We start from the raw sequence: 281748 nt of genomic DNA, 5'->3' as shown, positions 1-281748 counted from the left end.
AGGAGCGGCTGTGTGTGGGGGGGGTGGGGGGCGTCTCCAAACAGAAACCCAGAAACCCCTCCTGACAGGTAGCCATAGGAGTGCTACAAAAACCACCTGCTTGGCAACGCTGAGGGCTCACTGGGTATGCACACTGGTTTTCTCAACCAGCTGGGGTGGCCACAGCCCCGGAGAGAACTGCCACCAGAGCCCGAACCCTGAGAGCAGGTGATCAGCCAGCCCTGGGGCCCAAAGAGAACAAACAGCCCACACATGCCTGCCCCACCTCCAGCCCTTCCCGAGGACCAGAAAGCCTTAGCTTAGCTCAGGGCTGTCCAGACCCCACATGGACAAGGCTGGCTCCACCGCCCCTCCTGGGCTCAGGGTCCTCACCTGTAAAATGAGGACAGTGATGAAACCATCACCGAGGTCCCAAGTTCGGGGACTGCGGGGTTCAGGCAAGGGAGTGGCGGCCAAGCTTGGGCTTCTAGAACAGTTAAGTCACTCTTGGTCAAGCCGAGAACGGCACAGTCCGAATTACAAGGAAGCCTGAGTTGTGGAATCCTTACAATATGCTGTATGTTTTCTTCAAGTACACAACATACGGCAGATTGTTATTCAAGTACTTAGAGGAAGAGGTCCTATGGTCCTGCTTTAATAAAGAATTAATTTTCGGGCGCCTGGGTGGCTCAGTTGGTTAAGCGACTGCCTTCGGCTCAGGTCATGATCCTGGAGTCCCGGGATCGAGTCCCGCGTCGGGCTCCCTGCTCAGCGGGGAGTCTGCTTCTCCCTCCGACCCTCCCCCCTTTCATGCTCTCTCTCTCTCAGTCTCTCTCTCTCAAATAAATAAATAAAATCTTTAAAAAAAATTAATTTTCAATTGGCAATGTTTTCTTTTACGTGTGAAAATTGAATGGCTATGGTTTTTTAAATGTTAGTTTTCTTTAGAGGGCTTTCCATTCCCTCCTACTAATTGCCACCCTTGGCACATCAAGTCCAAGTGTAATTGTGAACTTCAAAGAGTGGGATCTAAGTGTGCCTGGCTGGCTCAGTCGGTAGAGCCTGTGATCTTGATCTTCTAGTTGTGGGTTTGAGCCCCACACTGGGTGTAGACATTACAAAATACATTACAAAAATACATACAATACATTACAAAAATAAAATATTAAAAAAACAAAAACAGGGGCACCTGGGTGGCTCAGTTGGTTAAGCGACTGCCTTCGGCTCACGTCATGATCCTGGAGTCCCTGGATCGAGTCCCACATCGGGCTCCCTGCTCGGCAGGGAGTCTGCTTTGTCCTCTGACCCTATCCCCTCTCATGTGTTCTCTCACTCTCATTCTCTCTCTCTCAAATAAATAAATAAAATCTTAAAAACAACAACAACAACAACAACAACAACAACAACAAAGGGTGGAATCTGGCCAAAGGGAATACCATGGTGCCTGCCCTTAGATCTCGGCTCACGCCCTTCCTTCTGGGAACCTTGACCTAGGCATCCTTCTTTATCTGCAGAGTCACGTCCTTGCAGCACCTGGCTTAGGCATGAAGATTGCAGTGTTAACCGAGCAAAGTACAAAGAACTATTCTTCATTCTCACACGAAGCACGAGACGGGGGCACGTGCAGTGACTCAGTCTGAACCCCAAACCTCAGAACAACAATGCTGCCAAGGCCGCCCAGGGAGGGGCTGCGGCTGTTACAGCTTGGAGCCCCGGGTCACCTGGTTGGGAATTAAACCCGGTCAATAAGCACTTATTGAGCACCTGCTGGAAGCGCTGGGAAGGCATACGCTAAGTGCCGTCAAGCACTCTGCTCTCCAAGGCTCCACGGGGTAGCTGATGGAGGGAACGCTGTTCGGTACAATGGACATGGGGAAGAAATCCCGAGAAATTCAGGGGCTTGCTTCTAGGACATGGAGTCTGTGGCCGAGTGGGGACCAGACTTTAGGCCTCTTGATTTCCAAGATCACAACCAACTCCCCATCGCAGGCACAATTGCCTACAGAACAGCGTGGTTTAAGTGAGGTCAGCATGTCTCCTCTTTACCTGCTGCACCTGTCAACCAGCAGGCCGACTCTCAGCAACCCCAGCAAGCCACTGAGAGGAAACATGGACAGAGTGCAAGACCATTCTTGTCCATGAAAGTTCTGTGTCTCTCCAAGTAGGTTTTATAATGAAACCTCATAATGACTTTAAGACCTGGAAAACATTGTTCCATCTGCAGCCAAGAACACTGGGCATCTCATGAGAGATGATGATGTAATGTTCACAGCTGCCCCTTGTCATTGTACTGAAGGGTGTTTCTACCAGTAGCCCTAGGACACAATTGAGTCTCTGCTGTTACCTGAGAATAAAAAAGCCTACTGTAGTGTGCGGTGAGATGAGGAAACAGACTGCACAAAAAGTTGCTAAAAAGTTACTGTTAGGGACATCTGGGTGGCTCAGTCTGTTGAGCGTCCGACTCTTGGTTTTGGCTTAGGCCATGATCTCAGGGTTGTGAGATCGAGCCCCACATTGGGCTCCACGCTCATTGGGGGAGTTGGCTTGGGATTCTCCCTCTCCCTCTCCTTCTACCCGCCCCAACTCACGTGCTCTTGCTCTCTCTCTCAATAAAATCTTTTTTTTAAATAAAATCTTTTTTAAACATTTTTTAAGGTTTTATTTATTTGTCAGAGAGAGAGCACAAGCAGGGGGAGCAGCAGACAGAGGGAGAGGGAGAAGCAGGCTCCCCACTGAGCAGGGAGCCCAACATGGAGCTCCATCCCAGGACCCTGGGATCATGACCTGAGCCGAAGGCAGACGCTTAACTGACTGAGCCACCCAGGCGTCCCTAAAATCTTTTTTTTTTAAGATTTTATTTATTTATTTGAGAGAGAGAGCGAGAGCATGAGAGGGGAGAGGGGCAGAGGGAGAAGCAAAAAGCAGGCTCCCTGCTGAGCCAGGAGCTCAATGTGGGACTCGATCCCGGGACTCCAGGATCATAACCTGAGCCAAAGGCAGTTGCCTAACCAACTGAGCCACCCAGGTGCCTCTCTCTCAAAATCTTTAAAAAAAAAAGAAATCATGCTTCAAAAAAAAAAAAAAAAAAAAAAAGAAGGAAAAGAAAGAAAGAAAGAAAAAGAAATATTGTTACTAACTGTGTGACTTTGGGCAAGTGATCCTACCTCTATAAGTCTTAGTTTCCTCATTGGTTATAGACACAATATATGTCTAATAGAGAATTCATGAGCATGCAGTGTGATATGATGATGGTACATTCATGACAGAGAAAAGATCATTGTAGGTATATTAACACACACCATGAGCAACTAGTACAGTGCCTCCTATAAAACAGTTGTGAAAAAATACAGCTATAAACGAATGACATCATAAAAGTATGGCAGAACTCATATACCCAAATGAATGGTAATAGACCGTGGGTCCTGTCCTAGCTCTTTCTGGGACTTTCTCCCTGCAGTTGTCCCCTCTGTGTCCTGCATCACTGCTCCTTCCTTTTTTTTTGCCTACTACCTCTCAGTACACAAACAAGACTCCTGCCTTATAAAACCTAACATGACTCCCTCACCTCCCTTCACTGAGCTTCATCTTTTGTTCCCTTGTGCAATAAAACTCCTGCAAATAGCTGCCTGTCCTCCATCCCACCCACTGTCCCTTGAACCCACTCCAGTCAAGCCTTTGCCCACTGCACCTGCTCTTGTCAAGGTCATCCATGCCCTCCATGAGGTCAAAGCCATGGTCAGTTGTTGGTCCTCATCTTTTTTTTTTTTTTTTAAGATTTTATTTGACACAGAGAGACAATAGCGAGTGAGGGAACACAAGCAGGGGGAGTGGGAGAGGGAGAAGCAGGCTTCCCGCTGAGCAGGGAGCCCGACGCGGGGCTTGATTCCAGGACCCTGGGATCATGACCTGAGCCGAAGGCAGACGCCTAACGACTGAGCCACCCAGGCACCCCGGTCCTCATCTTGACTCATCAGCAGGGGCTGTCCATCCCTCTTGACTTGTATGTCTTACGAGGCCTTGGGGACACTCTGCCCTCGGGATCTTCCCCACTCAACAAGGACCCCTTCTCCTTTTCCTTTGCTTCCTCTCACCCCAGTCCCGATCCCTAGATGCTCCATGGTTCAGGGAGGAACCTGAACCTCCACAGTTCAGTCCTTGACCGCATTCTCTTTGCCATCTGCAAGTGGCCTTCTCAGGGGAAGGACAGTGGGACGAAAGCTCAAAGCCACTGGCAGGGAACTCAGGTCTACTTCTTCCCCACCCCTCTGTCCCAGTATGACTGGAAAGGATGATACTTTGGGGAGAAACAACTCTAATCATCCCCTGGTCTCCAGAGGTGGGCATCCAGGGGAGTACAACAGGAAGAAAGATGGCGGCAGCCCCCCACCCGCCCGGTGCCCACCGTGTTGGGCTTGTTGACCTTGGCAATGTTGTAACTATACTGGAAGGCCAAGCCAAAGGCTGCGCTCAGAGTCACTAGCACCAGCGTGGGCTGGAGCCTCTGTGGGAGACAGGGCTATGGTCAGGGACTCTGGGGGCTTGCTCTTGGCCCCTGGAAATGGGGATGTGGGGGAGAACAAAACCGGGTAGGGGCAGGGGCTGGAGGGAAGGTGGCAACTCTGATGTGCCCCAGCCTCCCATACTTCACTAGCTCTGGACTCAAGTCCCTGTTCTGTGTCTGAGCTGGGATGTTAGGGGAAGCTGCTTCCCCCCACTGCTCTCCCGGGGCTGGCCACCCCTCCAGGCAAGGCAGGAGCAGTGCTGGCCTCTCCTTGCTAGAAGCATTTCTGGAGCCTTCCCCTTCCCCCACAGGTGTCCTCTTCCCACGGGACAGTGACAATAGTCTCAGCTCTTACCCCCTCCTTGGTGGAGTGGACAGAGAAGTCCCTGTCTCTTTTCTCTCCATCCCCGTTCAGATGAGAAACAGGTGCGCTCTGTGACACCTGGGTCCCGCCTGGCACTGAGAGCTTGTAGGACCAGCCGTTTCTCCCCTGGGGGCCTGCGTGGCTTTATTACCCTTCCGGTCTCTGGACGCTGCTAAGGGAGCACATTTTCCTTGGACATGTTGGCTGATAAGAGTCACACACAGCATGAGTTTTGTCTTTGTCTCTGCCAAGCCCCAAACCAGACGCTCCCCAGGTGCACCAAGGAGGGGAAAAAACACTCTGCACCGTTGTCCCTGGAAATGAGGAGTCCTAGAAACCAAGTTGGGCCTGACTGCCTGGATGTGTTATGCTTCTCCTGTGTTATTTCCCCATCTGTGCTTCCTCATTCGGATCTGGACTAATTGTCCATTTGGAGGAAAGAGAAAAGTAAATATTTTTTTAAAAATACAACCTATTTGGGCGCCTGGGTGGCTCAGTTGGTTGAGCGACTGCCTTCGGCTCAGGTCATGATCCTGGAGTCCCGGGATCGAGTCCCTCATCGGGCTCCCTGCTCGGCAGGGAGTCTGCTTCTCCCTCTGACCCTCCCCCCTCTCATGTACTCTCTCTCATTCTCGCTCTCTCAAATGAATAAATAAATCTTTAAAAAAAAAATACAACCTATTTATATCTAATTAAGCTTAGTAATATTAAATAAGCCATCAAAATAGTGAACAAAGGTTCATTTCAGAATTACTCTATTAGCTAAAAAAAAAGAGAGGGTTGCCTGGTTGGTTCAGTGGGGCGCCTGGCTGGCTCAGTTGGTAGAGCGTGCAACTCTTCATCTTCGGATCGTGAGTTTGAGCCCCACATTGGGTATAGAGATGACTTAAAAATAAAGTCTTTAAAAAAAAGAAAAGAGGAAGTGTGATTGAATAAATTATGACAAAACACCTGACTGGAAGGCCAGGTTGCCATTTCCAGGGAGAATTATGAACACGTTGTGAACGTTATATGAAGTGACCCACGCAGAGCCCAGCGGTGCGCGCAGGTCATGGTGCGCTGAGGACGCACCCCAGGGAAGAGGGGGCCTGAGTCCTTACGTGCCCTTATGGTCTGCTCACGATAGTTTAGGTATTCTCTAAAGGGCTGTGTGTTCTCTGCTGCACCCCTCATTGCTTCTGAGGCTTGGAGTCATTACCTGTTAGGAAAGGCACAATCTAGGGCGCCTGGGTGGCTCAGTTGGTTAAGGAAAGGCACAATCTGGGGCCCCTGCTAGCTCGGCTGCCTAAGGACGGGCCGTGAGCCCCGGACACCTCCTTCCCACGACCTCCAGAGCCCTAATAGCCTGTGCTGGCTTATCACCCTGTGGGGGAACAGCTTTCCATGTTTCAGGCTCCGCGTGTGGTCCTGTGTTCTGCCTCCAGCCGCCGCGGCCAAGGCCCTGAGGCATGCCCCAGCTTTCTGTATTTCCGAGCATGGGGGAGGAGGCGGGGGTCCTTCCGTGGCAGCCACACTGTCCTCCACGGCTGCAGAGGGGATCCGCTGGCCACGGAGGGGAAGGGCTCGGGCACTCTCCACCTCCTCCCTTGCTGAAGGGAGCTGCTGTGCTGGGCTCTGTTGTCATGACCTTGCATCATGCTGGTCTCTCCCTTGGGTGGCACTTACCTGCCTTTTCCCGTTGGCTGCACCGCCTGGCCCCCCCAGGGAACAATGAAATATTCACAGTCGTGCTTCTGCTAACAGTCTGAACAAGGCAGTCTGGGCTGTTTCCGTCATGCTTCTTGGAAGTCTCCCAGCCTCTTCCCATTTCTATATTCCGTGTCAGCTTCCTGTGGTTACTCGAACAAATCATCACAAACATCGTGGCTTAAATAAGACGATGTATCACCTTACCTTACCCTTGTAGGGGGTCAGAAGTCCGAGCTGGGTCTCCGTGGGGCTTACATCAAGGTGTCAACAGGGCTGCATTCCTTTCCCCTCCTTTTCAGGGGGAAATCCATTTCCTTGCCTTTCCAGCTTCTAGAAGCCACCCGCATTCCCCGCTCATGGCCCCCTTCACCATCTTTAAAACCAACGAGATCGGACTGAGTCTCAGGCTGCCGTCTCTGGTTCTGCCTCTTCCCAGCGATCACACTGGGCCTGCTGGGAGGGCGGAGAAGATCTCCCATCTCAGGGTCGGCTGGTTAGCAGCCTTAATTCCATCTGCTGTTTTAATCCCCTTTTTCCATGTAAAATACCATAGTCACAGTTTCTGGGGATTCGGACGGGGCACAGTTGCGGGGGCATTATTCTGCTGACCACAAGTACCTGGAGTCTTCCAGGTCTTGCAGCTTTATCAGCTGAATTCTCCTGGCATGCTTCTGTCCGGCTAGTCACAATGCCCGTGTCTAATCGCACTGGTTCATCTCCGTGAGCCTTCCCTGACTTTCTCTGAGTCGACCACCACAACAACATCAAGCTGATGGCAAAACCGAGCTCCTTCCTGCTGCTCCTTCTGCTTGAAACATTCCTCCTCCGGATCGTGGGACAAACATCACCTCCTGGGGACGTTTGCTCTGGGACCACCCTTTCTAAAGTAACCCCCACCCCTCACCTGGCACTCTCTCAACACTTTACCTTGAGTACTATCTGCAATAACCTTAAGTGTTTGTTTACTTGTATTTTTGACCATTAGATCCGTTATATCCGATGCCCAATACATAGTAAGTGCTCAACAAATATTTGTTGAATGGATGTCCTTGATTGACAATGTTCACGCCGCTCCCTCCTTCACCACCCTTCCAAACACCTCATCCTCCACTCCTGGACAGATCTCACCCATTCTTCAAGGCTCGGCCCACCGTTTATCTTTTCCTCAAAGACCGTTCCAGTTCTCATTCATTCATTCAACATTTGCAAAGCGCCAGCAAGGGCCAAGCTCCCTGCCAGGCACTGGAGTGGCTCAGATCATGAAGTCGTCTCCCATTCTGTCCTCTTATTGCCACTGCAGGGCAACGTGGTTTTCATCTTCCTGGCTAGACTGTAAATTCCTTGCACACAGGATTTGCCACCCACGTGTCACCGCCGTGTGGCGGCGCTGAGCCGAATGTGGGTGTCGGGAGTGGCCGTGTGCGTGTGCGCTGTCAGCGGGCTGAGGAACGGCAGGAGGGGGCACTAAGAGGAAAGGTTCCTGGGTGAGAGAGCCGAATCTCACGGGTGCTCACGATGCAGACCGGGCAGGTGAGGGCCTCAGGACGGCAGCTACCTGTCTCCTTATTCTTCCTTCAGGGACTGGGGAACCAGCCCTGGAGGGGGCACATTTCGGATGGCAAGACCCTGTTCCACTCCCCTTCCAGAGCGGGACTTCAGACTCTCTCCACAAGCCCTTGGGTAACAAAAACAGCCAATGTTGCCGCCCTCCCGGTCCTGAAGCCTGTCTTCCAGTGGGGAGAAGGCAGTGTAGTGAGCCTTCCACAAAGAAACCCCCACTGGGTTGAAAGGACTGAAGTTTATTCTGTGGTCACATCTTTCCTATATAGTAAAATAATGCCCCTTCTTTCAAATGGTCTCTTTCTCATTATGATAGTTGTCCGGAGTTGTTCCTCCTCCTCTCGTACTCCTCCTCTTTCTTCTTCTTCTTCTTCTTCTTCTTCTTCTTCTTCTTCTTCTTCTTCTTCTTCTTCTTCTTCTTCTTCTTCTTCTTCTTCTTCTTCCTCTTCCTCTTCCTCTTCCTCTTCCTCTTCCTCTTCCTCCTCCTCCTCCTCCTCCTCCTCTTCCTCTTCCTCTTCTTTCTTCTTCTTCTTCTTCTTCTTCTTTTCTTCTTCTTCTTCTTCTTCTTCTTCTTCTTCTTCTTCTTCTTCTTCTTCCTCTTCTTCCTCTTTTCTTCTTCTTCCTCTTTCTCCTTCTTCTTCTTCTTTCTTCCTCCTCCTCCTCCTCTTCTTCCTCTTCTTCCTCTTTCTTCTTCTTCCTCTTTGTTCTTCTTCTTCCTCTTCTTCCTCTTTTCTTCTTCTTCCTCTTCTTCTTCTTCCTCCTCCTCCTCTTCTTCTTCCTCTTCTTCCTCTTTTCTTCTTCTTCTTCCTCTTTGTTCTTCTTCTTCCTCTTCTTCCTCTTTTCTTCTTTTTCTTCCTTTTTCTTCTTCTTCTTCTTCCTCTTTTCTTCTTCTTCCTCTTTCTTCTTCTTCTTCTTTGTCTTCTTCCAGGGTTGTTTCTTCTTCTTCTTCTCCTTCTCCTCCTCCTTCTCCTTCTTCATGTTTTTTGCTTGCAGAAAAAGCGGGGAGAGTAGCAGCCCAATGTAGTCCACTGAATTTTGTTTTTAAAGATTTTATTTTATTTTTTCAGAAGTGTTTTTTTTTTTAAGACTTTATTTATTCAACAGAGAGAGAGAGAGCAAGCACAAGCAGGGGGAGCAGCAGGCAGAGGGAGAGGGAGAAGCAGACTCACCACTGAGCAAAGAGCCCTATGTGGGGCTCGATCCCAGAACCCTGGGATCATGACCTGAGCCGAAGGCAGACGCTTAACTGACTGAGCCATCCAGGTGCCCCTAAAGATTTTATTTTTAAGTAATCTCTACACCCAACCTGGGACTCGAACTCACGACCCCGAGGTCAAGATTCACATGCTCTGACTGAGCTGGCCAGGCACCCCTAGTCTGCTAAATTTTCATCTGTGAAATCCAGAAGCGTGGAACCTGCTGGTGAAAGCCACCTGCCACCTGCCACCATGATGGCGTTCGTCACCTTGGGGTTGGTGACCTCTCCTCAGGTATGCTCTTTCCCGAGTCAGCTCAGCCTTGCTCTGCTCTGCCTTCACCACTTGAATTCCTCCCAGCAAGACTCGGCCACTCGGAAAACACTCAGTGAGCCCCCGCTGAATGCCCCCTGCCCCCCTGCCAGCCCGTACTCAGCACTGTGCACGCAACTTTGAGAGCAAACAGGGTCCACAGTCCTCCTCACCTCCATCTCTCTCACTTGCTAACTGCCCTCACCTTGACTGACCTTGGTTAGCATCCAAAGAACCTCCAACCTTCTAATTCTCCCAAAGTGTCCTTTCTTCTTCATCTTTGCTTCTCTTTGTGGCCAGCTTGGCCCCCAGTGGTCTCCAAACCTTTCCCATAGCACTATTCCATCAGTAACAAAGTTTTGAACACAAACCTCCAGTGTATGCATATTTATTTTTTAGAAGTTCCGTACATGTACATGTCACGTGATAAAATAGACAAACAGGCATCGTGAAGGAGGAAGCAAGAAATATAGTAGTCCCCCCTGATCCATGGGGGATCCCCTCCCAGAGCCCCACGAAACTGTGGATAGCACTGAACCTTGGGTACATTATTTTTTCTCCTATACACACATACCTGTGATCAAGTTTGATTTAGAAATTAGGCACAGTAAGAAATTAACAATAAAAGACAACAATTATACCAATATACTATAATAGTTATGTGAATGTGGTCTCTCTCTCCTGAGCTCCAGAGCCACGTGACTCATGTCCTTCTAGACACTTCTTACATATTTCATGAGCTCCTCCATCTCCACATGTCCAAAAATGTTACTGTCTTCTCCCCAAGCCTGCCGCTCCGCCCCCTCCACCCTCCACCCCTGGCCTGTCGGAAACCGAGCAAGGCGGCAAGGTGCCTCACCTGTGAGGGCCGACGGGTCCTTAAATCCTACTGGTCTCTCTCTGAATTCTCTCACATCTTGGCCCGACCTCTGCTGGCTCTGCAGGGCCCCCTTATTTCTTGCCAACCGGTCCCCCTACTCAAGGCCCCCCCCCCATCCTTATTACTGCCACAGTCCTCCCTTAGACTAGGTGATCACCCAGGTTGTGTTGAGGACTCAGTTCCAACTCAATTTGGCTCACAAGGACCCACACCTTCCCGGCTTCACTTCAGACCGACCCACAGTTCCCCTGAACACCTCAGTGTGCTTCTCTCACCTGGAATGTCCATCCTTCCCTTTCCTACTGCTTCTTCTGCACGGGGGAGATGCTGTGGTCTTCCCTGATCCCACACCTCCCTTCCCATGCAACCAGGCCCATGCCTCCCTCTTGTGTTTCCTAACCCATGGAAATACACATGCCCTCAAGTGTTTCTTTTTCTTAGAGAGGAGGTAGGGGAGGGGGAGAGGGAAAGAATCCTAAGCAGGCTCCACGACTCAGGGCTCGATCTCACGACCCTGAGATCATGACCTGAGCCCAAATCAAGAGTCAGATGCTTAACCAACTGAGCCCCCAGGCACCCCAGTATTTCTATAGGTAGCTATCTGTGTTTATATTAAACTGAATGTGAGCTCATACCAGGATCTCCAACGTTCATCTAGGACCACGTGGATCATCCCAGGCTCCCTGTCTTGGCTTATCTCCACCAGTGAGATGGCTCTCACCATCTGCCATCCATTTACTTAATTGCTTAATTCCAGTTATACATGGATAGTGGTCTCTTGCTGCATTTTTACCTATGGGTTTATTTGTCCTCAAGATCAATGCTCATTCTCAAGCTCTTAAAAATAACTAAGTACAGAATACATGCCAGCCGCTGATCTAAACACCATAAACATATTCTTTCATCCTCGTTACCATGTGAGACACTTGTTATTAGTTCTGTCTAACAGAAGAGGAAACTAACATACAGGAAAGCCGAGCAGAAAGTGCATGTCACACCATCACGAAGTGGCAGGACCAAGGACTGGGGCTCCAGCCTCCTGGATTCTGAGATCCCAGCTGGACCGCTCCTCCGTGTTGAGAGCTCCTGCTGTGTGCGGCTGGTTCCCGTGCCCCCTTGGCACGGCAGGTCCCTGCACCTGGAGGTCAAGGGTGCCCCAACCCCAGCAGGGGACTCTTCACTTCTGGGCCCTCATTACTCCTGTGAGTTATTTAATTAATCACCTGTAGGATCCCCATTCCACCCTTACAAAGGCTGCTCCTAATCCTACCTCTGTCCCACCCTGTCCCTGGCTCTGCCTCCTTCATGCCCAGGAGCAGATCTCGCATCCTGTCCCCCCCTCCCGCCACACACACACGCACGCGCACACACACATGTGTGAACGTATGTCTTTAAGAAAAGCCCCCAGCTCTGCTGTATGTGCCATATGTGTGGGGGGGCATCCCTCCTCCTCCCGGCCCCCCTTCCCCATCTCACTTTCAGGGCCCCTCGGTGTTCACCATGCACCTGAAGACATGCAGAGGAGCCCCGATCTTAAATTTTAAAAAATCACCACTCTGTGAACACCTCCTCTCTCGCTGCTCCCCTTCTTCCAGCAAATACTGTCTCAGCACCTCCTCCACGCCAGGCCCTGTCCTAGGCAGGGATTCCGGGACAAACCCGCACCCTTGAGCGGCCGATGCTCCAACACAGACTGCTTGAAGGAGCAGGGAGGCACCGCCCCCCCGTGTCTTCTACCTGCTCACAGGAAAGAAGCATGTGTTGGTGAGAAGTGATCATACGTGTTTTCCTGAGCATACAGAGGCAATGCCAATGTCCTCCAGCGATATAATTCACGATTAAGAATCTCTGACTCGTTGATGTCTCCGCAGGGACCTGCCCTAGGTTCTTAGACATCATTACTTGGGACATCACATATTCCAGGGCTGGTATTCCTGGAGATGGATCTGGCAGGAGGAAGAATGCCTCCGGTCCCGAGCAGACCCGTGGGATTGCAGAGGAGTTCATTTCTCCGGCCAGATGGGGTTCCTTCTGTCCCGCCACTGTAGTAAAGACTTTTGTCGTAAGAGCTGGTGTTATTAGGAGCTACCCAACGGCGAACCCACTTGGTGAGGGGCGCCTGCTCACAGCGAGTCGGGGTTGGTGGTGGGTCAGTCTGGAGAGAGCACAGAAGCCCTTTGGGCAGTCCCAGTGGGGCCTGCGTTCCACACCGGGCTGGTCCTAGTTCCGGGTGTTCACAGACACCTGTCGGTCAGAAAGCAAGCCCCGGAGGGAAGCTCCACACAGACCCACTTAACAGGCTCCTCTGCTTGAGTTAGTGCCCGAAGCAGAGACTGGAAAGTCCTTTAGTTCCTCCTTCTCTGGGTACACCTCTGACACCTTATTCATCTTGGTGAAAATCTGATTGATCTCCATGAATGTCTTGGCCTTGGTCTCGGGGACAACCTGGAAGATGTAGACGGTGGTGAGGAGACAAATCACAGCAAAAATGATGAAGCTGTAAGGTCCGAGGCCCACCTGTGGGAAAGGGATCGGGGTTCACATTCTCGAAAAGGTTCTCCCTTTACCGCTTGAGGATTTGCACATCCGGGGCCCCCGGGGCGCACTCACTTGGATGAAGGGGAAGATCAAGCCCACAGTGAAGTTGGAGAGCCAGTGGATGCTGCCCCCCACCATGAAGGCGGACGGCCGGGAGGACTGCAGGAAGATCTCCGTGATCAGTAGCGCGGGGATGGGACCTGGGCGGGGCGGGGGGGGGGGGCAGAGTGGGAGAAGAGGAAGGGCTGCCTTCTCTGGAAGCAGAGCAGGCCCATAAAGGGTCCCGGAGGCCCTGCTGTGCCGGGGGCCCGAGGGGCAGTGTGTCTCCGGGACTGCTGGGCTGCTGGCAAAGCACAGTGAGGAGGCCAACAGCAAGAATTGAGCACCACAGGTGACACCCTGTGATGTCCCCAAAAGGGGCCTGTGACCACCCGTAAGGATCTCTACGCCAACTACACAGCCCGTTTCAACCCACATAGTCGAGGCTGCTTTATTGCTTTCAGTCTAATTATGCTCTGTCCACACCCCTTTGCGATAGGAAGGTAGGGGGAGAAGCCATTTTGGGGCTGCATCCGGCCCTCCAAGGAGCCTCTCCGGGGAACAGAGATTTCTAGGGCTGATGGTGCCGAAGAGGAGAACAGGGAAGCATAGAGCCAGCTCTGGGGTACATACTGGGCCCAAGGGCGTGTCCTATGACGTAGGAGATGACGCAGGTGATGCTGACATAAGGCATCCAGGATATTGTGTCCTGTGGGGAGAAAACAGGGTGGGATCACAGCCGGCAAAGCAGGGACAACCGGGGATGGGGAACGTCGGGAACCTAGGTCCCCAGAGGGCCAGGCGCTCTGCCAGGGCTGGGGCAGGAGGGCTCCTGGCTCCTCCAACAGGCAGCACCAACCGGATGCCCCCGGAAAACCGGCCGTTAGTGGGCAGTGGGTTGCTACGGGGTGGGGGTGACGGGGGCTGCAGATGGTCCCCAGGCATCTGATTCAGCGCAGCTGCTAAAAGGTCATTCTGGTCTTCTTCCTTGTACTGCAGGCGAGGGCGCAGGGGGTGGACAGGACACAGCCCCCCCTTCCTCACCTGCAGGGCCAGAGCGGCCGTGAGCACGCAGCAGGCCGTGAAGCAGACGGAGAAGCCCAGGAGGAGTAGGACCCGCCGCCCCAAGAGCTCCACCACGAACACCTGGAAGGCAGGGGGCAAAGGACAAGCAGGGAGGCTCAGGAGCCCCGCCAGAAAAGGGGGGCGTACCCCTGCCTAGAGCTGCCCTCCCAGGTTGCAACCCGAAATGTCAGACACTGGGGAGGAGCCACTTCACACGGTGGAAGCTTCCAGAGTCGGGGGCAGGGGTCTCCATCTTGGGGGGGTGCATAGATTGTCATCTGACAAGAGCCCAGAGGCTGGAGATGAGGACACCAAGACGCACCTCAGCTCCAGCCCTGTCCTCAGCTAGGACCCCCCTCCCCACTCCTAAGATGCCCTCCATGCGTGGTGCTGTCTGACTCACGGCACAGACGGTCATCAGCACGTTGACAGCCCCCGTGCCCACCGTCACATACTGGACGTCATGATCGTTCACCCCCGCGCTCAGGTAGATCTGGTCTGCGTAGTAGTAGATCTGGAAGGTACCCCCAGAGGCTGGTGGGGCCCTCGGGACAACACCTGCGACATGGCCCCCCGCCCCCGCGGTGACACCAGCCACCGGCCACCCGCCGCGCCCCCGGGCCCCACTGTCCCCATACTGCGTTCACTCCTGACAGCTGCTGGCCGCCCATGAGGATGATGATGGAGATGACCTGCCACCGCAGGGACCTCATGCTGAACAGCTTCAGCACAGAGATGAAGCCCGCGGCCTTCTCGGCCTCGTCCTCCTGCCAGATCTCCTCCATCTCCGAGCCCACGTCGTCCCAGCCGCGCAGCCTCTTCAGCGCTAAGGGACGGGAGCAGGGGGTCGGCTCAGGGCGCCCCAACTCCCCGGAGCCAGGACGCTGTGGCCTCCGTCCCCTGACCCAGCACAGTTAAAGCTTTACCATTTCTGGCAGCTACTTCATCCTTCTTCTGAATCAGCAGGTACCGGGGGCTCTCGGGGAAGAAGGGCAAGAACAGGAGCTGCAGGGCCGCCGGGATCCCGGTCAGCCCGAGGAGGATCGGCCAGCCTGCAGGCAAGCCAGTGCCCACGTGAGAGCCGGCCCCAGCCAAGTCACCTGCCTTCTGCCCCTCCAGTCCCCCCACCCCCCTGGAGCCCAGCCGGCCACTCTGTCCCAGACTGGTTTCCTTAAGAGCCAGACCAGAGCTGGTCCACTTAACATGGACCTAGGACCAAACCACCGGGATGTGTATCCTAAGGAGACCCCTGTCCATGCTCAGGACTCTGCCGGGGCCACCGGGACACCTGAACTGGACCAGTCTGCACTGCACTGACCATAGAAATGAAAACGACCAACAAGGCAATGCCCACGATGGTAGAATGGACCCAGGAAGCATGGGGTATTCACAAAACAGAATCCTATACTGCACTGGGACGGAAGCAAGCCACGACAGGAGCCCGTCCCAGAAACCCAATGCTGGGGGCAGTAGCCCACACCATGCGGTCCAACCGGATGAAGTCCAGAAACAGAAAATTAACTCCATCTTTGCAAAAGGTGGTAAACAGCTATAGGGAGACGCAAGGATGGGGTGACAAATGTCAGCACGGTGGGGGTGGGCAGGCCATGGTTGAGGGGCACGCAGAAAGCTACAGGGGGCCGGGCACGGCTCTAGTTTGGCGTCCAGACCAAACACCGGTGTTTGTTTTTGGGTGGAGGGAATGTACGTTTATGTTTTATGCGCTCTTCCTTCTGTGTGTTATTTTGCACCATGAATATGGTCCAATGAGTGAATGAGTAGCTCAGGCTCCTTCTAGGAGCTGCTAACGCCCTGCCTCTCCCCCTTTTCTCCTAGGGCTGGCACTCAGTGACAACGGCGGATGTCCGCATGCCAGGCATCTGCTCTCACGGCTCTTCGTGTGTTAACTCGCTTCCCCACCGGCCACGTCGTGAGGCAGGTGCCAGGACCAACCCCCACACACCTGCAAATGCAGGCTTCCCTTGGTCCGGAATCCATCGCCCTGCACAGCCAACAGCAGGTGTGGACCTATCTCCGATTTTGGCCACTGCCGTCTGGCTCGGGCCCCCACCCCACCCCCTACCGGGAAACTCTTCTTGGAGACCCCGAACTGCCAAATCCAGACACCCCGCTGCAATCCTCTTTTCAAGAAGATTGTCGGACTTCCTCAATCCTGTGCACCATGACCGCCTGCCTCCTGCACAGCACTCTCTTCTGGGTTTCCTTCCTTCCTTGTTCTCGAGCATCTGTTATGTGCCAGGACTCGTGCTGCAGATTCAGAGATGCCTAAGGCCAAAGCCCTGCCCTCCACACACTCTGCCCAGAGGAAGGGCACCAACAGTGAAAGAGTCTCAAAAAAGGATGGACAAATGCAGTCCACACAACATTTGTAGTTCCCCGAACTTACAAAAAAACTTCTGCATTTCTGTCCTCCATGCCCAGGTCTGGAACGCTGGTCCTGTTCCCCCCAGTCCAGACCCTCAGCCCTCTCTGAGGCCCCCCTCGCTGGGCAGAACCAGTCACTCCCTACTGCCCACCAGCAAGCACGTCACGGACACCAGGGCTCTGCAGATTGCCCTGCGTCCTGCTGATCATTTACGTGCCATCACTGGGAGACAGGAACTCAGCCCCTGAACCCCTGGTCCCTGCTCCTTATGAGGGTGATTGAAAGGGGGACAGTGGCCACTTAACATGGACCTAGGACCAAACCACCGGGATGTGTATCTTAAGGAGACCTTGGACGTATTATCCAATCTCTCTATGCCTCAGGTTCTGCATCTGTAAAATGGGCATAATAACAGTATCTGCTTTAGAGGGTTGCTTGGAGGATTGAATGGAATTAGTATAAAGACTTGGTGCCTGGCCCACAGTAAGCACATTATACGTTCTGGCTGGTGTGACGATTAATGGTGATTTCCCTTTCAAGACCTGAGACCAGAAAGGGGGCAGGGGTTCATGCAGAAGGAGTGGCGGTTACCATTTACTGTGCATCTACTATGTGCTGGGCTTGGGTTCTCCAGGAGGGCAGTGTGGCTCCAGAGTCAGGGTCTAGAAGGGGTACCAGCCCTGTGGCTCACCACCTGACCCCCAGGGGGCACCCCCCTTTCCTCGTCTATGGAATGGGACGCTCTCGGAGCGTCCAGAGAGGAAAGACCAGCTCACAGAAACGTCCAGTCGGAGCGGAGGGAGGCCTGGGGTCTGCAGGCGGCCGCGGCTTACCTTCTTTGTTTGCGAGGAGGCTCCGAAGACCAAAGATCTGAGCCACGAGGATGCCGATGGTGATGAAGACCTGAGGTACCACCCCGAGGGCCCCCCTCAGGTTTTTGGGGGCCAGCTCCCCCAGGTACATGGGGACAACATTGGAAGACAGACCTGGCAGGGGATTGAAGTAAAAACACCATCAGGAAACATTAAGCCTGACAGGGACAAGCTGTGTCTTCAGACACACTCGTTCTTATCCAGCAATCACATCGGGTCTCAAAACGGCGAGAGTAAGCAAACACCTCTTTTAATTCTTCATCCTTTAAACTGTAAGGAAAGAAATAATAGTCTGAGCCAAGGAAGTTCATCGACAAGCAGCCTGGCTTTTCAACTCATGTCACCGGGGGCGGGGGACACGGGCGGCCTGACCTCTGGGTTGCCCTCCTAACTGGCTTGGTGCCAGGGAGGAAAAGCCCAGGTGTGGCCTGGCACCTTCTCCTCTCTGGCTCCTTGGGGGGAAGCTGTTCGTACGGTGCCAAGGACCCCTGCCCACCAGCTTCGCCTTCTGAGAAGGCGTATTACATAACCAACTGATGCACAGCTGAAGCTCTGTTAATCAGTAAGCACTACAAATGTAAACATATGCTGTGGAATAATTACCACTTCCGAATGTCCACTATTTAAACTTTTAAGTTTTCTCGTCTTACTGGAACAAGGAAGATTAGGTGGAACTTAATTTTATAGGCTCGGAAGTATTTTCTACATAGATCATCCCATTTAATTCCCCCAAAAGCCCAACAAGATGCTGAGAATGTTGGATGGAGGTCAGGGGGGTTGTCACTAGTCCGAGTATCGAGCACCCAGTCAGGACTCAGGCTGGGGCTCGGAGAGACGCGGGTCTGAGAGGGGACTCCGGCCGCAGGGAGGCCGGGGAGAACAGTGTGGCAGCGGGTGGGTACTGGATGACATCCAGATAGGAGGGAACCTTTTGAGAACCAAGGGTTCAAGCTTGGTGATTCTCCCCAAGGGTATCTGCTTAGTGTTTTAAAAGAGGCTCGCTGCTCATTCATGCCAGTTCTTCCCGGTTGTCAGAGCAAAGAGGGGCAGTCTTTGCAGAAGCCCTGGGAAGTCTGGTGGGGTATGTGTGGGGACGCCACAGGCCTAGCACCTAAAGGGCTGGGAGGAGCAGGGGCCCTTGAGGGGCGGGCTCCGTGGTCACCACTCAGGGCTCGGGGGGGTGGGAGGGACCCCACATCTCAGCAGTAAGCACTTCACTTGATGAGGGACAAAAACTGAAGAGGCAAACATCGGAGGTTTGGGAAGAGACGGGGTCCCCTTCTTGCTGGTGGGAAGCAATCTCTATTTGGACTTAAAAGCGACTCCACTGGGCAATCCCAGCTGGCCTGGTCGGACAGAGTCGGAGAAAGTGGCTTTTACCTTTGAAATTCCTTCGGGGAAAGCGCTTGGTGTTCTGCCACTCGAGTTGACTAGCAGTGAGCCAGTGAACTGAGCATCTCAAGTCCCACTGTCTGTCCCTGCACCCCCTTGGTCCCCATATCCCCTTTTGGCAGAGCAGCTGCTCCCTTCCTTTTTAGGATGTCTGAGCAGCATGCTGCTGGCTCACTCACCTTCCTGACTTTTTCAGGAACCGTGTGAAAGAACCGCAAATGGATTATGACCTGAGATCCAAAAGGGATCTGAGGACCTAGGGAGCTCCTGACACCTTCTCAGGGGGCCTGCGAGATCAAAAGCATTTTCCAAGAATCCTGAGATAGTGCCCTGTTCATTCTCCTTCTCTCCTGAGCCCACAGTGGAGCATTCCAGAGGCGACATGCCACGTGGTACCCCAGCCAGGGGAACACAGAAGCAGGTTGGAGAAGCCAGCTGTCTTCTCTGAAGCCAGACATTAAAAAGGGATTTGCAAAAATGTAAGGCAATGCCACTCTTCTCACTAAGCTTTTTTGTTTTAGAATATACAGCTTTTTTTTTTTTTTAAGATTTTTTATTTATTTATCTGAGAGAGAGAATGGGAGACAGAGAGCATGAGAGGGGGAGGATCAGAGGGAGAAGAAGACTCCCCGCTGAGCAGGGAGTCCGATGCGGGACTCGATCCCGGGACTCCAGGATCATGACCTGAGCCGAAGGCAGTTGCTTAACCAACTGAGCCACCCAGGCACCCCTAGAATATACAGCTCTTTTCATAAGAGAATCACATGTATGTAATCTTGTCACCATTTCAATGAATTAAATGAACATTTCTTAGTTGCAATTTCTTTCTTTCTCTTTCTTTCTTTCTTTCTTTCTTTCTTTCTTTCTTTCTTTCTTTCTTTCTTTCTTCTTTCTTTCTTTCTTTCTTTCTCCTTTTTTTTTTTTAATTTATTTGAGAGAGAGAGAGCATGAACAGGGCAGGGAAGAGCAGAGGGAGAGGGAGAAGCAGACTCCCTGCTGAGCAGGGACACCCCCCGCCCCAATGCGGGGCTCAATCCCAGGACCCTGGGATCACGACCTGAGCCGAAGGCAGATGCTTCACCAGCTGAGCCACCCAGGCGCCCCTTGGCTGCAATCTCTAAATGGTAAATATTAATCAATACAACCCACGTGAGCAAAAAGCTCTTTGGAGCTCTCAATAATTTTAAGAGTGTAAGAGTGAGGCCAGAATGTTTGAGAACCACTGACTTGAAAGTCATGTTTATTTAGGAGTAAAGGTTGGGGGTTTTGTGATTTGTTATCTATCGGAGCCTAATATTTCCCTGTTGGAACCAACCCTGAAGTGTTGGATGGTCAACAGAAAAGTGCCTGCCTGCACCTTCCAGGAATCATCCGTGTTTCATTAGCCCAGCCCTGCTGCAGGGGGAGACGGGCCAGGCACCCTTGGGGCTCAGGAGGCAGAGGTCCATCCAGCGCTCTCAGGGAAAGCAGTACGAAGGAAGCTTGTCATGGGGCCCATCACTCTCTCCTTGACAGGACCTCTTCTCTCTTCAAGGATCTTATTTTCCTCTTCTTCTCCCTGGCCCCGCAATTCCTCGCCATTTCCCCTAACACCAGGCTCCTCGCCGTGCCCACCACTGTCCATAGAGCCCGCTGAGGGGCTTGCTGACATCCAGCCAGGTCTTCCATTCATCCCTAGCCCCGTGATGGAAGGAGAAAATGAGAGCTGCTGGTACTGCCTGGGCCGGGTGCAGGGTTGCTGGCAGGGTGCCCGGGATGCAGCATTTTGGGGGCGCTTACCCTGGGTGCCCACCCGGAAGGCGCACGGCCCCAAGAGTGGGCGCCCCGCTCACCCCCACCAGCCCTGGGAAATACAGTCTACGAAAGAATGCCAAGTCACAGGGGCGGGGGGGGGGGGGCGGGTGGGAAGTTCACAAGCATGGCTTTAACACCATCTCTTCGGTCTGAAACAATTATGGGGGAGCTTCCTACGACCACCAAAGCGCGGCCTCTGAGGATAGCTTTGGAGAGTTTGCAAAGCAGCTCCAGGGCTTATGGGGTGAGAGACCCCAGCCAGTCATTACTCTCTGCAGCAGGTGGCCGCTGGAGGAGGAAGTGAAAGAGGACCCCCCCCCGAAGAGCCCTTTGCAAACTTCACATTCCCTATACAAGTTGAGAGGCTGCTCTCATTAAGAGGGATTCGTCCGTTAGATTGTTCGTCACGCTTTTTCAACCACGACCCACAGTAAAAAATACAGAAACATGTTTTACGTTGCAACCTGATTTTCATACACGTATCAATAACCGAAGCAAAAGTTCCAGAAGACAATCCTTATCTTTATTGCCCACGACACGGTCTACTCTGTCTAGAAAAAGAAAATGCTGCTCACTAATCAGGGGTCTCCGCCCACCCACTGGCCCGCCTGCAGTTGAGAAAACACGAAGATAAAGGACCAGACGGAAGCGCGCCTCTGCACAGGATTCTGTATTTCTGTCTTTCACGCAAGGGCTCTCTTTGTGGGAAGTGGCACAGGGACGCTCTGCCCCTGAACGCACCTGAGACTAAAGCGTGGGCTCCAGGGTCTAGTTCAGGACAGAGGCAGGTGCAGGCTCACTGCGTCTGCGAGCTTCAGCGGCCCCAGGATGGTCCAGACCCTGGTGCCTGCCCCTCCTCCCCGATTATCCTAAATCACAGAGTGGTAGCACAGCGTAGCATCATTTACCTGCACATATTCCCACCAGAAGTCTGGACACAATGATCATCTCAAACGACCGGGCAACCTCGCTGCACCCCATTAAGATCGCGGGGACAATGGAGAAGATGTTGTTGAAGAGCAAAGTCCCTTTCCTGCAGAGGACGAAATGTCAGTTAGTCTGGGCGAAGGATTCACGTGTTCATTTAACAGATGTTCAGCAAGTTCTGGCCAGTTACAGCAGCGGGCTTTGCTGCTGCTTCCACTGTCTGTGATGGTAGGCTGATAGGGGTCAAGTGCACAGCCTGGTGATAGGGGTCAAGTGCACAGCCTGGTGATAGGGGTCAAGTGCACAGCCTGGTGATAGGGGTCAAGTGGTCAAGTGCACAGCCTGGTGATAGGGGTCAAGTGCACAGCCTGGTGATAGGGGTCAAGTGCACAGCCTGGTGATAGGGGTCAAGTGCACAGCCTGGTGATAGGGGTCAAGTGCACAGCCTGGTGATAGGGGTCAAGTGGTCAAGTGCACAGCCTGGTGATAGGGGTCAAGTGCACAGCCTGGTGATAGGGGTCAAGTGCACAGCCTGGTGATAGGGGTCAAGTGCACAGCCTGGTGATAGGGGTCAAGTGCACAGCCTGGTGGGAGCCACAGTGGGAAATGACCACAGTGCAGAGTGCATCGGTGGTGGGGAGCAGAGGGAAAGAGCTGCATACTAGGATACACTCAAGGGTTTTTTGAAATCACCAACTCACATGATGTTAGTGGAATCTTGAAACCAGATCAGGTAAGGACATTAGAAGAAATGTATAGGGCCAACCTCACTGATATCACGTAGATGGAAAAATCGTACATGAAATATTAGCAGATTGAATTCAACAGCATATAGAAAATCCTTTCAATGTTAAAACACCATACAAAATAAAATGCCAGATCTGGGGCGCCTGAGTGGCTCAGTCGTTAAGCGCCTGCCTTCGGCTCAGGTCATGATCCCAGGGTCCTGGGATCGAGCCCCGCATCGGGCTCCCAGCTCCGCAGGAAGCCTGCTTCTCCCTCTCCCACTCCCCCTGCTTGTGTTCCCCCTCTCGCTGTGTCTCTCTCTGTCAAATAAATAAAATCTTTAAAAAAAAATAAAAATAAGAAAAATAAAATAAAATGCCAGATCTGCCTGGGAAAAACAAAATTGTATAACATTATTTTTTAAATTATAGAAGACTACCCTTGTGACTCCAGGTAGGTGGGGAAGGCTGCCTTCAGACCCAAAAAGCAAAAACCATAAATGAGAGTTAAGTCTGACCACATGAACATGTAAATATCTTGTATGAAAAAGATACTATGTGTGTGATTAAGCAATAAAGCAACAGATAGAGAAGATACTTGCCTGATAAAACAGTATTGCTTGGACGGGCTCAGAGATGGAATTTCCTCCCAACTGTATAATCTTGGCTAAGTGACAGCATCTCTCTGTGCTTTGTTTTCCCATTTTGAAAAAGGGGATGGGGCTGTTGTATGGATTGGGGGAATTAAAAACCCTAAAAAAAACCCCTAAAAACCCTAAAAGCCCAAGTTCGGGATAGAGCCTGGCACATAGGAACCCATCAATAAATTGTTAGTTGCTACTGTTGTATAAGGAACAGAACTTTAAGAAAACCACAAACAGCTGAATAGCATTTTTATCACATTCTCAAGCAGACAGCTGGACAAGCAACTGTCTACTCCATCTGTGGACCAAATGGACCAACGTGGACCAAAGTCCTTTACTCAAGGAGACCTGGCCTGCAGATCTGTGACTTGATTGATGTTCTGGCCGGCAGAGAAAACTGCTGAGTTCAACACCAACCTCCCAGGAAGACCTCAGGATCTTAGATCCCAAAGCAGAGGTTGTATGTTTCTAATCTCAGACTCTTTTTTGAAAAATACCGGAGAAGGCGCTGGGTTCTGGCCTTGACTCTCGAGCTAATGACATCTGTGGCCGAGAAGACGATTTGACCTTACCTAGACTCCGTGTGCTCGTTCGTCAAGGGAAGGGGCTGGTGGGGAGGAGCTCTTAAATACCGCTCATACCAAGGCCGCTCTCTCATGCCCATGGAATTTACAGGAGGAAGTGTGATGTCTTAAGGACCTTTTTTGGAATCAAATACATAATCTCTAATGTTTCTAGAATTAGGGGCAAAGATATAAGCTCTGCCCTTGGCATTCACAACACTCATAGTGAGAGTTGCCCCGGGACCACGCGGTTTCACCCTGGAGTGCCTGACATTAATCTCAGCCATTTCAGAGTTTTCTAGGAATTTAATTTGGGTTAAATTCTGCCTATTACTTGATCTCAAAGTAAAAGAACAGAGCAGTGAGTTTGTGTTTGTTTGGGAGGCAGAGTTCAAGAACGCTGTGCTATGATCTACGTTGGGACTGACATTGTGGCCCTGTTATCTGGTGTTTGACTCTTAAAAAGCAAAGAGAAAAAAAAAAGAGAGAGAGAGGAGAGAACTTGTTTTGGTTTTGGTAAGGAATATACGTGTAAGGCAAGAGAACATAGAGGGAGCGAGTCCTGACTTGTGAAGTATGCTCTGCTCTTTCTGGCCTGCCCCCAGAGCCCAAGACCCGCCATACCCACCTCTAGCTCTGAGACCCTGCCTCATCCCCAGACACTTGGTCAACATCTGGTCTCTTTAAGATCGTATTAGAAAACAGAAATCATCACAATAGTTATTACCTAGTTTTACCACCACCACCACCACCAACAACAACAAAAAACAACTTCAGCTTTAAGCCTAGGTTTGAAATGGTCGGGGTCTAGGATTTTCAGGAGCTGGAAATTTAGCTTGCCTTACCTGCCAAGTTTATTCACCAAGGGGCCAACCATGAGGGAGCCGATGAAGCCTCCAAAGGGGAACATGGACACAGAAACAGACCACAGCAATGTCAAGGAAAACTCATTTATGTAGTTATTGTTACGTTCATAGTAGGTCTCATTATAAAATGCTTTCATGAGCTGGAGAACAAAGCGGAAGAGAGCACCAAAGTAACTTGACCTGGTTTTGCAGAAAGAACACCGTGAGCTGTTAGGCCCCCCGATGGACGACTTGGGCACACAGACAGTGACACTTGTAAGTGGAAGGGAGAAGGGACAGAGTGGTATGACTAACAGCTAGCAGGAGCACCCACCTGGGGAGCTGCCAGGCCTCTGATAGGCACCCTGCCCAGGACGTTGCTAACTCCAGTCCTCCAGGCCTTTGGATGACCCCTGACCCTCCAGACTCCTCTGGAGAGTGCAGGGCTACAAAAGACCAGAGCCCCCATCCGCACCAGCCCCCGTGTGCACAGCCAGGCTTGGCTCCCCATGAGAAGCTGAGGCCAGGGGAGCGGGTTCACCCCCATGGCCTTGTGCCTGCAAGTCATTCCCTTGGGTCTGTGCTGTGTGTCTCACGCGTACTTCCCTCTCCCGTGACCTGAGGACCCACTGTGCGCCCCAGTGTGCACGTACCACCACCCAGGTGGCCATGTCCGGGCACAGGCTGCTCCAGCCACCCCCCACGTTGATTGGGAGCTGCGTCTCACTCACCCCAGTGACCTACCTCGGCAGGGGAGTTAACGGCGGCCACATTGTACCCATACTGGAAGGATGACCCAAATGCGGCTATCAGCGTTGCCAGTAAAAGTATGAGTGTAAGCCTCTGTGGGAGGAGAAATCCTGGCTTAAGTCATAGGAAGCAGCTGGGGTTCAAGGGAACTCCGGATTTACCCCGAAGTCTTATTGAAGGATGCAAGAGAATCTGAAGATTCGTCATCTTTCGACTGCTCCCTGTCTTGCAACCTACCTCTACCCACCTAACCTGGTAGAAAGGTTCCGTGAACCACAGCACTTAGGGCTAAATAATTCTTTGCTCTGGGGGGCTGTCCTGGATGCACCGTAGGGCCACCCGTCCCCTACCCGTGACAACTCAGGTGTCTCCAGCCATTGCTAAACGTCCCCCTGGTTGGGGGAGGCAGCTGCCCCTGAGAACCGCTGGGTCAGAAAGACACGGAAGGGGCACCTGGGTGGCTCAGTCGTTAAGCGTCTGCCTTCGGCTCAGGTCATGATCCCGGGGTCCTAGGATCGAGCCCCGCATCGGGCTCCCTGCTTGGCGGGAAACCTGCTTCTCCCTCTCCCACTCCCCCTGCTGTGTTCCCTCTCTCACTGTCTCTCTCTGTGTCAAAAAATAAATAAAAAATCTTATATAAAAAAAAAAAAAGAAAGACACGGAAGGCTCACCTTCTCCAACACTCTACCCAACGCGCAAAATGCTTCGCTAACATTCCTACCACGGGGCTATATTTACTGACGTAGCAAACACGCTCAAATCCTGCCTCAAACACAAACTCCCCTAAAAATCAAAGAGGAGAAAATGTGAACAACTGTAATTGTTTATTTATGGCCACTGATTAACTTCCTTTAGCCTCCAGACTTTTGCTGTAACCGGCACGGCGAGAAAATATTTAAATACAGGTTTCTGGGGACTCAGACACGTGTGTTCTGTGATCATAACCCCTTTTGACACAGGAGGAAACCGAACACTTATTTAATGACAAGAGGGAAGTCGTTAGTAAAGTCATGAAAAGCTGGAGAAAAATAAAAGTGGACAAAGCTTTTCTCTTAGAATCTACGGATTTCTTTTCTTTTTCTTTTTTTTTTTTTTTAAGATTTTATTTATTTGTCGGAGAGAGAGACAGAGAGCACAAGCAGGGGGAGCAACAGAGGGAGAAGCAGGCTCCCCGCCGAGCCGGGAGCCCGATGCGGGACTCGATCCCAGGACCCTCAGATCATGACCTGAGCCGAAGGCAGACACTTAGACTGACCTGCCTGCCTTCCTTCCTTCATTCGTTCGTTCGTTCGTTCCTTCCTTCTTTGTAGGCTTTCCAGGAGGGAAAAAGAAAAAGATCTAGTACTGGGCTGGATTAGGGTACGAGGGGGAAGGGGCCCTAGTCTCCCAGCAGCTTGTAAAAATGACAAGTAGCCTTCAGACATGAAGGGGGGTGGGGTGTCTCCTCAGAGGCCAAGGGGAGCCGTGACTCAGCTATGCTTTTGGGAGAAACCACACGTTCCTTATGCCCACAGTAAACTGGTTTCCTGTTTCCTAAGGCCGAACACATTTTGAGACTTAGTAAAATAGCCACGTTCAGGGCCCGTGTTCCAACTGGATGCGATTCAAGGCTGCTGGGAAGGGAGCCCTGCCCCCAGACGGCTCCCTTTGGGAATCTGCTTCCTAGATCCATTCCCGCTGTCCGGAATCTCCCAGGAGAACGCAAATATCTCCAGAAAAGTTAGTTCTTATGAATTATTAACTCTTGGAGTCACTTTCTCACACTATCGATCCCGAAGTTCACAAACAGAAAGGGAGGCCTAGGTGCTGCTGAAGGACGGGAGAGGCGCCTTGTCTTGTGGCTGTGGGGGTTTCCAGCATGGCCGGGGGGGCGGGGGGTGCAGCCCAAGAGCCTGGAATCGGATCCTTCTCTCCTGTCGCTGGCTGTGTGGCCTTGGGCCGGTTACGGAACTTTTCTGTGTCTCAGCTCCTTCCCCTGTAAAACAGGGACGGTGCTCCCTCCCTCATAGGACTGAGGTGAAGAATGAATGAGTTCATACATGAAAAACACCTGGAGCCACAGCAGCCTTCGAGTGAGCACAAGCTCGCTCTCATCATCATCAACAGCGATCGCACCAGCAGGGAAGTTACTTTTCCCATGATGCTAGGTGTATTGTTGGTGAAGGCACCCCCCAAAATTATGTCTTCATTTTCTAAAACACTTGGCTCATTTTCCCCCCTCCAGGCCAAGAGGCCTTTTTCTCGGCAGAAAAATCCTTGATGCACATTGGTCAGATTCTGGTCTTTTCTCTTTATGTATGAGGACCACAAAGGCCAGCAAGACCATGATCACACAGCCAACGGGGGGACAGAGAGCAAGGGCCCCTTCCATCAGCCCACACAGCCCCAGCTCTCTGCAGGCTTCCCGGGCCCCTCCACTTTTCCTCGGCTCCGAAATCCCCCCTGGGCTTCACTCAGGAATCTGCAGATTCTTACAAGCAGCCACCAAGGGAACCATTTTGTCTTCATGTATCCCAGGAAGTCCAGCACGTGTCCTGGCTTTTGTTCAAAGGGGCAGGTCTGGCCTCAGGCAGCCAGGAAGGGAAAGCCTGCAACCCACCTGCCACTGAAGGACAGGCTTCTTTCCTTGGAGAATCTAGGGGGCAGGTAGCTAGAATCAGCCCAGACCTCCTGTATGTGACCATTTTAATCATGTCCTCTCAAAATATATTGCTTCTTTTCGGGGATCACCACGCGGGGGCATTTCTGTTCTCCTGCAGCCTCACCCGGGGAACAGTTGGCCAGGGTATTCCTCTTTGAAGAGAGGGCACAGACCCCATGAAGGTCTTTCCTGACCCCCAAGCCCCTAAGTTCTTGTCACTTCACGGCCCCTTTTCTATAAAATAGAGGGGTTAACACTTGAGTGGTCTCACACTTTCTTAGTTGTCACGAGAGTCAAACAGGATCCACGTGAGGGTGCTCAGTAACCTCGAAAACTCTAATTCTCGCAGGACGAGAACGCCTCTAATGAGTAGGGACTAGGGATGCTGCTAAACATCCTACAGTACACGGGCCAGTCCCCCACTGCGAAGAATCATCTGGCCCCAAATGTCATTCACGTCCTGCTCTGAAGGATGAGCAAAAGTAATAACATTTATGGGGGATCCGCTAGGGGCCAGGTCATTTACATGCATCATCTCATTTAACTGGTCCAGCAGCCCTATGAGGTGGTATGGTTATTATTCCCATTTTACAGATGAGAAAGCTGAGGCACAGAACAGTTAAATAGCTGTTTAATAATCTGCACAAATATGTACCTCTGCCTCCACAAATATAAGCAAATGTGGTTGCAATGCATAAAATGCAAATTCCTTACCAGTGTTCATAATAAATTCATATGATCTGTCATTATGCATTTTCCTCAATTAAGAGACTCTCAAAGCACAGTTGAAATTCTATGAATGAGGGGAGTGGGGTAGGAGGGAAGAGGTCCAGAAAAATCTGTCTCGAAAACAGGGGAGCCTTTCTCATCTGAAAGGGTGGGAATCTCCGCTATAGACGTGAATTAGATTCGAGTCTTGCACAGTCTTTTCTGCGTCCACCTTCTTTCCACGCCGGCCTAGCCATGTGACTTGCGGAAAAAAACGAATGAAAATGTTCGGAAGCCCAAATCAAAACAAATGATCCCCGACCAATCTCTAAAATCGAAATGTCCCCTAAATCTGTCCTTTAGGACGCTTGGGTGGCTCAGTCGGTTAAGCGGCTGCCTTCGGCTCAGGTCATGATCCCAGGGTCCTGGGATCGAGTCCTGCATCGGGCTCCTTGCTCGGCGGGGAGCCTGCTTCTCCCTCTGCCTGCCTCTCCCCCTGCTTGTGTTGTGTCTCTCTGACAAATAAATAAATAAATAATCTTTAAAAATAAATAAATAAATAAATTTGTCCTTTAGTCCCTGTCAAAGTGAACTCTGAGGTTCCCTCCAAAGGAAGGGAGGTGCTCCCTTCCCCTGCACAGAGCTCCCCAGAATGCCCCCCACCCCCACCCCAGCAATGCTGAGCAGGCCTTGAGGGCAGGCCGCTCCATGCTCCTTCCTTCCCTGGGAGGCCCACTTACCCCTTCCTTCTTGGTCGGATTCTGTTGCTCCATCTTTGGTCGGCGCGAGCGGACTGCTGCCGAACGCCTTTCAGCCAAGATAACAAATGCACTGAAGGGAGAGGGGAGACATTCGGGCTGTACTTTGGCCACGCCGAGGAACAGCCAATAGCGTTTCTGTAGCCAGCCCCAGAAGGCACAACCCTTCAGGAGTCCAGAGGTGTGTCTTCTTGCACGTCTCTTAAATTCAAAGTCTGGGGTTTAGCTCAGTGAGCGGGCGCCCCCCGCAGGCCTGCAGGCCCGGCACCCTCCAGACTGGGACAGTCTGTGACGTCTGCTCACTTCGAGACCCTTCACTAGGCAGGCTTGTGATGAGTGGCTAGCTGCAAGAGTTATTTCCGTCACAGACACACGAAAAGCCTCTGGCCCCACATTACACCAGGTAACGCAAGGCCAAGAGTCAGGGTCACCAGAGGTTTCTCAGAAGTGGTCCCTGCCAGGGTGCCTGGGTGGCTCAGTCGGTTAAGCGACTGCCTTCGGCTCAGGTCATGATCCTGGAGTCCCGGGATCGAGTCCCGCATCGGGCTCCCTGCTCGGCGGGGAGTCTGCTTCTCCCTCTGACCCTCCCCCCTCTCATGCTCTCTCTCTCTATCTCATTCTCTCTCTCACATAAATAAATAAAATCTTTTTTAAAAAAAACTTTCCTTAAAAAGATCCCTGAAGGGGCACCTGGGTGGCTCAGTCATTAAGCGTCTGCCTTCCGCTCAGGTCATGATCCCAGGGTCCTGGGATCGAGTCCCGCATCGGGCTCCTTGCTCGGCAGGGAGTCTGCTTCTCCCTCTGACCCTCCTCCCTCTCATGCTCTCTGTCTCTCATTCTCTCTCTCGCAAATAAATAAAATCTTAAAAAAAAAAAAGAAGTGGTCCCTGCCAGGAAGCCTGCAGCCAGTCTCTCGGAGAGTCAGCTTTTCCTCAAATAACCATGCCACACTTGCTCGGAGAGGTTTGGCTTTTTTTTTTCCTTTGTGAGGAACTGAGGGGCCTAAAGATGCGACTTTATGTGTAACCACCACTACTGCGAAGGCAATAAATAGTTCGGGTGCCTTTATCTACAGGGCAGGGAAAGTGAGTCACGGCTGCTGCTGGCCTGGGTCCGCCGTGCGTGAACAGGCCACAGCCCGCCTCCTGCGCTCAGCACGCATCCAGCCGCCGCGGGGCACATGAGCTCAAGGGGCCAAGATCCAGAGCGGAGTCCCACAAGGCCCACAGGCTTTCCTCTTTATGGGATATATTTCCTGTTTTACTTGCTGTGGCACAAATCCAATTCATTCAGCCATTCCTCTCCCTCCTTCCCCAATATTTTTTTTTAAGATTTTATTTATGTGTCAGAGAGAGAGAGAGCACAAGCAAGGGGAGCAGCAGAGGGAGAAGCAGGCTCTCTGCCGAGCAGGGAACCCAATGCAGGGCTCGATTCCAGGACTCTGGGATCATCACCTGAGCCGAAGGCAGACGCTTAACCCGCTGAACCACCCAGGCACCCCACCCCCCTTTCCCAAATAAACAGTTAACTGGGAGCCCACCATGTGCTGGGCGCCGTTCCTATAATAGTAGCAAGCTTGGGAATTGTGACCAGGAGACTGTGAGGAGGGTGACAGAGAGCCTCTGTGTGTGTGTGTTGAGGGCCCCCATGCCCCCCTCACAAGGGAGGATTGGCCATTTTTCCCCACCAGCTCGTTCCCTGTCCTTTCCTTCTGTGTCACAGCATGATGCCCAATGAAGGTTTGGCAAGACCAGAGGTTCCCGATTATTTCAAAGAGTTGTGAAGAATTCTCCAAAGAAAATGTACTTTAGGGGCGCCTGGGAGGCTCAGTTGGTTAAGCGACTACCTTCGGCTCAGGTCATGATCCTGGAGTCCCTGGATTGAGTCCCGCATCGGGCTCCCTGCTCAGCAGGGGGTCTGCTTCTCCCTCTGCCCTCTTCCCTCTCATGCTCTCTGTCTCTCATTCTCTCTCTCGCAAATAAATAAATAAAATCTTTAAAAAAAAAAATGTACTTTAGTTGGGGTGGGGGGTAGGGGGTAAAGGGAAGGACACAGATTGTGCAAACAAAAAGAACTGGCCTCAGCTGGCAGTCCTGAGTCATGCTCAGACCCACCCACCCCTGGCCTCCTGTGTGCTTGGGGAGGTGTTGGGGGTGGACAGGGGGACTCCCTGCCCAGCGTCTGACCTCCCCAGCCCGAGCGAGGCCCTACCTGCCTCCTGTGGGACCCAGGCTTTGCGGGCACGGCCGTGTGTCACCAGTGCCCCAGCGTGGCCAGCCAAGGGGGTGCAGACCCACCGCGGGCCCAGTGGCTCCAGTCCCTCGGCTGGGCGCCTGCCCCTGGGAGCACCCAGGAACGGGCCCAAGGGCTCGGGGCTGCACCCCCTGCAGGTGCTGTGTGTCCCTGCTCGGTCCCTCCCAGCCTGGGGACCCGGCCCAGCAGCCTGGGGTCTCTGGTGGCCATTGGGCCCGTGGAGGGGCCATTGGGCTCAGGGGATCTGGGCGTTCAGATGGGGGAGCGGCCCGCCGGTTGGAAGCACACCCCCGGCAGGCTGATTTGGGGTGTGTGGCCTGCACCCCACCCCTGTAAGTGGTCTCTGAGTGGGGTGGGGGGTCTCAGACTCCGGCCTCTGGGCCTTGCCCTCCCCGCCCAGCCCCAGTCTGGACTAGGAGAAGAACCTGCCATCTGAAGCCTATTTTCGCCTTGTAGTTTAAAATGACACTAATGAACGGCACTGATCGACCCGAGGACAGGCTGAGGTGTGTCCCAGGATCATGTACAAGTATTTCCAAGAAACCGCATGTGTTTTGAAACTACCTCTACCGAGAGCCAAGGAATCCCTTTTAAAGGGAAAGTGGACAGTTACAGAGCCATACTTGGTCCTGGCAGGGCACTCGTGACGCTCTTCCCACCTTCCATACAGTTTGGGTCATCACAGGGAAATTTTATTAGGATTTTATCATTGAGGGAGAGAAGGACCCAAGGAGGACCATGTATTAGGTCCTCCGTAACCCCTCACCATGCAGGAAGTGCTGGCTAGGGACCCTGGCATGAGGATTTGGGTCCCAGATCTCAAGAGCCAAAGTGTTATTACTAACATAAAATGTAAATATGTTAGTACACAATTTTAGAAGACTTATCAGAATCTGACAACAGTGATTATTCTGGGATGTGAGATCACAGGTGATTTTGACCCCAGCATATATTTTATTTTATTTGTTTATTTATTTTTAACGATTTTATTTATTTATTTGACAGAGACAGAGACAGCGAGAGCAGGAACACAAGCAGGGGGAGTGGGAGAGGGAGAAGCAGGCTTCCCACTGAGCAGGGGGCCCGATGCGGGACTCGATCCCAGGACTCTGGGATCATGACCTAAGCCGAAGGCAGACGCTTAACGACTGAGCCACTCAGACGCCCAACCCTAGCATATATTTTATATTTACATTTTATTTATTTTATTTTTTAAAAAAGATTTATTTTAGAGAGAGAGAGTGCAAGTGGGAGGGGGGGGCCGAGGGAGAGAGAATCTCAAGCAGACTCCCCACTGAGTACAGAGCCTGATGCGGGGCTCGATCTCAAGAGCCTGAGATCATGACCTGAGCCGAAATCAAGAGGCAGATGCTTAACCGACTGAGCCACCCAGGTGCCCCCACATCTGTATTTGCTGAGCCTACTGCTGTACAAGAGGCGGAATGCAACAGGGTTCAAAAATAAAAACTGCCTTCTGCCTTAGACTCTAGTTGGGGACATAAGTTTAGTCAAATAAATGCTTTGATGAATTTGTAACTATAAAAGAGCTCTAAAGATGAGGGTGGAAGGCTGGTCAGGGAAAGTGATCCTAAAAATATGAGCTTGAGCCGAGACAGGAAGGAAGGAGGAAAAGAGCTTACCCAGGCAAAGAGGGTGAGTGGGGAGGGGGTGGTGGAGAGAGCTTCCAGACAGGAACAGTATGTGCCAAGGCCTGTGGTTGGAGCGTGATGCCATCAAGAAATTGCAAGGTCAGTGTGTCTGAGGAGCACAAAGCAGAGAGGAGGAGCGGAGGGAGGAAGCTGGTGGGGTAGGCAGGGCCAGGCTAGATTTAGTACTTGTAGACCATGCCCGTGAAGAAGCTCGATTTTTGTCCTAGGAGCAGACAGAAGGCGTTAAGAGTTTTGCAAGTGATCAGATTTGTGTTTTTCCAAGTTCACGGTGGCTACCTTGAGGAGAACTGTGGAGGGAACAAGAGATCCATGGATTTGGGGAAGAGGAGAAGGAGCAGTTCCTTTGCTGTACGACCCATGGAGGGTGGTGGTGGCCTGGTGGAGGGCGGCGGAAGAGATTAGTCAATTCATCCGAGAAATAATTTAGGCTGTAAAACTGACAAAACTTGGTGACTGACAGGATGAGGGGAGGGGAAATAGAGGACTTCTGTATTATGGTTGTAATAAAGATCAAAACGATCTTTCTGAAAATGAAGCTTTTCAGAATTACAAGTTTATATAGGAAAATTCAACAAAAATGTAAAATGTTGAATTAGCACCAGAAGGCAGGCTGGCAAATCCCTGGGCTGTTTTGAGACCAGACAAAGACATCGGGACTTTGGGTCACTTGCTGGTCTCACCTCTACTAGGAATGTTCTGGAATCTTAAAGTTTTGCCACGGGCCTCTTTTGAACAGACTGCTGCTATAGCTCTCTCAACCCGTCCCCAAATCAATTTGCTCAGTCCCTCTTCAACAGTAATAGAATTTGGGGAAGGACCTCTGGCTGCCCCAAATAAAGACTGTGTTTCCTTATGGCCCTTGCAGTTGGAGTGGACAGACGACAAAGCTCTGTATAATGCATATAAGGCTCCCGGGAAACTTGCTCTCTTCTCTGTCCCTTTCTCTCTCCTGCTGCCTGGAATGCAGATGCCCCCTGCTTGGACCCCAGGATTGAGGCCACAAAGGACAAAGCCACAAGCTGGTAGGAGCTTGGGTTCCTTACCCTGTGGGATGCTATCCCAGCCCTGGACCGCCCACCTGGCCTTCACATGTAAGAAAAATACATGCAAGAAAACAGGGAGGGACTCTAACCCATTTAGAAGCTGTGAAGACATTTTCATTCATATATATCTGTTTTAATTGACAACAGCCAAAATCAGATTTTAAATTGATGCAACAGCTCTCTCCTGGAAGTGAGCGGCCTCAGGACCTTCGTCGTAAGGGAGAAACTGAACCCCTGTAATGCTGGGCTCAAACGTCGGTGGAGATTTACCCAGGCTGCTGTGTTTTTGTTGTTGTTGTTTTACTATTTTATTTATTTGACAGAGAGAGAGAGAGCACAAGCAGGGGGAGCAGCAGGCAGAGGGAGAAGCAATCTCCCTGCTGAGCAAGGAGCCCGATGAGGGACTCTGATCCCGGGATCCTGAGATCACGACCTGAGCCTAAAGGCAGACACGTAACCAACTGAGCCACCCACGCGCCCAGGCTGCTGTTTTCATGAGGACTGGATTTGGTTTTGTGTTCAGCTTAAAAAGTTGCATGGGATTTGAGTGGGGCTGCCCTAACCCTTTTTCCCCCCGGAAGCCCTGTTATTTTTATGTGCCATACAGTAGAACATGGGGTTCCCTAGGAACACGTGAATGGTGCCATAGCAGAAATGTCTGCATGTGCCTCAGGGGGCACAGACTGAGGCCGCTCACTTCCCAGGTGTCGTGTGCACGCGGGATTGCTGGATTAGACGGAGGGGCAGGAAGGGGATGGGCCATCTCCATTCCAGGTTTAGGTAAAGAAGGAGTAATGAACAGGTCCTAGCATGCATCCAGCCATCCAGCTGTGCCTTGCACACTGGCTTTGCAGAGGCCGTGCTCCTGGTGCAGTGAGGGGAGATGGAGGGGGTCCGGTCTGTTGACATAAGACTTTTCAAAGCCTCGTGCTCAGTGGGGCCAACCACACGCCATCTAGGCCTGCCATCTGGCCATCGGAACTCAACTCAGCAGAGAAAACATACCTGATCCGAGTTAACGTTCTTGCTCCTTAGGCCAACTAGGAGTTCTGACATTGAATCCGTCTCAAGATGCTGACAGGCATCCTCAAGGCAGGGAGGCTGCCCATCACGCTCTGACACGCCTGGTGAGTCAACTTCAGAGACTTTACAAGGTTCCCCAGTTCTTACCAAGAACGGAATTTGACCTTGCTTATCAGGGTGCACATGCACAAACAGGTGTGAACCTGAACCATGGACAGAAAGCGTGAAAGCCAGGGGGTCACGAGGCTCCTCGGGGAGCCAAGTGCCCTCCGTCGGTTACACATTACCTTAGGTAGACAGCTCTTTGTTTTGAACTGTCATAAAAAACACAACAAAGCTTCCTATTTTTAGTATTCACTTCATTAGTGTTCAGGACATCCACGCTGTTGGGCAAGTGATCTGGACTTTCTCACTTTGTATGACTAAGGCTCTATGTCTGCTGTAGGGCAACTCCCCGTTTCTCCCTCCGCCCAGCTCTCGCCTTTTTGTTTTGATGAACCCGCCTACTTTAGTTACCTCGTATAAGTGGAATCATACAGTATCTGTCTTTTTGTGACTGGCTTATTGTACTCAGCATAGCGTCCTCAAGTTTCATTCGTGTTGTAGGCCAGGCTGTGGAGAAACTGGAAGGCTTGGAACATTGCTGGTGGGAATGCAAAATGGTACAAAGACAGAAAAGAAGTTAAACACAGGATTACTTTATGACTCGGCAATTCGACTCCTAGATACATACCCAAAAGAATTAAAAGCAGGTACTCAAGGCAATGTATGTATACACATGTTCATAGCAACACTATTCACCATAGCCAGAAGGTGGAATCAGCCCAAATGTCCATCAATGGATGAATGGATAAGCAAATAGTGACCTATACACACAATGAATTATGCAGCTATAAAAAGGAATGAAGGACTCCTACATGGTACGTGAGCCTCCAAGACATCATGCTAAGTGAAAGAAGCCAGGCACAAAAAGGTGCATATTGCATGATTCCATTTATACGAGAAATCCCGAATAGGTAAATCCATAGAGACAGAAAGCAGATTGGTGGTTGCCCGGGGCCCTGGGGAGAGGGAAATGGGGAGGGACTGCTTAATGGGTGTCAGAGTTCCTTTGGGAGGGGGGTGGAAATGTTTTAGAACTAGACAGAGTTACGGTTATACAACACTGTGAATGTACTAAATGCCCCTGAGTTGTACATTTTGCACAGGTTAATTTTATGTTCTGTGAATTTCACCTTAATAAAAGGGAATACTGAAACAGTCTCTAATGATCTACAGCTACTGCGCATCTTTCTGTGTCTAGTGACATGTTAATAATGTTAAAGCATACTTTCCCCCCAAAAGTTAAAAATTATGACTCTTGTACAAAAAAAAAAAAAAAAAGCACGTGTTAAAGGTTTTAACTCATTATCCAGGGACCCAGGCAGCTGTTATAACTGGTTCGAAAGAGAATCCAAAGAGCAGACACATTTATAGATCAGGAATGTTGAAAGGAATTTGCAAATGGATCTGAAGTGGCTTCTAGGGAGGGAGGGAGGGCAGTCAGGGAACCTCCCCTGATGATAGCATTTGTTTAGTGTCGAAAGACACATCGTTATCTACAACTTGCAGAATTGTAAACTCCAAGGCAGTATAAGGCCGAGTCCTGTGGAATCAAGAAGTATGTTGGGGTAATGCGTGGTTTTCCCGCCGAGGCCCATTTCCCCTACATCGTTTGCAACTGGCTTTGGTGGGAGCATCACCCTTATCAGCAAAGGCTATAAATCAACACACACCCCCAGTCCAGTCCACTCCTTTGTTGAACACTTACGGCACCCCCATGGGATTAGTACATATGACACCCCAGGGCCAGATAACGCATCTTACATCTCCAACCTGGGATATTGAGGAACAGGTTATGGAAGCCGGCAGCCCTACAGGGCCTCCCCGGCCACTCCAATTCCCCTCAAAGTTAAATCATGCAAGCACCAGCCCACACTCCCGAAGCCCCCCACCCCCAGAAGCACAGTTCCTCCAGGTCTCGATGGTTTATGGGCAGGCAATAGCCGCAGCACCTGGGAGCTTGCCAGAAATGCAGACTCTCATCTGGCTCCACCCCAGACCTGCTCAGAACCTGCATTTGAACCAGGACGCCGGGTGGTCCAGCTCTCCGGAACATCCGAGAAGCCCTGCTGTGTGGACACCCAGCCCCGAGGCTTTCCGGATCTGTGCCCCACCAGAGCAGACTTCTGCTTTTTCTCTCCAGTGCCTTGGGCCCAGGCAAACCCAGGAGTTTGTGTTCTGCCAGGAAGAAGAAAAGCTGCAGAAGGGATTAGCCGAAGGGAGGGTCTCCTCCCACCTCTGGCAAAATAGTCCGGAGGAATTCCTCAAATGCTTGATAAATTGGGGCTGCCCCAGAGTCTAGCCTCTCAGGGCTACCGGGACTATGGGCCCCAGGGCCTTGAAAAGATGTCGGGTGGGGCCAGGAGGAGAATCTTCGGTGTCTCTTAGAGAATACAACAAGGGCTAACGGTGAATACTGAGCATCGGGTCTCCTGGTGGTGCCACTAATCCCAGGTTAGATGAAACCGAGGCCGAGGGAGGTCACCGTTATTGGTCCAGAGTGAAGCAACTATAAATGGCAGCGCCGTGGTTGACCCAGTTTCTTCCCTTCCAGAGCCTCATCATCCACAAGCCTGGTTGTTGGGCTCACCTGTTTCTCCCGGTCCCTTTCATCGGCCCGAGGCCTGTCTGCCCTCACGCGGCCACCTGCATCAACATCACTCACCTCTTCCCGCCAGACTCTGGCCCAGAAAGAGAAGCTGCAAATAACTTTATGGTCCCCTCTAAGAACTTCCCAGAAACACTCATCAGCTCTGTAATAGGAGGCCTCAGGCAACATTTACACCCCAAACTCTATAAACTCCACTTCTGAATTTTTACCTCAGGTGCCCACTAATCCGAAATTGTGATACCGTGATCCTGGTGCCTGGCTGGCTCAGGTGGTAGAGCATGTGACTCCTGATCTCAGGGTTGTGAGTTCAAGCCCCACTGTGGACACACAGATTATTACTTAAAAAATATATATATATATAAAATACACACAGGCACACACACTAGGGAGTTGGGGGAAGTAAGGAAAAGGAAGGTTTTAAAAACCATTGTCAAGTTTAGGTTGTTTTCCCCTCTAGCAAGGTATGAACATTAAGATAGTTGGGAGATTCCCGAGGAATGTCACACAGGTCCCACCCAAGAGTGTGTGGGGAGGGGGGGCAGGTTGCGGGGTGTCAGCTTTGTCTTCAGCCAGCCTTCTGCTCCCTCTCATCATAGATAGATAAATAGAGTGTGTGTATTGGGGTGTGTGTGTGTTTGTGTGAATGCTTGATCCTGGCCCAATCGAAGTGCATTGAAGACCCACCCTAAAATACACTTCAGCACCATCACCTAATATACCGGCATGGCCTGCTCCGCTCTGAGATGCAGTAAGGCCCTGTCCCAGGAATATTCTTCCTTACCCAGGCTGTGTAGTTAATAGACGATAGTAGGAAGAAAAGCAGGTAGGGACAAGGGTCCCACCCCCACCCCCCTACCACCCCTGGTCCTAAGAGGAAACTACCCTTAAAAGGAAAAAGACCCTATCCTGTTATTCTAGGCTTTACTCGGTGCCCCAGCTTTTTTTTTTTTAATTTGAGAGAGACAATGAGATAGAGAGCATGAGAGGGGATAGGGTCAGAGGGAGAAGCAGACTCCCCGCCGAGCAGGGAGCCTGATGCGGGACTCGATCCCAGGACTCCAGGATCATGACCTGAGCCGAAGGCAGTCGCTTAACCAACTGAGCCACCCAGGCGCCCCTGAGCCACCCAGGCGCCCCCTGGTGCCCCAGCTTTAAGTCTTCCTCCTGGGAGGACTTATAACTTGTAAGTGAGGGAAAGAAAGGGAATGGCCTCAGGCGTCCTAACCCAGGCCCAGGGAGCTCAACAGCCAGTGGGATATCCAAACCGAGCTTGATCTGGTGGCCAGCCACATGCCTTAGGCCACCCTCTTGATCCCTGAGGCTACGAAACCACCCCGGAGGGAGTCCAACACCCTTTCCCAAGTGTGAAATACCACGTGATAGGTAGATGAGCACGAGGACAAAAATCTGATTGGATGACAGGTGCAGGGAGGGTTAATCAGATTAAAACAGCCCACACCAAAGAGCCCATAACAAACCCTAGATTTAAACACCAAATGGGCAATCCTCTTGGGTCCTTCCCTCTTTGGGAGCTTTGTACTATCACTCAATAAACTTTGTTTTGCTGCCCACCGCCCTTCATCTGGTCTACCTCTTCATTCTTTGAAGCGGCGTGATAAAGAACCACGGACACCTGCGGAAAAGAAATTCTGCAACATAGTCATCCCCCCCTCCCCTCCCCGCACTGAGAAGCGCTACCTCATTTAGCCCTGAACGTGGTTATGATGTGGAGAAGAAAGGCAAAAGACATGTGTCCATTTCAGAGTTCTTTGTCATTTATAGTTATTGTTCTGATGCCCTTGTAAAATGAGTTTTGTCTTTAAGGAGATTCATAGAAAGGGCTTTTGACAAATACAGGTATTTGATATCCTTAAGATCATAAAACTGAAATGGGTAAGAATTTCCAGAACTAACTAAAAAACTGCCTTCAAACTGAACAAGAATTAGGAACATGAGGCTAAAAACCGAAGAAGATGAGTGTAGTTCTGTGACTCTTGTTTGAAACATTGCTGGTTCTCTAACGTTTGCTCTTCCAGATTAAGGAAACTGTCTCTTAAGATATCCGTGATTTAAGGAAATGTGATAAAGTATTAATTTGTGAACACATTGTAGCATTTCTCTACCTGAACCCTTTAAAATTCAGAAGGTCTCAGTAGGGCGCCTGGTGGCTCAGTTCATTAAGCATCTGCCTTCGGCTCAGGTCATGATCTCAGGGTCTTGAGGTCGAGTCCCACATTGCGCTCCCTGCTCAGCGGGGAGTCTGCTTCTCCTCACTCTCCCTTTGTGCTCTCTCTCTCAAATAAATAAAATCTTTAAAAAAAAAAAGGTCTCAGTAAGTATTCTTTCTTCCACAGCAATTATAATCACTGGCATAAGTTCAATAAGAATCTGTTCTCCTTGTAACAGGACACCATTGGGAACATTGGTTATTTTACCAAGGCTTTGACTGGAATGTCGTATTTGAGGGACATGCATAGACTCGGATATGACCAGCTTTAAGGAATTAAGTTTGACTTTATGAAACCCGGAGTCAATAGAGCCCCTTGGAAATGCTGGCCTGATACCTTGCTTACAGAGGTCCCAGCAGCCTTACCAGGTGAGTAAAGGATGTCACTTCCTGGCAGGTGCAGGAGCCTCAGGATATTTGGGGACCTCAAGAAGAGGAATGCGTCCAAATCTGCAGGTGCTACAGTCATGTGTGATGGCAAGTGTTGGCTTGGTCCTGGCTTAGAGAGGCTACTGAAAGTCAATTGAGATTCCTTATGAAAAGTTCCAGCAAAGCAGATTTTGAAAGATCTATGTGATCAATCACTATTCCTGCTGAGCTTATGTAAACAATTGGGCCAAGTTTCTTAAAACTGGACTTGCTTTACAAACAAATTAGTCTGGATTTGGCTATCTCTAGAAATAAGGGTGATTTTAGAGAGAAAAAAGTTATGTTGCAATAACACATCTTTGCGGATGTTAAATTCTAGCCGATTGTCTTTGGAATGTTTGTTTGCCGAAGCTAGACAACTTGAGGTGAACTTCAGAGAAATAATAACAGATAATCTTCTGCTTGCTATTCTGTGGGCAAAATAACAGGACCGCTATGGGCGTATCATTATTTGAACAGCTGGAAAATGGGATGAATTCCCCAACAATTGTATAACTCAACTATCACCCTGACCAATTCTATGTGGCTGGGAGGACAACAATCGTTCTTTAAAAGCCAGAGAGCATATGCAGCAGACTGGCTCAATCGGTTAGGCGGCGAACTCTTGATTTTGGCTCAGGTCATGATCTCAGAGTTCTGGGATGGAGCCCCGAGAGAATCTCTCTCCCTCTCCCTCTGCCCCCACCCCCACCCCTCGCGCTCTCTCATGCTCGCTCGCTCTCTCAAATAAATAAATAAATAAATAAATAAATAAATAAATAAATAAATAAATAAATAAATAAATAAATCTTAAAAGAAAATAAAACCTGGAGCATACCCCACTCCATGAGATTAACTATGGACTTGTGGAGATAAAGGGTAGCCCCACTTTCCTAATGATGGATTGGATGATGCTCTCAGGGATGCCCGTATTCCCAGACAAATCTCCCACTTGCCTGTTGATTCCTTGTAATTAGGATATTGTCAAGGCTAGACCTCAGACAAAGAGGGCTTCTCGATGGTTTTATCCCTTAGCCATATTTGTCCTAGGAGCCACCTCTATTGATGTAAAATTACAAATAGAGACTCTAGCCATGCATCCAATAGCGACCTTTAACCAGACCCACCTCTAACTTGTGGCCATGGCTTCCCCCATCCTGGATAGGCCACTGTACTCTGGTTTTGCCCGGATGCATGGACGCATAATTAAACCCATTACCAATCCAGCCAACCTTCCAAATTTATTTTTATTTATTTATTTATTTATTTATTTATTTATTTATTTATTTATTTATTTAAGATTTTATTTATTTGACACAGAGAGAGAGAGAGGGAGAGAGCAAGCACAAGTAGGGGAAGTGGCAGGCAGGGGAGAAGCAGGCTTCCTGCTGAGCTAGGAGCCCAATGTGGGGCTCGATCCCAGAACCTTGGGATCATGACCTGAGCCAAAGGCAGACGCTTAACCGACTGAGCCACCAACTTTCCAAATTTAGAACAATGGTGGACACCTTCTGTGTTTCATTGGTATGACCACCCAGCATCCATATTTATTCCCTCTTTAAGACTGGAGGATGTCGTTTGGCACATGGAAACTCTTAATAAGTACACAGTCAAAGCCCTAAATGACACTTAAAATAGCATTTCCCTATTAAATACTGAAATAACACCAATGTGTAAAGCAGTTTTACAAACTAGAATGGCATTAGATGTTTTCACTGCTGCACAAGGTGGAACATGTCCTATCATAAAAACAACATGCTGTGTATATGTTCCAGATTACCACAAACATTTTTTCTGGGTTTCTAACTGACATGAATGCTCACATTGGTGCTTTAAATGATCCCTCTCTTTCCTTTAATGGTTGGTTAAACTCCTGGGCTGGAAGAGGATTTTTGTCAACTATCAAAGGACTCTTACTTGGGCTCCTTTTTCTTTTTGTTATTCTAATCAGGTTTTGCTGTTTTCTGCCAGGTCTCTCTCCACCTGGTACCCAGACTCCTTCACTGCCATAACTTCAAGCTGACAGATGATCCTTTCCACTGGGGAAGAGCCATACATGCAGTCTCCCTTGGATTCAGCTGCCTCTGCCTATTTTAACTCCTATGTATATCAGCCCCCAACTGACCAATGTTGACCCATAGGTAGGGACATCTCTATGCCCCTATTCAGCAGGAAGAAGTTACAGAAGATAAGACCTTCCTCCCTCAGCAACCTTAGGGGCTTAAGTGTCAAAATTATTCAGGATGTGGAGAACAAAGGTAAAAGAAATGTAGATCAAATTAAATCTCCTTATGACTTACAGCCCACTGATAAGCACTTGGGACAGGCGGTGACGTTCCTGAAGGAGCTCGGCCAAGTCGATGGTAATACTTTGCTACAGGCAAAAGGCAACCTTGTCTTAATATTAACCCGACCTCCAGGATCCTATAAGGCTCCTTTAACATATGAAAATCCTTTTGGAAACTTCCTTTGTCTTTACTACCCACCCCCCTCCAAAGTCTATAATCAGCTACACCTCACAACTCCGGGGCAACTCTTTCTGCACCCCCGGGGTCCTGTTCTTGTGCTTTAATAAAACCACCCTTTCTGGGGCGCCTAGGTGGCTCAGTCGTTAAGCACCTGCCTTCGGCTCAGGTCATGATCCCAGGGTCCTGGGATCGAGCCCCACATCGGGCTCCCTGCTCAGCAGGAAGCCTGCTTCTCCCTCTCCCACTCCCCCTGCTTGTGTTCCCTCTCTCGCCATCTCTCTCTGTCAAATAAATTAAAAAAAAAAAAAAAAAAACTAGGGCGCCTGGGTGGCTCAGTCGTTAAGCGGCTGCCTTCGGCTCAGGTCATGATCCCAGGGTCCCGGGATCGAGTCCCACATCGGGCTCCCTGTTCGGCGGGAAGCCTGCTTCTCCCTCTCCCACTCCCCCTGCTTGTGTTCCTGCTCTTGCTATCTCTCTCTCTCTGTCAAATAAATAAATAAAATCTTTAAAAAAAAAAAAAACTAAACTAAAAACCCACGTTTTTGCACCAAAAACATCTCAAGAATTCTTTCTTGGCCACTGAGTCACAGAACCCACTTGAAACCAGATCAGTAAGACCTCAGGAGACTCTAGCTGTAGCTACTAAGAATGTCCTGACCTCCTCACGGTAGGCACTCTTACTTCATGGAGGCTGGGTTCTGGACTCTGCTCCAATAAGTGATTCGGAGGGTTTTTTGTTTGTTTGTTTGGACCCACATGCTTCATTCAGAAAGCAGTTCACCTCTTCCCCGAAGTTTCTCACCTGCCAGGTGTGTGCTGGGCTGGCCCGGATAGAAGCCCGCTCTGTGCCAGGAACCAGGCAGGCTCTGGGGGAACATGCTGGAAGTGTCGTCCCTGCAGACACTGTGGCATCCCAAGGGTCTGCTTAGAAGGCCATGGAGCAGAGGGAGGTGCCCTTCGGGGTGTCAGCTGGTTAAGGGCAGAAGTGAAAGGCTAGGCAAGAAGGGAAAGAAGAGGGCTTTCCAGAGAGAGCCAACAGCATGGGACAGCACTGTGATACTGTGATTTAATAAGGAATATATATCTGGTCTTAGTTCGAGTCCCGGCATAAAGATCCTAAAGTCCTTGGAATTTCCTAAGTGTTGAGAGTGGTAAAGGCATTCTTGTGTCCATGTGGTGACTTTTGGAAAAGCCCCTAGGTAACCTAGAGATGGGCAGTCATGTGCCTGTAATGAAGTCTCCATAAAAACCCAGAGGACGGGGTCTGAAGGGCTTCTGAGTTGGTGAGCCCGCAGAGGTTTGGGGAGAGTGGTACCCTTCCCCCACACCTTGCCCCATGCATCTCTTCCATCTGGCTGTTCCTGAGTTATATATAGCCTTTTATCTCAACCAGTAATCAAGGAAATAAAATGTTTCTCTGAGTTCTGTGAACCACTCTAGCAAATTCATCAAACCCAAGGATGGGGTCTTTGGAACCTCTGATCATGGCCGGTTGGTCAGAAGCACAGGTTGACTTGAGATCTGAGGGGGGTGGGGGGGGCAGTCTTGTGGGACGGAGCCCTTCACCGGTGGGACCCGATACTGTCTCCAGGGAGATAGTGTCAACATTGAATTGAATTGTCAGACTCCCAGCTGGTGTCAGAGACTTGCTTGTTGGCGTTGAGAAGACACACGCACATCGCAATCATGGACCAGCTGTTTGCTGGGTGAGGAGGGGGGACGGGAGATGGAGACATGCTGGAGGTTTGGCCTGTTCCCTGCAGCCCCTGCGGTTCAGTCTGGAGTCTCCCGGCCAGACTGTGCTTTGGGGGGTATGCAGGACCTCCCTGAGCAGGACGAGGGGGCGGGCGGGAAGGTCAGGGAAGAGGTGACGAAGGATGACCGAGGGGAGACAGGATGGACAGGTGCCTCATGGCACCTCATGAGGAGTGTAGGGTCTTGGGAAGGTTCCTCAGTGTGGGCAAGAGAGAGGCTTCTTCCATTCTATCACAGATAAGCATGGAGCACCTAGTTTAGAGACTTGGAGGCAAATGCAAAGGAGAGAGTAGCTAAAAAACAAACAAACAAATAAACAAACAAACAAAAGCACCCCATCACAGTCATCACCTCAAAGAGGCAGGACAAGGCACTGCTCTTTCAGGACTATTTAAGTGTATGCATGTTGCATCTTAATAGCAGAGTTAATATAAAAAAGATGCAAGCCATTTCTAGGGCCTAGTCAATGTATTTTCCATTAGTTAATTTTATGAGGACTGATTTTTAGAACGATTTAGGTTCACAGCACAAGTGAAGAGAAAGTACCGAGGTCTCCCGTATACCCCGACTTTCACACACATGGCCTTCCCCGTTACCAACACTCCCCACCGGAGTGCTCTTTTTGTGACCTTGGATGAACCTACTTTGGCACATCATCACCAAGACTCTGTAGGAGCACATTAGGGTCCCTTCTTGGTGTTGGACATTGTGTGAGTTTGGACAAATGTGTATTTTTAAAATAAAGATTTTGTTTATTTATTTGAAGGAGAGCATGAGAGAGAGAGAGCACAAGCAGGGCAGGGGAGGGGCAGAGGGAGAGGGAGAAGCAGGCTCCTCGTTGAGCAGGGAGCCCGACGTGGGGCTCAACCCCAGGACCCTGGGATCATGACCTGAGCCCAAGGCAGACGCTTAACCAACTGAGCCACCCAGGTGCCCCTGGACAAAAGTGTATTAACAAGTATCCATCATTATAGTATCACACGGAGTGGTTTCACTGCCCTAAAAATCTCCTGTGTTCTGCCTATTCATCCCTCCCTCTCCCCTAGCCCCTGATCTTTTTACTGTCTCCATGGTTCTGCCTTTTCCAGAATGTCCAATAGTCGGAATCATACAGTATATAGAGCCTTTTCAGATTGGCTTTTCACTGAAATGCGTATCATCCGTGTCCTCATGGCTTGACAGCTCATTTCTAGTTCCGAATAATATTCCATTGTCTGGATGGACCACACTTTATCAGTTCACCTACTGAAGGATATTTTGGTCGCTTCCAAGTTCTGGCAATTACGAATAAAGCTGCTATCAATATCCATGGGAAGGTTTTCGTGAGGACGTAAGTGTTCAGCTTTAGGTAAATATCGAGTGTAGTTGCAGGATCGTATGGCAGGAGTATGTTCAGTTTTGTAAAACACTGCCCAACTGTCTTCCAAACTGGCCTTACCACGATGCATTCCACCAGCAAGTGAGAGTTCCTGCAGCCACACATCCTCCCGACATCTTGTGTTGTCAGGATTTGGGTAGGTGTGCGGTGGTATCTCCCTGTTTTAATTTCTATCACCCTGATGATACGTGGCGCGGAGGGTCTTTTCACATGTGCATCTGCCACGTGTCCATCTCCTTTGGTGAGGTGTCTGTCAAAGTCTTTGGCCCATTTCTTGCTTGCTTATTGTTGAGTGTCAAGAGTTCCTTGCATATTTTGGATAACGGTTCTTTTATCAGATGTGTCTTCTTTTTCCAGTTTTATTGAGAAGTAAATATATCCCAGTATGTTGAAGGTGCACAGCATGCTGGTTTGGCTTAGTGCACCATGAAAGGATCACAACAGGTGTAGTGAACACCCGGCATCTCATGTAGATACCCTGCCATGTCTTTTGCAAATATTTTCTGCCAGACTGTGGCTTATCTTCTCACTCTCTTCATAGTTAATGTATCTTTAACTTCACACAACCCAGGAAGGAGAACAAAGAAACAAGCGGCGCTTTGGGGCAGAAAGTTCCCGAAGGTGCAGCAAAGAAAGCTCAAGTCCCTGAATGGGGGACCACCTGGGCTGTGTGGGGCAGCCAGCTTCAGTGACCCTTTTTGGATGGTTGCTCCTTTCAGAGAAGAGCCCTAGTGTCCCAGCAGTCCCAGCCATGGGGCAGTCTGTAGCAGCTGTCGCTGTGGGTCACGGCGTGGCCTGATAAAATGGTGCAGGAAAGGGGACAGGGCCAGGGACTCGGTGCTGGAGTTTCTGGCTAATGGGAGTTTAGCTCCAAGCTGCGGGTCCTTGAAACCTGGACCTGAGGATCTTCCTATGGGACAGGCCCCAGGAATCTGCATTCTCAAGTCCCCATTCCACCGCCCCTCATACACCTGAGACCCTATCAGGTGAACTCAGGAGAAGCTGGCTGTCAACAGGGTGCCCCCTCCTTGACTGTATTTGCCCACAGAGAAGGGCCCAGATGTCATTTCCAGGTCCCAACCGTGTAGAAGGCTCTGGAGTCGCCCCACAGCACAGGCCAGTCTGTGCCCACCCCCACCCCCCACCCCGTCACGGGCAATCAGTTTACCGAACACGCAAAAGAAAAATAATTATTTTATTTAATTTAAAATAGCAAAACTTTGGCTTCGACCCAAGATGGTCAGGGTTTCGATACAGACCTCACACTGTTATTAGGCCAGAGCAGGAATTTGTAAAAACGTTTCTTGTCGTGTACGTAAGAGCAACTCTGTGTGCACCCTTAACCACCGGCCAAATAATACTCTTTATTAAAAGACAAAACAAACAAACATAAAGAACTCAGAAGCACAGAGAGGCAGAAAGCGCCTGGTAAGCCTGACTCAAAGACCAATGTTCAGAAAGTGCCTGAGAGGAGAGGGCTCTGGGCTGAGGACACCCGGACGAGGCTGTAGCACCTGTCCTGAGCTGAGTCACACCTGTCCTGAGCCCCCACTCCCTCTGCCGGCCCTTCCTAACCACGGCCTGCTGGGGGACGCCCAGGTCTGGCCAGTCCTGCAGGAGCCACCCCGGGCAGGCAGCCAGCACTGCAGTCTAAGCCAAGGACTCTGGGGCCCCCTTCCGAGCAGGCTTTATTCTCACCTCATCCTCTGTGGCCCACAGGCTAACTCAGCTCTGAGCCATTTTCTTTCTTGCAGCAAGCAACTTCCTGAATGTCTGCTCCATTCTAGAAGCTAAGGTGAGGGTCTTTACCAGCTACGTGCCCATCATCTGCCGTACTGTCTCCAGGGGATCCCTGGATGCCCCTTATATTGGCCATTTCTGTAAGGAGATTGCCCTACTGACAAGTAGCTTTCTGTAGGGGCAGCCCAGGGTTTACGGTGAGTCCTTAGGGGATGATCGCCTCTCGCTGATTTTCATAAAGAAAACTTAAAAAAAAAAAAAAAGGAAACTGAAAATGAGCATTTTGGATCGAGTTCTGTCAATGGCTCTTTCTTTCAGATTCTCTTCCTGTGACAGATTCTGCTTTTGCGAATAAAATGGGAATCAACAGTATGGTGAGGCTTTGGTTTTAATCCAGAACCGTCTTACAGGTTCAGAGGATCATTTCGGTTTTGCAGCGTTCTGACCGAACCCAAGGGAGGGACGCTGATAGGCTGAAGTTGAACTCTTCCTCCCCAAGACTCCTGCGGTGACGCTGACACTTGCCACCTTAGCCAGTGGCTTATGTGACTTAACAGAGAAACAGTTTTCTGAAATAACAGGAAAATGTTGGTGGAAGAGCCACGGCTATAGAGATACGGATGCTCAATTTCGATCCTTTTCTTTTAAATGTAAATATTCACCCCATGATGCATGTGTCACTTCCCCGAACCAAGTCCCCAAAGCTTCACCTTCAGGGAGGAATCTGTTATTTGGATCATTCACCAACTCTCTGGTCACCTTTTCTATAAAAAAACTAAGCCGGGAGGTGATTCAGCCGGATCCCTACCAGCTCTCCCCAGTCCAGTCTTCCAGAGAACAGACCCGAGAGGCAGCGGACATCCGCTGGGATTCCCTGCAATGCCTCTTCTTGTCCCTGTTTCAGCTCTCGCACGGGAAGAGGGAACCTGTATCTTAAAGTGACTGGTGGAGGCAGGCAGGAGTCTGGGTTCTGGCCTGGGCTTGAAATTCAAGCACAATCTGCATCGAGGGTTGGCAACCCATAGAGAGAATCTGGGAGGTCCCGAGGAGACCAGCTGCCCAGAAACCTCACGGGAACCTTCCAGCTGGTTAAAGGGAACCGGCTCTTTTGCTGACCAGCAAAGCTATCCAAGAAAAGCTGGGTTCTCCCGGAAATCTCAATGCCCTGACAAACCAAAAATCGGCTTTATGATATCTAAGCGGGGGACGCATCCCTGGTAACCCCTGGCATTTTATTTAGGACAGGTGCTTGGTCAAATATATACCTCTTTGTGCTTTTCCCCCAGGTGTGGGTCCCTTGAACTGTAAACAGTGCTGTGTGGTCACAAGGCCCACGAGCAGCGGACCACAGGGCAACCTGACAGCGATCACGTACCGATCCCCCTGCCGACCCCACGCAGGCAAGTGCCCCCGCATGCAGCAGGACACGGGTGGGAGGGGGATGTGCCACCTGAGGGTCTAGGAGGTAGAAGCAGCTGGGTTTGTGGTGGCTCCCCCACAGGGGGGTCAAGAGCTTCAAAAGCAGAAGGCCTCAAGTACCTGCAGACGCCCACCCCCCACTTCCTGCAGCAGGGACTCCCAGAAGCACCTGTCCCCAGGTGGGCAGCACCTGTGCACAGAACTAGGAAGGGAAGAGCTCAGGCGCTTGGAAGTTCATCTGGGGTGCGTCTGGACCCCTGCGGTTCTCCCGTCTTGGGACGGTGCAGCAGGAGCCTTGGGAGGGCCAGCCGGGCTCTCAGCACAAGGCTGGGAAGAGCAGCAGACAGAGAAGAGCCGAGTTCGGACGGCCTGGGTGCAGAGGACGAACATGATGCAATTGGCACCGCCCTGAAACGTGTTCCCAATACCCTGTCCGGGAGAAAAGGAGAGGCATGAGTGCCAGGGCTGGAGGGGGTCAGGCGCTCTCTCTTCTCTCTCTCTCTCTCTCTCTCTCTCACACACACACACACACACACACACACACACACAGAGACTGGGAAGCGCTGCGGACCCCAGAACCCTGTCCTCCCCCCACTGAGGCTGGTCAGCAACCCCCCATGTGGAGGCCTTCTGGATTGGGAAGGACAGGATCACTCCCAAGGCCACTGGAGAGTCCCCTAATGTCCCTGGGCTGCACCCACTCTTCCGGGGGGGCGGGGGAAGGCATCTGACCCTGCACCAGAGCGGCAAGGGCCGGGGAGGGCAGGCCCACATACGTGCAGAACGACCAGCACTGGCCACTGCACGGCCGGGGAGCCACAGAGGGTCAGGACGAATCGCACGGTGCTCCAGACCCGGAGGCAGATGAAGATGAGCGGGATGAGGATCAGCTTCTTGTCGGCCACGGAGGCGTGGTGCTGTGGCCGGTGGGCCTCGGAGAGGATGGGCCGGTACTCCGACAGGGCCTCGTGCTGTGCAGGGCACGGGGAACAGGTGTGAGCGAGGCGGGCTGCCGTGCCACCCTCAGTCCGCTGTGTGCCGCGCATCTCCCCGCGGGGGTCTAAGACACGGCTGACAGCTCTCGTGTCAGGAGCACCGCGCCGCATCCCGGCTCCCGAGCCTAGCGCGCATGTCCCCACCTCGGCTAACGCGCCGGCATCCTACCAGGTGCCCGGGCCAGAAACCCTCTCCTGTTGCTGCTGCCCACGTCCCCTCCGTGAGCAAGTCCTGCGGGCTCCCCCTTCAAAAGAGATCCAGAAATCTGGATGCTCCGCCCACTGCCATGGCCACCAGCCCAGTCCAAGCGCCAGCACCGCTCCTCTGGGCAGCTGCAACTCTCTCTCACCCATCTCCCTCCGGCACCCTCACCATCCAAACTCCTCCCAACTGCAGTTCTATTCTTGGCCCAGAAGCAGCACGGTTCCTTGGAAACCTGTCAGGTTCAGTTCTACTTGAAGGTCTCGGATTCCAGTCTAGCTCTGACCTCATGCTTACTGCTTTCGCCTGATTTCCTCCAGCCACACAGGCCTCCCTAAGTCCCCAAACATATTCCGCAAGCACACCCTACCACAGGGCCTTTGCACAAGCCGTTCCCTCTGGAGTGTTGTTTCCCATCTGCCCAGAGGCTCACTCCCTAACCCTCTTCACACCTTTGCTCAATGTCGCCCCCTGGAGGAGGCCTATCCTGACAACCCCTTTTCAAGTGCATAGGCATTTCCCAGGTAGTCCTGTCCCCAGATTCAGCTCTTTATTTTTGCCTGTTTTTTTTGTAGCTCTTACCTTCCTCCTTCCTAGATGTCATTCATCCTTATTTATCAGGCCTGTTACTTATTATCATCCTGCTCTCCCCCTCCAGAATGCAAGCTCCCCCAGGACAAAGACCTATGAAGGAGGGGCTCCATCCAAAGCTGGGGCACAAAGAAAAGATGAGCAGGCACAGGCTTTGGGCTTCCCTACTCCTGGGAACACCCTTCAGTGAGAGGAAGGGGGTAGCTCCATTTCCAGATCACAACTGAATTTGTAAAAATAGATGCAGGGGCGCCTGGGTGGCTCAGTTGGTTAGGCGCCTGCCTTCGGCTCAGGTCATGATCCCAGGGTCCTGGGATCGAGCCCTGCATCATGCTCCCTGCTCACTGGGGAGCCTGCTTCTCTTTCTCCTCCCCGCTCTTGCTATCTCTGTCTCTCTCAAATAAATAAAATCTTAAAAAATAGATGTAACTACTCATAACAAAGATGTGTTTCTGAGCGTGGTCCTGTGTCCGGGACACTGAAAGCCCAGGTGAGGCGAAAAGCCACCCACCCTGGCATCTCTGAGCACCCAGGCTGCTGCAGCTCACCTGCTCAGAGCAGCCGCTTCCTCCCTTCCTCCCCTGGGGCCTAGAGCAGCCTGGCAGGGGTGGGGTGGGGGCAGGGGAGGAGCAGGGCAGCTGTCTTCTTTGCAAAGTTCGCTCCAGTTCACTTATTTTTCTTTTTTTAAGATTTTATTTTTGGGGCGCCTGGGTGCTTCAGTCGGCTAAGCGTCTGACTTCGGCTCAGGTCACGGTCCCAGGGTCCCGAGATCGAGCCCTGCATCAGGCTCCCTGCTCGGCGGGAAGCCTGCTTCTCCCTCTCCCATTCCCCCTGCTTGTGTGTTCCCTCTCTCGCTGTGTCTCTCTCTGTCAAAATAAATAAATAAAATCTTTAAAAAATATATTTTATTTTTATTTATTTTAGAGAGAGTGTATGATCAGGGGTGGTGGGGGAGGAGCAGAGGGGAAGGGAGAGAGAAGCTGAAGTAGACTCTGTGCTCACCACTGAGCCTCACTCCGGGCTTGGTCCCACAATCCCCCCTTTTCCCCCCGGAGATCATGACCTGAGCCAAAACCAAGAGTCCAACACTTAACCAACTGAGCCTCCCAAGGCCCTCCCCCCCGCCCCGGCTGACTTATTTTTAGCTCTCCTTTCTAGCTAGATGCAGGGAACAACCCCTATACATCCCTGCCCACTATTCTTCCTGTTTTCTGGAAAACACTAGCAGAGTCGTCAGAGAGGACCAGTTCTCCCATGGGGGGTTGGCCTCCCAGGCACGGCCCCAGGTTCCCCGCGAAGGGCAAGGAAGAAGAGAGGCACACAGAGGGGCTGCCTGGGGGCCTTCGTCAGAGAGTCCAGAAACTTCCCAGGGAAAAAAAGGAGCCAAGAAGGGGTGCCCCCGGCCCAGACAGGAGACCAGCAAGAAGACGGATTTCGGGCCAATCAGTAAACCCCACGGGATCAGAAGAGGGTGGCAGGCAGATGGGGAGGCAGTGGAGTTTGAGCGAAAAGCGAACCCGAAGTCTAGACTCAAGCCACAGCGGGGAGCACCCACAGCTGCGGGGAGCACCCTACAAACTCGGAAACGGCTGCCATGTCACACGGTACGTCCCCAAAGACCAAAGACGAGGGACACACGCCCCTGCAGTTTCAGCCCCTGAGAAATGGGGCAAAGAGAGAGCCCCGAAGAGCACAGCCGCAGCGCCCCTGGGCCTGGGCTCGGACGCCCCCGCAGCCCCCCCCCGCGGCCCCCCAGCAGCGCGGCGCCTCGGCCCGCGGAGCCCGCAGGGCAGGACGAGGAAGGATGTCGTCGGAGGAAAACCCTTCTTGCCTGGACTGTCCAGCCAGCCCAGCTCTCGCTCTCTGCGCTCCCGAGACCCTGAAGGGTCTCCCTGTGTGACACACTCTCAACGACCACCGGCGACGCGGTGACGCATCCGTGTCACCGAGGACGAAAGCCCACGCGTCTCCCAGGGGCCTCGCAGTTCCGTTACCCGGACGCGGCTTCCCGGCGCCTGCATTCCCCGCAAGTGGAGCAACCCTGGAGGCCTGCCAGGAGGGGGCAGTAGAGGCCTGTGCCCAGAGCCCAGGCTGGGCGCTCGCCGCCTGGACTCCGCGCGCTGTGGCTTGGGCCTCCCGGGCTGGGCGAGTCCGGGGGGCCCCGTAGCCTCTGCCAGCTTCTATTTCCTCGTCCACAACGGAGGACTGACGGGACCCACTCCGTCCAGGGCCGCATATTAGCAAGCCCGGCGGCCCAGGCTGCCAGGGCGCAGTGGCCACACAGAGCTGTGGTCGGGGGGCCTGGGGAGGGCGCGGCCGCAGGGACCTACCGCCCTGTTTATGTGCTTCCTGATAAGGCAGTAGAGCGCGGGCAGTGTGACGTAGGCCAGCATCTCCCAGAGCTTCCCGGTCAGCAGCATCCACAGGACCCGGTCCTCCGCCTGCAGGTCGATCCAGCACCAGCCGACTGACACGTCCGAGGCGTCATAGCCGATCTTCTTCAGGGCGACAGCTGCCACCGTGATGGCCAGCGGGACCCCCCAGCTGAGGAACAACGGGCAAACGAGGCAGCCAAGGTCAGGCCCTGCTCCCAGCGAAGCCAGAAGGGGCAAAGCCAGGGACGCTCGGCGGACAGAACGGTGCTGCCGAACCCTGCACCACGCATCAGCCCCGCACAAAGCGGGGCAGGAGTGCTCAACTCCCCCCACCCGGCCCCGCTCTGCCCCCGCCCTGCCAGGCCCACCCTCATGTCGCAGAGCACAGGGATGTCCCCGCCTCCTGCCTGGTCCGACGCCCCCCCCAGCCCCTCAGAGGCGGGGTTCTAATTCAGAACTGCTGGGCTCCCATCAAAAGGAATGAGCTCTTGCCATTTGCAACGACGTGGATGGAAATGGAGGGTGTTAATGCTGAGCGAAATAAGTCAGAGAAAGACATGTATCATATGACCTCACTGATAGGAGGAATTCTTAAATCTCAGGAAGCAAACTGAGGGTTGCTGGAGTGGTGGGGGGTGGGAGGGATGGGGTGGCTGGGTGACAGACATCGGGGAGGGTATGTGCTATGGTGAGCGCTGTGAATTGTGCAAGACTGTTGAATCACAGACCTGTACCTCTGAAACAAATAATACAATAGATGTTTAAAAAAAAAAAAGAAGATAGCAGGAGGGGAAGAATGAAGGGGGGGAAATCGGAGGGGGAGACAAACCATGAGAAACGATGGACTCTGAAAAACAAACTGAGGGTTCTAGAGGGGAGGGGTTAGCTTGGTGATGGGTATTAAAGAGGGCATGCTCTGCATGGAGCACTGGGTGTTATGCACAAACAATGAATCATGGAGCACTACATCAAAAACTAATGATGTAATGTACGGTGATTAACATAACAATAAAAATTAAAAAAAAAAAGAATTGCTGGGCTCCTTGCAGATGGGCGCGAGGCACGGGGAGGGCAGCCTCTTCCTGCCCCCGAGCGGCCTGCATGCCACGTGCCCGCGCCTGGCCCACACAGACCCCTTGGCCGCCTGGGTCTCGGGGTGCACACACTGGCAGCAGGATCCAGAAGGGGGACCAGGGGCTTGGGCAGACACCTCTCTCCAGACCTGAGATCTCCCTGCTCTATGGGAAGGGGGTATTCCTGGCAGAGGTCAAAGGCAGGCCTCTAAAGCATCAGGCCTGGGGCTGGCGCCCCCTCTTAGGGCAGTGCCAGGCCGACTTTTTGAGAGCTCCCCGTGATGGCAACATGGCCATATGAGGGCCAAGCCCCAAGGAGCTTCCTGGGGTCCCCGCACCAGTCTGCTTGTGAAGCATTTTACACGGGCCAGGGGGACACACAGAGGCTTCGTGGTGGCACCATGAGGTGGCTCCGAGCTTGGCCTGCCCGGCAAGGAGCAGGATCCAAGTTGGCCCCCACTCGGCCTCCACACGCCAGTGTTTTTCTCCACACAGTGGGGACGGGAACGGCGCCTAGGGCAGAGTAGGTCATTGGAGAATAAACCGAGTGGAGTGTGCCTGGCACACAGGACTGGGTAAGTGTGTCAGTGGGTCTGACTGCTGTCATGAGTTGTGTCTGACGTCCCAGGATTCCGGCCCGTAGGGCAGGAGCCAGGGAAGTGGGAGGCCCATGCGGTCTCTGCCCCTGGGAGAGCGCACACGGGCCTATGGCCCAGGTCAGTCGCTGGAGGATGGAGTCGTGTATAAACAGGACCCTGTCATAAGTAAAACGCTCAGCTCAGAAATCAGTTATATGTTGAGAGCTCTGTGTAAGCAACAGTGGCTCTTTTTTGTTTTTTAAGTTTATTTTTACTTATTTACTTAAGGAATCTCTACACCCAACGTGGGGCTCAAACTCACAACCCCGATCAAGAGTCGCATGCCCTTCTGACTGAGCCAGCCAGGAGCAGCTCTTTTTGAGAGAAAGTTCTAGAACAATGATGAGACCATAGCTGCATGTTAGTCTTGCCAAAATGAGAAGTGCTGTGTTCAATCAGGTTCTCCAAATACTGCAGGGCTGTGGGCGACGGAAGGGAGAAAGCCAGCTCCCCAGGCCTGGGAAGGACTCTGCGTTGGGCACTTTCAGAACGGAGGTACCTGTTCGACAGCCCCCTTCCCATACTGGCCTCTGGGTGCCCAGACAGGAGCATGAGGGCACAGCCACCTGCAGCCTCAGCATCTGCCCTCCCCACAGCGGGGAGGGAAGGGGAGGCGGGAAGCAGCCTGTCCTCCTTGAGGTCACAAAGGCACAGAAGGGACAAAAAACCCACAGAAGTTAAAGGGTTAAGAGAAAGGGACCAAGTTACCCCCAGGAGCTTGTCCATTCTAAATGCTTGTTCCATCGGTTACTTATCTGTGAAGCTGATACAGATGAGTGTTAAACCGTTCTATCATAATACAGGGTTACCACTTAAAAACTCATGCTGTCCTGGGATCTGGAGACAACACGTCACAGCTGTGAGCTCCGTGAGGGCAGGCGCACTGCGCTTTCCAGCATCCAGAACAGCGCCTGGTGCCTGGTAGGGGCAAAACAAGGACCTGCTGATGAATGAATGAAGTTTGAGCCAAGTGATGGAGACAACTTTCCCCCATTTACTCTTTATTCACTGCAAGGACATCATTGTCACTGAAAAGGAACTAAAAGGCTTTTAAAGTACTATAACTGCAATCCTGAAGTTAGTTGTGTTGTTGTTCATCACTTTATGGCTTACAGGGTTCCTTCGAGGAGAACCCAGAGAAAGCGTGGTGTGTAGGGCGCATCACCCTGCAGGGGGCTGGGCAGGAGCGGAGGGGTGCCCTCGGGACTGGAAGGAAGCATGCAGGACAGACATGTAGGAGGAAGGACCGAACTCGCAGGCAGGGTGATTTCTCCTTCCTCAGCATCCTGATGGCCCTCGCAGGAGACGTGGGCCCAACCCGGAGACAGGTGTTCTATGACTTCAGGCTCATCGTAAGAAAGCTACAGAGTGATGCATTTCTTCTCTATGACTGGGGTGCACCTGGAGCTAAGTTTGTGTTGGGAAATAGCCGGAGAGAAGACCCAACAGGCAGAGGGCTTTCAAGGGTTAAGAATGTGGGTTGATCAATCAGAGTCGCTGTTTGAGTCTAAGCACAGATGGCCAGAAGTGGCAGGAGAGGTATTTAAGTGGGAGGTGGTAAGAAGAAGTAATATCAGGGAGGGGTGGGAATGGAGTGGGAGGGATCGAGACTAATGACCCAGCAAAGCGGGCTCTACCAGACTTGTAATTTATGGGTTTGGGCCACGCTGTGCTGGTTATGTTTAACAGCTGGCTCTGCACACATACACTTATTATTACTTTAACTGATGTGAAAGACGTGAGGTACACAACCTGCAAGTAATAACACAACACACTGTGATCCTTGGGGTGAATTCCATATAGGCGGTTGAGCCCCACAGAATGCGCTGGTTGATTTTTGCCAACACGCTATGGTTGCAGTTGGCAAATGAAAGTAGTTTCGGGGTGTGAAGTCGGTTGTGTTTTCATTTTCCTTCACACGTAAGAAGAACGTGAAAAAACGAAGACCTAAGGGACAAGAAAAATGGTGACCAGGAGCGACTTCCTTGTGGGAGAAAATATTAATTTCCCAGCCCTGGAAGAGTATTCCTTCTATTTTTATTTTATTTTTTAATTTAATTTAATTTTTTTAAGATTTTATTTATTTAGATGAAAGAGACAGAGACAGCGAGAGCAGGAACACAAGCAGGGGGAGTGGGAGAGGGAGAAGCAGGCTTCCTGCCAGGCAGGGAGCCCAATGCGGGACTCGATCCCAGGACTCTGGGATCATGACCTGAGCCGAAGGCAGACCCTTAACGCCTGAGCCACCCAGGCACCCTATTTTTATTTTTATTTTTTCTGCTCTATGATACCGCCTCTTCTCACCCCCTTAAATACCCGGCTTCCTGCCTGCCCCAATGTGGGTACCATCTTTGCTGAAGTTCACACAAGGAGCCCTTTTAAGTATAATCTTTCCTATTGACATTTCCTCCATAACCTTCTTAAGTCTAGATAAAGGGTCCGGCAAACTATGGCCCTTGGGTCAAATCTGGCTGGAGGTCTGCTTTTCTGCTTTTTTAAATAAAGTTTTATTGCAACACAGCCTCGTTTACACTCAGTCCTCTACATATTGTTTAGGGCTGCTTTCAGGCTACAAGGGCAATAGTTGCAACTGAGATCAGATGGCCTGTAAAGCTAAAAACCTACAATCTGTGTAGGGTTTGTTTGGGGGAAAGTTTGCTGACCTCTGCTCTACATAATCAACAAAACAACAAACCGAGCCCTGATCTGTCATGTCTGCCATTTTCCACGGGACAAATATTCCCCCTATAACTAATTTCAAGCCAGATTGAAATTGGAGACAGATGTGCAGTATTTCTGACAGTATTTCCATCGGGCAGATAAAATAGTTGTAAATAACCCCAAGTACACAGGTAATAGTAAAATAATTAAGATGTAGTTTTTAGTGGGGCACCTGGGTGGCTCAGTCGGTTAAGCATCTGACTTCAGCTCAGATCATGATCTCAGGGTCCTGGGATCAAGCCCAGTGTCGGGGGTCCACATTCAGTGGGGAGCCTGCTTGTTCTCTCCCTCTGCCCCTGCCCTCTGCTCATGCTCTCTCTCGCGCGCGCGCTCTCTCTCTCTCAAATAAATAAAATCTTTTTAAAAAAAGATGTAGTTTTAGTATTTTTATTACTTTTTCTTTTTAAAAGATTTTTATTTATTTATTTGACAGAGAGAGAGCCAGAGAGAGAGAGCACAAGCAGGGGGAGTGGGAGAGGGAGAAGCAGGCTTCCCGCGGAGCAGGGAGATCAACAAGGGGCTCAATCCCAGGACCCTGGGATCATGACCTGAGCCGAAGGCAGACGTTTAAGGCAGACTGAGCCACCCAGGCGCCCCTTTATTACTCTTTTTAATACAACTTATTATAAGTTTATATATTTATATATATATAAGTTTATATAATTTAGTTTTTATTAATGATTGCCTTTAACAATCAGCTCACAAAATGCCCGAAAATTTAATAATTGGGTCTCCCCAGCTGGCTCCAGGACACCAATGGACAGAGGATAAAAAAAGGATAATTTGCTGAAGATGCCCCAGGTTCTCGACCTGCAGAGTGAGGAGAAAGTACTTTTGGCAACCTCAGATAAGCCAAGCCATTCTCAGGCCAGGTGGCCAGCCCAAGCTGTAGGCGCCATGAATCTAGAAGGCACTCCACAAAGACATGTGAGACATGATCCCTGCGTTCCAGAAATGTATACTTCCAATTTCTGTCACGTACCATGTAACAGTTTTCTCCTCTCCCCAAAAAGAAGCCAGCAACCGAAAAATTAACAAAATCCGAATCAGTAAAATGTCTCTGAGTTAACAGCACATGAAAAAGACCAAGGACGTTAGTTGATTATGACCTAGAAACTCATGTGATTGGAGGGATCGCCCTGATGCCCAGATGTGGGCAGATCAGACCGGCCAGGGAGCTGTCCTGCCTCCGTATGGACACTTGTGACCCACATTCTAAATTTGAGATTGTTAAACTGGCCCCAGAGCCAGGCGCATTAGGAGATGCTGGGCCTTGAGCTATCCTCTTAAAGTCTCTGGACTAGGGGAGATGGGGGTAGATGGCTGGAGGAAAGGGTGTCCTGCTCAATACCGAAACCAAGGGCTGAACTGGCAGCTTCACTGAAGGAAGCCACAGGACCATGTGCAAGGGATGCTATGAAAGGTGTTTGGTCCCCTTCTCTCCAAACCTGTGACTCAGGCTGAGAAGCAGGGCTGGGGTCACCTGGATGGAGGGAGCCCGGAAGACCACACTCCGAGCACAATCCCCCACGTGGAGGGGCAGCAAGAGCTTCTCCAAGAGGTGCCCATGCCCCCTCCCTTCGGGTTCAACCGGGAAACCGAGGCCAGACTCCAAGTCAGCTTCATCCTCCCTTGGAGGCTGTTAAGAGCTGATTTGTGTTCCCCCAAGACACACACACAAATTCATATGTTGAAGTCCTAACCCCTAGTACCTCAGGATCTGACTGTAGGTGGCGGGGGGGGGGGGGGGGCGGTCTTTAAAGAGGTGATTAAATTAGAATGGTCTAGAGGGTGGGCACTAATCCAGCATGACAGCCGTTCTTATATGAAGAGATTAGGACACAGACACACACAGAGGGAAGACCATGTGAAGACACAGGGTGTAGACGGTCACCTACAAGCCACGGAGACAGGCCTCAGAGGAAACCAGCCCTGCCAACCTTGATCTCTGACTTCTAGCCTCCAGGACTGTGAGAAAATGGATTTCTCTTGTTTAAGCCACTCGGTTGTGGTACATTGTTAGGGCAGCCCAAGCAGGTAAGAGAGAGGCTTTCTACGAACTATGGGGGAGACACGTGCTCAGGCCCGGGGGTCCCAACACAGCCAGGCTGACAGAGCTGGTGGGGTCCCTCGGTAAGCTTAGGGGAGGGGTAAACTGACAAAAAGCCATTCAGATCTCTCACGAGCTGAGCTCTTCTTTGGAACCTGGCATCCTTTTGTTTTCATTTTTATTTATTTTTTTAAAGGAGGCTCTATGCCCAATGTGGGGCTTGAACTCATGACCCTGAGATTGCACGCTCTTCTGACTGAGCCTGCCAGGCGCCCCAGCATCCTTTTGTCTTTAAAAAATCTCCTCCAGAGGAGCAGAACCAGGAGTACCACGGGATGAGCCAGGTAGTGAGGAAGCCATCCCCAATACCTGAATTCCCTGGCATCTATCAGCTGCGCCTGAGCAGGCAGCCCGTCTCCAGGACGGTGATGCTCTGGGTTTCCCTTGGAGTTCCCAACTGTACCCAAATGGGGATGTTCCGTTATGTGGTCTCTGGAACCTCTCCCCCCAGAGTCAGGGTGGGGGACACCTGCGGCAACAGGGACAGTTCCACTTTACGCACAGATGGGAATACCCTTCCTCCCGCTGCATGAGGTGGGTGAGCCTGAAAGGTCTGCTCACTCATTTGCCCCCACCGTTAGATTCTCGCACTTTCCCCTCACCCAAACCTCACTCTTCCTAGAGATCTTCCCACAAGGGGGTGGGCACCTGCTGGGAAAGAAACAAAAGGGTCTTCTCCCCCAAAAGGCACGGCCTGGTCTCTGCGCTGTGCGGCCTATGGAAAGCCCTGAAGGTCAACTAAAAAAAAAAAAATGCTCTGAGAACAAAACTATCGGGCAACAATGTGCCAATTTAGAGAGCTCTTGGGAGCAAGACAGAGCCGGGCCCGAGCGAAGCACAGCTGCAGCGAGCCAGGCCTGGTGGAAGGAATCACAAGGCCCGTGGCTGCCTGGAGGTTTCCTCCCGGAACAAAGAACACTTATTGTTGAATGTGGGGCAGAGCGGTAGGTCGTGGGAGAAGTTCAGGGAGCCGGCCAGCCACTGGCCAGGCCACCACGAGGTCACTCTGTGGCACTGGCCGCAGAAGCGAGTGGGGTGTGCGAAGGAACTGCTAAGCACACACACCCGAGCAGGCCCGGCCCTGGTGGGCGTCATGAAGCCACCTGCCACGCTCAGAGACACGGCTCAGGCCCCGGCTGACCGGGACGCCAGGCAAGGATGGGCAGGGGCTGAGCTTGCCCTGGTCGGAGGATCAAGGGCAGACTCTGCTGTCCCGCAGCCTCCGGCTTCCCGCGAACACAAAACGCTGTGCGGAGACCTCGCAACGCAGCAGCATCCTCTGAAAACTTCTCAGGGGGAAAAAGCAAAGCCAGTTCACCTCTTGTTATTTTGGGGAGCACTGCCCGACATGGGGTGCCGTTCCTGCAGCTGCCACGTGCCTCCCTCATTCGGACACACCTGTTCGGGGCCTTGTCACCAGGCCCCACAGTGAGCTAGTTTCCCACCAAAGAACTTTGAGCACCTTCCCCTTCTTGGCCCCGTTTCCCCTTTTGTCTCCATTAGAACTTCCCGCTTCCCACAGCAGGGGTCTTGATGGTGAACCTGGGAACCACGGACTCTTCCTCCAGAACTCCCAAGCAACCTCCAGAGCGTGGGTGGGCCCGCGGTCATGCCCACATGCACTCCCACCTCGTGCCCGAAGAAACCCTACGACTGCCTCACGTGGCTAGCTTGGCCAGGACCCTTCCTTCTGACTTGGGGGCAATGAGGCTCCCCCCAGCCCAGCCTTCCTCCCCTGCCCACAGGACACCCCATGACACCCGGCGCGGTGGTGCCTGGGCACGCAGGTGCAGAGACGGTTCACGCACCCTGCTCCAGTGTCGTCGAGGAGCCCACCACCCTGCACTGGGGGGGTTGACAGGAGCTGACAGCTGCTTTGGAAAGGCAGCTCACCTTCAGCAGGGGGACGGGGATGGTTTCCCACCAACTTGGCCTACTGGACCAGAGAAGAACTGACCGCGCCCACAGCAGCTCCAGCACCTTCTCAGGTGAGTATTGTAAATGCTCCCAGATGCACATGCCCGTGACTGTGAACTATGGGTGTCTGCATCAGGCTGCCTCAACGGCCACGGACAGTGCAGAGGGAGGGACTTCTCAACCCGGGGCCTTCCCTTGGATGCTGAGTATTCATTCTAACACAACCTTACAAAGGCAATAAAAAACAGGGAATTCACTTTCAGAATACGGTGAGATTTGACGTGTCCTAAACTTGCGGGTAAAGTCTGAGGAGTAGGGAGATTTTTATCTCCACGAGGTATTTATTAATTACCAAAGGGGAGGACAGTAACCACACTGCAAAACTGGCAAGCAACACCTTCATCAGGCTATCAGAATTCCTATCACCAGAGGTGAACAAGTCCAAGTCCCCGGGGAGGGAGGAATAAGAAGACTGTTCTGTGGGATTCCAGACCCAGTGCAGAACATGGGGAAGCACCGAAGAGCCCAGCAGAGGGACCTTCCACAAAACCACAGACCTTGCCTTTCAAAAAAGTCAGTGTCCTGAAACACCGAGAAAGAAGAATTGTTGCGGATCGCCGGACAACAGAGAGACCTGACAACTAAGTCAAACACAACCTGAGGGTGTCCCTTTGCTATCGGGGACATTGGCAAGAGACCGACAACATCCCTGTAAAGTCCACCCTCAGGTAACAGCATCGTTCCAGGCGACACCACTGCCCTGCTTCTGGAAGGTATAGGTGGTTACCTAAGAGACGGTCCCTTTCTTTCGGAAATACACACTGAAGGATTTAGGGGCTCTGGGGTCATCAGTCTATACTCTTAAATGGCTCCAGAAAAATAAATGCAGAAGACAAAAGCCAACATGATACATAATGGCAGAAATCTGGAAAGTTAAAAATAAATTGAGTAATGATATCTCAATCTTAAGAATTATCCTCAGGCCAAGAGACAAGATGAGATCATAAATGGAGGACCGACCCTTGGAGTTCTAACCCTTAGCCTCCCAATTATGGCTGCGTGAGCTCGGGCAAGTCGCATGAGCTGTGACTGGAAGGTGATGGTCCTGCCCAGCCCCGGGGCTACTGGTGGCCAATGAGCTAAGGAACAGACACGCACTTTGCAAGACCTCAGGAGCCAGACGCAACTTGTGATAAAATACCATTTCCTTGAGGATAAAGTCTAAGCTGCCCTCCTTCCCCAGTGGGCAAAGAAAAAAGTCTTTCTGTACAGGGAGCCTGCTCAGCTATTATGATGGGGCCCTAGGGGGTTGTGCAGGTGCTTTCTGGGAAGTGGTGTGCGTGTAGGATTCTATCTGGCCTCCTGCTTTATGTGGTTCCGTTTTAGAGATGGCTTTTTTTTTTTCATTTAACATTGTATAATACTATTTTAAAAACATGGCTTATAGAGTTCACAGCCAGTATTTGATGGCTGTGTAATGTTTCCGGTGGGGTGTAGTTTATAATCTTCTGCTCCCCTATATTTTGGACATTCAGGTTGCTTCCAAATTCCCACACAAACTCCTTTGTACCTACAGCTTTGAATGTATTTTGGATTATCTCCTTAGACTAGGTCCCTATAAATAGGATTAGTGAGTGGATCAAGGGGTACGAACCAAATACTTTCTATGTGGATTATTCCAGTTTCCATTGCCAATAATAATGTAGGAAAATAAAATACCAGTTTTACCGGCATTTATCACATTAGTATTCTGCTTCACTACTTTTTTCTAATTTAATGAGAAAATGGTACCTCACTGTTATAATTTGTATTGCTTTGACTATTAACAGGAGAAACTTTTCCCCATAATATATTTATGAACCATTTTGATTCTTGTCTCAATGTCTCCTTTGGCCATTTATCAGGGTATTTTTTGTTTTTTTAAAAATCATTTCAGGGGTGCCTGGCTGGCTCAGTCAGTAGAACATGCAACTCTTGATCTCAGGGTTTTGGGTTTGAGCCCCATGTTGGGTGTAGAGATTATTTAAAAATAAAATCTTAAAAAAAATCATTTCTGGGCGTCTGGGTGGCTCAGTCGTTAAGCGTCTGCCTTCAGTCGTTAAGCGTCTGCATCTCGCAGCCTGGGAACGAGGAGCTTCTCCCCATGGGCAGGGGAAGAATGAAGGTGGGGAAATCGGAGGGGTAGACGAACCATGAGAGACGATGGACTCTGAAAAACAAGGGTTTTAGAGGGGTTCTAGAGGGGAGTGGGGTGGGAGGGTTCTAGAGGGGAGTGGGGTGGGAGGATGGGTTAGCCTGGTGATGGGTATTGAGGAGGGCACATTCTGCATGGAGCCCTGGGTGTTATGCACAAACAATGAATCATGGAACACTTCATCTAAAACTAATGATGTAATATATGGGGATTAACATAAGAATAAAAAAATTTTTAAAAAAAAAGGAAAAGGAAGAAAAATGAAGAGGATAGAAGTCACCTGTACCTCTGAAACAAATAATACATTATATGTTTAAAAAAAAGAAGAAGGGGGCGCCTGGGTGGCTCAGTTGGTTAAGCGACTGCCTTCAGCTCAGGTCATGATCCCAGGGTCCTGGGATCGAGTCCCGCATCGGGCTCCCTGCTCTGCGGGGAGCCTGCTTCTCCCTCTCCCGCTCCCCCTGCTTGTGTTCCCTCTCTCGCTGTGTCTCTCTGTCAAATAAATAAATAAAATCTTTTAAAAAAATAAAAAATTAAAAATTAAAAAAAATTAAAAAAAGAAGAAGAAGATAGTAGGAAGGGAAAAATGAAGGGGGGGAAATAAGAGGGGGAGACGAACCATGAGAGACAATGGACTCTGAGAAACAAACTGAGGGTTCTAGAGGGGAGGGGGTGGGGGGATGGGTTAGCCTGGTGATGGGTATTAAAAAGGGCACTTACTGAATGGAGTACTGGGTGTTATATGCAAACAATGAATCATGGAACACTACATCAAAAACTAATAATGTAATGTATGGTGATTAACATAACATAAAAAAAGAAATAGAGAAAATTTTGCTGGCATAGTATCAAACTGCTTAATGGACATGTTGAAGTTCACTAGATTGCTCTGTATACTTTTATAAATGTTTGGCAGTTCTCCATAATAAAAAATTAAAAAAAAAAAAAAAGCGTCTGCCTTCAGCTCAGGTCATGATCCCAGGATCCTGGGATCAAGCCCCGCATCGGGCTCCCTGCTCGGCGGGAAGCCTGCTTCTCCCTATCCCTCTCCCTCTGTTTGTGTTCCCTCTCTCTCTGTGTCTCTCTCTGTCAAATGAATAAATAAAATCTTTAAAAAAAAAATCATTTCATAAAAACTAATAGACATTCCCAACCTCTACATTGTCACGTTTTAAAATACTTTCCCAAACTGAAGGTCTGACGAGGACTGATCTTCAGTAGTCTGAACTGGTTAAAAAAGTGGATGACTGTGCAGCCTCTGTCTGAATATGAAATTTATCATGCCAACAGGTCTTTAACAATTATAAACTCATACTCCAAAGAAAGCCACTGGAGAGCCCTTAGCAAGGTCATGAGCAATACAGCCTGGGAGGATCTAGGTCAATAAATGAACCTGTCAGGTTTTCTACCAATTCTCTTAGACCAGCAAGATGCTGAGAGCGAACTTCTGAAAGGGAACTCCAGAGAACAAACTGTCAAACTCCCTTTGTAGCTTGGATATAGATAATTTTTTTTTTTTTTAAAGTAGGCTCCATATCCAGTGTGGATCCCAACGCGGGGCTTGAACGCACAACCCTGAGATCAAGATCTGAGCTGAGATCAGAGTCAGAGGCTTAACCGAGTCACCCAGGCACCCTGGTAATTTTCTTTTGAGAAGCCGATGGATCACATTCAACGGGCAAGATGAACAACTCCCTTCTTTTTCGTGGAGAGCATGGAGGACCCATGGGCTTTCTTAGGAGGCCTCTCCTCAGCATCACAAAAAACACCCCTAGGACTGAATGGAAGGAACTCCCACTCAGGTTCATTAGCAAATGCATCTTTTCTATAGGAGCTGTACCAGGTTCTCTTCATCACTTAAAAAATATATTGTTTTCGGGACGCCTGGGTGGCTCAGTCGGTTAAGCGTCAGCCATGATTCCAGGGTCGTGGGATCGAGTCCCGTATCGGGCTCCCTGCTGAGCAGGGAGCCTGCTTCTCCCTCTCCCTCTGCCTGCTGCTCTCCCTGCTGGTGTTCTCTATCTCTCTGTGTATCAAATAAATAAAATCTTTTATATATATATATATATATATATATTGTTTTCAGTATTCTTTTTTTAAGTGGGGGGGAAGAGAAGAGATTTTTGGCAAAGAAAGGTCCTATCTTAGGCTCCTTCTCAAGTACATGTGAACTCCGGTGTACATGCTGCCCACACGTAACCAGACTGCCAAGGACTGGGTCTCTGAAATACACAGAGGCCGGGGCCGGGGGGATGCTGCAAGGGGAGGAAAGGCAGCCCCTGTGGATCTCTGCAGCATCTGAGGTACTGTCTGGCTCCTTGAAAAACTTTGACATGAACAGCTGAGAAGGAGGCCACTTAGTTTCCCAGGGACCAGCTGGCCTTCCTCCAGCAGTTCTGAGACCCAGAGGTCAAGTGACTCTTGCAGGCTTGTGATCTCACCGTTGTGACACCCAGGTGACCTGTCTCTACCAAAGTGCTGACTGTCCTCAGTCCCATGGAAAGCACTCAAGCTTATTTAACAGAGAGGTCCTATAATTAGGGCAGTATTTGGTGTTCTTATCTGGGAGACGGACAAGGGGAAACAGGCCCTATAAGATTCCTGCCTTGAGTGAAGTGCAGGACACCATGGACGTTCAAATCTTGGAATTGCACCCGGAAGGAGTCAACCTTCATGGGTGAGGGTTACCTGATGAGGTGCTTTAATGCCAGGGCTGGGCAAAGCCCTCAGTTGACTCTACTCTCATAGACTCCAGGCAGCTGGGGGCCCTCTTCCAGACCAGACCCTGCCACTGACCTCACCCTCAGAGATACCAAACCCTAGAAAGTCAAGATCGTCTGGGTCTAGAGATGCACAAAGACAAAATCATGAAGACGATACTCTGTAATACAGCTGCGACAATGCATCTGGCCGCGGGCAGCTAGCCCGGGAGTGGCTGAATGCATCACACCTACTGTGACACACGGCGCGACTGGGAGCGGCCCCCCTCTCCAGGCTGGAGCAGCCCCTAACTCATCTCGCAGCCTGGGAACGAGGAGCTTCTCCCCATGGGCAGTAGAAACGGCCAGAACGCAGGGAAGCAGGAGGCAAAAGGCATAAGGTGTCCTCGCCATCTCTCCAGGTGCTTCCAAGTTATGGGGGCCGAGCTCTGGCCCCCCACCTCTCCGGGAGGTTCGGGCTAGGGCAGCCACAAAGGGGCGCCCTCTGCACCGATGCTCCGGGCAGGTGCACCTCTCCGTCCGCATCGTCCCGCCGGCCCCCCGACTGCCTCGGAACATGAGCAGACACGACCCTGTGGGGCCCCGGCCAGGGGTCCGACCAAGACGCGGGCGCCAGGAGGGCGCGAGGGCCACAGAGGCGGCAAGCAGGGCCCAGGTGGGGGTCGGGGACTCGAGGGGAAGCGGCGCCGCCGCCACGCACCTGACGACGTGGAAGGCCCAGAGCAGGCGGCCGGTCCGAGGCTGGCGCGCCGCGCGGACGATGCTGAGGTACAGGTAGAGGGCGATGGCCACGGTCCAGAAGAAGGAGCTGGTGTTGGCGAAGGTGGAGAGCGCGCCTTGCAGCACGCAGTCCCACGAGGGGCCCGCGAAGTCCTGCAGCACCCCGTAGAAGTAGGAGGCAGCCGAGAGCAGGTCGGCCAGCGACAGGAAGAGCAGGAGGCGCCGTGCCGGGCTGCGCAGGTCGGGCCACAGGGCGTGCGTGGCCACCAGCAGGCCGGAGCCGAGCGCGGAGAGCGCGCACGACAGCAGCACCACGGCGCGCTCCGACGGCACCAGCTCGGTGGGCGGCACGGGCGGCGGCATGGCCGGGCGGGCAAGGGGCCGGGGCCGCGGCGCCGCGGGGACGGAGGCCGGGACGCGCGTGCGGCTGCCGCCGCCGCTGCCGTCTGGTCACCGACGCGCCCACGGCGCGCGTCCCGGCCCCTCCCGCTCCCTCCGGGCCCGCAGCCCGCCCCCTCCGCGCCCCGCCCCGCGCCCCGCCCCCGGCCGCGGCCGCGGCCCCCGCGCCCTCCGCGCTCCGCCCCCGCCTCCAGCGCCCGGCCCAACCCCGGCCCCGGGGTCCTCCGCCCTGTGCGCTCCGCCCCGCGCTCCGCCCCCGACCCAGGGGCCCTCCGCGCGCCCCCAACCCCCTCCCCCCGGCGCCCCCCGCACTCCGCCCCGCGCTCCGCCCCGGCCCCGGCCCCGCCCCCACGCCCTCCAGGGCACACCCCGTGGCTCTCGCCGCGGTCCGCCCCCGGGTGCCCGGACCCGAGCCTCCACCCTGGGCCACGCCCCCCCGCCCTCTAGGCTCCACCCTGTGGCTCCCACGTCCCCTGCCGCGTCCCGGCGCCCTACCCGGGCACCTTCCTCCCCGCCTGCCGCACCAGGGCCACGCCTGCTCTAGCCAGATGGCTAGGACGTCCCGTCCTGGAGAGGGAAGGATTGGCATTTTTAGGGCTAGTGTTACCTTCCATTCAGCCAGCGGGTGTGCGGTGTGTGTGTTGGGTGAGGGACGGAGGCATTCTTTCCACTAGTAACAAAACAACCGTGGAGTGTGATCATCCTTCCTTATCCAGCGGTACCCGGACTATTCACAGGGTAGTGATGGTTACTTTGGGAAGGGAGTGTTTTCATGTTTTCTTACAATGAGCACGCTATTTTGTAAAGTCAAGCTTACTAGGTTTTTTTTTTTTTAATGAAATATTAATTCCCGATTTACTGGTTTTTACTTTTTTGAAAATTTCGTATTTTTTTTTAATTGAGATTCCGTTCACATCCCATAAAATTGGCCCCTTTCAGTGTACAATATCATCGTTTATAGTACATTCACAAGTCTGTGCAACCGTTACAAGTCTGTGCAACCGTCATTATCTAAATCCCCAAGGGTTTCATCACCTGGAAAAGGAACTGTTAGTAGTCACCACTCCCCGTTTACTCCCTCCCCTCAGCCCCCAGGCGATCCCTCGCCCTCCTTCTGTGTCTATGGATTTGCCCATTCCGGGCATTCGCATAAATGGAATCAGATAGTAAGTCCTCATTTGTGACTGATTTCTTTCACTTGGCATGTTTTCACGGTTCATCCACATTGTGGCTTGTATCAATACTTCATTTATTTGTTATGGCTGAGCAAGATTCCATTGTATGGATACACCACATTTGTTATTTTTTTATGTTGATAGCCCACTTTCTGGCTATTATGAATAATGCTGTTATAAACATCTGTGTACAAGTTTTCGTGTGGACACATGTTTTCAATTCTTTCGGGTGTACCTAGGAATAGAATTGCTGGTCATATGGTAACTCTGTGTTTAACTTTTTGAGGAACTGCCAGACTGTTTCTCAAACTGGCTGCAACTTTTTATATTCCTACAGCAATGCAGGAGAGTTCCAATGTCTCTCCATTTTCCTAACACTTTTTCTGATCTTTTTGATTCTAGGCATCCTAGTGGTGTGAAGTGGTGTCTCATTGTGGCTTTGATTTGCATTTCTCTAGTTCATCATGATGTGGAACATCTTTCCATGTGTTGGTTGATCCTTTGCATATCCTTGCTGGAGAAGTGTCTGCCTATTCCATTCCCTTGCCTCTTGTTTGTTTGTTTTTGGTTTTGAGGGGTAGGAGTTCTTTAGATTTCTGGATACCAGACTTTCATCAGATATATGACTTACAAAAATGTTCTCCCCTTCTCTGTGTTGTCTTTTCACTTTCTTGATCATTTTTATATCATAAAAAAAATCAATATTTTAATTTACATATATAATATACACATATATTGATATATATCAATATCAATATTTATATCAAAAAATCAGATATGATTTTTTATTTCCTTTGAAGTACAAAAGTTTTTATTTTGCTCATGTCCAGTGGACCTATTTTTCCCCCTTTGGTTGCTGTGCTTTTGGTGTCCTATCCAAGTACCCACTGCCTAGTCCCAGCTCATGAAGATTTACACCTGTATTTCCTTCCTTCCCAGTACAACAGTGTTTGGTTACCGTAGCTTTGTAGTAAGTTTTGAAATGGGGAAGTGTGAGGCCTCCAGTGTTGTTTTTGTTTTCAATATTATTCTGGCTGTTTGGGGCCCCTTGCAATGCTGTATCAATTTGAGGGTCAGTGTTAACCATTTCTTTAAAAAGAAAAAATAAGAAGCCAACTGGGATTTTGATAGGGATTTCTTTGAATCTGTATATTAATTGTGGGCATAATGCTATCATAATAATATTAAATCCTCTTATCCATGTACATGGGATGTCTTTCCATTTAGGTCGTCCTTAATTTCCTTCAATGATGTTTTGTAGTTTTCAGTGTACATTAGATTTGCTTTTGCATTTGATTCATAAAAGGCAAAGATTATCATAGGCATAGACCTTTTTGGATCTAACTTTTAACAACACTGTATTCTGAAATATGCATACTGAAAATTACCTAAAATACAAAGTACAATCTAACATCATACAACAAAAACCCACCCACAGCAAGAAATAGAACATTTCCAGCACACCAGAAACCTCCCCCAAAACTTTCTTCCCCTTCAGTCACTTCCTTGCTTGTTACAAAACCATTCATGTATGCATCCCTAAACAAAATGGTATAGTTTGCCTGTCTTGAGCTTTACATCAATGGAATTCACACTCTATCTTCCTTTTGTGTCTTCTGTTTTTTTGCTCAACAGTCTCACACAAAGCTCATTCATTTTGATCACTGTATTCATTCATTTTGAATCACTGTATAGTATTCTGTTGTGTGGCTAATATATGTATCCATTCTACTGCTTTTGGACACGTGGGTTGTTTCCAGGTTTGGGCCATTACTAGCAATGCTGGAATGAACATATATTCTTTTTTAACCAGAAAAAAATTGACTAAAAACAGAGGTCAGAAGCTTGAGCAAGCATGTTCACGGACTTTGCAGAACAGAAGAGCAGCTGTGTTCCTTCTGAGTCACTTCAGAAGCCCCTGACCTCCTCCTGAGAGGACCCCAGATAATGAACAGACTCCAGCAGAGAGTGCTGTCGGTGAAGCCTCTCAGCTTTTTACGGATGTGAACAGTTTTAGGCTTGGGTTGTGCAACCAGCTCTGGGCTTTGGCACGTGGCTGGGCAGGAGCCTGGAATGGACTGCCCCTTTCTCCCTCCCACCAAGATCAGAGTCATTTAATCCTTTGGGTAACTGGGGGAGGAAGGGGGATAGGAGAGGTCTGGCAAGCTGCTTTGTCACAAACCGAGCCTGACTGTATCTTTCCTGCTTTATTGAGATGAAAGCCCTTTGCCCACCTTCCCAGGTGAGTGCTTGGCTATTCTACAGGCAAGTTTGATCAGGAGATCGCTTGGTTTTCTTTGCACTGGGAAAAAACATTCCAAGAACCATTCAGACTTCCTACTATAGATAGGGACAAGGTGGGCGGGGGAGGTGGGGGGGTGGAGAGAAAGATATGGAATGATATAGCTTCAAATCACTTCCAATCAAGCTTGTAGCTAATTTTCCACAGCCTGAGCTCCCTGATGTTGCCCCGTGGGTCCAGACAGTAAGCAGGAAGTGAGACTTAAAACTGCCAGGTTGCTGGATGATTTTAAGCTACTGAGTGTGGTCTCCACCAAAGGGAGGCAGTGACTCCTGGCTCCGCACCTCTCAATAGAGCTCCTGGGCTCTGCTCCTCCTATCCCAGGGGCTGTTGGTCCCCCAAGGAGGGCTGACCCAGAGACCAGTGGACCCAGAGAAGCCTCAGGCCCTCAGGCTGTCACCAACATTCCCATCCCAAAGGGAATGCGATGTCCTATTAGCCACATTTTCCACTTCTGGTCTCCCAGTCCTCCTTCCCCCCTCCTCCTTGGGGACTTGGTAAGAAACTCAGATGGAGTCTACTTTTGACCCCAAGTCGTCTCTCTAGAGTTTGTGCCAAGCGAGCTGGAGGTCGTCTGCTGCTCCATGTCCAAGGTCCTGGCTCATCGCAACAGCCTTCCTGGCACTGCGATCACCTACTGCAGAAGGAGGGGCCCAGACGCGGAGAGTCCCCATAGTCATGGCCAGTGGCCCCAGAGGCAGATTGGCTTTGGTTTGCTTCTCTCCCCTCCCCCCACCCCAGTCACCAGCACAAGAGCCTCCTCCTCGGACAACCGCAAAAGGGGTGACAGTCTGATGTCTCTAAATCAGAGGAGTCCTGAACGATTTTCCGAGTGTAACGCCAACCTGAGTAACAAGCCATGTATGTGATTTTAAAGATTTATTTATTTTTTCGGGGGGGGGGGCAGAGGGGCAGAGAGAGAGAGAATCCTTAAGCAGGCCCCACACCCAGTGCAGAGCCCAACGCGGGGCTCAATCTCACAACCCCCGAGATCATGACCTGAGCCGAAATCAAGAGTTGGATGCTGAACCACCCAGGTGCCCCTTGATGTATGTGATTTTAAAAACTAGAACAGAGGAGGAACTTTTCCTTATGTTGCTGGCAGAAATGTGGGCTGGCCACCTTTCTCATTTCCCTGTTTGGAGGTGAATATGGCCCGTCTTGGCCCCTCCTGGCCCGGTACCAGTGAGCAATGGCTGTGTTGGGGAGCCTGGCCCACACGGGCCCCTCTCGGTACTCCCCCCACCCCCCGCCCCCAAGGAGGTTGTGTAACCCTGCATGCTCAGGAGGCTGTTGGGCCCCACAGTTGAAAGACCAGGACAAGCCTGACCAACCACTGTTTCTGGAGTCAGGGGCCTCCTCCCTCTTCAAGGGGCACCATCTGGTGGGTCTGTGTTCCTACAGAAGCCCTCAAGTCTCAGTGGGATGTATTTAAACTCTCTCCCAACACCTTGAGCCTCCCCCCTCCCCACCCCCACCCCCAAACTCTGAAGGTTGCTGCCCCTGGCTTGCTGAGCACCCAGCGGCCTGAACCCACGGCCACCTGCACCCCCAGCCCTCCTGCCTGCAGAAACCCAGAGGACCTTGGTTTTGAGGAGCCCCTGGGTTGGGCCCCCGCACTGCAGTTCCCAGACGCTTGAACCCATTAGAGAGCTAAGCCACTGGAGGGAAAGGCTATTTTCGTCTATACCTCTACTTAGGGACTCACTTTGCAGGTAGGTCTGCCTACAAGTACACTTCAAGCCCCAGGAGAGAGTCCTTGCGGTACAGTGAAGACCCAAGTTCTAATCTCGCACCTCTGTCCTGACCCCAGCCGGTATGCAGAATTCCAAAGACCAACCCCGCCCCCCAAGATTCCTGTCCTCTGGTTATTTAATCAAACGATAATCTAGATGCTGCTGCGAGGGAATTCTGAAGATGTAACTTAAGGCCTGTTAGGCCCTGAACGTTCGTTCCCCTCCCCACCCCTCAAATCCACATGAAGCCCTAACCCTCAATATGATGGTATTAGGAGGTGGGGCCTCTGGGAGGTGATTAGGCTTAGATGAAGTCATGGGTGGGGCCTCGTGATGGGATTAGTGGCCTTACAAGAAGAGACACCAGGCCGCTTGCTTCTTTTCTGTTGGCCGTGGAAGGATACAGCAGAAGGGGTCAGCGTATCTGTAAGCCAGGAAGTGGGCTCCCTCCGGGAACCAAATCTGCCAGCACCCTGGTCTGGGACTTCCAGCCTCCAGAACCATGAGACATCAACGTCTCTTAATTAAGGCGCCCCATCTGTAGTATTTTGTCAGAGCAGCTCGAGCTGACGGAGTCAGGTCCCATGTCAGTGGACCTCAAGATGCAAGGATTATCCAGGTTGGCCTGGCCCAGTCAGGGGAACCCTTCAAAAGCAGCAGGTTTTTCTTGGCTAGTAGCAAAAGAGGAAGCCAGAGAAATGTGAAGAGTGGGGGGAGATTGCTAGGAGGGGCATCTGACGGGGGATCCTGCCGCCCCACTGCAATGTTGTGAGTGGGCCCGTGGGGGGAAGGGGGGGAGGCAGTGCAAGGGTTGCTGGGAAATGGCGGCAGCCTGAACCCACAGCCACCTGCACATGGAGCTGAGGACACAACCGGCCAGCGCTGGGAGTGTCACACCCAGAGCACAAGACCCAGTGGAGTCACGACCCGACTTGCGACCTACAGAAACTGTTGAGACAATAAACTGGTGTTGATTCAGGAGCCAAGTTTGCGTCACTGGTTACACAGGGATAGTAAACAGATACACCACGTGACCTAAAAGGGGCCATGTAACCTTGCCAATCCTCCAGTGCCTCATCCAGAGAATAAGGGCAGAAAATTCACAGGGTTGTTGTGAATAATGGGCTATTTGGGGGTAGAGACAGAGCCCTGGGCTTGGGGCCAGAAGGCCAACACAGACTCATGGCACCAACTTGAGTAAGTGATTTAACTTCTCTAAGACTCAGTTTCTTCATCTGTAAAATGGAGCCAACAGCAGCTACTTCCTTGGCAAAGCAGTAGTAGCTGGGCACACGACCCCCAGCCAGAGACTACTTTTGCCAGAGCCCCTGGCAGCTACGTGTGGTCATGTGACTAGGCCTCACCCCCGAAAGGTAAGTGGCGGCTTCTAAGCGTGGGCCTTAAAACACGGCACACGTGGCCTCCCACTCTCGCCCCTTCCTTTCACTGAAATGCTGAGGTACCGAGGCCAGCCACACAGAGTGGACACGCAGACCAGGAACGTGATCTACAGGATGGTGGAGAAGGAAGATGGAAAGAACCCAGGTCCCTGAAAGGTGGGTGTTGCCGAGTCACCTGCTAACTGGGCACGCTCCCCTTTGCTGGTATGCCAGGGAGAAAGAAACATCTGTTTCCTGGGAGCCACTGGGTATGGGGGTGCTCTTCATTATAGCACCCCAGTCTCTGCCTTAAGCAATATGAACAACCAATACAGGCCACCTGGCTGGCTCAGTTGATGGAGCACATGACTCTTGCTCTCAGGGTTGTGAGTTCAAGTCCTACATGGGGCATAGAGACTGCTGAAAAAGATCTTTAAAAACAAAACAAACAGGGGGTACCTGGGTGGCTCAGTCGGTTAAACGGCTGCCTTCGGCTCAGGTCATGATCTCAGGGTCCTGGGATCGAGCCCCACATCGGGCTCCCTGCTTGGGGGGAAGCCTGCTTCTCCCTCTCCCACTCACTCTGCTTGTGTTCCCTCTCTCACTGTCTTGCTCTCTCTCTCTCTGTCAAATAAATAAATAAATAAATAAATCTTTAAAAAATAAAAACAAACAATCAAAAATAACCAATACAAGGAAAATAGGTCTGGGGTTCTTTAGCCCAGGGTTTTATTTTGTAAAGTGGAATTATTATACATATTTCAAGTCATTTATTAATGCTTATTAAGTAGTGTTTGAAGAATATTGTATAATTTCAGTGAATCAAGGGTTCCAATGATTTATTCATTCCACACATATCTATTGAGCCGCTGCTAATTATCTGAAGTAATGACAGTGAGCAAAACCAAATCCTTGCCTTCCAGGAGTTTACCTTCTGGTCGAGAGAGATGATAAACAATCAACAAATACACAATATGTCCAACGGTGGTAAGTGTGGGAGAGAAGTAAAGCCAGGTAATAGGGCCAGGGTGTGCTGGGGGGAGAGGGGGTGATGGGGGTGCTTCATACAGGTGTCCAGAGAAAGTGACTAATGGGACAGCATCCGACAAGATCCTGCCTGAAGTGAGAGAGCGAGAATTGGGACACACAGGGGAAGAACATCCTAGGCAGAGGAAAGAGCACGTGCAAAGGCCCTGAGGAGGATCATGGCTTCTGTGTTCAGGAAAGAGCAAGGAGCCACTGTGGCTGGTGCAGCGACGGAGAGGAAAGAGAACAGAGGCAGGGAGAACACACAAGGCCCTCACTCAACGTGAGCGCTTTAGCTTTTACACACTGAAGGACATAGGAGCCACTGGAGGGCTGAGCAGAGGTGTCCCTCAAGCTCTTGTAAGAAATAAAGCCTGGCTTAAAGGCCCCTGCATCATCTAGGTGAGGGACGGTGGAGGCCGAGGTCATGGATACGGTTCTGGATGCAGAGATGATAGAATTTACTGGAGGCTCAGATGTGAGTGTGAGCCCATGAGGAGTCAAGGAAGATTCTAGACTTCTAAGATTAAAGGACAGAGTTGCTCTTCACTTGGGAGGGAGCAGGTTTATGGGGAGGCAACGGCAGGAGGTCGACTCTGGACACATTACATTACTGTTGGACAAGCCAAGTGGTGGGGGGTCGGAGTTCTGGGGGAGGTCCTATCTGGAGATGGAAATTGGAGGCCATCAACATAAAGGCAGCATTTAAGCCACGAGACTTGAGAGCTCCCGGGGACCGAGTATGGGAGCCTGGGGCGCTGCATGACTGGGGATGATAGGATGACTCGGTGTAACCAGAAAGATGTCTTTAAGCAGTGACTTTTTTTTTTTTAATTGTGGTAAAACATCTGTCTATCTATCTATATCACAAAAAATCGCCATTTTAACTCTTTTTAAGTACACACATCAATGGCATTGATGACATTCACAAGATTACGTAGGCATCGCCACGACTTCTAAAACTTTTTTGTCACCCCAAACAAACTCTGTACCCCTTAAGCAATACCTCCCCACTGCCTCCTCTCCCCAGCTCTGGCAACCACGAATCTACTTTTTGTTTCTACGGATTTGCCTTTTCTGGACATTTCACACCAACCGAAGCAGATGACAGCGAGTGTTTTTGTGTATGGCCTCTTTCACTTACCATAATGTCTCTGAGGTCTACCCACGTTATAGCCTGTGCACAGCACCGCGTTTCCTTTTATGGCCAAATAATACTCCATTGTATGGATATTGTGTTTCTCCATTCATCTGTTGACGGACACCTGGGTCATTTCCACCTTTTGGCCATTGTGAATAGTGCTTCTGTGAATAAGCAGTGACTCTTAATGAGTTTGGGGAGGAGATAAAAGACATGAGCACCCCCTGCTTCCCAGAAGCCCTTCAGAATCTTCCAGAAGATGTAAGATTTCTTTTGCTTTATAAAGAGGGACCCTGGACTTCACTAGGTTGAAAACTCGGCTTTAAAGCAAACAGGATTAAGAGAAAACGTTCACTATGAAGAATTATTTAACAATTATGCAGGAAACATTGTTATACATTACCTAATATATTCAATAGGAACATGGGATCACCTGTCTCTCTGTAGAATTGAGTGCTTGATAAGGGCAGGGACCCGGTCTATGTTGCGCACTCCCCACTTGGGCGCTCTCTCCCTGACAAATAAATAAAATCTTAAAAAAAAAAAATGCTGACAAGGGGCACATATCTACCCTACAACAAATTTGGCTTTATCAACTATTTGGATAATTACAGTGCATTATAATTGTTCTGCTTTGTAATAACACGTATTTTATTTTTCACCTTTATCTTTTGGGTCCACAGCCATCACTAGGTGGGCACAGGGGACCGTGGCATAACAAAGGTGAAGAGCCTGCTGTGGGGTTTTGCCTGGCTTCCCCCTCTGCTGTCTTCCTGGGACACACACTGTCCTGGACCCCGACTGCCCGTCGTTATCCGGCTATAGAGTAGTTCCACCTCTCGCCACGCGGAGGCGCTGCTTCCCCAGGTCAGGGAAGCCCAGGGGCAGGTTCAATGCTCTCTCCCTCCCGTCTTTGTCCTAACCAGGGCTGGCAGCTGAAGCTCCTGGGAGTTCCCCCCACCCCTTTTCTCTCTCCACCCCCTCTCTCTTTTTAAGATTTTAAGTAATCTGTACACCCAACGGGGGGCTCGAACTTACAACCCTGAGATCAAGAATCACATGCTCTACTGACTAAGCCAGCCAGATGCTCCTCCCTCTCTTAAAAAAAAAAAAAAATTTTTTTTAATTACGAAAATTTCAAACAAGAACAAAAGTATATGAACCCCCAGAAAGCCATGAACCAGCTTCAATAATTATCACCTCACGTGGGGAGCTTCCCAGACCTAGCCCAAGACGGGGGTATCAGTCTTAGGACTCCCAAAGCTCGAGGACCATTGGGAGCCACAATGTTAAGCCTGGCCCTGCCTCCCGGGACACCCCAGGTGACCGAGTGCAGGTCTCCAGACCACACTTCCTGCCCTCCCGACCTCAGCCTCCGACATCCGCCCCACCCCCACCCCCCGCCTGAAGGTCTTTTCCCAGCTCTGACCAGAATTCTCCTGCTCACACTCATTTCCTCTCGCTGAGGCCCCACAGGACTCGGGGGACAGCTGGCTCCCATCCTCTGTACCGTCACTCTTCCTGTGTCTATCTGGAAGGCAGTATTAAGTAACCCACGCCTCACACCCTTGAGCAACCACCCACAGCCACATTCTGCTGGCCACTGAGTCTTATGCGGCTTCTGCCTGTGTTGGAGAACAGACCCGGGAGTCGACCATTTCTCGCCTTTTCAGACTGGAAAGAAATTGTTGAGCGATTAAAACGAGATTTTGAAGTGCCCAGAAAAACCCCTGAGACAGGTTGAACTGCCTCCCCTCCCCCATTCATATGTTGAAATTCTAACCCCTGGAACCTCAGGATGGGACCTTATTTGGAGACAGAGTCTCTAAAGAGGTGATTAAGTTACAGTGAGGTCATTAGGGTGGTCCTAATCCAATTGCCTTATAAAAAGGGGAAATTTAGACAGAGGTGGATACAGAGGGGAGCCCATGTGGAGACACGGGGAGGATGGACGTCTACAAGGCCAAGAGAGAGGGCTCCTAAGGAACCAACCGTCCTGACACCTTGATCTTGGACTTCTAGCCTCCAGAACTGAGAGAAAACAAATTTTTGTTGTCCAAGTTACCTGGTCTGTGGTTCTTTGCCAGGGCAGCCCTAGCAAATTAATGTAATCCCCAAACAGATGCAGTTCACCAAACTGAAAAAATCCCTTCCCGAATTCTGATGAACCTCAGTTTCTGATTACCATGAGAGGCAGCCCCAAGCATAGGACCTGAGTTCCCTACTTGTGTGTATCCCCCGGGGGGCCCTGGGTTCAGCTGGAGGGAGGATTCTGGTCCCACTCAGCTCTACTCACCCTGACCCTCTGGGTGAGTCAATCACCGTCTTTTGCTGGAGCACCTGCTCTGAGCCAGGACGTCCTGGGAAGTGGGCACCAAGGCCTGAACCCATACTGGGTTATGAGTTTGATGTGGGACGACAGAGTCCTCGTGACCTGCAGCCTGAAGGCCTAGGGAAGGCTGATCGTCAAAACAGCGACACAATCCATGGGCAAAATGAAAACGTGGAACCCTTGTCCGAAAATTACTACAAATTTCCATTTGGTGACAGTCCAAAGGCAGGCCCAGCTAAGCACACAGGTGACATACCCATGAAGCCCACCTGGCTGTTAGGGGGCAGCAAAGGGAAGCTCGGGGAAGGCCAAGTGTCCAGGGCACAGGGATGTCACCAGAACAATCGACTTATCATGTTGGCGCCCCCAAATCCACGGCCAGTGGGCGTGTGTGCGTGTGTGTGAGAGAGAGAGAGAGAGGGAGAGGGAGAGAGAAGTAGCCCCTCTTTGTCCCAATCCACCCTAAACTCATTCCCAGAGTCAGCGCTGCTCTGCCTGTCTCCCAGAAGTTCTAGAAAGATAAAGAGCTAGATACATAACCAAGTACATTTCTCTACTACAGTCAGATACAAAGATGCCAGAGTCTATCCTACCTATCTGCTCTAAAGACTGCAGAAATAAATCGCCACAAAGACATGGGTTTCCTACAAAGACCGGAAAGGATGCAAAGCCTGCTGTTTGTGTCCTTATTATCCGGGAACTTCTGCAGGGGAACCGCATCCGAGAAGCACCATTTTTCTGGTTTCTATGTCGGCCTTACGAAAAGCAAAGCCAGACACGAAAAGAGGTTACTCGCAAATAATTTCACCTGAACTCAATAGGCCAGTTAGACCACAATCCGAGAGTGTGGTCCCTTTAATTCAAAAGTTCAAGATCCTGAGTCGATTGGTGGTTGGGAGAAGGCAGGCATTCTTCACTTCTGCCTAAAACTGGGAAGAATGTAAAGACTTCGGCTCAGAAGCCATCCCAAATGCTGCCTTGGTCAAAACTCCCGTGAGGGATCTAAGCGTTGGTCGCTCATTGCAGCCGGCATTCCGGGCATTCCATCGGCCCCACTTCAGCCCACGCCCGGCTCCACGGGCCTGGGGAGCAGAGGGGAATGTGTGGCCAAGTGGGCATGGGCGTGGCCAGTCCAATGTGCGTTACAAAGGGGCCCTCTCTGAAGCAAGTCCTCTGAGCGCTGGGGAGAAACAGAACAATTCCCACAGGAATCCAATTTGCTGAAGAGAGCCTGGCTGCCCACTTTGCTCTCCAGCATTAAGAGAAAGAGGGCTGGCGTGGACCAGAGTAGAGGTCTCAAGGCCAAGGTTAGACTCAGAAAACCTCTCTAAAGGGTCTTCTGACTTACATAAAGTGGTCCAAATGGAAACAGGCTCATCTCCCACTCAGTGCTAGGAAGCACCGAGGTCAGCAAGACAGAGGCAAAAAAGATGGGGTCCAGGCAGGTGGGCATGAGCAGGGGAGGGCAGGCAATGGCTGGAGGAGGGGCAGCGGGGGCATGGGGAAGTTGGGGAAGTTGGGGGGGTCACAGCAGGTGTTGTCCTTGGCCTGCATCAAAGGTACCAGAAGCCCCATCCCCTCACGGGCCCTCGAAGCTTGTCTTAGTCAATGGGGTCAGAGGAGTAAACCACTGACACCTCGCTTCACCTCTCGGACTTGCGTGAATTCCCATAAGCACTAGATTGGAGGATGGAAAAAATCAGTGGGACAAAGAACTGGAGTACTCACGGCTCAATCAGAGACCACAAAGGCACCACCTTGAGACAGACAAGGACCAAAGGCTGGTTCCAGTGGGCTCTGTCAAAGCGAGGGGCCTGCTAATGGATGTGCCTTGTGGTCCAAGACCTGCACAAGTAACCAGTGTGTCTTTGCTCTCCAACCTCTGGTGGCTTGGGTCTACTCCCTGTTGCCATGGCAATCCAGCTGGCCACACAGTTCACTGGACCCAAGGCTGGCATCTGCAGGCGGGGCTGGGCAGACCCAGAGAATCAGACTATCTTTTGCTGAGCTCCCATGGAGGAACCTTCCTCACCAGCCACTGGGGCAGAAACACCAGCCACTTCTCACTCCTGTCAACATCCTGGGCCTGGCCTAGGCTGAAAAGGAAAATTCTCCCCAAGGCAGACCCATTTCCTAATGCCCACCCAGGCACGTTCGCCAGAGCTAATGACTGCCTTCACAGTTTGCCTCGTGGGGGAAGAGAAACGGTGAAGTGTGTTTGTGTTCAGGCCACTCTGCAAAGCAGGTCCACAGGGCATGGATGCCACCCGAGGCCCATCTCCAAGGACACGGGCAGCGGTGAAGAGTAGGATTCTCAAGCCAGACTGCTTGGGTTCAGATCCTGTCCCTATTTCTATCAGCCGCATCCTTTGTGACTTTGGCACTTCGTATGTCTGTTTTCTTCTCTGTAAGACAAAAATGACAACAGACCCTGGCTCCTGAGAGACTACATTTCCAATGCTCAGAACAGGGCTTCACACACACTTAAGTGTTCTGTCAATGCTGGCTTTTATTACTCCTATGCGCAAACTTCTCCCAACCAGACACATCCCATACCCCAGGCCCGGTGCTTTTTTCCTCTCAACATCCGTGAGCAGACCGCGCCAGGGGCCCTAGAGCTTGCTCCCCCTGAAGCCCTTACCAACCAACATGGCGGAGAAGAGCTTCCAACATCCTGGCTCTGGCGCTCACGCTGGCCCCGGGCGCCTCTTGCTGTCTCTTCCCTCTGGGGCCCATCAACGTGCAGCACTTCTAGGGCAGTATACTTGCTGATTGCTTCCTTCACTATTACTCACAACAACCAGCTAAGACACTGCCAAAGAAACACTCACAGCTGGCCCTGCTGATGACTCAGCGGGGAGGCCGGTTCTGCTGCTCCCGCGGACCTGTGGATAGGAAGGGAGTGCAGGGAGGAAGGACGGGGCGCTGGACACAGTGGGGACCGGCGACAGATCCCAACCGGGCTGGCCCGCGACTCACTGACCAGGAGAAAAAAAAAATACAACAAACCAAGTCAGCACTTCCCTGGAAGAGAAAAAGTTAGGAAGCGACAGTAGTTAAACCCGCATGACTATACGAACAGGGAGCGAGAGAACAGAGCAACCCCAGCTTGCTCCCCCATCCTGGGCACCCCTGAGAGAGTGCAGCAGTCAGAATCCTACCGGGGAAGCAGAAGCAGAAGGAGATACAGACGAAGAGGTTTATTTCAAGGAACTGGCTCACATGACTGTGGGGCTGGCTAGGGCCGCCTGGCAGGCTGGTGGCTCTCAGGCAGGAGCGGATACTGCAGTCCACAGGTGGGATCTCTTCCTCCTCAGGAAAACCCCAGCTTTGTTCTTTTTTTTTTTTTTTTTTAAAGATTTTATTTATTTATTTGAGAGAGAGAATGAGAGACAGAGAGCACGAGAGGGAAGAGGGCAGAGGGAGAAGCAGACCCCCCGCTGAGCAGGGAGCCCGATGCAGGACCCGATCCCGGGACTCCAGGATCATGACCTGAGCCGAAGGCAGTCGCTTAACCAACTGAGCCACCCAGGCGCCCCCCCAGCTTTGTTCTTAAGGCCTTTCAACTGCTTGGGTGAGGCCCACCCACGTTACCGAGAATAATCTTTACTTAAAGTCAACCGATTGTAGATGGCACCCACGTCCGCAAAAAACAGCACCTAGCTTGGTATTTGGCTGAATTACTGGATCCCGTGGCCTGGCCAAGCTGACACCTCAAGATGCCCATCACAGTGGCTGCTAGAATATCTAGTCACTAACTGCTTTGGATGCGGACCACCGATGGACAGTTACCTCTTCATGGGGGTGGGGACACACAGGGGTGTTCCCGGGAGGGTCGCTGTGTCCCCTACCCCAGCACAGGAGGTCCCAGAAATGGGTTCCAGGCAAGCTGTTGCGGATGAAAGCAGCTCACGGGTGGGCATGCTGTCTGCCCACCTCCTCTCCTAGAGGAGACAGCCCCTCTTTGGCCTTCCCCACACTCAGCAGGACGCAGAGCATACAGCGCCTCCGTCCTTGACCGCTAAATGTCCCGTGGGAGCTGGTGGGAGTCTGCTCTCACCTTAGTCTTCTGCCCCCAAAACAGATGAACCCGTAACGCCCTGCCTAAAAAGCAAACCAGACTAGACTTCAATTATGGCTTTTTAGTGCGGAAAAGATGCCTCTGATAGGTCCAGTTTTATCCCAAAGGTAAGTGCCAGCGAGCATGTTTGTCACGTTAGGGCACCGTGCCCAAGAATCACCTGGAGGCTCTGGTGAGGTGGGACTTCTGGCTCCACACTGGAGCTTCTGACCCAGCGAGTCTGGGATCGGGCCAACGGCACTTTCTGCGGTGACCGTCCTCAAGTAAGCACGGGGACAAGCAGGTGCCTGAATAACTCCCAGGCTGGCTGGACGAGGTGGAGGACCCCCAAATACTGAAAACAGAAGCAGGCTCCCCACGGTGAAGACAGCTATGCGGGAATTAAGCAACAGCAGTTAAGCTTGGTGTCTGTGAGCACAGTGAGCATTTGGGACGGGCTGGCCCTTCCAAGGATGGGGTGCGAGAGGCGGGAATGGGCTCACGAGCACTCACTGGCTCAGGCTGGTACTTAGCACTGCTGTCAAGGTCCGATCAGCATGGAGGCTGTACGTCTCTCAGGCATGGGGCACGTGCTGAACCTCAGCAGAGGTCAAAAGCACTAACAGAGGGAGGGAGACAAGGAACTGCTGATTCTTGGATCCAGCCTACCCTCTGGCTCAGAAAATGAACCAAAGGAAAGGATGGCTCAGAAAAGCAAGACCAGATGTATCTGCTACCGCTAAGCAGGCCCTGCTCCCGATTTCCATGCAGAACTCCATCTTCTGAATCTAGGCAGTGACCTGGGTGAAGGTATCTGCCTATGGAGGCTGCTCCCCGGGCACTGGGGCTGGCCTGGCAGTTACGATAGCCAGGAGGGGGTCCTTCTCCCTCCTCCTGAGTCCAGGGTCCTCAGACAGAGAGGACAATCTTCTCAGTCAGAGTCAGACAGGAGAGGTCTGGACTTCGGGGACAATCTTCCTAGTCAGAGAGGGGAGGCCCGGATTTCAGGGACAATCTTCCCAGTCAGAGAGGGGGGGTCTGGACTTCAGGAACAATCTTCTCAGTCAGAGAGTCAGGGGAGGTCTGGACTTCGGGGACAATCTTCCCAGTCAGAGAGGGGAGGCTTGGACTTCGGGGACAATCTTCCCAGTCAGAGAGGGGAACCCTGGATTTCAGGGACAATCTTCCCAGTCAGAGAGGGGAGGTCTGGACTTCAAGGAACAATCTTCTCAGTCAGAGAGTCAGACAGGGGAGGTCTGGACTTTGGGGACAATCTTCCCAGTCAGGGAGGGGAGGCCTGGATTTCGGGGACAATCTTCCCACTCAGAGAGGCGAGGCCAGAACTTTAGGCAAGGGTGAATAATCAGTCAGTGGATGAAATCTGACTGTGTTCCACAAAGTATAAAGCACACAAGTCAGCAATCTTTAGCCAAGTCAGACTTTCCTGCAAAGTTGCAACCCAAGGTCAGAGTGAATGTACTTAGATTTGAATGTCCAATCTCTTCTACTGAAAGGCCTTTGGTGAGCTTCTGCTGCATTAACACAAGGTGTTTAAAAGGCCTGGGGCTCGGTTCAGAGCCCTGATTTTGCCTTCAATTCATTTCTCCTACCAGGGGCCCTCTTGAGCCCCAGGCCCAACACCTCTCACTGCAGAGCCAGGGCCGCTGGTCCAGCGAGGCAGGAGGAATACAAGAAAACCGGAAGTCATCTCTACCAAGGGAGTTTTAAGTTCCCAGAACTTAAATTTTAGGCACTAAAGAAAAAGTGGATTCTGGCAATATAGCTCTTGAATGTTCCAATTCCTGGAAAAAGAGGCGCCCTCTTCATCCAGGAGATGTGGAAATTCATTCAGGAAACCTTCCCAATCCGACAGCACGTGTCTCAGCAAGTACGAACGTAACTTCTGCATCCATCATCTACTGACTATGCACCTATGATCTGCTGACCCCACTCTGGTGTGGGGACGGGGGGAGGGCCAGGAGGCAGGAGGACATCCTGGGCCTTGGGGGACGCACAAAGAAAGAGATGGGCAAGAAATCACAGCTGTGCAAAATTATAACCGTGAGCAGTTCTGAACCATGAGAACCAGCACTTCTAAAATGCCCAATCTGGGGGCAGAAGCGTGGTGCTGAGAACAAGTCCCAGTTTTGCACCACACGCTCCCTCCCCTGCCAGGCTTGGAGAGGAATCTGACGATTTTTACCACGATTTTTACCACCAGCCTTAGTTAAGTGTCCTCTTGCATTTCACAATGATGTTGAAAGCTGGGAGGAATTTTTCTGCTCTTGCGCTGATCTCCTCCAGAAAACCTGACCCAGCGGCAGGAAGGTGATGGTGGCTCAGAGGAGTTTCAGAGACCTGTCCAGATCTGTGAGTGACTTCCATCCAGGTTAGAGCCTGGGCAGAGAGAAACCTGCCTTAAGAGTGGGGGATCTCACACTAAAAAAGAGAATGACAGGCCAATATCCGTGATGAACATGGATGCAAAAATTCTCAATAATCGAGAATTCAATAGTACGTTAAAAGAAATATTCACCACGATCAAGTGGGATTTCTTCCTGGGCTACAGCAGTGGTTCATTATTCACAAATCAATCAATGTGATACATCACATTAATAAAAGAAAGGATAAGAACCATGTGATCCACAATAGATGCAGAAAAAACATTTGACAAAATATGGCATCCTTTCTTGATAAAAACCCTCAACAAAGTGGGGATAGAGGGAACATACCTCAACATCATAAGGCCATATACGAAAGACCCACAGCCAATATCCTCCTCAATGGGGAAAAACTGAGAGCCTTTCCCCTACAGTCAGGAATGAGACGGGAACGTCCACTCTCACCATTACTATTTAACATAGTACTGGAAGTCTTAGCCTCAGCAATCAGACAACAAAAAGAAATATAAGTTATTCAAATCAGGAAGGAAGAAGTTAAACTTTCACTATTTGCAAATGACATGATACTGTAAACCCGAAAGACTCCACCAAAAAACTGCTAGAACTAATACATGAATTCAGCAAAGCTGCAGGATATAAAATCAATGTGCAGAAATCTGTTGCATTTCTATACACCAATTATGAAGCAGCAGAAAAAGAAAGCAAGGAATTGATCCCATTTGTAACTGCACCAAAAACAATAAGATAACTAAACCTAACTAAAGAGGAAAAAGGTCTGTAGTTTACTCATAAAAGAAATCGAATACGACATAAAGAAATGGAAAAGCGTTCCATGCTCATGGATCGGAAGAACAAACATCGTTAAAATGGCTATACTACCCAAAGCTACCTACGCAGTTAATGTAATCCCTATCAAAATAATACCAGCATTTTTCATGGAGCTAAAACAAATAATCCTAAAATTTGTACGAAACCACAAAAGACCCCGAATAGCCAAAGCAACCCTCAAAAAGAAAACCAAAGCTGGTGGCATTACGATTCCGGACTTCAGACTCTATTACAAAGCTGTCATCATCAAGACAGTATGGTTCTGGCACAGAAACAGACACATAGATCAGTGGAACAGAATAGAGAACCCAGAATTGGACCCACAACTTTATGGTGAACTAATCTTTGAAAAGGCAGGAAAGAATATCCAATGGGAAAAGACAGTCTTCAACAAATGTTGGGAAAACTGGACAGCAACACGCAGAAGAATGAAACTGGACCACTTTCTTACACCATACACAAAAATAAATTCAAAATGAATGAAAGACCTAAATGTGAGACAGGAAACCATCAAAATCCTAGAGGAAAACAGAGGCAGAAACTTCTTTGACCTCGGCTGTAGCAACTTCTTATTAGACATGTCGCCGGAGGCAAGGGAAACAAAAGCAAAAATGAACTATTGGGACCTCATCAGGATAAAAAGCTTCTGCACAGTGAAGGAAACAATCAACAAAACTAAAAGGCAGCCCACAGAATGGGAGAAGATACTTGCAAATGATGTATCTGATAAAGGGTTGGTATCCAAAATCTATAAAGAACTTCTCAAACTCAACACCCAAAACCCAAATAATCCAGTTAAGAAATAGGCAGAAGACATGAATAGACACTTTCCCGAGGAAGACACCCAGATGGCTAACAAACACATGAAAAGATGCTCAACATCACTCGGCATCAGGGAAATACAGATCAAAACCATGATGAGATACCACCTCACATCTGTCAGAATGGCTAGAATTAACAACACGTGAAACAACAGATGTTGGCGGGGATGCGGAAAAAGGGGAGCGCTCCTACACTGTTGGTGGAAATGCAAACTGGTGCAGCCACTCTGGACAACAGTACGGAGGTTCCTCGGGGCGCCTGGGTGGCTCAGTCGTTAAGCGTCTGCCTTCAGCTCAGGTCATGATCCCGGGGTCCTGGGATCGAGCCCCAGCCGAGGCTTTGGGATCGAGCCCCGGGGTCCTGGGATCGAGCCTCTCTCACTGTGTCTCTCTCTGTCAGATAATTAAATAAAAAATCTTTAATTAAAAAAAAAAAAAAACGTACGGAGGTTCCTCAAAAAGTTTTTTTTTTTTTTTTTTTTTAAGATTTTATTTATTTATTTGACAGACACAGCAAGAGAGGGAACACAAGCAGGGGGAGTGGGAGAGGGAGAAGCAGGCTCCCCGCGGAGCAGGGAGCCCAATGTGGGACTTGATCCCAGGACCCTGGGATCATGACCTGAGCCGAAGGCAGACGCTTAACGATTGAGCCACCCAGGCGCCCCGGTTCCTCAAAAAGTTAAAAACAGAGCTACCCTATGACCCAGTGATTGCACTACTGGGTATTTACCCAAAGGATAAAAAAAAATACAGATTCAAAGGGACTCATGGGCCCCAATGTTTATTGCAGCAGTATCAACAATAGCTAAACTATGGAGAGAGCCCAAATGTCCATCGACTGATGAAAGAATAAAGAAGATGTGGTACATATATACAATGGAGTATTACTCAGCCGTCAACAAGAATGAAATCTTGCCATTTGCAACAACGTGGATGGAGCTAGAGTGTATTATGCTAAGCGAAATAAGTCAGAGAAAGACAAATACCGTATGACTTCACTCGTATGTGGAATTTAAGAAACAAAACAGATGAACATATATAAGGAGGAGGAGGAGAGAGGGAAACGACAGAGAACAGACTGAGGGGTGCTGGAGGGAGGTGGGGGAGGGAATAGATGGGTGGTGGGCATTAAGGAGGGCACTTGTTGGGATGAGTACTGGGTATGGTATGTAAGTGATGAATCACTGAATTCTACTCCAGAAACCAATATTGCCCTGTATGCTAAGTAAAATTTAAAGATATAAAAATAAATAAAGAAGCCTAAATACAAGGTAAAAAAAAAAAAAAAAAGAGTGGCGGATCTCAGGGACAGGGCCATGAAAGACTTACTTGGATGTTTTCAGCCTCAAAAACTAATCGTCAGTCCAGGTCGAGGGGACCAGCTTTTCCAGAGGGGCAGCCAGCACCCCCGTTGCTCCCAAATTTCACAAGCCACCTGTGCCTGCCCTTGGAGAAAAGAAAAGGTCACACATCCCTGGTGGATGATACTGGTGCGTGCTTGTCCCTCCCTGACCCTGGGTGAATGGCGAGCATGTCTGCTGGCCCTTGGGGGCTGCCTGCCAGAAGCCTGTTGCCTCTGCTCTCTGCAGAGCCGGGGACTTACTCATCTAATGCCTCTGAGTATGAAGAATCCTTAAGTGTTTCCCAGTCTAGTCCTTACCAGATGGATGGCTTAAACAGCCAACTCTGGGACGCAGCAAGTTCATCGGGAGGGAGAACAGCTCACATGCTTGAGGACCACCCACCCGGATGCTCACTGGGGAGAGGGGTTGTCTGGCAGGTGAAAGGTGAACAGCAGATGCCATGATTGTCTAGAACTGCCCTTGCCTTAAAAGAACGGAGTATAAAACACATGTATTTTAGGAGTGAGCGTAATTGTTAGTTATTGACCGCCCCAGTCAGTTAGAAATCTGAATAAATGTCAAGTTTCTGACGTAGCAGATCCTGGTTGCCTGCCCCAAATCCATGCCCCTCTGCTCCCGCTCAGAGGCCCTGACTTGGTTCAGGTAAACCTAGCCTCCCCTCCTCAAGTCACATGCCTCACGAACGCCATGCCGACAGGCCCTTCCCTTGCCACTGACTGGTTGGGACCGGGGCCTGAGGCATCACTGTGGCCAATGAGATGTGTGAGAAAGTCAGCCGAGGCTTTGGAAAGGGTTCTCTCACTCATAACAAGACAGGCCCAGGAAGGGCTGGCCAGGAGCGGAGCTGGTAGAAGACAACGTCAGTATACGACGGCCGAGCAGAAATATGGAGAGAACCCAACTCCTTGACATCCCTAAGCCACTGGATACAACCCACCCCGAAACTGCCGACCTCCAGACTTCGGTTTTGTAAAATGTTTACTGTTCTGATTACTTAAGTCATTTTGAGTAGGACTTGGCTCTTACTCGCAGAGGAAGGAATCCTAACTGATACATAGTCTAAGCAATTTGGGCATCAAAAATTACCTTGGAATTTGAAAAAAAAAAAAAGGAAACCATTTAACAAAAACATCTCTGTTCAACAGCAGCAGAAACAGCATCCCCATCCTCTCCCTGCAAAAGTAGACCAAGCCAGGAGAGTTTAGGCAGGTGGCCCCTGCACTGTGCCCTTCCCGGTGACCTTGTGCGGGGTGGTGTTCCATGATGGCAACAGACAGGAGAGCGCATGGACTGCTCAGACTTTCAACCAAGTCCTCGGTTTGGGTGGGGAGGGGGGGTCCCGGGTTTGTTCTTCAGACCTGTGCGCCCTTCCTGGCCTCGGGCCAGAAATCCCCCCAAACGCTAAGGGCTAACTACAGTGGGGGTGAAAATGCTAGAGACAGGCTTTCACAAGGAGAGATTTCAGAACTTCACAATTTCAAAATAAAATCCAGCCCAGGGGATTGTAACATAAATTTGAGTTTTGGAAGAAGCCCAGACTACCCACCCCCCACCACACACGTAATGTTTCTCTGAGTAGGGACTGAGGGAGCTGCCCCATTTTAACACGGAGCCCTGCTGCTGGACAGAGGCAGCCCCCAGCCCAACCCCCCACCTTATGGAAAAGGAAAACAGCCCCCCAACCACCATAAAGCCTTCCATAGGCTTTCCATCTGTAGTTACTAAAAAACCCTTGTCCCCAAGCCCTCCAATAAGGATCACTGAGCACCTGGGATACTGTTTCTGGACCTTGCCTTCCCTGCCACCGTTAAGCAACCAGGCTCCGTAAGACATTGACTTTTTGGAACAAGGGATCAAACAATTAGGAATGTTTTTCTAATGCCAAGGCCAAATTTCCCACAAACACAGTAAATCCTCTAGAAACAAACTCAGGATTTTCTTCACTCATCCCAAAGGTCTTTTTCCCAAGCTGTAAGTGTTCCCTGAAGTTGAGAGTGAACTAAACCAGCAGCAGGGGGGAAAAAAAAAGGTGGGTTACCTGCTTTGTGGGCTGAGGGAGGATCGGGGACTGGGGACCGCGGACCGACCTCAAGGCTGGCTCCACCTGTCCGACCTGTCGGGCTTGCCGCCTCCGGGTCTGGCACCAGGCTCCGCTGCTAGGAGCTGGGCCCACTGCCAGCACCTGGGCCCCTCTGTAGGTGTGCGTTCACCTGCGGAGAGGTGCCCCCCAGGCTGTTCCCACCCTGTGACCCCCCACCGCCAGCCCATCCGCACCAGCACATCCTTCCTGAGTCCTTTGTATCCAAGCCTAAAGCTGGTGGTGAGAAAGAACAAAAAGGAAGAGGAAGGAGAGACGAGGAGACAGGAAAAACCCGGTTCCCACACCCACCCACAGTTCCTGGGTGAGACGGTCAGGCGGTGGAGCTGGGTGGGACCAGGAGCCTGAGCAAGGCCGTCATGGTCATCATCATTGGGAGCAAATTCCAGGGCTGCTCTTTCCCTCTGGGTGGCTATTTTGGGAAATCAGCTTTACTCCAGCAGACTGGCTACCACCGACACTGGAATCCGGAAGCCCCCAAGCTCTGCCAGGCCCCAGCGCAGGTAAAGACAGGGGGAACGGCCCCAGAGAGCAAAGGGCAAGTTCCAGGCGCCCTCAAAACTCTGCTCTGAGCACACACGGGCCCACCCATCCCGCTTGTCCCCAGGCCTTCACGAAGGATCACTGAGCACCTGGGACACTGTCTGGCTTGCAAGAGGGGGTCCTGGCCTGCTGTCTGAACCGGGGCGCTGATGGGCACAGCTGGTGGGGCTGCTGGTACCGGGCCCACCAATATCACGGCCTTTTTCTTGCCATCCGGGACTCAGAGTCCTTGGTGGCCAGATCTAGCTTCTCTGCCCTTGCATTCTCTGATGCTCGCCAAGTGCAAGTCCCTAGTGAGCGTGTGAGCTCACGGCATAGGTGTGTGGGAAGGAGGCGGGCGGGGGGTGCGGGGGCATTCCAACCACTGCTCAAGTTCAACTGCGTGCTTTGGAGGCGGCCAAGTACGCCGAGCCTCTGAGAGCCACCGCAGCAGAGAAGAGCGGCACCCAAGAGCCGTGAGCATAACCGAGATCTTCCGATAACCGGGGTTTTCCAGTGCAAGGGCAGATGCTAAGTATAAAGTCCCTACCGGGAAGCCAGAAGTCATTTCCCTGAGCAGACAGTGAGGCAGGGAGAGCTGCCCGAGGGAGAAGCTTGGTGGAACTCAGGCAGAACCCGACCTCCTTCCTCGGGGTCACCCCGCTCCTCAAAGGAGGAAAGGAGAAGGCTGCCTGGGCCAGGCGGGGCCTCAGGGCACCACTGTGTTTTGTGAAGCCCCACCTCAAAGTCAACAGCGAGTTCTGGCCCCCAGAGGAGGTAGCAAACCGGCCAGCCCTGCTCAAGGGGCCTGATGCCCAGCAGTGGGCCATGACCCGGCTGGGTCTATCCTGGAGCCTAACTCTTCCTCTTCCTCCTCCTCACTCTCAAACAGCCAGTCCTGGGTCACAGGCTTTCAGAAAATCCCCCAAGCCCCAGCCAACTTCAGGCCGCCCTGGCCCTTAGATCATCTGCTAGTCACTGGGCTAAGACCCAAACTGATGGGCGAGAAATGCTGAGCGATTTCAGAAAACCGAACTGCAAAGGTGCTCACGATAAAATCTTCGGCGGGAGCACCCCAAGCTCTGAAAGACTCTAGGGAAGCACTTACCAAACAGGCCTAAAAAAGAAGCTGAGGCTGCTTCCCCCAATGTAGTAGACAAGAATCTTTCAAATTTACATATAAAGTCCCATGATAAGTCATTTGGGATCCCCCAAAGTAGGAAGGCGGCTTGTGGTTACAGCAGGGTGAGTCAAGGAAACAAACAAATGAGCCGGATGAGGTCAGCCTTTTGGAAAAGGAACAAAGAAAAACTGCTCCCAGGCAAGAGGCAGCTCATGATGCCCAAGCGGTGGTCACAGAACGCCTATTTCTGAATCCTGGAGTTCAGTGAGTCTCAATGGGGGTGTGGGGGGGGGGGGTGACCTGTCCCCCAGGGGACATCTGGCAATGTCTGGAGACGCTTTGGGTTGTCACAACTGGAGACGGGAGGGTGCCCCTGGCACCTAGTGGGTGCAGGCCAGGGACGCGACTAAATATCACACGGCACACAGGACACCCCCAAACACAGAGAATCACCCTGCCCCAAGTGTCAGCAGTGCCATGATTGAGAAAGAGCCTCACACAATGCAAAAGAGTTTTCTCTCTTCTTTAAAAGTCCTGGGCGGGCGCCTGGGTGGCTCAGTTGGTTAAGCGACTGCCTTCGGCTCAGGTCATGATCCTGGAGTCCCTGGATCGAGTCCCGCATCGGGCTCCCTGCTCGGCGGGGGGTCTGCTTCTCCCTCTGACCCTCCCCCTCTCATGTGTTCTCTCTCATTCTCTCTCTCTCAAATAAATAAATAAAATCTAAAAAAAAAGAAAAAAATTAAAAATAAAAAAAAAGTCCAGGGCAAATGGTCACCTTTAGTCAGTGGACATGTCCCTTGGCCCCGAGGGCCACTGGTGGGGACCCCTCCTGTCTGTGACGAGGCTGGGTGCTCACGGGCTCTGCGTCTTTGGAGGGGCCTCTGGGAACAGACCGCAGCTTGGGCGAGCTGCCCAGCCGCTGGCCGAGGGCTCTGAGGGCTCCGGCGCTCAGAGCTTGCCCCCCGGCGGCTCAGCCCTGAAGGGCTCACACTGAAGCTGTGGAGAAAGAAGGATGACACCTACACCGTCACAGCCAACGGCCTCACCCTGGCAGGTGCTTCACGGGTGCTGGCGACCTTTCACACACTTTGTCCTGCCTGAATAAATAAGAGCCTCACGCATGAAGCATTCTGCGCTCCTGACCTGCCAGCCCAGGGGAACAGCAGAGGCCCCACGTCCAAGTGCACAGGGGTGCGCCAGGGAGAGCCGGGCGCATCCGCCTTTACATCACATGAAGGCAGGGCATGGAAGCTGGGAAAGGATCGAGGGTCCACCCCGGCTCCCCGGGATAAGCTCCTGACTGGTGCGCCCCCGGGGTCCAGAGCTGAGCTGATGGCAGACACATCTGGGGGGTACCCCCGCACCTAGCTGTACACCTCTGGATGCGAGTCCCGCAGAGAGAGCAGCTGCGGAAATATAAGGAGCACATCACGCTCCTGGAGTTTTTTCTGGTCTGCCACAGGCTCAGCAAACGGTCAACAGAAACCAACCCAGGAGCTGGGCGGATGGGAAGGACACAGGCCCAGAGCTGACAGCGGCCGCCTTTGGGGAGTTGGGAACTGGGGGGAGATGCAGGCCGGACATGGGCCTAGCCCACCCAACCTCATCTACCTCTGACCGGTTGACTTTTTATGAGTTACTACTAATTTTATCATTTTAAAAGAGCATTTAAAGGAAAAGAATGAGGGCAGAATATCTTGTACAGACACCCACTTTCCTGGGATTACGCCTCACCTGCTCAGGGAACTCTCCACTGCAGGTTTGCATGGGCAGCTGTCCCCGGTCACCAGACCCCAGAAAACCGGCCCGTGCAAGACCACAAAGGCCAAAGAGAAAGGGTAGAGGCGGCGAGACGGCGCCTGGTGCCAAACAAGGAAATGAGAAAACCGGCCCACGTGCCAGGCCAGGAGCCTGGGCGGGAGGGAGGCTGCAGGCCCGACACCCCCATGTCTCCTGCCAACACCCCCTGAGCAGATGGCCGTCCCCACCGATCGTCCCCTCAGACCCAGATAAGGTTCTGGATCCATCGCTCACCACTGAGGTTCGCACTGAGGAAAGTCATGCACGGCTAAAATCCAGAAGCTTGCCAACTTCTCGTTACCCAGCCTGCTCTCAGTTCGAACGAGGCACAGCACCCCCACTTCCCGACCCCTCGGGACCTGAGATCTGGTTTTCCACTTAAAATTCTGCCTCAGGGGCACATGGGTGGCTCGATTAAGTGTCTGCCTTCAGCTCAGGTCATGATCCCAGCCTGGGATCGAGCCCCACGTTGGGCTCCCTGCTCAGCGGGGAGTCTGCTGCTCCCTCCCCCTGTTCCTGTGCTCTCTCTCTCTCCCTCTAAAATAAATAAATAAATAAAATCTTTAAAAAAATAAAATAAAACCCTGCCTCAGCCTCAGGCCTGAGCTCGGCACTGTCCCCACCGCTTCGACCTCTTACTTCTTTCCATCATGCATTCCGGGCTCCCCTCCACTGGCTTTGTTACCCACAGCCTGGCGAACAACTCTCACATCAGGGTCACCTTTCCAAGCCCCCTATCCTACAAGAGGGACACAGACACCTAGAGACAAGGCCAGAGCTGGGGGGACAGGGGCTGACCCAATGGGACAACTCACAAACTCTAACATTCTTATGAGCATCTACTTTCCCCTAACATCAAAGGCAAAACCAGAGGTGCAACGTTTGGAGGTAAACCATCACGTCTTAATACCATATACACCTCATTAACTGTTGTAAAGAAAAATAAGTAGATTGAGAAAATAATACTCAGAATAATAATCTAAAGTTTGGGGGCGCTTGGGTGGCTCAGTCGTTAAGCGTCTGCCTTCGGCTCAGGTCATGATCTCAGGGTCCTGGGATCGAGCCCCGCATCGGGCTCCCTGCTCCGCGGGAAGCCTGCTTCTCCCTCTCCCCCTGCTTGTGTTCCCTCTCTCGCTGTGTCTCTCTGTCAAATAAATAAATAAAATCTTAAAAAAAAAAAAATCTAAAGTTTGTGTCTATGTGCATCTTTAGCTTGCACATAGGCAAGCTAATATCCGCTACAAAGGCAAACAAAAGCAACGTTCCCAGTGGGCTGGACAGAGAAGTCACTTCACTCACACAAGTGCAGTGAAGGGGGGCATGCAAAAAGGGAGCCGCTCCCCGTAGCCCCAGTCCAGGGTCCTGGAAAGGGCTGCCGGCTCTGGGGGTTAATAACCGGTGATCTGGGATGCGGGACCGAAGAGAACAGAAGACATACAGAAGCCAAGTCAGTGAATTAATGCGGGAACCTACTGCTGTCCCTCAAAGGAAGGGCTCAAGCATCAAGTTTGTTTATAAGAGCATCAGGACCCAGTGTCCGAATGTGGGCGGACAGCTCAAGGCTGGCCCGAGAGACGTTATAAGGGAGGGATGTGTGTGGACCCCCAAGTGTTGTCCCTTCTGCTCCTGTTCCCACCTATGGATGGCTCACTTTCCACCTACGCCCTCACGTCCTGGACGTCCTCAGACCTTGCCAGACCACTGGTTCACTGAGCTAAACCTGCCCTCAGAAGAATAACAGACCCCGTGATTTGCAAACTCATCATCGGCTGAGTTGGGAGCCTCTTCCTGGTCAGGGGATTTCTGCATTCGAGGGCAGAGTGAATCTGCTATCTGGCTTCAGCCAAAAGAACAAAGCTCTCATTTTTAAACGGCAGCCACAAACCAGCTCACCGAAGGAGCCTGCGTGGGGGCGGCAGCGGCAGGGGAGAGCTCTCCCAGATCGCAGGCCGGGGCCTTCCGCACCCCGATGCCGCTTTCCCACCGCTGTGCCTGCCCCGAGCATCCTTCCTGCCAGCTTCACCAACTGGCTCCTGCCTGTCCCTCGGGCCTCCAGAGGGACGCAGCCCTGCTGGATTCCGGACGGCTGGCCTCTACAACTGTGAGAGGGTCAATTTCTGTTGTAGGCCCCCCAGTTTGTAGTCAATCTGTTACAGCCGCCACAGGAAACACACCCCAGGAGTCATCCATTAACTCATGAGACCGCAGCGGGGGGGGGGAAGGGTAAGGAGCGGGGGGGGGGGGGCAGGGAGGGAGGAGTGAGAGAGAGGCCTCTGAGCAGCCCGAACTCCTATGACCAAGTTCCTTCCCTTCCTCAGAAGGTATGGTCACCCCCAATGTGATGTTTTGTGAATATTCACATACTCTGTTCATCAACAGTCTGCCTTCGGCTCAGGTCATGATCCCAGGGTCCTGGGATCGAGCCCCGCATCGGGCTCCCTGCTCAGCAGGAAGCCTGCTTCTCCCTCTCCCACTCCCCCTGCTTGTGTTCCCTCTCTCGCTGTCTCTCTCTCTGTCAAATAAATAAATAAAATCTTTAGGAAAAAAAAATCAATAGTCCCCTTGGATAAACAGTCACCCCCAACGCGACAGGGAGCTGAAATTCAAAACCAGGTAAGTGACACAACTACTATGAAACGGAAGCAATGAATCAAAGCCATGCTTTGTTCTCCCGTGATACCCGCTCCCTTCCTCGGATATCGGGGTGGGGCAGGCTGCCCTTGAGATCCCCTCGTTCACTCATACCTCACACACAGTGCCGACCTGCCACGGGGATGCGAGTTCCGGACCCACAGTGATTCGGAAGCAGAAGCTCAGAAGGGCGGAGAAGGTTTGCTGCACTCAGATCCACTGACAGAACCAAAGGGAGACAAGCGGGGGCAGAGAACAGAAGGGATGGAAATGGTCTCAGGCATAGCGGCCAACATTAAAGCCCCGTGCTCTGAGGCTGGGGCCTTCGGGCCAGTTCCACACTCTGCAGCACAGCCACGAATGTCCCACGCGGTAATCTGGTTCGGCAGGAAAAGGTGAATTGTGTTTATTCTGCTTTAAGAAGCACACTGTTCCCTTTGCCTGCCTGTCCCTGCAGTGGGCTCGGGGGGGTCCCCCTGCCCACAGGGAGCGACACCACCCACGGTGTCCCAGGCAGAGGGCGTCCACTCTCTCCTCCTGGTTCACACCACCCTGGATGCCGGGGAGGGAGGCGGCCACGACCGGACCAACGCCCTGCGCGGTATGGGACGCACAACGCAGAAGGAGGTCGCCAAAGTGTGTGGGACCCGCGGACACGGGAATGAAAGGATGAAGGGATACATCGACGAATGGATGAACGTTCACGTTTTGGAGAAACGTCTGAATTCTTCACTGGGCTCCTCCTTCTGTCTCTGCTGACTCTGCCTCAAGCTTGACTTCTCTCATAAAATTCCTGGGACCGTTTAACCATGGAAATAGCCGTGACAGCATTAACTCCCTGGAGGGCAGATACCTGTGATATACAGGCGGATCAGGAAAAAATGCCAGAAATGCTGCTTGGTGTCTTAACCGCTTTTTTCTTTTAAGTTGCAAAGTGTTGGTATGACAGGAACCTACAAGGACAAAAGACCCACAAATAAAATGAGAAACTGGGGTGTGGGGTGGGGGGCACCTGGGTGGCTCAGTAGGTTAAGCACCTGCCTTTGGCTCAGGTCATGATCCCGGGGTCCTGGGATCGAGCCCCGCATTGGGCTGCCTGCTCAGCGGAAGCCTGCTGCTCCCCCTGCTTGTGCTCTGTCTCTCTCTCTGTCCAATAAATAAATAAAAATCTTAAAAAAAAAAAAAAAAGAAAAAAGAAAGAAAGAAATTGCAGTGGAGAGACCCCAAGGTGGCTCCCACGATGGCAGCCTCCTGGTGTTCACACCCTGGTGCCTTCCCTTCCCCAAAGGGGGGTGGGGGAGAGACCCGCGACTGGCTTCCAACCAGCAGAATATGGCAAAGATGGTGGGCAGCCCCTCCCACGGTACAGTCCCCTAAGTGCCTGCACACCCATTTCCATTCCCATGGCACCCTGCAGGTCACCGCCTTCTCGGCAGCTGCTGAGTCATGCCCCATGCATTCGAGCCCGGCTCTGCCATGACCACGCTTACGTCTATGTTTCCTCATATGTAAAATGGGGACAACAATAGTTTCCTCACAGTGTTGACACAAGGATTAAATAAGGTAAGGTTTGGAAAGTGCTTACAACAGCGCCTGGCACACAGTAAGAGCTCAATAAATGTTTGTTATTTATGCATGACTTATGCACCTTCTGCCGTCCTGACGGGACTACAAAGTCTGCGAGGGCATAGACGGTCTGTCTCACCGGCTGTTGACCACAGCCTTCGACCCGGGGTGGATCGAGGAGTACCAATGACCACCTTCCGGGATCCTCCTAGCGACTGCACACAGGAGTTAAAATGGGTTGAGAAACGTTCAATTCTTGCCCAGTACCCCTGAGGAAATGAGGGGTAAAACGAGGACCATCGCACTCACAGACGATGTTCTTTATATTTCTCCGCTGCCATAAAGAAAACTTGTAACAAAGTTAATTTGACACATATTTAAGGAGAAGCAGAAGTGTTAGCCTCCAGGACAGTAATTAGGCTTCACTGGAAACAGTTCACATAAATGAGCATAATTAGCACTATGCGATCACCGTGGCAGCTCACATTTCTGGAAGCATTTGAGCAAAGGTGTGATTCTTTGGTGCAGGGAAGAGAATGAGAGAGGCGGTGGAAGAGTTTGCTTTTTTTCTCCAGTCAGTGTTGAATGATGTGGCTTATGAGTGGCTAAAGGGGAAGGAGGGTTTGAAGCGTTTGGGTGGTTAGATGCATTTGAGGGGATGGAACAGTCCTCAGCGGGAGCCAAAGTGGGGTGCAGGCTTGGAACCGTGGCGCAGTCGGCGAGGGGAGTTATGCCTGAGACTTGACAGGGAAGGAGCCCAAGGTGAACTCTGCCTGGTCTGAGGTTCTTACCCTGGCTGATTCCACTTCTCCCTCCAAAGGCCCATGCAGTCTCCCAGGGTCCGTCTGCATCCTACCCGGCGCCCCTCATCTGGTTATGCCCAGGGAGGGGGTGATCAGGGCAGGAAGATAGCTGGGCGGTACCCGGGGTGAGTAACTTCAACACAGCTCCCTCCCCGAGCCAGCAACTTTCCCAGAAGATTATCAAGAACAGTTTCTCCATCTCTCCAGGTCAGAGGCAAGGGATGTTAATCTCCTTCGGGGTTCGACAACACCTTCTGACAGCCACCAGCCTTGCCGAGGTCCTAGGGGAGGGGCTGTATTGAGTGGGGCTCGATCACGTGGTCTAGGATTCGAAACTGGCCTCACCCCACCATCGGTGGTGGGTTTCATAATAAAGGGGTTATGAGGAGAGTAGTCTTATCCACTTTCATTTCAAGTCTATTTTAATGAATTTTATCGTGACCCGATGTGACAGCCTCAGAATGTTTTTTTTATTTAAAAAAAAAATTTTTTTTTAAAGATTGTATTTATTTATTTGAGAGAGAGAGAGAATGAGAGACAGAGAGCATGAGAGGGAGGAGGGTCAGAGGGAGAAGCAGACTCCCTGCCAAGCAGGGAGCCCGATGCAGGACTCGATTCCGGGACTCCAGGATCATGACCTGAGCCGAAGGCAGTCGCTTAACCAACTGAGCCACCCAGGCGCCCTCAGAATATGTTTAATGCCAGGATTAGGGATCAATTTGATTCAAGTCAGCTCACCCCTGCCCCCCACCCTCCTACTGCCAAGATAACTCTTTCTCCTCCAGATGGACCCTCCCTTTCTTCCTCCTTCTTTCCCAGGGGAGGTGACAGGAATAGGGCAGGCGTGCCCACGTGCAAGAGGTCAGGTGGGAAGCTGGGAGGAGTGAGTCAGCACCACTCTCAGAACGGGACAAGCAGAGCATCGAATGACAGTGCGGTAAGAGGTCACTTGGTACCACAGAGGTCAAGGTGGGGCCCCAGGGTGAGACTGGTCAAGACCATGGGCTCCATGCACAGGACCTCCCTCACGAGACACGGGCGTCCCTTGCCACCTGCTCATAGCTAGCAACTCCGGAGCAGGGTGTATCTCGTTTGTATCAACCCAAGGCATTTTCCTCCACTTAATGAATTTTTTTTTAAGTAGGCTCCACACCCAGTGTGGAGCCCAAGGAGGGGCTCGAACTCATGACCCTGAGATCAAGACCCGAACTGCGATCAAGAGTCAGACGCTGAACCGACTGAGCCACCCAGGTGCCTCCATTTTACTCCATTTAGATATCTGCAATCCTAGCTAGCAACAGCAAAAATGAAAGCATCAGTTTTTAGTAAGGGGAAGTTGAGAGAGACATTTGCAACGCAAAAATCAATCAAACAACTCCAAAAACCTCACTAAATCCTATCTATCAGTGTAGAGGAAGGTTCTTCTGATTTAGCCAAAGCACTGAGTATCTGTGAAAGAAAAAGCCCTTTATCTCTGTGGACGGGTCTTAAGAGCTGTCACATCATCCGGCCCCATCGTCCATACATGTTATCTCACGTACTTACACCGCGACTCTACAAAGGAGGTCCTAACACATTAGCCTAATATTAGAGATGAAGAACCAAACCCAGGAAGGTTAAGTCCTGTTTGTGCAGTTAATGGCAGACAGAGGTGGGCCTGGACACCAAGTCCTTGACCAGGAAATCCTGTACTTCGTGGACACTGCGGGCCCCCACAGGGGCCCAGGTGCTTATGAATGGAGAAAACCGATCCATACCGGCTGCCAAACCCCAGCATCTCGCAGCCTCCGCGTGGCATCTGCAGCCAGACCCAGAGGGGAAAGCCCCAAGGCGAGCCACCAAACGCTCTCATTCCTAAGGACTCCTGAATCACTGAAGCTGAAATTCAAAGTAGCTCCCACCGGCCCTCCCCGGCTGCACACACACACACCAGCAGTCCCCACAGTCACCCTACAAGATAAAGGTGCCGATTTCTATGGGTGTTGGAGCTCCCTACCTTAAGGTCTGATATAAATCGGTGTTTCTGTTCTCTGTCCTCACATGAGAGACGCAGGCAACCTCCTCAGACCAGGCAGCAAGTGCAAACTCAGCCAGAACTGCTGGGGGGCTTTGGGGGTGGGGCTGTGCCCACATCACCCTAAGGAGGGGAGCCCCCCAACCTCCCACCTCACAGAGCCCAGAGGACGTATTGTCAGGTGCCCCACCTGGGCTGCTTGGCTCTGCCGGGGCGGGGGGGGAGGCTCCCTGGCTGCTCCCCCTTCCCCCCTAGCCACCGGGGGCCTCACTATTCTGCCGCATCAACTCTCCCTTCATAAGAACCTTCCAGCCATCCACAATCCAGCTCCTGTAACACACTTCGAAACATACCTCGTGCCTTCCTCATTCTGCTAATGCCATCCCCTTCCATGTAACTCGCCCTGCTCTGCAACTGTCTCAGAACCCTGGCTGCCCTCCCAAGCTCAGACCCAACCCTTCTACTGCCACAGAACTGTCTTGGCCTCTCCCCAGCCCTGTGAGCCCCTGAAATCCCAGAGCCTCGACTACCCTATTGCATCCCCCAGCCAGCCTTTCCGCTCTGCACACCAGTCCTACCACTTTTTACGCACGCATACAACCATGCATGCATCTACCCGTCCAAGCATCCCACAAGTATTTATCAAGTATCTGCCATATGCCAGGCAGTGTTCTGTCCCTTCTCCTATCCATTCTCTCCCCACTCTCCAAGATGACTGTTTTCCACCTTCTGCTCTCCCCCAAACCTCCACCACCCATCCCCTCAGCAACCTCACCCCATCTTGTGGCATTAGGGACCATCTTAGTCACACCCATGCCCCTGCCCTGACCAACCTCCTACACTCCAGGCTCCAGCACCCAAAACCATCTCCAGTTGGGTGCCCAACAGGCAACGTACTGGAGCCAAAACACAATTCCAGATCCCCATAAAACCCTGCAGCCAGCTCCCCCCCGCCGATAAATGATTCACCCTTCTGCGCAAGCCACGGACATTGGAGACATCTTTGTCTCCTCCATGGTGTGTCCTATCTCCCCGTGTCCATCCAGCAGTAGACTCTGTCGGTTCTGTCTTCCAACCCTCTGCCTCTAGCCCCACGCTACAGCCCCGTCCAAGCCCCTGCGTGGTTTCCAGCCAGCCCAAGGAACAGCCTCCAGCAGGTCTCCCTGCTACCACTCTTGGCTCTGGATAGTCTTTACACAACAGCCAGAGTGATAGTTTTATTTATTTATTTACTTTAAAGATTTCATTTATTTGACAGAGTGAAAGAGAGAAGCTCGATCCCAGGACCCTGGGATCACCAGAATTTTAAAATGTAAGATTTCTTTTTTTTCGTTTTTTTTTTTTTTTAAAGATTTTATTTATTTATTTGACAGAGACAGAGACAGCGAGAGCAGGAACACAAGCAGGGGGAGTGGGAGAGGGAGAAGCAGGCCTCCCGCCGAGCAGGGAGCCCGATGCGGGACTCGATCCCAGGACCCTGGGATCATGACCTGAGCCGAAGGCAGTCTCTTAACCAACTGAGCCACCCAGGCGCCCTAAAATGTAAGATTTCTAAGTCCCAGGGCACACAAAGCCCTGGATGATCTGGCTCCTGCTTGACTTCACCTGCTACACTCACCTCCAGAGTCAAAGGCTTTCTTGCCAATTTCTCACAAATGCACCAAACACAGGACCTTAGTGCTTGTGACCCTTCTGCCCAGAGACCCTTCTCCTCGCCTATTCAGGTTTCTCCTCAGTGACTTAAACCCTCCCTCCCTCCCCCATCAACACTAACAACCCCTTCTTGGCACTCTTCACCTTCCTACCCCTTCATAGCATTTATCACAACCTAAACGTTTCAAATGTTCATTGCGTCCAGGTACCACCTGTTTCCTCCAACAGAAGATCAGCTCCACAAAAGCAAGGGTTTGCCTTTTGGTTCATTGCTGTACTCCTAATGCCAAAATAATGTTGGCACATAGCAAGGACTCAATAAATATTTGCTGAAGGAATGAATGAATGGGTCCTGTGTAGCTATTCTCTTAGAACCTATGTCTGACCTCCTGTGGCCCGAGGCTGGGCAGCCTACAACCAGGGGCAACATCCACGACATCGTTCATACTTTCATCTTCCTCCACCTCCTGGCCCAGGGACAAGGGGAGGTACAGGGCCGGGATGGCAATCAGCTTACACGACCACTAGCATGCTGTGATGGAAGGACCTGGGGACCGGTGTATGTTTAGGATTATTGATTAGTGCTGTGCACCAAGGCCACGGGGTAGGGAGTAAAAGTACAGTCTCGTGGCTGCCACATCTGTTAACCAGGGGAACCTTGAGGCCAGACAGACAGCAGGATAGGCAGGGCAAAGCAGGCCAGTCCTGGCCAGTCCTCAAGTTTGGGTCGCTCAGGAGACAGGCCACTAACCCACATGGCAGCAGATGCCAATGGGCCCCAGGGTCCCCGCTGACGCTGCCCCATCAGCCCTCTGCCCCTGCACAGACCCTCAAGGAGAATGTTGGCAAGTACAGGAGCCCCGCCTCCTGCCCAGACGCCCCCTCCCCCGCCCAGCCGACCATCTCAGCGGTTAAGCACAAGCCGGGATGCCCGGGATGCCGAGACTCAGGGGAGTGGCCCTTTGTCCCAAAGGCATCTCCGACTTGGGGGCAGAGGCAGAACTGGCCCCACATACAGTGGGCCATTCTGCCCCCCTGATGTGGCTCCCAGCATCGGCTAAAGGGTTCCAAAGGCACGAATCCAGGAAGCCCAGCCACTCCTTGCTGCAGGAGACCCTCGTGAATATACCCGGAGGGCACAGGCCCTGGGTCTTTCTGCACAGCCATGCTGTTCCCTTGCTCCCTGTGCCCGAGCAGGCGCAAGAAATAGTGAACGCACAGGAGCATGGGTCCTGTCTCTGCTACCAGGCCACAGCCACCTAACCTGAAGGGGGGGGGGGTCCTCCACACTGCCATTTGCTGACCCAGTCTCCATTCTGACCTGCAGCTCCCAGCTGGCCCCCGCTCTGGCCACTAGGGGTTGGAGAGGAGGAGGGCTCATGTTCACCTTAGGGACCGGAAAGAATGAGACCCCTTCTCCTGTTCCTCTCTTTCAAATGCAAGCTGGCAGACTGGACCCCTGTTACAACATTACTGTAGTGACCATGGACTTTTCCATACTGGCCGAGATCTGTCACGGCCACCCTGGGCAGCTAGTCTCCATGTCCCCACTTTCAGGAAGCCGAGGTATTTGCTCCCATCGTAGGCGGGGAAGCAGAGGCAATAAAACCAGAGCCCCCATTTGCAGTCCCAGACCAGTGAGCGCTCCTGCGGCCACCACGGAGAGCCAGGAAGAAAGAAAGCACCAGCCACGCAAAACGCAGAAAAGGAATCCTCTCTCTCCAGAGATTATGGAATCAAAGAGCATTTTGTTGCTTCTTGGAAATTTTTCTCCTTATGACTCGGAGGCCACACAATTCAACAGGGTTCCCATTATTATTATTAAAGTTCCTGCCCCCTTCTTTACGAACTTTCAAACAGACTGAGAACACAAGCGTTTACCTGCGCTCACCGCGGGACGGGGCGAGCAAGTCGCGCGGGCTTCCAGCCCCCTCCTCCCCGGGGCTCGGCTGCAGGGCTCCCGCAAAATCTCGAAATCCCCCCGGATCTGCGCGGTCACTGAGGGAAGCTGCCGGGCTCTGAACAAGCCCAGGCAAGCCCAGGCAGAGCCCGCTTCTGGGTCCTCCTCCTGCGCGCACCACCCGGCCCCGGGGCGGGGGACGCGGCTCTCCGGCCCGAGACCCCCGGAGCCGGCTCGCCCCAGACGGGTGGGGCGCCGGCCTCTCCCGCACCTGAAAAGGGAGAGGGCCAGGTGGCGACGGGAGCGACGCCGGGGGCGGCGCCAGCCTGCGCGGGCTTCGGGGCGGGGGCGCTGCCGGCGCCGGGGTCACGTCGGGGGGTGGGGAGGGTGCGCGCCGCCCCAGGCCCCGGCGGGGCGCCCCGGAGGGGGACGGCGCGCGCTCGGGCGTGGGGTCGGTCCGCCCCCCGCAGGGGCCCGGGCGCGCCTCCCGGAGCCCACGTCCCGGGCTCCCCGGCCGTCGCCACCCTTCCGGGGCCCCCGGCCCCTCCGCGGCGGGACCGCAGCCCGGGCGGGCCGGGGCGCCTGTAGAAAGCAAAGAGAAACCGCGGAGCGCTCGCGATGCCCAGCCCGCGCGGCCTCTCCCCGGGAAGAGGGAAGAAGGCGCCCACGTCGCGTCCCGGGTCTGGACCTGTCGTCGCCGACGCTGCCAGCCCGGAGAGCTCCGAGGCCCCACGCAGCCCCGGCTTTAAGAGGACGGGAAAGGACTTCCAGGGCCGGGACCGGGCACCCCCGCCGCAAGCCACCGCCCGCCGGCCCGGCGCCCCGCCCCCACTCACCGCGCCCCCAAGTTCCGGCGCTGCGGGCCACTGGGGGGCCTGGGTCCGGCGCGGCCCGGGGCGCAGGAGGCGGGGGCGCGCGGCAGGGCTCGGCTCGGCCGAGGGCCGGGCGCAGGCTTCCCGCACCCGCCTTCCAGGGTCCGTGGGACGAAAGCACGGACGTGCGTCGGGAGCACGGAGTTGCGGGGAGGAGCCGGGCCGCCCGCAAGGTGCGCGCCTCCCATTTCTCGCTGTTTCCACGCTGCCCTGAGCCTGGACTGGGACGCCCGCGCGGTTGGTCGGAACGCAAGTGCAGGGGCGGCTCCAGCGACCTTCCTCTCTCGGCTGTGGGGAAGGGGATCCCCAGCCACCGCCCCGCTCCCAACCATCTTAGATCCCACTCCGTCCGACCTGGTCGGGACCTTTGGGGGACAAGCTGCCCGGGGGCTCCCTCTGCACGTGTTTCTGCCCTGGGGGTTGTTGCAGGACAGAGGTCTCTTCGTGAGGAGCCAACCGTCCTCGCAGACCCACACTCACAGCACTCGCAGGACTCCGCGCGATGCTCCCGTGACCACCTAGCAGGCACCCGTCTCTTCCACGCGGACGAAACTGAAGGGCGAAGGTCCTTTCGGTGATGCAGCGGCTCCCTGACGCGACAGCAGAAGCTCATTCGTCTTGTACTGGGGAGAAAATGGCCCTTGTGGGGACAACTGGGAAGCGGCTGCTGCCCAGGTGGGTAATCACATCTGGGCACGCTGGAGGGAGCAAGTGGAGGCCAGGTGTGAGCTGCTCCATTTGATGGATGAGGATCCTGAGGCTCACAGAGATTAGTCTGTGTGGAGCCCAATGTCTCCCAGACTTTTCCAGAACAGTCCTAGAAAAGGAAAGAGCCAGCAGGTGAGAATGCCCAGGTGCAGGAGGATGGTGCAGGAGGAAGATCAGGCCGACCTTCCCCACACCAGCAGTGCAGGGGAGGGGACAGTTCCCCACCCACCCTCACCCCAGGATGGCCATCACCATGGGGCAGATGGGGTGAAGATGGCCTTCCCAGATCCTCAGAGTCTCAGGAAGATTCAAAAGAGGCCAGTGGTTCTGGAGGCCGCGCATGGAGATGGAAAGGAAAAGGGGGTTCTACTCCTGAGTTGCTGATGGCCTTGAGCAATCATAATCAGCCTTGAGCGCTCCCAGTGTGCCGGGCATCATTGTGAGCCCTTCGCAGGCAGTCTTGTTCAGTCTTCAGACAGTCCTGTGAGATTGAAACCAGTACTGCCCCCGTTTCCAGGTGAGGACATCGGGGACCACAAAGGTAAACTTTGGCCACCATCACAAGGAGGAGAATGGGCCAGAACTAGGACCCCATGCACGTCTTTGAGACCCCCAGCCTCACTCCTGAAGCGCTTGCCATTTTGCCTCAATTTTGCAAATGGCTTAGCCTCTCCAAGCCTTGGTGTCCTTGCGTGCACAGACAGCTTCAGGTCCACGGTCAGGATTCAGAAAATCCTGTGGAACCTCTGCTCCTCCAGGCAATTGGATGCACAGCACTAGAAAGAATGCCTGCAAAAGGTTGCACTTTGGGGCATCCCTAGCTCATCTAAGGGACCTCTGGGGAGTGCCAGGCCCTGAGGATGCATTAGCTCTCCGCTCTATGCATATAGACACCCGGGAGCACCCTGTTGGAGAGCCTCTGCCCTCAGCAGCCCTTTCTCTTCTTGCTTCCCTTGAAGAGCCACTGAAAGGCCTTGACCCGGGCAGCCAACAGTCGAATGAATTCTTTTTGGAGACACCAGGTTCTGGCAACTAAAGAATTGGATTCTTGGGCGCCTGGGTGGCTCAGTTGGTTAAGCAACTGCCTTCGACTCAGGTCATGATCCTGGAGTCCCGGGATCGAGTCCCGCATCGGGCTCCCTGCTTGGCGGGGAGTCTGCTTCTCCCTCTGACCCTCCCCCCTCTCATGTGCTCTCTCTCATTCTCTGTCTCTCAAATAAATAAATAAAATCTTAAAAAAAAAAAAAAAAAGAATTGGATTCTTACCCACTTATTCATCCAGAGAGGCCAAACTATATCCAGGCCTTTTTTTTTTCTTTCCGTTAAGCTTTTTTTTGTGTAAGTGAGGACTATTTTACAAAGTATATGCCAAAGTCTATCTCACCATGTCCCCAGTTCCACCAGGCTCGAGGACGCCGAGTCCATCTGTATTTCCCCTAGGACCCACCCAGCACCCGGCCATACACATACCCTTAACTTACGGAGAGGGGGGCTATGGAAGTAGCGTGGACAAGCTTTGAGGTAAGCCCGCCCGACTGCGCCGAGTTTGCATCCCCAGACATGGTTGTGAAACAGTGTGCCCAGAGGCCTTCAGGCCTGAAATGTAACCACAGATGCCCAAGGAGTGCCGCTCTCCGGTCCACCTATGGATCGATCTTGTCCAAAACTGTGAGTAGAAAAAAAAAAGAAGGATAACAATGTCCTGGGGTTAGATCATGGTGATGGGTGCACAGTTTTGGGAATACACTAAAACCTACGAACGGTACCCTTATAAGCAGTAAAATTTATGGCAAGTCAGTTATATCTCAGTAGAAAAAGAAAAAAGGAGCCACCATTCTTCCTTACTGGCTAGAAAGACGCGGCAAGAACCCAGCCAGTCATTTGAAAGTCCTGGCACTGCTGATACTCACTAACTGCTAACTCCCCAACTTAGAAGATCTAATCCAGGTTATGGGTAACACTAGGCTACGCCAGGGCCCTGGCTGTGACCGTCTCGGGCCAAGTGGCCAGGAACCTGGGGCAGCCTGTCCGTTCTGCCCTCGAAGACAGGATGACAAGGACACAGGGCCCCAGACTGGACCCCGCAGAAGAAGGGGTTCCTGTGGGGGAGGGGCCTTCCCCACTGCAGCCCTGACATCAGAGAGTCGCTTGGGAGAATAACGGTGGAGCAGTCTGCGTGTGCCTGTGTGGCCTGTGGGGGTGCCCCGGGGAGCCCACCTAGCACTACAGAGTCCTGTGTGGGTCGACAAGCACAATTTTCCAGGCCCCGTCTCTGAAAAAGGAAGCCCAAGTTGACTGGTTGGGTTGGTGAAGAAATCGCCACCGGATTAAAAATAGCAAATAAATGTAAGAAGTTCAAATGCTGTACAAAGGGGAGAATTACTTTGAAATGTTTACTCATTGCTGTGCTGACGGGGCATTTCAACTAAACATAGTTTTAAGTTCTGTTTATTTTCCAGTTCCTAAAGTCAGCCTTTGGCTTATGCATCAAATCAACCTTTTTCCTAATTGAAGACAGAGAGAGGTCAGCTTATTCTTAGGAGATCTCTATCTATGGATTCATTGATCGATCCGTAGATATTTAATACATATGCTTACATACATACGTTATTTACTACTGTTTATCAGGTCCTTATTATATATGTTATACACTGCTATGTGTTTTATAGACTTGGTCTCACTTGACCCCCAGCAACTCTATGAGATCCTTAATATTATGCCCATTTAGCAGGTGATATATTGAGTCTCAGAGAAGCTTCTGTCCCACATCCTTGTTTAAGGTCATACAGCTTAAAAGTGACAGACCTCGGGCGCCTGGGTGGCTCAGTTGGTTAAGCGTCCATCTGACTCTTGATTTCGGCTCAGGTCTTGATCTTACAGTTGTGAGATTGAGCCCCACATCAGGCTCTTGCACTCAGTGGGGAGTCTGCTTGAGATTCTCTCTCTCCCTCTCCCTCTGCTCTTACCCCGCTCTCAATAAATAAATAAATAAATAAAATCTTAAAAAAAAAGTGACAGACCTGGGATTTGGATGTTTGCTGAACCCCAAAGGCAGACTTAGCCTCAGAACACAGGGGCACTGTCTAACAAAGGCTGCAGGGACAGTGGGGGGGGGGCAGGGGGAGGGAATTCTCTCCATTTTTATTTGAGTGAGTGAAAACTCCCCAACTCTGAGGGCGCCTGGGTGGCTCAGTTGGTTAAGCAACTGCCTTCGGCTCAGGTCATGATCCTGGAGTCCTGGGATCGAGTCCCGCATCGGGCTCCCTGCTCAGCAGGGAGTCTGCTTCTCCCTCTCCCGCTCCCCCCTCTTGTGCTCGCTCTCTCTCTCTCAAATAAATAAATAAAATCTTATATTTAAAAAAAAAAAACTCCCCAACTCTGAGTCCAGAGAAGTGAGACTTGCCAAGATCTGTTTGCTCTGTCTGCAGCTTTCATAAATATACATAACTGGTACCTCCCATTTCTCCAACTCAAAGAGGAAAATAGGGCCAGTCTCTGTCCTAAGGATCCTCCCCCACTCTCCCCCCGCAAAGAACCCTGGGAGCAGCAGCTAACCCCAAGGCTGCCAGTCCTACGACTGCCCCCATCATCCCTCCAGAATAGATCCGGGACAGTCAGGTGGAGGGCTGCTGGTTTCCTCAGGCGCAGCTGGGTGAGGTGATGGAGGAGGATGCCCCATGTCTTAGACAGGGCTGACCCACCGCCCTCAATGTCTAGCTCTTTGGAGACACAAAGTCTTGCCAATCCACACAATGGATTACTTAACAAAGACTTACACTGGGGGTCTCCCTTGGCCAGGCTCGGGCCCAAGTGCTTTACAGAAATGACCTTGTTTAATCCTCATAAAAACACTAGACTTTTATTATTCCCGTCTTACAGATGAAGAAACCGAGGCACGGGGAGGTTAGAAAGCTCCCCAAGGTCATGCTGCTAGTTTGGGATGTGAGTCCAGGTGGTCTGGCTCCAGAGTCCTCCACAACCCCCTGTATGTGCTACCATAACCTCCTGGATATCAGGGTGCAGAGTCTACCCGCTTCTCTAGGACTTCCTAGCAGCTGAGGTGGGCTTCAGATGACTCGTTCCCCACACACTTTTGAGGTGTGTTCCTCCCTGTCGACTGACCTCATCAGGGCCATCCTGGTCCATCCCAAACAGTGGAAAGGTCTAGATTCCACCCTCTCCTTCCCCAAGGCTTACTGGCCCACTGCAAGCTTCCAGGCACCTTTCCAACCATCTTCACTCACCTCCACCACAGGGAGCCACACACATCTCCCTGGCTACAGCCCTTCCTCAGCCAGACGTTTCTGGTCTTACCCTGTTCCCTGAAGCCAGTGAGTGTCAAAGGGACCCTTGACTGGTTCCTCCCAGTTCAAGACCACTCCAAGATGACTTCATGACTCCACTGTCAGAAACATGAATAGCACACAACACTGAAAGGGCAATTTCTCTGGTTAAGTAAACCAGCCGCCACCCCACAGCATATATAATAATATATATTACATAAGGTGTACCTGGCTGGCTCAGTCGGTAGAGCATGTGACTCTTGATCTCGGGATCATGAGTTTGAGCCCCACGTTGGGTGTGGAGCCTACTTAAAAAAAAATAACAGGGGCGCCTGGGTGGCTCCGTCAGATAAGCGTCTGCCTTCGGCTCAGGTCATGATCCCAGGGTCCCGGGATCGAGTCCCGCATCGGGCTCCCTGCTCAGTGGGGAGTCTGCTTCTCCCTCTGCCCCTCCCCTTGCTTATGTGCTCTCTCTCAATAAATAAATAAATAAATAAATAAATAAATAAAATCTGTAAATAAAATAAAGATAATACGTATATTATTATTATTATGTACCTACTACCTATGGCTCCAGATTGAGGGTTCTTAACCTTTTGGGGGTTACATAATCCTTTGAGAATCTGATGAAAGCTATGAACTCTTTCCAAGGAAAAATGCCAACAACTCACCTCGCACAAAATTTTACCTACAATTTCAGAAGCCCTCGGCTGCCTCCCCCCCAGCCCTTCCACCCCTCCAATTTAAAAAGTTCAGAAAAGTACTGTGGTACTGTCCAATAGAACGGTCTGTGATGGTGGGAAAGTCCCACGTCTCTGCGATCCACTGCAGTAGCCACGAGCCTCATGTGACCACCGGAATTAATTAAATAAAAGGTAACGTTCAGCTCCTCATTGCGGAAGCACGGGGCTAGCGGCCGCCGTCTTGGACGACGCAGTTCTCGAGCCCATCCTGCAGAAAGCCGGAGCATCGGGAAATGGCACAGCTGGACTGGGCAATGGGTTGGCTTGCTGTCGCTGGCTTACGCTGAGGGGCCTCCGGTGAAAGAGCCCGAGCACATGGCTTTCTCTCCCTGTGCTTCCTCTAAGACACTGTTCGTTACACGAAGCATAATAGGTATTAGAAGGAGTCTCCGTGACAATCCACGTTTGGGGCCTGGGATCCCCAAATACAACGTGGTAGGGTGGCTTTTCTTCTTTGGTCACTAAATTTTAGTCCTTTAAATTAGTTGAAGGCGGATGGCCTTTCCATATCAAGGCAGGCAGTGTGTTCTGATTATAACGCAGCTGTGTGACTATGAGGACAGGGACGGTGTTTAAAAGGTAGCAGGGTGACTGAGTTTGGGCAGAATATTTTGCAAGGTCTGATGGGTCCCTTGTGCTGAGCAGCCCGGTGCTGCGTGCCCGGCAGCTCCCAGTAGGACCAGAAGTAGAGGTGGTCGGCCCCACGCGCTAACGGGCTGGAGGCTGTCTCTCTGCAGTCACTGGAGACAAGAGGACAAGCTCTCGGGCTCTGCAGCTGCGACTGTCCCTACTGAGACCAAGGGCAGAAGGAACCGGCTTCCCCTGAGCCCGTGGCGTCCTCAGAACCTGAAGGCTGCCATGAGCCTGCGTCTGACAGATCCTCTTTCTTGCCAACTGCGTCTAGGGAGGCAGCTCTGAAGCTTGCTTTTTTCCTACTCATACCTGGTCAAGGTCACCGATGACCTCTGTGGTGCTAAACCCCTTGGCTCCTCCCAAGTTTGCCCCATTTTGTTTGACTGATCAGCATCATCTGACAGCTCATCCCTCCCTGATCCTGGAAACTCTTTCTTCCTTTCCGTTTGGATTTTTGGATGCCACTCTCTTGGTCCTCACCTCCTTCGCTGACCACTCTTCAGTTTCTTCTGCTAGCCCCCACCCTCTTCCTGTTGGGGGACCCCAGGACTCAGTCCACTTACACTCCCTCCCTGGGTGATCTCATCCAGCCTCATGGCTTATCACTCTCATCTGTACGCTGCTGACTCGCAAACTATTATCTGCAGCCATGACCTTTCTGCCAACCTCCAGGCTCTGATAGCCAGTAGCCAATTCAAAGTCTCGTGGATGTCTAATAGGACTCTGAAAATGGGACACATCCCCAACTGAAGTCCTGACCCACACCTGGCCTCCCTTGGCTGCTTCTCCGAAGTCTCCCCCCCTTCTCCATGCGCGGGAACCCCATGCTTCCAGCGGGGAACCCCGTGTTTCCAGCGCTCTGGCAAAAATCCTTGAGGTCCATCTTTGACCCCTCTCTCTCTCTTCCCCCAGCATCTAGTCCATCAGCAATGCCTGCTGGTTCCACGTTCAAACTACAGCCAGAATCCGGACCCTTCTCTGCTTTTCTCATCACAGTCATCGCTCCCACCCTGTCCAAGCCACCGTCATGCTCTTGCCTGGCTGACGGTCGCAGCCTCCTACCCGGATTTACTGGGCCCTCCCTCCCCGAAGCCCGTCTTCAGCACAGCATCCAGGAGTGACCTATTTAGAATGAAATCTAGTCACATCTCTCCTCTGCTCAAAAGTGGCTCCCCACCTTGCTCAGAGTCAAAGTCAAAGTCCCTTCTGTGGCCTAAGTTCAAATGAACCTGGCCCCAGCTGACTCCCAGCCTCACGTCTTACTGCTCTCTCGCATGCTTACTCTGTTCCAGTCGTACCTGCCTCCTCGCTGATCTTGGAACAAAGAAGTCCTCTCCCCTGTCCAGGAGGCCAGAGGAACCAGACCAGAGCCCTGCAGCCAACACCGCCACCACCTTCATCATCACTAATGAGAACCAGAGGCTGTAACCAGTTAGCCCATGTCCATCCTGGTCCCCCAGCGAGACCTCAGGGTGACAGTACTAAGGAGCACCCTGGGCCGTGGTTACAACACTCATCTCTTACAGCCAAAGGGCCGTGGAGGGACAAAGTGACAATTCTCTCCTAATTCAGAAAATAGTGACATAGCACTTTATTTCTGATGCAGATAACTACATTATTCTACTGATTAATCAAAAAGGAAAAAAAAAAAAAAAGAAGAGTGACCGCATGCCAGTGAGAAATGTGGATTGTTCTATAGGAGAAAGAGTCATCCCAGCCCACTGAAGGGCAGGATGAGAGAATCCCACACCTGGGCTTGACAAGGCAGAGTGGGAATTGCCGAGCATAGGCTGGGGCCTGGTGAAACAAGGCAGCTGGTAAAAAGATGCGGTCATTGGTGGAATGGGCTGCCCACCGAAGGTAAGTCTACTCTAAAGGATAACAGCTCAACAGAAAGCCAGAAAGAAAGTCACCCACATCCCAGGATATATAAGTATTTCCCACATGAGGACCATGGGGATGACTCCCATGAATGACACGTTAATGGAACCCCCTTTTCTCGACTCAGCCACACCAACACCCATCCTCCCAGTCCTTTGACAGATCCTGCCAAGTTTATGTGTTTGCAATCATGGCCTCCACCATCGTAGTTAGCTGTGGATTAGCATCACCCATGGCTTTCTATAAATAGGCAGAATGCTTAGCACAGCCCTCAGAAGACTGTGTGTGGCAAGCATCTGGACTTCTGGCTGGAAGAGATAAAGGCACTCACCGGACTTCTTTACTGGAGCTGTGTCTCTCCATTTGCCTGGAAGGAATGCCTTGGGAGAGCAGTTGGCCTTCAGGGACCTGGAGAAGCAAAGAAGTTATGAACACCAAACCAACGGCAGCCTGTGGGTACCTGGCAGGTCTGCTCAAGTGTCCTTCGCCAACCTTCTCTCCCAAGGGTGCTTTTGCCAGGAGGAACTTTCCCCTTGAGTTAAGGCACTGCAGTCCCCAGGAAATGTCTGAGAGTGTGTGTGCCTTCCAGAGACCTACGTGCACTGGTGTCCCCAACAGAATTTGCAAACTTCTAAGGTTAGAGAGAGAGAGAGAGATGGGTCAGACCTAACACAAGCATGGAGCTCAGGCTGCGAGGCTGAGCAGTGGCACCAAGTAGAGGCTCCATGGTGACCTGGGTCCCTTTGGGGCAGGCTAGTGGGGTGAAGGCAGTGTGGGGGGGAGCAATCAAAGGCAAGTTTGGCCCTTTTCACAGTTTTATCATGAGCCAGCCTGATCTGACCCCTCCTGTTTAGAAGAAAAACCAAATTAGTACTTTAAAGAAAAAACAAACAAACAAACAAAAATACTGGGGCCTTGTCTACTCCCTATTGTGAAATAAGCACATTTATGACACAGAAGGAAGCCTGGTATCTCTGAGACCTTGAAAGGACTATTTGCAATATGTGGGCTGCGGGGCAAGGTGACCTTTAGACCACAGAGCGGCAATGCCTTGCGTGTGGGGCCCGCCCTTTCAGGGGACACGAGACACCCAGGTCACGTCCATGTTGTAGGGGACCTGGGAGGTTGCAAAAGGAAGAAATGTCAAAATAGGGTTAAAAAATTTATATTTCAAACATTTAATATTTTAAACAGAATGCTTTTAACACCCCTCCCCCCAATACAAGAGAACTATTTACTAGAACTGATACAAAAAGTCTGAAGGGGGCGCCTGGGTGGCTCAGTCGGTTGAGAGTCTGCCTTTGGCTCAGGTCATGATCCCAGGGTCCTGGATGGAGGCCCGCTTCGGGCTCCCTGCTCAGCAGAGAGTCTGTTTCTCCCTCTGCCTGTCTCTCCCCTGCTCGTGCTCTCTCTCTCTCTCAAATAAATAAATAAAATTAAAAAAAAAATCTGAAGGTTCTTTTGAACATGGAGCCCAGGCCAAATGTCCCCCCCAGAGCAGATAAACCCCAGAGCAAGATACCCCGAGAAAGCAAGCCATGGGCATTGACCCAGGCACTGGAATCTGAGCCCTAGGATTGGATGGGTCCACTAGCCGTGCTTCTGAACTCAAGTGATCTATCACGCTGGCATAATGTCCAAGTGTCCATTCCTGACCAGGACTTGGTTCGGGGAGGAGAAGGCAGAAACAGAACTGTCAACTCTGTCGCTAAAAAGTGACTCCATCCCTTGGTGCTTTGCCACCATATTGTCATATAGTGAAATTGCTACTGATTCTTAAAGGCAGGGACTACATCTTATTCTATTTGGACCTATTCATTGCCCCAGTTCTTACGTCTGTGGATGCCTGATAAATACTTGTTGGGCTGAGTCATATTATCAAGGAAGTATGATCAAGAATTCCTTGGGAGATACACAGTAGTCCTCCCTTATCTGCAGGCGATACGTTCCAAGACCCCCAGTGGGTGCCTGAAACCTTGGAGAAGAAACCTATATACTCTATGCATGGGCACCTGTGTTAATGTTTAATTTATAAATTAGGCACAGTAATAACTAATAATCAAGTAGAACAATTATGTATGTGAATGTGGTCTCTCTCTCTCTCTCTCTGTCTTATTGTACTGTACTCATCCTTCTTGGGACAGTGTGAGACGGTAAAATGCCTACGTGACCAGATGAAGGGAGGTGGATGATGAGGCGTGGTGCGTAGCCTTAGGCTACTATTGACCCTCTGACGATACCTTAGAAGGAGGATCTTTTGCTTGGGGACCGCGGTTGACGGTGGGAGACCTCGGAGAGCAAAGTCGCGGATAAGGGGGAGCACCGTGATAATTGTACACCGTCAGAGTCACAAAGCTATGCGTTGCCTCTTGGTGCCATTTGAGACAGCCCTAGTCAAATTGCTTGGCCAGTTGTCCCCATCTCTGTCATGTTGACGCAAACACCACCGACATCTTAACAAGGGGCCCGCAGCTCCCCCGCTCTGTGGCCCATTCTCTCCATAAGCACGTGCCGTGCGCACATAAACACGCACAACAGTCTTAGACCTGCCCTCAGCTGGAGAACGAAGAAGCTACCACGTAAGTATGATAATGTGCAATCTGTACAATCTACTCTGTCCCAGAGAAGAGAGGTAATCTCACGACATAGGAAAACGGGCTGTCTTCTACATAACTGCACTAATTCACCTCCAAGCAGCTGAAGGTCATTAGCGCACAGCATTTTAGTTTCAAGGGTATTCAGATTGGTCCTACTCACAACACCACATCAGCACTAAACAAGTGGAACCTCGGGGAGGACATAAAAGTGAGCTGAGACTCTGAATAGAAGCCCCCAACCAAGTGACAGAAAGGCGGGTCATCAGGAAGGGCCTGACGGGATGAGAACGAGCAAACCCAGTGGATGATCCATGCGGACCCCTGTCTGGGTTTGCTACGGCCCTTCTGTAACTTCCCCAAGCAAGGGTGGGCGTAAGTCCTGACCTGAAACCCAAGGGTGGCCTGAAGATCTTGCGAGAGGACCAGGATGCTCAGTTTAGCGTTGCTGGTGGGCAGTCCCATCTGTCCTTTGCCACTTACTCGAGGATGGCCAGCCCTCCCTTCTTTTATTAACTGAAACAGAATCCTGAATGATTCTTTTGCCTGACCGCGTGGAACGAAATAAAACCAAAAACCCCATTCCGCAACCCTCCCGCCCCGCAGTGAGCCGCGAGTGGCTGGGCTTCCTTCCCGCGTCCTCGGGCTCCCTCTGCTGGAGGAAGCCTGAGTTACAGCTCTGATAACAGCCACTGGACTCAAGAGGCCCGATTACCCGCAAAAGAAAAAGAGAAGCAACTGTAAAGAAGCCCCATGTTTCCCCAGCTCCCACCCCACCCCTCCCCGGCACTTCACCCCATGAGAATTGTAAACCACAGGGGCTACAAAACTTGCTCAAAGGCAGCATCCAGGTCCCAGGGCAGAACTACCTGATGGCCAGTAAGTTTTGCCCGTGGTCCTCAAGAGCTCAGATCTTGAGCTGAGCTCCCGGTCCCCACTTTCCTTACCTTGTCCTATTTCACCAGAGTTGGGGTGGGTCCAGTGCTGATGATTTCATCCTTGTCCCACATGCCAGGTCCAAGTGTGTCCCAGGGACTCCCAGGTCTGCCCTGAGCCTCCTGTGTCCTTGGGCAAGTCGAGTGATCTCTGGGGCTCCCCGTCCTCATCTCTGAGCCCAGGGCTTGGACCAGATGATTTCTAAGTATCTTCCATTTGCGAGGTTAAAGTTTACTTGTACAAAAGGAAAGACAGGTTTTGATCCTTAATCAGATCTGCAATGAGAACGGCAGAGAGACTGCTGACTCTGCATTGGATGGAAAGCAAAAGACAACCATGGGGTCAGGGTCTGGCCCTTTAGCCCCAGGATCCCAGCAGCACCGTGGAGCCTTTTCCTGCCGTCCGCCACCTGCCTCCCTGGTACTCCCCGCCTTCGGGATTCTGGGGTTGCCGCCTTGCCAGGTGGACACCACCGGCATCCCCTTTCCAGTGGAAACCCAGGCCCTCCATTCGTTCTCATGCCCTTTCCTCAGACCTAGACCCTGGGGGAGCCGCAGGGACGCGGCTGGCCAGTTGACTCTGCCTGGAGGGTTCAGGCAGTCCCCTGGAGAACCGCCTGTCCCCGTGTCCTTGGCAGGAAGACTGGCAGCCGCAGTGCCTGTCCCAGCCTGAGCAGGGCTCCTGGTGTCAGTGCTGGGGCAGCCGTGGGCCTGGAGAGGCCCCCCCCAAACTGAGGGCATCAGCATAGAGCAGGCTCTGGAGCCCCTGAGCCCTGCCACCTCCTCCGCCTCCCCTTCTCCCACCTGCATCCTCCTCCCAGCGCAGTGCAGGCTCCTGGGGCAGCCTCCAGAGGTGGGGACACTGAAGACGGTGGTGGCTGCCAGCCCCAGGGCTCTTCTTGTGGAAGTCCAGGGTCCAGGACCATGAGAGACACCAGTCTCTGAACTGTCTCACAACCACGACCAGCCCCCGAAGAGCAGGCTCCTGTACGCAGCGTGACATCACTTCCCATCTTGCCAGGCGATGGGGCGTCTGCCAGGAACAGGCCCGTGGGGACACGGAGAGCAGTGCTTTCATGCTGCAGGTGTAAAGGACGACCTGCACCAGAGGCTGCTATTCCGGGCAGAAGGTGCTCTCTAAACCCCTGGGGCTGCCCTCTCTGGGCCCCAGACCCCTGGCTCCTGCCACCTAAGCCCCTCACATCACCCAGGAGGGTCAGCGGCTCCTGGACCCCACCCACATTTGCTGGCTCGGCATCCCTCTGCAGGGGAAGCTGGACTTCCTCCGTGTCCAGCTTGAACCTTCGGCTCCTAGCTCCGTGACCCTGGGGAGAAAAGCCTTCTCCCATCGTCTCCGTGCCTCAGTCTGTCTCCACAGGCTTTTCCAGACATCCTGAGTGGGAGCATTCAAGAATGTGGTCCGAGAAGGTCCCTCTGCTCACACCCAAGAAGACGCCTGAGTTGGGGAGCCTTTCCTTACCCCCCAATCGGAAAGGCAGCCTCGCTTTCCAGACCGGGGAATGCGATTCGGAGCAGGAGGTCCAAAGCCAAGGGCCCAGTCACAGCTCCCCCTGGCTCCTCTCAAAGCCTTCTCTCTCCTAATCCTTCCGAGGGGCCGCCCGGCTGGCTCTTCCGTGCAGGTTTCCCAATCGCGGCCCCCCTCCCCTTGGTGGGTGCTCAGGATCCAAGCGCCTGTGGAAATGGCTGGTCCGAGGATGCAAGGAGCCCGTCAGGGCAGGAGCCCTGGTTGTCATCCTCCTCGCCACCAGGGAAGGCTGCCTCCTGGCCCAGCCGTCAACTCTGATGAAGTCGAGTCGTGAAGAAAAGGTGGTATAAATAAAGCCAGAGACTCAGTCGGCGCACCAATCAGGACCGGGTCCTGTCCCGGCGCCGGCTGCGCGCAGCCGCCGGGAGGTGGCCGTCGGGACGCGAGCGAGGCAGAGCCGCGCGGCCGGCGCCCGCCCGGGCCCTGGTGCAGGGCCTCTGCACCGGCCGCGGCTGCAGCCAGCTCGGCTGACTTGGCCCCGGCGGCGGGGAGGGCGGGGGAGGCCTGCAGCGCTCGGGGTTCCAACTGCCCCTGCGGAGCGAGCCCTGCCAGCAGCAGCAACCAGGGCTGGGCTGGCCAAGGCTGGGGCGGCGTGGGGGGGTGGGAGCCCTGAGTCAGCACTGGTGCATTGCGAGGTGCCCCGAGCCTCCGACCGACGCGTACCACGCCCCCCCCCCGCCCCCGGGCACAGCCCCCACCCAACTCCGGGACCAGCTCTGGCCTCGTTTCCCCCTCCACAATGACCCGACCTCAGCATGCCGGCTCGGGAGGACTCTGGGGGATGGAAAGAGCTTTCCATCTATTTACAGAGCAGTCCAGGCCCATGTCCCCCACCTAGATGTCCCTGTGGGGTCAGGCATGAGGCCATGGGGATCTGCCCCGCTGGAGGGCAGGGGAGAGTCTTTTCCTCACTCCCACCAAGACCGTGGCTAGTGGGTCTGCCATGGGGGTCCTGGGGGTGGGCGGTGATCATCACCATCTGGGTCCTTGGCTTTTCCGCCTGACGAAGCCTGGGAAGCACTGGCCCCTCACTGTCCTAGGCCACCGCTCTTTGCCTTACCAGCTCCTCAGCAACTGGCACCCCTGTCTGCTGCCCGAGGGACCAGACACCAGGGCACCCGGGGCCCTGCAGGGGCTAAGGCCCTGCCCCCCACCTGTCCATCCCTGAGGGTCTCCTGTCACCTTGACTGCTTCTTCCCCCGCTGCTTCGTGGCTGCGACCACTGCAGCCCAGATGGCGCCTGCCTGCAGGGAGGGGCCCCTCGTGGGGAGAAGCCCCTCAACTCATCTTACACTGGCAGTGAGTGAAGTTCACTCTGCAAACTCCAACGGAGTCAGAGGGCCTGGGCTCAGGGTCCCCCGCTCCCTCTCATAGCGCAGGGGTGAAGTTCCAGTCTCGACCCTGATCTCCCTGAGGGGACCAGAGAGAGGACACTTGGATGGCAGGCTGGGGGGAGGGGGGCACAGTGGCACTGGCTTTGCGTTGACTAGAGACTTTTCTCTTGGCTAATTCCAGAAGGAAAGGGAATCGCAGCTATGAAGGAGGCTCGTTTGTCATCTGGGCTGGGCGGGGAGGTCCCAGGTGGGAGAGGAGTTGGCCCGAGCTTGCCAGCTCTCTTCTCATGCTCCCCAGGGTGGCAAGGCCACGGACACCTCTGTCCCATCGAAGAGGGAAAACTCATCAAGGTTTGTCCAAATGGCACGTTCTAGCAGCTTCCGGGATGGGGGGTGGGGGAGGAGGGCAAGCTCTGCCTGCCCCACCGATGAGGCTGCACTTCAGTTCCACACAAAGCTGACCTCAAAAGGCCCTAGGACGTGGGACCCTAGTGACTGATTTGGCTCGAAATCTTGCACCGCCAAGGATGCCTGTCTGGAAAGATAAAGTTGCTGCATAACACCAGGGGGTCCTCCAAACACCCTCCCCGTCGCCCCAGATTTGTAAGTCATGGTTAGAGATGGTTTTAAATATACAGGGAATGTATAAATATGGCTCCAGCACAAGAGAGGGCTCTGAGGGACGGAATGGGGACGGCCGAAGTAGAGGAGTAGAGGGACACTCCTAACTTGGGGGTGGGGTGATTTCACCGCACAGCGCTTTTCCAGCCTGGGTGATTCTGCCGTCTAACAGCCTATAAAGTACTTGTCTACGAGCACGCAGTTCCCCAAATGCCTACAGAAGTTTCCATAGGAGCGCCCGTCGTGGCCCAAGGAGCTCTAGCCCCAGCTCGGGACGAGCCTTGCAGTCTGGCTCCTGTCTACGGCAAGAACCAGAACACGACGCAGGAACCCACAGAGGTCATGGCACAGTGCCAGCCTCGGGCCAGTTGCGTTGCAGGGGCTCGCAGGGTAATTTATAGCTGAGACGTTTGCTGCGCATCCTTAGTGCCGATTTACCGTGAGAACAAACGTGGGTTTTTTTGTGGGTTTGGTTTTTTTTGGCTTTTTTTGTTTTCTTCTTTGGTAAAAGGACACCCTTTGCTTTGGGGGAATCGGGAGGAGCTCAGCCCTTCCAGTGCCTGGGACCACCTGGGCAGATGCGGGCAACGGCCCTGCATGACATCACTCTCCGTGCAGACCCAGATCCCAGCCTCGCACGTCCGGGAATGCCATGCCAGCCTTGGACCCCACCCCCCCCAGTCAGCACCTACTGAGGCACAACTGGCTTTGGGGTGGCCCTTGGGCCAGGGCGGGAGGAGTCCGGTCTCAGAGACCAGAGCTCAGGGGCCTTAGGCTGCTTGCTCATTTCCCCAGAAAGAGCCACTGTCCAAAGTGTGTTTCTGCTGCTGCTTGTGCCCTCCCATCTAGAGGAGCCCCTCACGGACAGCCCCCCCCCCCCAGCTGCCTGACACCCCATGCATCATCATCCAATACCCACTGCTAACACAGGGGGAAGCCATCCGGGCTTAAAGGCTGCAGCCTCGGCTCCTGTGATCGCAAATAGTGATTTGCATTTCGAGTTTCCCTCCAAAGCTCGCCTCAGTTTACCCAAAAGAAGAAAACCTCCACTCCCCCAATGAATAAGGCTGCATCTGTGTTCCCAGGGTTCAAGCCAGGCTGGGAAACATCACAACGGAGACCGAATGCCTCAGCCCCGATTCCCCATAACTTAAGGAGCCAGCTAACCAGACACAAACGCGCACCAAGGGGACTGAACTTAAACTCATCAGTAAGTCTGTGGGGGTCTCCTGCCCTAAGCATGTGGGAGAGGGAAACCAACCCAAAGTAAGGTCCTGACCGGGCTGTTGGATTTTTGCCCTGGGGCCAAGCGCTCCCCAGGCTGAGGTACCCATGGCTGACCGGAGAGTGGGTATCCCTTTCTCTTTCCCCTTCCCCTCCCTCGCCCCCTTCTCTTCACCCCCTCCTCCCCCTCCTGGCCCCCCCCACCCCAGCTGCCTCCTCCCATTGCCGCTGAGCTTCTGCAGTCACTTGAAGGAGAAAGATTTCGCAGTACGGCATTCTTAAAGCTGCAGTACCCAAATTCTCCTTCAAACCCCAAGTGTCACGGACACCAGCTCACTTACGGGGTCCTTTGCAGATGGTGGGTGGGCAAGGAGATGGGGGACGGGGGGCTTGGAGAAGCCACGCAGGTGGGAACCAGAGACTCAGACTCTAGCAAGGGTAAAGAGGAAAGGCAGACCGCACGCACCATGAGAGCCTCTGCAGCCAAACCAGGTTGCTGGGACTGCAGCAGGACTGCAATGGAGTAGAATTTTTTTTTTTTAAACCATAAAACCCCCACCAAAATTTCCTCCACAAACTTAACATTCTTCGCAGCTTAATTAACACGCAAGGTGCAAACATGAAACCAACAAGAGAAAGAAACCCATGAAAAAATAATAATTCGAACAGCATTTTAAAATTATTTTGAAAAATGTGCCCCTGTGAGCGACTGACTCAGCTTTCGCTGCGCTGCTCAGCTGGAAAGCCATGCGGGGAAGGACCTGGAAGAACTTCATTGAGCCCAGAGTTTCCGTAAAGTGCAGGCAGAGGGCTGAAGCTTCTCAGAGGAGAAAGCTTTCTAAAACCCAAAGGAAAGGGGATCTTCCTGCTGGCTGCCTAAGGAGCTTGTGAAATGAGCTGATCTAGCACCAAGAAACCAACACACCCCTCCCTGAAAGTTACCTCTTTCCTCTGCTCATCAGCTTTGCTGTGCTGCCCGGATGCCGGCAAGTTGCAGACTGCTGCCAGGGAGGAAGGACCCGAAATAAGAAGTGTCAGCTGGGTCCCTGCACCGAAATGATGCCCCGAGTCAATGCTGCAGGCGGCGGGGATGGTCTCACCTCCTCCCCTCCGTTTAATTTAAACCCCTGACACTGCAAGATGCCCGCTCCTACATCTCCAAAGAACCTCCTCCCTCCCCACACTTCCTCACAACCAGATCCACGCTTTGCTCCACCTCCCGCATTTGTTCACCTGAAGATGCTTTTCTTGCAAAAAGAAGAAGAAGAAGAAGAAGAAGAAGAAGAAGAAGAAGAAGAAGAAGAAGAAGAAGAAGAAGAAGAAGGAGAAGAAGAAGAAGAAGAAGAAGAAGAAGAAGAGGGAGAAGAAGAAGAAGGAGAAGACTGGGACTGCAGAATCCCTTAATTCCTTCCTTTCTGGGACCACATTTTGGAGAAGGTGGGACTTGTTCTGAAGTTTGGGAATTGGAGTCTGGTGCCTGGGAGGGAGCAGAGTGACGGTCTGCTTTGCCTCAGACAAGTCTACACCATCACTTTACTGAAGAAGGACAGAGGAAGACCCAGGGTAAAAAGAATAGGAAAATTCCTCTCTGTCCACTGGCAAATTTTCAACAGCTTGGAAATGCCTATTTTTTGATTTCCTTCAAGAAAATCCCATTTAAGAAATGTTGTGTTCACATGAAATGTACAAGATGGCCACAAAGTGTAAATTTTGTCCTGACATGTCTGTGATTCTTAAAGTTGTTCTCCTGCCTCTCTGCAAGTTAGTATCATCGGAGGCTGAGACAGGGATTTAACTGGGAAAATTCCAGGAGAGGGAAGCACTTTAAATGCAGATCCGGTTAAAATAGCGCATCCTAGTCTAATCCACAAGAGATAATGCAGGATAGACGAACCCAGAACTTGAAGAGGGTGCGGGGAGCAGTAAGTATTCCCAGATTTTGAATTTAATGCCAACTCAGAGTCTGAGAAAGGACAATAAAGGAGAAAGTGGGGGCAGGCAACTCAGACTCATAAATAAATAGTCCAGAGAGACCAAGTGCATCATCAAGTCCATGTACATTTCATTACTAAAGGAAGACGCGGTGTGTGTGACTTGCGTCTCAGCAGACTGGGAGGGAAGTCTCTGCTGCCTGCATCCTGCCTGGGATACATTCCAGCCACATTGCTGCAGGGCACCACGGCCACCATGGGCACCACGTTGTGCCCGCTGCCCTCACCCACCTTCCTCGTGCTAGGCCCTTGGCAGACAGGTAGGGCTGTGCTGATGGACAGAGCCAAGGACCAGCCGCAGTCAGGCTGTTGGCACCGTCCTCCATGCTGCACCCCTGGCGGCAGTGGGGGGCGGCCGCAGAGTTGAGTCGCGGAGTGTCACGGTGGAAAAGGACCCCCAGGTTGCACGCAGCCCAATCCTTCCATTTCACAGACAGGAAAGCCAAGACCCAAGAAATGGCGGGGCCTCACCCACAGTCACCTGGCTAGTAAAGTACAGAACCTGGATTAGGATCTGGATCTCCAGATTCTTCGTCCTGGGACCCTCCCCCTGTACCTGTCATCACCCGTCCTTAGGTGAGCCATCTGCCTCTGCCACTTCCTCACGTGACCTTGAGGATTACTCTCTGCTCTGTCCCTCGGTTTCCCCTCCCTAGATGATAGGTGGACTTAGGCCAAGGAATTTCAAGTCTTTGAGGTGGTGGTGGGTGGCGGTGGTGGGGAATACTGTCACTTTCTTGGTGCCAGAGGCAAGACCACGCATAAGGCTTAGGAACTAAGGCAAGCTCTCTTCAGCATCCTCCAGTTTTGAGACCCAGAATATCATCTGCATTAGTCTGCGTAGGACTGCTGTAACAAATTGCCACAAAATTGATGGCTTAAAGCCATAGAAATGTATTGTCTCACAGTTCTAGAGGCCTGAAGTCTGAAATCAAGATGTTGGCACGATTGGTTCCTTCTGGAGGCTCTGAGAGAGCATCCATTGCATGCCCCTCTCTGCTGGCATTTGGTGATGGCCGGTAATTCTTGGCATTCCTTGGCTTGTAGACGCACCACGCCTATCTCTGTAACTCCTTCTTCACATGGCCTCCTCCCTGGGCGTCTTCCCTTCTCTTTTTGTCTTCCCTCCGATAAGGACACTTGTCATTGGCTTTAGGGCCCACCCTAATCCAGCATGATCTCATCCTGAGATCCTTAATTACACCTACAGTCTTCACAGATTCCAGCCGGCCAAATCTTTGGGGGGTCCATCACTGAACCCACTACCTTGTCCGATGAAGGTTTTCCTATGAGAACCAACAGTGATGAGGTGTGATGCCTGCCTATCCCATCTCAGTCTTTAAAGACGCCGTAACATGGGGCCCTTTGCTTAGAAGAAGTGAGTAGCTACATCTGCGGAAAGTTTGGCCTCTTTCCAAGGGCTCTGCTTTCGTTGACTTCCTTAATTCTTACACCAACCCTCTGAGGCAGGTACTGCATTATCACCCCCCATTTCACAGTCAGGGAAACTAAGGCACAAAGAGGTGTAGGTCACACAGGTACTAAGTGGCAGGAGGTAGGCCATCCGCCTGCAGAACGTGTGCTCTTAACCCCACTTCTTACTGGTGCTGGGGCTGCAGACCCCTCTCTCTCAATCTGATGCCATTGATTTCTATCCAACCCACATCTTGAACTTGTTTCTTTTGCAGATACTTATTGGGCATTTTTGGCTGTGTGCTCTGTGCTGATCTACCGTCGGACAGCATTCTTTGCCGTCCCTACCTAGGGTGGCCGCTGCAGCCTTTCCCCACACGCAACTGTGCCGAGGAGCGTGCGGGGTCATCCTAAGAACGGAGGGGTGATGACTGCACATCTCGCTTTGTCTCTAGTGATGAGCAAAACACCTGCCAGGTCAATAACTAACATGCAACGTGCATTCATTTTTAAATCAATAGGAAAGGAGCACCTGGGTGGCTCAGTCGGTTAAGCATCAGCCTTGGGCTCAGGTCATGATCTCAGGGTCCTGGGATCCAGCCCCGCGTCAGCCTTCCTGCTCAGAGCCGGCTTCTCCCTCTCCCTCTGCTGCTCCCCCTACTCATGCGCGCTCTCTGTCTCTCTTTCAAGTAAGTAAATTAAAAAATCTTAAAAAAGGGGCGCCTGGGTGGCTCAGATGGTTAAGCGTCTGCCTTCGGCTCAGGTCATGATCCCAGGCTCCTGGGATCAAGTCCCGCATCGGGCTCCCTGCTCCTTGGGAGCCTGCTTCTCCCACTGCATCTCTCTCTCTGTCTGCCTCTCATGAATAAATAAATAAAATCTTAAAAAAAAAATAGCTGTCCCATTGCCTTCTCTTCCATCACTGGGTACTGTCACACTTGCCATTGCTGGCAATTTGATGGATTTGGCATGATATCTCATTTCCATGATTTAAGTGTCTTTCCGTTCTTTCCTCTGTGAGTTACCTACTCATATCATTTTGCACATTGTTTTTCCTGTTAGGTTGCTTGTATTTTCCATATCGGTTTATATTACTGTAAATTGATTGGATTTCTTTATATATTCTGAAACACTGGTTATATGTGTTGCAAATATATTTGTCCAATCTATGGTTTGTTGTTTGCTTTGTTTCATTATATCTTTTGTTGTATAGAAGTGTGTGTGTGGTTTTTAAAAAATATAGTCAAGTTCGTCACTCTTTTTTGGTTAGTGGTTTTTGTTTCTTGTTTAAAATATTTTTTTTCATAGGGGCCACCTGGCTGGCTCAGTTGGTGGAGCATGTGACTCTTGATCTTGGGGTCATGAGTTCGAGCCCCACCTTGGGTGTAGAGTTTACTTAAGAAAATAAAGTAAATAGGGCGCCTGGGTGGCTCAGATGGTTGAGCGTCTGCCTTCGGCTCAGGTCATGGTCCCAGGGTCCTGGGATCGAGCCCTGCATCGGGCTCCCTGCTCCTTGGGAGCCTGCTTCTCCCTCTGCCTCTCTCTCTCTGTCTCTCTCTCTGTCTGTCTGTCTGTCATGAATAAATAAAATCTTTTTAAAAATAAATAAATAAATAAAAATCTTAAAAGAAAATTAAATCAATAGGAAAGAAGAAACTTAGGAACCACGGTAGTTTTTTGGAACTGCCAACATTATGGGTCCCGCATTTTACCTCGTCTTTCCAATGCTGTTTTAGCAAATCCTCTAATTCTTTCCCTTTTTGCAAGAACAAGCTCTAACACAGAACAGATTTCTCCTTAGCCCCTAAGTCCTCGTATCTTTGGCATACAAATGACCCTGTCGACAGACACCTTGGGAAAAAAATACGTGCAGGTCCTTGTTGGGTCTCCCACGCTGGCCTCGAACGGTGTGCACCCACGGGGGTGGAAGGCTGATGCAGCCCGTTTTCTTCACTGGCCGCCTCATGTGAGGTTAATACGCAATAGCTCTCTTTTATGTCCTGTAACAACAGGAGAAGACTGGGTGACACCTAGGGAAAGTGTTTTAACCAGCCGTTGTTCTAAAAAATTACTCGAGAGTTGATTTCAGGGTCTTTCCCTTTTTAGGGATGAGGTAGAACCCGTGAAGGGCCGGGAGTGGGGCTAGCTGGAGATAAGCTCCAGATTGCTATCTGACTCAGGAGATTCCCTACGTCTTAACTCATAAAAAGTCCCTCGACCTTTGGATAGCCAAACATCTGGGTTGGGACCAGGGATGTCGAATACACCACAGTGGTTTTTCTTTCCGGATGAGTAAAGCCTTCTGTGATGACTTCCATGTGCTTGGGCCCTTTCTTCCCCAAAACAAAACCACCATCACCAGAGAGAGGGTAACAAAAGGGCGGCTTCTGTTTTCCACGGGAGATAAAGACTTTTTCCACCTTGACTCTCTTACCCCGTGTATGCTGATAACCGTGCTGTGTGGAGTTCATCGGTCCCGAGCCGTGCCGTGTGAGGGCGCAGGGATGACAAAGCCGAAGATTGTCTCTTCTTCTGATTAGCACCGACCCTTCCACCCCAAATAGGGACATTGTCTCTGCCTCCTGCTTCTTCGTTGTCAGCGATCCTATGGCAATCTCCTACCCTCCCGATCCGCCTCTGGGTATGTTTGAACAGAATCATAAATGCTTGAATATCAGATCTGCCGGCTTACAGAGGCACGCTGTGGGTATTTGCACTTGTTCGTTTAAAAAGTGTTTGTTGAGCACCCACTGTGTGCAGAACAGTGGAGAGACACGACTTCTGTCCACCCTGGGCTTAGGGTGAGCTTGCACGGCACGGATCGTTAACCTAACGCTGCTGGAGGTTCACTGGCTGAGGCTGAGATCCTTCCCAGGGGTGTCTGTGTTGAACAGGAGAATGAAGACCAGAGCTGCAGAGGGCTGACAGGGGCATTTGCAGGCCCTGGAAGCCAGATGAAAAATATTTCCGGTGCAAGGAAGCATTCCTGGGGTAACCACCCTGGTTATGGAACCCACATCTTTTGGTCTGTGCCCAGATGTCCCCTATTGGAGGGTCCTTCCCTTCTTCCAAACAGCACACTAGCCCACCTGCTCACTCTGTTCCTTGCCCGCATTACTTCTCTTCTGAGCTGGTATATTGCGCCTGGCACCGTACTCTTATTGCTCTGTAATCACACTGCACTGGAATGCCACCTCCTCCAAAGCAGGGAAGTTGGCTGTCCCCTGACTGCCATGTCCTCAGCCCCAGAGCAGCGGCCCGCATGCAGGAGAGGCTGCAGACATATCTTTTTCCATCCGTGCCTGGTGGAATTCTTCATCAATTCCAGGCAAATCTGTGACCTCCATCACTTGGGGACTTCCGGTGTTCCTGCGTAAGTGAACATTGGCTCCCCAGGATCCTGAATTCTGGCTGCTCGGATCATGCCCTCGGGAGTCACCCCTGCCATTCCCAGCGAGGCCGGGAGGAGCTCTCCTTCTCTCCGGGTACAGCCGTTCTGAGATGCCTCTCATCTTAGGGTACATGGGAATACTGCCCGGGGGCCCAGGCCCACCTCCCCCACCCCTGGCCTCCTCTTGGCTGTTCTCCTTCATGCTGGGCTCCATCAGCACAACCTCCTTTGGGTTTTTTTAAAATGCCCCTTGCAGGGGCACCTGGGTGGCTCAGTCGTTAAGCGGCTGCCTTTGGCTCAGGTCATGATCCCAGCGTGCTGGGATCGAGCCCCGTGTCGGGCTCCCTGCTCAGTGGGGACCGTGCTTCTCCCTCTGCTTGTGCTCTCTGACAAATGAATAAATAAAATCTTTAATAAAAATAAATAAAATGGGGCGCCTGGGTGGCTCAGTCGGTTAAGCGTCTGCCTTCGGCTCAGGTCATGATCCCGGGGTCCTGGGATCGAGTCCCACATCGGGCTCCCGGCTCAGCGGGGAGCCTGCTTCTCCCTCTGACCCTCTCCTCTCTCATGCTGTTTCTCGCTCGCTCTCTAATAAATAAATAAATAAAATCTTAAAAAAAAATGTTTAAAATAATAGGGTTGGGGGCGCCTGAGTGGCTCAGTCGTTAAGCGTCTGCCTTCGGCTCAGGTCATGATCCCAGGGTTCTGGGATCGAGTCCCGCATCGGGCTCCCTGCTCTGCGTGGAGCCTGCTTCTCCCTCTCCCAGTCCCCCTGCTTGTGTTCCCTCTCTCACTGTGTCTCTCTCTGTCAAATAAATAAATAAAATCTTAAATAAATAAATAAATAAAATAAATAATAATAAATAAATAAAATGCCCCTTGCAGTTTCCTCACCTGGAACTTTCCCCAGCTGGCCCCTTCTCACCTGCCCCCCACCCTTGGAGCCTCTTCCAACCGGTTCCCTGAACTGGCACCTGTGTCCCTGCTCCTCTCCCCCTCCCAGACAGCCCCCCAACCTGGCACCTGCCACTCTGGTCTGTCCTTCACTTAGGCTTCTGTTCCCCTCACAGGGAGGACGGTGTTCAGTGCTGAGCTCCCTGATGTCGGGAAGGACAGCAGTAACAGTATTACCTATCGGAGAAAGGGACCAACTGCTGCGTCCAGGCACTCGGCCTGCCGCTGTCATTCCCCGGCCTTCGGCTTTGACACCTCTGCTAGTTTGCTGGGGCTGCTGTAACAGAGCACTGTGGACGGCGCCGCTCGAACAACAGAAATTTATCTTCGGGCGCCTGGGTGGCTCAGTCGGTTAAGCGACTGCCTTCGGCTCAGGTCATGATCCCGGAGTCCCGGGATCAAGTCTCGCATCGGGCTCCCTGCTCGGCAGGGAGTCTGCTTCTCCCTCTGCCCTCTTCCCTCTCGTGCTCTCTCTCATTCTCTCTCTCAAATAAATAAATAAAATCTTTAAAAAAAAAAAAAGAAGATATTTAAAAAAAAAAAAAAAGAAATTTATCTTCTCCGTTCTGGAGGTTGGAAGTCCGAGATCAAGGTGTCGGCAGGCCTGGTCTCTGCTGAGGCCTCTCTCCTCGGTGTGTAGATGGCCGACCTCTCTCTGGGTCCTCGCATGGTTGTCCCTCTGTGTGAGTCTGTGTCCTAACCTCTCGTCTTCTAAGGCCACCAGTTAGATTGGATCAGCGTCCACCCTAATGACCTCCTGGTAACTTAATCACCTCTTGAAAGCCCCCATCCCCAATATAGTCACATGCTGAGGTGCTGGAGGTCAGGGTCTCAGCGTGTGGATTTGGGGGAACAACACCCCAGCAACACCCATGCTCTCCCCTGGCACCACCCACCCTGGCTGGGCGCATGTCCTCGCGTTTTCCTGTGACCTCAGCGCTCAGCCCGCAGCCGCCCTCCTCCGCATCCTTGTTGCTCATATTTTACTCATAGAAGCTTTCTCCCTAGATCTTTGTTTCTCCAGTTTGATAATCCAGTTGCTCAGCCCACCACACAGCAATTCGTTTATTTGCTGAGGGCGTACTAAGGGCCAGGCACTGCTCCAACACTTCTCCCATTTAAGCCTCACATAACCCATGAGGCAGCTCTAACTACCCCCCTATTATGTAGGCAGGCATCCAAGCTCACACAGGTCTGATGAGTTGCCCAAGGTCGTAGGGCTGAAAGTGGGGGGACCTGGGGTAGAACCCAGACTTCCTGCTGAAGGGCACACGCTCTGAACGCTGTTTGCCCGCAGGTTACCAGGGCACGTCATCAAGGGGGAGAGGGGCAGGACAGACAGGCCTGCTCAAAGCAACGGACAGGGCTACCAACAGACAGACAACAAAAGAAGACAAGGAAACGTTATGAAGACTGGAATAAGAATGAAAAGCACAGCCATCTGGGTCCATTTCACAGAAGGGCTAATAGCCCTACATGCCTCAGTGGGCCCCTAAAGCATCACTATACACATCATCATGAGTAACAGCAGGAAAAAAGTCTGTTCCATTAGCTCTGGCAGAATTAGCAAATAAAAATGCAGGACTCCCAGTTAAATTTGAATTTCAGATAAACAACAAATTATTTTTTTTAGTATGAGTTGGGTCCTGGCAATATTTGGGATGTGCTTATACCAAAAAGTTATTTGTTGCTTATCTGAAATTCAAATTTCCTGGGTGGGTGTCCTGTATTTTATCTAGCAACCCTGTATGTTCACTACCTGCTTGGTTTAAAAAGGCAAGAGAGTGTGCAATGCATTCTGGAAAGATTTTTCTTCCAAAATGGGTAAAAATAAAAAGACTGGTGCTTAAGTGATCCTTTATGACAGATGTGACAGATAAGAACTGTGTAAATGACAGAAGCTGTAAATAAAGAAGCTGTAAATAAAGAGCTGTAAATAAAATGGAAATTTCTTTTTCACATAAAAAAAAATTCCAGAGGTCAAAGGTTCTGGGATATCTTGGCCCTACTGGGTGACCAGGGACCTGAGTTCCTCTTACCTTTCTCTACCACTCTTGCCTTCCAGTCTCACAGTTGCCTCATGAGCCAAAAGAGTTGCTGAAGCCCCTGTCATCACATCAGCATTCCAGGCAAGAAGCAAGGACCTGGTGGAGGAAGAATATGAAAAAAGCACATGCCAGCAGTCTGTCCCCCTTTTCATCAGTTCTGACAACTTCTGCTTACATCTCATAGGCCAGAACTTAGACATGTGGCCATATTTAACTGCAAGAGAAACTTTAAATGCAGTGATAACTGTGGACGTTGCCACACTGAATAAAATCAAGGGTCTGTTACCAGAAGAAAGGGAGAAGAGATACTGGACAGGCAAATAGGCTCAGTAGAACACTGAACACTGTGTCCTCTTTCCTCATTCATTAGGGCACCTGGCCTTTTCTGCAGGAGGATGTGAAGGGCCCATTTCTTAAAAATATGGGCATTTTTAACATGGTACTGTTTTGTTTTATAGACTTTTCTGGTTACAGTTCTAAGCCACCAAGGGCACAATTTAATATATCAGAAGAGTAATAAAATAAAGCAGCAGATTGACTTTTTTTATATCTAAAATCTAATTTAAAAAGCATGTTTTTAAGGAAAAGAGTAAACTCCTTGAAGAATAAATACCTGGTCTCTGTGGATCGCCCCACTGCCCATCCTTAGACTACAATTCCACTGGGGCTGTGTCTAGATCTTACCATGCGCTAGGCAGGGTGCTAGGATGGGGGGGGATAGAATGATGGGTGAAGGGGGCCCGCCTTTGGAGTGCCTGCTCCCGGAGTTGGTAAATGTGTGTGAAATGGCCCGGGAGGTTGCCTGGGTTGCATTCTAATTAGGTTGCATCTGTGTTTCAGTACCTGGGAAGGAGGCGCAGGAATATTATTAATATTCCTGACAAAACTCATCCATCGGAGGAGAATTCCAATTTGCCGATGCCCTGCGTGGGCCGTGAAGACCTTCACGAGCTGCTAGAGCTCTTACCCGTGACTGGTGTTTTGGAGCAATTTTCTGGCCCCCCCCCCCACAAAGTCACTCAATGATTCGCATGGGTCCCTGAAGTTCTGCTGAGAATTTTTCACCTTTTAGATTTAGTATTAAGCAAAACTCCTAAAAGATGAAAGAAATCCTTGCTTTGCCTTCCATCTTTGGTCACGAAAAGCGCATGTAGAGGGATGGTAAATGGGACCCCGGCTCCCCTCGGTCTTTAGAGGCCACGTTTCCCCATTCCAGAGTGAGATGTGGACAGCTGGACCACTTTGCACCCACCACTTTGAGGGAGAAAAAGCAGGCAGCGCATCTGAGGTCAGGGAAAGAATGTTTTCCGTGGTCAGGGTCTTGTGAGTATCGCCCTCTGGTGGACGAGTAAGGGTTGTTTTCCCCTTCCCTCCAGCTGACTGGAACGATCTTTCTGGAGAGGCCAGGAAAGTCAGATCTCATCCTTAGATTCCATCCCAGGGTGGAGTTAGAGCCTCCCAGCAGGTCGGCGACAGGAAGTTGTTTTCTTTTGCACTCTGCGAGTCCCGCTGTTCACCAGCTACACACGAAAGCTTTAATACATGTCCGGGGTGATGTCCCAATTGCAGGGAAACACAATTAGCACGTGCATTAAGAAGAGCTCCATTTACGCGCCCTGCCTCACCTCTAAATACCTGTTTACGTGGAGCTGCACTCATTAGGGTTCTCTTTGCAATTTGGATTTCATCAAGTACCTGAGAGCCTCGCTCTAACATTACCTAACGTCCTGGAACTTAATACAGATAAACTCATTTTGGGTGGGGGGGGTGCCTCATCCACATGGTGCTTAATTCTAGGAGAATTAGGAGAGCATCATTTCCGTCTTACCCGATTGCACGGGTTCTGAGAATGTCATGTTTCAGAGCCCCTGGCATGTGTTTGAGTTTCATATGCCTTTTTGTTTTTTGTTTTTAAAGATTTCTCTTTTTGGTGATTTTTTTGGTGTTTTTTGGTGTTTCTTTTTGGTGATTTTTAAAAATTGTGACAAAGTATAGATAATATTTACCATTTTAATCATTGTTGAGCGTACAGTTCAGTGGAATTAAACATTCATGATGTTGAGGAACCCTCACCACCATCCATCTCCAAAACTTTTTTCGTGTTCCCAAACAGAAACTCTGTCCCGATTAAACGCTACCTCCCCATCTCCCCCTCTCCTGGTCCTGGCAACCATCATTCTACTTTCCGTCCCCTTGAATGTGCCTGTTTTAGGTATCACATGTAAGTAGAATCATACAATATTTGTCATTTTGTGTCTGGCTTCTTTCACTAAACATGAACGTCTTCAGCATTCATCCGCATTGTAGCAGGTATCAGAACGTCATTCCTTCTTGTGTCCGAATACCATTTCATTGTGTGCACGGACCACATTTCATTTATCAGTTCATCTGTTGACTGACACTTGGGTTGTTTCTACCTTTAGACTATTGTGAATAGCACTGCCATGAATGTTGGTGTACAAGTATCTGAATCTATGCTTTCAATTCTTTGGGGTATTTACGTAGAAATGGAATTGCTGGATCATATGGTAATTCTTTTTTTTTTTTTTAAGATTTTATTTATTTATTTGTCAGAGAGAGAGAGTACAAGCAGAAGGAGAGGGAGAAGTGGGCTCCCTGTGGAGTAGGGAGCCCGGTGTGGGACTCGAACCCAGGACCCCAGGATCATGACCTGAGCTGAAGGCAGACGCTTAACCCACTGAGCCACCCAGGCGCCCCGTCATATGGTAATTCTATGTTGAACTTTTTGAGGAACCTCTAAACTGTTTTCTGCAGCAGCTGTTCCATTTTATATCCGTACGAGAGGTACAGGAGAGTTCCGTTTTCTCTACATCCTTACCAACACTTGTTTTCCCTTTTTTTGGTTGGTTTGTTCAATGATGGCCTTCCTAGTGGGTGTGAGTGGGCTCTCACTGTGGTTTTGATTTGCATTTCCCTAAAGACTAATGATGTTGAGCATCTTTTCACGTGCTTGTTGGCCATTGTATACCTTATTGTCTGTCTTCTTTTGAAATGTCTGTTCATAATCCTTTGCTCATTTTTGAATTGGGTTGTTTGGCTTTTTGTTGAGTTGTAAGAGTTCTTTCTATCTTCTGAATATTGATCCTATATCAGACATATGATTTGCAGAATCTTGTCCCATTCTGCAGGTTGTCTTTTCATTCTCTCGATAGTGTCCTTTGATGCACAACCAAATTGACTTTTTGCATATGTTAAAAAAGAAAAAAAAGTTGGTCTGACAAAGATCTGCCAGAGGACAGCTATGTTATGTTAATTAATTCACCCATTTATACATGTATTATAGAGAGTATTTAACACAAGTATGTGCTAAGGAGGGGTGCCTGGGTAGCTCAGTCATAAGCATCTGCCTTCTGCTCAGGTCATGATCCCAGGGTCCTGGGATCAAGCTGAGTGTTGCGGGGCGGGGGGGGGGGGGGAGTCCCTGCTCAGCGGGGAGCCTACTTCTCCCTCTCCCTCTGCCTCTCCCCCCCCCCTCACGATTTTTCTCTCTCTCTCTCAAATAAGTAAATAAAATCTAAAAAAAACCCAAGTATGTGCTAAGGAGAGTTTGGTGCTGGGTGTTGCAGAGAGATTTGTGTTCATAAGATACACCTGTCACCAGGCAGTTCACTTTCAAAGTGCTCATAGTGTAGTTGACAAGACACTTCCCATAAAACAGAGGCCAAAAAACAATAACAATAGATATTTGCAGGTGCTGTATGATCATTTCAAATGTGTGAATTCCAATAGATGTGATGGGAGCGTTCCAGCATCAAGGTCAGGGAGCGCTCTCAAGCCTTTCGTCCCCTGCCCCAAACCACACAAATTTCTCACCAGCAATCAACATTTCCACCCTTACAGCAGACGTGGTGCGACCTCTAAATTAGCAAGCACTGGAGAATGTTAACTTAGGCGTTATAACATCCCCTGCTCATCTGGTCCCTTACCAGGTCAACGTTATATTCCAGGGAGAGACTTCTTTATAGCTTTGTGACCGATATAAATCTATCCAGCAGTCTCATGTCTTGTTGAGTCTATGCCATCAAATTGAATCACACAGAAATTATTTTATGTCATGGGTGCTGTTGCTGAAATCTTGATTCAAAGTAATAATAGAAGTTATTTACAGTTATATGTAATTGGATTTAATGAAATGAGATCTTACAAAACAAGAAAGTTAAAAAGCAATTATTTACATGGAGTAAAAGAGTATATATATATTTTATATTTTTATTATTTTTATTTTTTTTAAGATTTTATTTAGTTATTTGAGAGAGAGAGAGAGCACGGGCGAGGTGAAGGGCAGAGGGAGGAGCAGACTGCCCACTGAGCAGGGAGCCTGATGCGGGGCTCGATCCCGAGTCCCCGGATCATGACCTGAGCCAAAGGCAGACACTTACCCGACTGAGCCACCCAGGCGCCCCTAAAAGAGTATATTTTTGAACGTCTTCATCTTAAATTCCTAGGAAGAGATTTTCTAAGACAGATAAGGAGGGCTTAGGGGAAGCATCACATTCCTGGGCTCTGTCAGCAGAGCTCTTCATCATGGAAGTCATGGTTTCTGAAATGAATGTTAAGTCCACGGAGAAATAGGACTTCTAAAGGGTTACTATGAATGTTTGTATTATGCAATACTTTTTAGCAATATTTCTGTGATTTCAGGCAAGGTCCACTCACACTTCAGGGAGCCTAATGCCACTGACTTGACTTGCCAACCTTCCCTACTTGCGGCTGCTCTCCCCTACGAGAGTGGAAGCTCCCTGGGGAGAGCTATGTCTCCTGACCCCCTAAAGACTTGCTTTGAGAACAAGGGACCCAATTGCTTAAACCAAAACCTAAGTGGCCTCCTGGTGATTCCTCATCCCTTCGCCCTCTGTCTAACCTATCAGCCAGTCCTGTCACTATCCTCTCCCAAGCTTCTCTCCACAAAATACAGGACCCCCCCGGAAGCTCTGACATCTGCTGGCTCTGGAGGGACTGCCCTCCCGTTCCTAGAGATTATAAATGATTTACCCTGGAGTGTGCATTTCATACACAAACCAACCAATCCAGAGCCCACACTCCCAACCACCTCCTCTATGAGGCTGTCCCACTCAGGGCCACCTGCCCAAATCACCCAGAACCAGGTACAGACAACTAGGGGGCGGCTCCCGTGCCCAAGAGCCTGCTGAAACTATCCAAATTAACGAATCCTAAGCCTTCTTACCCTGCCTTGCCCATGCTTTCCCATGGAAACCACAATAGAGGGCCTTGGGCACAATTTCCCTGCCTCCCTCTACCTTCTGGCTGACGCTGGGGCTTCCCCACATGGCCCCGTGTGGTTGGCGTGGTGAGTCCTCCTTCCTGGGAACGGTCACAAACCACCTTTCCAATGACAGTGTCTCCTGATCTGTTGGCCTTGCCGTACCCAAGTAATAATAACACCTTTTAAAACACCCTGGAGTTGTGCCCCCCTGCCCCGTCTGTCTGGGCCCTTTGATAACCGCCCCACCCTCACCCTCTCAATGTGCTTCTCCTATCAGCCTGTGGCCCAGGACCCCTGGGACCCTCCCAAAATGAAAACTGATTGTGTTGCTCTCTTACTTATAATCCCCCAGAGCCTTCCAGTGTAAGTTAGAATAAAAGCCACACTCCTCACCACCGCCTACAAGCCGTCTTGGGCCACTTCTGGCTCCGCGCTCCGGCCCCACCGGCCTCCTCTCAGTCCCTCGCGCTTTCCCGCCTCGGGGACATTCCACCCCCTCATTCTGTTTCGCTGTGGCCGTTGGGCTTGTCACTCTGTACTCATTCTTTCACATCTCCCCACCGCACCCCTCCACTTGGAGTCGAATGGAAGCTCCTTGCGAACAGGGGCCTTGTCCACAGTTGTGTCCCCCGAGCCGACGCAGCCCGGCGTGGCGCACTGAAGTCGTGAATGAGGGGCACCTTACCTGTATTTCCACGACTGAAGAGGGGAGGGGTGGAGGGGGCTGATGACCCCGCAGCCACCTGGGGGCTGCTGGTTCACCAGAGGCTCCCCAACTCCTGGCCCCAGACCAGCCTACTGCAGCGTCAGGGCTGGGAGAGGCAGACTGTGTCTGCTTCCTGGGGAAGCCAAAGGCAAGCCAGCCTCCGTCTCGTGAGGTCCTGCTGACCGGCCCACTTCCCCTGCAAGGGTGCCCTGTCCTTCCCCAGACCCCAGGCTCATCTGTCGTCTGCTCCAGAAGCTTGGCTGTCCCCAAGCTGCGTCTCCACTTGGCCCGAAGGATGCGATGCAGCTTTTGCTGGTGCAGAGATGTCTGGGGTGGCTGCCAGCACTTTATCTTTTCATTTCATCTGCCAGCCCAGAGCTTTTCCCTGCTTTTGACTCTTGAAGCTTAAGGCAAGAAACACTGACCTTGACTACGGGAACCTCTTGCTTGGTTACTCAAGGTCCCCTCTCCTGGTTCACATTCCAGACCAGCTACTCCCCAATCTTCTCTCTTCTTTTCCCTTGACTCCTGACCTCCTGGGGCAGCCTCAGAACAAAATTTGGGATTTTTCCCCCCTGAGATCTGGCTCACACATTAGTGGCATTGCTGGTTTTCCTCTCCTGCCCAAGGGCACCAGTGCGCCTCCTCAGACTGCTGCCAAGTGGTCGCTTAGAGAAAACACTCTCGGAGTGATTCACAGCCACGTGCAAAGCGAGGGGGACTCCCACACCTGAGCCTGGTACCCCTGGCTCCCCACCTTCCACGACATTCATTTGTCAGCATTTTTTAAGAGTCCAGTATTTTCCAGGCATCAGTCTGCTAGGGTCTGTCTCACTGGATTGGGCAGGGACTTTGGTCACGTCAGTGTTGTGTAAGCTATCCAAACAGATGTTTCCAGAGCGCATTATGTAGACGGTCCAACAAAGAGCCCTGGGACAACTGGATAGCCATGTGCAAAAGAATGAAGTTAGACCCGCTTCCTCTTGCATCATATACAAAAATCAATGCAAAATGGACCAAAAGCCTAAATGTAAGGGCTAAAACTGTTGAACTCATAGAAGAAGATGCAAGCATAAATGTCCATGATGTTGGATGAGGCAAAGCCCCCTAGAATATGACACCAAAAGCACAAGCAACAAAAGAAAAAAAATTGATCAGCTGGACATCATTACAGAATTACTCTTATGCTTCAAAGGACACCATCAAGCAAGTGAAAAGACAGCCCACAGAATGGGAGAACAGTTTTGCAAACCAGCCACCTGGGAAGGAACTTCTATCTAGAATAGATAAAGAATTGTAACAACTCAATAAGGAAAAGACAACCCAATTGAAAAATGGGCAAAGAACCCAACTCGACATTTTTCCAAAGAAGATAAACAAGTGGTCAATAAGCCCATGAAAAGACACTCAATGTTAAAAGCCATCAAGAAGACGTAAATCAGGGCGCCTGGGTGGCTCAGATGGTTAAGCGTCTGCCTTCGGCTCAGGTCATGATCCCAGGGTCCTGGGATCGAGTCCCGCATCGGGCTCCCTGCTTCTCCCTCTGCCTCTCTCTCTCTCTGTCTCTTATGAATAAATAAATAAAATCTTAAAAAAAAAAAAAAAAGAAGACGTAAATCAAAACCACAGTTAGATCCCGATTCACATCCATGAGGATGGCTAGAATCAAGAAGTCAGCTAATAAGAAGTGTTGGCAAGAGTGTGGAGAAATAGGAAAGCGTGGACGTTGTTGGTGGGAACATAGATTGGCACAGCCACTGGGGCAAAGAGTCTGGCTGTTTCTCAAAAAGTTAATTGTAGAGTTACCATAAGACTGGCCAATCCCACTCCTGGGTATATATCCAAGAGAAATAAGAATGTTCACAGAAAAACATGTATGCATGTATTCATAGCAGCATTATTCATAATACCCCCAAAGCAGAAATAACCCATAACACAGATGTCCATGAACTGATGAATGGATAAACAAAACGTTGTCTCTCCATCCAATCAAATACTATATAGCAATAAAAGGAATGAAGCACTGATACACACTACAACACGGATGAACCTTGAAAACATTATGTAGGCACACATTATATGTATGTGTATCTAACGTATATATACACAAAAGGTCACATGTTATATGATTCCATGTATATGAAATGTCCAGAATTGGCAAATCACAGAGATAGAGAGTAGATTAGAGGCTGCCTAGGGCTGAGATGGTTGGGGAGAAATGGGGAGTGAGTGCTAATAAGTACATGGTTTCTTGTTGGGGTTATAACAATGTTCTAAATTGATATTGGCGATGGTCACATCACCCAGTGAACGCACTAGAAACCAATGAATTTTACATTTTCTTTTAAGTTTTTATTTATTTATTTATTTGAGACAGAGAGAGAGAGAGACAGAGAGCAGGAGCAGGGAGGGAGAGGGAGAAGCAGACTCCCCACTGAGCAGGGATCCCAACATGGGACTCGATCCCAGGACCTGGAATCAGAACCTGAGCTAAAGGCAGACGCTTAGCCGACTGAGCCACCCAGGTACCCTGGATTTTACACTTTAAATGGGTGAATTAGATAGTATGTGAATTATATTTTAGTAAAGCTATTAGTAAAAAGTCCTCAAGATCCTGGACAATCAGGAGGGTTGAGAGGCTAGAAAGTGATCATTTGTGGTAGGCAGAATAATGACTCCCTGAAGATGTTCAGGCCCTAATGTCTGGACCTTGTAAAAATGTCACCTTATGTGGCAAAAAGGACTTTGCAGATGTGACTAAGGATATGGACTCTGAAAATGGGATATTATCCTGGTTTATTCAAGTGTGCCCAGTCTAATCATGTGAGTTCTTAAAGGAAGAGGACTTAAAAAAAATGGGGTGCCTGGATGGTGCGGTTGGTTAAGCGTCTGACTCTTGATTTCAGCTCAGGTCGTGATCTCAGGGTCATGGGTTCAAGCCCGGGGCTCCGTGCTCAGCAGGGAGTCTGCTTCTCTCTCTCTTTCTCTCTCTCTCCCTCTCCCTCTGCCCCTCCCCCTGCTCTCTCTCCCAAATAAATAAATAAATCTTAAAAAAAAAAAAAGCAGAGGCCCTTTTTCAGAAGGGTCAGAGAGCTGAGCCCAAAAAGGGAGGAAAGATCAAAGCACTCAACCTTCTGTGGCTGGCTTTGAACACTGAGGAAGGGGACCATAAGCCAGGGAATGTGGTAGCTTCTAGAAGCTGGGAGTGGCCCTCAGCTGACAGCCAGCAAGGGAACAGGGATCTCAGTCCTAAGCCACAAAGAACTGAGTTCTGGCAACATCCACATGAGCAAGAAAAGGGCTTCCTAGGAAGAAACACAGCCCTGCAGCCCCAGGGTGTTAGTCCACTGAGACCCTTGCTGGACTTCTGATCTATAGGGCTGTGAGATAACACGTTTGTGTTGTTTAAGTCACTAAATGGTGGTAAATTGTCATGGCAGCAGTAGAAACACAATACGGAGCTACTTCATGTGGACTTTATGAAGCCAATCTTTAGGTGGAAAAAAAGTGCTGAGCTTTCTCATGTCTGGGGATGAAAAGATCTACTTGTAGCTGAAAATCCACAACACCTGTTCTCCCCCCTCCCCACCTGGTGCAAAACACCGAGTGAACGAGAGGAGCTGACTTAGTGAGTGGTTCTGAAAATAGAAACTGCAACGTGATTTTATTTCTAACTCCACAGACATCTCTTGTGAGTCATTCATCTTTCTGGGTCTCACTTTCCATGTCTGTGAAGCAGGCTGAGTTAACCCTGACTTCTGCCTACCCCACAGTTTAGGAAGATGAAAAAATCAGCTTTATGAAGAGAGCCGTAGGGTGTTCCTTGAGAAGTGGGAAGCCAAGACACGGTCTGGGTCTCAGGAGGCCCCACGGGGGGGCATTGCTCCTTTCTTCTGACTTCCTTCAGAGGATTTGGGGCACAGCTGGTCCCCCGTGGTGTAGGCTGGAGTGTTTTGTAGCTGCTGCGAGCACAGAAATGAGAAAGCTCCAGGGAGGCAAATGTGCAGAAGCCAGTCACAGGCCCAAATGGAAAAGGTTTTAAATTTGTGCGTTTGCGGGGGGGCGGGGGGGGGGGCAATAGTCTTGCACCTGGATGAGACCAAATTGTTTTCATGATGGAAAGAAAGCAAAGCAATGGTCCAGATCAGACTAGAAGGTACAGAGTCAGGACAAGCCTGGGATAAGGACTTTGAAAGTGAGGGAGAAGGGTAGAGAAATGAAAACGTCTCAGGGATGTGTGGGAGTGGAAGGACCTCCAGCGGATAGATCAGTTGGGACATCTTAGGCTCATTTCCCATCACTCTTCAGACCCTGTCCCACTGACTTAAGAGGACACACGCATTTTCTTAGTAAGCTGCTTACAACTGGGGCACCTGGGTGGCTCAGTTGGTTAAGCGGCCGACTCTTGCTTTCAGCTCAGGCCGTGATCTTGGAATGGTTGGATCAAGCCCCTTGTGTATTGGGGCCGGGGGTCTGCACTCAGTGGGGAGTCTGCTTGAGGATTCTCTCTCCCTCTCCCTCTGCTCCTCCTTCTGCTTGTATGTGCATGCACTCTCTCTCTCTAAGATAAATTAATAAATCGTTTTTAAAAAGCTGCTTACGATTGACTTGGCTATGGGATATTATTTATTTATTTATTAAAGATTTTATTTATTTATTTGAGAGAGAGAGCACAAGCGGGGGAGTGGGAGAGGGAGAAGCAGGCTTCCCGCGGAGCAGGGAGCCCAATGCGGGGCTCGATCCCAGGACCCTGGGATCACGACCTGAGCCAAAGGCAGACGCTTAACTGACTGAGCCACCCAGGTGCCCCCATGGGATATTTTTGAAGATGCCCTCAAGGTACCCACAGATCATCCTTGTGATGGCTGTATTAGGGACCTGGGAAACATCCCCTGGGCTCATCTCAGTCTTTGAGCACCTGCCTTCTCTCAAGTTTACACAGTTGTACCAGGCACAGTGCACCCAGGGTTCCAGAACATGGGAAGGGCTCTCCGTTAACAGTCCTAGCATCATCCAGACTGGTTTGGCTGGCCCCTGCCCCAGACCCTCCTGCCTACTTCCAGCCCAGTGGGTACCTGGCTCCTTGACCCTCCGCCCAGGTCCCACCCAGTATGGCCTTAATTCTTCCTGAGGCCTGGCAGCTCCCGGCAGGCCCCCAGCTGGCCCCCTGGCCTTGGTGAAGCGGGGCCCTGACCCCTTCAGCTTCCCAGCCTTCCTGGAACCCTCTTGCCCAATATCCTGTGTGGTAATCATGCCGTTTGGCCCCACTCAGTTTTGCTGGCCACTGCCAAGTTCCCTCTGCCAGTTCTCAATGCTCTACCTCTAATGGAACCTTCATGAAATAAAAAGCTGCTACAAGCTTTTCCTCTCCAATCAGAATCCCTCTCCTGGGTGGTCTGCACTCTTCAGCAGAAGTGACCATGCATCCTCCTGTCCCTGTGTTGGGAGGAAGGTGGGTCTGGAGAAGGGACAGAGCTAAGACGCTCCAGGAGCAGGGACGGGGGTTAGGGGGTCTACATCCAGGAAGTGGTCCTGGGTGGCTCTGCCTTCATTAACCCGAGGCCACTCAGGATCTTCACTCAGAAAGGAGGAGCTGCTTCTCTCATGGCGGGGCGCCACTCGGGGCGCTGAGAGCCCAGTGGGGCTGGGAGAAAAGCAGGCGCGAGGTTGCTGCGGGGTGAGGGTCAGATACTGCACGACATTGGTGAGGACAGGGGCAGAGGATGGCGCGTACCACCCACTGAGTGCTGAAAGAAGCAGCTGACCACGTCATCTCATGTACACACCCCGCCACCAGCCTACAGGGAAGGCCTAGTCCCATTTACTGTCTTGCAAATAAAGCCACACGGGTGCAAGCTCCCATTTACTGAGTACTTGTCGCAGGCCGGGTCACCGCTGAGGCACACCGTCTCCTGGTCCCTATTGTACAGGGTTGGGTCTTCAAGGTCACAGGGGTGTAAGCAGAGACGGCCACAGCGCGCTCTGCGACCCCTAGGTCCCCACGTCGGGGCGTTGGAAGTGGGATGAACCCAGCGGCTCGTTGTACAGACGGAGAAAAGCAAGGCCTGAGGAGGTCGGGTAACCTGTTCCAGGTCCCACAGCTCAGGCCAGATGCTGGGGAGGACCCAGCCACCCGGCCGCCCGGCTTCCTCCACGACACAACCACTTCCCCCGGCCACTCGTGTGTCTGTCTCGTAGGGAGCCCCTCGGAAGCACCCAGCGCGGCCGGCCGGACCGCGGAGAGCCGCTTGCCCGCCCACTTGGCTCTGAAGTCCCGCCCTATCCACGCTAACCAAGAAGCCATTCGGGAGGCCCCGCCTCCCCCCCTCCGGAGGACCCCGGGCTAGGGGGCGTGGTTTCGCGTGCGCCTCCGCCGCGCGCCCCTCGCCCGGGAGCCGACTGCGCGCGCGCGCCGAGGCCGCGGTGGTCTGGGGCTCCCCCGCGCTGCCGGGCCTGGCGAGGCTCGGGTCGGGCAGGGAAGGGGCGGCCGGGCGGACTTGGCCCCGCGCCCTCCGCCCCCGTCGCCCCCGGCTCCTCTCGGCGAAACCCGAGCGCGCGTGCGACGCGGGGCCGCGTGACGCGCACCTGTCGGGGCGGGCCGCGCCTGCGGAAGAGGATGCGCAGGGCCCCAGCCTGGCCCGAGCCCGGCCCGTCGCGCCGCGCGCCGCGCGCCGCCGCCGACATTTCCCGGAGAAGCGGCCGGCTCTGACGGGCGAGATGAAGTAAGCTGCCTCCCCCGCTTGGTGTCCGGCTCCTTCGGCCGCGGGCGTTGTTGGTAGCCGGCGGCGGCTGCGCGCCCGCGCGGGGCCGAGCCCGAGATCGCTGGGCCCCGCGAACCGGGAGGCTGGGCGCGCGCGGCGTGAGCTCCTCGGGCCTTTTGCTGGGAATCATCTCGCGTCTGTGCGCGCACTCCGGCGGGGGCCAGAGCCCGCCCGAGTTGCCTCCCAGCCCCGCGCCCTCAAAGTATCGTTCACTTCCTCCCCTGCAGATCCCTTGGCTGCAGGGGGCAGCCAGGCCCCTCGAGGCTAGTTTAGAAGGGCCAGCGGCGTTCCTTCTCCTAGGCTTTCTGGAAGTTGGTTCAGTGAGAGGAGGAACTCCCGGTGCTTTTTCCCCCCTGGGATCAGCTTAATCTTTGGCATTAGCCCTCGGGTTCCAATCAGCGTTTGCAAGACACCCATCCAGGGAATAGTTTTCCAGAAGTGGATCTATCTGCAGCCCTGAAAATCAGCTCACTTAAACTTGAATGTAGTCGGAAATGAGAACTTCTGGAAAGAACATAGACCTAAATTCTTTGCCCACCCAACCCCCTGTCCTCCCAACGGGGCCTGTGGCTCATGAAAGGGAACAAATTAGGGGAGACTGGTGTGGAGTGGGCATATTTTAAATTATTTTCTACATTCTCTGCAGTGATGGATGGTGCTTAGACTTTTTGAGCTTATGAGGCTGATCTTTTGGTAAGTTTTAGGACCACCTGAGATAAAAATGCTCCCTGTTTGGCATGAACAGAGCTCATTTTTCAGAGTACTTTGTGAAACTTTTGTTTGAGGTACATGACTGCCCCACAAATAACCACTCTAGGCAAACATTCAAGTTATTTTTATCCAAATACTGGAGTTCACTAAGTTACTCTTACAGTCAGATGGTTTTAGGTCATCTAAAAGGGAAGCCAAGAGACACCTTTGGTCATCAGTGGCCTAGCCACTTCTCACTTTATTCGTGGAATTTGAACAAGGTAAGATGTCACTGATGCCAGATTTCCCCGTGGATTCTACCAGACCCTAACCCAGGGGCAGAGCAGGAAGTCTGGTTTTGCTTTTTGCTTCCTTGAGTTGGGAGCCAGGTGGCTCTCTGTCTGGGAGAGCTCTTAACACTATTGCCCGCTAAAGTATTTTCACGGCCATGATCTGGGTTTTTTTGGCCCAGTGTTGAAATGAGGCGGATGGATCCCCATTTCACAACTGGAGAAGAGGCCCTGGGTAGTTAGGTAAGAGGCCTATGGCTACAGAGTGAAGGGGTTTATGCCCCTATTCTTTAGGCCAGATTATAAATCCCTCAAGGGCTGGAGTGGGGACTTTGAACCTTTTTAGCATGATATTTCTTTGATTTTTCATCAGTATGATTGGAAGGTCATGAAGCTGTTGATGAGCTGTTCCTTGGCGTTTTTTCTGTTGTGGGCTGCTTAATTAATCTTGTAGCAGTTCCAAGAAGCTAGCAAGAAAAGTACCTTTACCCATGCTGCTGTTGGTTTAATAATGATAGAAGCTAACATTTCTTGGGCGCTTGCTGTATGCCAGGTATCCTGCCACGTGCTTTATATGGATTGCCTCATTTTGCGCTTCTTATCGACTTGTTTTCCTACTCTGTGGTTGCAACACGTGAGAGAAGTAGACTATATACACCACCGTTGTTCCAGTCTCTTAGAGGAGCAGAATCAGTGTCCACACCAATACAGTGTTTTAAATTTCACCGCCTGGGGCTGTGGTCCGCGTTTTCCTGGTAGGTGGGAGGTCAGTGCTGAAGCCAGACTGCCCGTATTCACATCTGATCACCTCTGAGCTGCCCGCCCTTCAGTCATTTTCCCCTCTGTGCCACCTTGGTTTCCTTTGTACTCATTCTAAAAATGGGCATAATAGTGGTGCCTGTCTCATAGGTTTTGGCAAGAATTTAACTCCAGGGATAAATGTGAAGCTCTCGTATCCGGTGTATAGTGAAATACTTGTAAATGTCTCTTTTATTATTAATAGTGTGACAGGAAGCTGTGTACTCTGTCACGGCACTCGAGGTCAGCAGGAGGCATGTCTTCCTTCATGCCACCATTCCGACGCAGAGTGCACCTTCTGTGTGCCAGGCCCTGTTTTGGATACTGAAGAGAAGCACAAAACCCCCTGCCCTGGTTGGCACTCACATTCTTGAGGGGAGGGGCAGCAGAGAATAAACCCAACAAATACACTTTCCACAGACAGTATATTAGAGACTGATACGTACTGCGGAGAGAAAGCAGGGAGTGAGATGGAGGTGGGAGGTTTGCGGTTTTGCGGAGTCGGCTGAGGAAGCCTCACGGAGAAGGTGACATTTCAACAAAGAATTCAAGTCAGGGAGGGAGTGAACCGTGTGGACATCAGCAGGGAAAAGTAGGCCAGGCAGAGCAAACAGCAAGTACAAAGGCCCTGAGGTAGGAGGATGGGAGGCTGGAGCCCAGAGAGGGGCAACTGGCAGAAGAGATCAAGGAGGTAATGGGTAGGAGGCCATAAAGAGGCCACTGAGTGTCTTGTTCAGGGAAGGGCAGAAATGGGAGGCCAATTGGGTGGTTCCTACAGTAATCCAGACAGAGGCGATGGTGGTTAGAAGCAGAGTGCAGTGTGGAAGGTGGTGACTAGTTGTTTTTTTTGATGATAGAAATTACAGGATTTGCTAACAGATTGGATGACACTCCCCCCCCGCCCCCCCACCCAAGTTTCTGCCCTCAGCACCTGGAAGGGTAGAGTTGCCATTTACTGAGGCTGGGGAAATCTGCATCTGGAGCAGGTTGGTGGAGAAGTCCGTTCCATTTTGAACATAGTGAGTCTCGTGGGCATCCAGCTAACGGTGTCAGAGTAGCAGTTGATTGGCTGAGCCTGGAGTTGAGGGGGAGAAAGCCCAGAATGGAGATGAAGACCTGGTGGCGTATGCTGGTAAATGTGTAACGACTCCGTAGGGTGGGGGTTGGTGACGGGGAGGAAGCCTGATTTACAGCATTTGCCAGTATCTGTGGTGCGATATTCCTGCGCTGGCCATGGCAAACACCCCAGTACAGAGTATCTTTGTCTTACAGATACAGTAGATGTCAATAATGTCAAGAGCACAGGTGGAGAGTAAAATGTAGTCACATAATTAGGAAATGATGAGCAATAATAAGTATTTATTGCTTTTGTTTTTAATACAGTTTATTTGGTTATAAACTTGGGCGATTTGGTTTTTAATAATGGCTGAGTTTAATAGCTGGCTTGAAAAATTCCTGCAAATGCAGCAGTTGAATCTTGTGTGCGGTACAAGGCGGCTGCAGCACCCCCCGGGGTCACAGGGACCCGAGGCACCTAAAGAGGTGACGGGTTTAAGGAGTCTCTGAGATCAGGGAGGGAAAAGGGCCCCAGAGCCTGATCTTGCAACTCTTGTCCCCAGTCTAGCCCCAAGGGGAACAAGTAGGGAAGGGGTACAGGTCTTACAGCAGCTGAAGGGCTTGGCTTGCATGGCCGTGTTTGGTGCCGATGGGCCCGAACAAGGAGAGGAGTGCAGGAAAAACGCTTGAGTGAGTGATTATAGACAGGACTGGGCACATCCCCTCCCGCTTTGGTTAGAAATGATCTTCAGTTTGAACTCTCGTTTACTCCCACACGTTCTTTCGACAGTTCCAAACTCCCAGGCTGTGATTTGAAGAAAACGTCCCTCCTTCCTGCTTGGCAAACAGAAGGTAGAGGTCAGAGGTGTCAGTGTGGTGTGGGGAAAGGGAACAGGGCTGTAGCAGCCACTGACCTTTAGCTCCCCGCTCCTTTCTCCCGCCCCTTGTGTGCTGGGAAGAGAGGACCAGAGCTGTTTCCGCCTGTGGTTTACCAGACACCGCCCTGCCCACGGAGCCCCAGCACACGCTGTGTCCGTGCTCAGACGGGTCAGGCCCGGCTGCAGGGGTGCTCCCCGGAAACAAAGACTGGAACCCTGATTCTGATCCAAACCCTCCGGCTGGCCAGGTCAGTGCTCCCAGCTTTGGGAATGTTGGCAGAGCTGTACTTTAAAAGGTGAGTCCCCCAGGATGCCTGATGGGCACCCCTCCGGCTGGGTTGGGGGCCTGAAAGATGCCCAGGGCTGTGGCCATGTGCCCTGTCAGGCCTGCCGCTAAGATGAGCCTGTCCGAAGAAGGTCTTTTCTCCTCCCCGGAGGCGACCCCCACGGCACCTGCGCTTCCGGGGTGTAGTGTGTTCCTGGCAAGTACCTTCAATAAGAATTATAGGGGCGCCTGGGTGGCTCAGATGGTTAAGCGTCTGCCTTCGGCTCAGGTCATGATCCCAGGGTCCTGGGATCGAGTCCCACATCGGGCTCCCTGCTCCTTGGGAGCCTGCTTCTCCCTCTACCTCTCTCTCTCTGTCTCTCATGAATAAATAAATAAAATCTTAAAAAAAAAAAAAAAAAGAATTGTTGTAAATGAAATTGCACCCTCCACACGCTTAAGTTAGGGCTTCAGAGAGTTTTGTCTGAGCTTCTGAGTGACACGTAGTTATCAGCCCCTCATTTCCTGTTGAGTCCTCTTTCCCTGGCCCTGCCGCCCACCCGGGTCTAAGGTGCTGAGCCCCTAACTGCCCCTTGCAAAGGCAGAGCGCTGGCATCTCCCTGATAATAGAGGGCTTGTCTCCCTCCCATGGGGAGCATGCGATCTGGGGGCAGTGAAGGGGCCGTCCTCCGGCGAAGCCTCTTCTGTCGCAGACGAGGAACCAAGGCCTAGGCTAGAGCTCCTCAAACTTTTCACCAGTGGTTTTCTTATTTACTTACTCATTAAAAACAGAAGCCGTGGGTGCCTGGGTGGCTCAGTTGGTTAAGCGACTGCCTTCGGCTCAGGTCATGATCCTGGAGTCCCGGGATCGAGTCCCGCATCGGGCTCCCTGCTCAGCGGGGAGTCTGCTTCCCCCTCTGCCCTCTTCCCTCTCGTGCTCTCTGTCTCTCATTCTCTCTCTCTCAAATAAATAAATAAAATCTTTAAAAACAAAACAAAACAGAAGCCGTTCACGGCAGTGCCAGCTGTTGGGAGGCCACCTCTGTGCTCGGGGCTCACTTTAGTGTGTAACTTTAGGAGGTGTCCTTGGGCAGGTCCTCCAGGAGCCAGTGCGGAGGTGGGAGGCCTTGCCGCAGAAGGCCCCGGGGGATGCGTGCGAGCCATCTGCTTTCCCTGTTGCCTCACCCCTGCTCGCGGGCTGGGGCCCCATTCTTTTTTCTTTTTTTTGAAGATTTTTATTTATTTGACAGAGACAGCTAGAGCAGGAACACAAGCAGGGGGAGTGGGAGAGGGAGAAGCAAGCTCCCTGCCGAGCAGGAGCCCGATGCGGGGCTCGATCCCAGGACCCCGGGATCATGACCTGAGCCGAAGGCAGCCCCTTAACCGACTGAGCCAGCCAGGCGCCCCTGGGGCCCCGTTCTTGACTTGGGTGGGCGGCTTCTCTGAGCCTGTTTGTGTCCCTGTTGGGGCAGCGGGGAGGACAGCTGTACCCGTCGTCGCTGTCTGCCCCCCCTCAGGGCAGGGCGTCGGGCCCGGGCCAGGAGTGGGACATGAATGCCAGTTTGCTCCTCTGTGCTGCCTCCTGCAGCCCCCGAGAGCAGGGGCGTGCGCAGGTTCTCCTGACAGCAGTGGCCTTGTGCCCTTCGGAGCCACGAGGGGCCTTCTGTTTAGCGAAGGTGGTTAACATCTGCATGGGGAGTTGTGACCCGTGTCACCCACAGCTCATCCTTCCAACCCCCATTCAGTTCCGTGGTATTGGCCCTGCTTCATAGTTAGGAAATGTGGGACCAAACTGAGTAGGTGACTTAAGTAGATCCCACAGCTGGCAGGAGGTCTTGAGCCTGGTCCTCTGCCCCAAGTGCCACGTTCCCCCACTTGACTGAGGAAGCTGCTGAGCACAGTGACTGGGGGCTCCGGCTTTGGGACATGCCAGTTCTGCAGTCTTCCGGAGTGGGGGTCAAGGTCCTGGCCCTTGGGGCTCCCTCGCCTGCCTGTCCGGGCTCTGAGGTTCCTGAGCTCCTCCTCTTGTGCCCGGCACGTCCAGGGCCCTGGCTGCCCGTACTGGATCAGGAGCTCTGAGATGCAGCTTGCCAGCTGGAGGCTCCTCCTTCTCCAGGCTGTTCTCTGGGCTTCAGATTTCTCGCTGCCTCTTTCCCGCACTGACCTTGCAGCTTTTTCTTCCCTCCAGACGGGCGATTGCCAGTTCAGGAAGAAATGCATGAAGGGCCAAGGACGGGGATTGGGAAGCAGGAGAAGAAAGTAGAGTGGTCCTGCGGCCCATCTGATTTGGGAGTGAGTGTGCAGGTGAAGGGAGTGGACGGGGAAGCCTGGGAGGCCACGCAGCTGGTCCCTGGATCCTCCGGTTAAAGCCCCAGTAGTGGAAATGTCTGGTATGCAGATACTGCTGTTGGACCCTCACCTTGGTTTGGCTGTTGACTGAGAGAGATGAGGAAGAAGCAGAGGGAGAAGTGGGGTGCGGGGTGCTGCTGTCAGTCAGAGGGCAGCTCCGGTCCCTCAAGATGGAGGACAGTATAGGGATGCAGGAAGGTAGGCTGGCCAGGTATCTCTCTAAACCTCAGTTTCCCTACCCGAACAACAGATTAGAGCCTCATCGTTGAGGGTCGCGTTACTCCTTCATCTGGAAACGCCTGCTGTCAGTCAGTAATCTTGAGTCCTCCTTCCCTGCTCCAGCGCCCCAGGCTGGGCTCCATTGTCCCACTATTTCTGAGAGTCGAGTTGCTGACCATGATTACTTTCCCCATCACCACTTCTCCCTTTCCCTCAAAGCACGGGCCTTGCTGGGAAATGGGAACAGGAGAGCCGCAGAGTAAGAATGGGGCACATTAAGCCCCACAGCCTTGGTCAGAACAGAAGGCAAGTGAAAGCAAGGCCTCTGGTGCATTTGTGGCAGGTCCGAGGCCTCTGCCCTTTCATATGTGTCAGCTGCTTTAAATGAGGCTGGAAAACAGCCAAGATGTGAGGCTCCCCTCGGGGAGGCTGCGGCATGCGCTTGCGGGGTGGCAGCGTGGGGGCCAGAGAGCCTGGTGCCTTTCCGGCTCCCCGCTTCCTCTCCCGGGCCCCTTCACCGCCCGAGCCTCAGCTTTGCTCCCTGCAGAAGGGAAACGATCATAGTATCCACTCCACTGGTGTTTTTTCAGGGCTTTTCTCTGGACGCACTAGATCTTCTGCACATAAGGACTTAGTTCGGTGTTGCTGTTGTCATTGGCAGACCACAATGCTTCTGTAGTGCTTCCTGGGTGGGAGGCGGTGTCCTGAGCATTTATAAATACTAACTCATTTGTTCTTATACTAACCATATGGCGTAGCTCGCTGTTACCCCCACTTCAGATGAGGAAACAGGTATGGAGAGGCTAAGTAATTGTCCAAGGTCCAACAGTAAGGAGTTGAGCTGGGATTCAACCTCAGTCGGTTCCAGAGACTATGTTTTTATTTTATTATTTTATTTTAATTAATTAGTTAATTTAAAGTAGGCCTCACACCCAGCATGGAGCCCAGTGTGGGGCCTGAGCTCATGTCCCTGAGACCAAGACCTGAGCTGAGACCAAGAGTCCGACGGACTCTTAACTGACTGAGCCACCCAGGCGCCCCCAGCGTCTATGTTTTTAATCACTACACTGTACAGTTACTAGTCATTGTTTTGTGCTTGGAGCCTGGTGGACATGGGAAAAGCAAAGGGAGGAGTGAGAGGGGCTGAGCATATCTTCTCGTAGTTCCAGCCATCACCGGAGGGCCTGCTACCTATTCCCGAGCTGCCCCGATGGTCCTGGCACCCTGCACTCATGGATGAGACTGGCTGGGGTCAGACAGTGGACAGTTCCAACCCCGTGGCCGCCCTGCGGGCCTCCCTGGTGCTTCCTGCAGCACGGTGGCCCGTCTCCAGCAAGGGGCCTCCCACCTTCCCGGCCATAGTCTCTGTTTACAGGGTAGGCTCCCTACCCACCAGCTTCCTGGCACAGAAGCCAAGCTGCTGCAGAGGGAGGGGCAAGCTATGGGATTATAACATTTTTCTGAGAGAAAACACGTGGTGGTTTTTTTGCCAGGCAGGAAATGTTTGATAGCCTAGAGATGTGTTTACCTCCACATCCCAGCCACCTGAACCATGTCTGATCCTTCCTTGTTCCTTGTCTGTCTTACCTGTGCCCAGGCGCCCTGGCTGGTGGAAGATGCTCACAGTGGCGATGTGCATGGCCTTTGTGGCTTGCCTGCAGGCCCAGGAGCTCCAGGGACATGTCTCCGTTATCCTGCTGGGAGCGACTGGGGACCTGGCCAAAAAATACTTATGGCAGGGACTGTTCCAGCTGTACCTGGATGAGGTGGGGAAGGGCTCCAGTTTCAGCTTCCATGGGGCTGCCCTCACGTCCACGAAGCAGGGCCAGGAGTTCATCACCAAGGTCCTGGAGTCCCTCTCCTGCCCCGAGGACATGGCGCCCGGGCGCTGTGCCCAACTCAGGGGCCAGTTCCGGCAGCTGAGCCAGTATCACCGTCTGAGGACGAGTGAAGACTACATGGCCCTGAGCAAGGACATTGAGGCACAGCTCGAGCACGAAAGCCTCCGGGAGGCCGGCAGGGTTTTCTACTTCTCGGTGCCACCCTTCGCCTATGTGGATATTGCTCGCAGCATCAACAGCAGCTGCCGCCCGGGCCCGGGTGCCTGGCTGCGGGTTGTCCTGGAGAAGCCCTTCGGCCACGACCGCCCCTCAGCCCAGCAGCTGGCCGCGGAACTTGGGAGCTTTTTCCGAGAGGAGGAGATGTACCGGGTGGACCATTACCTGGGCAAGCAGGTGAGCTTCAGCGGGGAGCTTGCCAGGGATGGAGTGAGCTGGGCGTGGGCGGACCCCGTGGACAGAGCCACGCTGGTGCTTGTGGGATGAGGCCCCGAGCCATTATGAAATCGGAGCTCCCGTGGTTGTCCTAAAGGTGGGCAAGTGGTGAGAGGCTGAAGGAAAAGCCGAGCAGCAAGGGCAGGATGCGTGGCCCTTGTGCACGTGGCCAGAGCTTTGTTTCTCATTGCCCTGAGTCCTCTGCACAGGTTCGGCCTGGCTTCCGGTGGGTCGTGGTGTGGGAACTAACTTACTCCACACCCATCTGCCCTTTGTCAGTATCTCTGTCTTCCTGAGTTTTGTTTTGAGCCAGAAGGCTGGTAACGAGATCCTACGGTGAGCAGGGACCCTAAGTCCATTCTTCCCAGCCAGGTTCTGTGGAGCCTGGGGCTGAGCTCCTGGGTGATGCGGGCCGGCTGGCCACTTCACTCTGAGCATGCCCTCCGAGTGCCTCGGGAACATCTTTTCCTAGAAACCGCAGCAGAGGGCACACTGCGCGGTCTTCTCTGGTGTGGACCAGGCTGGTGAGCCCAGGACCCTGTGGGTGGGCACCTCATAGTCTTCCAGGACAGAGGCATCACCTTCTAGCCAGCCCTGTTTGGAGCTGCAAGGTTCCCAGAGTGTGCCTCAGACCTGCATCTGACATGGTGAGGTGTTCACTTGTTTCTGGGAAAATGAGAAGAGAACACTTCCTCAATGTATCCAGTCTGAAGTTTTTCTTGCTCCATTTTTGGTGTTAAAATACCTTTCATGAAAAGTTGACGGTAATAGAAGGTAAGTAATCTTAAATATTTTTTTTCCCTTGCAAAATAAAAAGCTGGAAACCCTTGTGGAGGTCACTCAACAGTTTTTGGAGTCTGTATGGAGCTGTGAAGTCCTAAGGCCCAGGGACGATGGTGCCTGAAAGCATCTTCTCCGAGCAGGGTTAGAGAAGTTGGGGCCTTTCCTTAGGGTCAGGATTCCTTCTTCACCCTGAGAACCGGCAGCATAACCGGGCTCCTTCCCTGGCAGGCCGTTGCTCAGATCCTGCCTTTCCGAGACCAGAACCGCAAGGCCTTGGACGGCCTCTGGAACCGGCACCACGTGGAGAGGGTGGAGATCATCATGAAGGAGACCGTGGATGCAGAGGGTGCGTGAGTGGTCCCCCCGCTCCGAGGCCTCCACCTGCCCTGTGCCTGGTGAGGTGTTGGGTCAGGCAGGGCTGGAGGACCTCTGCCCAGCGTCTGCGCCTTGGCTGGTGCTTCTCAGAGGGAGGTCTGTGCTGGCGTGTGGTCTCCCTCCAGGGCCTGCCGTGTGTGCCCAGGTCTGGGCCGTGCTAACCCCTGGCGTGTCTGCAGGCAAAGCCCCGTGTGGTGCTCCTGCCTGCAGGGAACACAGACCTGGCAGTTAACCTGAGTTTTACGTGGACGTGGTACAGACCCTCCGAGCCGCATGAGGGCTCCTCAGACCCTGTCCACCGTCCACCTCGAGGCTTCTCCTCGCCCGCGCCTCACCTCCATCCCTCCTGTTTGTCGGTTCCTAGCTCGGCTGCCGCTCTCTCGGGGAGCTTTGCTCAGGGGCCTGCTCGACAAGGTCCACTCCCCTCGGGCCCTCAGAGTGCCATGTGCCTCCCTTCTCCGCCCTCCGGGCTTTCCTGGGTCTCCTCCAGGCCCAGGGCGCCTCTCTCACCAGACCCTGGCTGCCGGGCCCCTCCTCTCTGGCTCCCGGCACCACGTCAGACATCCGAACAAACACTGAAGGAATGAGCGGTGGTGACCGGGGGCGTGGGGCCTGTCCCTGCCGGGTGGCCTCAAAGACCCATCACTTGCTCATCAGTGAGGTGGCATGTCGATGCCAGCAGCAGCCCCTGAGGCTCCCTGGGGCTCCCCACCTGTTGGGAGCGTGTTGTTATGGTCAAGGCATCCGTTCTTACCCAAGACAGTAAAAGCTAATTCTTCTTACATCAGTCCCCCCAGTGGCCAAATGAGGTGGGTCCTATTGTCAGCTCCCACCTACGGATGTGGTTTGGTGATGTGCCCAAGGCCCCGGGGCAGGAAGTGGTGGGGCCAGGTCCTCGGGGTGTGGTCTGGCTCTGCCCCCAGTCCGTCCCGCTCGCTGCTCTCTGCAGTCTGAGCTGGAGTGCCCGAGGCCACTGTCCCCACCCCTCAGTGTGCCCCTGGGCCTTCAGACCCAGATGGGGGTCCGGGAGGTCTGTCTCCTTCTATTTGCCTTTTCCTCTTCTTTCTCCTTCCTTTGGTTGCTCTCTCCAGCTTCTCTCGCTTCCTCTTCAAGTGTGTGTCCAGTGCTGGAGGCTCTGTGTGAGGGTGTGAGGTTCACTGGGAGAGGGTATCTTGGTACAGACTCCCAAATGAATGAGACAGGCAGGCAGTGGGGGGTGGGGGCCTAGGGCCGGGCTCCGTGAGCCAGGCCTGAGGGCATTGCTGTCCTTGAGAGGAGCTCGCTTTCTCCAATCGGGAGCCCATACCAGAACAGAGGCCCTCTCCCCACTGCACTGAGCCTTCGTGGGTCTCGGGAACCTGCCCTGACCCTTCCATGTTTCCCTCCTGTCCTCGGCAGGGGCTCAGGGGAGGGTTTCCTCCTCGTGCCTGTGTCCTTGTGGGGGTGAGCGCTGGGCCTTGCTCTTGCTTCATCTGCAGAGAGGTGAACTTCAGATCTGGCGCTGAGAGCGTGGGTCGGGATGGGAAGGTGCGGCTGTCACCCTTCTGTAGGCCAGCACCAGTCTCTGCCCGGACTTGGCTCAGCCACCGGCAGGGCTGGGACACCGGGACCTCCCCTGCCGCCTCCGTTTCTGGCAGGTAGTTCCTGTGCCCACCCTGGGCTGGGGAAGAGCTGTGATGTCTGGAGTTACCAGTTATACTGTTGCCCTTTATTCCTCCCAACCCTCCCACCCCATTTCCCTTTTGGTTTCTGACCTCATTTGTAGGTTTTTTGTTTTGTTGTTGTTTGGCGGGATCCCTACAGAGCCAGCGGCCAGGCAAATTGCAGGCCTGCTTATCCCAGCAAAGGTACTTTTGGATTTTGGAGAAAGGAAAGGAGAAGTCACGACAGAAAGGCAGGCAGTGGTCTGGGCAGGTCTATTTGCCAGGGCCTGGCCTGAGGCGGGGAGAAGCTCAGGTTTGGATAGCAGGAGACAGCTGGGTCAAGGAGGGAGGGCACAGTGGCTCTGCCTTCAGGGCTGCTGGGTGGGACCAAAGCAGAGGCCCAGCTGCCTGCAGGGTGTGGGTTCTGAGGGGAAGGTCTCACTGCTGCCATGACCCAGAGCACAAGGCTTTTCTCAGTTCAACCCAGAGGCACAGAGAGACCCAGAGCAGGCAGGCAGCAGGGGACCCACTGGCCCCTGAGGGGCTTGGGACCAGTAAGGGTGTGGCCAGCCGGCTGGGTCAGCTGCCTGTCCTTGTCGGAGATGGCCGGTGGGACTGCAGCTGTCCTGGGGGTTGGATCTCCTTGGTCGGCCTGTTTGCCTGCCAGTTGGATGCTCGGGCCCAGACCAGGGTAACAGGGGCCGACTTCCTGCTACTCTGCTCATCCCCATAGCAACTGGGGCCTCTGGCAACAGTGAGTTCTCCCTGTCGCCTGGGCCTTGGGGACCCAGAAGGACGAGCATTCTCTGCATGCCGAGAGAGTGGCCTGGTGCAGCTCCGGAGGCCCAAACCCTGATCCTCACTGTCCCCTCGGGGTGATGCTTTGGAGCCCGTCCCTCAGGGGGCCCCGTATAGACTTCAGTTCAGGCTGGCGAGAGAGGACAGGAGATGTGGGCCCTGCAGCCCTACCCCCCATGGCCAAGGAGCCCCGTGACCGGCACATCAGGCCTGGGCTGTGCCTTCTCCTGGGACTGGGGATGGGAAGTGGGCGGGAGGAAGGCCTGCCCTCCCGCGGGGGGTCACGGCGCCTTGCGGTGGTTCCGTGTGCTTAGCGGGCCAGCTGCGGCAGTGAGACTGGACGTGGCCTGGATGTTTCTGAGGCGGGATTTAGAGCCCAGCAGTCTGACGGGAAGCTTCAGAAGGGCCGATCCCCTCACCGGATCCCCCACCGCGGCCAGGGCCTGCGCAGCCCTTGCAGACTCCTGTGTGGGGAGGCTCCGGAGTGGCCCGGCTCCTGGTGGCATGCCAGGCCTGGGGAACGGAGCGCTCCTGGCCCCGAGCTGCTGCAGGCCCCGGGAAGGGGACTTCTGAGCCGCAAGGTCACCCCCCAAACTTCCGAGTGGGTGAGGCTGGCTGTCCCCCCTCCGTGGCTGTGTGAGCCCGGGCGAGTCTGCTGCAGGGTCCCGGCGCGCACAGCAGGATAGAGACAGCAGGGAGGGGAGAGCATCCTTCCCTGGTCCCAGGGCGCCCCCCCCCACTCCCCTCAATTTCATCTGGGGCACCGCTCTCAGAGCCACAGAAACCCTGGGGGTCCAGGGTCTCCTGAAGCTGCAGCACCCTGGGCTGTACGAGGAGTGACCTTGGCTGGGCCACTCAGCCGCGGGGTAGAGATGACCCCTGCTGGCCCTCATTGTGGCCGCTGGGAAGCCCCGCAGGAAGGAGGGCTGTGTCACGAGTGGCCTGAGGGGCAGCCATCCGGCTGGGCTGCCCTCTCTTCTGGGGGCACGGGAATGTGATCCAAGGTCTGTGGCCCCTCCAAACCCCAGCCTCTGACCACTGTGCCTGTGGCCGCGGGGTCTATACAGACCCTTGGTGGTTGGCTTCCTGCCAGGATGTGCTCGGAGCGTCTCTGCATCTCTTTGCTGCCCTACTTTCCTCTCTGGGGGGAAGGCTTTTTTTTTTTTTCCTTTTGGCAGGAAGAAAGAGGGAGACTTCCCGAGGATGGTGTAGCTGTCCCTGCCTGGGAGGGTCCCTGTTCCCACACTGGGGAAGGAGCGTGGTGCATGCTGACCCCTGAGGGTCGGAATGGCCGGGTCGTGCCTCTCACACAGGGACCAAGGCAGCCTGGGTCCTCCCAGGTGCGCGCCACCTGTCCCGCCGTCCTGCCTGGCGTGTCCCCTCCTGCAGGGCTGTCTGCAAGGTGAGCTCAGGGCAAGCTGCCCCGCCTCCGGCCAGCCAGCAGACCTGCTCTCTCCTCGGCCCTCCCCGCTTTTTATTTTTAGTTATCCCCAAAGGTATTGGGAGGGATCACAGCGAGCTTTCAGTTTTGTTGTTCTTAACTCCATGTTTTCCTGGGAAACCTCCTCCCACGGCATGGAGGCAATGGGGAGGGGGTTTCTGGTCCCAGTTGTGAGGGGTGCATCCTCAGCACATCTCTGGATAATGGTGCTGACCCCCATTACCTCTTTCTCTCTCTCTCTCTCTCTCTCTCTCTCTCTCTCTCGGGGTTGTTTTAAGGATTAAATGAAATCACATACATGGAAATACTTTACAAATGGAAATGCTGTTCTTCCAAGTCAGCAAGGAGGGGAAGTGGCGGTGTTCGCCGCCGTCCCCATGACTTCTCTGTGACTCGTGCTGGCGGATGTATAGACCCCTAGTTGGTCCGAAACGCTCCTTTGCGTCCGTTCTTCACCCAATATCGTCTCTCTGTCATAGATGTACGTGAATATGTATTTAAACTTCCATGTTTCGACAGTCTGTACAGTGTATAAGTTCTGCATTTCTGTTCAGTTTTGTTTGTATCACGGAAAATGAATTGCCCTATTAGGCATTTTGGCTGTTTTCACTTTTTGCTATTTTAAATAGTACGTTGCAAGCTTTTAAAAAATTAGGTTATAATTCACGTACCATAAAATTTACCCTTTTAAAGTGTACAATTCAGTAGTTGTTAACACATTCACAAAGGTGTTCAACCACTATCATTCTAGAACATTTATGAGCATTTAAAAAAATATTTTTCCTTTGGAAATGGTTATGAAGTGGGGTTACTAGGCCACAAGGTGGAGATGACTTTATAGCTCCTGTTACATCTTATTAGACTGTTTTCTAGAACATCTGCAACAGTGTGTCCATACCTAGTTTTCCTATAGCTTTGCCGGAATCGGGTGCTACTGTCCCTCCTGTCCTTGCCTGTTTGGGGGGTTTGTGGGAGTCCTCTTTTTTTTCTTTAAGATTTTATTTTTAAGTAATCTCTATACCCAACGTGGGGCTCAAACTCATAACCCCGAGATCAAGAGTTGCACGTTCTACTGGCTGAGCCAGCCAGGCACCCCGTGGGAGCCTTCTTCAAGCACGCGGGACACATCTTCTCTTGCCTTCCATGGGATGCTACCCGATGAAGGTTTGAGGGGCAGCACAGCCGAGGGGCAAACCGGTGGGTCTCCATGCTGGTGATCCTGTGATCTTGTGATCTTGGGTAGCGCTGGGCTTGAGCCATTGGGAAGCCAGGTTTATGGGGGTCTTGCTTCCAGTTGTCCAACGTGGTTGAGCTTTTTTCTGCCCTTGTTTATACATCATTGAGTTTTTCACCCTCAACTTTCAATCTAGGAAAGGATACCAGGAGTCAAAATAGATCATTTTCAGGAAAAATCAGCCCACAATAATTGATGGTCACTAGAGAAAAATGGAGTGGTTGGCATGGTCAGGAGAGCCGGCCCCGACTCGACTTCCTGCCTGTGGCTGGCCGCGTGGCTTCTCCCAGAGAGGTGAAAAGGCAGAAGGAACCGGGAAGGGATGGAAGGCTGTGCTAAACACGGGCGCCCCCTGAAGCTTGCAATTAAGGAATAAAGGAAGCTCTCTTTTACACAGCGGGTAGCAAACCTGTGAAATGCAGTCTCCCCATGGATTGAGAGAGGATAAAAATAGGAAGAGGGCTACTGAGGGGTTTGCTAAACTAATGAATAGCAAACAGGTAACAGGGCTTTTAAGGACTCTGCTGTGTTCTCTACCTCAAAAATTCATCTGTTCTCATTCTAACTGGTGTAAGGTGGTATCTCAATGTGGTTTTGATTTGGAGAGGTTGTGGAGAAAGGGGAACCCTCTTACACTGTTGGTGGGAATGCAAGTTGGTACAGCCACTTTGGAAAACAGTGTGGGGGTTCCTCAAAAATTTAAAAATAGAGCTATCCTATGACCCAGCAATTGCACTACTGGGTATTTACCCCAAAGACACAGATGTAGTGAAAAGAAGGGCCATATGCACCCCAATGTTCATAGCAGCAATGTCCGCAATAGCCAAACTGTGGAAAGAGCCGAGATGCCCTTCAACAGATGAATGGATAAAGAAGATACGGTCCATATATACAATGGACTATAATTACTCAGCCATCAGAAAGGATGAATACCCAACTTTTACATCAACATGGATGGGACTGGAGGAGATTATGCTAAGTGAAATAAGTCAAGCAGAGAAAGTCAGTTATCATATGGTTTCACTTATTTGTGGAACATAAGGACTAGCATGGGAGGACATTAGGAGAAGGAAGGGAAAAATGAGGGGGGGCGGAATTGGAGGGAGAGATGAACCGTGAGAGACTATGGACTCTGAGAGAAAAACAGGGTTTTAGAGGGGAGGGGGAGGGGGGATGGGTTAGCCCGGTGATGGGTATTAAGGAGGGCACGTACTGCATGGAGCACTGGGTGTTATACAAAAACAATGGATCGTGCATCACCACATCAAAAACTAATGATGTATGGTGACTAACATAACATAATAAAATTTCTTTAAAAATTCATCTGTTCTTAAAGCTTTAACTATCCCATTTATATTCTCAAACCTGTAATTCACTGATTCCAGGACATACTTTTTTTTTTTTTTTTTTTACATTTGAACATCTCCGAAGTTGTGTGTACCACTGATGGGGCGCCGTGGTCGACGTGGCCAGCGGCCTGTCTGTTTCTTGGTGGCTGTAAAACAGTGATGCTTTCGCCATCGTGGGCATTTTGGATTTGATGAAATCCAGTGTATCTCTGGCATTCGTTGCCTATACAAGCTCGAGTCTTCTACCTCTAGCCGGCCTTCTCGATATCGTCACTGGATGTCACCACTGCAGACTCAGCAAATTTCGAACATAAACCGTCATTGAATTTCTCTCAGGAAACACCAGCTATGTTTTCTGACTTCTTTATTTCCAGATGATGACGGAGCCCCTCTCTTGCAGCTCTTATAATAATACAGATGCTAACCGGGATCTACCAGCCCCTCCTGAGTGCCAGGCACCGTTCCAAGCCCTGTAGATGTGTTAACTCATTCATGCTCACGGCAGCCCTACAAGGGAGGGGTGCCACTAGCCCCCATTTACGTGTGAGTTAGGGCTGCTCACGTGGGACCGCAGAGCTGAAGGGTGGCAGAGCGGGTACTTGAACCCTGCTCCCTGGCTCCAGAGACCGCACTCCAGGTCACGACTCCAAACGGCCTCTCAGATCCAGCCAGGCCCCACACAGCCTTTCCTCATCCCCTGACCAATGACTGCGTTTTCGCCGTTACTTCATTTGCTGTGGCCCTTGTTACTTCCCGCATTTGCCCCGAATGCTGTCTTGCTGGTTACATCACCACCGGCCCCCTCGCTGTAAGCCCCTCTTGCAGGTAGATTGGAGATGGCCTCGTCCCACGGCACCTCTGGTGTGGTTCCCCTTCCTGCTCTAACACTTGCTTTAAAAAGTCTTATTCGAGGGGCGCCTGGGTGGCTCAGTTGGTTAAGCGACTGCCTTCGGCTCAGGTCATGATCCTGGAGTCTCGGGATCGAGTCCCGCATCGGGCTCCCTGCTCGGCGGGGAGTCTGCTTCTCCCTCTGATCCTCCCCTCTCTCATGTTCTCTCTCTCATTCTCTCTCTCAAATAAATAAATAAAATCTTAAAAAAAAAAAAGTCTTATTCGAAATACAGTTCCCCTATCAGACAATTTACCCATTTAAAGCACACAATCCAGGGGATTTTAGAGCATTCACAGCCGGCATCCACCGCAATCAATCCTAGAAGGTTTTTATCAGCCTCAAAAGAAGCCCTGTACCCCTTATCCTCGTCCATATTCCCTCCCAGCCCCACGCAGCCGCCAACCCACTTTCTGTGTCTGTGGATTCCTGCCACGTCGTCTAAGTGACCTCACGCAGCAGGTGGCCTTTTGTGTTTAGCTCCTCTCGCTGAGTGCACGGTGTCAGGTGCATCCCTGTGGCCATGCACACCAGACCTTCTTTCTTTCTTGTGAGTAATATTCAACAGAATATTGGATAGACCACATTTTATTCATCCATTCGTCAGCTGACGGACCCTTGGGTTGTTTCTACTCCTCGGCCGTTGTGAGTAGTTCGTGTACGTGTGTCCGCGTGCACGTATGTTTTCATTTCTGTTGCGTGTGCACGGAGGAGTGAAATTGCTGGATCACACGGTAATTCTGTTTAACTGGTTGAGGTCAAGAACTTTTAATAGCCCCTCAGACTTCCCAGCCTAGTTTCTAAGGCCCTTTCCATCCGTTCTTGATTTCTGCTCTTCTGAATCACAGACTCGCTGCTTCTGCCAGGCCGGGCTTACCGTTGTCAGACGAACTGTGTGTTGGGGTCTCTGTCCTCTGGTTCATGATAAGCACCCCAGCTAGGATGTGGCCCAGAGCAGAGTCTGCTCACACATGTATTTCTTTGAGATACACAGTATTTAAAAAAAAAATTATTTGTGCACACTTAAAAATCACGAGATTTCTGGGGCACCTGGGTGGCTCAGTCAGTTAAGCGTCTGGTTTTGGTTTCGGCTCAGGTCATGATCTCAAGGTTGTGGGATCGAGCCCTGCGTCGGGCTCTGTGCTCAATGCAGAGTCTGCTTCAGATGCTTCTCAACCATACTGTAAGAACTCTGAAGACCAGACCCCTGTGGGGCTGGGGGAGCCCAGTCATTGTTTCAGTGGGGGGTGCTTTGGGCATTTGGGCTGGCACCATTGGGCTGGATTGTCCTGCTCTTTCAGGGTTTAGCATGGCTGGCCAGAGCTGCACCCCCAGGTTCTGGCTGAGAACAAAAGAGTCAGACTTCTACTACTGAGGACAGCGGTGCCTTCCTATGAGCGGGCTCCTGGCTTCATTTCTTGCCCCACGACCCGGGTGCTCCATCAGGTATGACATCATATTGGGCTACATTCAGGGCACGTTCTGCCAGTCACGGCTGGTCCTGCTTGCCATCCAGCTGGCATGAGTGAGCACCACGGGCCTGGTTGGGGCAGGTGGCTCAGGACTGGTGCCGAGGACCCTGGGTGGCCCCCGTAGGGGAGTGTGCGGGCCCAAGCAGGTCTAAACTAGGGGCCGCTTCTTTCTGCTCCTTTGAATTAAATATTGACTAGATAAAAAAGAATTCTTACTAAATATGTGTAGCATGAAGAAGTACGATATAACAAACACCAGTGTACCCACCAAGCCATTTTTAAAAAAGAGCTTTATTGTGTCCTTCCCCAAATCTTATCCTATTTTCTCTCCTTTACTATTCCAGATTTTGGGTAGGTCACTCCCTTGCTTCTCTTTATTTTTTCTATGTAGGTCTGATTTCCTAGACAATATGTTGTTTAATTTTGAAGAAGACGCATACTGTGTGTGTGTGTGTGTGTGAGAGAGAGAGAGAGAGAGAGAGAGAGAGTGGATCTTTTTGTTCCTTTATCCTGCATTTAGGATAATCTCTTCAGATCTGTCTTCCAATGACTGACTCTTTTCACCTGTTTCTAATCCATAAACCCATCCACTGAATTTCTAATTTCCAGTTGTATTTTTCATTTATCGAAGTTCTGTGTACACCGGTCCTCTTATATCCTATTTTCAAAATTAGTTTTTACGTTATCAAACCGAGCGTGTTTCTTTCTGTCCACATTACGATTTTGCGAGTGTGGACATTCCTGTTCTCTGCCGTCCGGTGTCCCATGGCGTGGCCATGCGGCTGCATCAGGTGCCGGGCATGCAATGGTGGCAGACCGGTGGGCCCCCACTCTGCTGGAGCTGCGGGTGTGGCAGGGAGAGGACAGACGGACACCGAGCCAGTCAGCCGGGCTTGCGGGAGACAGGGCCCCCAGGAGCGCAGGCCAGGGCGTCCGTGACAGCCTCTAGAAGCCGAGACCTGAGGGACAGGCAGGAGTTACTGGGTGAAGGAACCAGGCCCGAGTTCCAGCTGATCACACAAGGCCTTTGACAGATGATGACTCCTCCTGCCATGATGTCCGGCTCTCTCCGTGACGCTCTGAGTTGGCCTGGGTGTCAGCAGGCTGCCGAGTATGAACCATGCCCTGTGCCCTATTGTGCGTTTGAAGCCTACGCTGTGAGACTGTGGGATTGTACGTATTTGAGTCACTGCCGATCAGGCCTCATGCTGAGTTTTGGGGGACGCAGAGTGCTGTCGCACGTGCTGGCCCCGCTCCTGACTTGGCCTGTGCTGGCCTGAGACATTCGACTCTGCCGTCGGGGCTGGAGCAGGCGTGATGGTGGGAGCTGCCCCGCGGGATCCTGGGAGGGCGAGCAGGAGGGGTGCCGTGAGCACCGGGCTGCCACCGCGGGGCTCTGTGCCCCGTGTCCTCGGTGTTATTCTCCCTTACCCGCACAGGGACCCTGTCCACCTGCCAACCTGCTGTCTTCAGCTTAGACACACACAGAACAGAACTCATGGTTCCCCTCAGACTGGTCCTTTCCTGGGGTCCCCCCCACTGCCCATCCTTTGCGTAGGCCCCAATTCTAGTCCCTCCCCTGGGCTCAGGCTTGTCACCAGCAGGCAGCAGCCAGTGACTTCTGATTCCACAACAGATCGTCCACTCCCTCCGGCTCCTCTGCTGCCCCTTCAGCTCCAGCCCGGTTGCCTTCCCTCGGGTCCACTGGCCACCGCGGAGCCGCCTCCTCGGGGCGCCACGTAGCCTCCTCCTCGGGGTGCCGCATAGCCTCCTCGGGGCACCACATAGCCGCCTCCTTGGACTTGTTGCTTCTGCATCCGTTCTTACCCCAGCGGGAATATACACCAGATCTTGTCTTTTCCTGCCTCAGATTCTCCACTCGCTTCCCTGAACGTAGAACCTGATGCCACCAGCCCCTGCCCTCCTGGCCTCTCCGTCTTGCTCACCTTCCCGTAGACCCCCACAGCCGAGCTCTTTCCTGTCTCGTGGTATCTGCGCCCGAGGGCTCCTTCAGCACATCTTTCCCTGGCTTTTTGCAGTGCTGACTCTTCAGCCCTCGGAGGGCCCTCTTCTCTCTCTCTGTACTTAATTTTTCTAAAAGATTTTATTTATTTGACAGAGAGAGAGAAAGAGCACAAGCAGGGGAGCAGCAGAGGGAGAGGGAGAGGCAGACTCCCTGCTGAGCAGGGAGCGCAACAAGGGGCTCGATCCCAGGACCCTGGGATCATGACCTGCGCTGAAGGCAGCCACTTAATTGACTGAGCCACCCAGGCGCCCCTCTTTTTTATTTTTTTAAGTAGGCTCCACATCCAGCATGGAGCCCAATGTGGAGCTTGAACTCATGACCCTGAGATCAAGATCTGATCTGAGACCACAAGTCAGACACCCAGCCGATTGAGCCACCCAGGCGCCCCTGTAATTTCTTTACTGACTTACTGTGTTTTCCTTCCTTCCCGCCAAAAGCCAAGGGCAGGGACCTCCACACCTGCTCGCTGTCCGCACAGCCGTGCTCTTGGTGATGCGGTGGCCATTGTCAGCCCGTTTAATGGCAGGGTGCAGAAATGTCAGGGAACGCCCAGGATCACACAGTACTAAGCGGCACTCCAGACACCTGCTGACCGATGCCTGGGGAGGGGCCGGAGTCCGGCCACACATCTGCAAATAAATGTCCTCTGGCCTTTGCTGGCACCAGACCCTTCCCCATGCAGATTCCTGGGAAGGCCCAGGGAGTTGGACAGCTTCGCTTAGAATGCTCAGAGACACCCTCCTTCCTTCTCTTGTTTGTGCTCTGGCAGCTCTCTGGCCTGGGGGCTGAGGACGCCGGCTGCAGGGTGGGCGTGCAGGGCAGGGGTGCCGCGGAGGGGGTCCAGGTGCACCTCCGGGAGGTGGGACATCTTGCCGATTCTTTACAGCCCCTGCTTCCCCTCCTCCTCCCATGTAGGCCGCACCAGCTTCTATGAGGAGTACGGCGTCATTCGCGACGTGCTCCAGAACCACCTGACGGAGGTCCTCACGCTCGTGGCCATGGAGCTGCCCGACAACGTCAGCAGCCCAGAGGCCGTGCTGCAGCGCAAGCTTCAGGCCTTCCAGGCTCTGCGGGGCCTGCAGAAGGACAGTGCCGTCCTGGGCCAGTACCAGGCGTACAGCGAGCAGGTGCGCAGAGAGCAGCAGAAGCCAGCCAGCTTCCACAGCCTGACGCCGACCTTCGCAGGTGGGCCCTGGGGCCGCGCAGGGGCTGCCCCCCACCAGAAGCAGCTTTCCAAATCCAGACGCCCTTTGGTTTGGGTTGGAAGAGACCTCAGGTGGGACGTTCACAAGGGTGCCCGTCGCCAGGGAGGAAGGTCCTTCGCTTCTCTGGCCTCCCACTGTCTTTGGAAGCTCACCCGTTGGGTCGTTCTGGGTGAAGGGTACCCCAGTGGTGGTCTCCGTTCAGTCCGCATCCACACACACTTCCAGAGCTCTCTGAGCCGGATTCACACCTGGCTCCGACCTATAGCCAGCACCCCCCCCACCCCCCCAGGGAGGCTACAGATCTGTCCGGTCACAGCCCAGGGCACCTCCGGCAGGCAGTCTCCCTGCAGCTCAGACAGATGTCCTCTCAAGCCATGCTATGGACAGTTCCCAGGGCCCAGAGTGTTCCTGGAGAGGGCCGGCCCCCTAAGGCTGCAGGTAGTAAATTCCACTACAAGAGCAGCGGCTGTTCATGGGGCACTTAGGACGTGCTAGGCACTTGATATACGCTACCTCACGTAACCCTCGGGAGCACAAACCCGCGGCACAGGCGTGATTACTACCCCCATTCAGAGGTCGGGAAACCAGAGGCTCCATCAAGTTCAGAAACTTGCTCAAGGTCATGCGGAGATCGTACATGGGAAGACCAGGCTCGGAACTCGAGTCAGCAGTGCACTCAGCCCTTGGTTCCTACCACACATGCGCCCTCCCGCCGCAGGCCCTGCACACCACCCTGCTGTTGGCTCAGAGCCCCAGCCCCACCCCTTCTCCGCTGTCTGGCCTTGCCTCAGGCACATCTGGGTGCTCTACAAGCGGGAGGGAAGCATGCCTCCCTCCCCACCATGAGACTTCGGTTCTCTTTGCTTGGGGCAGGCGAAGGCCAGGACTCTAAGGCGCCTCACGGAGGTGGGTGTCTGAGGTGGCCCAGAGGCTGCATTTCAAGCACTGATTTGGGGGAGAAGATGCTAGAAAGGCTGAGCATAGCAAGGCCGGGGGCGCCTCAGAGGCAGCGGGCTGCCCAGAGGAGGGGCTCAGAGAGAAGGGCTGGTGTGGAGGCAAGGAAGGGAAGGCGGGTGCACTGGGAAGTCCTGGGTTCTCTGTGCCCGAGTGTCACCTCCGCTGTCCCCTGTCACCTCAGGCATCCTCGTTCACGTAGACAACCTTCGCTGGGAGGGCGTCCCTTTCTTCCTGATGTCTGGCAAAGCCTTGGATGAGAGAGTGGGCTATGTGCGGATCTTGTTCCGGAACCAGGCTTACTGTGCCCAGAACGAGAAGCACTGGGTGGCAGACCAGAGCCAGTGCCTGCCTCGGCAGATCGTCTTCTACATCGGACACGGTGAGCTGGGCAGCCCTGCTGTGCTGGTCAGTCGGAACCTGTTCAGGCCCTCTCTGCCCTCTGAGAGCTGGCAGGAAGTGGAGGGCCGGCCCGGGCTCCACCTCTTCGGCCGCCCTCTGTCGGATTACTATGCCTACAGCCCCGTGAGGGAGCAGGACGCCTATTCTGTCCTCATATCTCACATCTTCCACGGCCGCAAGGACTCCTTCATCACCACGGAGAACTTGCTGGCCTCCTGGGTTTTCTGGACCCCCTTGCTGGACAGCCTGGCCCACGAGGTCCCGCGCCTCTACCCGGGAGGAGCCGAGAGCGGGCACCTGCTGGACTTCGAGTTCAGTGGCACCCAGTTGCGCTTCTCCCGGCCGCAGCTGGAGCAGCTGGTGCCGGGCCCAGGTTCCGCTCCGAAGCCCAGCGACTTCCAGGTGCTCCGCGCCAAGTACCGGGAGAGCCCGCTGATCTCGGCCTGGCCTGAGGAGCTGATCGCGCAGCTGGCTGCTGACATCGAGGCCGCAGCTGTGCGGGCGGTGCGGCGCTCTGGCGAGTTCCACCTGGCGCTGTCCGGTGGCTCCAGCCCCGTGCCCCTGCTGCAGCAGCTGGCCACCCGGCACTACGGCCTCCCCTGGGCCCACACGCACCTGTGGCTGGTGGACGAGCGCTGCGTCCCTCTTCGGGACCCTGAGTCGAACTTCCAGGGCCTGCAGGCTCACCTCCTGCAGCACGTCAGGGTCCCCCACTACAATGTCCACCCCATGCCTGTGCACCTGCATCAGCGCCTCTGTGCCGAGGAGGACGGGGGCGCCCAGATGTACGCCAGCGAGATCTCGGCCCTGGTGGCCGACAGCAGCTTCGACCTGGTGCTGCTGGGCATGGGCACGGATGGGCACACGGCCTCCCTGTTCCCGCAGTCGCCCACCGGCCTGGAGGGCACGCAGCCGGTGGTGCTGACCAGGAGCCCCTCCAAGCCGCACCAGCGCATGAGCCTGAGCCTCCCCCTCATCAACCGTGCCCGCAAGGTGGCGGTCCTGGTCATGGGCAGGCTGAAGCGTGAGATCACCATGCTGGTGAGCCGCGTGGGCCATGAGCCCAAGAAGTGGCCCATTTCCGGCGTCCTGCCGAGTTCTGGCCAGCTGGTTTGGTACATGGACTATGAGGCTTTTCTGGGATGATGGTGCTTTTGGCCTTTGCTTGCTCCCATGCTTGCTTTCCCCGGTACTTTCCCCTTCCCCTTGGTCCTGCCACCTGTCCTGGCTCTCTGGAACCTGATGCCTCAAGATTAGGCCCCCAGAGAGGAAAGGACGAGGCCTTATCCCAGTCCCTTTGACGGTCCGTATCTAGTTGTGGTGGGCAGACACAGACACAAGGAAGAAATGGAGTCTGCTCTTGAGAAGCTTCCAGTCCAAGTCAGGAGAGAAATATCCGCCTTAAGAACATACCAGCAGCAGTTACACAATAACACCAGCCAGCACAAAACAGGACGGTGTGAGAGCTCCCACCTTCAGTAGAAATACAATGGCTAGGGTTAATCAGGGAAGGCTTCCTGGAGGGGGTGAACCTTGAACTGGCTCCTGTGGAAGAGAAGACTATGGATAGTAGAGAGAAGGGAGCACGGGTTCCATCAGGTACAGAGCCCACACGAAGCAGGTGCTAGAAACTGTCCAGAGACCTTGAGTTGGCCGTTTCTTCCATCCCTCCCTTTCCTGAGCCTCTGACGTTTAGCCTGCTGTCCTGGCCTCTTCGTGTCTGCCTCCTCCGCTCTCTCTGGGTTCCCTTCCCCTCTGTCTCCCTGCTGTCCCCCAGACAGATGAAGGACGGTAGCAGGAACACAGCAACAAACACTAAGAAGGTCCCAGAAATCTTGCAGCTGTTGTTTGCAGCTCCCTTTCGCAGTAGATGGACTTCTCTGCGTGGGGGGAGGCCCCCCGCCCACTCTCCCTTCTCTAGGCGACCCCCTTCGTGATACACAGTGGGCATAGATGATTCGGCCATTCCAGGGATCCCTCACTCCAGAGGGTCCTTTACACCTCAGGGGACTTGCAGTGGGCATTTCCACTCTCAGTAGACCCTGTTGCTTCCCCAGGAAAGATCCGGTTAAGCCTTTCTGTGATGCGGACCCGTCATTTGTGGGGAGAGCTGTGATGGAAATGGTCCAGACCCTGCAGGTGCTCTGATCTGACCAGACAGGAGCCGGGCCTCCTCCGCGGGCAGCTGCAGCTCCCAGGCAGCGCTGGCTGCCCACGAGCTTCTCAGGGACCTGGCCGGCCCCCGCCCTCCTCACACTACCTCTCGGGGGCATGGAGCCCACCTGCCTGCTGTGTGCTGGCCTGGCCTGTCCCACGGACACACTGAGCCCCGGGGAAAACAACAGGTAGCTTCTGTTCAGAGGAGGTTGGGTGCTGTGTTCTTGATTAGCTCCGGGCCAGTAATAGTGTGTGGGGGGGGCTGTCTCTCTGAAATTCTTGTAAAAAATATTCTCACACACGTAATTAGTATTTCAACTTCCCACGTCGTCGTGCGCCCAAGACAGGACTGTAAAGGAATGAGACCGATTTTTCCTGTGTGACTGCTTGACACCTCGTATCAAGTGTTGATGTCACCCTGAGGGCTTTCCTTGGTGAGGGGGAGCGTCGCCAAATGTATTTCTCTGCTTCTGCTTCTGAGTGTTTACACTTTCTTCAAGGCTGTGGATTTAAAAGCACTCTGGGGCCTGAGCTGAGGGTTCTCCATGTGAAAGGCTCTCCTGTTGAACGTCCCCTGGCCTCCCACGACCCGTCTGGACAGGACATCTCTCCTTACACCGAGAGAGCTAACCTCGGCAAAGCAGAACCCCAGTGCCCGGTCGGGAAGTCTCTCTCTCGGGGGGTCTGCGTTTTAGCTTTTTTTTTTTTTTGCTTCTGGGGGCCAGCGCTCATGAGGGGACGCGGGTGGTTGTGTGGCCACGTGGGGGCGCTCTTGCACCGTCCCGGCCCTCCCTGCGCCAGCCCCTGGCCTTGAGCTCTCCCCCATGTGTTCTTCAGGAACTTCATCCTCTGTGGTTGCGACACTGACAGAAGGCGACCTCCACGCGCCCAAGAATCAGTCCAGGATGTGGGCCAGCAGGCCCTGATGTCACCATTTCTGAATAATAGTGAGTCAGTGTGGGCCTGAGCCCAGGGCCTCCCGTCTGAGAGGAGGACCTTGCCTCAGAACCCAGCCTTCATCGGTCGAGCATACGTCAGGGGCCGGGGTGGGGCCAAGGTGCCACGTGCTGCCCTGAAGTCACACCACAGGAGTCCCCTGTGTCCCGTCCTGGGAAGGAGGGTCTCGGGCCACCGAGACGGATGGCGTTCCACCTTTGTGGACCACGAGCCGTGGCCAGAAGCACACCTTACCTCAGGAACCCGTCATCACATTCGTGTGTGAGTCTGCCTCACGCACAAGTTCCATGAAGGAATTCTTACCTTAGAACGTGAGATACCCTCCGGTTTCTATTTCATGTTTGGGAAATGCTCCCTAGAACCTACTAGATTGATACGTGGTTCGAAAAATGCTGCTCCAGTCCAACTTCACCCCGTGTCTGAACCGAGGGCCCGAGGTGCGGAAGGGAGCACGTGTGTCCAGCTCACACAGGGGCCACCAGGGAGCACGTTGGGACGGGAGCCTGGGCTTTCCATTCCTGCAGCTTCGTGCCACGGGCCCACCTGGTGCAGCGAGGCTGCCGTGGCCCCTGGCGTGGGTGCTCGGCTCCCTTCCTCACGGGGTTGATGAGGCCGACGCGACACGCTGCTTGGTCTCCTTACTCTCTCAAGCACCCCGTGAGGACAGTGGAGGCATCCTTGTTTACAGATGACTTTGACGCTGGAACTGAGGTTGTCCGACGACAACAGGCCAGGGTGCCAGCCCCGTGGTGCCCCCTCCTTCCCAGGGAGCTCTCGGTGCCCAGAGGGGCTGTCACGGAGCGGCGGGCGGGAGCCCGTGTGCCCTCGTGGACCTGGGAGAGGCGGAGGGCCCCCCCCCCCCAGTGATTTAGCATCTCTAGAGCGAGCACCTTACCATTTGTTGTGGGGAGAGGGTTGGGACTTTCCAGGTTGTTGTAAACTAGGTTCTGAGTTTGATCTGGGAGCGTAGTTCTCTGCTAACCACAAGTTAAAATAGTCGCGTTGACCTTCCCTGCTTCTTGTTTCTCTGCAGACAGAGCTTTATTCCCACCTGGGGCCTCCAGGTTAGCGACCCGGCAGCGCAGAGCGCTCCCCCAGGGTCGTCTCCCCGGAGGCACAGGCCTGCTGTCCCCGGGCCCAGAGCGCGATCCTGCTTTGCCTCGCGCCCTGCTTTCCCCGTTTGTACAGAGAGCTGAGGGCAGTGTGACAGAGCAAGGCGGGCAGAAGCTTCAACGAGACCTTAAGGGGTGGTTTCCCGCAGTTTAGTTTTCAGGAACAACAAAAAACTTTATTTTCAACAAAAATACATGCAGCCTCACATAAGCACACTCTCGGTTTTATCCGGTTAGATTTTTATCCTAGGCAGACAGGACCCTGCAGACCTTAGGCCACTTGTGGAAAAGCTGCCTGGCGGCGTGTTCGAGAACACACAGGGCACAGGGCCCGGGGTGCCTGTGGTGGCCGGCCAGCGCCATCCTGCCCTCCTGCCCCCTTGAAAGACAAACCCCGAGGGTGAGGGCCTTGGGAGGGCGGATCACAGCGGGGGCCGGGGGGGACGGCTCAGTTGGTCCGCCTGGCGCTCAGAGGCTCTGTGCCCACAGCTGGTGTCGCCTGTCGCAAGTGTGGGTTTCTTCCCGTGTGCACCCTGCCTGCCCTTGTTTCCCTCCGCCGACCAGAGGCTCACCCGCGCCGCCGCCTCTGTCCAGCTTCCGTCTGGTATTTCGGGCCCAGGGCCTGAGGGGGGCGCTAGCGTGCGGCGGGGCTGTCCTGTGTCACACCCTGTGCAGGCTCCGTTCGAAGTGACAGTCCCTTCGTGCCCTGTCAGCACTAGGGCAGAGCGCCGGCCCCGTTCAGAGCCGTCTTCCCGCCACACGGGTCTTCACCGGCTGGAGTGAGCGGGGACCCAGCCCGGCATGTGTTTCTGGGGACGTGCGGTGGCAGAGGTCTTCTCCAGAGGCGGCGCTCGGTGGCCTCCAGGGGTGGGCTGTGAGCGCGGCCTCCACGGCTCGTGGCTAAGTGAGGTGCCAATTCACGAGTGCTGTCGCCAGCACGAGACAGAAACAGCAAGAGATTGGAGGAGGCATTCCCGAAATTCTAGTGATCCCTTCCGGGAAGCTTCCTCCCCGGGGAAGCTCCGGGAGCTCCTGTTTGCAAAGCAGACCCCTGGGGGCCGTGTCTGTGTGTGACCTGAAGGCGGACAGGGTGGGGGGGGGGGCGTCTAGGGGAATCATGTTGATTCCCTAGGATGGTCTTTGTCCCAACCCCTTGCCCTGCTCTGGGGTGTTTTGCTGGAAGTCTCTGCATCTTTTCTGTCCCTCTGGTGCAGGGCCAGGCAAACACATTTTCATTTGCTGAGAGCCCAGGGGAGCATATTTGGATGGCTAGTAGTTCGCTTTGAAAGTGGAAGTGTAAACAGACGCTACATAAATTTGTCAGTTTGGGTCTTCAGCTGTAGCGCTACAGAAGTCTAGAAAGGTCAGTTATAAAACGTCGTGAGATACTTAACTAGGAAAGGACAGGACCCTGGGTTAGCTCCGACTGAGGGTCCAGAGCGCATCCAGCTCTCCGAGGTGTGACCTGTACGGTCTCCTCCTCCTGGTCCCGCAAGCAAGGGTCAAGTGCAGGGCCTCGTCCCCAGCCAGGAAGGCCGAGCTGATCCAGAGCCAGCAAGAGATCTAGATGGGACGTGGGGCCAGCGTGGAAGCCAGGGTGTGTGGCAGTCGGGACCGTGTCCGGGCGGTCTCCGTCCCGTGCTGGGACACTCCATACTGGGCTTCTGCCCGGCGAGCAGAGTGGCGGGCAAGCTCCTTTCTCAGAAGGCCTGTGTCCTTTGTGTGGTGCGGTGGGGAGACCGTAGGCGTGAACCCCTTCTCTGCCAAGTGCCAGTGATGTGCCTTGTCTTCTTGCACAAAGAGAAACTGCCCCTGGTTTTTATGGAAGCGGCGGACACTTAACGATGTCTCAGACAGCGAGACACATTCAGAACAGAGTTTTTAAAATGACTTTTTGTATGTCATATGTAACATTTATTTTTTAAACAATAAAATTGTTTTGCCAAAGTCCGTGTTCTCCTTTTTCTTCTGGGAGACGGGGTGCGTGGATTACGGATCTGGTCGTTGTGCTGTGTGTGGAGCTTGGCGGAGCGGAAGGGACAGTGAGGTCCCGAAGGGAGGACCCGCGAACGTCCCACTGCACACACATGGGTGTCTGGGCAAACCAGCCACATGCCATTTGCGTGAGGCCCACAGGCCTCCCGGGAGAGACCGCAGTGGGCCAGGCGACCAGACTTCATGTCCCTCAGCCGTCCCCCCAGCATTGCTGGCAGCCCACCAGCTGGGGAAGCCCTTGGCCAGAGGGAGACACCAGGAGGGAGCATCTCTGAAAGCCACAGGGCCTGATGCCATAGTTGGCCTTGTGCCCTCTGCCCGATTCTCGCCTCCCACCTGGGTCGTGTTCCCAGGAACATGAAGATTTTGGGGGCAGTCAAATAAAACTGCAGAACCACAGGGGGTAGAGGAGCCAGAGATTTGCTGGTTGTGGGACCCAAGCAGAGTGGTGACCTCACAAGGCAGCGACAGCAACCACAGGCTCATCCAGAAGGGGCGATGTCCCCAGGGACCAAGAGGGACGGGGGGCAGACACACACCCAGAGTCCCCAGGGGAAGAAGGGAAGGCCCGGGGGCAGTAAAGAAGGCTGGAAACCAGAGGCTGCAGTCAGCCCTTGGCTGTCTCTGCCTGGGAAGCACACGGAGAACAGGCTTCCTGGAGGAGGCGGCCCAGGGCTGAGGGAGAAACCAGTGTGGGTTTCTCACTCTCTGCCGGGACGGCGGTGGTGTCCTTACAGAAACCTGGGGAGGCAGGCTCCCCGCCTACCAACACTCGTGACGTCGGGGCCCCACGAACGTCTGACGGCAGCACTGGAGAGTCACGGGTCCCTGCCCCCGCCCCTGCCTTGGGGAGCCTCCATCTACTTGTGTTCGGGGGTCCTGGTGGGTCAAGACACCCAATGCCCGCAGCTGCAGCGACTGGTTCAGGGGGACCTGTGGCCCAAGTTGGTGAAATCAGAGTGAACTCAAGGATGCGGGCCGAAGCTCCCCCATGTCTCTGGCCCCCAACCTGAGGGCGGGTTGCCCTGGAGCTGGCAGCGGCCCTCTGCCCACCACGGGGGGCCTGAGAGTGAGGGACCCAGCAGGGAGCAGAGCCAAGCAGCCCTCCACAGATTCCAGTCATGCTGGGATTCTGCCTGCTGACCGTTCATTTGCGGGTGCTTCAGTTCGTGAAAATAGGGCTGTCACGCATGGCGGGGAGTGCACAGAGGCCTCGCAGCTGGGGGGTCGTTGGGTGTTTCAGGAAGCCCAGTGGAAACCCAATGCTGACCCGGGAGGTGGCTGGGGCCAATCAGGGGGCCAGATCTCTCTGGCTGGGCCAGGCTTTCATCAGCTCGGGCAGGCATCACAGTGCCAGCTAGCCCAGTGCTATACCGCGTTGGCTGTTGGTTATTGCTTCATCTGGGCCATTTTTCCGATCGACCGAAGTTTTGGCAAAGCGAGTCAGAAGGGCAGAAGGCAGGGATGGGCAGATAGTTGCAGGAGCTCTTGGTGGACAAGCTCAGGAAGCGCTGGCCTAAATGTCCTTTCCTGAGTCTCCTCCCAGCTCTGCGGAACCACAGCCAGAGCCCTGGAGGGCGTCTGCTTGCCTGCCGGGCCCCCAGCAGAAGGGGTCGGCGTGGCTGGGTGCCCCTGGCTGCCCTCTGTTCTCTCCCCCATCTGCCCCGCTGTCCGCCGAGGACCAAGACCGCAGAGGCTCCGGGCGTCTGCGGGGCAGTAAATGTCTACATGAATGGGGCGATCATGAAAGCAGGGCAAGAATCGGCAGCTACTGAGCCGGGCCACCCCAGCAGGGGCCTGGGGGTGAGTCGCCAAGAGAGGTTCAGGAAGGTCTGCTGTGGGCCCCGAGGCAGGTGTCTGTGGGTGAGGCGAGAACAGGGCTGGCGCCTGGGACCGCGAGGCTTCCACAGGGCGCGGTCGGCAGAGCTTCTCGAAGCCAGGGCAGCCGATGCGAGAGGCCGATGGGTAGGGGACAAGGCGGGCATAGCCGAGGGGGGAGTGGCACGTGTCATCACCTCCAGGGGACACTGCGTCTCCCACGTTGACAGTGGGCTGGAGTAGCTGCAACGGGGGCCAGCACTTATATTGGGGTGACGGGGGGCATGACAGTGGGGTCAAGGTCTGCCCCCCATGCTTGGGACTTTGCTGCTCGCTGCAGGTGGAGAGCAAGGCCAGGGGGACAGTGCGGCTGTGGACATTGGCAGGCGTGACACCCCCACTGGGCCTCGTGGACACTGTCATCATATTTTTTGTTTGAAGAGGTCAAACCACAGAACTAGGCTCATGCTACCGGTCACGCCCTCCCTGCCTCTCTGTATGCATTTATTTTTAACTGAAAGAAAAAATGATACAGAAAAGCAAAGGTAAGAACACTCGTCCACACAGATCACCTCCACTCAGCATTAACCACTGTAAGATTTTTGCATATTGGCTTTTTTTGGGAGAAAAACAAAATCACACATGTTTTTATAAAAATAACACATTCTTGCTACAACTGAATTCTAACAGCGCCCAAAAGTACACAAACAAAATGTAAAATAATAATAATAATAATAATAATAATAATAATAATAATAATAATAAAATTCCCTGCGGTTCAATCCCCTGGAAATGAGCAACAGTGGCATTAGGTGAATTTCTTGCAAGACATGGATACAGATAGAAGAGAATAAAAATATTTTGTAAAGATAGGATCCTTCTCTTGAAGGTAATTTCAATTTCATTAGTGCATTAATAATTTTACTTGAAATTGAAGACGCTGCTGAACTCCACATAAATACTTGGTCACACAAGACGTACTGTATCCCAAAAGGTCTCTTGAACATGAGAAGTGTCTGAAAACATTAAGAGGCTGGAGTCCTCACTGGTTTTTAACGTGGCTTTTTAACTCCACGCCCCAATTTCAATTTGGGGATCTGCTGACTTCGAAAGGTGGAGACATCGGCTCTCACACAGCTTCCCGTCACCTGCCACCCCCCCCCCTCCCCGGGCTCTGGATTTTGGTAGCTCTATGATTTTTATCCTGCTGTTGTCCAGGGTCCCTAATTGTTTCTCCCAGTTGACTCTCTGTCTGATGTTGCCTCCTGTGGGCTCCTTGCCAAACCACGTCACACTTCGGACACCCAAACTCCCCTTCTCCCGTCCGGGAACACGGAGGCTTAACTGCACCTCCTTTGTCTCCTGAATGTGCACCCTCCCTCTCTGTGCCCGCTCTCACCGAGGCCGGGGCTCCACCGTGTGCTGGCTGCATGCATCCCTCCACCTGCACTTTCGGGGGGCGCAGGCTGCCCCCACAGCCCTGCACCGCCCAGCCTTAGGGGGCAGGCCCCAGAGAAGGGGTGCTCGGTTTAGATATTGAGCAGCTGCTGGCCCAAGGCCAGGCTCTGTTCCAGCCCGGGGCACCCCGCAGGGACCAGAGACCCTGCCATCACGGAGCCTGTGCTTCTCGTTCTCTCGAGTCCTCCCTCTCTCCTTTATTTGGGGTTCACACCCCGTCTTCAGGAAGCACGTCCCCCTCCTTCTGCCAGTTCTCACCGTTCCAATGCCAAGACTGTTTTGCAGGAATGCCCTCCGCACTAGCAGATTTCTTAGTGGCCTCCTAGCTACGTGCACCTGCGCTGCTCCATTAGACGTGCCCTTGAAGGTCACTAGTGACCTCCTACTGGACACGGCCACGGCTCGGAGCTCGTGGCCACAGTAAGAGGCCACTGCCACCACAGCAGCAGCTAATGAAGCTCGGGTAAAATACCTCGTTTTGCTGATGAGTAACCAAGGCAACAAGGGGTTCCCTAACTTGCCCAAGGTCACAGCTAACAAGTGGCAAAGCCCCTAAGGTCTGTCCGACCTGAGTCAACCCCCTTAACTAGGGGGTCATCTCAGGAGCAGGTGCTCTGGGGAAGGAAGACGCTGTCATTGGGTAAACCAGCAGCTCTCAGCCAGTGGCCAACCCGCGGCCGGGCCATCTGCACTTGCCCAGCCTCCCTCAGACCCCCGGCCCCGGGCTCCAGCTGAGAGAGGGGCTCCACTCTGGCCGGCTCTCACTTACTCTTCCCAAGAGCTTGTTCCCGCTGATCACAGCAGAGAATGTCATTAAGCCAGGGAGGTAGCAGGTGGGGACCCTTGTCACCAAGACCTGCTGGTTGCACCAAACTCGGGGGGACTTGGCCACTGACCTTGAGAGCAAAGCAGGGGCCGGGCAGGAGGGTGACTCCTGTTTTCACCGCTGTCACTTCCTCCTCATTTAGCCCCTCCGTTAATTCAACTACGAGGGCTGCAAAGCTGAGGGCTCTTCCCTTCCCACTTCGAACCAAGAGGGAAAGCAATTCATAAAGGTGAATTTTCTACCCTTTGGATTTCTCATTATGTATCAAAAATACCATAAAAACCGTGAAATGGGAAAAATTATCCACAATGCCTGCCCGCCACTCTACCTGTTGTTCTCGGGTTCAAGGATTCCCCCCCAGGACACTTTATCTTTGCCATCCCAGGCTTCTTTATGCTGCTTTATGGTATGCACATGTTTTCACGAACATTCTCCGTGTTTCCTCATGTCTCCATAGTTGGTTTCCACACGTGCGTTACAGCCCATGGGACGGAAGCGTCCTAATGAACGTTCCTATCCCTGTCACTGAATATGGGTGTTATTTCTAGCATTTGCCCTCCGGAGATAATGCTGTAATGAGAGGTTTTTATACAGCAAAATTCTTTTAAATGTATGGAAATGTGGGGTTTAAAATGACCCAGTAAACATGAATTATTTTGTAATCGGACAACAGACTCCGATAGGACAGCAGTGATAACCACAGCAATCATCAACGGCCCAGGAAGAAAAGGAGGGGAGATTTTGAAGGCAGGAGGAGGAGGGAAAGCTGCAGGTCAGCTGGGGTCACCTGCCGGGATGCAGGCCAGGGAACCAGCCTCAGAAATCCTCCTTCAAGTGTTCTTGAGCCCCTGGTGCTACTCTGTGGGTTTTCAAGCCCTTGGACTGCCAGGTTACTTTTTTCCCCCGAATTGTGGCCATCACTGGCTACTTCGACCCGGACTCCTTTGGTTGCAAGTGACAGACACCCAACTCAGACTCGATCCAAAAGAACAAGGAAGTGCCCGGCTCCTGTCCGTGGAAGGCCCCAGATTCAGGGAAGTCAGGCCGTGTCGCCAAGAAGCCGACCGAGTTCAGCTGGCTTTCATTAGGGTCGTCAGAGTCAGCAGGGACATCTACAGGACATGCAGGCAAATTGGAATTTCAGATAACGAAAATACAATTTTAGTAGACATATGGCCCATGCAGCATTGGGGACAGAGAATACTAAAGCACTATTTGTTGTTTATTTGAAATTCTAATTTACCTGGGTGTCTTGGGTCTAACCTGTACTGTGTGGACAGACAGGTTTCCTGCGAAGGAAGGTGGCCCCCCCTGCAGCTCACAGTGTCTGGACGGCCTGAGACTCCAGAGGAAGAGAGGGTGTGGGGCTCCTGGCTCTGCCCAGGAGCCCGGGGACAGCTTTGGTGTGTCCAGCGTGGGTCATCGCGGTGGCTCCACCGGGAGGTGCCTGGAGAATCCTCTCACTCCCCCGACCCCATCGTCAGCCTCCCCCCCTGCACCCTCTCTTGGATGTGGTGAGTTGAGATGTTCTCAGACTTTGTCAAGTCGTGCGTGGAAGTAGCTTCAAGGTGAGCCCCACACTCCCCCTCCTCGCCAGATTTCTGCCCCTTCCCTCCTTATGGGGCCTTGGGTAGGGCCCGTCTCTGAACAGATGGCTGGATGGGGCTGGGGGGTGTGGCTCACCCCTGGGGTGTTGCGCCAGCCCGGTGGGTCACTCCCCAAGAACACGATGGCCCCAGACCCACGTGGATCCATCACCTGTGGAAAGCTTTACACGTCTCACTCGGTGCCTGTCGGTCCTTAGAAATCGGGGCAGTCTGGTTAATAGAAATAATAATTTCAGCAGTTATTCCGTGTGCCAGAGAAGGAAACAGCCACCCGAAAGGTTTGCTAATTATAAAGTTATTTCAGAAGCCGTCATCCCCCGAGACAGCCAGACCAAGGGCCGTGTTTACAGGCCCAGTGCCGCGGGCGGCCTGCCCTGACGCCCACCAGTGCCGAGAGCAGAGTTACCGGGGAGACACCCGGGAGTGGCCTCCGGTCTCCAACACAGACACGGCTCCCCCGCAGCAAACTGCTAAAATTACCCTCGGTGCCTCCAACACAAGGCCTCCGCACCTTCCCCCTTCTTGGCCAGGGTTTGATCCTTGCAGACGTGGGGGTTTGGGACCCCGTGCGTTGCCAGGGAGGATTCTCACAAACCCCAAGACGCAGCAGAGGGGGCCAGGACCGAGGAGGTGTAGCTGCTGTCTCTTGAAGGGGGCGACATTCCCGGCTGGGACGGCCGGTCCCCTGAGGCGGGAAGCCCCCTGGGCGGGACCTCAGGGAACACGGAGGCAGCTGTGGGCTGGGCTGCGGCCTCCCCTCTGAGGGCCACGACCGAGGGCCCCTTGCTGGAGAGCTTCCCGAGAACCAGCGCTCAGGTGACTCTTCCAGAAACAGGCTTCCTTCGTCCCGACAAGGGACTCCTGTGTTGCCCTCCCTTCTCCCTCAGCAGGCTGCAGGCCGCACTATCCTCCCGCGCCCATGCTGGGGTTCACTCAGCAGCTCCCCTCCAGCAGGCAGGTCCCCCAGATGGCTCGGCCCAGCCCAGCCCAGCAGAGCGACCCCCGGGGCCCCTTCCCAGGGCCTGACTTCAGGATACCTCAGCCCGCCCCCACACCCTGCAGAAAGGCCTCCCACCAGGCAACCGGACACGTCGGCGCTCAGCTCTGCCCGGCTTTGCTGTAGCCTCACCCACTGTGTATTTATCTGTGCCAAACCCTGAAGAAAGGAGACCCCCCCTGTAGGCCCTGACCCCAGCGGCCCAGTGTGCGCTGAGGGGCTGCAGGACTGTGGCGTCGACCTTCCCAGCACCCCTTCACACCCGTTCCAGAAGGAGGGCAGGCGCCGGAGGCTGGGCCCACCAGGGGGGAGGCTGATGCAGCAAGGTGTCTTCTGCTCGCCCACCCTCCATCTGTTTGCTCCCGCTTCCAGTGGCCTCCCGGCCTCCCCCGACCCAGCCTAGGCCCTGAGAGGTTGGTCTGCACAGGCTGCATCTCTGGCTCCAGCCGGGTCCATTCACAGGACAAGAGTGGGGTGGGTCATTCATTCATCACCCCAGCTGCGAAGGACGGCCACGTCCTTGAAGGAAGGTCCCCGGGCTGGTGCAACATCGTCTCCCCGTGTGTCTCTCCCCTTCAGGCCCGGGGGGTGTAAACAGCCCTCCTCCCCGACCCACAGCCCAGGCCTGCCCCAGCCCCCCGAGGTTTCCACGACGGGCCCAGACCTTCCTACAGAGCCGCTTTCACGGCTCTGCTCAAATTACCCGAAGGCGTGTACACCCAAAGCCTGGGCCCTGGGCTGATAGACCGTCCCTGGAATTTTTCTACCTGGAGCTGGTTGGAAACGGAGTGTTTTCTCCTGTGACTAGGAGCTGTTTGTGTGTTTGCCTGGGGAGCAGGCAGTCAGGGCCCGTGGCCCAGAGAGAGAAGCCAGTTAGACAAGAGGCACAGAGGGGTCCTAACATCCCTGTCGCCCGGAGGCTTGTTCCTCCAATGCCTTTGCCGGTTTTGTGAGCCTCCCGATCTGACCTTTTTTCCGGCTTAAACTAATCGGATTGGACTTTTGTCATTTGCAATCAAAGAGTCCTGCATAATGCAGTGTGGACAGATTGGAAACATCATTCTAAAACGAAATTAGAAGCCCGATACTAGAGGGCATCCTGGGGGACACAGGCAGTACCCTGAGCCCTACCTGGGCGTTAGGAGGGCTTCCTGGAGGAGGGGGTGCTGAGCTGAGTCTTGAAGGATGAGTAGACATAGGCCTGGGGAGGAGGTGGGGGGCCACCCAGGGAACCCTAGGCAGGGGGCCTCGAGCAGCCTGAATTGGGGGCGGGGGGCGCATGCAGTCCTGTGCTCCTGGGGAAGATCATCCCGGCGGTCCCTGCGGACAGCAGAGGTGACAGGCCAGGCCCTCAGGCCTTGAAAACAGCCAAGGAGCACGGACATTTTCCCAGATCGGTCCCAGCTTCTCAGACTGGGTCACCTCCAGAGTTGGGAAGACCTGAAGACACGGGACCAATGAAACACCAAATCCTAGGGGAAAAAAAAAAAAAAACCTGCTGCAAGAATTGAACGAAAATAATATTTTTACGCTAAAACAACCCACTCTGGGCAAAAAGCAAAATTCCATCCCTTTTCAATATAAAACACACGACTTCAAAAATATTCCCACTGGAGGTGGCTGAGGGTGCTTTGGGGGGCCAGTTTGAGCCCGTTTGAGCTCCCACCAGGCAACCGGACATGTCCCGGGCGGAGGGGCTCATCAAGGAGTTTCTCATGCCAGGTCTGGCTGTGGTGTGTGGGCTCCCCAGGAAGGGGGTCAGCCCCGCTGCCAAACTAGCTCACCCCCAAAATCATTCATTCCACAAACAGCAATGCATGTCGGGGGCCCGGCCGGGAAGGGGGCGGCCGGGGCCTCCCTTTCCACACCAAGCTGTGACCTGTCACCTGGCACCTTCCCCATCAGCCCCACAAGGGCCGACTCCTTCTTGCTATGGCCCCCGCTGCCTGGTACACAGTTGGCGCCCAGTAGGTGCTTGTCGACTCTGTCAGTGACCGGATCGGTAGCAGGTCCCCAGGCCGTGTGGCCACGGGTTTTGCGTCAGCCAGAGGCCAGCGTCTGCCGGCTCTGCCCACACTGCCCGCTCCTGCTCTCAGAGGCCAAGCTGCCAACACCGATCTTTCAGGCCGAGGCCGGGCCCAGCAGCGGGTGATGCTCCCCGCCGCCTGGGGCACATTTCTGCCCCCTCAGCAGGGTGTTGGAAGCGAGGACACGGGATCCCCACTGTCCTTGGCCTTTGCAAGATGCCTGGGAGGAGACAGCACGTTGGGAGGTGAAGAGTTGGCCCCTGGAGTCAGAAAGATATGGGTTCAAATCCGGGCCCTGCTGTTCGGCTGCCAAGCAATGGGGCTGATTTGACCCCCGTGAGCCCCGTTTCCTCCTCTATTAACCAGTATGACAGACCCTGCTTTCTGGGAAGGAGGCGCAGAGCCGGGGTTCAGCATGGCCCTCGCACGAGAGACCCACAGTACATCAGGGGGGCCGGAGGCTTGGCCGCCGTGAAAGCTGGGGCCACGGGCCCACCCGCCAAGCCTGTTCCTCTAACACTTACAGATCTCCTGTGTGCTGGGATTCGTCTCCCAGGGGCATGCCTGAGACGTGGCCCTCACTCAGGAGACTGGAACCCCCTGAACCCCCTGTTCTTAGGTGCTGCACGTGGGGAAGGCGGCTGCAGGGCCACCAATCAGCTGTTCGGATTTCACATTCCCCACAAATATGTGTTGGGCCCTTGGAGGACACAGAGTCTTCTCGGTGTCCTTGGAACGGAGGCCACAACGGTAGCCGTGGACCTGGGTCACCAGCAAAGTTGTCCATCTGGTAGCCCAGCCCAGGTGGGCCGCTCAGCCTCTCCCCCGCCCTCGCTCGGCCCGTGTGCCTTGCTCAGTACAACTGAGGTCCCACCTCCCTCTCCGTTGCCCCAAAGCTCAGAACCCTCTGGTGGGAGGATGGGGGGGTGCGCAGAGCTTCTCTCTGGGTCTTTGCTAGTCCCTGTGTCCTTCCCAGCTGCCCTGGGAGACAGCGCTGACCCCCCACCCCCACAAACACACACACGAGCACCTTCTTGCAGCTGGCCCTGCTGGGCACAGAAAAACACAGGTTGACAATCCTACAGATGGCCCTGGATTTAGCATCCGCTGTGGAGTGTCTCCCAGATGTGGCTTCCAGACAGGGCTCAGCCCACTCTTGCTAAGTACCAGCCACCTGGGTGGTCTGGTATCTGAACCAAATCCAGAGGCTAGAAGGAGCCTGGGTTCGAAATTGCCACCAATTTCCTGAAGGTTTCTTCTGGAGCTCCAGGCAAACCCAAACCCACTGGTTGAGGAAAAAACAGGCCCCTCACTTAAAACCAGATGTCAGCGTCTATCCTGAACCAGCTCAGGGAGACGGAAACCCCCACCCCCGCCTGCTCCCTCCCCCTCCTCTTCCTCCTCTCCCCCCACGCCCCCAGCTCTGCAGGCTGGGTCAGCTACCACTCCGCCACACCACAGAGGAAGACCCTGTGCAGAGGAAGCTACTTCTTAGCTGGCACCTAAAAATATTGACTTGGGTTTTTTCTTTAAATAGAAAGGAAATTCAGCTCACTCCACCCCAGTCCTCCTCCTTCTGGGTTCTGAGTGGGCACCCTGGGGACCTCACCCAGACTCAGCTTCCTGGATACTGAGCAGATGTGGCACCTTCTCTCTCTTTGGGGGGATGGAGCGATGACAGGGTGGAGGACAGGGAGGGGATTCCCTTGCTCCTGAGGGGATTCCTGGGGGCAGCTGGGAGCACCAGACTGGCATTTGGCTGATCCAATATCCCAGGGCACCACTCCTCCAGAGAGGCCCTGGGCATCCGTGGCACATAGACATCCCAGGACAAGGGTAACCAGATGACCCATAAAACAAGAAGGGGGCAGGGAGGCTCTGATGCTCAGGGCCACCCGGCTTACTGACTTAGATCCCTCCGTGAGCTTGTGTCAACAGTGGCCAGGGGAGCAGCTCTCCCTTGGGGTCTCTGAACTCTGCCTGGGACGAAAGTCCACTGGGCTTGATGGCTCTGCTCCCGACTTGGTGACTGACTCCACACAGGTCCTTAGGCACCTGGGGAAGAGCTCCCCCAAGGCCCCTGCGGCTGGCAGATCTGGCTAGGTGTGCCGCCACAGCCATGCAGTGGAACACTCGAGAGACCCTTGTGCCCAGATGGAAGCCATCTCCAAAACAGACAAGGGGAGAGATGCAGGAGGGGCCCCGGGCGGGTGTGCTGTGCTGGCCCCAGGTGAGCGTGGGCCTGGCTGGAGGACACACAGGAAGCCAGCCGATCTGGGCTTGTCTCTCGGGGATGGCGGGAAACTGCAGATCCCTTTTGTGCCCTGAAGCTCCTTTTCTTGATTTGATTTGTATTTGAATCAAAATAATACATGCAGACAGTTTTTAAAATACCAGAGGGCTACAAGCAAAACCAAACACCCCAGCAATTTCCTGCCCCACCCCCCACACCCAGTGGTAACACCCAAGAGGTGACTGGTTGCAACTCTTTTTAGCTATTATTTTGAATATTTATTGCCATATTTCTCAATAGCCTGCCTATACTCCCGTTTCATTTTTTTTTTTTCATGTTTGACCTTAGCTAAATGTCTCAAGTCTAAGAAACTACACAAAATAAAGCTTAAGATGCAGACTTTTGAGCCAGATCACCCCGGTCCTGAACCAGGCTCTGCCATGTAGGATAGTGCAACCCCCAAGCAAGTTCCTTACCTCAGCCGTGCTCAGTTCCCTTATCTGTAGTGGGCGTAGTAGTCCCACCCCCCGCCCCAGGCTCCCAGGCGCAGGCAGTGGCCTGGCATGTGCACGTTGAGCCTGGCATGTGCACGTTGAGCCTGGCACGGCAGCTCTCAGTAAGTGCTGGCCATTAATATTATTATAATCATCATCATCTTGATGAGAACCTGCACTCTCCTCCCAACTTCAGAATAGAGTTAAATCACAGTGTTGGGGTAAGTCAGGTAGTCACTGTGTCCATGATTTTGATTCTCTAAATATTGTTTACAGCTGAGCCATGTAGTATACTATGGTTATATTTCCTCTCTGGTGTGTGTGCGTGTGTGTATTTTCTGTAGTTAAGTATTACCTTGTCTTTTAATTCCCCTTACTGATTCTTCCCTCCAAATCTCCTTTTTTTTTAAGGATTTTATTTGTTTATTTATTTGAGAGAAAGAGTGCGCGTGCATGAACAGGGGGAGGGGCAGAGGGAGAGGGAGAAGCAGGGAGCTGGATGTGGGGCTTGATTCCAGGACCCTGGTATCATGACCTGAGCTGAAGGCAGACGCTTAATTAACGACTGAGCCACCCAGACGGCCCTTCCCTCCAAATCTCTTGGACAGGCCCATTTCCCAAGATAATTCCCTCAGGAATTTCTGTGGGGGCGTGGGGGGAAGGCAGCCCTGGGAAGTGGAGAAGGGGGAGGGGGTGAGGTCCCAGTTCAAAGGGCAGACTCAGGCTTCACCTGGTTGTTTTCAGCGAGGCATGCCCCTCGCCCACACCCCTGCACTCCGCCCGCTATCCGCTATCCGGAGCCCAGGACACCTCTAGGTTGGTTACCCGCTTCTCCAGGGCGGGTGGGAGACAGCCTGGCTGCCCCTGGTCAGGAGGGATTTGTGAATCCAGCTCCTTCACGTGCACTTTCAACCAGGAATCCCCCTTCTCTGCAGCCTCCTGCCGCTTGCGGAGGGAGGGACCGAACCGGACCGCAGCTCCTGAGCCTCTTGAGCCTCCTGAGCCCCCGAGCCCCAGCCCCGTAGGGTGTGGTGTCTGGCTTCTCAGTGCCCCCCCACCCCGCAGGCACTGGCTCTGCTCTGCCCACCACCACTTGCCCGCTCTGAAATGTTGTTGCCGTCCCCCATCAGCTGTCTTTGTGCCCATCCGCTTTGTCCTCATGCATTCATGCTTGAAAGACCCCATTTTGGGGGGAGAGACAGATAAGTATGAGTGTTCGGTCGGCCATGTGTCATCAGAAGTCCCCTTCTTTAAAGTACCCCTAGAATTGCATTTTAGAAACAAGAATTTCTCCTTTGGCCCCCATGTCCCATTAGGCAAAGGTTTGCCCCTATGGGCAGGGACCCCCTGCACCTCTGAGCTGTCCGCACGCAAACCAGCCAGGGTCCCGCAGTTTCCCAAGCCCCACGCAGGAGGTCAGAGGAGCGCCCAGGGTCACGGCTCGCTGACCCCTGTGGAAGCCTGCCAGCGCACCTGCAAAGCAGGTTGGGTTGTTGTCAAAAGGATGCCTGGGTCTGGAGACAGAAAAGACAAAGGCGGGGGGTGGGGGGGGGTGGGGGAGAGGGAGGTCTGCTGGAACACTCACGTGATCTCTATTATTATCCCCCTTTCACAGATGAGGAGCCTAAAGCAAAGGGATCAGGTGATTCTCCTAAAGTCATGGTTGGGCTGGGATTCAACCCTCTTGGTTGGGTGCCTCAGTCCACTTGGCCACCCTGCCTTTCCGAGTTACCTGTGCAACAGAAATAATAATAATAAAAAAATAATGATAATAATAGTCCCCTATACAGGGGTCTTGGGCTAAGCTTGGGGCTCGCTCTGGAGGAAGGAAGGGGGCTCCCCAAGGCAACTTCTGAGTGATACAAAGAGAGACACAGCAAATATTTTTGCTTCCAGTTTTGGAATTTAAAGCACTGAAGTTAATCTCTGGCTTTTGTGCCAGCTAGTTTTGAGACTTTGAGCTAGTCACTTATGCCTGTATGCCTCAGTTTCCCCACCTGGCTGTCATGATGTTCAAGGATCCTCCCTTCCCACAGTGCTGACCTTGGGGTATTCTGTGAGCCAAAGGCTCCCTGGCTAATGTTCCAGGTGAAGAAGGAAAGTGTTGGCTTGCCCACCCCACCCCCCCGCCCCCGCACCGTGGCTGCTTCTGGGGAGGGGGGTCTCAGGGGCGGGGAACACGGGGCTCTCTCACCGCAAGGCGAGGGAGGGTGAGCAGGTCCCCCCCCCAACCTGCCGGGTGCAGGTGGGTGGGGGACAGCAGCCACGGGCTGGAGGCATGGCTGCTGTTTCTCACCCCGCAGGGAAGGTGGTGGGTGCCCTGTGTTCTCCCCCAGGAGCATAATGCCACCAGTTGTGGGGTCTCTGAGAGACATTTCCCTGAAGGCCAGAACCAGAGCGAGGCCATGGCAAGGGAGCAGAGCATCTAAGACCCTCCCAAGAATTCTGGAATTCTCTGTCGCTTGTCCCTTTCTTTCTAATGACTATCCCTTTCTTTCCGTATGACCAATCTTGCTCAAACAAATGTGTTTAGTCCACAAATATTGACTGAGGACTGTAGGAGATTAGATTATTGTTTAGTAAGTATTTACTGTCCCCCACTCCACCCACTGCAGGAGCTCCTTCCACACCCGAGACTGGGCTCGGTCGTGTGATTAGTCTTGACCCCTGGGGGTGAGCAGACAGGACTCTAGCAGAGACTGAAATATGCTCTCAAAGCAGCCTTGAGCCTTCCTTCTCCGCACCTCACCTCTGCCGTTGCCAGCAGAAGCGCTTCCCAGGGGCTTCCGGTGCCCCTGCAGCCTGAGCCCCAGGACGGACAGACACAGAAGATCAAAGAGTCAAGCCAGGCAGCCCTGAAGTCCCAAGCAGAGTCACCCAGTCAGGCCCAGCAGGACCCGCCCAAGAAATGTGAGCGAGTATAAATGATCGTGGTTGGAAGCCCCTGAGTTTGGGGGTGGTTTGTTAGGCAGTCCGGCTGACTGTTACAAGGGCCCACTATGCCCTTGGTCTGAGAAAAGTAAGTGTAAAATTCTCCCTGCGACAAGTGCAGGGGGTGGGGGTGGGGGGCGTACATGGGAGAGTGTGCACTAGGAGGCAATGACCAGGTCGGGTAGGATGGGAGCTGGGAGCACGAGGAGGAACCAGGCAAGGGACAGAAATCCAGGCGCAGAGGCTGCAGGGCAGGAGGGAGCACGGGACTCGGAGGAAAGCCGCGGAGCCGGGAGAGGTGGGGCAGGGCGCCAGGCAGGGCTGGCTGGTGGGGCTGCAGAAGCCAGACCACCTAGAGCCTGGGGGGCGGTAGGAATCCTGGACGCTGTTTGAAGAGCATGAGTGGAGTGCATGCACCATATGCATCTTGCAAAGATCACTTTCACTGCTGAGAGTGAAACAGATCAGACGAGCCGTGAGTGCCGGTGGGGAGGTGGAGGAGGAGGCCGTGGCAGCCAACCAGGGGACAGGTGATGGGGACAGGTGAGGAGGGCATGTGCATCAGTTCCCGAGGGCGGCTTTAACAAAGTCCCACAAACTGAGCAGCTTAAAACAACAGACATATATTCTTTCTCGGTTCTGGAGGCTAGAAGTTCAAGATCGGGGCGTCAGTCAGGCCATGCTCCCTCAGAGAGCTCTTGGGGAGAATCCTTCTTGGCCTCTGCGGCTTGTCGTGGCTGTCGGCGATCCTTGGCTTGTAGATGCATCCCTCCAATCCCGGACATCCCATCACATTCTTGTCAGGACACTTGCCATTGGATTAGGACCCACACTCATCCAGTATGACCTCATCTTCACTGGATGACATTTTGGACTTATTTCCAAATAAGAGCATGTTCACAATGTGTGGGTGAGCAAGGATTTGGGGGACAAGCTCTTCAACCCAGGGCACATGGCATAGGGTGGGTGTGTCGAGGAGTGGACAAGGAGCAGATGGTGTGGGGAGTCACTGAGGGGGTGAAATGAATGGAACTTGGAGCTGGGCCCACTGCTGGCCTTCTGGGCCTTCACTCTTCTCTCGATCACCCCGCTGACACTCCACCTGGCTGTAGAGCCACCCCCTGGAGGGGGGGTCCCCCCACTTGGCTGTTGTTCTGTACCTGACCCCTTCCGCAGGCTGACAAGGCAGCACTTACCCTTCTCTCTGCCACGTGGTGCCCCTGGTGCCCTGGATTCACAGACATCCATCTGGCCTGGGCCAACATACAGCTGGGGCTTTTGAAGTCGCTCCGGGTTCAAGTCCTGGCTCTGCCACTTCCTGGCCAGGCAACTCTGGGTGATCTGCTTAAGCACTTTGTGTCCTAGCTTCCGCCTTGTAAAATGTAGATAATCGTAGTGCCTACTTCATAGGAGGGTCATAAGAGGTGAGACACTTAAAGCACAGAGCACACTTCCTGGCATATTGTAAGCATTATGTAATATATGTATTTATATATTACATATATATGTTATATGTTGTATATATGGCCGCCATATGGGTTTGGATGCCTTAATTCTTCCTTCTTCCAAAATGATGTCCCTTGGAGAGAAAGATTCAGGACATCCCTGATGAGGAAACAGCCCAGCAGAATGGGCCAGGCTCTGTGCAGAAGGGTGGCAGGACCAATGTTCCAAGCTCTTGGAGATGCTTCATACTGGTCCCCGTGGGATCAACGCTAACTTCACAAGCTCCTGGCACAGAGAAGCACATAGCTCCTTCCCCGTAACTGCTTGCTGAGGGAGTGAGGCTGCTGACCCCCTGGCTGGGGACTGGGGCACCCTGAGGTGAGGATGGAGCAGAGAGGCTGGACCAGGAGGTTTGGACCCATTTTCAAGGTGTCTACCAAACACAGCAAGCCCTGCTGTGGTGGACAGGAAAGAAAAACGAGTCCCTTACTATTGGAGGTCTCTTCTCTGTCATTTGGGAACAGAAGGATGACCTTTCTAGAATTTTTATGCAGAGTCTGAAAGTATGAACTGAGGCCACTGATAACAGCTCTCTGTCCAAAGAAAAATAGACCAGGGAGCAAGTTTACATAAAGTGATTATTTATTAACGCTTGTTACTATCTGAAATGATCTCACTTACTGTTTATTATCTGCCTCTCCCACTTAACTTGAAATTCTCTAAGGTCAGGAACCTGGTCTGTTTTGTTTACTATTCTCCCTCCAGCATGTAGAATAGTGCTTTCAATATTTGTTCATTCAGTCCCTCACTATTTAAGTTAAAAAAAAAAAATGCTGAAGGAGCAAATGAATAAATACTTGGAGGGGTGCTTCACTTCTATTATGGGGTTTTATAATTCTATAATATTGAAGATGTTGTCCCACAGGAAAAAAATACACTGAAACACTCTGCTAAAGAGTTAAGACAGGCACCAAGATCACAGCCTGCTCACTTTTACTTCTCTGGAAGTGTTTTTGAAAAACTTTGCAATAATTAGTGTCACAAGCCCAAGATCACCTCTTCTCAAGGCCACAGGAAATCTCCTCAATCTTGGTTATCACCTAGTGTCTCATTTAAAGCTACGGAAACTCCGCTTTGCATCTTTCCCTTTATTCTAGATGATTAATAATGTCTGATAGAGCTACACTGCAATATCACAGTCTGCCAGCAGGTGTCGCTGTCTAACAATACATGACCTTGCGTGAGACCAACACCCCCCCTCCCCCTCCCAAGAGCCTTTTAAGGCCAAGAGTCTATGAACTCAACCAGTGTACTAATTCATGAAGGCTGTAAGATCAAAATTCTGTAAGATAAGGTCCCCTCTATTTCAATTTCACTTCATGAGATAAGTATAGCTTACGTTAAGGATGAGGAATGGGTATTTTGTTAACATGCTTCAGTGTTCTTTCAGTTCTGGTGGGTCTTGCCACACTTTCATGTTATGGATCCGTGCTTTTACCAGGGAAGTTTTTTGTTGTTGTTTTTTTTTCAATAATAATAATAATATCTAAAATGCATTTATTATTTTGAGATTCCTCAAAAACCTCTGATTTCATTCTAACACATGGTTGTTGCACTCAATATTTGTTGGATGATTGCCCCTCCCCTCCCCAGCAAATCCTGGGGATAACATAGAGCTACCCTACAGATGGAGAAACTGAGTCTCAGAAAGGTTAAGTAACTTGCTCAAGGTCCTACAGGCAGTGAATGACAGTGCTGGGATTTGTCTAATTCCAAATCCCTTGTCCGTCCATTCACTCCAGGTGGCAAAAGGGACCCAGGGGAGATGGGTGCCCCCCCCGCCCCGCCCCAGGAGATAAGAGCTTGTCAGGGCAGCAGATTCGGCTCAGAGGGCTCAAAGGTGTCCAAACTGTCTCTGGACAGATTTTCCATCATCAGAAAAAGTAGCTGATGTTGGGGCACCTGGGTGGCTCAGTCGTTCAGCGTCTGCCTTCGGCTCAGGTCATGATCCCAGGTCCTGGGATCGAGCCCCGCATCGGGCTCCCTGCTCTGTGGGAGGCCTGCTTCTCCCTCTCCCACTCCTCCTGCTTGTGTTCCCTCTCTAGCTGTCTCTCTCTCTCTGTCAAATAAATAAAAATCTTAAAAAAAAAAAAAAAAAGAAAAAGAAAAAGTAGCTGATGTTAATTTGTTATCTACTAATTTCTTCCCGTCATTTTCCTGAAACAGATTACAGAAGGGAACAAATTGTGTGTGACGATGCCAGTGATGAAATGTGGGGGTGGGGGTGGGGGTGGAGTCGGGTGATGGCATCACCAGGAGCCCAGAGCCACCCCCTCCCTACTCACCCCCTGTGGAGCACAGATACTTAGTTTAAGACTTGAGTCAGTCTTCAGATTCCTGGGTTTATCAGCTGATGTCACAATGTTTCAAGATTTTGTATCTTTTTAGCAAACAATAGCATCAGCATTGATAGGGTGAGTATATGCCCCTTTCTCACAATCTGTTCTCCAGGATTGTGCAACAATGCGCCCCGCCGCAGTGGGTCACGGCTGGATGACCAGCTCTGCAGCATGGTCCTGCCCACCTGCCCAGAACCCTGGCAGAGAGGAAGGCTCGCTCCCCAGAGATTCCTTTGGGAAATTTAGGTCAGCAGGATCTAATTACCCGACTGGCTCAGAGCTGAGATTTCAAGATTAATGCTGAAGGAGGGTGGAGTGGGAGGGCTAAGGACTCCTAATTGGGAACCATCTGTTTCAGGGCCCTCACTTCAAAGGTGGGGTCTCTGGCCCTCGCTGAACAGATGCCGCCACTTGAATTACACGCAGTCTGCCCCAGTCTGCCCCAGAAGGTCTCCTCCAGAATAAGAGGTGAAGCCTGGAGGAGTCCCACTCAGGAGGCTGACAGCAGCATGGCCCTGGGGCCAAGGGGCTGCAGCCCCGGCTCCAGGAGAGGGCAGCCCCAGGCGAGGGGCGCACACTTCCTGTATAACACTCTCCACCATGCTTACTCCTCCAAGGGAGAGATCCCAAGCACAGAAGGGGCTGTACTTTTTGGGAATTAGACGACTCCAAGGTATACCGGTAACTTGGCAAGATCCCCTTGCCATCCCGGATGTTTTCACAGTTCTCCCAAGTGCTATTACATGCTGGGACAACTAACAATTCTCACATTGCAGAGTGGCTGAAGGGAGTCCTGGGCTCTCTTTAAATCCCAGCCGCCCCTGGGTTGCTGACAATGGCTGTCCACCTGAGCAGCCTGGGTTCCTAGACAAGGGGAACCAGGAGTGTTAACTGGGCCGCCAGAATGCCCACTGAGGCTCACTCTTTTTTTTTTTAAAGATTTTATTTATTTATTTGACACAGAGAGAGAGAGAGCACAAGCAGGGGGAGCAGCAGAGGGAGAGGGAGAAGCAGGGAGCCCAAGATCATGACCTGAGCCCAAGGCAGATGCCCAACAGACTGAGCCACCCAGGCACCCCAGTCTTAGTAATTTTTTATTTCAAAACAAAACTGATTTTCAGCACAGGGAAGTGAGAAACTGGAAACCGTCACAGAATCCATTTGGGCTTGCAGCTCTGATCCAGCAGGGCCTTTGCACCAGGTAGGGTCCCTCACTTTAGGAGTGTAACAACAGTCCTGCCCTAGAGCGTTACTGTAAAGATGAAATAACAGGAAACCACATTTCATGTTACAGCTCCAATAACGATAATGCAATGGACACTACACATAGGGGTGGAGAAAGGCAGGGAGGTTTTGCTCTTAAAACACTAATTTATTATTTATTTGTTTTTATTAAAGATTTTATTTATTTGAGAGAGAGAGAGAGAACACGAGCGGAGTGGAGGGGCAGAGAGAGAGGGAGAGGGAGACGCAGACTCCCCACTGAGCAGGGAGCCCGATGTGGGGCTGGAGCCCGATGTGGGGCTGGATCCCAGGCAGAGAGGCTTGACTGAGCCACCCAGGCGCCCCAACACTAATTTCTTTAAAACGTTCTGGTTCGAGGGTTGCGGAGGAAAATTCCTTTGAGGAGCCAAGAGCCACAAGACACTCTATAATAAGTCCTGGGGGTGCAGGACCTACCAGGCAATCGCTCACTCATTCATTCAACAAACATTCGTGGAGCGCCGCCTGCTGTATGCTCTGTGCTGAAGAGCCCGGGCCGGGGGGCGGTCTGGGAGTTCAGAGACCCCCGCCAGTCCCTGTGGGTACCGAAAGGGAAACGCATGGGCGAGGGGGCAGGGCGGAGAGTCCCTGCATTATCTTGCTGGCCTACGTCCTCCTCTCCTGCGCCTTCGAATTACGGAACTTTAAACTGCTGGGAATTTCAGATGAGGCAAGCAAGGCCTTGGTCCCAAAGTTATTGAAACAACCCCCACCCTCCCAAGAGATTTTAAAACATTATTCTTAGTAAGCCCCCTCCCCCGCACGGCCGCGGCCCTCCGGGTGTTGCAACCCCGGCCTCTCGCCCAGCGGAGGCTGCCCGGCGTTTCCCAAAGACGCCTCCCGAGGGACCGCGGCTCCGGTGCCGCCCCGCGGGCCGCGGCGGCCTCCGGCTGGGGTGGCGGCGCGGGCGGAGGCCGAGGGAGCGCCCGGCACAGGGGGTGCCCCCGCCACCCCGAGCCCCGCGCCCGCCCCTGGGGCGCACAGCACCCGGCGCGCGGGAGCCGGAGCCCGAGCCGCGGCCGCGGCCGAGGGGGCGGGGCGGGGCCGAGGGGGCGGGGCCGAGGGGGCGGGGCGGGCACGCCGGCCCCGCCCCCCGGCGCCTTCCCCTCGCCGCACTTTAAAGCCTTCGCCTGCTTTTTCTTCCTCGCACAGAAGTCGCGCTCGGGCTGCCCGCGCGCTCGCAGCAGGAACCAGGCTCCAGGCGCTGGCGCCGGGGCCGCGGGAGGAGGCGAGTTCGCTCCCTGCGGCGGGCGCGGCCCGGGCGCCCCGGCCTCCTCGGCCCCGGAGAGCGGCGGCGGCGGCGGCCTCCCTGGCGCGGTAGGCAGCGCCGGGCACGGGAGACCGGGCGGGTGGGGGTCCGGACGGGGATCGCGGCCCTCGGGGACCGAGTGGTGGGCGCGGGGCCGGGCGCTGGGGGCCTGGTGGGTGAGGGTCCCGCTGGGGACCCGCCAGGGGGCCGCGGGGAGCCCTTCTCTCGCCACAGGTCCTGGCCGAGGGGGCCAGGGCGCCGCCCAGAGCCGCTGCGGCTGCGGGCGCCTTGCGGGTCGCGGCGGCCCGGGGGTCCCACCTGCGGGGGCGAGACAAGGCGGGGGTCCCGGCGGCCGCGACCACGGTCGCGCCCGGGGTTGAGCCTCGGCTGCCGCAGGCCCGGGAGGGGACCCCGGGCGCGCGGCGGCCCCCGCCGACTTCCAGGTGCCCCGGCGCCCCGGGCTCCGTTCCCGCGGCTGTCCCCGCGGCCGAGGCGGGGGCGCTGACCTGCCCCTCCCACACGGGGGCAGCGCGACCCTGCTCCGCGAAGTTAGTTTCGCTTTTCCCGCCGGTCGGGAGCCGGATCTGCAGTGTGGCCCTACTGGCCCCCTCGGGGCTCCCCTGCCCTGCTCGCCGCGCCTCCCCCGGGGAGTCCGCCGGGGCGACACCCCGGGCGGCGCCTCCCTCTCCGCCATCCCGGAGCCGCCGCAGCTTCTCCCGGCAACCAGGGGGGAGCCGAGTGTTGTGTCAGCAGATCGATGGAAACAGAAAAACCAGAGCAGCCTGGGCCGGTCGGTGGCCCCGCGGGAAGGGTCAGCCCGCGGCCAGGGTGTGTGGGGACTTGGTAATTGTCCTGTCCGAGTTCAAGGCGAGGGCTCCTGGAATGCTCACTGGCCCCTGGCGCGCGGGCTTGCCCCGATGGGAGACTGCAAGTGAGTGTGTGAGTGAGTGTGCGGCTGGGTGTGAGGGGTCTGGCGACCGAGTGTCTGTGTGTCTCTGAGCCTGCCTGTGTGGGTGTGCCTGAGCGAGTCAGGGTGCTGCGTCTGTGTGTCTGTGTGAGATTACGTGTGCGTGCGGTGTGTGTTTCTGTGTCTGTGTGTGTCTCTGAGTGTTTCTGTGTGTCTGGGCATCAGTGAGTGCGTGCCTGGGGTGAGTGTGTGTGAGTGTGTATGGGGTGAGTGTGCATCTCTGCGAGTGTGTGTGTGTGCCTGGGGTGAGTGTGCATCTCTGCGAGTGTGTGTGTCTGAGTGTGCACCTGGGGTGAGTGTATGTGTGTGTGTGTGTGCACCATCTAAGGTAACCTGGCCGTGGGGCTGCTGGTGACCGAGAGCTGCCGGTGACCGAGAGCTGCTTACCTTGACTTTCCTCGCTTGGTTCTTTCTCAGAAGTGGGCTGCTCAGACCGGTCGCCCTGCCGATGCTAGCTGGGGAGAACACAGGCTCCTTCTCCTTCCCTCTCCTCTTCTCTGAAAATGAACCGGGCGGATTGGGGGTGAGTTGGCAGGGGCTGCTTCCTGAGTGAGTAATATTTAATTAAACACTCCAGCCGGTAGCATCAGAAACTGGTCATGAGCTGAGTTTTAACAGGTGGTGATGGTAAAAAAACGCCATCCCTGGTGACTGCAGATCGGTGTCCTTAGCAGAATTCTCTGCTGGCTGGGGCAGGACAGCGCGGGAGGGGGCCCAGAGCTTCATCCCTGGTTGCTGGGTGTGAGGACAGCAAGCATCCCTTCTCGGCCCTGTTCCTTTCTGATACTCCCCCTCTGGGTGGTGGAAAGTGCTAGATTTAAGCACGAGGGGCATAGACAGGCTTCCCTCTGCTGAGGCATCACGGAGCTGAGGGAAGCCCTGTCTTACTTACAGGGCATCTATGTAGGCCAAGCTTTCCCTTCCCAGCAGAGGCCCGGAGAGGGTGGCTGACTTGCACACAATGCAGAGCCAGGCCTGTGGACGGTCTCCAGAGCCCTGGCTGTTGCCCCAGGTTTCTGCCTCTGGTGCTGAGGTCATGGGCCAGGCACCTCACGTCCCCCCAGCTGTAAGGTGATGGACTGGATTAGATCATTTTAAGCACTTCTTGTTCTCTTACTGCTTTTCCTTCTGCAGAGAGGGCTTTACCCAGGAGAGAGAGTTTGCCAGTGGGGAGGTGTGGAATGGCCCAGTGCAATAACTTTATAAATCCTTTTCTTTCCCAGCCTGGCTACCACCAGGGAAGCAGAATCAACCACAGTGGTTCTGATAGTCACGAACCAAGCAGGGGCAGACCTGGCTTCAGGGAGGTCGGGGCTATGGGGAGATGGTGGGTTCTGGGGGTTGCGCAGCTCTTAGGAAGGAGTGGTCCCACTGGGGGCCCTGGGTGATGTCACTGTGTTGCTGGGGGGGACTGCATTCCTTGGGCTGCTCTAGCAAGGTTGAAACCACCCTCCAGTGGGCTCCTGGGGCTGCCTCCTGAAACACTCTGGGCCCCTGGGCAATCAGCTAGAGGTTTCCTTTCTCCCCTGGAGCCTGGGAACAGGATGGGGGGTGGGGAGGGTGAGCTGGTGGAGGTGAGTGCTGCCCCTGCTCACTGGGGACAACGGAGACTATGCTCCCCTGGCTGCGCCTGGTCCCCTTCTTGGACCTTCCCCCTCCTGGGGTGAGCAGAGCCTTGCCCACTGATGCGTTTTCACATTTAGCAAAACCTCCGATTCTATAGTGTTGAGAATGTTGTCCAGGAATTTCACACCAGTTCTTTGCAAGAAATAGCTTATGGCTCATGGGCATAATCCGTTTATGTTTTGGTGCCTGAGGAGTTTGAGAACGAGGATCTTTATGAGACAAAAGCACAGGGCAGGTGTAGATGGGCCTCTGTCCGCCTCGGGATGCGTAAGCCTGTCCCTCCCCGACAAGCCTGACTGATGAAATCCACGCTTTTGTTTTGGACTTCCCACCTAGCGCTTTCCCTTTTCCCAGGTAGCTGATAGAGTGAGCCCCTCCTAATCTAAGAGTCAAAGTCCAGCTCATAGTCAGGTGCCAGGCTTCCCAGGAAGGTGTGCTTCCCAGGCGTGCGTGACGTTGTTGGATGGTGGTGGTGGTGGGGATAGTAGGAAATGTGCTCATGCCAGGCTCTGATCGGAGTCCTTGAGACATTAACCCTTGTACTTTTCCTAAGAACCCGGGGCAGCGAGCAGGGTCTCCTTCCATCCCCCTCCTCCTGGGGCTGGAACGGCCAGCTACACGACTTGGCCAAAGCCTTGCTGCTACAGCCGGGGTGCAGAGCTGAACTCTGACCCTGATTTTGGTGCTTAAGCTCTCTTAATTAGCACAGTGTGCCCCCCTCTATCCCCTTGACCTTTTCTTCAAGAAGCACGTGCTAATTTTTTTAATGAAAAATGTCTATTATGACGGAAAATTGCACATATATAGCAGGGCTGGGAGAAGGGTATAGGGTTCCCCCACCGGCTTCGAGTGTCCATGCATATACACACCCTCGCGCTCACACACCGCTGTATACACGCACGCACGTGTCCGCACGCACGTGCACACACTCGTGCTGGACTCTTCTGAACCAAACCTCAGACGCGGCATCAGGTCATCTGTAAGTACTCGCTAAGCATTTAAGCGAAATCTCAAGCCTCAGAGAGGTAGACTGACGCCATGGGGGGCAGGGTGGGTTAAGCGCACTCTGCCTGGCTGGACTTGAGGGTCCCTCCCGGCTGTGGCAAGGGGAGGATGGCTCACTGGGACATCTGTCTTGCTGCCACCGCCACCATCCCCCCCAGAGTCTTCGGGAAGCTTCTTGCTTGTTTTGTGTTTTTAAAGTTCTGTTCGTTGCTCAACATTACAAATAAATGAGTCCGCTGGTCATGAGACAGACCACATCAAGAACAGACCTAGGCTCCCTGCGGGCCTCCCTTGGAGGTGGGGAGGAGGACCTGAAAGGCACAGCCCTGCTTTGCCCCTCATTGAGGCTGGGCCTTGGGTGGGCATGGGCATTCGCGATAGGGCCTGGGCGGCAGGGGATGTGGAAGTGGTTTGTAAACAAGCTCAAACCCAAGCTGAGTCGTCTTGAAGTCCCCACAGTGCGGGTAACGGATGGAGGAACGTGTGGGCGCCTGCCACCCTCGGGAGGCGGTGGGTGATGTGGGCCCAAGACTCAGGGCATGTGGGACGTAAATGCCACGGCAGGGTTGGGGGTGGGGGGATCCAGGATCTACCTGGTGACAAGTCTTGACAGTTGCCCCAGCTGTGAAGAGCCCTTGCCAAACAGGCTGCTTGTGGCCACACAGCTCCTGGCTCTGCTTTCAGGCCTGGGATTATTAAAAGTGTTTCTTTGTGTCCTACTGCATCTGTTTCCCACTGGTTGGGCTGGAGGCTGGCGGCGCTTTCAAGGTGGAATCCACAGGTTGGGTAACTATTTGGACACGGGGTGTGAAGAACTGCAAATGTCTGGGAGCCTCCTGGCCAGTTTGGGGGTCTGAGTGGATGGTGACCCTAGAGAGAGGGCTGGGGGCCAGGGGCATGGAGGTGCCTTGAGCCTCTCCCAGGTAGAAATGGTCTGTGGATGTGTCCAGATGGCAGCTAGGCCAGGGGCTCTAGAGAGAAGCCTGGGCTGGAGACAGAAACTTTGGAACCTTCTTTCCAAGGGGGTCAGCAGAAGAGCATCGGGCATGAGATGAGGCGTGCCCGGGAATAGAACCCTTGTTCTGGCATTTTCATCTAGAACCGGGGGAGAGACCCTTGTACCTGAGGCCCTAGTGCTCCTGCGTGTTCCGCCTCTGACAGCGAGGGTATGTGGGGGGTCCCCACAGTGGTGCCGGGCTGCCCAAGAGCCACGTGGGAAGGCCTCTCTTGGGTTTGGGATTTCATACTTATCTCTCGTTTTACCGTAAAATGCCCGTGACATCACATTCCCCATTGTAGCCACCGCTGAGTGCGCCGCGGGGTGAAGCACATTCCCGCGGGGGTGCGGCCGCCACCACGTCCGTCTCCCGGGCTCTCTCCAGCCTGCAAAACTCGAACTCTGTCCCCATTAGACGCTGACTCCCCATTCTCCTCCGGCACCTGGCATCCTCCATTCCGCTTCTGTCTCTATGGGGTTGACTCCTCTAGGTCCTTCAGATGCATGGAATCCTACGCATTGTCCTTCTGTGACTGGCTTCTCCCACCCTGCGTGATGTCCTCAGGTCCGTCCATGTCGTAGCCTTTGTTGGAATGTCCTTCCTTTTTAAAGCTGAATACTACTCCATTGTATGGAGCTACCACATTTTGCTTATCCGTTCATGTGTGGGTGAACACTTAGTCTCTTTTTATTGCACTCCCTGAGGGCACAGGTCCCGGGAGGGGCCTCGCCGAGGGCCTTTGGAGTGCTGGGGGGGAGAGTGCGGGTAAAGGGGGCGCTGATGCTGGGCTGCCTGGGGCCCCGCCCCTCCCTGATGCGACTGGCCCAGCCCCACAGGCTGCTGTCCCCTCCCGCTGGTCAGACATAAGGCGAGGCTGCCTGTGGGAGCTCACAGGGCCCAGGGAGCCTAGGTCGTGGGGTGGACCCCTTGGTCACTGAGCCCCCAGAGCTGCCCTCAGGGCAAGAGGATCAGCTCCTCCAGCGTCCTGCCTCCCACTCGCAGGTCAATACAACTGGTCTCCACTTCCTCACTTCCCTGGCACTTGTAGATCTTTCCAGGAGCTCCTGGATGTCACTGGCCCAACTGCGGATACTCACTGACCCTGCTGCTTTGGTGCCATCACCCCTCCCCCCTGCTTAGAGAATTCTCTGCACCAGCCGCCGGGAGTCCTTCCCTCCCAGCACCCCCCTCTCTCCCCTGCTCCCCACTTCCCCCACCTCCCACCCCCATCCCCGTCCTTACAGCTCTCCCACCCACCCATCTCCTGATGTCCCTCATAGCCTCCGTCCCCTGCATCTATGTCTCACTGACCCCCAACCCTGCCCTCCCACCCCCACTAAACCTTTAAAACCTGAGTTCCACATGTCTCCCTGGCTCACATGGTGTTCCTGCGGCGGGCAGCCGGGCCTCCACCTTCCACCCAGAAACCCAGACACGCACTCCCCCGCTCGCAGCACCACGGGCAGGCTGGCCGGTGTCCTACTGGACTGTGGGCTGGGGGGTGGGCAGGGCCAGGCCACGTGGGTCTCGCTCATCCCTCTGTCCCCGGTGCTCAGCACACACAGAAGGCTCCTACTGGATACCTGTTGGACGGATGGGTGCGGGCAGGGCTGGTAGTGCTTCTGAGCAGGGGGCTTGGAGAGACGTGAATCCGGGCTCAGGGGCGGTGGCCCAGACCCAGGCTTTCCCTCAGAGCCTCCACCGCCCTGACGGCGCAGTGTGGCAGCCACTTTGTGGGGTGGCCGTGAGGTCTCGGGGGTGACGTGCTCTAGCGCTGGCCGCAGTGCCTGGTCCCGACATGTTGGAGGTGGTGGCGCTGTGCCCCCCACGGACCCGCCCGTCAGAGAACCCGACTGCCGAGTTTACAATTTGCAGACCAGAATTTCCCCCGTGACCCTGCGGGAGGTCCAGAAGTCCAAAATAAGTCTCCTCTCCTGAGCTATTTTTTGGACTGCTTGTTATTCATTCTCCCATTCACACATGTATTGAGCCCCTACAGTATGCAGCCAATCTGCTGGGCTGGGGATACAAAGGATGAAGATGGGGTGTCACTCTCAGAGACCTGTCTAGTGGGGGAGGCCGGCCCGTCTCCGGTGATGACCTTCCCAGGGTGTGGTGGACCCGAGGCTGACCGGGAGAGGGTGGGGGGAGGTAGGTGGGCATTCCAGGTGGGAGGATGGCAGGTGTGGGAGGTGAGTGTGGGCTGGCGTGTGGCCGGGTGGGGGCCCCGAGGACACTGCGGGGCGGGGGGGCTGTGGAGGGGACCGGGGCACAGGGTGCTCTGGGAGGGTGAGCTCTGATGTGGGTTCCTCAAGGCAGTGGCTGAGGGGCGACTTGGGTGACTGCACATTTGGGTCTGTCGTCTACCCTCTCGGCCATGGGTCCCTACAGCGGGAGGGCCTCCTCGTGGTGGACACAGGTTCCCACATCCCACACTAGTCACTAGTTTGCCCAGCACGCATTCACTATAAATAGCCAGGTTTTGACCAGAGAGAACATTCTGGGCACAGCAGAGCTGAAGTGGGGTGGGTGGGGGTGCTGGGAAGAACTCATTTTCCTGCAGGATGCCCCTCACCCTCCAGCCCAGATGGGGGAGATGGAGATGGATGGAGTGCTGGGGACCTGGGGGTAGGCAGATGGGCCGGGCTTAGGGGCCCTGGAAAGCCAAGGTGGGTGGTTTGGGTGTAATGGAGGAAGAAGGGCATGCACAGAGCTCAGGTGGAGAAGACGCAGCTTTGAAGGGCTGGTCACAGAAATTCAGGCACCGTGCTGGGCTTGGAACCCAGTGGGTGACAACGGTTACCACCCGGAGGCTGATGGAGCCCGCTGTTCATATTGTCGGCAAGGCCTGGAGGGCGGTGCGGCCCCATTTTACAGACGGGAAGACAGACACTCAGGGCCACTGGGCCGTAAGGCGGGGAGCTGAGAGCCCAGGCCTGCAGCCTGGCTCCCGGGTCTACACCCTTACCCACCCAGCTCTGCCGCGAGGAAGGGTGAGAGCAGCAGAAATGAGTGGCCTGAGAGGCTAGAAGACCAGTTGTCACCGTGGCCTGATACACTGGACGCGAGGAGTCATTGAGAGTCAGAAGGGGCCCCGGTTTGTGGGGATATGACCGCACCCCCAGCAGAAATGGGATTGGTGGCTCAGTGGAGAGGCCTCTTAACATGCTCTGTGTTACTGACTACTTTTTTTTTTTTTAAGATTTTATTTATTTATTTGACAGAGAGAGACACAGTGAGAGAGGGAACACAAGCAGGGGGAGTGGGAGAGGGAGAAGCAGGCTCCCTGCAGAGCAGGGAACCCGATGCGGGACTCGATCCCAGGACCCTGGGATCATGACCTGAGCTGAAGGCAGTCGCTTAACCAACTGAGCCACCCAGGCGCCCTACTTTTTTTATTTTAATTGAGGTGAATTCCATATAGCCTAAAAGGGGCCATTCTGAAGTGAACAGTCCAGTTGCATTTATTAGTACATTCACAATGCTGTGTGACCCCCTCTACCTGCTTCCCAACATTTTCGTCGCCCAAACGGAAACCTCGTACCCGCCTAGCAGTCACTCCGCGTGCCTCCTCCCCCAGCCCCTGGCAGCCACCGGGCTGCCTTCTGTCTCTATGGATTTGCCTATTCTGGACATTTCCTATAAATGGAATCATCCACTCTGGGACCTTTTGTGTCTGGCTTCTGGCTAATTACGTTTGGCATGGAAGATTGCAGTGTTTCCTGAATAGAAGCTGGATTTCCCTTCCTGGCTCACTTGGGGGCCACTTGGAGGCGGGGACAGCTCCGTTCAGACGGCTTGTCTGAAATGCTCGCCTTGAGCTGTAAGCACCTGCCTTCCTCCCCGTATCCATCACCGCCGAAGGCCCGGCCACTATCCTCCTGCTGATGGCCATCTTTTTCATTGTTTTAAACTTTTTCCTTTTAAAATGAACATCTCATGATGTCCACTCCCTTCTTGAGGCCCGTCAACAGCGATGCTGCTCTTAGGGAAAATTCCCAAACCCGTGACATGGCCTTCAGGGCATGACCTTGTCTCAGGCTCACTTGGTGTCGCCACCCCCCATCTGGATCAGCAATGCCACATGTGTCCCCACGTGGACTGGCTCTGTGGCTGGGGGTCAGTAACTCATGGAGCTTCTTCTCTCCCAGGCCACATTTGCCCTGTGTCCACCCTTGACTGGGTCAGCGGCACCCCGGCCGTTGACTCTTGGGGGCCCCCTCAGAGCCATGGTGCCATCACTGTGGATGGGGTGGGGGGACAGTTTGTAGAAAGGACACCGCTGGGTTGCTCCCCCGCACGGGAGAAGACCCGAGCTGTCACACCTCAGGCGATGTTGGCTCTTTCCTTGTCGGAACCCCCGACGACTTTTCCCCCGCCTTTTCTCACCCGTTCTCTGGCTAACGTTTCAGTGAGGCTGTCTTGACTCCTGTCTGCTCGGAGTCGGATTCTTTCAGAAACAGTGTGAGCATGATGAGATGCTTGCCGTGTGTCAGGCACTGTTCTTGCTGCTGTGGCTGGATTCCTAAGGCTTCAAACAACCCGAGGAGTCCGGTCTGACCTCCCCCTTTCCAGATGAGGGGAGTGAACTTCTGAGACGTTTTCTGAGTCGCTGGAGGGGACACGGCCGCGTGGATGTTAAAAGGCTGGCCTGATTCCACAGTCTGGGCTCTCTCGACTGTGACTGATGCACACATGGGGGTCATTTACCGCTGCTTATCGCCAGGCCTAACGCTGGAGGCGTGCGAAGCAGCCCGAGGCCCTCAGGAGTCTGATGGAGCAGGTGTGGGCAGGAAACGCCAGCTGACGGTCAGGTGTGCTGGGCAGGAGGGTCTGTGCTAGGCTGGCGGGCGGGGTCTCGTGGTGGGGGGGCAGGGAGGTAGAGTGACCCCAAGGAGGAGGGACTGGCCATTAGGAGGATCACGGGAAGGCTGCTATGTATCGGGGAGGCCTGGAATGCCAGGCATAGGGGTGGATAGGAGGTGTCCTTGCATCCCTTCCCTGCCCCATTCACCCCAAAAGCTATTCCTAAGAGGCAAGGATAAACTAGAAATTGTTGTCTCCATCTGCCTCCGCCTCCTTCATGGAACACATGGAACTCCTCTTAGGAGTCCAAATCAAGCCCCTAGTCCTTTTCCTGGACACGCTGGGGGCTCTCCTGGCAGACCATTCACCATCGGCAGTTTGGCTGCAGGGCTGACCAAGGCTGGGGTTTTTGGCTGGGATGGTGCTGCACCTGTGGGCTGAACCTCTCCTGGGGTGAGAGAATGGGGAGGTTCTTTGAAGCTCCTGCACCCGCCAGAGCTAACTTCCCGCATTGGAAGGCCACACAGGCAATGGGCCATGTTGGTGGGATCTGCCTGCTAGGCTGATCCCAGGGAGCCTCATGGGATCCTGACATAAAACACAGGATTCAGAAGATGGCAGGGTGAGGGGCCCCGTGCCATGTTCTTGGGGCACCTACATGGATTTCTGGGGGAGAAGCCCCTGGACAGACCCAGAAGATCTGGGAATCAGAAGCCCTTTGCTTAATTACTCTGAAGTTGGGGGGCAGGGGGAGATCTGTGAGGGTTTTTCTTGTCCGAGGGTCTTTGCAATTTGGAAATTTTGAGAAGCTCTAATGAGAAAAGTCACCTTGCCTTTGTGAAGCTTGGAAGAATCATTCTAAGGGGCAACACCAGTGTGAAATATGTTTAATTATGTATAAATTATATATAAATGTCAGGGTCTCTTTGAGCCAGCTTTCATCGTCTTTGGAGAAATGTGGTGTTCAGAAAGATAGGTATTTTCCCCCTCTTCTTCCAGATCTATCCTGTTGGGCCAAATTTGAGCTGTTTTGTATTTTGTATGTTTTGTCCTTCTGCCCCCACCCCATACCCCCCAGGGTTCTAGCAAGCCTGTCTTCCTCACCACTGTGTCACCCTTGGGGGTGTCTAGACATCTCAGGATAAAGGGTTTTTGTGTTTTGTTTTTAAAGATTTTATTTATTTATTTGACAGAGAGAGACACAGCGAGAGAGGGAACACAAGCAGGGGGAGTGGGAGAGGGAGAAGCAGGCTTCCTACTGAGCAGGGAGCCCGATGCAGGGCTCGATCCCAGGACCCTGAGATCACGTCCCCAGCCGAAGGCAGACACTTAACAACTGAGCCACCCAGGTGCCCCATGGGTTTTGTTTTGTTTTTAAATTCCTTCATCATTCAGCCAACATTCGCTGAATGCCCGAGCTGTCCAGGCTGTCACGGTGCCTACACCGAGGGAGATGCCCAGACAGCACCAACCCAGGCAACCATGTCTGAGCCGAGTCCTAAACTGAGACCGGGTCCCCCCATCCTTCAGGTGGCTCACCACCCCTGAGGTTTTGCTTTTTGCTGTCTGTGTTTATGTGCATTTTTTTTTTAAGATTTTATTTATTTATTTGAGAGAGAGAGAATGAGAGAGACAGAGAGCACAAGAGGGAAGAGGGCAGAGGGAGAAGCAGACTCCCTGCCAAGTAGGGAGCCTGATGCGGGACTCGATCCCGGGACTCCAGGATCATGACCCGAGCCGAAGGCAGTCGCTTAACCAACTGAGCCACCCAGGCGCTCTACGTGCATTTTTTAAATGGAAAACTTGGAGCACGTGCAGGTGCAGAGACTGGCCTCATGAGCCCCACATGTCCATGACCCAGCGCAATGGTACCACTGTTCATGTGTCTCTTTACTGTGCACGGGACACCCTCCTGTCTGGAAAGGTCCTGCTCAGGGGATAACATTGAAGCCCCAGAAAAGGCCAGACGGGGCTCTCGTGCCTTGGATGCCACATCCCCTGGCCCCTGGTTTCATGCAGAGCCTGGGCTGCCATGCCAGAATGGGAAGATGCGTCATTTGAACCAGAGCAGTCTGACTTTGATCTTTTTTTTTTTGAGGGGAGTAGGGTTCTGTGCGAGACTTAACTTTTGGGGAAAATTGAAATGAAAATAAGTTTGGGGGCCCCTGTCCTAGAAGCAGATTAGGGGCTGGTCTTCTGTCTCCTCCTGTTGCCTTTGCCCTTCCCCCAAAACATTTTGGTGAACCGGCAGGAGTAGATCAAGGTCAATGTGGGGCCAGGCAGGATGGTCCTGCCCCGACTTGCTGGGTGTTGGGCACGAGATGTGACTTGATGCGCCACGTTTTGGGTGTCAGGGATGTGGCCTCTGTTTTCTTTCCGGGAAGGTGGGTTTGGAGTCATGGGGAACCAGATAAAAGAGCTGTGTTCAGGCGAAGTAGAAAGATGGAGCTGGCTTTCGCTGCCTGAGCCAGAGAATAAGCAAACACTGAGATACAGGAGCCCTTGTGATGGCCAAGTTTTTTCCTTGGTGTCCTTGTTCCCCCTGCGTTTTTAAAAAGACAAAGCAGGTAGAGCCCAACTTTTCTGGGTACTATAGTGGGATGCTGTCTCTTCAAGGCTCGGAGTGTATACAGTAGGAGCTAATGCAGGATCCTTATTGAGGTAAAATTCACATGCCGTGCAGTTCACCCATTGTAAATGTCCGCTCTGATGATTTTTAGTGACTGTATAGTTGGGCAGCCAGCAGCCCAGCCTTGAATTCATTTCTCGCTACCCAGCGCGCTCTGCAGGTGGGAACTGGGGTCCGGGGGGCGGGGTTGCAGTTTCTAGTCTTGTGAGCATCGGTAGCAAAAGAGGTAGGACCGTTTTGGAGGTTTCTTGGGTAAGCAGCTCATGAGCTGCATTTTGTGAGGATCGGACAGTCTCGCACTTTGTCATCTCCCTGAGCGGCACAGTCCTGGAAAGCACCTGTTAAAGGCTGCCCAGGCAGAATTTGGGGCTGTTCGGAGGATACAAAGGGGAGGCGACCAGCAGTAGTGCATGCTGATTGCCCAAAGCCGGGCCAAGGCTGTGTATGTGTTTCCCCAGTGGACTGTGCACACTGACCACCTTTTCCTCCTGGGTTTAGACCAGTTTGCTTACTGTTTATTGAGCACTTACTATGTGTCAGTCACCATGCTTGGCACTTTCCATGCGTTAACTTATGTACTGCTCCCAAGAGCCCTGTTAAGTGGAGTTGATTATGCCCATTTTACAGATGGGAAAACTGAGGCCCAAAAAAGTCAAATAACTTGCCTGGGATCACACAGCCAGAAGTCAGAAGTCAGACTGGATGCAGACCCCGTCTGTGCTCTGAATCACTGCCCCACGAGGCCTCTGAGCATGTAGAGGCCCACGATCTAGTGGAATGGGGAGTGGGGTCAAAAGGCAGGAGCTATTGGGTCACCACACTGTGATTTGGGTGTGCCTGGGGTGCTCCGGAGGGATGAGACTTTTCTGGAGGAGAGAAGCCTTAGCCAGGCAAAGGAGAGGGCGCAGCAGGGGTCCCCAGGTAGAGGAGGTGCCAGAGCACAGACTGGGTGAGAACTGGTTCCTGTCGGCCTGTCCCCGCTGCATCTCGCTAGTCAGCCCTTAGCAGATGCTCAGCGGAGGCTGAATGAAGATGGGTTATTGGAGAGGCAAGAAACTGTAGATCCTGAATCTTGTGTTTTCCCCGTCAGGAGTGACCAAGACAACTTGAAAATGCCCTCAAATGCTCACTTGACATTTTCAACATCTCTGCTGGGCTGTGAGTAGATCTGGCTGTGTCCACTGAATCCTACCTCCCCTGCCCCCTCAAATAAACAAAACAAGTTGGCCAGCTGGGAGAATTGGGGGGGGCTTCCGGTTCTGCAAGCAGCCGTCCTGGAATCCCCGCTGAAGGGCCCACACCCCAGCATCTTGACCCCCACCACCCACTTTCTGCACGCCCAGGGCGGTGAGAGGCAAGAGTGAGGTTTTCTTTTGGTTCATAAGCAAAAGGAGAGGGAAGAAATTAGGGAAGTGAGGGCAGGACCCCGGACACTTGCTTCTGCTTGTTGTCTAGTAAGTCATGAAGGAATTTCAGACCATTACTATCTCATCCCCAAGCTGCCCTAGGCCAGACTGGGATGGAGGTCTTCTTACATCGTCTTGTTTTTCTCCAAGAAAAATCAGCCCACAGAATCAGACTTTAATTACCTTCCCAAGGGACACTTCCTGTGGATATTTCTAGTGACAAGTGGCTGAGGTCATGCTCCTACATAAAATTAGGGTTTTAAACTGGGTCACAAACTCAGATGCCCCCAGGGGCCGGGAAGGAGGCGCAAACGAAGCACCCGCTCCCGAGCCCGAGCCCGAGCCCGGTGGAAGGCTATAGGGAGGGAGGAGGACTGTGGCAAAGCAGAGTGCATGTGTCCTGGGTCAGGAAGTGGCCTCTCCTACCCAGGGCAGTGGAGTCCAGTGCACTGTAGTGTCCGTTTCTTTGTCCCCCTAAGAGAAGCCAGGAATCCAGGCAGTTTTTTTGTTTGTTTGTTTTTAATGTAGGCAAATAACTTAATGGTTGTTTGTTTGTTTGTTTGTTTTTTTGAGACAGAGAGAGAGAGAGAACACAAGAGGGGGTAGGGTGAGAGGGAGAAGCAGACTCCCCACCGAGCAGGGAGCCCAATGCGGGACTCGATCCCAGGACTCCGGGATCATGACCTGAGCCAAAGGCAGTCGCTTAACCAACTGAGCCACCCAGGCACCCGGGTTTTTGTTTTTTAAAGAAACAACACAGAATACAATGTCTGAGCCCTCCCTGTACAGTGAGGAAGACAAGGCCAAGGAGCCCAGTGGGTCACGGAGCTTTGGGGCTCAGGAATCTGGGACTGGACCTGCGGGCGTCTGGCCTGGTCCCTCTCCACCTCCCCAGGCTGCCTCCTGGGTAAGGCAGCAGGGCTGGAAATCAAGTCAGCCAATTTCACTGCAGCAAGAGGGACAGAACCCAGAGGGACAGAGCCCTACAGCCGTCCTCCACCCACCGTAGCTCCTGATGAAAGGCACCTACGGCAGAGTCCCCACACATTGCTGCCTGTTGGCCGCCAGACCCAAAGCACGTCACCTAGATCGTCTCTTGTGATCCTGACAGTGCTTCTGGTAGGTTCTGTTGCCCCCATGTTACAGATGAGGAAACTGAGACCCGCAGGGGTTCAGCTCACTGGATGCAGTGGGATCTGATTCCTGAGCCAGGGCTTCTCATCGCCGAGTTTCACAAAGTGTAAGGAGCGCATTTCACCCTCGACCTGGTGCGAGCCGATGCGCCCTCGTGTTCGGCCGCGGCCAGGGCATCACCTGCAGTGTGGGGGACATCGGGCCACCCGCTCCCCTCCTGGACGGGAACCTCGAGAGCACGGGCGGGACCGCGGCGCTGCTCACAAGCTTGCTGACTAATTCCCTTTGCAAACGGTTCAGTTTCACATGCTTGAGTTTCCAGTAACTACGTGGGTGGATTTGTTTCATTTAAGGGGAAAACAAAACAAAACAAAACATGGAGGGGGTTTTCTTTCCCAAGAAGAGGACTCGCCAATTATGGGTTTAGTGCGTGCGGCTCTGGGCATCCCGGTGCGGTTCCACCGCCCGCGGGGCCTCTTGGCAGGCGGACTACGAAGGAGAAATTGCTTAGTCACGTACAAGCAGGGACCAGGTGCGGCAGGTCAGAGAGGTGCAGCGGCCCCGATGCTCTTCCCCACTCAGCCCTCTGGGCAGGGGGCGGGGGGTCGGTGCCAGGTGGGACAGCTGGCCTCACCCACCGTGGGGCACCCCCCCGGGGGACCTGGCCTGGGAAGGAGACACTCCCCAGCAGGCCCGGCCGCCTGCTTCAGGTGAGTTGGAGAGGGTGGTATGCCCAGGCACGTTAGAGGCCGTCCCCAGGGGACACAGGAGGGGTGGGCGTGGGTGGGCGTGGGTGTGTCTCCCCGCACAGGCGTGACCAGATAGTATTAGTATGCTGGTTTGCCGAGGGCACCGGCCATGCAGGGCAGACATTTGTGTCGGCCTTGGGCAGGATCCTGGGGTCTCAGCTGTGCCAGGTGTGACCCCTTCAGCTGCTGGAGGGTGAGGGGGTGAAGGTTGTGGCAAAGGGGCTGATAGATGGAGGGGGTATTGGGGGTTCGGGGCAGTTGCTGTTTACCAAGAGATCAGGGACTGTTTGGGTTGGAGCCCATATGCGTCCCACGGCCTCAGGACACCAACGCAGCCCCGTGTGATGTCTCTGGTTCACGGGTTTCGCCTCTGGAGGAAGCCACCTTGGGAAGCCGTGTAGAGTCTGGGTGTGGGGGCTGGAGCAGTTACGAGCCTGGCTTGGGAGTCAGGTGGAGGTGGCTGGAGTCCTGCTCGGCTACCTGCGTCTGTGATCTGGGCCTCAGTTTCCTATCTGTGAAACGGGGGTGTAAGAGTACCCCATGGATGGAGTGTGTTGACATGGGTGAACTTAGGTGCTGTCCTTCCCATAACCGGGATTCAAGGCCTGAGGTGGGGTGCCTTCCTGCTCCAAGGGAACATGCCTCGGAATTTATGATCTTTAGTGCTGGCCTTTGAGAACTTGCTTGGTGCGCTTTCTGGAAGGGAAGAGGGCAAATATACAGTTAACTCTCAAACAATATCCTGTTAGGCAGAGGGTCATAAAGGCAATGAGAGGTGAGCAAGTTCTAGAGTACTTAGCTGGGATTCAGAGTTTACTCTCAGCAGGCAAATCCAGGAAGGCTTCCTGGAGGAGGCGATGTTAAAGCTGAGCCTTAGGATGTGTAAGAACTGGAGAGGGAGAAGGAAGGGAAGAAGGGAAGAGATCTGTCACTGGCGGAAGAGGCTGTCCGTATCCCACACCACCAGGAGCGCAGATGGTGCCCAGTGTGTAGTAAGTGCTTAATAAATACTCTCAAAATCAAGGGCTCCGGGATTTCTAGTTTAGGTATTTGGGAACCTATTTTTATAGTTCTCTCTTTAATAGATGTGGAAACTCAGGCTCCAAGAGACCAAGTAATTTGTCTGGGATCCAGACTGGAAGCTAGAATCAAAACTCATGGCCTTCCCAGGGCGAGGGCTGAGGGGTGGAGGGTCTGCGTGTGTGTGTGTACATGGGAGGGGGATCTTCACGTCACCAGGTGGGAAAAGACCGTTTCAAAGCCACATGTAACTGATTTCCTGTGGCAGGGGAGCCCCTGCAGTTCCACAGGCTTCTTGAATGGGTGCCTTTTATTCTTCATCGACCCTCCCTTCATCCCACACGTTGGCCAAAGGCCTCTGTGTGCCGGGCTCTGTTCTGCCCTGGTTGCTGAGTGGGGCATGCGGACGGCAAACACAGACACGGGCCGGGACCGAAGGGGAGTCCTGCCCCTGTGTCCTTGCCCTCGTTGGGTTTTTAAGCCCATGCTATTCTGGAACTTTCCAGTACCCTGGGGGCCTGCCCTGGAGAGCCCAGGCTGGGTGAGACGGGGTGACTGGGCGTCCCCCAGGAGCCAGGGGAAGCGGGGTGGCTGGGCTCGGCCCCTGACAGCCAGGTGGGGACCACAGGAAGCCCGTGCACTCACTCCCTTTCCGGGCAGGTTGGGGAGACGTGGCGTTTGTTCTGGGAAGCTGCGGCGTGGGGAGGGATGGCGTTTCCTGTGGTCTGCTGGGGGAGGGGCTGTGGGCCTGGGCTGCCGGCGGGCGAGGGGCGAAGGTGGGCGAGGGCACTGGGGCCGCGGCCGCCGTGCAGAGCGGGGGGCTCCGCCACCCCCCTCTGGTTGCTCTCCGGCTGCCCGGCCCTCCAGGTTGCCGCAGGGGTGGGGGGCGACAGGGGTGGGAACGAGGACAGGGTCCTGCCCCCGTGGCCCACGGGGCGCCCCTGCCACGCACCTTCCAACCTCCGCTCTCAGGCTCCCTGTGCCCTGGGAAGACCATGAGGTTGGATGCTGGCTTCTGACCTGGAACCTTTTTGAGTCTCACGTTCTGCATCTGTAAAAACTCACCTTGCAGAGTTGCCGCAGGGGCTCCACGAAGCTCGTGGGGTGGCTGCCCCGTGGACAGTTGTCTGCTTCATTCAGAGAATTGTTCCCTGGCGCGTGCACCATCCGGGGGGCTCACCCCGTTCCGTGCAGGCTGGGGACGCAGCCGGACGAGGCAGGCGCCTGCCCCGGAGGATTTGCCGTCTGTGGTGGGGACGGCCACTTGAGCTGTAATTACAACACGGTGTGACTGGTGCAGGGAGAGCTAATAGGAGGGCCCCCTGGCCCAGGAACCCAGCCTTGGGGAGGGTCGTCCTGTGGCAAGCCCTAAGGAGTAGGTAAGGACGGAGAGGTGGGAGCCGGGGGGCAGCGTGGGGAGCCCAGGAACACCACGCGGGCTGCAGGTCGGTGTGTGGACCTGGCGGGCTGGCCAGAAAGGAGGCGGACGGAGGCCGGGCCTCGTGTTGTTCACCTTGCCCGTGGAACACGCCCCCCGCCCCTACCAGATGGGGGCTTCACCTCACACGCTACCCCCCATCTGGGGCCTTGAAGTGCAAGGACAGGAGGAGAGGTTGGCAGGAGGGATGAAGAGAGTCCCGGGGGCCCTCCTGCTCCACCCCCTCCCTGGGACCCCACTGAATTGAGTTGAGGAGGAGGCGGAGACCGTCTTGGGTCAGAGGCTGCGTGAAGCCGCCTGGCCTGCAGGGCTCATGTGGAGTGGGGAGATGGGGCAGAGGGGGAATTGGATTGGGGCGCCAGGGTGTGATGGGTTTCGTGTGGCTCTGAGGTGTGGGATCCTTCCAGTCCCAGGTGTGGCTGGTGTGGTTTCGGTGGGGGAGTGATGTGGATAGGGCCCCCTCTCGAAGGGTGGGGCTTCAATATCACTGCCCAGCCTGGTGGTTAGAGACAGGTTAGCCCATTTTGAGAGAGCTCCGGAGTCCATACCCACTGGTCCTGTGGTTGCTTGAACTGCTGGCCTTGGGTGGGAAGCCTGTCCCCAAGCCTCCAGCCCCAGACTTCCTGGGAGGACCCTGGCTGGGTCTGGCCCTGGGCTGGCCACCTGCCTGCCTGCTCCTGGGGTCAGAGGCAGGACACTCTCCTTTTCCAAAACGTGGAGGGGAATCTGGACTTTCAGTCCCCCTGGGTCAAATGACTTCTCTTGTGACAGCCAGACTCACCTGCTCAGGACAGGGCCAGAGCCCCCTGCCAGGGATCCCAGATGTCCAGGCTGGTGTCTCTTTCTCGCTGTTTCTGGGCACCTCCCACCCCCCACTTTGGTTTCTTTTGGCCTCCCTCTTTGATTTTCACAGCAGAAACTCCTTCTGCAAATATTTACTGAGCACCCGCCATGTGCCAGCCATTGTTTTAGGCAGGGGGTTACAGCAGAAACAAAACAGACCCGAGGGTGATAATCAACCATTGTTGTCTCTGGGGCGAGGGCCGCCCTCTGTGTGGCGGGAGCATCTCTATCTTGTGGGTCTACTTGCAACACCTCCACCCCCCCCCCCCGCTGGGCTTTAAGCTCCTCTCACCTGTCCTCCCCATTGCCCTTTACAGATGTGGGTATCCCTGCTCCCTTGTCTAGCAGGTCTTGGAAGGTCCTAGAGAGCCAGGAGACCCCTTTGCATCTTGTTGTTCCAGAGCACTCGATTGATGGGGCATCTTGTACCCAGTGGGTTTGCCTGGTGTTCCCAATTTATTCCTTGACCCTCGGAGGAAGCATGTACCCACCCCCTTCCACTTTGCGAGTATTTCAGGCAGTGGAGCAGGAGAAATGGCTCACCCCACGTCACTGAGGGGGCTGGTGATAGGGAGCTGGGGCTGGTCTCCATGCTCAGTGCCCATCCTGGGGGCTTGTGAGGAAGCCGGGAGGCACTGCACCGTGGGGTCTTGAGAGGTGTGGTGGGAGTCACTGAAACTCCCCCCAGGGCAGACACCTTGGTCCTAGCACCGTGGCTGGGACGCCACGAGGGCTCAGTGGGAACTTGTCGAATGAATAAATGAACGAGCTAGCTGACCTTTTCACCAACAACCGAGAAGTCAGCGTCTTTGATCCAAACAGCTCATATTCCGAGGTTGCCTGTGGCTGTCTGTCTGTCTCCGTGAGGGCAGGGGCTCTGTCTACCTCGTTTGGCAGCCCGGGTGCCTGAGACAGTGCCTGGCACATGCAGGACTGAATAGGCCGATTGTTTTTCAGACTTGGCTTGATCCCGGCTGTGGGGCTGACCACACCCCCAGGCGGCTGCCCCCCACTCCAGCTGATCATGACCTTCCTTTTGAAGGTGCCCTGGAGGATGGGCTCTGTGTCTCTTATTTCTTTGGGGGCGGATTTTTCATTTATGTCGCTGGTGGTTTTGAGGCCATACCTGCTCTCGTGGCTGGTTGAGGTGGGATGGAATTATGGGATGCTCTGCTCATGAAAGGCTGGTGTGACTGGGAGGGGTCACCCCCCCAGGCTCCAACAGAAGACCCTCTCCCCCTTTAAAACAGGCATCTTCTCCTCTGCTCCGTTCACATCTCGGACTCCCTGAGTCTCTGACCCACTCCTGAGGCCAAGGCAAGGGACACACTTTGGCTGAACAAGGCATCAGTGTGCCTACAGGTGCTGGAAACAGCCCTGTCCCCCTTGGAACCTTCTCCTCTGACCCCCCACCCCCACACTTGACAAAAGCCCTTAAACCTTTCTAGTTCAGTCTGTGGAGGCATCCCAGGTGGTTTGCATTCCTAGGGCTTAGCCAATGCTCTAAGCATGTGTGTGGTGGAATTTCCAAATATCCTGGATGGCACAGGGTGTCCTCCAAGCCCCAGCGGGGGGAGAGAGCAGACCCCGTGTGACTTTTGCATGCATGCCCTGACCTCTGGCCATCGCCTTGGTACCTGCCGGGGAGGTGTCTGGGCAGCTCGGCTCTGCAGACCTTTGGGGAACACTTACTATTCGGCCAAACGTGGGTAGGAGGGCTGCTGGAGCCGTGAGGAGCCGTGAGGGAGGCAGTACTATGGCAGCTTAGTACTATGTACTAAGTACAGCTTAGTACTGTACTTGATCACCTCTGAGACCCACAGAGAGGAAGGGTCACCTTTTTTTTTTTTTTAATAAGCTGCCGACAGTCACCGGACCCTGCCGTGGACTCCAGGACCAGCCTGATCTGGGCGATGTTAACCGTGAGTCATCCTGAGTCATGAGAGACAGGATGGGGGCACGGGACTGGCCAGAGGCACGGTCGGGTTCAAGGGGGAGGTTCGTTCAGCTGTAGTGGGTAACCCGGGTGGCAGTTCCGGGCAGAGTGGGGCCGGGGAGTGAACGACAGCAACAGCGAGGTCTGTGCCCGCCGGGTGTGGTCACAGCTGGGCTCTGCAGCCTCCAGCCCAATCACAGAGCAGCCACGAGGTGTCTGTTGTGCAGGACAGGGCCATCCTGGGTGCCGCATGCCTGGGAATAGCGGTGGGTAGGGGCTTTGAGCTCCCATCCTATGTGGGAGGGATGCGGTAGCTCTTTAGTAATGACCCAGATCCCTGGGACTTAGTCCCTGGTGCCTGAGCTCCTTCTTTGCCTTGGACCCGTCTCTGTGGCTTCCCTTTCAGGAGCACTTGGTACGAACCAGGCACCGGGACGCGTGTGCGCCGACATTGCCTAACCCTGGAACCTTACCCCTGTGACACAGATAGAGTTCTTGGCCTCGTTTTGCAGATGGGGAAACGGAGGACCAGAACATCTCAGGTCCTTGCTGGGGAAGGGGCAGAGCTGGGATTTGAACCCATCTCTGATGTTCACAGGTTTTCCATAGATTTGCGTTGGTTTTTCCTCCCCAGTTCGAATGGTGACCTGACCAAGTCCTGACTGATGGTTGAATGAGAGCAGGTGTCTTGACTGAGGCCCAGGGTGACGAGTGTTCCTCAAAGCTGTATGAGAAATGGTGTAATTCTTGGGGAGAGGTGTGCTTATAGGGTCCTGGGCCAACATTCTGGGGAGGCCAGGACCACCTCTGGTTCCACCAAGGCTGAAAACTGGCAGAATATTCCAGAGGGCCAGGAGAACCAGAGCAAGGTGGCAGGTCGTTGTGCTGTGGTCAGCCCTGCTCTCGCCACTCCGATGGTCAGCAGGAGGTGGATGTGCAGCTGTGGGGACCCCTGTGATGGGCGGGGAGTGCCGTGTTGGACCATCAGACACCTCCAGCCCCCCCACCCCAGCCCCCTTTCCTTTGTCGTCTGACTGCGTCAAACGTCTGGGCTTGCAGGGAGGTTCCTGAATGGGCCTTGGAAATAGGTCACTCCCTTCCCGTGCTGCCGGCACTGACCCCCATGTGACCTTCCCCGTGGTGACAGTGTCTGGCTGTCCCTCTTTGATGCTGTCTGTGGAGGGGCTGCGAATGTCTGGGGGCAAGGTGCCCCGCCCTACCCCACCCCACCCCTGCTCTGGCCTCCGAGGACCTCACCACCTCAGCAGCCCCTCCTCCCCTCTGCCATACTGGAAAGGGGAAATCCACACTCCTGACCCTCTGTCTGAGCATCCGACCTTTTCCTCTCCATGAAGTGCCCCGGCTGGGCTGGCGGCTCTGACCGTCTGGATGGAACAGACCAGTTCCTGCTGGGCTGGAGCTGACAGGGATGGGCGGCTCCACCAGGCCCCTCTCTGGCCCTCCAGCCCCTCTGCCTAGTGCTCAGCAGTGGACGTTCCTTCCAAAAAATCACTGGGGTTTTTCCATTTCCCCCCCCCGGCTGGCTTGGGGAGCCATCCCTCAGGGCCTGCAGGCGGAGATCACGGTGAATCTTGGAAGATGCTTCCACGTAGCCCGGGTGCCAAGGATGACCCCAAAGGTCCCTGCTCAACGTCTCCTGATGCCCAGAAGGCAGTGCTGGGCTGCGTTGCCCCCTCACCTGGGCCTGGGGCCCTGTCTGCCACGGAGGGCTTAACTTGGGCTTAATTTTTAGTCTTGGGATCCAGATGTGCACAAAGCAGAGAACGGAGAACACCAGACCCATCTCCCTTTGAGGAGGTGGTCTCTTTCTCACAGCTGGCTGCCTGCGTCTTTGGGCGCCTAGGGCCCCGCTGGGCGGATTCTGGGCAAGTGGCCTTTGCAGATCCGGCCTCCATGAGACAAGGCTGTGTCCACACCACCGACGCTCCTGCTGGGCGTCCAGTGGGTGAGGAGTCAGGGTCTGCTGCGATGCTCACAGATGGGGGTGCTGTGCAGTGCGGGGCCTCGGAGCCGTGGGCTGTGGGCCTCCTCCCTTCCTTCCTCCCTGTGGCTGGTGGGAAGTTCGGGGGGAACTTTTCTGCAGGAAGGAGAACCAGGATACAGACCCCAGGGCAGGGGGTCACGTGCAGGCTCGATGCGCACCAGCCGGGGGTGGGGCACCTGAAATCCAGCTCCAGAATCCCTGGTTGCTCCATTCAGGGACAATTCCTGGGGGTTTTCTCTGTTTCTTTTTCCTACATTTTTTAGGGCATAGCTTTTATGCGTGCCAAAGCAGGGGACCAAATCCCGGTGGATAATCACGCCTTCATGCTTCTCTTAGCAAGTTGCAAGTTGATGTGTTCGATGCAGCTGGGATGGGCTTGGGTGGGCAGCACTTCGTTCTTTTCACCGTGTGGACCCACTGCGGGCGCGGGGCCGGCACACAGTGGGGCTGTGCATTCCCTCACGGCAACGAATTGTGTCCCGATTAGCTGTGGTCACATTTGCTGCCCTCCTCTGTGGCGGGTTCCACCGCCGTCCCATTGCTCACCGCGTAGTAGGTCCTCAGGGAGGTCTTGGTGGGGAACGTGGGTTGTGTTCGGTGCTGTTTGCACGTGCCTTGCCGTCCTCTGGTGTCTCTGGGCCCAGCCTCAGAAGGGTCCGCTTGGAAGGGCTTGGGTCCTGGACACTGTGTCCCCGACAGGGAGGCCAGACGGGTGGGGATGGGGCAAAGTCAAGACAAAGGCCTGGTTGTGCCCTCGGAGAAAACCCAAACCTGGTTTCCCTGAGGCTGGAACAGCCAGCGCCCGGCTGCCGTGTTCCCATAAAGGGAACTTTGTGTGTGGCTCCTGGCGGGAGGAGGAGGTGGCCAGCCCCTCCCAGCACCCAGCCTCCCCCCCCTCCCCCCGGGAACGGGTGTGACCGCCTGGAAGGCACAGCCCACTGTGATGATAACTCCTGCGATCCTTGACCTCTCTGAGCCGACACTGGCCAGACGGTCGCGTTTGGGACAATCGGCCTGTTCTCCCAGTGTCATGGGGCCAGCATTGTCGGATCCAGACCAGACACATTCCTTCTTGGAAACCCGAGTGGGTGGGGGCGGTAGGGGCGAGGCTGGGGTGGGAGGTGCCCTGTGAGCGGGTCTGTGCCAGGCGGGCAGTGGGGGGCGGTGGGGGGCTGCGGGAGTTCCGTCTGGAAGCCCAGCCACCTTCCAGCTGCTGCCCCTGAATGGAGGGCTTGTGTGGATCCTTGAAGTCGGGACCCCAGGGCTCAGCATATGGCAACTGACGGAGCCTGCTTCTGCTCCTGCTGCTGACTCGGGGTTTTCCAGGAAAGAACAGCGGGTGCAGGCTGAGGAAAGGGGCCAAGATTGTCTCCTGCTGCCTGGGCACTTGCCTGCCCTGCACACTAGGGATGGTTTGGGCTCTTTAGAGGTGAGCTCTTGCCATGTTTGGAGACTGGGTTCTCAAGGAATGAGGGGGCTGGAAGGCAAGTGGGGGCAGGGAAGCTGCAGATCCGTTGGGGGAAGGTTCCAGAGCCGATAGGGGACAGGGAGGGGGATGCCTGACTCCACCTTCCGGGAGGCGGTCCGTGTAGGTGGCATTTCTGTGGAGCTTGGCAATGTGGAAGGTGGCACCATAGAATGGAAGGAGCTGCTCACTCATTCTACAGGTATTCATTGAGCACCTGCTGTGTACCAGGCCCCGGAACATAGAGGTGAACAAGACACCTGCCCTTATGAAGCAAGTGTTCTCACTGGGAAACAGGTCTTAAGCAGATAACCAAGAATGTCATCGGAAGGTGCTGTGGGGAAGAGCTGAGTGGGGTACAAGGACAGGAGTGCTGGGGGCAGAGAACGTTTGCCATGTAAAGTAGAGTAGCTGGGGGGCACCTGGGTGGCTCAGTCATTAAAGCATCTGCCTTCGGCTCAGGTCATGATCCCAGGGTCCTGGGATCGAGCCCCACATCGGGCTCCCTGCTCAGTGGGAAGCCTGCTTCTCCCTCTCCCACTCCCCCTGCTTGTGTTCCTGTTCTCGCTATCTCTCTTTCTGTCAAATAAATAAATAAAATCTTAAAAAAAAAAAAAAGTAGCGTAGCTGGGAAAGGCCTCTGTGATGAGGCGACCTTCCAGTGGAGGTCTGGTGGAAGTGAGGGTATGGCCACCCGGGTACTCAGGCCCAGTGCACCTGGTACCATGCAGAGGGCTTGGGATGTGCAAAGGCCCAGAGGTAGGGGCTTGGCATGTGCCAGGAACAGCCAGAAGGCCAAGGAGGCAGGACAGAATGTGGAAGGGGAGAGGGGGTGCAGGAGGCTGGGCTGTGAGGTCCTGCGGACCACTATGAGACACCTGCCTTTCAGCGGGGGGATCCACTGGAGAGTCTGGGCAGAGGAGGCTGGTGTTAAGGCCCAGGAGGGGACAGTGAGGTGGTAGGATGGCTGGGTTCTGGATGGATTGAGGGTAGGCCTGACAGGGTTTTCTCCTGGACAGGCTTGGATTTCTGCCCACCAGAAATTTTGTATATAACATGTCCATGGATAAGGTGCGCTCCTGTGAGGTCAGGTTGTTCCTTCCTCCTTCAGCTGACATTTATCTGGCACCTGCTGTGTGCCAAGCTCTGGGCTGGGTGCTAGAGCAACCTGGTCCCTGCTTCAAGGAGGGGAAGACAGGAACGAACACCAGCCACAGTATCTCTCCCTGGAGCAAGCCAACCAACGGGCAGGGTTTGGGTGCTCAGCACATGTTCGAGAAACCGGTTAATGAATGGAAAGAACACACAGGTACTGAGAGGCACAGAGTAGGGGAGGAGGTCAGAAGGCTTTCCAGAGGGAACCTGAGTCTGGTTTCAAAGTCTCCGTGAAAAGAAGCCTGGTAACCCCAGGATGCTCGGGTGGAAGAAACAGTATGAGCAAAAAAGTGGTCTTCAAAAAGCTTGGCTTGTGAGTCGATTAGGACTTTCCCAGTTGCAAAGGACAGACAGCCCAGGTCTAAATAGCTTTAAGCAAAAAGCAACTGGTTTGCTGAACTGGATGAAGCAGCTCAAAAGTCAGGAGGTTTCAGGCATAGCTGGATCCAGAGGCTCAAACCCTGGCATCGGCAAGTGCCTCTTGCCCTTTAAGCATCTGCCTTCTTTCTTTCTGGCCTGGTTCTCAGAAGGTCATTTAAACCAAGGTGCCAGGATTGGTTCTGACTGGTCTGCACCCTCACTGTCACGGGGGTGGGTGATGCCCTGATGCAGTCGCCTGAGCCTGGGTGCCCACCCCTAGAGCCTGGAGTAGAGCAGGACCCCGGGAGCAGGGAGGGGGAGCCCTCCTAGACAGAATCGAGGTGCCGGCTGTGGGCAGAGGAGTCAGACCCCCACCCCAACTTGTTAGGGACCCCGTGCCTGTTTTCATCAGGTGGTTGTGTTTGTTTGGTGGGCGAGGCTGGTGGCAGGGAAGGATTGGGAATGAGGCCAGCAAGGTAGTCAGAACCAGGTCATGAGACGCTCTTATATGTGAGAGTTGGACCATTATTTTTGAGGAGGCCCTGTGCCTGGTACATCGTGGTCGCTCAGTACACCGCCTGTCTCACGGACGCCACCAGATGGTTCCACGCAGGGAAGCAGCATAGTGGGATGAGTGAGGCGGCACGGCGCAGGGCCTGGGCCGGGCTGGTGGCCGGCTGGGAGGGCGCGGGCAGTCCGGACCTCAGGAGCGGGCTCCGCGCACGGCCGGGGGTCAGGGGAGGCCCGCCCCTGCTCCTGCCTCCTCGGTGGCGGGCTCCCGTACTTGTCCTCACGCTCCTCTCCCTGGGAGGCCGTCGGGACCGATTCGGGTGGCAGAGCTGAAGCCCGGCATCCTCATCCTGGTGGCCCTCATCTTACCAGGGAGCTGTGGCCTTCGCTTCCCTCTTAGCTGCAGGCTGATGTTTGTGGCGGATGAGCAGGGTGTGTTTCTCGAAAAGCAGCCAGTTGCCCGGTGAGGCCAGGCCGCCTTTTCACTTGGGTGGCCCTGCTTCCTGGGCTGGCACTAAGCTCCCTGCGGTTGAATTTTTTGCTTCATAAAGCTCGAGGGAAGATGTATTTGTGTCCCCGCGTCTGCCCTGACTCCTCCCGGGAGAGAGAAGATGCTACAAGAGGTCTGGGGTTCCTGAGGTCAGAGTGCATTCTGTCGGTCCCCAGGGCTGTGGCTAGGCTGGCCCCTGGCATTGGAGAGGTCACGCGGAATGTCCCCCGTGGGGCTGAGTTTGTCCTTCCCTGCCTTTGGTCAGTGGGACTGTTGGCGCGCCTGCGATTTCCTGGGGAATGAGGCGTCACCCCGCGGGCCTGCTGGGGAAGACCTGGGTTTGGTCCCAACACTCCCCAAGGGCTGCTCAGGTCACTTTTCTGAGCTTGTGCCAGGGGGGCCACCAGACCACCCTGTGGGAGCCCCCGGAGCCCCCTGAAGTGCCCACAGAAGGTCAGTGGGTGGCATCCGAGTGGGCACCCCAAACCACCGCTTGAGCCAAGTGGCTAAGGCCGAGAAGGGGAGTGATGGGACCTCAGCTCCCCTGGGGTCACTGCCTGTGGCCCAGTGTTTTCCTGGTGAGTGGGCTGGCCTGGGAGGACTGCAGCGGGAGCTGCCGGAGGCCCAGTGTGAGAACTGGGGGTAGGTCTGAGAACCCCTCGAAGCTGCCGTGCCAGAGGAGACACCTCCCAGAAGGGAGCCTCAGGTTGCTCCCCGCCCCCGCTCGCCCACCATCTTCCCTCCCCAGCCTGGCAGAGGTGCGAACCCCAAGCTGGCTGTGTCCAAGGGGCTTTCCTCATTACTGCACTTCAGTCTGCGTTGGCTTAATTTGAAAGACTTATTGCCTCTGAGTCAAAACACAAAAATCCCCCTGGATGTGCCGCAGTGGCCGTGCTTGCTGTTGAGGGAGGGAGCTAGTGCGTTCTCTGGGTTGGGGGGGGTCCCTAATCCTTCGCTTCCTGCCTGCAGCCAGGTGGCTCCTGGGTTTGGAGACCCTGAGTTTCCCCCAACCCAGGGGTCCTCTGGGACAGGTGCTCAGGGTTGGGTGGGCAGCAGGATGATTGCTCGTCCTTTGATCAAGCCACTCCCCTTTGCTGGGAAAGAAGCCTAGCCCCCGACCTCAAAGCCTGAGCACCTGCGGGTGTTGGTGATGCTGGGAACCCTCAGCCTCCAGAGTGCCTCTCCTAAGATGGTCTGCCAGGGTGGGGGAAGAAATTCGTAGCTTGATTTTTTTTTAACCTCTTCCTGTTTAATTTCTATTTTTTTGATGTGTGTTTTCATAATGTATGTCATCTATTGATACAGAAACAAGTGAGTATCGTGTATGCATAATATATCTTTTGGGGGATATATGCTTAAAGGTTTGCTAATCTGGTGCATAACCAAAAAGGCTGGTACGTGGTGCTGTGAATGGGGCTCTGGTTTGTGAAGGGAGGGGGCATCCCCAGGGTCCAGAGAAGGCTGTGGTGGGAAAGCGGGCCTGGGAAGGTGCCCCGGGGAAGGAGGGCGTGGGTGGGGATGGCGTGGCACACAGCAGCATCCTGGCCCCGCTCTGTGCTTGGGCATCATGGGTCATCCCGTGCATGTGGATGTGGGGGCCTGGGCCTGGTGGAACGGGCCCTTGGAGGAATTTGGGGGAGAGGTTTGGTCCGTTTCTTCCATGGTAGACACCATTTCCTAAGGCCTAGACCAAGGGTCATCAAACTCTAAGAGCCAGATGGTAAATATTTAGGCTTTGTGGACCATGTGATCTCTCCATTGCAACTACTCATAGCGAGGAGGAAAGTAGCCAGAGATCGTATGTCAACAGAAGGGCATGGCTGTGTACCAATAAAACTTTATTGACAAAAACTGACAGTGGTCCCACTGGCCCATGGGTCATTGTTGGCCAAACCCTGGCCTGGATTAAGAGGATGGAGCCCAGCGTGGCTCACCCACCAAAAAGCAAGCCCCTGACCTTGCATTCACAAATGAGTACTCCAGCAAGATATGCTTGTGGGATTCGGGGGTATGGCGTGGACCCTGCAGAGAGTTTGCGGAGCTGGAGCAGGTAAATGTCCCTTTCCCTGACCTAGCAGAGCACCCCCAATTCCAGCACATTCTTGCACCAACTCCTCTAGAGCCAGACAATCATAGCAGCGGGAGGAGTCCGGGCCCTGCTCATCACAGAATCACAAAGCAGCGCTGCAAGATTCAGAGCCCTGCAAACCGGAGTGCCTGGCAGCGTTGTGGGAAAATGTGCCGCAGGAAGAATGTCCCCTTCTCTCAGGTACAGAAGCACCAGAGTTAACCAGCACCTGCCAGTGTCTGTCCTGTAGGACTTTCTCTGAGCCTTGAGGATGCTAATGGACTTTGTGACTCCAGGAGGAGTCCCATCTTTCCCCCAACTCGGAAGCGAGTTTTCCAGGGCTTTTAAGAACCTGTCCAGCCCCATTTGCTGAAGAGCCAATCTCCTTCGACGCTTTATTTTATAGCTGGAGAAACCTAAGGCCCATGGCGGTCGAATGTCTCACTCAGGTGACACAGAGAGCTGGGGATGGTGTCAAGATGGAGTTTCTGCTCTGTCACTTCCCTCCTGACTCGGGAGAGCCATGGAATTGAGGTGCCACCCCCTCGCCCTGATAGAGTCACAGATGCGGGCGTCCTGGGTTGTGCTTCTGGCCACGGTGACATGAAGACAGTTTTGTCTGGGGGGCACTGCGTCCGTTCCTCTCTGGCTTTTCAGCTGGGACACTGGTGACATTACAGGGAGGATAACTTTTTGATGGGGGGGCTGTCCTTGCTCTGGAGGATATTTAGGGTACCAATGGGGCACCTCCCACCCCTGGTCATAGCCATGGCCACAGACATGGCCAAATGTCCCCTGCGGGGGGTGTAAAATCACCCCAGTTGAGAACCACTGCTCTTAGTTAAGCTAGTAAGCGTGGAACCTGCATTTTCTGGGATCGCTGATCGTGGTAGAAAGTTGTGCTGGCGCTCTGACCGAGGATAGGAGAATCCCCAGGGGGGCAGGGCGGTAAGGGAGGCATCCCAGGCAGGAAGCTAGAAGAGTCCTGAAGGTATAAGAATGTACGCGGGTGGTTCTGGGCTGCATTAGGGTTGGGTGCCACCAGCTGAGGGGTTCCTGGAAGGGGAGACACAGCTGAAGAGGGAGGCAGAGGTGAAATCTGGAGTGGATGGAGGGCATGCACCCCGGGCAGAGGACTTCACGCCAGGGCAGGACGGAATGAGCTTACAGGCAGAGAGTGATGGAGTGTTCAGGAACGGCGACATGGGACAGTGGGTGGGATGTAAGAGGAGGGCACGGGAAAGTGGGGTGGAGAGTGTTCTGGAAGGTGAGCCTCACAGCCAACCAGAAAGCAGTGCTGGAGTCTGGGAGACCTCGGATGAACGGCCAGAAGGACAGTGAGCTTGGGTGTGGATGGGAGGGCTATGGACAACATTCTGTGGGTGGTGTCACTCTACAGACGTTTTCTTCCCAAAACTTTGGTGGTATGAAGCTTTTGGAGCCTTTCCCGGGACTGATTCCCAGAGGCTAGGGAGGAAAGTTGCCCTGAGTGACAGACAGCTGGTTCGGAGTGGCCCACGAGCTGGTGGCCACGTTTGTGCCGAGAAAGAGAAACCAGACGGCCTGCGTGGGTCTCACACCGCTGTCCTGGGTAGGCAGATAGCCTTTCTCACCAAAGTTTGTTGAACCATTGCTAGGTGTCTGAGTTAGGGCGGGGCATACACCAAGGTTCTTCACAGACTAACAAGTTCATGGAGAGGAAAGGGACTGCACCTTGTAGTTGGTGGGTTGGTGGGTTAGTTAGTTAGTTAGTTGTTGTTCTCAAGGTGATGTGGAACTTGCAGGGGATTCCGGAGAGTCACCTGGTTCTGTAGTGACAGCCTCCCAGGTAGGTGAGTGGGGTGACCTGACATTGGCAGGTGTGTGAGCCGAATGGGGGGCAGCAGGGCTGGGAAGAGCTGGGGAGAGTGAGCCTTTCTGTGACAAAGGGGGCTGAGGTGAGTGTGGAAACAACCTGTGGGGCCCAGCTCAGAAGTTTGGACTTGAGCCTACAGGCAGGATGGAGCCACCGAAGGCTTTAGAGTGAGGACGTCATGACAGACATCACGCACCTTTGAAGGAGATGGCATGTGCATATTGCTGGGGCCTTTTTCACAAGACGCTCCCAGGAGACCCGACTCGATCTGAATCAGCATTGCTTACAGTTGTCAGTTCTGCACAGAAAAAAATCTGGGGTTTGGTGCTTTCAACCCTCGTGCTTTTCTGTATGTAATTTTTTCCACCATGAAAATAGCTTTATTTTGCCTGCTTACAATGTGCACTCATTGTGAAGACTCTGAGTGATACCTGATACGTCAGTACAAAGAAGTACGATTCACCTGATCCTGAGGTCCCCACATGAACCTGCTGACGCCTGACCGTGCTGGGCTGATGAGACGCACACATTGGTATCTTCAGGCGGACACGTTAGGGAGCGTATTTCGCGTTTGCCTACGACCCGCTTCCCTTTTGTCTCTCTTATCCGCACCCCAAATTGATGGTAACCCGGAGCATGTCTTTCCAGCCTTCTTTTTTTTTTTCACGTTGCAGAGAAATCCGCATAATAAACTTTACCATCTGTCTTAGTCATCCTGGCTTTGCTATAAGAGAGTACCGCAGGCGGGGGGCTTAACCGGTTAGTAGACATGTCTCACGGTTCTGGAGGCTGGATGTCCGAGATCAGGATTCTGGCAGGTGGGAGCGGTGAGACCCTTCTCCTGGCCAGCACACAGCTGACTTACTGTATACTCACCTGGCGGAGAGATCAGTCATCCCTCCGGGGTTTCTTCTTAGAAGGGCACTAACCCCATTCATCGGGGCTCTCTGCCCTCTTGACCTCAGCACCTCCCAAAAGGCTGTTCTCCTCATATGATCACATTGGGGGTTAGGATTTCAACATACACATTTCTGGGGGGACGCACCCTGAGAGTCCAGAGCACATCTTAACCGTTTTTAAGTGTATGGTTCCATAGCATTATGCACATTTACGGGGTTTTACATCCACTGGCAACATCCGTCTCTAGAACGCTTCATTTTGTAAAACTGAAACTCTGTCCTCATTAAACAACGACACACACACACACACACACACACACACACACACACCCCAAACTCGGGCAGCCACCATTCTAATTTCTTTCTTTTTTCTTTTAAAAATTCAATTTTATTTCTCATTTTTATTTTAATTTTTTTTTAGATTTTTATTTATTTATTTATTTAACAGAGAGAGAGAGAGAGAGACAGCAAGAGAGGGAACACAAGCAGGGGGAGTGGGAGAGGGAGAAGCAGGCTCCTGGCGGAGCAGGGAGCCCAGTGCGAGGCTTAATCCCAGGACCAAGGGATCATGACCTGAGCCGAAGGCAGGCGCTTAACGACTGAGCCACCCAGGTGCCCCTAATTCTCATTTTTAAAAAGATTTCTTTATTTATTTGATAGAGAGTGGCGGGGGGAGGAGCAGAGGGAGAGAATCTTCAAGCAGGCTGCCCGCACGGGGCTCGATCTCATGACCCATGAGATCATGACCTGAGCTGAAACCAAGAGTTGGACGCTTCACCGACTGAGCCACCCAGGTGCCTCTATTTCTATTTTTTTTTTATTTTTTTTAAGTTTTATTTATTTATTTGAGAGAGAGATAGAGAGAGAGAGCATGAGCAGGGGAGTAGGGAGAAGCAGGCTCCCCATCAAGCAGGGAGCCCGATGCGGGGCTCGATCCCAGGATCCTGGAATCATGACCTAAGCCGAAGGCAGACACTTAACCAACTGAGCCACCCAGGCACCCCTATTTCTAATTTTTTTTTTAAGATTTTATTTATTTATTTGACAGAGAGACACACAGCGAGAGAGAGAATACAAGCAGGGGGAGTGGGAGAGGGAGAAGCAGGCTTCCCGCCAAGCAGGGAGCCCGATGCGGGGCTTGATCCCAGGACCTGGAATCATGACCTGAGCTGAAGGCAGATGCTTAACGACTGAGCCACCCAGGCGCCCCTCTAATTTTTAATATAAGCAAAAATTGTAACATTTTGAACCGTTTGTAGGGTTCAAATTTCCAAAGGTAGATAGTGGAAAGTCTCCCCCCATCGGCTCCTGTTCTGCAGACACCCCGGTCCCCTCCATAGAGCGTCAAGTATAGTCATTTTCTTGGGGAGGTGTCCATCCAGATCTGCTGTGCATATGTAACCATGCATGTAATATACTCTTTTCCTCTTTCTCCCTGAAATGGTGACACACCATATTATACTCTATGGTACTTTGCTTTAGAGAAATAGTCCTGGGGCTTATGTTGGGGCTCCCACACCCTTCCAGATCACTCTCTGCCATGCCCCGTGCTGCCCCCAGCCCTAGGGGCTGCACCAGTGGAACACCTTGAGGGTCTCCCTTTCCCTCTGGCTTCCGGCTGGGATCAGCAGGTGGGAAGCTCAGAGGGAGGGAGGAGAAGAGCGAAGTCGGGATGGACCCTGTGAGGTCCCTGTGAGGTCCCTCGCGCTGGCTGTGTCTGTCTATAGGCCTCTGCTGCCTTCCAGCATACCACCAGATTCTTCTGGAATACCTGTGCTTAGGTTGGAAGTTTGTCCTTTGGGCATGGGGTGGGTGAGAACCTGCTGTCCTAACCCCCCGATGGCAGCAGTCTCCCCTTCTGGACTCCTTCCTGCCTGTTGACGCTTTTTTTTTTAATAGAATAGCTTTTTAAAAAATCATTTTTAAAATTTATTTATTTTTCATCATGGAAGTGTTCTCTGTTATCCCCATTCCCCGCCCCCACCCCACTGCCATTCTCCTTTCTGTCCCTAAGAATCCGACTCCTCTGGAAACCTCGGGTAAGTGGAATCATACAATCCTCGTCTTTTTATGTCTGGTTTATTTCACTTAGCATCCCGTCCTCAAGCGCCATACGCACTCCAGCGTGCGACAGGTTTTCCTTCCTATTTAAGGCTGAATAGTACTCCGTTGTGTGCGTGTCCCACGTTTCGATTCTCCGTTCACCCATCAAGGGATGCTCATGTTGCTTCCACTTTTTAGCTCTGTGAACAGTGCTGCCGTTAACACAGGTGTGTAAGTGTCTGTTTGAGACCCTGTCGTCAATTGTTTTGGGTATATCACCAGAAGTGGGGTTGCTTGGTCGTCCGGTAAATCTGTTTTTAGTTTTCTGGAGGAACCGCAATACGGTTTTCTACAAGAGCTTCACCACGTTTACATTCCCACCAAGATGGTACAGGGGTTCCAATTCTCCACATCCTTTCCAACAATGTTATCTTCTAGTTGTTTTTACTTTAACATAACCCTTTTGTTGAAGTTGTTAAGACACCCCAGAGAGCTCCACACCTCCCTGCCTGCCCATTATCTTTGGGGACAGCATTCTTTCGTTAAAACGGGTTCGCCTTCCATATTCCCCATTGCTCTTCTCTCTAAAGGCACGTGGAAATGCCTCCAGGATCACTGGTATGGGTCTACCTTGTTTTTTTTTAATTTTCATTTTTTATTTAAATTCAATTTAGTGGGCGCCTGGGTGGCTCAGTTGGTTAAGCGACTGCCTTCGGCTCAGGTCATGATCCTGGAGTCCCGGGATCAAGTCCCGCATCGGGCTCCCTGCTCAGCAGGGAGTCTGCTTCTCCCTCTGACCCTCCCCCCTCTTGTGTGCTCTCTCTCTCTCTCTCTCAAATAATGAATAAATAAAATCTTTAAAATAAATAAATAAATAAATAAATTCAATTTAGTTAACATACAGTGTATTATTAGTTTCAGGGGTAGAGTTCAGTGACTCATCAGTTGAACAGAACACCCAGTGCTCATTCCATCACATGCCCTCCTTCATGCCCATCACCCAGTTACCCCATCCCCCCAGCCCCTCCCCTCCAGCAACCCTCAAGTTTGTTTCCTGTGGTTTATATCCCTTTCTACTTTCATCTTATTTTATTTTTCCTTCCCTTCCTCCATGTTCATTTGTTTGTTTCTTAAATTCCACATATCAGTGAGATCCTATGATACTTGTGTTTCTCTGATTGACTTATTTTGCTTAGCATAATACCCTCCAGCTCCATCCACTACATTACAAATGGCAAGATTTCATATTTTTGATGGCTGAGTAGTATTCCATTGTATATATAGACCACATCTTCTTTATCCATTCCGCTGCCGATGGACATCTGGGCTCTCTCCATAGTTTGGCAATTGTGGACATTGCTGCTATGAACATTGGGGTGCAGGTGTCCCTCCGGATCACTATTTTTGTATCCTTTGGATAAATGCCTGGCTGTGCAATTGCTGGGTTGTAGGGTAAACCTTATTTTTTAAATTGCTGCACAGTGGCTCATGGTACCGATGTGCCGGGGTTGTCCACTTGATGACACGTCCATCAAGGACAATACACCTAATTTGGGGCAGCAGACAATGGCAGTGCTTCTGTAGTAAACACCCCACGCACACAGCCTGAGTATGGGCGCTTTCACTCTTATGGGCGCAAGCCCCAGGAGTGTAATTGCTGGGATGATTTCGGTTTCGATTTTGTCTCCCCAAAGCTGCGCCAGTTCAGACCACACTGGCCACATGGATATCCTCTCCTCTCTCCCCACCAGGAGTAGGCATGATTTCTGCATTGACTGTGTGGAAACCTGGGGGTACAAACTGATAGCTCATTATTACTTCAGTTCTGTGTGTCTCTGCCTACCAGGGAGGTCGGGCATCTCTTCATACAAGTGTATTTGCCATTTGCATTTACCTTTTCCCCCGAATTGCCTATTCAAGTCCTCTGGCCATTTGACCATTGTGCAGGAAAAGGACCAGAAACAAGTGTGGCAAACTGTTGACAGCTGTTCATTTTAGGTGTTGAAAATACGTGCCCCTTGTATACATTTTTGAATTACAAATTTTCAAAATGAAGAAAGCCATTGAAATGAGAGCTAAACGGGAGACTGGTTGTGTGGGCTGGATCGGAGAGACATGGTAGGCAGGGAGGCCAGTCTGGGGACTCTTGCGGTCGCCTTGCCGGTGATGGTGACTTAAACATGAGCGTGGGGACAGATTGGAGCAATTATGGGGGGAAGGAGTTTACACCATTTGGTGCCAATGTGGGAAGCCAAGAAGAAGAGTCCAGAGAAGTGTGAGGGGTTTGAATCTGGGTGACCGATGGGGAGGATGAGGGCAGAAATTGGCAAAGATGTGGAGGCTGGGAGGGACCCACGTCTGAGTCAGGGTGGGGAGGGGGCAGCTGCGTGGGGGGGGGGGGCAGGGTTGCCATTAGAGTGATACTATTTGCTGGATGTGTCAAGGTCAAGGGGAGATGCTCCCTAGAGGCGGGAGAGCAGAGGACCCCAGGGAGGGAGGGACCGTCAAGAACATGTGCGTTTAAGGGGCAGGAGGAAGAACCGGCAGGGAAGCTGGGGTGGGAGCCTCGCCGAGCAGGAAACCAGTGTTTCAAGGTCAAGGTCGTGGCCGGTATTTTCACACGCGGTTGAGAGGCAGAGAAGATGCTGTTTGGGGCTCGATTTATTGATGAGGACGTCATGACTTTAGAAGAGCACTTTCCTGAAGCGGCTGGGGCCCGAAGTCAGCATGTTAGATTCTGTAGCCTGAGCGCTCAGAGGGTGACAGAGGCCACAGGAAGTGTGGGTGGTGGCAGGAGAGGGCAACGAGTCCATGCGGCACCCTGGGCCGGTGGCGCTACACTCAGCTTCTGTGCTCTTGAGCCGGGAGCGAGGACCGAGCCGCCCTTGCAGCCCATGCGGGGCGCCAGCCACCCCAGGTGTCTCGCAGGCCCCTAGTCCAGGGCGGAATCTGCCGGAAGCCGCCTTCCTGTGAGAACCTCAAGAACCTCAGTCTCCTTGTTTCAGCGTCTGTTCCCAGAGCGGCCCCGAGGGACCAGGGGAGACATGAGTCATTTCCTGGACAGCAACCTGTCCCAGCTTCTTAGCCATTTTGGGCTCGGCCTTCCATAAATTATCTTCCTTTTCAAGCCCACTTGTAGCTCCTACCAGTCCTGCCTCCCTGTCAGGTTTGTGAGGCACCCACGGTGTGAAATAGCAGGTGAGCCCCCCCCGGCCCCCTGGCTCCCCAGACCCCCACACGGCCTGGGCCCAGAAGCGGCCTGCCAGTAGCCAAGCCCTTCTTTTCCTTATTCTGAGAGGAAGGGAGGTTGGCAGAGAGGTCTAAGGAGCCCGTTAGCCAAATAAATGGTGACATTCTATCTCTGCTTGGGCCGATTTCCCCCTCCGGCTTGGCTCCTGGGAAAACAGCTCCATGTGTGGACAGCCTTGGCCACGGTTGGCTGAGGGAGGCGGGTGGGGCGCGGCCAGGGCGGGCTGGCCACACGCCTTCGCCTTGTTCAGCATTTGTTCTAGTAGCTCAGGGTGGAGGGACCCCGCTTTCCTCACTTAATTTTCCTATGCCTCAGGTTTTTCTTATTTTCATACAAGACAAAGCATTTTTTAAAAGATTTATTTTATTTATTTGAGAGAGAGAGAGAGAGTGCACGTGCACAGAGGGGAGGGGCAGAGGGAAAGGGAGAGAGAGAATCCCAAGCAGACTCCCCAGCCGGCGCAGAGCCCAAAGCGGGGCTTGATCCCATGACCCCGAGATCATGACCCAAGCCAAAAATCAAGAGCCGGACACTTCACCAACTGAGCCACTCAGGTGCCTCTAAAGTATACATAACATAAAATTTATTGTTTTCACTACTTTTAAGTGCACAGTTCAATGGCATCAAGCACATTCGCCCTGCTGTGCAACCCTCGCCACCATCCACCCGCGGAACTGTCTCGTCTTCCCCAGCTGAAACTCTGTCCCCATGAGACACAAACTCCCCTTCCCGTTCTGCAGCCCCTGCGCCCACCATTGCACTTCCCGGCCATGAATCTGACCACTCTAGGGGCCTCATAGAAGTGGGGTCATCGGTAGTTGTCTTTTTGTGACTGGCTTCTTTCACTGAGCATTGTGTCCTCAAGGTTCATCCGTGTTACAGCACGTGTCAGAACGACCTTCCTTTTTAGGGCTGAATACTGTTCCATTGTGTGGATCTTCCACACTTCGCTTCTCCGTTCATTTGTCCGTGGACACTTGGCTTGCTTCTACCATTTAGCTGTTGTGAATAGTGCTTCTGTGCACATCGCTGTGCAAATATCTGCTCGAGACCCTGCTTTCGATTCTTTTGAGCATATGCCCAGCAGTGGAGTTGCTGGGTTGAATGTTACTGGTAATTTTGTTTCATTTTTTGAGGATGCCCCATACTATCTATCACAGCAGCAATACCCTTTAACAAAACGAAGCATTTTGACTGGGTGGTCTTTAAGATCTCTTTGTGCTTTAAAAGAAGGTGGTGGCTCTCTGGTTCTGTGGTCAGTGGCTGGAAGATGATCTTTGGAGTTTGGATTTGACCACTGATCATGTGACCAATAATTATTATGCCACCTAATGCATTAATATGTGTCAAGGGCAAAGTGCCTCAAAGTGTCCCCCTCGTGGTGAGGTCTGTGTGAATATCTGGTACTGTTTGAGTTGAGGACCCACTGTGTGCTGGGAAATGTTGGCCTCTTCACATATATTACTGTCTTTGCTTCTCTTCGCCCTCTTGCAGGCTACGTATTCACTACTCTTGTTTTTCTGGGTGAAAAATTAGCAATGCTTTCTCATGCTGTTGGTTGCAAGTGGTATTTCTTGGCTTGATAACGCACTTCAAATTTTGTTTACCTAAAAGAAATATTCCGAGGCGCCTGGGTGGCTCAGTTGGTTAAGCGTCTGCCTTCGGCTCAGTTCGTGATCCCAGGGTCCTGGGATCGGGCCCTGCGTCGGGCTCCCTGCTCGGTGGGGAGCCTGATTCTCCCTCTCTCTCTGCAGCTTCCCCTGCTTGTGCTCTCTCTCTCTGTCTGTCTGTCAAATAAATAAATGAAATCTTAAAAAAAAAAATTCTAATCTTCCTTCCTGATTCTATTTTTTTTTTAAAGATTTCATTTATTTATTTGACAGAGAGAGACACAGTGAGAGAGAGAGAGAGAGAGAGAGAGAGAGGGAACACAAGCAGGGGGAGTGGGAGAGGGAGAAGCAGGCTTCCCGCGGAGCAGGGAGCCCGATGTGGGGCTCGATCCCAGGACCCTGGGATCATGACCTGAGCCGAAGGCAGACGCTTAACCGCTGAGTCACCCGGACGCCCCCTTCCTTCCTGGTTCTTAATCTGCCTCCTCCAAAGTAAAAGAAAGAAAGCAAGAAGCATTCAAGGAAGTGTTTGGGGCAGTGGCACACGGTCCCCAAACCTTGAGACAATAAAAGGGCATCGGTTGCTATGTTTATGGAGTCGCGGCACTTCTCGTTAAGCAGAGTGACTAGAAGCTCTCCGTGGCAAGAGGGGACATTCATTAGCTTTCTGTTTAGAGTGCTTTCTGGAAGCCCAGGGTGCAGGATGAATTTTCTGATCTGATGCCTCCCCAGTTGGTCCCGGTGCCTGAGTCCTGACGCCCTAGAGTGGCATTCAAGGCCCTGGCCATCCTGCTCCAGACCCTGTCTCACGCGCATGCTCGCTAATTATTGCCCTAAATGCTCCTGCCTCATTGACCTCCCTCGGGTTCCCAAATACGCCATCACCACGGGCCGGGTTCTCTGCCCGAATGTCTCTCCTGCCTGCCTCCCTCAGCTCACCTCTGCTATTAAAACCCCAGCCCTCCGTCAGGACCCCTCAAAGGACACAGCCCTGCAAATCCCGCCCGTCATCTGCCCACACCCTGCCCGCCCCCCACCTGTCTCTGCAGCCCCCGCAGCTCATGCACCTGCTTCTGCTGTGACTCTCCTGTGAGGCTGCAGACAGCCGTGGCTTGTTTGCCTCAGTCTCCCCACCCCGGGCTCTGCCTTGTGGGGCAGGCAAACCGTCGCATTTGCTGGACGGATCATTGGTGGTTAGAAAAGGGCAAGGCTGTGTTAAGAAGCTTTTTTACTCTTCCCTGACGGTTTTACGTTTTTCCTTCACCATGCGAGGAGAAAACTACAGCGGGAAAGCCAGTTTATGGGTTTTTAAACAGGAGACACGGCTCAGTGACATCTTCCCTAGCTGGGCTCCTGTTGGGGAAAGGAGCGATGGTGCCTTGCCCAGGGGAGAGTCCTCAAGGGACGAAGGGGAACGGGGTCTCCAAGGAGCGTCTGGGGTCTTAGTCCAGTGATTCTTGGCCCCTTCACTTACCCCTCTCAGAACAAAGTCCACACCTGAGGGTGTGGAAGAAACCACTCGGGTGGGGGGGGGGGGAGGAGCGTTCTGGTAGTTTCTGTCTGGTTGTCCTAGAAATGCTCCATTTCAATTCCCAGCATGTCAGAGTGGGGATCTGAGACTCACTCCGTGCCGTTCAGCCCCGCCCCCCATCCTGAAAGAACAGCTGTGTGACGGGGGTTGGGGTGGGGCGGAAGTTGGCCCCTGGTCCCCCTAAGACAAGCAAGGACTTGGCCAGGTGGGGCCGGGAGACTGGGAGGGTGGCTCCTGATACTCAGGGGAGCCAGACCTTCACCTCCCAAGGTACTGGTTTCTTTTAAAAGGGGAGGGGGCTCCCCTCAAGGCGCTGGGCCCTCCCCGCGGAGCTGCCACACAGCCGCTAGTCCCCCCTCTGCCCAGAGCACGGACCAGACGGGACCCTTGCACTGGCCCGGGGACCCCTCCCTGGCCCTGGAGCCACTGGCCTGCCTGGCCCCTGAGGTCCTTGGCTTGTCTTAACTTCAAGACCTCCCTGGTTTGGGGATGGAAAACCCCCTCTGTGGGGGTGAGCGAGCAGGGCGAGGCTGGGGATGGGCAGAGGTGCACCCCAGCTCTCTGCCACCCCTCTCCCCTCCGGTCACGAGCGCTCCCCCACCTGCCTGGCTTGGGAAAGAGTCCCCTGGTCAGCAGCCCCTCCGGGCAGCTCCCACTCACATCCTCAGCCCTGCCCTCATGATGGGAACACTCTGGCTCTCCTTGGGGCCCCATGTGGACATTTGTTAAGAGTTCGGGGCCTCCAGCCTCCCACCTCCTGTTCTTGTCCTTCCTTTCCCACGTCACCCTGTCTCTGGGTTTCTGTCCCTCTGTCTCTCTCTCTGTGTCTCTGTCTCTCCGTGTCTGTTTCTGTCTTACTGCTTCTGTGTGTCTCTCTCTATCTCTATGTCTCTCCTGTGTCTCTGTGTCTTCTGTCTCTGTGCCCCGGGAGGCCCCCTGAAGCCAGGGTGGACTCTTCTAGCCTGAGACCAGCATGACTAAACTAACACTGGGGAAAACCTGCCCCGTGTGCCTTGTGGGGTGGGGTGGGGTAATTCCAGAGGGTAAGACAGATATTCTAGTGGCCCCCTTCCTTTTGCTGGGGGTTTGGACCTGCTGCCATGTTCCCTGTCCAGAGTTAGCAGTCTGTCCCTTGCAGGGAAATGGGGGAGGCTCTCACCTTCTCAGTGTGGAAGTAGGGGAGAGAAAGCATGGCTTGAATCAGTGCTGGAAAATATTAAAGGCTCGGGTATAAATCCACGGTGGGGGAGGGTGGGGGCAGAAAACCCCTCCTTGCATGTGCCCCTCCCCCCACCACCTGAGGGACACCTAGAGACGGGGTGAGGAGTATCCCTCCCAGCTCCTCCCCTACCCTCTTCCCTCCAAGTGCCCCTCCAGTTTCTGCTCACGGGGCCACCTCCGCCTGGGGGAGACCCAATGCCTGGGGTTCCGGGTCTGCTCTGACGGGAGGCAGGTGGGGATCAGTGCCCAGACTGGGCCTGAAGTAGCCCCCCGCCCCTGAGGATGGCCTTGGGGGGATGGCCGTGGCCTGGATGTGATCCTGGCCCATCTCCCGCCAGCCCTGCCTGGAGCCCTGTAAGCTGGTGAGTTTTTGTTCATTTCACGGCAAGTTGTTTGGGGACAAGAGAGCTGGTCGTTGGCGGAAGGGGGCCGGGAAGGCGGCTAAGGGAACACTGCTGTCATGAGACTGCTCCCGCGGGCCAGGCTGGGGTCTACGGGGACGTCACCTCCACCGCTGCCAAGCTGGGCCCACCTGTCATTTTGAAACCTTGACTTACTGGCTACTGAAATGGGTACAGCATCTGCGTAGGGTTCTGCCTTTGCCCCATTTCCTCTGTGACTTCCAGCCTTGCTTTTCTGGGCTTCCCTGAAGGGGGTGGAGGGAGGGTCCCCGGGTCTCGGAGGGTGCAGCAGCAGAGCAGGAAGGGAACGGGTTACAAAGTGGCCTCCCCTTGGGCCCACAGCCTCCTTTCTGGAGGGCTTTTAAGAACTGGCCCTATTACCTTGTAATTGTTCCCAGCAGCGAGGAGCGAGCCTGTGGAGGAGCGGCTCCAGTGTTTGTTTTGCCTTCTGTGTTCTCCAGGCCGGTGGTAACCAAGGGCCGCTTCCCCTTGGTGACGGTGGAGCTCACTCAGGCCAGGGCTGATCCAGCCCCGGCAAGGGAGGCCCGGGGGACCTGCGGGCCTGGCCACTGGCAGGGAGGGCACCCTGCTCCCAGGGCTCCGGGGGCTGCCTCCACTCCTCAGTTCTGCTCCCAGCCTGAGGGCCCGTGGGCTTCTCTCCTGACGCTTTCCCCAGGCACTGGCCCGAAACAATTCCAGAACTCTGGATCTGCCGGTAGGTGTCCAGGAGACCGTGAGGCCACTTGCTGGCGGGCCATGTGGGGCGGCTCTCGGGCAGGGCTGTGGGCCTCAGCCAGGATGCTCCTCGGGGCCACAAGGGACCCGCATTCTAGGTTCTGGCAGGACCCGGGGTCCAGAGGTGACTCCGGGGTGGGGGGGAGTTTTGCGGGAGAAGGAGATGTGCGGGAGGCTGACTGGGGACGGCTCTGTGACCAAGGATGCCAGGACAGACAGAGGGACGTGATTCCAGCGGGTGGGGTTGTTTGAAGTGAAAGGGTTGGCATCGCCACAGGTGTGGCTGTAAGAATGCGTGAGGCTCCCGGAGGGTGGCGAGGCTGGCGTGGCTAGTTGGTGAGGGGAGGATACTTGGAGAGCTGAGGAGGCCTTGGAGGGTGGGCAGAAGGGAGCCCCTGATGAACTGTGAGCAGAGGAGGGGTCTGGAGTGGTGTCACCAAAACCTTGGTCTTCCCAGACCCCGAGTGGCCGGGGCCTTCTAGAAGGTGTGGGCCAGGGACTCTACAGCCTGTTTTATGTGCCCCTGCTCCGGGAGGTCCGGCAGAAGGACGGGGCCCTGACAGGCTCTGCCCATTCCTTCTGTGAAACTTGCCGGCTTCTAGATTTGGTTTGCTAGGAGCCATTGCTGTTCCAGGATTGCTTCCTGGAGAGGGGTGGGCGCCCCTCTGTTTTCTTTCTGATGCGTGTTCCCTCCAGGCCTCTGCCTTGGGGAGGGCCCGCTCCACACCCGGCCCGGGACCTGGGCGCAGAGCACCTGCGGAGGGCCCGAGACTCTGCATTTGCAGCCAGCTCCAGGCATCACCAGATGCGGGGCGCGGGGCGACTGTTCCCTGGCCCTGGAAGGGGCTGTGTTCTCGGGGAAGGAGTTGGACGGCTCCGCGTGCAGGACCGCAGTCATGTCTGGTTTTCCGTTTGGGGGCCTCGGAGAGGGGGTGCCGTCAATCAGGAGAGGTGGGCAATGTGGGTGGGGGCCGGGCAGGGCGCGTGGGGACCGGCCCGAGCCGCGCCGTCCGCCTTTCACACGGATTCCTTCCACCGGCCCAGCTGCTGATACTATTAAACCTCTGTGATTCACTGCAGCGCGTTTCAAGGGAAGGCGTTGTGTTACGAAAACGTGGGTCCCGGCCGCTTGTTTTGTTGGCAGGTCTTGCTGCCTCAGCAGAAAAGAGGCGCTCTTGATATGGGAACGGAAACTTGGGACGGCCTTAGAAATATCCAGTGTGTTCGGCGGGAGAGAAAAGCTGTGGTCTTCCTCCAGCTGTGGAAACTCGCTGCCCAGCCAGGAAGGCAGTCCCGGGGCCGGCCACAGCGGGGAGGGGGGCGGCAGAGGGGTCCCCACACTGGGGTCTGTGGTCTGAGCTGCGCGCGGCCGTGACCTTGAGGGGCGTGGGGCGTGTCCTCTGCCCCCGCTTTCCCTGTGAAGGTAACCTGCTGCTGGTTGTGTTTTATGGCAAGTCCGGCCTGCAGAGGAAGTACCTTTCTGAAGGCGGTCTGGCTGATGTTGCCGAGGTGAGCACCTGCAGCCCTCATGGGGACCTAGGACCAGAGGGACCGGGCCCAGCCCGGATGGCCGATCCTGGACTTGCTTATGTTTCCAAAGTTGTGCTGATGAGCTTGCTGGAGAAGCAAACACATTCATTCTGGCTGCTTCTTCCCTCTGCCCTGACTGCCCTCCGGGACTAGCCCGTTAAATGGATATCGGGCCAATTTCCCTTTTTCCCACTTCCCCTTTCTTCCTTTTGCGTTCTCAGATGTGATAGGTGGGATAGACTCAACCCGATCGAAGTTGCTCTCTCAAGTAGGATAGACTCAGCCCAGGTCCAAATTGCTTTCCCAAGAAACTTCTCCAGATGCGTGTGTCCCGGCCACCTGGCTTCAGCAGAGCCCAGGACACCGCAGGCCCACCCCCGCAGCCGCCACCGTGTCCTGGGGCAGGCACCACCGGGGATGTTGGGGAGGCACCGGGGGAGTGCCCGGTAGGGGCAGACCTCTGCTGGCCTTGCGGCATCGGCCCCTGAGGGCTTCCTGAGGAGGCCTCTCCCCTCATTAATGAGCCTGAGCTGGGGAGAGGCAGCCGCCGAGCTGAGTCACCGACACCCCCAGGCAGCTGCTCTCTGTGACCGTGCTGTGGCTGCATGCACTGGAGAGCTACCAGAGATGCTCTCCCCAGAAACCCTCCCACTTCCTTCCCTCTCTTCCTTCCTTCCTTCTCCTCAAACCCCTAAATTACAAATGCATCACCAGTGTTGGGTCTTTATTAAGTGCCAGGCTTTCTATGGGCTCCTCGTTTAATCCTCAAAGCAAACCCATGACGTTAAGCAGTCATCCCCCCCTCCCCCCCCGCCCACAATTCCAGTGGAGGAGGAACCTGAGGCTCAGAGAGGGTAGAGAACTGGCCCAGGGTCTCCCAGCTCATGGAGCTGAAGCTTAAGCCCAAGTGGCCCAACTCCAGACTGCCTGTGTCTTCTCCAAAGGCAGCTAAACAAGTTGCCCTTGACTGATCCTGTTTCAGTTCCAAGAAGTCTTGGATAGAGGCAGTGGGGCTACTCAGGTGACGATCCCAAGAGGGCCAGCTGGGCCCTTGGGGTCATTGTGGTCCACCCAAATTTTGTAGATTCAGGAACTGGATTATTTTCCCCCAGTGTCTCCAATTTTGATACCATTTAGAGATAGCTACCAAACTCACAAGAGACTGAGGTATAAACCTGAGTAATTTGTTCACATACAATAAGGAGTAGGACAGTCAAGTGTGCTAAAGATTTGTGTCACCTCTAGAAGTGGCAAATGGGAAGCACAGAACCAGAGCTCAGGGAAGCTGGCTGAATGGCCCTCCTGTTTTGTAACCGGATATCTCTGCTGTCACCATAGAGGTAGATATAACAAGAGCTGGAGTCCTTGGGTCCGTAGGTTAGGCCGCCATCTTCCCAGGTTCTGGGTCTGTGTTCTCACTCACCACCAGCTTCTTTAAACAAGCCCTTTCATCAACAAGCCCTTTCATTAGACAAGGCCTAATATCACCTATTGAGTAATCATTCATTTTGGTTACATTCTGGATCCTGTGCTTCTCCCACCCTTAGGTTCAAGCTGCATCCTTGCATTGACACTCATCTCGTCTCCCTGCTTCCACTCTGCTGCCAACAGCCTCTTCTCAACACAGCAGCCTAAAAGGATCCTGTTAGAGCAGAAGTCACACTGGGTCCTCTGCCTGCTCAAAGTTCTCTGCTGGTTTCTCATCACACTGAAAACAGAATCCAGAGTCCTGACTCCGGCCCGCAAGGCCCGTGTGCCTGCCCTCTGCATAGCTCTTACCCTGCCTCCTTCCACAGCCTCCCTTCCCCGCGCTCCAGCCCTAGGGCCCCTCTGTTATTCTCCCAGCATGCCAAGCATGCTTCCACCTCAGGGCCTTTGCACCTCCTGTTCCCTCTGCCCAGAATGTTCTTCCTCTGGAGCAGGTGTGTGCTTTTCTCCCTTCCTTCATCCAGGTCTCTGTCCACATCTCACGGTGTCAGAGAAACCTTCCCTTACCACCTGCTCCCATTACTTGCTCTGTCCTCACTACTCTGCCTTATTTTTCTTTGACACGTATTACTTGACCCTGCATTAGATATTTATTCATTCAACACTTATTTATTGAGCACCTACTATGCCCCAGGCACTGTTCTAGGCCTGGGGCTGCCACAGTGAACACAACAGATACAAATCTCTGCCCTCAAAGTTTCCATTAATTGTTCAAAGGATTGCTATCCATCTCCCCCACTAGACTTAAGCTCCACGAAGGCGATGATTTCTACCTGTATGTACATAGTAGGTGCCTAATAAATATTTTTGGAATGAATGCTGATCATAAGGCGTCTTATTTGGACTTGGGTGTTTTCCACGTGTTCATCAGCTGAACATGTATGGACCACCTCTGAGGTTGGATCACTTCTGCAGGCCACTGTCTTGCTGATTTTGCTCATTCTTACCGCTTTCCACCCGGGGAAGATGCTCTCTGCCCGCGTCGGCTGAACACTATCCCACTCTCCTAAACACTGACCACGTGTGGCCCACACTTTTGAATTATCCACAAAGTTGGGGTCCTCAGGGACTAGGGAACAAAGAAAGGGTCTTGGGAAGCCCGTGTCCGCCCCCTCCACCAGGGCTCAGCAGGTACTTGTGGGATGGGGTGAGTATGCAACCCGGATATTTTGTAAGCACCTGCTGTATGCACACAGGCCTTGAGCGTGGTCCTGTTTTCCCCAACTTCCCATGTTTTTCATAGTGAGTCCGGCCAGAGAGGGTTGGTGGGAGAGGGGGGCGCCCAGCCCGCGAGGCTTAGGTCTCTCCAGGTCTGTGAGCGAGAATCCCCAAGAGAATCCAGAAACTCAGCCCATGAGAACAGGTTTTCATGTGGCGACAGGTCCAGTCCAACCGTGCACCAGCCTGGGCCAAAGCCCTGCTTTGCGGTGTGGCATTGCAGCTGACAGGCGGGCACCAGCGTCCTCGGTGGAGGGTGTGAGCAGGATCTGCCCCACGAGGACGGTTTCCTGGTATCGCAAAGCAGGGCCTCTGCCAACTTGGCATGGCCTCGGGGTGTTGACCTGCTCTGTGCACAAGCAGGGGCCTGGGAGCTCTCGCGTGGCCCTCCTCACCCCACCTCGGTCCCTGAGCGGGGAGCGTGCAGACAGTGATCACCGGGATGTGGGGGTCCTTCCGTGGCCTCATCCTCAGACCGGGGCGCTTCTGCGTCTGTTGTCCGCCCGTCCCCCCACCACATTTTGGGTGCAGGCACGGAGATGCAGGCACGCACTCCAGATTCCTCCAGAGAAACTCGATCTACAGGTGCCGGGTCCAGGCGGCGGGCGTGCCAAACCGCGGCTCTGCACTTTTTCTTGTGGAGGGAAGAAAGGGGGTGGGGTGGGGAGCCCTGAGCGCCAGCGGCCCGGCTCTAGAAGACTCCTTACTCCCCTCATATGAGTGTCATTGGCCGTGTCCCTGCTTGGAACCCCGGCTAACAGGCCTCCTTCCGCCAGCCAGACCTCTTCAAGCTCCGGGTCTCCCTCAGCTCTGCAGCCCCTCCCACATCGACCTCCTGCCGTGCGGATTTTGGACAGGTGGACGTTTTCCATCCGTGTATGCTTTTTTTTGTTTGTCGAGGTGAAATGCGCATAATATAACAACGGTTTTAAAGAGTACCATTCAGCAGCATTTAGTACGTCCATGATGCTGTGCAGCCACCACCTCTGGCTAGTTCCAGAACATTCTTATCCCCCCGAAAAGAGGCCCTGACTCGTTAGCAATCACTCCCACTCCCCGCCCCCCCTTCCCTGGCCCCTGGCAACCACCAGTATGCTTTCTGTCTCTATGGAGTCACGTATTCTGGCTTTATCACATCAGTGGGCTCCTACCATACGTGACCTTTAATTATATCCGGTTTCTTTCACTCAGCATCATTTCATTTGAGGTTCGTCCAGGTGGTAGCATGTGTCAGTCCTCTATCCTTCTTTATGGCTGAATAATGTTCCATTGTGTGTGTAATCCACAGTTGGCTTACCCATTCATCCACTGATGGGCATGGGGGTTCATCCATGTATGTTTTTGCAACAGTAATAAAACAACAGTAAAGAAATTTGAAAGAAAGGGAAATTCATAAGCGCATCACCCGAAACACAGACACATTTTCAATTTTCTGGGTTCCTTTTCTTCCCTTTTCCCAAGCATGCCTGTATAGTACTTTCTAGATTTCACTCTTAGGGCAGATATAGTTGGTGTTCATCATTTCACTTGCCATCGCAAACCTTTTTCCTTGCCTCTCCTCCTGCAGTGGTCCTTCCAGCCGGCATCTTTGATGACTGCGTAGTGCTTACTCCCTAGGAGCCCTAGCTGGGGAGGCCGCTTCCTGCCTCCTTGCCTTACCCCCAACCCCCACCCCCCATGACAAAGTGGTGCCCTGGGGATCTGGCACCTGGACCCTTCGGCCAGCCTGGAAGTTCAGGATTGATTGATTCGCTGCCTTTGGACTTGCTGAGACCCCTCTTGTCCAGTTGGTGGCCCAGGATGTTCAGGTCTTTCCAGGTGGACAGGAGAGGAGGAGGAGGTCCAGCAACATAGAACAGGAAGTCTGTGAGCCATCGTGGCTTTAGAAGTAGGGCTAAGTCCTTTTGTCGGCTGACCTGTGAGGCGTGGGGATTTACCTCTCCCTCAGCATCCTGTTCAGTTCCGTGAAATCGCACACAGGGAATGGTGATTAGGTTACACCAGGAGACACAAGGCCTGATTCCTTTTAGAATCCTTTCCAAGTTCCTTGGCTGCAGTCCAGTTGAGGTCCAGGTGACAAGCCTTCAGTCTGGCTAGCCGTGCAGAAATCTGAGCACCTTTCAGCCCCCATGGCCCGTTCAAAGACCAGGAAGCGCAGTGGGAGGTTGCTTTGACATTTGATCTTCTTCTACTAAAAATGGACAGTGGGGTGGGGACTCTGAGGTCTGAGACTTTGAGAGTGATGAGGGAAGAGGGGGCCACGAACTCATGAGAGGAAGCTACTTTAAGACCACCCTGCTGTGGGAAATCCCTAACCCCCACACGGAGCATTACTACCAGCAACCTCCACATTCGTCTCTACAGACCAGTGACAGAGATGATCATAAGCAACAATATATGGCTCCTAACACATAAAATGGACACAGGAGCTAATCTATTATGACCTGAAAAAAGCAAACGGGAGTGGTATGTGGGTGTGATCCTTTGCTCTAAGTGGACTGCCCCCGACGGGAGGGGGACACTTTAATTTCTACTTTATATGTTTCTGGATTGCGATTTCTTACGAGCCTGCATAACATTTGAAATATTTCAAATCAAGATGGAACAAGCAGTTCTTAAAAAATTGTTGCTGTAAATCCGAGCCCGGCAGTTCTTCTTTCATATGGATTCGAGATTCCAGAATGTTGAGCTGTAATGCCTTTGAACCCACAGCGTCCTAATCTTGCAGAGGGCTCATTGGAATGTAGACCGCTGGTCCCCACCCCCAGAGTTTGATTCAGTGGGTCAGGGGTGGGGCCCAAGCGTTTGCTTCTCCAGCAGGTAATGCTGACCTCCCGGTCCGGGGACTGCCCACTTTGAGAACTACTCCTGTGAGCGGAAACATCGGAGAACATCCCTACAGCCTCTTCCTCCTGGAGAAAGTTCTTGGGACTTCTGCTCTTGACCTAAGGAGCTCACATGATTTCATTTGCAGTTTTTGAGGTTGTTCATCCTCACGCGGGGCTTCCTGCCTGCCCACCTTCTTCCTGCAGCGTGGGGGAGGATGCCTGCCCGTCTGTCCGCTCCCAAGGCACCCCCTCGGTGGGGCTGGGCTCCTCGGGCCACCCTTTAAGGCCATAACTGGTGCCTGCCATAGTATTCCCTCACTGCTCTTTTGCACTAGACATTCAAGATTCCATCTGTGTCCCCTGGTGTTAAAAGGGGGCTGGAGAAGGCAGGGAGCAGCGTGTCTTAAGCACCTACTGTGTGTGCCCAATGCCACGTTGAGCGCCTTAGCTTCTCTTTCCACCCTGAAATCCCAAGTACTGCCTTTCCTCTCCTTCTCCACCTCGGGCGGGTTTGAGAGCATCACCTGGATCTGCAGGATGGGACAGGCAGACCGGCCTCCTAACCCCCCTGGCGGCCGCCCATCGAGTCTCAAGGGATCACTCCCAGAGGGGACCTTTCCCAGCTGGCCCATCCCACCGGAGGAGGCCAGAGTGTAACCCGCTCCCACGCAGGCCTCCGGGCCCTAAGGCCTGGGCTTGGTCAGACTTCTGTTCCTGGGGCCTCCCTGATGGAGGCAGGTGGCAGGGGAATGACTCTGGGCCAGTGGGCTCTGGAGCAAGCGGGCCAGCGAGTGTCTTGTAGGCACACCAGGTCTTCCCTGTGGAGGCTCCTCTGGGCACCTGCCTCAGGGAGGGGAGGCTTCCCTGCTGAGGCCACCCAGTTCCCCCGGGGCTCGCAGGCTTCTGCCCCCAGCCAGGTGGGCGCAAGAAGGGCCCGGCGTGCCCGAGCCTTTCCGCTGGGCTCCCGTGGGCTGTCCCCCTGGAGCTGGCTGAGCGGAGCTCTCTGCCCTGCCTTCCTGCTCCCTGTCTCTGGGGTACCAGGCGGGCCCAGTTTGATGGACGCCCAGCCCCCAATGTAGGCTCATCTCGGTAAACTTCTGGTTCGGTGTCCGTGTGTCACTCTGTGTCACTGAGGGCCCTCCCAGAACAGGGCTTCTCGTCCGAACGAGGCACAGGTAGTTGCTGTCACAACCTTGCCTGGGACTGCAGCCGTGACTCTTTATTTTAATTTTTTAGTCTCTGTATGAATGTAATGCTGATTTCCCAGGGGCAAGGTTCAACTGATTTGCGCCCTTTCTGAAAGTGCCGTGAGTAATTTGGGTCCTTCCGTAGGTGTTTACAGCAGGTGCATTCTTGGTCTTTTGAGGTCAGAGGCTAGAGCTCTGGACCGTGAGGGATTTTCTCTCCAAAATCACTTGTCAGAACTTCCCAGAAGGGACCAATACTTCTGGTTGGTTCTAGGGGCAGAGACTTAGTTTGATATCCCTGTTTGAGAGGAACACAGCCCCCCTGGGTGTCCCTAGGCATCTCTCCTCAAGCGGGCAGATGGGATAGGGTGGGGGACGCGTCCTGCTAGGCGGTGGCTCCATCCTCCACACCCTGAGCGCGCCCCCCACCAAAGCATATTCCCGAGTCCTGGCTCCCAGGAGCCCGAAACCCTAATTAGCAGGCAGAGCGGGGCGGCCACTCAGCCAGGCTGCGGAGGTTGTATTCTGATATAATAACAGACTGCTCTGGGCATGCTTCTCTTGCAAAATTCTGGGCTGCAACCACCGATGTGTGAGGTGGGGAGGCGGAGGGAGGGAGTTTATTTGATCTTCAGGTGAAAGGAGGCTTTATAAATAGGTCACCTTGTTCCACATCCTGAATTTCATTCTTTCCCCATCTTGGGTCAAAACAATGGTTTTACTGTTCTGGGGTCAATCGGACACGCGGAGGGGGACTGGAGCTAAAAGGAGGTGAGTATGTGTCTGCCACTCTCCGGTGGCCCCCCTCAGCGTGTGCCCGCCCCCCACTCCCACCGCATCCATCTGCCACCGGTCACCTTGGATGTGTCTCTGTCAGAGAGGACTGCCCTTTCGACAGACTTTTTCTTAAACAACAAAACAAAAGGATAGTTGTTTTTTTTTTTTAAAGATTTATTTATTCATTTGAGAGAGCGAGAATGAGAGAGAGTACATGAGAGGGGGCAGGGTCAGAGGGAGAAGCAGACTCTCTGCCGAGCAGGGAGTCCGATGCGGGACTCAATCCCGGGACTCCAGGATCATGACCTGAGCCGAAGGCAGTCGCTTAACCGACTGAGCCACCCAGGCACCCAACAAAAGGATAGTTTTGAGTAGAGGTGCGCTCCAGGGTCAATGGATCCCAAAGTGCTTTTATGGAGAATGGCCTTAACTGAAGGGCTAGCATAGCGTTGCAGGCCAGTGCTGAGCTTGCTGTCCTGTCGGCACCAAGGGTTGAAATGCTTGCTCCCCCCCAGTCCCTTAGCCGCTGAGGTCCTCCTTCCTCACCTGACCTTCACCGAGCCCAGAACCACTGTTCAGCCACCGTGGGTTTCAGGGCTTGGGACAGAGCAGTTCTGATCTTGTTTGGGGCCAGCAGAGACCGTAGCTACCCTATTTTTTACAGGGCAAAATAAAATTGTGACTTAGAAACAACGCCATTGGATGTCTTGGGAGAAATCATTGTAGAAATAATGTCCCTCTTTGAGATGGCCCCAGGGCTGCACCGAGGGATTCTCATCCTTTATTTTAAATGCCCTCCTGCCGACTCTGGATCCTTCCTGTGTATCTTCCCGGGTAAATCAAACATTTATCCTGTGCTTGCTTGAGAAGAGGAATTACTTTGGGAACAGCTTGTTTGTGGAAGTGTAAAGTCAGTATTTTTCCAGTCTTTATTCTTTTTGGTGTGTGCTTAAAAATCATTTCATGACCAAAGTAAGACATGCATTTTAAAAAATTCAATTCAAAAAACATTCAAAGTCGGGGCGCCTGGGTGGCTCCGTCGGTTAAGTGTCTGGCTCTTGATCTCAGCTCAGGTCTTGATCTCAGGGTCATGAGTTCAAGCCCCACATTGGGCTCCACGCTGGGTGTGGAGCCTCCTTAAAAAAAAAAAAAAACAAAACCACGTTTAAAGTGAATGCATCTTTCCTCCCACCCCACCCTCCAGGGTTAACCATTGTGAAAGGTTTGAAGTTCATTCATTTAGACCTTTCTCTATGCCTATAGACATACATGCGCACAGAGAGAATCTTCTTAAATTCTGTTCTTACAGAAATGGGATCACGTTCTGCATACTGTTCTCCAGTTTACTTCTTAAAATGTAATAGCATCACGGTACATTTTATAAGTCAGCAGTCTGAGGGGCTCCCTCCTTCTCTCCAGGGCTGTGGGGTCATAGGGCAGTGAGCACGTCCCTGTGCAGGGCTCTTGGGTTTCCTAGACAAGATCCTGGTGGGGATTGCTGAGTGTTTTACACCTGGCTGGGGGCTGCCACGTGGCGTGTCTGGGACACACCCCCACACCTGTGTGTGAGTGGCTTTCCCCCACATTCTCTCGAGATTTCCCCCAACGTTTTTAGCCCTCTGCATCCCACATGGCTCCCTGTCCCCTCTCACAGATGGTACTCTGCCAGCATCCCTTGATTCTGTGACTCAGAGAGAGAGGAGGAGAGCACGGCACATCCAGCAACCTGCTCTCTGTAGCAGCAGTGGGAGCGGGAGGCTTTGGGAAGCTCATCTGCTTCGAGCCCAGGGGTCCACCTGGAATTCCATTATGGACAGGTGGCTCTGATGGGTCCTGGAGCCACAGGCCACCCCATCCCATGGCGGCTGCAGGGTGCACTAGGTGGGATGCTTTTGCCCAGTAGAGGGTCTGAGAGGCATCCCCTTTTGCAGTGACCCATGAACTGACTTTTGACCCCTCGAAGATGATGCGTATGTGGCATTAGTGAGGGAGAGATAAGGGGTGTTCAGCTGAGGGAAAGGGGTCCCACCGAGTCAAACCATAGGACTTACAGCAGACACCCCCTCTGAGTCCCCCACCCCCAATCCCCCACCCCTAGTCCCAGAGCTTTTAATCTTACCCACATGATTGTGAGTAAATGCAAAATCTTAAAGCTTCTAGAGTGTGTTTGCTCATGTCCCTCTGGGTCCCTCTTCAGGGTAAAACAAGTCCATTTACAGGGCCAGGGTGTGAAGTGCAGGGGTCCCCGCCCTGTGGCTGTGAGTCCTGCTTCCCTTGCGCCCTGTGCCCCCCTCCCCAGCCCTCCAGTGCTGGAGACACACACAACCGTGTGCTTGGCTTTGATGTTGGGGCGGGTCCTTCTCTCTCTGTCCCTGTGGTTCGGGGGCCAGTGCTGTGCCAGGCTTGGGGTGGGGGTGAGTGGGAGGAGGGACCCGGCTGAGGGGGGAGCAGGGGAGCAGGGGAAGGTGGAGCACGGAGCGTGGAGCCTCGGGAGCGTGCTCAGCCTCAGTGAGCCCAGCCCAACGGCTCTTCCCTGGGGGGCAGACGACTGCAGCTTGCCTGCCACCGTCCTAAGGGTGACTTTGACTGCACAGAGCCCCGCGCCAGCACCAGCTCTAGAAATTGACCCCAAACAAGGCACAGTTCTGTGTTAGGACTCACGCACTCTCGGACAGTTGTCGGGTGTCCTTTCTCTTGGGCCCTTTCCAACGCACCCTTTTATGGTTTTTTTCTCCTTGGACCCTTTTTGGTCTTTAATCTGATTTTACCTGGAGAAAAATGTTGCTGGGAGCTCCCGACCCAGAATGACGTGTCGACTCCCCGTAACGTGCAAGAAGAATCGTCCTACAGTCAGAGCTCCTTTGAACATACTTTGCTTCCATTTCAGTGCCTGCACACACAGGGGTGTGTGTGTGTGTGTGTGTGTGTGGTCATAATGCATTCTTACTCCTGCTGCCTTTGTGTTTGCTGAGGAGGACAACGATCCACCCACCCACCCAGCCGGCAAATCCCTGCTTCTCCCCCGGCCCCCCAGCCTCGGTCACACCGGAGTCCTTCTCACTCCTGCTCCAGGTGTGACTTTGGTCTTTGGGAAGCACCAGGAACTGAGGACAGTGGGAACAGTGTATTATTTGGGCAATCAGAGGTTGGCGGGACAGGAGGGGTACCCACCCGGAATTTGTCTTGAGGGCTGGCTCGGGATGGCCGTGAGCAGGACCAGGCAGGTGTGGTCTTGGGGGCCCCGCGGCTGATGCGTGTATGAGCTTTCGGAACGGAGCTCCCGCAGAGGGAATGAGGGAGCCGCAGCCCGGCCCCGCCTGGACTTGCACGCCCTCCCTGCTCATTAGCCCCGACGCTGCAGCCACCGGGGCTTTGAGCGTGCGTGTGGCTACGTGTGACTGGTAGGAGGTGGGGGCGGCAGCAGGGCCATCTCTGTCCTCCGCCTCTCCTGTTCTAGGCCATTCCACGGCCACACCCCCTGCAGCTTTGTTTCTCCCGGAGAGACAAGGTCCGGGTCCTCTCAATTCGTGGAGACCCACTAAGGACTTACTGAGCCATCCCAGGCCCTGACACTCCCAGGGCAGCCCTAGGCCCCGAAAGGCCTGGACATATGCATTTGCCTCTCAGAAGGCAAGAGAGGGGACTGGTCCCAGAGCTGGGGCCTGCGCTGCTTCTTCCGGTGCCTCCCTGAAGTTCGGTACCTACTGGGGACTGTCTCCTCGGCCCAGTGTTGACAGGAGCTGCACAGGCCGAACTACTGCTTCTGTGACTCCACACCTGGGGAGTGACGCCACATGTCCAGGCATTTTGGAGATCGTGTCGGCCAATTTGCCTGGGTTTAGAACAGGGGTCAGCAAACTATGGCCCCTGGGCCAAATCTGGCCCACTATCTGTTTTTTGTAAATAAAGTTTTGTTGGAATATAGCCATGCCCATTCATTTCTGTATTATCGGGAAAGCCTAGAATATTCACTGTCTGGCCCCTGATAGAACACGTTTGCCAACCCCCTGGCTTGGAAGGGACTTTAAATTTGATCTGCTCAGACACATGGCTCAAAGACAGCGTCCATCATAGGGCCAAGTGCAGTGACCAAGAAGATGGATAACAGTGATCTTTGTTCAGTGTACAGAACAGAGCCTAGAAAATAAAAATCAAAACAAAACAAAAGGGAAAATGCCAGCCGTACTAGGTCCTCTCTGGAACACTGTCTCGGCTGAGCCTTCGGAAGCATGGGGCACCCATCTTAATGGAGGGGCAGACAGAGCCTCAGGAAAGCTCAGGCAGAGTCCTAGGCAGTGGCCCGAGGCACTGTTTGGGTGAGCAGGGTTCCCCCCAAGACTAGAAGTCCCAGGAGCAGTGCTGGTGGAGGAGAACAAAGTAGGGAGGTGCAGATGGGGAGGAAGAACCCAAAGGCCATCCCCAAGACAGGGCTAGCGGAGCTCCAGGAGACCCACAGAAGGGCGAAGCTCTGCGGCCACATTTGAAGAGAGAAGGGAGGAGGGGGGCAGCTGGATGGCTTCGGTGGCCTTGCATGGCAAGGAGGTGGCTAGGTATGGACAGCAGGAGGTCTACGAGAAGGAAGTGTCAGCTTTGACCGTAGTCTGGACGCAGGGCGGGGAACGGGCAGGCGACAGGTGAATCCAGAGTGGCTCTAGGGTTGCTGTGGTGGTTGACCACGTGGGGATGACTCTGAAGGCAGGGTGGCCCAGAAGCAGCAGAGTGGGTGGGCCACGGCCCTGGCCAGGCTCTGGGGTGCCCTTGCGCGGGAGCTTCCCGCAGGGCTGCACACACTCTTACCTGTCTCCCTTCCTCCCAGGGACTCCCGCTGCTCAAGGTCATGTGGTCCAGGGGCCAGAAGGGACCTTCCCCCTTGGATGGTTCCCTGGGTGTCAGGCCCAGGAAGGTGGGAGCTTAGCACAAGGGCCGTGTAAATGGATTTGCCTAGGGGCGGTGGAGTGGGGAGAGCCTGTGGAATGGACCTGAACGGACAGCCGAGGTGCCACTGTGAGGTTATGTGTCTTTTCTGATGGCTCGCTCTGAGGCTGGACTGACCTTGCAGCTGCCAGATCCCTTCCCACATCCATCCTCCGCCTGCCCACTGCAGCACTTCGTCGTCAGCGGAGATGATGTGCGGGTCCCCTGGTCTAGCTCAGGGGTTGGCCGGCGAGGGAGCAGCCTATTCTTTTTTTTTTTTTTTAAAGATTTTATTTATTTATTTGAGAGAGAGAATGAGAGAGAGAGAGCACATGAGAGGGGGGAGGGTCAGAGGGAGAAGCAGACTCCCTGCCGAGCAGGGAGCCCGATGCGGGACTCGATCCAGGGACTCCAGGATCATGACCTGAGCCGAAGGCAGTCGCTTAACCAACTGAGCCACCCAGGCGCCCAGAGCAGCCTATTCTTATAAATAAAATTTTATTGGAACTCAGCCATGCTCGCTGATTCATGCGCAGGCTGTGGCTGCTTTCACACTGTAGGGCAGGGTTGAGTAGTTGCGCAGAGGCTGCCTGGCCGAAGCCTGAGACATTTACCGTCTAGCGCCAGACACGAGACGCTTGCGGATCCCTGGTCTAGCTGAGGGGTTCTGTGTGTACAGGCCTCGGCTCAGGGGCCTGAGAGCTCCCTCCCTCTCTCCCTTTCTCGCCCCATCGCCATTTCCCCGCTCCACCCGTGACTTGTCCCGGCTCTCCCCACCTTCCCTGTTCTTCTCCATTCCCACCCCTTTCTCTCCAAGTCGATAAACTAATGTGTTGGAAGGGCTTCTCCCCATCACCTCCCTCTCGCACATGTCCTGCCCGCCCAGTGTCGCCCCGACCCCCGGCCTCCTCCACACTCCTCACCTCTGCCCAGGGTAGGGGTGCGATCTCCCGTGCCCAGATGCTGGGATAGAGCCCACAGAAGGGCAAGGGCCTCTCTGTTCCAGAAAGCAGTAAAATGAGCTGTCTTAGGAAGTCAGCTCCCTCCTCGTCCTCCAGAGAGCTCCCCCACAGGGTCCTGCACAGAGAGGTCGCTGGGTACCAGCCAGAGTGAGGTGTCCAGGCAGAGATGGATATGGGTGCTTCTGACTTTGAGAACTGCCCCTGACCAGCTCAAGAGGATACTCGAATGGAGTCTGGGGAGGCATGGAAGAGAGAAGTCAGGGAAGGCTGCAGCCAGGCGGCCCCCAGTTTCTGTAGTTACGAGGACCACATTTGTACCCCGAAACCCCAGCTCTCTCCACCCCCACAGAGCCTGGCAAGCAGGTGCCAGAGCCACGGGGTGCCCCCTCAACAGAGCCACAGGCAAGTCCTGGAGGTTTTGATGGCTCTCAGGAGTCAATGGGCCTGAAGGCTTGAAATTGGGATTGTCCTGGGGGATCCAGGACGTAAGGTCATGATATCCACAGAACTTTCCAGAACCAGGGTGGTCCTCTAGCTGCAGAGGGACATCTCTGCACTATGCCAGCTTTGCATGCATTTAACACAAGGGGTCCTAAACTGTCTCTGAAGAAATGACCATGCCTCAGGGAGCGAGCGAGCCTTCCATTCCACAGCAGAAAGGGGAAGATGAGAAGCTTGATGTGCTCAATGAAGTTGGGGGGGGGGTCCGTTCAAGTGTTCCCACACAGGGACATTTATTCTGCCAAGAGCCAACCTCCTAGAGGCCTGGCCGCCCTGGAGATGTGGTCCCAGCGGAGGGAGGCAGCTCGGGGTTGGCTAAGAAGACCGACACCCAGAGACAGCAAGCCCATTACTGATCCCTCCCTCCTCCTGGCCCCGCTGGCCCCCCCTCCCAGATTCCCCTGCACAGCTCTCCCTACCCTCCCAGCAGGTACTCTCTCCCTGCCACCTGCAGAGGGGAGTCCCGCAGCACCCCCACAGCAGGCTCCGTGGACTCTCTTCATCCCAGGCACCGCAGTGCTCCTTGGAACCAGGGACCCACGTGATGCTTTTCCCAGCAGCCAGGCACCCATGGCTTCTCGCCCAGGCTCCTCCGTGTGCTCATTCAGGGACATTTACTTAGCCCGGAGCCTGCCTTCTCTCTTGTCTGGTCGGTCCCAGGAGCCTGTCCCCCAAACCAGGCAGCTAAGAGTCCCTTCCACAGGCCAAGGAGGTTTGTGATGGCAGAAAGCTTTTCTTCAGTGAGGCTCAGCAAACCCAAATGGCATGTTCTTTTCCCTTATCCAAGGCTGGACACTGAGGACAGGAATGGCGGGGGTGGTCAGTCGGCCCCACATTTCAGACCCTCGTCCTTGGTACTACCAATGGAGACACTGGGACACATGCAGTGAGATCTCCCCTCCAAACCATGGCCCTGACCTTTGAGGAGCCAAGTGATGGTGAAGTCAGAGTGGGAACAAGGGCTCTTGGAGTCAGATTTCTTCCCCAGATGGGCCATTGGGACCTGAGGGGCCAAATGTTGGCTGCTGGTTGAGGGGTGTGGGTAGGGAAAAGTGTCAGTCCTTTAAGTGTTGGTCCAGAACTCGAGGGTGGGGGGTCAGAGCCTCTGTTCTCACCTGATCAGGGGCCATGAGAAGAGTGTCACTGGTGGCCCTGGCCCAGGAGGGACATAGGACTTGCTGGAGAGGTCGCTGCAGCCTTGGGGACCAGCAAGCCAGGAGACCCCTAGGGCCTTCCAGCTGAGTGCACATGCAGACCCCCAAGTGAGCTTTCCACCTGCACCGGAGTCCCCTTCCATAGCATGAACCCCCAGAAGCAGCTGTGCTAGAAAAGAAGAGGGGCAGGGAAATGGGGTCTGGCTGCTTCTGCTGCCTCTCACGGCTTCACTTTCCCCCCAGACCACAGGCAAGGGGAATAAGCTTCCCCTTGCTTTAACCAAGGAGGATACCCACTGCCTCAGGGCTGATTCAGGATCCAGGCCAACTTGGCCTTCTGCCCTGAGAAACCGCGGTTAGGTATTTGGTGAATGTCGTGCCCCCGACGCCATCGAGCGTGATGCCCGGCCCCCAAGCCCACCTCTCCATGCTGACTCCTTCCTAACAGTGTCGCCTCGGGGACGGAGCCACGGCTGCGGCCTGCCCCGCGTCGGGTGTGCCGGGAGCCCAGAAGCCGGGTTGCTGGGACCTGTCCGCGCGGGCAGCCTCGTACTCCTAACTGCCGTGTTCCCCTTCTTCCCGCACCCCCTGCTCACCCGGCCTCCTGTTTCTCTTTCCATCCATCAGGCAACACTGAGGGCCCACAGTCTCCAGAGGCCGCCGACCAACCTTCCTTGGGACTTCTGTCTGGGCCTCATCGCAAAACTGGACGGGAGGCCCCACGATTGATGAGTTTGCCCTGGGAGTCAGTGCGAAGGTGAAACCAAAGGTGAACATGGGTCAGAAGGTCACCGGAGGGATCAAGACTGTGGACATGAGGGACCCCACATACCGGCCCCTGAAGCAGGAGCTCCAGGGCCTGGACTACTGCAAGCCCACCCGCCTGGACCTGCTGCTAGACATGCCCCCCGTGTCCTACGATGTCCAGCTGCTCCACTCATGGAACAACAATGACCGATCGCTCAATGTCTTTGTGAAGGAAGACGACAAGCTGATCTTTCACCGGCATCCGGTGGCCCAGAGCACGGACGCCATCAGGGGCAAAGTCGGGTACACGCGCGGGCTGCACGTATGGCAGATCACGTGGGCCATGAGGCAGCGGGGCACCCACGCTGTGGTGGGGGTGGCGACAGCAGACGCCCCCCTGCACTCCGTCGGGTACACGACCCTCGTGGGGAATAACCACGAATCTTGGGGCTGGGACTTGGGGCGCAACCGGCTCTACCACGATGGCAAAAACCAACCAAGCAAAACATACCCGGCCTTTTTGGAGCCGGATGAGACATTTATTGTCCCTGACTCGTTCCTCGTGGCCCTGGACATGGATGATGGGACTCTGAGCTTCATTGTGGATGGACAGTACATGGGAGTGGCTTTTCGAGGACTCAAGGGCAAAAAACTGTATCCTGTAGTGAGCGCCGTCTGGGGCCACTGTGAGATCCGCATGCGCTACTTGAATGGACTCGACCGTAAGTGTCCTATGTTCTGTCCAGTGTGACAGGGTTCCTGGACTCCCTGTGGCCCCGGGGTCCTGGCTGCGCCTGACCAAAAATTTATAGCCATTGGAACTAAAATGTCTTTAAGTAGATATCCCAGCATATTCAGATCCTCAGAAGCTATTCTTGCCTGCCTCTGCTTAAATGAAGAATTCTAGCTGGAGTCTGCCAGATTACCTGCCAGCACCCGATGGATGGATGAATGAGTGGGTGGATAGATGGATAAATGAGTGGATGGTTGGATGGATGGATGGATGAGTGGATGGATGGATGGATGGATGGATGGATGGATGGATGGATGAGTGGATGGTTGGATGGATGGATGGATGAGTGCATGGATGGATGGATGAGTGCATGGATGGATGGATGGATGGATGGATGGATGGATGGATGGATGGATGAGTAGGTGGATGGATGGATGGATGGATGGATGGTTGGATGGATGAGTGGATGGTTGGATGGATGAGCGGATGGATGGATGGATGGATGGATGGATGAGTGGATGGATGGATGGATGGATGGATGAGTGCATGGATGGATGGATGGATGGATGGATGAGTAGGTGGATGGATGGATGGATGGTTGGATGGATGACTGGATGGTTGGATGGATGACTGGATGGTTGGATGGATGGATGGATGAGTGCATGGATGAATGGATGAGTGGAGGGATGGATGGATGGATGGATGAGTAGATGGATGGATGGATGGATGGATGAGTAGATGGATGGATGAATGGATGGATGGATGAGTGAATGATGGATGGATGGATGAGTGGATGGATGAGTGGATGAATGGACATGTGGGTAGATGGATGGATGCATGGTTAGCTGCTCTTTGTTTCTGGTTGACCTGCCTCCAGTTTTGATCTGCAGTTGACCAAATTCTAGCACAGTAGCCAGCATATTATTGAGTTGGGGTTTGCAGTCTTGGGGTTATGGGGACCTCTTACATAAATGAAAGCCAGTGGCCTCTCTTATTCGTTAGACGGGCTTAGGGTCTCTCTCTTCTGGTGCTGAAATCTTCTGAGTTGGTTCCTTTAGACCATGGTCCCCTGGGAGGGACCTGTTCAGTCATGATGTCAAGAGGCCTTTGGAGAAGAGCATGTAGATTAGAAACAGGCTGAATCAGCAGTGATTTCCACCAGTCCTTTGGAAAAGGGAATGGCCTTTCTCAGACCACATGGGAAAATAGCCCACATGTGGCACACTGTCTTAGTTTAGGAGGTGGAGGCCTCTGTGGCTTTGTGGCTGGTACCCCATGGTGGCAAGAGGTCCCAGGGTTCCGGAACTATCCATCCCTGTACTTGGCCCTTGCTCTTTCATGGGTCCTTTCTACCATCTGCAGACCCCACCTTGGAAGGGGGTGGGGCAGAAAGCTTTGCCCACCCACAGGTTGACTGTCCCTACAGGGCAGGTTTGGCCTGGCACCTGGTAGGCCAGGTGAGCAGTCAGGGCAGCCCCTGCCGGGGTCAGAAGCACAGACGCTTACTTTGGTCTTGCAGCCTCCAAACCTTCAGCTTCTCCCATGCCTCGTCCCTACTTCAGCCTTGGAAAATACCAGAGAAAGTATCTAGGGACATAAGTCAGAGGGAACTCTTAAACACTTCTCTTTGGAAGCCTCCACCACCCCCCTTTCCCTTGCTCCTTGCCTCTGGCTTTGGCCTGGTGATGACAATGATCTCATCTCTGCAGCCTAGTACCCCTAGGTCATGGGGCTCCCGGCAGGGGCGGCCAGGTGTGCAGCCAGCAGGTACCTCCCCAAGGAAGTAACCTCAGATCTCATCTAAGGAACCAGCAGAGCAAGTTCTGTGAGTCTGTCTCCCCAGGTGATGGTAATAGAAAGTCCACAGCCAAATCTGCCCTAGGCTGGGATGGGCAGGGATTGGGAGAACCAGGCACATCCTGCCCAGGACCTTGGATCTCAGGAGCCCTGGCCCTGCAGAGGAGTGACCATGGCCCTAGTTAGTTTAATGCCCATTCCGTGCAGAGGAATGAATTGCTGGTCTCCCTGTGTTGTTGCCAGTCACTGAGACTGCTGGTCTCCACGAGCAGCGCAGCCTTCATCCCCTCCAGGAACAGGTGCATCAGCACTCACTGTTCACATAGCCAATTCTAATACAGAACACAGACCCCCAAGGGGCCCAGAGGGGACACTAGCCTGTTCACTGTGGCAAGTCAGGGCACACTCAAGCAGAATTATTCCTCTGCCGAGTCAGGGCAAGGCTCGGCAAAGGTTCTGCCAGAACAGTCCTGGAGGCCCAGACGGGCGTCTTGTAAATAGATGCCCTGTCATCAGCTCTGCATTAGATGGGACATTGGATGCTTTTGTAATTTTTCTTGTCAGGGGAAATGGAAAGGGATTAAGGGGAGTGGGAACGGGCATGGGAATATGTTGTTGAGAGTTGCATCTCTGAGCTGGGTCTTGGGTGGAGACTCCAAGTGTCAGTTGGCTTGAGACCACCTTGGATTCTCTTGATTAATGATGAGGACCCCTCCCTCCCCAGAAATGTCATGCTATAACCCAAGCCGAGTCTGCCTCCCAGCTGGGCAGCAAAGACAATCGCTGGGATGCAGCAAGGAAAGGATTTATTGGAGAGGTAGTCAGACGAGGAGACAGGAGGGCAAGCCTCAAATCCACCTCCCTGAAGGGAGAGCCGGGGAAATTTAAAGGCAAAAGGAAAAAGTCTGGGTAAAAAGTTGAACTGGTCGTCTGCCGCTGCGATCAGTCCCATGAACTCTTTGGTTACTGGTTTCGATACCAGGCAATACCAGGGTTCGCTCCCCTGCCTCCTCGACTTCTCCAGTCCCGGTCAGACCTAAATGGGCCCCGTTCTGCGCGGCCAGTTGACTTTGGGGGATCCAGATGGGAAAACCCATGAGGGTGACGCAGCATCCCCAGCCCGATGCACATGTGGAGAGTGGGATAAACACCAGCCTCAACCTGCTTACCCATGCCTCGGTTTGGAACTGAGAGAGCATCTCATGCCCTAGAAGGATCACTCTGGCTGCTGCATAGAAATGAATGGTGGGGGTGAGAGTGGCCGCTGGGAGGCCAGGGAGGAGCCATGGTGGTTGTCCAGGGGAGAGGTGACCTGACCCGGGCTTGGGCCAGGGTCGGGGGCTTAAGTTTGAGATGCTCATTCCACACATCTAGGTGGCTCTGCAGATCTGGAGACAAGATCAGTGGGGTAGTCACCAATGGCTGAGCCCCCTGGATGAGATCACCTAGGGAGTGAGAGGACAGGGCTGAGGCGGAGCGCTGGGGCGCATCCATGTTTTGGGGTCAGGTGGATGAAGGGGAGAAAAGTAGAGTGGTCGTGGGGCTTATGGGGAGAGTAACGGCCTGGACAACAAATGAAGAGAGGACTTCCAGAAAGACAAGGCGATGCCAGGTCAAGAACGGTGATGGTTGAGAATTGTCCATCAGCTTTGGCAACAAGGCCATCACTGGTGACCTTGACAGAGTCGTCAGGGTCAGGTGGGGTCAGAAGCCTGACAGAGCAGTGGGTTTACAGAGGAACAGGAAGGGTGGTGTGTTCGATTCCTGGGGCCGCTGGAACAGATAACCACCAGCTGGGTGCTTAAGACAACAGAATGCATTCTGTCACCGTTCCGGAGCCCAGTTGTCCAAAATCGGGGTGTCAGCAGGGTTGGTTCCTTCTGAGGGCTCTGAGGCGAATCCTCCCCAGGCCTCTCTCCTGGCTCCTGCTGGTCGCTGGCAGTCCTCGCTCGTGGACGTGTTACCCCATCTCTGCGTCCATCCCTACATGGCCTTCTGTGTCTGTCCTCATCTTACTAGGACACCAGCCATTGGATTCAGGGCCCAGCCTACTCCAGCATGACCTCATCTTAAGATGCAAATTACATCTGCAAAGATGCTATTTCCAAGAGGGCCACGTTCTGAGGATCCAGGCGGTTCTGAATTTAGGAGGGGGGACACTCTCCCCCCCATTATACATGTAGAGAGAGTGACTCTAGACCATTCCTACGGGACCCCCATGCCACCCCCTGAGGGGAAAGTGAGACAGCAGTCAGATGGGGTACCCATTGGGTGAGGTCGAAGGGCTCCTAAGTCTTCTGCCCAGGAGGGTTTGCCTTGCCTTCCAAGGTAGCTGAGGAAGGGGGAATGTCATGGCGAGACCAGGTCTGTGGTCCACCGAGGGGGCAGAGTGTGACAGGCAGAAAGTCTGGCCAGGGCTGGCTAGAGACATCTCGGGGTCACAGCCTTGGAGGCAATCTGACCTGTGAGCCCTCCAAGGACTATCTGGGAAGTCGTCTATGCCCTCCTTCCCCAGCCCAGCCCAGCCCAGCCACCAGGTCCTGACCTCAGCAGGGAACAGTGGTTTACAGAGCTGGTCAGCCAGAGTTGCTAAGCGGGGCCTCCCTGAGTGCTGTTGTACTCCCTGCCCCCTTCCCCTGTACGCCGGGCAGACCCTCCCAGCAGAGTCCCTGCCCCCTTCCCCTGTGCGCCGGCAGACCCTCCCAGCAGAGTCCCTGCCCCCTTCCCCTGTGCGCCGGCAGACCCTCCCAGCAGAGTCCCTGTCCCTGTCCCCTGTGTGCCGGGCAGACCCTCCCAGCAGAGTCCCTGTCCCTGTCCCCTGTGTGCCGGGCAGACCCTCCCAGCAGAGTCCCTGTCCCCGTGCAGGGGCCAGGGCAAAGGCAGAGAGTGATCAGTGTGTCCCTGTGTGACCTCCCCCACCCTCCAGCCAGCTCTAGACCAAAGCCACTTGCTCTGACTCCTCAGGCCTTGAGACCTTCTGGGACTGAAGCCACAGCTAAGGGGGACTATGGTGTCACCTTCCTCTTTCCCGGGGTGAAGGGGTGGAGATGACCATTGTAGGGGGGAGACAGGGCCCAGTGTGGCCCCCAGGCCTGCCCACTCCCTGGACATGCAGAAGGAAAAGACCTACTTGCAAGCTGCAGACTGGCCGTCACCCAAGGGAGAGTCCCTGCCCATGGGTCCTCCCTTCCCCCACCGCTTGTGACCGCATCTCCCACTAAGGAAGGCTTTTGTCTGCATTCCTCCGTTTTCAAATTCTCCCTTTTACGGCTCCCAGAGAAGTTTGGTGAGGTTTTTTTGTGATTGTGGGTTTGGAGGGGGCTCAGCTCTTTTCCTCAAGAGGCTTTTGACTTGGTGACTTCCTCCTGGTGTCCTCCTGGCCTCCCTAGATGCCCTCCCAGGGCGCCTCACCCGACGGTGGCTCCTACCTGCACCCGCATTCCAGCTGGGCTCCAGGGAAGTGCCTAGTCAGGGGCACTAATCTCCCCAACCTGCAAGGGCTTCTTTCTGGGGGAGAGAGGCCACTTAGGAGGGAAGGGGTCATTCTGGGCCCCTTTTCCCCCAAAAGTCTGGTCATATGAGGACAACAGGCTCTCGGAGTCGGGGGAACAGGGAACCAGAGTTGCGTCGTCATCCAGCCGGGTGTCAGGCATCCTTCCCTGGTTGCCAAGAACAAGGGGTCGGTGTTCTGTTTTGCTTCTTTTTTGTAAAAACCGCTTACTGTCAAGGGGAAACGCACACATATCCTGATGGTCCTCCAAGATGGCCATCCTCCACCCATGACTTTCTAGAATCCATTTCACGGAGCATTTTCACTGTAAGCTACGTGCAGGAGTAAGCATGCAGTCAGTCAGTCTCAGGACCGGTGAAGACGATGGGTGAGAATGAGAACGTGGCTGGGTCAGGGGCAGTTCCTGACGTGAGCCATCTGTCCTTGACCTCACAGACCCAAGTTCATTCCATGACAGCACAGCAGCAGGCTCTGAAGGCGTGAGTTGGGTTGTAGTCTCTCTGAGAAGTGCGGGACAGCCACAGGCTGGCGTGCTGGGCTGTGCATGGTCAGGACACCAGGTAATCATTCCTCCTAGACATGTGGAAGTGAGTGCAGAGACCCATCCGGTTCTGCAACCTTTGGCTCCCATAAATAGCACCTGATTCACTTCCCAATTTCTGTGCTGTACTCAGTGTCCCCCCCCCCCCACCCCGCCATTCATATAAACTATGTAAAGTTTAGGACGAGCATCTCAGCTTCCTGGAGGTGGGCCCAGCGGCCGAGGCCCCTTGCACAGGTCATCAAAGAAACTTTGGCCTTCCCTGTTTGGGAACTTCTTTGGTGGAACTTCAGGGGGTACTTGGCTTTGTGGATGGAGCTGGATACAGAGCCTGCAGGCCCCCGGCAAAAGCGTTGAGGTGGGGAAGGCCTTCTCGGGTTCCGTTAGTGACCAGCTGAAATCAGGACAGACATTTTCCGTGGCCTGGTGCCCACATCCGGTTGCACTCCTGGTCTCTGCCCGGCCTTTGGAAAGCAGTCAGACCATGACCCTGTGCATCATCGTTTGTTCCCTACAAGAGCCAGGAAGGAGGGGGATGACCTGTGCATGTATTTGTGGCCCCCAAGAACAGACCCATCCCTGGGCTGCTTGCATGACTGGCCGTATTTTCAGCTCAGGGTGCATCACTGCATCTGCTGTAGCTGCTTCTTCTGCAACTCATCCCGGCAGATCTGGGATGTCTGAAGGATGCATCCCTTCTGGGTTCACAACCGCTCCCTAACTGGATTATTCAGTGTGGTCCAAAGATGGTCAGGCAGAGGGAGCTCCCATGTTGGCGGAAAGAGAGCCAGACTATTGGCTGGACCTGGGTGTATATCCACATTCTAGCCCTGGCTCTCCCCTCCTCAAGCCATTTCCCCATCTATAGATTGGGCAGGGGTGGGGACCACAGTGCCCGCCAGGAACCAAGCTGCTGCTCGTGCTGCGATGTTAATTTCAGGTCAGCTGTCACCAAAAATAAGGGAGCTGGAGCGGGGGCTGTGCAGGGCTCTGCCATTTAGAAACATTTCTTAGTGAGGGTCCCCATGGGATGCCTGAGAAACCATTAAGCTAAGAGGCTCTGATGGGAACTCCCTCTCAACCCTCCTTCCGCAGCCCTGCACGGCACTCTGGCCACATTCAATGGCTCTTGATACTTTCTCAAGTGTCCCCAGCCAGCAGGGGAAGCCCCTCTGCCTCCCCATGGGGGCCGAGCCACATTCTGGAGGGAGAAGGGGCTGGCCCGATGTGGCAGATAGAGAGAGCTCCTGAGTGGGGGAGAGGAAGGGCCGCCGAATTCCCCCACTCGATCCACTGAAGGGCCACTCAGCGTGTCCAGGCCAAGAGCCACTGGGAGGCATTTCTGGCCTTCGGGATCTCAGCGGGAGGAGACTGAAGCATCTGCTCCGGATTCCTCATCTTCCAGATGGGGAAACTGAGGCCTAGGCAGCGGGAGGGGTCTGCTCGAGGTCAGGCTGCTGGGCAGGGTGGAAATGAGGAGCCAGATGTGGATGCCTTACGATGAGGGAGACCCAAGGTTCTGTGGGCTCGCAGGTGGGAGAAGCCCATCCCTGCTCACCAGGAGTCTGGAATGCTTGGACCCCAAAGGGCGGAAGATCATTTAGCTCATCCTCCTGCCTCTAGGCAGGGCTCCCCTTAATCATCCTGTGCTGTCCAGGAACGGCCCCGTTTCAAAGCTTTTCATGAAAAACATTGACCAATTCGGTTCCCTTTCCCGTCTCGCTGTGGCTAACGGCCCGTGGGAGATGAAGAGCAGTTGCTCGCCTTCTTTTAAAGCCAGGAATTTAGTCAATGTGTTACCAAGCCTGAGATTTATTCTTTTCATAACAGCTCGGTTGAGATGTAATTCACAGGCTGTTCTAGTCCCGCATTTAAAGCGCATGACAGCCTTGCCACCATCAATACGATCAGCTTTAGAACACCTTCATGCCCCCCCAAAACCTGTACTCATCAGCAGTCTCTCCCTATTCACCCCACACCTCCAGCTGTAGCATTTGCTCATCAATAGTTCAGTTTTTTAAATATTATTTTTAAAATTTGGAGACACACGTTGATCCACTTCTCATGGGGGGCATGGGGTCTTGAGGGAAATGCTGGGTTTTTGTTTTTGTTTTTTCTCAGTTTTTTGGTCACAGGGCAGTCTCAGTGTCAAGGGGAAACCTGGCCGAAGCCACAGACGTGCTCCCTTCAGCTCTTTCCAGATCCACGACGCCGTGGGTCGGCCCTGAGCAGCTCCAGGCGTGCTCCCCTGCACCTTGCTTCTGGGAAGAGAGCCAGGAAGAGTCAAGTGCAGGGAGGCAGGGAGAGCGGGGCCCACTCTGCCCCCCGCGGCCTCCGGGGCCTGGGAGGGAGTGACTTTCACGCTCCGTCTGGAGCAGAGTTTATCTGAGACTCGGGCTGCATGGAGCATCCCTTGGGGGAAGACAGGTGTCCCAGGCCATCTGGGGACATAAGGACCGAAGTGCTCATGCAGGCTGCAGCTGGAAGTCCCTCTCAAATACAGGTGCCCAAGGCAGCACCACCGTGAGCCCTGGTCTCAGTTTCCCTGGCTGTGAGATGCTCTGGCGGTGCCCGGGGCAGCCTCGAGGGTCCCGGCTGCGGCGGCTGGGCTGACATGTCCACTTCCCCTTGCCTGGGCCCCTCGGCTTCACTCCGTCAGGTGGGAAGAAGTGTGAGGACCTAGGGTTTCTATAGACACTCCCCCTTCAGGCCGTGGGGCGGCTGGGCCTGCCTCCTATAGAGTGTGTCTCTGGACCGGCATTTCTTCCATCTTCCTTGGCAGCACGGTTTGGTGGCTAAGGATGTGATTGCTGAGCCCGGGCTGCCTGGATTCGGACCCCAGCGTGTAACCTTGACACATCAGGCCCCCTCTGCCTCAGTGCCCTCACCAGTGAGGTGGGGACGGCTGCAGCACCCATGAGCACTGGGCTAATGTGGATTCCCTTCCCGAATAACTGCGCGGGGTCTGGAGCTCTGGCCTGTGCTGGGACGGGCTGTCTTCCATGCGCCCGGTCGGACACGCCATGAAGGGTTGTCCGGGGGGGTAAGAGGAGCGACAGCCTAGGTTCAGATCCAGCTCCTCCTACCAGCGCTGTGACCCTGGGCAAGGTATTTGGACTCTCTATCCCTCAGTGTCCTCATCTGTAAAATGGGGATGATAATGCGGATGCCTCCCTGGGAAGGTTAAGTCCCCGAGAACAAACCGTAGTAAACCGTCGACTGAGCTGGCCTCTCCAGAGGCCTCACAAAGGTGCCCGGCCCAGAGCAGGTTCTCTGTGTTAGCGATGAACAGCTGGTTTAAAATGTGAAGTTGGCTCGTTACTAATCGTCTACTGACGCTAATTCTGCTACGATGGCTGTCCTTGTTAGCGCTGTTCGTTCTAGAGCCTTCCAGAGCTGTGCTAACGTGTCCTCGCTCTCTCCTCCGCTCCCCCAGCCGAGCCCCTGCCGCTCATGGATCTCTGCCGCCGCTCGGTGCGCCTGGCCCTGGGCAAGGAGCGTCTGGGTGACATCCACATACTACCGCTGCCGGCCTCCCTCAAGGCCTACCTCCTGTACCAGTGACGCTGCACCCCTGCATCGCCAGCACGCCGGCCACCTGGTGCCGCCGCACCCTGCGCCTCGGACCGGGATCCGGCCCCCGGGAGGAAGTGCCTGCTCTTCCTCCCCGTCCTCCCCGCCGCCCCAGCCGGCCGCCCACAGCTTAACACAGGCTCCTCCATTCCCTGTCCCCACGTTGGCAGAAGCCCCCCGCATGCCGTGTCCACAGGCCCTCTTCGGAAGAAGACACAGAGAACAGACTCCTAGGAAGCCCTCCACCGAGCCCCGACCCGCCCTCGGGGTGGCGCAGGGATCCCCGCCCCCCCCGCCCCGCCCCGACCTGCCAGGTCCCGGGAGGAGGTGCCCCGGCGCCAAGAGCAGATGCCAGGGGCGCTAAGAGGTGCTCAGATGGGGGCCCGGCCACCGCAGACAACACTCAGGACGTCAGGAACTCACCGCGGACACCGAGGCAGGAGCCCAAACGGAACCTCCACAGGCGCATACGAGTGCCCTGCGTCGGCCCCGGCTGTCAGCCCCCCGGTACCCTGTATTTATTCTTTTCACAATGACAAAAGCCATTTATTTATTCCATTTAGAAAGGAAACCTGGTTTCTTGCCCTCTCTCCGGAGTGTTCTGTTGCTTTGCTTCCACCTGCCCCTCCCTGGGATGTGTGCGCCTCACCCGTCCCTCTCGTGGGCCGTGGTTGTGGCTTGTCCTCACGTGGGCACAAGGGTGTCCCTGTGTGGGTCCCCAGACCTACAGTTTCCGGGCGTTCTGCTCTGGGTTCCCGAGCACATGAGAGTCTTGGGGGGCCCGTCCACAAGGGCTGTGGCGCTCCCCGTGTCTCCAGGCAGGAGACAGACATCTTTGCACGTGGTTTTCCTCCTTTAGTCTTCTGTGGGGGGGTTGTGTGTGCTTTTGCTTTCCTAGCTGAAGACCTCCCATGTGCATCCTCAGAAGCTCTGCCTTCCCAGAGCCGGAACTAAGAAGGGAGGATGATGAGTGGGTCTCCGGCCCCAGGGAAGCCAGGGGCGCGGCGGGGTGGGGAGACCAGAGTGAGGTCGTGCCCCTCGGAAGCCAGTGCAGGCCTCCACTTCGTGCCCCCGTCCGGGCTCTGCGCCCAGGGGGAGCAGCCTCAGCTCATCACGACCCCCCAGAGCCGCCCGAGGAGCAGGGCGGGGTGGGGCGGGGCAGCCAGCAGAAGAGGGCCGCTCGCGCCCTGCCGCAGCCCCCCCACGTAGCAGACCCCAGCCCCTGCCGCCGCACTCACCGTCCCTTTGATCTTGAAGTCAACTCGCTTAGAATCTGACTTCTGTTCGTTTCTGTACAGGTACAATAGATGACTTTATTTGTTTAAATGTTTAATATATATACATATATATTTGTCTGTAAGAATTACGTTTTAAACAGCTGCTGTAGGGTACCTTTAAAAAACAAAGTCTTCCCGTGGAGTATATTTTTTAAAGCACAAAATTGGTGCCAAGTCTGGGTGAGGGATGTAAATTACCCCCTTATTATTTTGAGTTTTTTTCCAAGGACGGGGGAGAAACCTTACCTGTAAGACTTTTAAAGACTTTTCCTCACTCCTGTTTCAGGGTGGGTCATGTTCTCATGAATGTTGCACACGAGAGAGTTTTACTTACACAGATGCCAGCCGAACCGCCTTGACCCAGCGTTCTCCCGCCGATGCCGGATGGATTGCAGGCTCTCAGTCATCTCTCTGCACCTCTGTCCCCGGCTTCCCAAACCTCAGCCCCACCCTTCTTTCCTCTCCTCCCAGAACCTTGTGACCTGTACAGTTTTAAAACTCCTGTTCTATTTTATGATGGTTAATAATAGTCAGTAACCTAATAAAGGAAAGTTTATTAAAATACAAAACCACTTTTGAGTCCCTTTCTGTGCCTTGGGGGAAGGGAAAGGGGTGTGGCCAAGCCCCCCCCTCCCAGGTCCAGTTTTCAATAGATAATGAGGTGATCCCCTGGGACCCCGTGGCACAGGGTGGGAGGCCAGCCAGAGCCCCAGTGAGGAGGAGAATCCTGGAGAGGTGATCCTAGAATGTCCCCATCCCTTTTCAGAAGTTCTCGAGCCTGCAGCCCAGACTAAGACTATCTGAGCCCGATAGGAAGGATTCTGCCCATCGGTGAGAGCCTCTGGCTCTTCGGTATCCTACAGCTTGGGTTGACAGTGGGCTTTTTAGGGGCAGGGTAGAAGCCCGTGGGAGCATCCTCAGAGTCCAGGCTCTGCACACGTGGTAGAAGGAGCTGGTCCCTCACTCACCTCTGTGTTCCCACTGCCAAGTGTGCAGTGATGCTGATGAGCCTTCGTGGCGAACCCATTCTGCCCGCTGCTGTGGGCGGGGACCCCCCCCCTTCTTCCCCTAGCAGAGGAGACAGGAAAATCCAGCTGATTCAGAGGACTGGTGAGTGAGAACGTGAACAGTCAAGACATTTACTAGATACGATCGCATGTCATGACTAGTTTCCAAAGAATTGGCAAGAATGCATTTCAGCTCCCTGTGGGCCTGCCTGTCAGGATCTTACGGTACTATGAAAAGTGTCCCGGTCTGAGGGCCCAAGACGCCTCGGACCAAAGTCCCGTGTCCCTTTCTCTGCCCGCCTCCTAGCCAGCTTTCCTCAGACCACCTGCATTGACATCCCATGGAAGGTATTGGCCAAAATGCACGTTTCCTCAGAGCCCTGCCTGATATGAACCGAATCAACGTTTCTGGGGCCAGGCCAGGGATCTGCAGTTTTCTCGAACTCCCCAAGTGACCTTGCCTAAGAGAGTTTGGAGACCACTGTTTGCAACTGTGTCAGCTCTTTTTCCCGACAAGCTGCTGAGGAAAGGGAAATTCTTTCAGTGTGTTGGTGGGTTGGCCCAGCGACGAGCACAGGGACTCCTGAGTCAGACCTGGGTTCAAATATTGGCTCTGACCCCCCTCCCTCGCTGTGTGCTCTTGGATGAGCCTCCGTCAAATGGCAGGCCTCACAGTGCCCATCTCATAGGAGGGTAGCAAGGGTGAAATGAGGCTTTAGAACAGGGCCCCGCATACTAGCAAGTGTGCAAACAAATGCTTTAAAAGTTCATGCACTTCTGTTCTGGGAAATGGCAGCCCCGGGACTGGAATTGGTCTTTGAGAATGGTGCAAACATCCCTAAACCAACTTCCTGATAAATGTTATTTCTTCTTGGGCAAAGTCTCCAAAGATCAAGGTGGGTACGGGGGGAAAGGGAGCCCTAGATGCCTTCCGCAGATGCGTATGGAGGAAAGGGGTGGCCCAAAATTATTTTTCGGTTGGAGTTCATGTCTGGGTTGCAGTTGGAACTCCGCTGGCTTTGAAGGAGGTGGCAGGGGGAGGAAGGGGGTCAGGCGGGATGGGGGGGGCAGTGGTGGAAACCCAGGGAAAATAAGGCCCTTTGTACTGCCCGGAGACTTCTCGGGGAGCGGGGTTTCGCGTTGGAGGGAGCAATCTTAATAAAACCATCTTGCAGACCGGCCCATGTGGTTGTAATTAATACCCTGCCTTCGAGCAGGTAGCCGGCCTGGGGCTTGGCCTTAGATGGGAAGAGCCCTCCCTCCTCCTCCTGCCCCAGGCTTCCCTCCCACCCTTCCTCCCGCGCCTCCTCGGCGGCGAGATGAGGAATGTGGACTTTACTGAACCATAAAGTATGCCGGGGGAGCTGGGGAGGGGGCCGAAGACAGAGCAATTAGTTCATGCTCCAGTCCAGACACCCAAACATGGTTGGAGTCCAGCTGCAAGGAATATTTGAAATAAATGAGCTGCCCGGGGCCAGGAGTTTGCTGTGTTTTCTGTACGGGGCCATGGCAACCAGGGAGGAAATCATGAGCTAGGGATTGGGCTCTAGAATCAACAAATGATGTCCTGGCCGAGCAAGCCCAGAGGAAGCCGCTCACGGCTCTCCGAGGGCTTCTAAGGGCTCAGCTGCAGGCGGGCCGGACGGTCCTCCTGGCGTACCCCGAGTGCTACTGCCCCAGACTCGGACCTCCGTGTCCTCTTCGGGGCTCTGACCTTTTTTCTCTGTCTCTCTTTTTTTCTTTTCTTTCTTTCTTTCTTTTTTTTAAGAAAACCGAAAGCTAACCCTTCTTTGGAACTTTCTTCCTGGGCCAGAGCACAGCTGCCGCTGCCGGTCCGATAAAGATTTTGCTGAGCGGAGGGAATGTTCCCGGTGGAAAAGCCCGGGCTGAGGGCAGCTGGCTAGATGGAAGGTGGCGTTGACTTACCCTGGCTCTGTCTACCCGCCCAGCCCAGCTGCAGCCCCTTCAGGGTCTTCTTCGTAGGCAGGAAAGGCAAAGGCCTCATTTATCCCTCCCCTGACTCTTCTGAGGGTGGGCTTTACAGCCGTCCCTGAGATCGTGTCTTCTAGAAGCACACGGAGAGCAGGACCTGGCGTGGGGGCCCTAGGCTGAAGTTCACAGGTTCCTCCTGCATCGGAATCTGTGATACGGCGGCCGCACTTGCCTCCCTGGGCCCTCTTAGACCACTAGAAGCTTACGGCGAGGCGCATCGAGGTACTGGGTACAAGGACCTCCTACCTCATCACCCTTTTCCAACCAGCTTTTTTTTTTTTATTTGAAAGAGAGAGAGAATGAGAGAGAGAGAGAACATGAGAGGGGGGAGTGGGAGAGGGAGAAGCAGACTCCCTGCTGAGCAGGGAGCCCGATCCAGGGACTCCAGGATCATGACCTGAGCCGAAGGCAGTCACTTAACCGACTGAGCCACCCGGGCGCCCTCCAACCGGCTTTCTAAAAAATTGCAGTGAACCTCAAATAACATCACATTCACCATTTTAAAGTGGACACCTCAGTGCCATTAGCACATTCATGATGTTGGGCAACCACCCCCTCTGCTTCCAGAACATTTTTATCCTCCCAGGGGAGACCCTGTGTCCGTTGGCAGTCCCGCCCCTCTCCCCAGCCCCTGGCAGCCGCCAATCTGCACTCGGACTCTATGTGGACCCTTGTGTACTCAGAGGGCAGTGAACAAGCTTTCCTAGGAAGGCATCTTGCAGGGAAATTGCCTGTGCCCCAGAGCCTCTGCCCTACTACATGGAAATGAGGTCAGTTTTCTAAAAACCCGCCTCATTACCAGGGAGGCAGAGTATGTGGCCTTGCCCCGTCTCTCTGACCCCCCATTTCCACATTGCATTAGGTTCCCATGGGTGCCATAATAAATTACCACACACTGGGTGGCTTAAAACAGCACACATTTATTTTCTTATAGTTCTGGGGGCCAGAAGTCCAAAATCCAGGTGTGGACAGAGCCGTGCTCCCTCCCTCCAGAGGCTCCAGGGGAGAATCTTTCCTGCCTCTTCCAGCTTCTGGTGGCCCCAGGCGGTCCTTGGCTTGCGATCACATCACTCCAACCTCTGCCTCTGTGGTCACATGGTCTTCCTTTCTGTGTTCCTGTGTCTGTCCCATAAAGACACTCATCATTGGGTTTAGGGCCCACCCAGGATGAAATCATCTTGAGATCCTTAACTCAATGGCATCTGCTAAGACCCTTTTTTCAAATAAGGTCATGGGGTTAGGACGTAGACACATCTTTCTGAGGGCCATCATCCAACCCTCTACACATATCTTTTAGAACAGGGCTCATAGGGGCGCCTGGCTGGCTCAGTCGGTGGTGCGTGCAACTCTTGATCTGGGGATTGTGTGTTCGAGCCCCATGTTGGGTGTGGAGATTACATAAAAAATAAAAGTTAAAAAAAAAAGGGGCGCCTGGGTGGCTCAGTTGGTTAAGCGACTGCCTTCGGCTCAGGTCATGATCCTGGAGTCCCTGGATCGAGTCCCGCATCGGGCTCCCTGCTCGGCAGGGAGCCTGCTTCTGCCTCTGACCCTCCCCCCTCTCATGTGCTCTCTCTCTCTCTCATTCTGTCTCAAATAAATAAATAAAATCTTAAAAAAAAAAAAAAAGTTAAAAAAAAATAAAGAACAGACTTCATAAGAGTACTTCCTCTTAGACTGACCATGAGGATTTACGAAATGATGAGCGTAGAGAATATACCCCAGTGCCAGGCCCGGTGAGGGTTAAGGTAAGGATTGGCCACGTCATTAACCACACGGGCATCTCCCTTCTGCCTCCGCCTCTCACGGCCAGTGCCACCAGAGCAGATCTGCCCTAGGACTGGTGGCCGTTCTTCCACGGGGTGGGCACCCAGGTGGCGCGTGGAAGCCACGGGGCCCGGCTCAGGCCAGGATGTGAGGAGAACGTGAAACTCGTCAGTGGCCGGGGCTCTGGGCTCTCCCTGGGTGTCCCTCTGGCCAGCCACAGTGAGCGGTCCCGGGGTCTAGGAAGGTGCGGGCAGTGCTCAGAGGTCATCAGGAACAGAGGCTGAGCCCCCGGGGTACGATGGCGGCTCGGTGCCCATGTGCCTCCATCTTTCTTTGGGACCAAGGGTGCTAGCTCGCATCCTGCAGCCTCTCCAGCCGGGCCAGCTCCGAGTTGATCGTAGAAGGAAATGGAATGTGAACCCCAGGCTATTTAAAGAGCAAGAGGGACTGGAGGCACGGCTGGGGCCCGGCCAAGCAGGGTGCTTCAGGTCGGCGCGGGCTCCTCTTTGCACATGGTTTGATTTACTGGAGGGCCGCGAGCAACTCCAGCTTCAGACAGAGAACTATCTGAAGCAGCTGCCAGATGTTGTGTCTGAGTTGGGTTTTTACAACTTGCTTACTGGTTAGCAGCCTGCCTCCCGCCGGAGTTCAGCTTGCCCCCGCGGGTTCAGGGCCCTGGCCGCGGCCCACGGGCCTTTGCAGAACGGCGCCACTTCTCCTTCCTGCGCAGCCCGAGCCTGTTCTCCTCGGAGCGGAGCCAGGGTAGGAGCCCGGTTTCCCAAGCATCAGGCCTTCCTGGGGTGGCAGTGAGGCCCCGACTTCGGGGGGGTCTTGCCAGCACCCTGAGCTTGTGGAATGTTCCATCTGATGTTTACTGTGGGGCCCTCTGGGAGAGGCAGGGTCTAAAACAGACCTTGAGACCTCGAGAACAGCTCTGCAATGAGGCATCCCTTAGAGCAGGCCCTCCAGGCCGGGGCTGTCCCCAAGCCCTGGGCGTGGCCTGGGAGGACGGGACACGGACCTCTCCCTTTCTCGCCTGATCTTCCGTCTTGCTCCCGCCCCCTGATTTCACTGCGGCCACTTGAGGTCAGCCCTTTGCAATGGAGCGCGGAAGGACACGGGGGACCAGCGCTGGGACCACAGTTCACCCAAGGGGTTCTGGAAGGTTCCCAAACCTCTGGAAATTCGAATGAACCAGGGACGTTCCAGGGAGGCCCCAGTAGGACCAACCTTTGGGTCCAGGCCACTGTGTCGGGTCAGAGGCCAGTCCTGCCAGTTGGGATGGGATGTGCCCAATGTGACACGGTTGGGGTTCACAGGGCTCACGGCGGAGGGGTGTTTCTCAGCCCATCCTCCCATCAGGGAGGCCTGTGGCGGGAGGCCCGTGATTCAAGTGTTCACTTCCTGAGGCCACTTGGAATGACTTCTCAGAAGTTTGCTGTGGAGCAGAGCAGATGACAAGGGAAGGGGCGGGGCAGGTGAGGAGCCCGGGGGGAGGGGGGTTGAGTGATTAATCTTGTTGCATGTGAAAGCACACTTGTGTCCGTCCAGGAACCCCGAACGCGGCCAAAGTGGACAGAGTGTTCAGTCCCCTCCTGAAAGTGCCAGAAATGTTTTGTCCACTGGGCAGGAAAACATCCTCTGCTAGCTCGCTGGAGTTTGGCTCTCTGCCTCTGAGGAGCCGCCTCTGAGGGCCGCGCTGGGAGGAGCCAGGCCTGGTGGCCGAGGGACAGAAGGAACAGCCTGTGGGCCTCGGGACCCTGCCCCCTGGGGTGCAAGGGGACGCCTCCTCCCTGCTCCCCAGCCCCAGCCCCTGCGCCCCCTCTCACCTCTGAGTCCTCCAGAGAACTAGAAAGAGAAAAAATCACAAGCAGGGAGCCCTCACCCGAGACCCAGCAAAGGTGGTGGAATGTAGGAAGTTGCCTGGCTGGCCCGCTGCTGGGTGAAGCCCGCAGTCGTCTGCAGAAGCACAGACAGACCCAGGCGAGGGGATAGGAGGGCTGGGGTTTGGACTTCGGAACACCAGTCACCCATCCTGTGACTCTGGACATCACCTTTGGGAGCTTCCATTTCCTCTTCTGTGAAGTGGGAATAATGATACCTTCCAGCCAGGCTCCTGGTGTTGCAAAGGCTGAATGAGGACTGGGTATGCAAAGGCGGCAAAGCCCACACGTGCCCGAGGTCTTCTAACATCCATTTATGAGGAAGTGGGAAAGAGAAGCATCTTGGATATGCGTGTCCCTCCAAGGGAACACCCGTCCTCTGGTCCTATGGCTTCTCCTCGGGCACCCTGCAGCCATCCCTGGAAGCTGGGGGTCCCCTCTGGGGATCGCCCACCCCTAGCTTCCTAGAAAGATGAGCTGGGCATGAGCTGGGGCAGCAGACCAGCCCAGACGCACCGTAGGAGGACAGGCTCTTTAGGGCATCCTGGCCACCTACGAGGGAGACAGGCAACCTTTTCCTCCAGGAGGCCCTGCGGGAATGAAGAGAAAAGGGGCCACAGCCTCTGTTGTCCCATTTGGCAAACGTGTCTTGGCCCCCTGTCTTTGCCAGACACATGGAGATGCCAGGGATTCAGACTCAGAAAAGCAGCCTTCTGGGGCGCCTGAGGGGCTCAGTCAGTGAACGACCCACTCTTGATTTCGGCTCAGGTCATGATCTCGGGGTGGGAAGATCAAGTCCTACGTCAGGCTCCGCACTCAGTGCGGAGTCTGCTTGAGATCATTTCCTTCTCTCTCTGTCCCTCTCCCTGCTGGGGCCCTTCTCTCTCTCAAATAAATGAATAAATAGGGGCGCCTGAGTGTCTCAGTCGGTTAAGCGTCTGCCTTTGGCTCAGGTCATGATCCGGGAGTCCCAGGATCGAGTCCCGAATCGGGCTCCCTGCTCAGCGGGGAATCTGCTTCTCCCTCTCGTTCTGCTGCTCCCCCTGCCTGTGCTCTCTCGCTCTCAAATAAATAAATAAAATCTTTTAAAAAAATAAATGAATAAATAAATCTTAAAACAAGAAGAAGAAAAGCAGGCTGCTGAGCAAGGAGCTCAGTGGATGCGCACAGAGCAACAGGTGTGGGAGATAGGGTTCCAAGTGATGCAGAGGGGGTCTGGATGGACCCCACCAGGAGATCAGGGCGGGGATGCCCTACCAGGGTTTTGAAAGATAAATAGGAGTTTTCCAGGGGGAGGGCAGGGAATTGAGCCCTTTTGTGTAGGTTCTTCTGTGACATGGGGAAGCGGTAGGACCTGCTCATTGAGTGGCTCTTTATAAGGTGCTAGAAACGGTGTCTGGCACATAGTGAGTGCCCTTGAAGGATGGGGTGGATCTAGTAATAGTAATAATAGTGCTGTGACCTCACTGCCTCTGTGCCCCCCAGGCCGCCCCATGAAGGAGCCTTAAACCCAGAACTTCAGGTACCGGCTCATGGATCCTGCTTACACCCAGAAGTTCTTCCATCTCTGGGCAGCTCCTGGTCCAGGCTGTGGCTCTGAAGTGCCCTGGGTGGTCCGTCTTTGAAACCCACCGGCAGTCCCTGCGCTGGAGAAGGGCCTGAGCTGGTCCCTGGGGCTCCCGGGCCCCGCCCCCTGAGGTCTACTCAGCCCACTCTGCATGGCGACGCGTCCCTCGGGCGCCCCACGGTGTCAGCGGGTCGGCCCGCTGGGGAGTGGACAGAACCCCAGCGCACCCCGGTAAATCGAAGCTGGCTTCCTCCTCAGTCATTCCTGGGCAGGAGCCCAGTGGGAACTGGGGCGTAGTCCTCCTGGGGATAGTAGATTCGAAAAAAGACTCGGGGTACAAGATCCGGGCTCCAGCTGCAGCTCTGAGACTCATTAGTGGTCCTGGGAAAAGGAAACCACATCTCTGAGTCTCCGCAGCCACCCTCCAAAGTAGGCCTGATCATAGTATCTACCTCTATGCAACAGCCCAGTCCTGAGGACTCTCCCGTCCCAGCGAAAGCACTCACCGAGCGCACATTAATGCGTGCTATCCCCTTGACGGCCCTCTGTGGGGGGGCCCACCATGACCTCAGTTGCTCAGATGCGCCCCCCACACACACACACAAGGTCACACAGCTGAAGTGGGGAAGTTGGAACTCAAACCGCTCACTGGCACCACACCTCGGGCTCTTGACACCTGCTGTGTGGCCGTCTTCAGGTGACTGAGGGCAGAACTTGGTTCTCATTCATGCAGTGGGCCCTGGGTGTGGCCCCCGGGGACAGGGTGGCCCCGGCCCAGACGTTCTTCTGCCACAGGAACGGGAGGGCGAGCACCATGCCTGACTCCCTGCTTGACCCTGGCATGTAGTAGGTGCTCAATAAACACATGTTGGCTGAACAAAAGAAGAGGCTGGGCTGGAGGCTCAGCTCTTGAAGGTGGGGCTGCGCACTCGGGGGAAGGGTTAGCAGGAGAAACCAGTGGGCTTTCCAAAGCAGACGGAAAAGGAGGACAGGCCTCTCTGACCGCGCAGCCTCCCGGCGCAGGGAGGGGCCTTGACATCAAAAGAGCAGGGCCTTCAGAGCGAGGCAGAAGAACAAACTTGTACTTTGAGCCAAAGCCAAGGTAGGAGTGGGAGGGCAGGACATGCTTGAGACACAGCGGACAGCAGGAGAGGTTACCTTGCTTTCCGCCCCCACTCAAAGGACCCTGCAAGCAGGGTTTACCTGCTGTGCACTCTGTCAGCACCTGGCCCTCTGTTCACACGAGAAGCCAGGCGTCCACACAGCGTCCGCTGCCCCCCGAGCACCGGGCACACTCCGACCCAGGCAGGCCTGCTAGCTCCCCCATTTCTCAGAAGCAGAAACTGAGGCTCAGGGGCTGCTGGGATCGTGCGCCGCGGCAGAGCTGGGTCCCTGCCTTTTTCATCCGCGCTGGAGCTCTCTGCTGCCCAGGTCTGGGCCCCTCCAGCTCGGCCCCACCGTGTCCACAGCAGAGCCTCAACTACAGCTGCCTTGCCCTGCCCTTTCCCAGGAACTGACAGTTCTGTTTAGAGCTTAGACATGGGTCCCCACGATGCTAACAGACAGAGGAGCTTCCCAGCCAACCCTGTGGCCAAGTTTCACAGGTGAAGGGAAAAGGGATAACAACTGAGCTAAAGAGGCACCGACCTGGCAAAGCTTTCACCTCCTAAACTCTTTCTGCCCCTTATCCACGTAGTCCTCAACCTGAGACAGAGATTCTGTGTTCATCCCCATTTTACAGATAAGGACACTGAGGCCCCGGGGCAGCTAGGTGCGCCATCCAGAGGGGACCGGCAGGCTCAGGCCATGTCCACTGGGCTCACACGCACCCTGTGCTCGGCTCCCAGCTCCCGCCTCCCGGGGCCTCCCAGGACCCCCAAGGCCTGAGGGAGGGGTTGAGGCTTTACTACCCATAGATGCAGCTGTGAGGACCCTTGCCTAGGTGGGAGCCAGGGCGTCTCCAAGGTGGGGGTATCTGAGATGGGTTTCTCTAGGTGGGGACCAGGGAAACACTTTCCAGAACAGAGCAAGCTCCAAGGCAAAGCGGGCCCCTGGGGGGGGTGTGTGTGTGGACATCGTCACTGGGCAGGAGGGAACACACAGACAGGACCAGGCTTGGGACCGGCAAGCGATGAGCCGGGGTGCCACCTCCCACAGATGCAGAGTCAGTCACCCTTCAACTGAGGTAGTGATAGGATCAGATCATGTGAGAGTCCCCAGCACTGAACTCCAGGATGTGAGTCTGTTTCATGTGTGTCTCCCCGTGCCCGTCTGGAGACCTCTTGAAGACAAGACCCGAGTCACTGCCTGGCACTTTGTGAGTGCTCAGGACATATCTGTGGATGGACTGAGCCAATGAACCAAAGAACAGGTAAACAGATGAGTGAACGAGCAAGTGAGGTGGCAGGCCTGCCATCCACACACATGTCCCCTCCATCAGTCACCCAGGGCTTGGCTCCCCATGAAGGCAGATAACTGGGGGGACCAACACCGGCCTCTGGGCTGAAACCAGAAGCCCCAGGGGAGGGGGGCTGGGTGCTTGGTGGCCCTGGGAAGGCTGACGTTTCCACAGACAGAGTCCCAGCTGTCCCAGAAGTCCTGTCCTGAGCAAGATGGCTTTTCGTTCATCCCTGCCTGCCAGCCGGCTCCTCAGAGAGACTCCAGAGACCCTGCAGCCTCCCTGCGTGCATCTCTGCATCAACAGAGCCTGCTGGCTCCCCCGGGGCCACATCAAGGCTTGTTTTCTCTGAAAACATCCCAGTGTCCAAAACCAACGTGGACAGTTGACCTAGCCGGTTACCTTGGTTTGCCCAGCCCAGTGACAGTTCCTCGCTTATTTTTATGAGCTGTTTAATCTGCACACTGTCTTCTGTTCTCAATAAATGGGGCTGCGCATTCCAGGATGGCCTCGAATGATAACACCAGCTGTCTAGACGGAGGCCAGCCCACTGACACTATCATAAATAAAAATAGCTTTGTGTTCCAGTCTCTCACCAGAGCCCAGGGAGGGGCCAGCAGACTCCCTGCGGGCTGGCTGGGACAGAGCTCACCCGGCTCCCTGCCCCCAGTTCCCAGCCCCATTCCCAGGGGAGCCAGCGAGCCCATGCTGCCTGTGGGAGGGAGGAAGGAGGCCCACTGGGGCCCTGGTAAAGCATCTGGCCTCTCCTCGGGGCTTCCCTTTCTCTGTGGCTTGCAGCTGCTGCTGGGGCCATGGACACCCAGGTGGCCCGGGGGGGCTTTCATTTTGGGTTCCAAGGGCAGTGCTCCACCGACTGGTCCCGAGGCCCGGGTCTGGTCTGGGAGAAGCTGCAGACCCAGGCCCAGAGCCACTTGAGGTTAAACTGGCAGAAAACTATCCCTGCACCCAGCACAGAGCCTGAAGCTAGCCAGGGTCCCGAGCGCGGCTCAACCCAGGAAGGAAAGGCACATGGTCAGACGCTTCGCAGCTTATCCGCTCCTTTCTCTCCCTGTCACCTGCCCCTTCCTTCATTCGTTCACTTATTTGGCTTCTACTTATTTCCTGAACCCTGCCTCAGGACTGCCCCCAAGGAGTGCAGTGAGGGTGGGGATGGGGTGCAAGAGCAGCAAGCAGGTGGTTGGAACTCAAGGCATCCTCCGAGCTCAGCAGGGAACGGCACAGCTGCATACGTGTGTGTGTGTGTGCGTGCGTGCGTGCCAGAAATGTACAAGTGCCTCCCTGAGTGTGTCTAGGACAATGCAGGGTTCACATAAAGGAAGCTTGCCTCAGCTACACAGAAACACAAGCCTGCACGCCCACACTTACCCACACCCCTCATATAGGTCAGTTTTGTGTACACTGACAACAGTGTCCTCATAGGTTGAGGCCCCCTTGTGCAGTACACAGCCTGAACACCTGTACAAGGCAGCCCTGTGCCACCTCCCCTCCCTTCCCCCAGGCCCAGCTGGATTGAGTCTCTAGAACAGAAAACCTGGTCAGTAAAATCTTCATTTCACCCTCTAGTATGGGCTGGAGAGTCCCAGGGGGCCAGTGGTCAAGCAGAAGAAGGAGATTCATACAGAACCAAGAGGCTGATACTTTGAGATGGACCTCTCAGAAGAAGAAGAGTCAAAGAGAGGTGGTGGGGCGGAGATGGGCCCCACTGGGGTCAAACAAATGACACAGGGAGTGACAGATCATCCTTTCTGATCTTGCACTCAGGGAGGGGCTCAGGGATCAAGGGTACATCTCACCAGGGACAGGAGCAGAGGACAAGGACAGGGGAGATGATGCCCCCGCCCCCCCACTAGGGGCTCCAGAGAGAGACAGCAAGGACCAGGGTGATCGAGGCTATACACCCCGAACCCTGCTCCCCTCGGCCCTTCCCCAACACCCAGGAGGAGTAAAGACAGAGCAGAGGGGAGAATGAAGGGAGGGGCCAATCAGAGCGCCCAGGCCTCCTCTTGCTAAAACTGAAAGTGAAGGAAATTCTGTAAGTCAAGGAAAGAACGATTTGACTGAGCACAGCTGGGGACCAAGTGACTGGAGCAGAGTCAAACCACACTGGGCCGTTTGATCAACTAGCCACCAAGCCTGCGACCTAGTGATGGCCCCATGCAAGGTGCGCACGCACTCCCTCAGCTCTGGACGCGCCGCCCCGGGATTGGTAGTGGTCCCCCCTTCAGAGGTGGAGACCGAGGCACCCGGGGGACAGGCTGGCCCCAAGTGTGGCTCCGGCTGGGAGGAAGCAGGGCCCGGGTTCGGCTAGAGATGCTCTGTGCTGGGCTGGCACCAAGCTGGCACCAGACCTGGTCCTCCCAGCCGGCCTGGAGCAAGCGGAGCCCCCCACCCCCGCGGCCGCACTCCCGTGCCTCTCGTGACTCACATCAGTCGCCCGCCAGCAGTGACTGAGGGGGCGGAGGGCGGTAAGGACAACAGGCGACCAGCGGCCAGCCTCTCTGGGCCTCTGAGCTGCCTGGCCACAAGATGACCAGAGAGGACACGAAGGGAGCCCGGAAAAGACACTGAGGCGCGCTGGCCTCCCTGCCGGGCCTGAAGATGAGACTCGGAGGTCAGGTTCCTTGATCTGCACAAGGCGCTTGTCTGATGCCTGCTGATTTTCCTTGGTCCTCTCGACAATGGGGAGCAGGCCCCATTTATAAAGCAGGGAAACTGAGGCCCAGAGGGCGATGGTGCTGGGCCAAGGTCACACAGTGTGGTTGTGGCAGATGGGGCCCATCCTGCTCATTCACTTTGTGGGAGCCTTCCTGGAGAACAGCTGGGGACATCCGAGCTGGGGCAGACTTCAAGGTAGCAGCCCCACCCCTAAGGCGGGCTTACGGTGCTGAGGCCTGGGGCCGGGTTGAGTGTCCTTCTGCACCCAAGTGCCTTCATCCCCCTCCCCAGACAGACTCCCTGCCTCTTCCTTCCCAGTCTCTGGTCAGACACAACTCCTCTGCTAAAGCGGAAGGAGCCCCAGTCCCCCAGCTGCCTGGCCGCTCCATTCCACCCCTCCTCCACAGGTGACAGACAAGACCTCTGCCCACCTTCCCCACCTGCCCTTTCCAGAAGTCTCAGCTGCACCCTGATTTCCCTTTGGGGAACCACGTGCCCAACATGTGACCCAATCCACCAGTGTCTCTCCTGGGACTTCTGCAGGCACCGTGGAGAGAGAAACTCCCTTTCTGCCGGGAACCTGAAGCCAGGAGGCCAGGAGCCGTCCTGTCCCCTGACCCTCCCAAGCACAGCCACCTAAGAACGGAGCTGGTACAGAGACATGGAGCTGACAGGAGGGACACGGGCCTTCTTCAGCCATCATGTGCGCCCCTGAATCCAGAGGTGCCTCAGGCGAGGCCGCCACCCCAGACTTTTCATGCACACGAGCCAATACATTCTCTCTTTTGCTTAAAGCAGCTGGAGCGGGGTTCCATTCACCCACAGCGACAAGAGTCTGGAGCAGGCCCCCACAGTCAGGCCCTGCCGTCCCCACCTCTCCACACCCCAAAGGACACCTGTCAGAGGCAGAACTGGCTTAGGTGGGGCTGACTCAGTGGTATGTTTAACGGATGGCTCTGGAGGGTGGGCTGAAAAGCCCCGGTCTGTAGCATCTGCCAATTTCCATGGTGTAAATACTCTCACTATAACCAATTTCAAGCTACAGACATCACTTCCCTGAACAACCAGCCCTCACAAAGCCCATCACTGCTGCTGATTTTACCCCATTCAGGGATGGGCACGTGACCATGAGATGCCTTATCAGAGTTCTCAAGGGTTGTCAAAGGAGGTTGGTTCTAACCCTTGACATTGCTAAATAGATAGGATGTTAGTCTGAGACGGCCAGCAGCCAACTTGCCACTTCTAGGGCGAGAATTTGTTCGAGAGAGAGAGAGAAAGGACACTCCTGACATCATCTGAACTCCTGAATCCAGCCATACCTGAAGCTGGTATATTCATAGACGTTCCACTTGTACACATAAGAATTTCCCCTTCTCTGCCTAGGTAGCGTGACTTGAGTTCCTGGCACCTGCCAGGGATCCTGAGAGAAGGAGGGCATTACTCGGGGCAGAGAGTAATGGTCATGAGCAGAGGTCCGGAGGCAGACCTGAGCCCCATCTTAACTTCAGGAACTGCCGCGCCTCTCTTCATTCGGGAGGGAGTGACACTAATCGTGAGGATGGAAGGAGATGGCCTGAGGGCCCAGAGCTGGTCAGTATGCCCATCGGCACCCAACAGAAAGGAGCTGGCACTTCAAGGTCATTCAAGGAGAGTCCATTTGCGAGGTGGGGGTGTAGGGGGACCTTGAGTAAAGAGAACGTAGGACCCAGGGCTGTTACCACCAGAGGCGCCGAAGGACCCAAGCCCAGAATAAAAGAGTCAAGCAGATCCGGACACCTTGAGCAGGATAGTGACCTTTGATCGGGGGACACAGCCAGTCCCAGAGGGCTTTGCAGCGGGTTAAACAGTGTCCTCCAAAATTCATGCCCATCTGGGACCTCAGAATGTGACCTTATTTGGAAATAGGGTCTTTTCGGATGGGATTATTTAAGGATCCTGAGCTGAAGAGCTAAATCATCGTGGATTTAGGATGGGTCCTAAACTGACTGGTGACCCTATTAGAGAAGGAGAGGAGACAGAGAGACTCGGCCATGTGAGGGGACGGCCATGTGAGTGGTGTGGTCCCAAGCCAAGGATCGCCCAGAGCCGCCCAGAGCCGGGAGAGGCCCGGAAAGATGCTCCCAGATCCTCCAGGGAGGGTGTGGCCTTGCTCATATGTTGATTTTGGACTCAATGACCCCCCCAGAACTGTGCAAGAACAAATTTCTGTTCTTTAAGCCCCCCAGTCTGGGGTCCTTTGTGATGGCAACCCCAGGAAACTAACAGGCTTGGAACGGAAAGAGCCAGGAAGAAGGGATCCCCTGCCCTCAGCCTCCTCCCTCTCTCTAGCCTGCCGTGGGGCTTCCCAACCAGAAGGTGGAGGGCACGGGAGCCCCTGGTGCCCACAGGGCAGCCTCGAGGCGGGAGCAGGGGAAGGTGGAGCCAAGATCTGAGGGGCCAGTAGAAGATACTAAATAATAGTTATGATTCCAGGGCGCCTGGGTGGCTCAGTTGGTTGAGCGACTGCCTTTGGCTCAGGTCATGATCCTGGAGCCCCTGGATCGAGTCCCGCATTGGGCTCCCTGCTCGGCAGGGAGTCTGCTTCTCCCTCTGACCCTCCCAACCCTCCCCCCTCTCATGTGCTCTCTCTCTCAGTCTCTCTCTCTCAAATAAATAAACAAAATCTTTAAAAAAAAATAGTTATGATTCCGGTGCTATCAACACCCAGACCCCAAAGCAAAAGCGGTGGCTCTTCTGTCCCGAAGGTTGTGAGAACGGAAGCCACTGAGACC

At 53.9% G+C, this 281748-nt stretch overlaps 3 protein-coding genes and 3 long non-coding RNA genes across 23 annotated transcripts; 2 read left to right on the top strand and 4 right to left on the bottom strand.

The window, feature by feature from the left end:
* Positions 1–9952: 9952 nt before the first annotated feature.
* Positions 9953–67963, bottom strand: LOC123860105 (solute carrier family 2, facilitated glucose transporter member 5). Of its 12 annotated transcripts, none has more exons than XM_064589967.1 (13): positions 67462–67963; positions 29111–29201; positions 25016–25114; positions 24272–24432; positions 21476–21600; positions 17343–17495; positions 15050–15175; positions 14816–14949; positions 14527–14637; positions 14103–14204; positions 13692–13767; positions 13092–13219; positions 9953–12998 (listed from the first exon to the last, which is right to left on the bottom strand). In XM_064589967.1, the coding sequence occupies exons 1-13, from the start codon at positions 67842–67844 to the stop codon at positions 12774–12776; spliced, it is 1914 nt and encodes a 637-aa protein (XP_064446037.1). In that variant the 5' UTR covers positions 67845–67963; the 3' UTR covers positions 9953–12773. The 12 variants fall into 12 exon arrangements, with proteins under 12 accessions (XP_064446037.1, XP_064446036.1, XP_064446038.1 ...); XM_064589966.1 differs by having other exon boundaries at positions 14762–14949; positions 67462–67962; XM_064589968.1 differs by having other exon boundaries at positions 9953–12926; positions 14762–14949; positions 67462–67962.
* A 13644-nt stretch (positions 67964–81607) lies between these two features.
* Positions 81608–87447, bottom strand: LOC135364232 (uncharacterized). Its single transcript, XR_010411122.1, has 2 exons — positions 83545–87447; positions 81608–83422 (listed from the first exon to the last, which is right to left on the bottom strand). It is a non-coding gene; the product is annotated as an uncharacterized LOC135364232 (long non-coding RNA).
* A 56610-nt stretch (positions 87448–144057) lies between these two features.
* On the top strand, positions 144058–174004 carry H6PD (hexose-6-phosphate dehydrogenase/glucose 1-dehydrogenase). 5 transcript variants are annotated; one of them, XM_045898761.3, is made up of 6 exons: positions 144058–144400; positions 145086–145132; positions 152582–153218; positions 154269–154386; positions 166183–166452; positions 167611–174004. In XM_045898761.3, the coding sequence occupies exons 2-6, from the start codon at positions 145092–145094 to the stop codon at positions 168972–168974; spliced, it is 2430 nt and encodes an 809-aa protein (XP_045754717.2). In that variant the 5' UTR covers positions 144058–144400; positions 145086–145091; the 3' UTR covers positions 168975–174004. The 5 variants fall into 5 exon arrangements, with proteins under 5 accessions (XP_045754717.2, XP_045754722.2, XP_045754723.2 ...); XM_054513154.2 differs by lacking the exons at positions 144058–144400; positions 145086–145132 and adding exons at positions 148110–148125; positions 148233–148447; XM_045898766.3 differs by lacking the exon at positions 145086–145132.
* Positions 174005–178612: 4608 nt separating this feature from the next.
* On the bottom strand, positions 178613–180322 carry LOC135364231 (uncharacterized). Its single transcript, XR_010411121.1, has 2 exons — positions 179835–180322; positions 178613–179263 (listed from the first exon to the last, which is right to left on the bottom strand). It is a non-coding gene; the product is annotated as an uncharacterized LOC135364231 (long non-coding RNA).
* Positions 180323–192647: 12325 nt separating this feature from the next.
* On the bottom strand, positions 192648–196250 carry LOC135364230 (uncharacterized). Its single transcript, XR_010411120.1, has 3 exons — positions 196152–196250; positions 193966–194084; positions 192648–193537 (listed from the first exon to the last, which is right to left on the bottom strand). It is a non-coding gene; the product is annotated as an uncharacterized LOC135364230 (long non-coding RNA).
* SPSB1 (splA/ryanodine receptor domain and SOCS box containing 1) lies at positions 194680–266259 on the top strand. Of its 3 annotated transcripts, XM_064589964.1 has the most exons (4): positions 195696–195728; positions 196182–196287; positions 254139–254980; positions 264277–266259. In XM_064589964.1, the coding sequence occupies exons 3-4, from the start codon at positions 254287–254289 to the stop codon at positions 264402–264404; spliced, it is 822 nt and encodes a 273-aa protein (XP_064446034.1). In that variant the 5' UTR covers positions 195696–195728; positions 196182–196287; positions 254139–254286; the 3' UTR covers positions 264405–266259. The 3 variants fall into 3 exon arrangements, with proteins under 3 accessions (XP_054369128.1, XP_064446035.1, XP_064446034.1); XM_054513153.2 differs by lacking the exons at positions 195696–195728; positions 196182–196287 and adding an exon at positions 194680–194865; XM_064589965.1 differs by lacking the exon at positions 196182–196287 and having other exon boundaries at positions 194967–195728.
* Positions 266260–281748: the final 15489 nt, after the last annotated feature.

Source organism: Mirounga angustirostris, unplaced genomic scaffold, assembly GCF_029215605.1.
Source record: "Mirounga angustirostris isolate CCGP_5_RB_7025 unplaced genomic scaffold, mMirAng1.0.hap1 SCAF_4, whole genome shotgun sequence".
NCBI classification, from domain to species: domain Eukaryota; kingdom Metazoa; phylum Chordata; class Mammalia; order Carnivora; family Phocidae; genus Mirounga; species Mirounga angustirostris.
The sequence above is the reverse complement of the archived record's forward strand: the minus strand, read 5'-3'. Positions and strand labels throughout refer to the sequence as shown.

Coding starts and splice junctions, on each gene's coding strand:
- SPSB1 (XM_054513153.2), top strand. CDS start 254,287: ATGGGTCAGAAGGTCACCGGAGGGATCAAGACTGTGGACATGAGGGAC. Junction 254,981..264,276: donor CTACTTGAATGGACTCGACC/GTAAGTGTCCTA, acceptor CCGCTCCCCCAG/CCGAGCCCCTGCCGCTCATG.
- H6PD (XM_045898761.3), top strand. CDS start 145,092: ATGGTGCTTAGACTTTTTGAGCTTATGAGGCTGATCTTTTG. Junction 145,133..152,581: donor CTTATGAGGCTGATCTTTTG/GTAAGTTTTAGG, acceptor ACCTGTGCCCAG/GCGCCCTGGCTGGTGGAAGA. Junction 153,219..154,268: donor ACCATTACCTGGGCAAGCAG/GTGAGCTTCAGC, acceptor CTTCCCTGGCAG/GCCGTTGCTCAGATCCTGCC.
- LOC123860105 (XM_064589966.1), bottom strand. CDS start 67,844: ATGCCGCCGCCCGTGCCGCCCACCGAGCTGGTGCCGTCGGAGCGCGCC. Junction 29,202..67,461: donor TGGGCCTTCCACGTCGTCAG/GTGCGTGGCGGC, acceptor CTCTCCCTTCAG/TGCATTTGTTATCTTGGCTG. Junction 15,176..17,342: donor CCTCCTCGCAAACAAAGAAG/GTAAGCCGCGGC, acceptor GCTTGCCTGCAG/GCTGGCCGATCCTCCTCGGG.